A 288,358-nucleotide genomic window follows, 5' to 3' on the forward strand; every position below is an offset into this window, starting at 1 on the left:
GTTGGAGATGAGAAAGAATTTCTTTCTGGAGAGGGTGATCAGGCATTGGAATGGGCTGCCCAGGGAAGTAGTGGATTCTCCGTGTCTGGAGATCTTTCCAAAGAGCCTGGATGTGGCACTGAGTGCCATGGGCTGGGAACCACGGGGGGAGTGGATCAAGGGTTGGACTTGATGAGCTCTGAGGTCCCTTCCAACCCAGCCCATTCTATGATTCTACTCCTGTGGATGTGTGATGGATGGTTTTATTCTGACCTCTTCAAATTCCACATTTTAAATCAAAGCTGCTGCAGGAAAAGATTCAGGAAGGGCGCGAAGCGGAAACTCTTGGGATGACTCTAAAACCCTCCAGAAGGAGCTGAGTGCTGCAAGGCTGTTGCAAGCTTGAGGGGTTGTAGAGCTGATAAAGTTTTTGTCAGCCAGATGTTGCTTTGGCTGAGCCTTCCCCTGACCTTGGGGGAGCTGCTCCTCTCCCCTGGCCCGGGTTTCCTTTTCCTCTTCTGTGAAGCAGGGTGGTATCTGCCAGCTCTTGCAGAGGAAAAGGGTGATCTGGATAAAGCATTATCTTGAGGTTTGCCCTCATCCACCCCGCTGTTGCCAAATGATTTCTGCTGAATCCATACATTGCTCTTACCTCTGCTTTGTGCTGGGCCAAGTGGTGCAACTCTGCTCTTCCGCTCGGCTCCATCCAGCTGTGAGGAAACACTTTGGGCTTTGGCAAGACTCCTGCAGCCGCCTGCAATCTGCGTTTCGGAGAACAGAAATGATTTATACACCTCCTGACAGTAAAAACTTCCACATTTTTCAAGTTAGCTCCCATCTGCCTTCCAGGTAATCTCCCCATTGGCTCTCCCCACAAGTGAAGGGGGATTTGATGGGGCTGGAAGTTTGGGAGCTCAGGATTACAAATAGTGATGAGCCGGTGGTGTAAGTGGGGGCAGCAACCCTGTTGTGTTTCACTGTCAATCGATTGTACCCTGTAATTGTTGAGGAGTTGGGGTTCCAGTGAGGGGAAGTTCCCACTGGTGCCTCAGACATTCCTGCCAGTTGCCCATTAGGGTGTGGGTTGGCAGCAATCTAGTGATCTATAGGGGATTGGCATCCTGCCAGGGCAGCAAAGGCTGAAATGGTAAATGATGAATGAGGGAGATACCTTGGAGGAGGACAAAGCCCTGGCTCTGCTGGAGCTGCACCAAACCTGAGTGAGTAGCTGGATCCTCAGGCATTTGGTAAATAACTCTTTGAAGAGATGAGGGGGGAAAAATTAAATCTCTTGTGTTTGATGTGGGTGGGGCAGGGAGGTGGTGTGAGCTTTCTTCATAAATCATCTGGTGACCAGCAGAGTTGTTGGCTGTGGTGTGCATTGAAACTCTGGTCGAAAATGCTGTTGAAGTGCAAAATATTTTTAGAGGGACTGAACACCTTCCTGGTGAGCAGCCTGTGGTGAGCAGAGCAGAGGCACTGTTGTTGTTACACATCCCTGTGCTGGGCTGTGCTGCTAGGAAGGGATGGAATGCCCGGGGTGGAGGGAGCAGGTACTGAAAAAAAAAAAATCATCTGTGGCTGTTCAGCAAACACAAAAGGAGCCTGGACACATTACCTGATCTGTTCTCAGCACCTGAGCCACCAGTTGAGCAACTGCATTCCCATTCTCAGGAGAAAGAAAATAGATGACATTTCAAATAGCTGGAGTAAAGCCATAGTAAAGGTGGAGTTCGTCTTCTCAGCTGCCTGCCTGCTCCTGCCTGACTTGAAATCCCACTGGGACATCAGTGCTGCCAGTTGGAAAGCTTAAACACTCCCTAGGAGATGCTCACAAGCAGGTACAGCCTTGTGGGTTTGAGCCCTCTTGAATCTCTGCAGAGCTGAGCTGGCCAGGCAGGAGAGCTCGGTGCCTGCTGGGTGGAGGCAAGAGCTGAAAAACCTCCGTGGGATGCTGGCTCAGCAGGGACTTGTCCCACCAGCCACGCTGGCTCTAACCCACGTGGGATTCCCCACAGCTCAACCCCCTCTGGTGATTTCCAAGCAGGAAAATCATTAGATGCTTTCCTCGTGCCTCAGCAGGGTTGGGAAGGTGGAACCTGTGAAAATCAGGCAAGGGGGGGGGACGGGACCGTGTTCTTCTTGAAGGGTTTTTAGTGAGATTTGGTGGTTGAACCAAGTGGAAGGGAGGCAGTGCTGCCTTGGTGGAACAGCACATATGGCCCAGGAGACCGTGGGCTGGCTGGGGTTGTGTTGGGTGATGGTGGTGGGTGTTGGTTTGGGTTATTTTTTTGCTTTTTTAATGCCTTCATTAGCAAGTCTGGCACTAAATGGAGTGATATTCTCTGCGGTGATTTTGGGTACTTAAATATCTTGGCCTGAATAGAGGTATAAAAATAGGAACCTACAGCAGTCAGATCCTTCTGCTGATCTTCCCTCTGAAGGACAAGAGACTGAATCACTTGCACCCAGCCCTAGGCAGGTTGTTTGCACCCTTGCTTGTCTGCAGCCTCCCTCTTGGTGCCTCAGCCCTGGTTTTGGTGGCCAAGGGATGGTTTCTAGCAGGGCTTGTGCCCTGAAGATGGTCAGACACTGGAAATGTCATCTCAAGCCCTCTGCCCTTGTGCCCTGCAGCTTCTTCTGCTGCAGCTGAGGGTGCTGGGTGCTCTCTGCAGCCTGATGGGAGCTGTGGATTTGTAGTTCTGGTTTGTTGTTATTGGGGTTTTTTCTTTTTTTTTTTCTTTTTCCCTTCTGTGCTCCAAACGTGGAGGTTGTTTCTGGGTTTGCAAACACTCACGGAGTGGCTCAGCTCTGGGGGTTTGAGCTCACCCATCTTTGCCTCCTCAAGGACTCCCCAGCTGATGAAAAAACCCTTGGGTATCCCTTCTGCAGGGTGAGCCCTGTGGATGAATGGGGAGAGAGGGAAAGAGGCTGAACATCCCTTGTGGAGGTGTGGGTTGGGTTTTATGCTCAGCTCCTTGCTTTGTCCCTGCTTGGGGGTTTTCATGGCTTGGAAGATGTTCAGAGTTGTTGTTGGTGGCTGCTCCAGACACACTTCTGGCAGTGGCTTGTGTGCCTGGACCCTGGGTCCCCAGCTGGGTCCAGAAGGAGGGTTTCATGGTGCTCTTATGGTGGGCTTGGTTGCTGGAGTGTGTTTAAGGAGATGTCCTGTGCAGACAAAGGTTGTGTCACACCAATGCTCATCATTCTGTGTAACCTCCATCTCCTGTCCTGTCCTCAGACCCACGTCTGGGGCTGTGAATTCAGGGTGTTCAGCCCCATATCTCCAGGGTCCTGGTGTGATGCTCCAGTGACCTTGCCACAAATGGGTGATTTTGAGGCTGGTTTGTGAAGGGCTGGAATGCTGCAGGTGATGAGTCCTGCTGGAGCTGAAGCTCCAGTATTCTTCAGGTCTGGTGGGTCTGTGCTCCTGTGCTTTTGTGTTTTCCTTTGTTTTGGTTTGTTGTGCTTTGTTTCGTTTTATTCCCTTTGGAGTATTCCACACCAGGCTTCTCCTGCTCCCAAACCATCACTGCTGCCGGGAAGCAGTCGCTGTCAGCTCTCATCCATCTCCAGGAGTCTCATTTTCAGAGGGAGATAACTTCAAGCTGCTGCAGTCACAGTGCTGTAAAAGAGCTTTCCCAGCCTCAGGACAAGGAGAGTTTCTGGAGCTCTCTGCTGCTCAGGTTTCTGGCTCAGCCCCGCTCCTGCCAGGCAGCTGGGGAGGGGGACAGCAGGACACTTGCATGGAGCACTTGTCCAGGAGGAACAGGCAAACCTTGGGTGTCCTTCCCAAAATGTTGTGATCAGCAACACCTCCCGAAAGGCTGAAATCTGCCACGAGAGGGCAGGAGCTGATGCTGTAGGAAGGGCTGGGAGTGTCAGGTATCCAAATGATTTACCATTTTCTGGAGGGTTTGATTCAGGTGCCTCCAGGAAAACTCTGCCACGAGGTGAGGATGGTCCTGCTGGGCTCCTCCAGACCAGGAGAGCTTCTGCAGAGTCCTCAGCTACCTCCCAGGCTTCGTTTGCCTTTAGCAGGTCTCACTCTGCTTTGATGGCCTTGAAGCCTCTCCCTGTGTTCTGAATACAGATTTATTTCCCCCCTCCCCATGCATTAGGAGGTTAAGACCAAATTTCATTGCCTGGAAGAGACTTCAGCATAACAAAACAAGAGCTCCAGCACGAGCTGACAGCCTAGTGCTGCCCTCTGTGCTGCAGAGGGCTGGGAGGTTCAGTCCAGTTTTGAATAAAAGGGGGAATTATTAACTAGCAAGGAGCAGGGTGGTTACAGCTGCCTGGAGAGTGGGCGAAAGGAAATGACTCTGAGCCTCCGCTACAGCCAGGCTGGGGTTTTTCTGGGTTTTGTCTGTTCTTAAAGCTTAAGTTCTTTTAACCTTTACCTGCAATGGGTGATAAATCCCTTCCTTATTAATGTCACTCACTGACAGCACAGCCTCGTGTCTAACTTTGCTCCTCTCTCATTAACAGCAGAGATTCTCTCCAGGGTGAAACAGCTGCTAATGCTCTGCCACGCCTGAGTACCAAAGGAAAGTGCAAGCTGGGAAGACAATCTTGAGGGTTTTTTTTAATTTTTTTTTTTAGTAACTTTATCTGTTGGAGTTTATTTGCCTATGTTCTCTTCTACCCCACTCTAATTTTTCTCCTGTGGCACCTCTTTTCAATAAGCAAAGAAATAAGACAAAGCTCAGGTTATTTGTACAGCTACATAAGTAAATGAGATTAGAATAAGTCTGTGGGTGCCTGCAAGTCAAATGCTCAGGACAGAGCAGTACATCTGCTGCTGCCTTATGATTACTGTACAGAAAATCTGGACTGTAAATCTAAGGCATGATAACCAGAGAGAGTTTTCCAGAAAATTACCTGGGCAGCAGCAAGCCTGTGTCTGGAAGAGGAGCATGTTGAGGAGAGATCCCAAACCTCAGAACAAAAGGGAACACTGCAAACATCACCCCCACAGCAGCCCTTGGCTGAGGAGCAAAGTGTCAGCCCCACAGGAACACCTTATGGCCGTGGAGGAGGTGTGTGAGGTTCTTACCAATCCTGCTCCAGACACAGAGGAGTCAAAAAAAAACCCCGACCAAACCCTGAGACAAAAGGTAAAAAGCCTGAATAATGTGGGCAGCAATGTGGGATCTGCTTAGTCACCTAAATGTTGTTTTGTGGAGTTAGGGGTTGGGGGTTTTTTGTTTATTTTTTAATGGGATTTTAATTTTTTTTAAAAAAAACAACTTTAAAAAAAAAGTTATTTATTTATTAACCTTCCTTCTGAGGGCCCAGGCAGCGTGGTTGTTAATGGTGAAGCTGTAACAGTGCAGGAAGCATCCAGCGACTGAGCTGCAGCAGAGGGGTTGTGGCACCAGGCAAAGCTGAGCAGAAATAAATTCACTGCCCCCCCGTGGCCACCAGGTTTGGGCTTTCTCTGGGTTTGACGGGTTTCTCATGCTGAGAGTCCCTGTCGAGCAGTTCTGCTCTAATTGGAATGGGGGCAAGTAACTGTGCTCAAGGGAAAGAAGTTACTTAAGCAGCATTAAGTTTAATGTTTGCCTTTGAAGTGTTTCAAATCGGGATCCTTAGCCTGCTGCTGCAGCAACCTGCTTCCCAAATACTTCTGAAAAGGAAACAAAATTCCTTGCATCTCCTCTGAGCCAACAGGAAATGCTTCCTAATTTTGATTCCAGCATGACTCAGTGCAGAGATTACAGCAGTTGCCAAAACAACTGGTGGTGGATTTTACTGGAAGTGTAAAACCAACAGTGAGAAGAAAAGTAAAAAAAGGGATGGAAAAACAAATCTTGTAATTGTGTTTGGAGAAGTATTTATAGAGTAGAAGATGCTGATGCTTACAGCAAAGTTACAGTGATCACATTGTCTGCAGAAATGATATTGATTCAGTCACACTGCTCAGCATGAGAAAATCACTCCGAGGGATGCTTGGTTTGATGTGTACTGGAGGCTCTGCAGCTCAGCACTGTCAGTTCTTGTGTTTCTACAGTTGTTTTGTTGGTAGTTCATGCACAGGAATCATGGAAAGTCATTCCCAGAGTCAAACACAAGAGGTTACATGCCCAAATTTAAATATGAAAATGACTAAGGATTAGTCATTTCATTGTAGCTCACACTTCTTTTTCTTTTGTACCTGTAAACACAGCAGATCCTGGATGAGTCAGGGCTTAAACATCACAACAAAAACCCTACCAGCTGAAGGACACCCAAATAAGACAGGGAAGTTTATTCAGCCTAAAATGCTTGATGGAGAAATAAAATCTGGAAATGGGAGAGTCGTCATCTTGATCTAAAAAAGCTCAAGCTGCTTCACTGAAGAAATGTGGAAAGGTGTTTCTGTTCTGCACAGGCTCTAAGGGACTGTGTGGGGTTATAAAGAAAACTGGCCTTGCTTTTGCATGTGTTACATTCACCAGAACACTTCACTGTTCTCTCCTTTTATGAGGCTGCAATAATAATTTCAATTTCCCATTTTTACCATTTAAAAACCCCCACAACAAAACACAGTAGTAAAAGAACTGGGTTTGCAGTGATGTTTTAAATACAGGAAAACTGCTACAGCTATAAACTTTCCTATTCTTTAAGCCCATGAAGAATGTAGAAAAGGCTGTAATAAAAAAAAATAAATTTATTGATATTACTCATAAAAATGCCAAGTATCACACAATCATATTTACATAATCCTTTGATCTGTATGCTTACTGAAAGGATTATACTTAGGTAATGATTCCACAGCTTGTGTTTCTTCTGGATGAACAGTCTGAAGTGGAATCTTCTCAGTGTGGTCAGATCTTCATTTCTCTTTGTCACCAAAAACCCCAAAGTGCTTCACTTCTCTGTGAGCCTTTGGAGATCCCCCAGCTGAGCTCAGTACCTATGAAACCTTTCTGCAAGAGGCACCATGGAAGGGTTCTGCACATCACTTGGGCTCACATCATAGCCCAACTTCTTCATATCTTTGGTCACTACGTTGAAGGAAATGGTGACAAAGCCTTGAGATCTCACCCTTGTCACTAGAAGAAAGAAAACGTGACCAAAGGTGGCTAAGGGAATGCTGCTGGGACTCCTCACATATCCAGGGAGGATTTCTCAGGAGGAACAACATCACTTCCTTCCAGCAGGTGGATGGCCAAGCTGTGGCCCCTGCTGTCAGGCAAGGATTGGAGCTCCTGGGCACTCACCCTCTCTGCCTTCTCCCTGTGCTACCACTCTGGGGTCAGTAAATTCTGGACGTCTCCCTGTGAACCAGCTTGGAAAAGAAAATTAAAAAATAATGAGCCAGGTACTTTCACTGGTGTTGATACAGTTAATTTACATGCATGTTAAAAAAAACAAAAGGACATAAACCCCCCAATGAGTCTTTAATTATTACCTTGTAAACCTCTGCAGCCTCGATGTGGACTCTGGGACAAACATAGGGAGGGTTCTGGTATGCCTAAAACAAACATGAGAGGCACAGAAATGACCCAAACAGCACTGTTACACTTAGAAAGGTACCAGAACTTCTGATGTGTCAGACCACCAAGCATCTCAAGGCAAAAATGCTCCCCCTTCCATGAAGGAAGAGTTTGTTGGCATGAGAAGAATTTATTGTCCTCCTTTTCCAGTGGTGGGAATGAGATCTCAGCGTGTGCTGAGAGTCGGGGGGGGGTAATGGGCTGTGCTTCATGCTTGTGTTCTCCTCATGCCTGTTTTGACTTTACAGTTGTCTACAGGATTACCAAAAATTAGCTGATTGATAGCCAGAGGCTGCTGCTAGGAGATCACAGAATCATGGAATGGTTTTGGTTGGAAGGGACCTTAAGGATCATCCAATTCCAACAGGACAAGTCCATGTGCTTTGTACCAAACAGAGAAGACACAAGTGGAAGACAGAGGAGTATCTTTGCTCCTGAAACAACACAGTAACTGGAAAAAAGTCTTTAAAAATCTGTTTCAGCCCTGAAAGATGACTGTGACCTCACCTTCCAGGTACGAAGGGGACATGAACAGCTCCATAACCTCTGACCACGTCGTTTCCAAAGAAGTCAGGTCCGTAGACACTCACCACGATCTGTGGCCCTGCAGGAGATTTGGGTGTGTGAGGGGGGAGCCTGCTCTGCCAGCTGCACCCCCTCTCCCCAGCACTCACAGCCCGAGGGGTTGGTGCTCTTGAAGGTAATGTCGATGGGGAAGTTCCAGACCAGGGTGGTGGGTGCCACCTCGCTGGTGGAGGTGATCTGGGAGATGCCTTCCTCCAGGCCCTGTGAAGGGGAGGATGGATGAGGCAGGGGATGGCCCCGAGCCCCCTGCCCCCAGGCGGTGCCCAGGGGGCTCTTACCGCGGTGGGAACCCAGTCTGGGCCGTAGACGAAGCAGAACTTGCAGTAGAGATCATCATAGCCGGGGAACTGCGGGGGAGAGGCCGTGTGGGTCAGGAAACTGGGAAGGGGTGGACGGCCCAGTAACACCGGACCGAGGGTCCAGTAACACCCGGCTGGGGGCATCCCGGGCGACTGCGAGCCCGGTCCAGGCCTCAGCTGCGGTACCGGGGCCGCGCTGCTGAGGCCCGGCCCGAGCAGTGTGGACCGGCGGCCCGGGTTCCCCGCCTGTCCCGTCGCGGTTCCCTCACCTGCCCGCTCTCGATCTGCCCGGTGACAGACACCAGGAAAACGCTGGGACCCTCGGTGGCCGCCATGGCGCCGGGCGCGGCCCTTCCCGTTGCCATGGATACGGACGGGGCGGCGGAAGGGACAGATTAGCGGAGCGCGTTTGGGGGCTCCCCGCCTCCCAGAATGCGGGTAGATCGCCCCAAAAGATGCGGGTAGATCGCCCCAAAACGCCGCCAGCTCTCCCCTCACCTCCCCCCTCACCCCTCGGGCTCAGCCGCCCCCCTTCCACCCACCCCCGAGCTGCTCCCTGGCCTCACCCATGGCCGCCCCAGCCGCCCGCTTATTCACTTCGGATTTTGAGCTTTCTGAATTTCTTTCTTCCTCGTATTCACCTCTTTCAAACCCTGGAAAGCGCTTTTTAAAGCCGTGGCCACTAGGTGTTGCTGCCGGCTGGGCCCAGGCGGTTCCGTCCGCTCCCAGACCCTTTGCCCGGGGGAGAAAGCCCGAGGGGGGGGGGGGGTGGGTGGGAGGGTGTGGGGGCTCCAGGGGGTCCCCACGCTGCTATGAGGAGGGGGGGAGAAGCCTTTGGGGTCTTCAGTGCCCCCTGGTTATCCCCTCACCCTTCCAGGAGCGATCCCCGCCTCGGGATGTCCCGGGTCGGGATGCGCGCCCCGGGACGGGGAGGCGATGGGGAGGTCCCGGTGTAATTACTGGGCTCTAATTAAAAGGGAGCGGTGAATGCTGTGTGTAAACAAGGCAGGTGAACGTGTTGAGGCTCTGCAGGGCTGAAACCGCTGGAATCTGCTGCCCGGGTCCCCACGGAAGCCGCGGTCGTGCCGGGAAGCTTCGCCGAACACGTTGGCACCGAAGAGGCTGAGCCACCATCTCCCGAGGTTCATCATGTCCCGAGGCTCCTCTTCCGAGGTTCATCACCATGTCCCGAGGTTCATCACCATGTCCCGAGGTTCATCACCATCTCCCGAGGTTCATCATCATCTCCCGAGGTTCATCATGTCCTGAGGTTCATCATCATGTCCGGAGGTTCATCATCATCTCCCGAGGTTCATCACCATGTCCCGAGGTTCATCATCTCCCGAGGTTCATCTCCCGAGGTTCATCTCCTCACCTGTCTTCTCCATCTCAGACGATGCTCCCTCCCCTTGTTGTGAGCCACCCGTGGGGCATTTGGTGGCCACCAGACCCTTAGAGGAATGAAGGCAGCCCTGGCTTGGCAGCTCTTGGTGTTCCCTGGGCGCAGGGATGCCGATGAGCACGGTGGGGACAATGCCCCAGCCTGGGACAAAACCTCATTCCTTGTCCTCATCCCCTGGCTCCCTGTTACCTCCCTTCTGGCAGACCTGGGGGTGGTGGTTTTGCTGCCTGGGCTCCTCGCAGTGCTGTTCCTTGCAGGGGACTTTCCCTGAAGGCAAGAGGAGAACCCCAAGACACCCCTGGATCTGTCCAAAGGGGTGAGGTGGTTCCTATTGGACTGACAGCACTTACCATTACTCTTTGTGATGAAAAATGCTTTCTGAGTTCTAATAGCTGCATTCCCTGTCAATCTCTATTTCAACCCAGTTATTCAGGTTTTATTTGAGTGTTTTGGTTTGTTTCTATGTTTGCTTGCTTTGTTTTTAACATCCAGCAAACAAATTTGCCAGTGTCTATTTCAACCCAATGATTTAGGTTTAATTTGTTTTGATTTGTTTGGGGTTTTTTTTTTCTTTCTTTCTTTGTTTTTTTTTTTTTTTTTTAGCATTCAGCAAACAAATCTGGCCAAGAGAAGAATGGGAGCAAAGCAGGAGGAATGGGAGGGAATGGCTGAATTTTATCCTTTCTTCTCCTCTGCCTCCCAAGTGATTAAGAGAAAATAATTCATTCAAACTGAAAGTTATCGGGGGTGGGAGAATAAACCAGTTCTCAGGCTGCTGTCTGGTAGGTAGCAAGCAGTTAGCTAACACTTCACTTGGCTACCAGCTTCTTAAGAGCCAACTTCAGAATTTTCTTTCCTTGCATGGCAAGTGATCCACAGCTGCTGGAGGAGCTGATACCAGCACTGGGATAGCTTCCCCATGACAGGGAGCAGGCAGTGGGGTCATTCAGGAGCTGTGAGTCCCCTGTCCCTGCAGGACTCTGTCCCCTCCCAGCCATAATGAGACCTTTTTCCTACCCTCCCTTGCCTGTCTTGTTCTAATTAGCTGCTCAGTGGGGCTGAAATAATCTTTGTGTTGTGTGTTTTTTAAGCAGCTCAACATTTGTACCTGCTCCTGAGGCCCTGGGACAACTGAAGCTCCCAAGAGGAGGGTGCTCAATCCTCTTCCAGTGAAGTGGTGTTAACCCCCTCCCTGCCTCCTGTATGGAAGATGAGGTGACCCCAGCCATTAAAGCACAGCCAGGGGTTTAAGCTTAATAGGGAAGGTTTAATGGATAAAGGGAATTTAATTATTCATCCTAAGAAAGCTTGTGCAAATATCAGATGCTTGTCAGTATTCATGCAACCTGTGTGATCTCACACTGGCAGGCTGAGGGTTATATCAAGTTGCACTGGGGATGGATTTGGAGTTGGATGGAAGTTTTTGGGTTTTTTTTAATACCTGACAAAGAGATTTTCAGCTCTATGCCATCTGAAGTTTACCCTTGAAGCAGAGACCATCTTTGAGTCACTTTGTGATGGTTTCCTCTGTCCATCCTTAACACTGTGGTTTCTAATCCTTTTTTGATCCCTGCTCCTCCAAGGCTCCTGCAGTGGCTCCATCCCTGCAGGCTGTGGTTTTGCTGGAGTGGTGGAGCAGAGTCTGGCTGACAAATGGACAGGACTGAATTGTCATTAAAAATGCAAAATAGGAATCGATCCAATTAAATAATAATGACTTCCATTTGCCTGCTGCTTTTCACTTCTGCTCTGAAGCAACACAACCCTTGCAGACAGCCTGCTGGAAACTGCTGAACATGGCAGAGATTCCACCAGCAGGAAAATCAGCACTGGGTGATGTTTGTGGTTTCTCTGTGCCTTGGTCAGGGCCAAATTTGAGCAGAGTACCCAGCTGGGGGGGGGGGTTTGAACCTGTACACCCAGATGACCATCCCCAAAACAGACACTGGGGAGTGACTCAAGGTCATTCTCTGGTCTCCCAGGGGTTTCTGGTGTGTGTCCTGCTGCAGCAGGACAGGAGCTGCTTCCCACAGTCTCATCCCAGTCCTGGCTGGGTGACAGGCAGAGCAAGCACCTCTTTTCCCCTCCCTTTATATTTTTGATAGTGTCAAATAATACACCCCTTGGCTGCTTTCTATCCTGACAAAGCCTCATTTAATGTGCTCCAAGGTGTGGTTCCTGAGGCAAAATCAAGGCTTTGGTTCCTGGATCTGATACCCCCAATATTTAACCACCTCATACAGAGGCTGGTGCTGGTCCATGGCTCCAAAGCCATGAGTGAGAGCTTGGGCAGAGCCTAGACCAGGAGCCACAGGAGCAAACCTCATCCCTGACCTGTGGCTGTGGCCTCAAAATCTTCCAGTTTGCTCCTTAAGCAACCACTCTGTCACTGTCCAGCATCACCCCACAGCACAAGGCTTCTCCTCCACTTCTGGGCTGCTGAGACAGGGATTTGGGCCAGGGGGGGGGAGATGATGCCTTGCCCCCCAAAGCTCAATAATCACAAAACGTCCCCTGTGCCTCTGGGCAGGAGTCAGCCCAGCAGAGGGGAATTCACCTCCCCTGCTTTCCACTCTGCTGCTTAAACTGCAACCAAAGGCTTTGCCACCCTTTCTAAAGCTCTATTAATAATTTTTATGGTGTTTTTCTGGAATTCTTGCTATCCCACTCAGAGGGAATAATTACTGATGATAATCCTAAATGACTTTTAATTACAGCAGTGCAGGTGCTGGGAGGCGGCTGGCACGAAGCCACTCGACATACGGAGGCTCCTGCATGAGGTGAGGGATGCACCAAGCAGCACCTTTGGAGCCAAGGAGGAGGTGGGACCAGCTCCAGATGCTGGAAGGGGATGGTTTGGCCATGAAAAAGATCTTTTAGGGGATGCCGAGTCCCAGGGGTGGGATGGAGCCCTTCAGGTTGGGCTGGAACAGGGCTGCCCCTCACCCTGCGGCACAAAGTCAGGCCAGGCTTCCAGTTTATACAGTTTAATACATGTGAAACAAGATACATTTCCTTTTGAGTAATGAATGCATAAATAACAGAAGATATATGTGAATGCATAAATATGAGGCGGCATGGAACGAACCAAACAAAAACAGTTGGTTTAATTATTATTTTGTTTTCCCCCCTCCCCTTCCCTTGTGTGTCTTTGCACCGGCGCTGGACTCATTGCTGCTCTGATTCAGCATCAGCTTTCCAGGGAGAAGCTGTCCCAGGGAGAGAAGGGAGAGGGACTGGAGGCTAAGGAAGAAAAATCAACCCTAAAACTGTAAGAATAAAAAAAAATAAAATAAAATAATTAAAAAAAAAAAAAGGGGTTAGCAGGTGACCTGGATTCCTGTGGAGGTTTCTCAGGTGGAGCCGGGTGGGTGTCGAGGTGCAGAGGGGAAGGCTGCCAGGAAGAGTGGAAAAGGGATGAAAAGGGATGGGTAGGGCTGCCCCGAGGCTCTGAAGGGCTTTTTGCTATGGGGAGGAGAAATCCTTAGCTTGAATGCTCACAAGGAACATCACCTAAGACAGCTCTTTATACCTTTACATAACGTATCAATAATTTACTTTGAACTGTGGTAAACAAAATACATTTCTTAAATAATTTACTATTTATTTGTTTTCGTTTTGTTTTTTTTTTTAAATCTCTCTGTAAATTTAACTTTTTCCTTTTTTCATTTTATTTCTCTGTGTAACACAAGAAGCCATGTTTGTGCACGTTAGTTCAGATTATTGCGATGTTTAACCTGAATTTCAGTTAAAAAAAGGAACAGAAAAAAGAAAAAAAAAAAGGCAACAGGACATCTGTACAGACAAGAAGAATGAATAACTTATTATTGCACTGGCTACAGTTCAGTAGTGATTTGGTTTCTTTTTTTTTCTTTTTTTTTTTTTTTTTCCTGTGGTTAGGACAACCTCTAAAGTACAACAGAAAAATGAGCAGGACGGCTAAAGCAGCAGCTGTGACAAGAAGCTGGTGGGATGATGGTGGAGGGAAGGAGAGGAAAACCAAAAGGAAAGCAAAGAAAGAAGAGAAACACTTGGAGAACAAATGGCAGTGATAATTAGTTCCACATAAATCCCAAGGAAACACCACCCAGTTGCAGAGTCACACGTAATGCAAAAACCAGCATCATTTGTCTATAAAAATATGTGCATTATGAAGAGAGAGTTTTTGTGGGTATATTTTTTTTTGTCTTTTTTTTTTTTTTTTTTGGTTTTTCCTTGTTTTGTATCTCACAAATACATTATTTCTATTTATATAACTGCTGATATACAGACAATGTACAGCTCCCATCTCCTGGGCACTCCTGCCTAACGTGACATCTCTAAAAGGTGCCTTGGTAAAAGTTGAGCATCTTTAAAAACAAAACAAAACAAAAACTAAAAAACAAAACCAACAACAAAACCCCAAGAGAATCCCCCAAATTGCAACCACCACCACCTTGAACCTGAATCAATGTGATTGAGGCCACAGAGCAGGGCAGGAGGAACGATGCAACCCCCCTGATTTGATTCCATCTTCCCTTTAGAACAGAAACCCAACGCCCAAACTCTTTGCACAGCTGCTCCCCCCACCTTGAAACCCATCACCGTGTCGTCCAGCCGTTTGTCTGGTTCCTCTTAATTTTCTTTTTGTTTTGTTCTTTTTGTAATTTTTTTCCTGTGTTTATTTTTGATGTTGTTGTGGGGTTTTTTTTCTTTTTTTTGGTTGTGGTGGGTTTTTTTTGTGTGGTTTTTTTTTTGGTTTTTTTTTTTTGCAAACTTCCACAGCGCTTAAGAACAAGTGACTGTGAGAAAGGGAAAAAACCAAACGAGTGAGCAGCCACCCATCTACCCGTGGCTGCTCAGTCCCTTCAGTTTGAAACCCCCCACATTGGTGTCAAGCCCTTGAGACCCCCCAAGCCCCCCCTCCCAGACAGCTATACTGGGTCATCCATGTCTTCTTCTGTTGCAACAGTCACTGGGACCAAGTCCTGCTTCTGGAGGGGGCTCTTGGCCGTGCCCAGCAGCTCTTTGCTTTTCTCAGCGTTGCTCCACTGAGTTTTTAAATGTTCTTTTGTTCTCAGTTCGGAGGCGCCGGGATCCGAGCGGGAGTCCCCCCCGGAGGGCGGCGTGGATTGCCCGCTGTCCAGGAGGAGATCCGAGAGGCTGCTCAAGGAGCTGTTGTCCAACTGCTCGTAGGAAAAATTAGGGATGGTCAGGTGGCCCCGGCGCTCCGTTTTGGAGGCCGGTTCCCCGGGTTGGGTCTCCACGAGCTCCAGGGATTCTCTGTAAGCCGGGAACTCGCAGGACGGGGTCCTTCGCCGCAGCGTGCTGTTCTCCGAGGGTTTGGTGCGTGAGGCCGCCCCGCTGTCATCCTCCATGGGAGGATCTATAGAAATGCAGGGGGGACTCATCTTCTTCTTCCTCCGGGCTCCGTGGATGTATTCGGACTCCATCTGGATGTGGGCAGGAGGAGAGCGCCGCTTCTCCTTGGCACGGTCCTCAAAGTCCCCGTCGCTGATGGAGGGGCAGATCTCGATGGAGTGCCTCCTTTGGTCGTCTGCCCAGCTGGGCTTGTTGAGGAAGCCCTTGGTATCGATGCTGTAAAACTTCCTCAAGTCCTTCTCCTTGCTGCTGCCCCTGGAGAGGCTGCTTGTGCTGCAGTTCTTGAGGGACTGGGGAGATGGGGCTGGGGAGGTGAACGGTGAAGTCGAGCGGCTCCCGACCTCCGAGTGTTCCCCTCCCCAGTCTTTGGCTGAGCTGTTGATGTGCCGAACCTCCTCGTCAGCCAGGTCAGAGGACTCAAAGGGACAGCCCTGGGGGCTGGGGGAGCTGTCACCAGGGCTGGGTGGCCGGCTGGGGACACTGTGCTGGCCGTGGGTGTGCTTCTGTGTGAGTGTGCTGGGGGGACGATGTGGGGAGGCTGGGGGGGTGCTGGGGAGGGAGGCAGCTGTGGGGTGGAGTGGGCTGGGAGTGAGGGCGCTCTGGGGCTGCTGTGCTGATGGTGGCATCTCTCCAGGATCTGTTTGCAGGCTGTTCTTACGGTCTGGAGCCTGTCCATCCTCAGAGTCCCTTTGAATGGCCTCCTGGAATGTGAGGAGAGAGAGAGAGAGAGAGAGAGAGAGAGAGAGATGGGGCAAGATCTGCCAGGTTGGTGGCACTTCCAGTGATGCAATGTGGCACCATTGCTCAGGAAACCATTGCTCAGCTCCCTCTCAGCCTCCACAGCTCAACATACATCAAACCTACAGAGGAACAGTTGGTGGGTCTAACACACCCTGCACTGCCCCATCCCTGCCCCATCATGCCAACCCCCACAGACCCTCCCTGGCCAGGGGATGCAGTTTGGGTAACAAGCAGACCCACACCCTGCATGTCCAGGGTTTAGATCTGCTGGGGCTTTCCACAGGGTCTCAGTGTTGCTCTAGCACCAAATCCTGAGTCAGAGCAACCTGTCTGGAGTGACACGGTGTAGGGCTGACTGCAGGTTCTCACAGCTCTGATGAAATAGATTTGGGCACCTTCTCTCTGTGCTTTAGCTGTTCTTTCACAGAAGAATACCTCCACCAAGATGAAAGGAGGCAAAAAGGACCTTCCCTTGGGTGTCACTTGCTGAGACTGGAGTAGATTAAAATTTATGGCACCAGAAACATTTTGTTCTAAAGAGGGGAATTAAATTCTCAGCTCCAAGAAAAGAAAACCATGAGGGGACTGGAAAAGAAGGGAAAGGATCCAGGTGACTATGAAGGAATTTACCTCTGCAGGCTCTTGGCCTCTCACCTGTCTGCACAGCAGCTTGTTGAGAGTTGGAGATCGAGGTGTGATGTGTGGTGAGATCTTCCAGCGACCTCCATGGTTGGGAGAACAGACTGCCAGCTGCAGGGACTCAGTTGGGACTCTCAGAGAGGAACATGTTCCCACGGGCTGGGAGCGGATGGAAGTGATGGAGCCTGGGAACCAGAGAGAGAGAGAGAGAGAGCAGTGAGCATTGCTGCTGGCATGGGGATGGGAAGGGTTGAGGCAGAACCAGTGCCCATAGAATGCAAGAAGGGAAAGGAAAACCCATCTTGTCTGGCTGAAGTCCCAAGCCTCAGTGTAAAACTTAGGGTAGTGCCAGGGTTAAAAACCAGCTCACAGCCTCTGTTTTCTGTTTCAGGTAAGAGGAATCTTCTCTTCCAGCTGCTACAACACTCTGGGTGGGTGGTGGCACCAGGACCACATGGCAGTGTATGAAGGGCAGGAGGTGGGGTTGCATTTGAACCCTGCCATTGCTCCCCTCCTGGTAGCTTTGCTTTAGGTGGGTAGGTAAAAGGGTGCTGCCTGTTGGGAGAACACGGATCCAGGGAAGTCTGATGGCTGTGCCAGGTCATTCAAGTCAGGATGCTTGGGTTGTCTTTGCAGTGCTGGCAGGAATGGCCTCCCAGCCTTACACTGCTCCACCACATGGAGGCAAAAGCACCATTGCTCAGCTCCCTCTCAGCCTCCACAGCTCAACCTACATCAAACCCACAGCCTGGTGAAGCCAGCAGGCACCCTGCCACCTCCAGCACCCACAGGGCTGTGTTCCCATTCTTACAGCCCAACCTCTACCACCAGGAGGCAGATCTTGGCTGAACATGGTCCCACCAGCAGAACGGAGACAGCTTCAAGTGCTTTGACAGCCCCTGAGCTCACATATCAGGCAGGAATCACTTTCATCCTCATTGCCAGCTGAGTTGCAAGGCCCCCAGCCCCGTCGTTGTGCTGCTTTACTGAAGCTCTGTGTTGTTTGGAAGACCTTTTGCTTTTTTATTTTTTTGGCTGCAGGATTTATTGTCCTCATTAGCTTGAAACCCAACGTCTGTTTCTACATTGCTGCTCCATGTTAAAAACACAGCTATCCATCACTTCAAGAGATCTCACCCAGAGGTCAGGGAACTTGAACCTGTGACAAAAGCCATCCAGACAGATTGCAGTTGCATTTCAGAAAGAGATTGGTGGTTAGGAAGAAAGAAAAGTTAGTGTTTAAAATAATTTTTCTTTGGAGCTTTTCCCCAGAACACTGTAGAGGTGTGAGGTTCCCACCCTCACCCCCCACTTCTCCCTAGTTCTTTTTTGGGGTGTCCTACAGCCAGAGTTTCAGACTGAGTCTGTACTGTTCATGTGCTAACCAAGGCTTTACAAAATGTCTTTTATGATGCAGAACAACTTTGTCATAAAATCAGTCACAAACAGAGTCATAAAATCAAACCCCTATGCTCTCCTCCCTGTCCTTAGTTGGAATTTCCTTCTGTTGGAAACTTTCCATCCAGCTCTCATATAGGAAACCAAAACCCCTCTGAACTGCATGCTCAGGAACACTGAATATCTCTGGATTTTTGAATATTTTTTTCCTCTCTGTTTTTTTCTAGGGAGCTGCAACTAAGACCAAAATAACCTAAGATCTGGTCACCTCACAATATTTGGGAGAAGAGCAGACATCCTTAACCGAGGCTGGGAAATCCATGGAAGCACAAAGGTTAATGTGAGTCTCTGTGTTCAGTTTTACTTACATGTAACTTATGAGACTGTGACTTAAACCAGAGTTTAGTGAGCTTGGGAGCAGCACAGCTCTGGGTGCTGCTGGTTGGATGCACCTACCAGATCAACGTGAACCCCTGTGTTACATCCATCACCCAAGTGCTCTTGGAGAGAAATTTGGGAAGCATGAGAAAATTCTTGGTCAGTTCTACCCAACCCTGCCAACATCACAGCAGTTTTATATTGGTATAAATCCTGATTTACACCCACTACAGGGATGAAAACCATCCCCAGTAGCTGGGCCATGAAACCCAACCTCTGTTTTCTTTGCTTAGCAAAGAATTTGCAGGTGAAATAATAATAAATACTGAGCAGAGAACATTAACTGGTATCCAGAGAGTTTGAACAAACATAGAGTTATTTTGCCCAAGGAAATCAGAGCAAATCTTGCCAGCTCCACCAGGGTTTGCAAACCCACTACTCAACTGTCCAAGCAGTTCTTGCGTTACAAACAACACTAAAGGAAACCAGGCTGGTGAGTCCTTGGCAGCCACTCAAGAAGAACACGTGCTTTTAGGGAGGCAGGTATTTTCTTTCTTATTGATTTCCCCTTCTAACCAACTCACAGAACAAAAAAGCTAGAAAGGCATTTTAGGGGAAATGTATTGGGATGCAGTTGGGTAAATGCAGACTCAAAGGCTCCGCATGGCTCGTGCTTCCCTGACTGTGGGGTCTCTCTGCAGGATCCATTCTAAGGCCAGGGAGGCACTGGAGAGTGGTTTCTGATCTTTATGCTCCCAAAGAAACTTCTCCATCTCTGAACTCAATGTACTGTGCTAAAAAGATACTGCCCTGAGACTGAAGACTGAAACAACAGCTGGGAAGGAGCTCGGTCAGGAAGCAGCGCTGACAACAGCTTAATTCAGGTTGGTTTTATTGATCCGTAGTCATGATGTCAGGGCTGTTCCCTTCAGGAGAAATGTGCAGCCCTTTTCCTCAGGGAACAGCCTGTCCTCTGCACTGCTTGGGAGCCCCACTTCTCCCACATCCAACACCCCAACCACCAGGAGTTTTCTCCTGAGAAAACGCAGTGATGTGAGGAAAACAGAAAACTGTGCAGCTCTGGGGGAATCACAGATGGTGTTAAACCACTGAATCCCAGACTGGTTTGGGTTGGATGAGACCTTAAAGACCAGCTAGTTCCAACCCTCTGCCATGGGCAGGGACACCTCCTGCTAGCCCAGGTTGCTCTAAGCCCCATCCAACCCATCAACACTTCCAGGGAGGGGGGGAAGTATCTGCTGTCCCTCAGCTTTGGCTGGGAGGAGGAAAAGGAAAACTCTGCAAACAATCTAGTTGGGATTTGCAGGGATGCATTTACCTCTTTGGGATTTGCAGGGATACGTTTCCAGCTCCACCTCGTGGAGGGGGAAAGGGGCTTTTGCTGGCATCACTGGCCGGAACATGTAGCTGTCGTTGGGCAAGGAGTGCATGCGGGACACGGAGATCTTGCGGACCGTCAGGAGGTTCTGAGAGTCCTGGGGCCTCAGGGAGGCTGCACCAGCCTGCAAAGCAAGGAGAGAGGGTGACAGGGTCATGCAGCAGCTTGGCAGGGAATATATGACAATCTCCTTCTTGTCTGCTTTTTAGTTTTAAAACCTTGTGCAGATGTTCCTCTTGGCACCTTACAGAGAGGCAAGGGGATAGCAAAGCTACGCCGAGGTAAGAGCTCAAGTTGCGGCTGGAGTAAAATGAGGCATCTCTGATCCACCACTAAGCCAACTCCTGGACACTGCAGAGAGAAAGTAAGGTCCAGGAAAATGGGGCCCACTGTCTAAAAACATGCAAAAGCCAGCACAGCTCACCCTGCTCAGCTCTCAGTGTCCCAGGGATGCTTTTAGCTCAGGCTGGGTGATGATGTCCTTCTCCTCAAAGCTACTGTGGGACAGACGGGCAAAACTTGGCCAGTCCTGGCCTGAGCAGGAGTACCACGTGTTTCTGGCAATTCCTGTATTAATCTCCCCAAACCAGGCAAGCAGGCAGACATTTAAGCATAGACATTGACACCATTCAAACCCTGTGGCCTCTCTCCTACAGCCTGGTGCATTTTGGGCACTGCTGACCCCAGCAGAAGACAACAGCCCCTTGGCAGGAGGCAGAGGGAAGAAGACATCATGGCAGCAGGGATGTGAGCATGGAGCCTGTTTGGGAGTAGAAAAGGTATTTCTCTGCATTTGCTGTCAATGTGAAATGGATCAAGTTTGAAATGCCTGGACAGAGCACATTGCAGACTTTCAACCTGACCCCTCACTGCTTCTGAGGCTTTGATTTTTCAGTTAACTTACAGCAGATTTACTCCTTAGGGTCTTAGGAAGCTCTAGGGGTCCAAACACATCCCTGCAGTGCTGATGGAGCAGCTGTCAGAGGTGGTGCCATGATTTGGTCAAGTGCTGGGGGAGTGGAAGCCCCTGGAACAGAACCTGCAGCCTGGCTCTTGGTCCCAGGCTTTTGGTCCTAGACACATTCCCTTCACAATTTACCACGTTATCTAAAGTACAACTAATAGCTCTGGTTTTCCTTTAATGTCAGCCACCCAGTGACTGATTGAAAACATTTTCCCAGCTGCACGTCTTAAATTAAATGTGTTTTGGTTTGCTGGGCTGTTTTTCCCTCTCTGCCAGAGAAAACTGGGCCTGAGATCCCTCGCTGGATAGTCTGGAGGTCACCAAGGATCTGGTTAAATCTGGTTTTTTCTCCATACATTTCTGCCTTATAAGTTTATTTCCCCAGATCCTTAAAGAGACACATCCCACGACAAATCACTTGATGCTTTCACCCTGTTGAGCTTGGCTGGGGAGGTGGGGGGGGGATCAGCAGCCTTTTCTTACAGGGGGCTGGCATTGAGCTGCTTCACCCAGCAGCCCTCTGGGTGCAACCCAGGTCTCTCCTCTGATGTATTGGCACCTCAGGGGGGTGGCTGGCCAGTTGGCCTCTGGCCATTATGGCTAATAAGCCATCAGCATGGCAGCACCTGAGCTGAAGGCAGGGAGGTGATGGGTAACACCATGGTGCTGCACCAAGAGCAAAAGCTCTCACCCCACTTTCTCAGTGTTCAGGAACAGATCAGTTGCTGTCCATTAAATCTCACTTCATCTTTGCAGGGTCTTGTATTTGTGTCCTGGGGCAGTTGAGCAGAAATCCCTTCTTGACATAAACAGCTGCAATTTTTAAGGCTTCAGCTATTGAGACCCAATTGACTTAGGGATGTGGGTCCATTTCAAATGGCTTCAAAACCACTCTAAGAGGAGATGACTCCAAGAAAGATGAAACAGGCAGCTTGTGGGCTCACACCTGGTGAGGAGCTCTCTACAGCTAGGAAGGTTTGGAGACACACCAGCACAGGCACTGCTGCTCCTCCTCTTTGAGGGGAAACACCTGAAGTACTTGGGAGTGATCTGATCCCATGCTCTGGAAATCAATGTGACTCCTTCAAAAGCTCAACCTGGACCTGTGCTGCTGAGAATGTCTGGTGAACCCTGCCTGCAGGTACCCTGAGGGCTTGGGAGGATGGAGATGTGCATGGTGGGAGCTGCCTTGCTGTTGGGCTCCTCTCAGGCCAAGCAGCAAGACAATGAATTGACCATAGAGGTTTTTTGGTAATGCAGCTCTGAGAAGTATCTTTAATTAGCAAGCAGAGCTCCCTCCTTTTGTGTTGGGGAATCAGTAGTCTGAGCTCTGATTTTGCCCTGGTGCAGAGGGACCTCATGAAGAACTAATCCTGCAAGTATCTCCACAGGAGATGACCCTTCCTGGGTGATTAAGTGGCCAGAAGATACTCTATAAGCAAAGGTGACTGGCAGGAAGTGGGAACACTGCAACTTCTCAAAGGCCTGGAGCCAAAAAACTTCAAACAAGCTGTGGACAAAGTTTCCAGAGGATGGGCTGCTCCTGGTCCTGCTCTGCAAGTGTGTTTCCAGCATGGAGAGCAAACTTCTCCATCTGCTGCAGCCTCTGTGATGGGCATGATGGAGGCAGGACAAGAGCAGGAGGTAAATTCCTGCCTACAACCCTTCTGCTCTGCTGGGTGCATCTCCTGAATCCACAGCTTGCCAGAAGCCCAAGCTGCTGATCTACTTATGCTTTCAGTTCCTCAAGACTGTATCACAAACAGGTTCTAGGCTTTTTCAGGTTTTGTCCACAAAGGGCTCTTCCTGCCTCCAGCTCTGCATATATCATTTGACATCACTCCTGACACATCCTATCACACAGCAAATGTGAGATTATTTTTTTTTTTTTTCCAAAAAGAGTGTCTAATTCATGTGTCACATACAGCTGCTGGCAGAGTTGGCTGGGCTGGGTTCCTTGCACTGGCTGTGTCTGTAAAGCAACAGGTTTAGGACAATTCAGACACCACAGCATCAAAGCACAACACCACGTCATTCACCTCAGCCTGGTGGCCTGGGGTTTTGTGGGAAGGTGTCAGGACATGGTGGGAAACAGAGCAGAAGGATGGGGTTCCCATCATGGGAGTCTCTGCCCCTTCCAGCAGGTCTGAGTCTGGGATGGCTAAAGACACATTCTCACAGCTCAGCCCCTCCTTCATATCAGTGAGATAAAAAGCATCAGTAGCAGAGCAAGGCTGGGTCTGAATGCTCAAACACCTTTGCCCTCTGGCATTTTCCTAGTTGTCCCATTTAACCAGAGCAGGAAGGAAAAGAAAAGCAGATGTGGCTTGCAAAAACCATCATAATGGCAAGAACCATCTTGTAACATGGTGCCCATGCCACCATCAGGATTAACCACGTGGAATCCCACGTATCCAAGCTCTCCAGAGCAGCTGGCAGGGAGTGCAGGATGGATCCACACCTGCCCAGAGCAGCCTGAGGAGCTGAGATGTGAGTGAGGGCAAAAGCCTCACCTGCCTTCCAGCTATCTCAGACACAGGGTCAAAAATCTGTGGCCAGCTCCCTGCTCACGCTGTTCTCCTGCTGAGAACATCCCCACTCATTTGTGGGTTTTCCAGGGCTGAGAGGAACTCTGCAGGGCTCCTGGTGTATTTAAGAGGCATTGGAAGATGAAAAAAACCCCAGGAGAATGAACTCAGTTGGAAGTCACAGCTGATGTGAAAGGATGTGCCCTCTCTTGCCCCAGTGAGAAAAGCAACCTGGGTGTTTATAGTGCATTTTCCTGCAGAAATGTCTCTTAGGGACCACATTCAAACAGTGAATTCCTCACTGCTGTGTAACTACATTTCTTTTTACTTGACTTAATAGAGTCTGATAGATTTTACTAAAACCTATTTTAAAGAAATTTAATCTCAAATCCCTCATTGATTTTGCAGTAGATTTATTTGTGATCACAGTGACAAAGCAATTTTGTATTCACTCTTAATCATACACTGCTGACATGGGATGAGACAATTATCTCATGCCCCTCCCTTGCCTCCCCTGACTCCTAATTGCCCTATTTTTCTAGAGGACTAATAGCAATCACAGAGCAGGCAGCATATGGAAAATCAGCTCAGGAACCTCCAGCTTCTTGCTGAGGGGCTCTGACCATTCCCAGGGTCCATGCCCTGAGCAGAGGAGAAGCCAGTGGGACAGTGGGAGCTGCAGCTTACAGCAGGGTCAGACATGTCCTCCTGAGCTGGGTGCTACAGTTTGCTTGAGCCTTCTCTGGAAATCCCAAACTGGGATTTAAAAGAACTTGAGCAATAATTCTGTATCAAGGGAATCTATGCATCCTTTGCTTCAGGTGTCAGGGTTGACAGTGGCAGCATTCCCAGGGCTTTATGAGATTGATCCCTGGTCCTGCTGCCCATGCTAAAATGACAAGGAGTGAGGCATTGGCTGGGAGAACAGGACAGGGACCTGTTGCTGTTATGCTTCTCAGCTTAAAACTCACAATCTTTGAATAACTGGGAATGGCAAGAGATGGACTTTCAGCTCTCTCCCAGAACAATGGTTAGGACAGTCTTAGCCCTGGAGAACACCTTTCAAGGAGCCTGCTACCTCAGGGAGCCCTTTTGAGATACCTCCAGATGCAGAGGTGGAGGTGACATCTCTGCTGAAGGGGGACCTGGGCAAGCTGCCTTCCTCCTATGCTGCTGAGTCTCCAGCCTCTTTGGCTCTGTGTCCCTCAGGATCTGACCCCTTGATGATCAGACAGTGGTGATTCGTGAGAACTGTCCCCTCCCATCTACCCTGAGCACAAGATGCTTTGTGTGAACTATTACCAGGGCTTGGTGCTTCACCTGCACTGCCGACTCTGACTTCATGGTCTCCGGACTCCTGTAGGGTGCTCTGCTCTCTGGGGCCAATGCACCTCCCCTGCTCCCACCAATGCCTGGGGTGGTTGCTCCTCTGGACATCTCCAACTCAATCTCAGCATCCATCTCAGCATCCTCCTTGGCCTCCTTGTTGCTTTCCTCCAAGTGCTTCATCAGGACTGCCACCACCACGTTGACAAGGACGAACTGTGCGATGAGGACAAAGGTGACAAAGTAGACAGGAGAGATAACAGGCAGGTAACTGAGGCAGTGTTTGTCCTCCCGAGTGCATTCCCGGAGAGTGTCCTGCAACAGAGAGGGAGAGGTGAGGGATTAATAAGGACTGGGGCTCTGCTTGACCTCCAGACACAGAAACATCAAAGATAACCTGCTGAGGACTGAAAAGCATAGAATTACACATCCCAGACACAACAGCTTGTAGTTACATCATACATGGAGAGAAATATAAATATGGACATCATGAATTCAGCTGTAAAGAGGAGGATTATGTTGTGTGCCAAATGCACAGAGTACATGGTTACTCCTCTCAGCCACAGGAACTGGAATAATTTTCCTAAAGTGTTATATATATATATATACATTAAAAAGAATGAAGTTTCAGGTTGGGTGAGACTTAGGACAAATGATCCCTTGAAAATGCACTTGGCTTTTAAATGAGAAAGTTTCATGTTGATATTTTAAAATGAAACCTTTTTTGTTTTCACACAACAGGTTCCTAAACCTGCCATCTATGTAACCACAGAGAGAAGCAAGTACTCAGAGATTGCACATACCTTCATGATACCATTCCAGTTGTCCCCTGTTGACACCCTGAAGAGGGTGAGAAAGGCCATGCCAAAGTTGGTGAAGGTTGCGTGCCGGCTCAGACCTTCACAAGGATTTTCTTCACTGCAGTCTAAAGAGGAGAGAAGCAAAATCATCTCAGTCTGCCAGTTCCTGCTGGTGAGACCCTGAGATTTGTCACCCTGATGCATGGCATCAGGGAGGACTGCTAGGTGGTGATCTCATGGTGCCCTCCAGCTCCTGAAGGGCAGCTGCAGAAATCATGTAGCAAAAAAAAAAAAATAAATCACAGGATTCAGAGCAGCAGAAGGTGAATGAGACATTCTTCACCTTTGTGGCTGAAGAAATACACACCTACAGATCTAGGTATGCAATATAAACTCCACAGTATTTCATCTGGGGTGGACACAGAGCTAATTTTTACCAGAATTCATTGAGGACTGAAAAATAAGTCATCTTTGATTGAAAGAAATATTCTGCTTTCAGGCATTTGTAATCCAAGCAGAGGGTTGGACTCGTAAAGGGGATTAATGACAGCCCTAAAATCACCATGGAGGGGAAGGGCCCTGCTGCTGCTCTTGAAGCCCTAAATTGGGATGCAAACATGGAGAAGACAGAGACATCTCCTGTGAACAGCATGTTTAAAGGCAGTGACTGCCTTGGCCTGGCTATGTGGGGCAAGGCAGGGCTGTGGTGTTTTCTCTCTGGTTCATCTGGATTTCCATTTTAGTGGTGGACACATCATGATCAGCTATGCAGGATCCTCAAGCCAGAGGAAATAAATGATCCTGGAAAACCAGGAACCCGCGGATGCTTCCTGATTTATATAGAAAGGGGAAGGTGATGCTGAGAAGAACAATGGACAGACAAGACTTGGGCAGCTGGAAGAGCAACGTCGGCCAAGTGCAGAAAACTAATGGAGTGTGGTGGAAGCTCTGAGGAGGGACATGTTTATGGTGGCATCTCTCCAACATGAATCTGACTGCCATCCAGCTTTGCAGACTCACGTTCTGTCTTAAGTGGCAAGCTTCCATCTTTGTGAACATATCCATGCTGAATAATTGTATTTAAACAGTCAATAGTTCCTCTGCAGCCAAGGGTGGTGTTGGACAAATCTCTAAATGTGTGTGTGCACGTTAGACAGGTTCTGTGTTACATCCCCATGTGTCATAGGTGACCCTGAGATCAAGAGAAAACTTTAATCTTCAGACCATGAGCTGTGAAGCTAAGGAAGGCCCATGAATGAGAAAGAAGAGAAAGGAAACAGCTAGATACCAAAGAAACATCAACTGAATGAAATAAATGGTGTCAGGCACATTACTCACCTAGCTTGCCAAACAATTCCACTCCCAGGGCAGCATAGATAAAAAACAGGAGCATAAAAAGTAGGCCAAGGTTCCCTACCTACACAAGGAGAAAGCAGAACAAGGGTCAGGCAAGTTGAGCTCACAAATTAAGTTGCTCCATCACATTTTAAACACAAACAAAAGAGGGACTGGTGACCAGAGGTTAATCATTATCTCCCCTGGCTTCCAAAACCCTGGTTCCCTTTCATGGTTCTGCTTTAATAGACCCACAGAAGTCTCCTGTGTAGTGGAAGGAGCAAATGCTACCATGTACAAAACAGTCTCTGTGCTGATGCCTCTCCATCACCCTTCCACTCACCCAGGATGGTGCCTTCAGCTGTTATTTGGCCAACTCATAGCCACAGCCTCAGCACCTCTTGGCCCTGCACTCCAGTTTAAGGGACCTGGTGCTCTGGTTTGAGTTTTAAAGGTCTTTACCTTCTGTTTGTGAGCTACGAGACTGAGCTCAAAGGCTGAGGCTTTCAAGACAATGACATTAACAAGTCATGGCTCCAGCCACAAGAGGACTTCTTTGTTTTGTGAAGATTTTGATGGCTTGGAGGGCTTTCAGAAAAGGAAGATGTGTTCCAAGAAGATGGAAAGCTCTCCTAACCGTGCCACTTTACAGGGATTTCTCAACAACTACAACAACCTGAGTTTTAGCTTTGGGTGTCTCAAAAGAAAAGCTTTATTCCAGCCCTTGAACACAGGCACTGGCAGCTCCAACACTGCCTGGGCTGCTGCTCTTGGGTATTCACTGCACTGCAAGGTGGCTGAAGGTAACAAAAAGGTTCTTAATAACAATGGCATTCAGCTATGCACACTGGGAGCAGTCACTACAAGGGGTCAAAGGCTTTAAAACATCTCCAAGAGCTGATTTTTTTTGTGATTCAGGCAGAGAACGTGAAGGGCAGAGCAACCTGACCAGCATTTTACCTCAGCTCTGGTCACATCACCCTTTCTTGAACACCTCATGTCTGTCAGCTCGTACCAGAGACAGACCCAGTGCTCTGATTAGACAAGAATAATTTTATCTATCAAGAAGAATAAATTCAGGAATTCAGGGAGTCAGGCCAAGGGATTCATAATCTCCAAGATATCTTCTAGTGAACTCTACAGCTGAGAGAGCTTCCTTCTCTGAGGCAGCACAGCCATGGTGTTGCTGGGTATTTTGCACATGCTGTTGAATTTCATTAGCAGGGTTATCAGTCTGATTCCTGCCATCATAAAACTAACACAGCCATCACCTCTGAAGCAGGCTTTTAAAATTATTTTTTTCAACAGATATTAAAGAAATGGGAATTGTCAAATCACCCAGTGGAGACTTTAATTGGTCTGAAGCCTGAACTCCACGCAGAGCTTTGCAATTCCACTAACATTATTACCATACTTCAGGGAATAATAGAGATAATACAGTGATGTGGATGGCTGGGCTGGATGATTTCATCTGCATGTGCTGACTTGTGGGATAGTGTTTCCTAACTCCTGTCTGCTGGACCACTGGTGGTTTGCAAGACATTAGGAGGCAGCAGGCAAAGTGACTGCAAATTGGAAAACGCAGAAAAAGAGGCACAGCAGCAACTGCACTCACAGGCTGCTGAGCAGGCAAATGAAGAAATAATTAAAGAGAAAGAAAATAAAAGTGATAAACAAGTTTTCTAGTTTGAGTGTAAATTCAAGCTTGATGCTGTGGCACTGCAGCATTTTTTTTCAAAGAAACCCATATGCTGAATATTTTACTGCTATTTTCATGCCTAAATAATCAGCCTGCAAAACTGATGAGAATCCAGAGAGTTTGAACTAACATCAAAGTATTACCAGGTTAACAGTCAAAACTATTATCTAGCTCTCAACATGCAAAGTATGTTCTGAGTTGCTTATAAACAATTTGCCCACTATCTCATGTGCATTTGTAAAAGATTCTGTATTTAGTGTCATGACTAAGTATGTTACTGAACCAATATGTCTCAGAAGTGGTCCTTCAAAGACCAGTTAACACTCCAGAGTTTGCTGTACAGGCTCCAGGCATCCCAGCCACAGGCATTCTCTAAAGATGCTCCTAGAAATGTGTTTGCAGATGTGGTGGTTGCTGGTGCCTGTGGCTGCATTTGCCCTTGGCTGAGAGCAGACACCTGGGCAGCTCCAAAGCTCAGCTGATGCACAGCATCTCTTGGGGCTCTCCTGAATGTCTGACTGATGTGGGAATGTGGCCACGTGAAAGAAGGACGTGGGAGACAGCAGCAAGGCAAAGATAATAATATCCTGGGATAAGTGATGGCACTGTCTTTACTGTTAAACTCCATCCCAACCTGTATCAAGGCATCCAGAGCTGCTCTGCAATGTCAGCTATGCAGCTCCCCACCTGCACAAGAACAACCACCTGCTGCTCTGACCAGTGCAGCATCCATATGGATATGTGCAGAACATCCATATGGATATGTGCAGAGCATCCATATGGATATGTGCAGAGCATCCATATGGATATGTGCAGGCAGCTGGTGGCTCATGAGGTTGGAGAGGGCAGGAGTTTCTCAGTAGCCCACAAACACTTGATGCTCAAGAGAATACAACTGGGCAAAATGGGGGAAAAATGATTCATCTGCTTTCTTAGCTTCTGACACACGTCAGTGCCAGGTTTAATATTTTATGAGTGGTTGGACATGGAACATGCCCTTCAGGAAAGGAAGGTCCTCTTCAGCCTATGCCCTTCCCCAAGGTCTGAGCAGAAAGAAGCCCCAAGCACGTTCTCTGAGATGGTGGAGGCAGTGAGGGCAGCTGGCAGCTGCTGAGGAGCAGAGCAGGAGGCTCCTGTGTCTCCATGACCTTGAGTGAGTCATTTCTCTCCTGTAACTCAACGTCCTCATTTGTTATACCCTTGCAGACAGGTAATTAATGTCTCTAGAGAACTTTCAGATTTAGTGAGACCAGACAAGGGAAAGATCAGGCATGAATCATGTTGCTGGGAGGAGAGGGAGGGGACAGGAGCACATCCAGACACTTTCCTCCAGCAGCCAAAAGCTGAGATGCCTACAGCAGGGATGGAGATCCAGCTCTAGTCAGCAACCAACCACCCAGACAGGCTCTGAGAAGTGGTTCTGCTCTAGCAGCACTGACCAGGTCAGCCTATGCTCTGTTTATCCATCAAACCCCCTCCTGACTTGGGCTGGAGCCTTTGGCTGGGCAGAGGAAACTCGAGACAATCCCTCTGTCTGACAGCCAGGGGTTATCCATCATTTGCTCTGGCTCCAGTGTTGAGGGCAGGCTGTGGCCTGTAGGGAGTGAAGCAGAGATGAAGAACATCTTGGAGATTTTCCTTGTGCCCTCTAGTGCCTCAAAGAAACCCCAAGGAAAGATGGAGACACTGGTGACAAAGATCTTCCCTCAAAACCTTAATGAATAAAAATAAAATTCATTTTTCTTGCCAATTAGCAGACACATTCAATTTTCCAGCTGTGGTTTTAGACTGCTAAATAATTGGGGTAGAAACTCTTCCCTTGGCTTTGAAATGAAAGCTGTAGCTTTATGAAGAATTATTGCTGTCAGAAAGGTCTTCCCAAACTTTTCTTCACACTTTTCTGAATGTTCACTGGAGGACAAAGTGACATTTTTACCTGCACAAGATCTACTTGGAATATCCCTGGGAATTTCCCTTTGAAAGAGACTTTGGTTTGAATGTAAAACTGCAAAATCACCCCAAGGAAACAAAAAGCCTGGCCTGCAGCCACCCTATTGTTTTGGGGGCAGAGAGAAGAAGGAGAGAGAGAAAATATGCTCTGTAATCACAATGCTTTTGAAAGAAAAATAATAGACACAAATCAAATGCTCTCTTGAAATGCCAAAAGAGAGGTCAGGTTGGTAAATTCCATGCTTTAGACTCAGCCAAAATTCTTAACTGAAAAGTAAATCTGAATACCAGAGGGCAAATGTCTGAGATTAGCAACATCTTGATGGAAGTGATGAAAAGTAAGTGGGTCTTCCCAACAAAAAGAAGTTCCCTCTTTCTCCAGTTAATTCTGAAGAGATCATGGGCTTCTTTGTACTTAGCAACTAAGTGATAGGGGTGTAATTGAGTAATTACATGTACCAGTTCTACTGCTTGTCATGGCCTCTCATCTTCTGGAAGATCTGTCTACAGAGTATCTGCTTTTGGCCAAGCCACAGAGCTATTTCCCTGCCTTTGCGATGTGATCCCTCTGCAGAGAGCTGAAGCTGATGAAGATTAGGGTTCAGATCATCAAACCCACAAACTAACAGAGCATGGCTTAAGTAACATGAGATTTTAGAAACAAAGGAATCCTAAACTTCTTGGAATTCTTCTGATGTGCTTCAGATCTTTTTGAGGGAGAGGTGCAAGTCAGCAAAACAGTTTCTTTCCTTCTCCTTTTAAAATAAATGGATCCATAAAAAAGTGGTTCCAGGAGCTGAAGACTTGAAGGATCCTATCAAATATTAAGACTGTCAGCATCATCGTTCTTCTTGCAGCTCGTGAGAGTAAGGTGATTTAAGACTCCAAACTTTTAGCACTCAGAAACATCTCACCTATTTGCCTTTTAAAGTCTGAAGCTCCTCTGTCAAAGTGTCAATAAGCATGACTGCTCCTGTCTCACAAAGAAAACTGCTGGGCTGGAAGCTGTCTTTTTCCAGTGCTTTCACCAACAGCTTTCTCTGTCTATCCTTGTGTATCCTGAACTTGCCAGGGAAACCTGTGTTTTAGAAGAGCACTGCCTACAGCAGCTGACTCTCTGTTAACTCCTTTTCCATCATTCTGGTTCTCTCATCTAGCAGACACTCTGTGAGCAGGATGTGCCATGCAAACCTGTGCTACCAAGGCACTGGTGGCAGCAGAGAAAGCTGATACACTCCCCAGGTGGCCTCTAGTGCCATAGAGCCATTCCCTGGCCCAAAAGGCTTAGTCCAACAAGGGGAACAAACTGGGCATGGATGAAGTCTGGGGGCTTACCTGGGGGAGTGCTTGTACCACGGTGTCCAGGAGAGCTCGCATCCCAGTGGCCATTTTAAGTAGTTTCAGCACTACAATGAGAATCAAATCCTGGTCAGCAGGGCTGGGAAATATTTCAAACAAAACCCATGAAGAAAAACCAGCTTCAGATCTTGTAAGGAGGGTTTACATCTCTTGCATCTATTCATTGAGATGGCAAGCTCACTGCATCCTAGCAGGGCCCACAGAACATCATGACTGCTTCCCACACCAGTTAATGTTAAGGACATCAGTAAAACAGACCAGTTTGCCTTATCAGGAAAAGAGGAGAGTGATGGGGAGACACTTCATCAGTGAAGAGCATCACCTCAACCTCTGATCCTCCCCTCTCCACCACTTCTTGCTCTTCTCTGGCATCAGTACAAAAGGTCTGTGATCCCTGCTTTGAATTCAAGACCAATCAAAGATTCCACTGGAACCTCACCTGAACGCCCACCTAGCTTGTCTCTGCACTGACATTTTGCAGCCTCATGAGCTAACTGTTCTGGAGGAGAACTGAAACAGCAGGACTAGAAGAACAAATGGGCAAACCACCTCCTGATGTGCCTGAGGGGATGGCTGGGAGCTAGGGAGCAGCCGTACCTCGCGCTATCCTCAGCACCCGCATGATGCGGATGATTGTGGGGTTGATGGGCAGGGCAGCATTCATCTCAATTTCCTCCAGTGTGATTCCCACAATTGATAAGAGAACTATGGCCAAATCCAGCTGATTCCACCTAAAAAAAAAACCATAAAATAAATCATAAATAGTCAGACAACCAAGGGCTGCGAAGAGCTGCCCCACTTTCTGCTAGTGGCCTCAGGTGAGGCCAATCACCTGGTACGGGGGCACCACCCAGCACTGCCCAGAGAGCTAGAAAGGGCTGCCAAGAGCTGCCCCACCTTCTACTGGTGGCCTCAGGTGAGGCTGATAAGGGGGCACCACCCAGCACTGCCCAGAGAGCTAGAAAGGGCTGCCAAGAGCTGCCCCACCTTCTCGAGTTGGTCTCAGGTGAGGCCAATCAGCTGATAAGGGGGCAATGCCCAGCCCTGCCCAGAGGGTTAGAAAGGGCTGTAAGGAGCTGCCCCACCTTGTCCTGCTGCTCTCAGGTGAGGTCAATCAGCTGATAAGGGGGCACCACCCAGCACTGGCCAGAGGACTGGAAAGGGTTGTGAAGAGCTGCCTCACCTTCTGCTGGTGGCCTCAGGTGAGGCTGATAAGGGGGCAATGCCCAGCACAGCCAGGAGGGTTAGAAAGGGCTGGGAAGAGCTGCCCCACCTTCCCCTAGCACTCTTAGGTGTGGCTAATCATCTGATAAGGGGGCACCACCCAGCCCTGCCCACAGGGATAGAAAGGGCTGCAAAGAGCACCAGCGACCCAGAGCACAGCCAACAGGATCAGGCAAACAGGAACGGGGCACGGCCATTATCGAGGCAGTTCGTGCAGGCAGGGGAAGCAGGAGGGGCACAGCCACCTCCCAGCTCTCTTGAAGGACCAATGGTCTCCAAAAACCAAAACCTGGTGCTGTTAAGACCACACAGACAGAACCCCTGAAGAGGGACAGCAAGAGGTATGTAGCTGTTCAGGCCTCTGGGTCTGTGGAATGTCTGAGCCTGGTGTTAGCACCTGAGGACGGTGTGAGCGGGGTCTGTGTGTGATGCCAGCAGGGGAATGACTTGCTATGCCTGGTGGCAGAGCTCAAGGAGGAGGTAGAGAGACTAAAAGGTATTAGGGATAGTGAAAGGGAAATTGACTGGTGGAGTCACACCCTTTCTAACCCAAAAGAAGTCCAGAAGGAGATGGTGAACCCCTGCCCCTCCTGCCATCAGGCAGTTGGGGCAAACCAGGTGGATGGGAGGGAATGGAAACAGGTCCCTCATCGGAGAGGCAAAAGAATCAGAGGCAATAGAGTCAGTTCTTGCAGTTATTAGTTCCTACACTTTAAAGTTTGCACCTGTGGAGAGACAGGTTTTTGCTCTTCCTTGCACACAGCATGTAGTACAACCATAGTAACACTACATGTACCCAGCATCTGGCTTTGAAACTGGGTCACTACAGCACTATCCCAAATGCACAGAGTTTAAAATAATCTCACCTGTCCTTAAAGAACCTTCGAAAACCAAACGCCACCAACTTCAGAACTGCCTCAAACACAAAAACTATGGTGAACACGTAGTTGCAGTACTTCAGGGCTTCATCCAGGGACTGAAAAGAGAGAAACCAGTTAAACCAGTGCAAGATGTCCTTTCTTAGAGCCCTCACAGAGGGACTGGCAGGCACAAGGGTGGCTCAAGCACAGATATATAAGAAGTAAAGGCTTTGCTTCTTCTGAACTGCCTAGCCCTGGAGAGAATAAAAGACTTGATGGATCATTTCTTTATCCCAGCATGACAATCCTTAGGACAATGGCTTTACTTAAAACACTCAGAAAAATAAATAATGTTGGAGATGGATTAAACCTCTCCTCCTTGTAAAATGTTACATCTCTAGAGCTGGGCAAAGTATCTCCATATTTGGTGCAATGTTCACACTCTCTATAGAGCTGCTCTCGGAAGTCAGGAATCTGCAGTGTTTATACTTTAGGATGATGAGTGTTTATAATGGATTTCATTGGAACTGTAGGCCAACAATAGCAAAAGAATCTTGTTGGACCTTAAAATAGATAGTTGGAGGCTGAAACAGCTCTTTGGTTGGGTAAGGATCTGAGCAGAGGAGTGAAGGAAGGGGAATTTAATTAAAAGTAGTATAGGTCTCTTACAATGAAAATAATAATGATGAATATTAAACCAGACACAACTGGAAATAAAATGCAACAGAGAAGGCTGCAAGGCTATGTCTGCTTTGTTGGCATGGAAGAAGGAAGCCTCAGGCTCTCAAATCACAGCTGTGTGGTGACTGTGCTTTGCTGAGCCCAGGTATCTAGGATGACCATGAATTGATTTTCTGGGGGGCAACAAGAGCTTAAAGCTTTTCAGCTCTTGGCATTCCTCAATGCACTACTCCCTTTCTTTCTATTTTAGTGCCCAAAATAAAAGGGCAACTTAAAAGAATATGGGATAATTTCTACTTCATCTGAAGCAGTCTGCCTGAGTCTGAATTCCTGTACCATTCATGATAGTTTACATTCAGATTTACACCACTGACATGAATATAAACCAGCTATAAAAAAGAGCTAATCCAGATAAATAACATTTATATGCAAAACAAAGGCTTTTATGTAAAGAAGTTATGGAGGCAGAACAGCAAATAGGCAGCTGGTGTAAAACACACATGCATTACCCTGTGGTTTAGCTTCCAGGAGGCATTTGCAGGTTACCTGGCAGACCATGCAATACTTGAAAAGTAAACACTGAGCTTAAAGCTCCACAACAATAAAGGAATGGAAGATGAATATATGCAGCAAATGGACAGGCTACATGATTTATGCCAAAGGTTTTCTTGGAAAAGTATGGGTTTATGACACATAAAGAAGGGTTGTACTTCAGAGCTGCTTTATTCTAAATTCATTGAGGGAAAGAAACGTTGCTGTGCATGCATTAACTTCATGTTTATAGCTGCTAATGGAATATTCTAAAACTCTGGGCTGCTTTACAGTCTGAGGGTCAGTCACAGCTGGGATCAGGAGAGGAAATACTTGGACTGGTCTTTACCTAGTACAAGTTTAGCTCCATTAGTCATATTGTCTCCCACATGAGAGCAGGGAAATCAAGCTTTTGGCTGGGGCAAGTGACTCCTGAATGGTAGAGCTGCCCTAGAGTTAGATGGGTTGCAATGCTGAGCCTGCTGAGGCTCTCAAAAACCAGGGAATGGTTCCAGAGAGAAGCAGGGATGGCTGCAGACCTCACCCATCAGTGTTATCCCAAGGGAAGACTGTATGGGTCTCAGGTCTTCTGCTCCCCCCCACTATTGTGGTTCACATTGATGGATGGCTCTTACCTTTGGCTGGTTGTAGTGCTCCATTGACATAGTGATGACATTGACCCCGATGATGAAGGTGATGAAGAGGTCAAGGTAGTGGCTGGTGCAGAGGGTGTGAATGTATTTCCGTGCTGGGGAATAGTCAGCGTAGTACGGCCGGCGCTGGGCTTCTGCAGGAAAAGAGAAAGAGAGGAAACACAATGAATGAAGGCTCTGCTGTGTGCTTGGCAGCCATCACGTGGCCTCTGGGTCATACACACACCCAGCTTCAGCATGTGGGAGAACTGATGTGAAATGGCTAAATGCTTCTCCCAGGAACCTTCAAGAACCGTAGCAGGGTTACCAGGCTGAGCTGAAGCTCTTGTGCTGGCAGGAGGGACCTCCACAGTTTTGATGACCTCTGCCAAGTGGTCTCTGTTCTTACTGCTTGCTCTCAAGCTAGAGGACAACCTTTTCACTTAATAGTACTCTTGTCCCAAACAAAGAAGGGTGAGAAGCAGGATGGGAACGAGATCCAAAGCCAAGAGAAAAGCTTCAAATCCAGCAAAGATTCAACTCCAGTTGAGAAGAAATGCTTAGGGCAGGTTTCCCTGGTCTGGATTCTGGTATGTACCTCTCCTAATCCTGCTGATGTCAGGCATGTTCCATGTAAGAGACGAACAAAAGCTGAGCTCAGCTTCTGTGACAGAAGGTTTTTCTTTTGTATTTTAAAAGTTCAAAGAAAAATATAGCAATGCCTGTGGCAAAGCAGGGCACATGCGTGAGGGTGAGCAGCACACAGGGGAGCATCAACAGCAGTGGAGAGGTTGCTCAGCATTTGGCTCAACAAAAACTGTCAGCACAAGCTCCTCCAGAAATATAAAGCCAAAGGCATGGTTACATCTGAAAAAACATCCAGGATATGAGCACATGAATTTTCTATCTCTGCCTCTGGTCAGGACTCCTCCTTTCTTCTCATTGATATGGGGAAATTTCTGCACATGACCAAGTTCCTGGGGCTGTTCCAAGAGGAGTGTTTGGACACTGCCCTGAGATTGAGCTGTATTTATTTCAAGTGTCTCTCTTAAATTAGACTGTGACCACAGGATGGCTGGGGGGACTTGGATGGAGTCAAATTCTTTTCAGACTTAGGAAATGTAAATATTCAAAGAGTGTACTCAAGGCCAAAATCTGCATTACTGTGGATTTTGCAAGTGGAATAGACATGTTAGATCACAGTAATGCAGAGCAGGATTGCTCTTAACAGACAGGGTTGAGTTGGTTTTCTTTTTGCACATGTTTCAGCAAATTTAGCTTTAAATGCATGAGGACCTAGGAAAAAGGCCTTGCTTCACTTTTAAAAGAAGGAGGGAAACAAGTTCAGAAGTACTCAGTATCCTAGAACACATCTTCCACTCCTTTGATCTTGCTAATGTAATTCAGATGAAGTGACTCCTGAAATGGAGGTTTCTTGGTTTTTCATTTTTGGTTGTTTTTTTTTTCCTCTGGTAGTGCAGCTGATGCCAGATTCAAGTCCAAAACCCTAAAACAAACTGGACAGTTAAAACTGGAGTGGAGGCATTTAAAAACATTTCCTACTGACCAGGGTCACCTAGACTTTTTTTCTCCTAATGGGTGTGGAAAACCAAGATGAAAGCAAACAGAATTGCTTTTTAACACATTTTTCTGTTGCTTTCATCTGCCTTAGTCTTACCAGTCATCTTGGACTGGTAGGTCTGTCTTTGCTACTGGGCTCTGCTAATCTTACAGTGTGTTTAAAACATAGTAATAAAAACATTGCAGTATAATATTTCAGTCTGTACAATATGCTTTCAAGATTCCTTTTTTAAAATTATTTTTTGGAAATGTCTTCTTGGGAATGCAGAAAAATCAGCTTGTTTGGGAGGTCTGAGAATACCTCAAGTAATCAAATTTTATATTAAGGGACCATTTGTTCATGACTAATGATTAATTAATGGTTCTCAGAAGAACATCTGCAGCCATGGGCACTGTGTGAATACCCTTGCAAGCAGTACACATGGAAAACTTGCTGCAGCTCCTCTCTAACCTGCCCAGATGCAGCCATTGATTAACTATTCAGCATTCAGATTTATAGACTAATTATATAATTGCACGGCATAATCACAAGAAGACATTTTCCACCAAACAGAAAGCCTTGTAGGCTGCCTGTCAGCAGCACAGCTCTCTCTCTCTTTGGGTTGGATGTCCAAATAGGAAAGAGGATCCACCCAGCCATAAGGGTGGGTTTGGTGATTGTGTGAAAGTGTCTCCAAGATCTGCACACTCTGCCAGGCACTGGCTCCACCACACCAACTGGTTGCTCAGAAAACCTGGCAGAGGTTTAACTTGACCTGGGATGAAGGAGCTCGAGGAAAACACCTGGCACGTTTAGGATCCCTGGGGCCAGAGTCACACGTGAAAAAAGAAACATCTGGACACACACACAAGGACAGTCTAGGATAAAGCTGACAATGCTTTGAAACACATGCAACACCCCAGTCATGCTGAGTGCAGAACCCATGCAATGTCCATTAGAGGAGATACTGCTCATGCGAGGCTCCCAGGGGTGAGCAGGGGGTGCAGGGAGGAAAAGCCCAAATTCTGCTCCTGGAGATGCTGGTGTGAGGCTGGAGTGGCCACACGAAGGCAGAGGGGTTGCAGCAGGGTGAAAGCAGTGAGAGATCAGCCACACAGCTCTGCTGCAATGCTGGCCCTCTCTGAGGAGGAGAGATCATTCCAGAGCTCCAAGGCCCCACTGTTCATTTCTGGTTCCTTCAGGAACAGAAATTTCACTCAGCAGCACAGCAAGTGGCTCTGGCCTCCTTTCAGTTCAGACACATTTTTATTTCTTAGTGAGAATGTACTATGTTATTCTCCCCAGTGTGAGTGTTAAGTGTTCACTGCACACACCTACTGCTCGACTAGAGACGAGGGAGAAAGTGCATGAGAAGAACAGAGGACCAGGAGGATGCAGGTACAGCAAATGGGGAGAGCAAGTGCATTGTTAATCATGGTAGAAAAAATGTAACCTGTGCCTGGTTTCTCCAGGGAAATGGTGTCTGAGATGAGACTCCAGTCAGCCAACTAGCAGACTTACATCAGACAAGTATCCCCTCAGCTGAATGTTTGAATCAGTGGGAATGCAGGAAGGAAAGGAGAAGCTATCATATGCAGAAGGAAAACCAGAGCCCTTTCTCACCCCCACTTCTAGATGTTGGCTAATGCTTGAATCACATCTCTCTGTGGAGTATTTAAACTTCTTTGCTTGTAATTCTGCTGACATGAAAATTAATGAAGCACTGTCTCCCAGCTTAAAAGCATTTAGGTTGGCATTACAATTGCTAGCTACAGCTCCTCCATTATTTTCCTCTGCATGAAACCTTAGAAAGCCCTAATGGGTTTATATGCATGCTTGGCACTGAGTAGCTCTATACCTGCAGCTGCCTGGAAAAATAAGCAAAGATGGTTTGATAATTCCCTAGCTGGAAATACTAAACACTCAGAAATGCAGTGCCCAAAATTTTAGTTACAGCTCAAATGTTTCTGCTGGATACAGAGATGGTTCTGGCACTGAGAGGATGGACTAATTTAAATACCACTGTGTGCTGCCCACGGTTGCTCATCCCTAGAGGGAAAGGCTTACAGGCAGTGCTCTGAAAGGCATCTCTGCTGGGTCTTAAAACAAAACTTGCCTCTTCCTTCTGCAGTGCCCAGACAGCTTTGTGTTGAGAAATGCACCAGGAAACACAGCTGTGGCCATGTTCCTCTCCTGCACCCCATTGCCTTCGCTCAGTTCTCACTTTTTGAGGGCTTTCGAGGGACCAGAGATTTGGTGACACTACTGAAAGGCACTCTCTGCTCCCCTAAAGCCTTCCCTGGGCTGTGTCAGGCATTTCCAGCACTGCCTTCAGCACACAGTGTTACCCAGACCCCACTTCCAGCCTCTGTTTGACCCAACTCAGCGGCTCTGCTCAGTGGGCCTGCAGCTGCTGGCTTCACAGCAGACACAGGAGGGTTGGATTTGGCCCCATATCAGAGGAGATCAAGCTGATCCATGTGGTTTTAATCAAAATCTTTAATCTGGGGATGCTGGTTTCAGTCTGTCTTCTAAGAACCTCATTAAAAGGTTAGGAGCTGCAGGATTATTATATTACCCAACATTTATCCATGCAGTAGATGCTGGGGAGGGAGGTGGGGACTGTGCCAGGAAACTATCCAAGTTTACCTTGAATTTTTACCTGCACAGGAAAAAGCAGGCTATGTAGTTCTGCCTTTAAAACCACAGTAAATGAATTTCTATGAGTATCCAACCACCTTCCCCCCTTTCCTCAAATGACAGGGTCTCACCCTGTCCCAGAGCCCTCAGATGGGAACCAATAAACCTTTTGGAAAGGTCTGAGGTGGTGTTGTGTGACAGCAGAGATGTGGGCTGGGAGGCACCTTCCTGAAATGCCTGAAAAGTACCCCCAAAGCAGACAACTGATGATTCTCCATCCCACCTGCATGTGGATTGATGAAGAAGCTGTGTCCTCCACAGAGCAATCCCTCTGCCAGGATCTGCAAAGAGGGTCCAAATCCTGAAGCCAGCCTGCAGAGCCTGGGATTCATACCAGGGACCATCCAGATACTGAGAAATTGAAGTTTAACCCATTTCCAGGCCTGAGTCCAAACCTACCACAGCTCAGTGCTGCATTTCTGTGTGTGTAGGTGCCTACAGATGCCCCAAGACCTCAATACACAGAAACCCCCAGAGCATTGCTACAGACAGAGGACATTACAGACAGGACACAAAGACAAGATGCCAGGCAGACAAGGTGAGCCTAGATGGGTGCTGTTCAGACAGTACATCTGCTTAACTATGGTGGATTTTACTCTTCTCATCAGCCTGATTCCCCTCATGGTCTGTTCAGGCCAAGGAAAGGAAGCTGAAGGAAAAGCAGAGCTCTCTGCTAGGCAGGGGGAAAGCTGGCAGCCCACGGTCACCATGCAGCATCCCACACCTGCATCTGCACACAGACACTCCCCACAGAGTCTCTGCCACACATGGCACCAAATCACATCTCACATCTTTCTGAGTCTGCCACGCTTTTTCACCAAATCCATCTTCTAAATTACCCTAGAGGTGAAAACTTCTCTCATTTCAGTGAAAAAACAAAAAAATCCATTAAAACGTAAATAGCAACCTTCTAAAATGTGTATCAGATATTTAATTTCACCTTCTTATGGATGCAAATTTAGATGGCCAAGCTGCCTGTGCTGAAGAGAGGTAGGGAGGACACCTCAGAGCCAGACAATCTGAGGCATCCTCCTGGAAGCCCAGCACATGGTCAAACATTGAGCCTCTTGGTTGCTATATTGGATTTGATCACCTTCCAGAAAGCTGTCCTCCTCCCTCTGTGCTCTCAGTGAAATGTTACAACCCACATCTGTGCAATGCCTGGGTCTGAAATAATCTCCTTGACCCTGTCCTTTGAGATAGCTGGATGAAGAGGGGCAATGTCACAGTGTCCATCACTTTGACAGGGATTGGCTCTTCTCAGTGTCTAGGCAGTGAGCCACAGACAGACTTGTCAGTCTGTTTAAACTTGTCAGTTTAATTCAGAATAAGTTTCAGGAACTGCAACTGGCTGTGGTCAAGCCATCCCTCCTTACCTGTGCCCTAGTCTGTTTTCTCTAAAGGATGCTTAGTGCTCTGTGCATAGAAGCTCACCTGGTTTTACTTTTCTGCATATAAACTTCGAGTTTATCTAAATGTCTTCTGGGGTCAGCACACTGGGACAGAAAAACTGCACCAGCAGAGGGACTCTTGAGAGTCTCAAACTGGTTCTGTTTATTGTTATTATTATTATTATTCCATCCCTGGAAGCTTTTAAGGCCAGGCTGGACAGGGCTCTGAGCAACCTGATTTACCTGCTCTGAGCAACCTGTGTTTGGAGGTATCCCTGCCATGGGCAGGGGAGCTGGAACTAGATGATCTTAAAGGTCCCTTCCAACCCTGAAAATCCTAGACTCACAACTTCCCCAAATGAAATAAGATTGGCCTTCACTGTGGTGTCAGGTCAGTGTCAGAAAGGTCCTGTGGAGACCACAGTGAAGCCATTTAGTGCTGAGGTCTCCCATGGCTCCAATAAAGAGGGATACAGCTGCTTGCCTCCTGACTCAAGCATGGATGGATGGAGGAATTTGTTTGGGGTTTCTACTAGCAAAGCCTCTGACTGCTTGGCCTCAGAGCCAGGCAAATGACTGTTCAGCCTAACTGCAGTTTTCCCAGCTGAAAATGGATACCCATGGCTTGAAGTCTGGGAGATGACCAGCCATTTGTCACCATGAGTTATTAGGTCCTTACAGGACATTACACAAGAGCTACAGGACTGCTGTGGGAAGCAGGGCCAGAAGCACTCAAGCCTTACCCCTGACTAAGCCCATCTTTGATCTCAGTGGCCAAGCCATGTTCCCTCACTTCTAAAATCTTGCTAGCACCTAATTCAGGCTCTCCACGTTCGCTACAAGTGGCAGGGAAGTTGATGTGGCCAGTTTCCTGGCAGTTTCCTTGGGAATACCCACCAGATGCTATAAGCAGCTTGTCCCTGGTAGAGCCTGCCAAGAAGCAGTGGAGGTGAGAATTAAAGAGAAACCTGAGAAGGTTTGGATCAGGTAAGGGGCACAAGCTCAGGTGTTTTTCTGGTCTGGTCTGATGGTGGTCCCTATTGGATCCACTAAAAAACATATTTCAGCTAAAGGCCTTCTGTTGCACCCTGGTGGCCCTGCATCTGGTCAGTATCTCCATGTAGACTGTTTGCTAGGACAAACTGAGTCCCGGCACATTGCTCAGCAGTGAAAGGCTCCCCCAGCCTGAGATGGGGCAAGCATCTCTTGTAATGGACATTTTCCAGAGAAGAATTTTCTGGTCAGCCCCATCTCAGGGCTCCATTCCTCTCCCCAGGGCTGTCAGTTTGTTCATGCCCTCATGCAGCATGTTTGTGGCATGCTATGGCCATGCGCTAAGACTCTAAAAAAAAAAAAATAGCATTGCAATTATTTTATCTAAGAAAAGAATTAATAAATCAAACCATCACCATCATCTGATGCAAACAGCACATTAAGCCCCAGGGCCACCCTTGGGATCGGCCTTCACAGGCAGAGCAAGCATTGCAGCTGTTTACTCACTGCATCCCTCATCACACCATGAGCTCCCACTTGGTGCTTGGGACACTTCTGCCTTGCAGAGTGTTTTAGAGGACTGCTCAGAGGAGGATTTTCTCCCCAGCTAAGTAAACAGGTAATGCTTCCCACCAGGCTTGGAGAGGACAATTCCAGGGTGTTGGCAACCCAAGACTTAAGGTACCGTGCCAAAGAGGTAACGAAGCAAAACAACCTCTTGAATCCCATGGAAACAAAACCAAAGGAAAAGGAAAGTCTTGCTTTGGGAGCAGGCAGGGCTCAGAAAGATTTTGGTTTGTAAGGCAGTCTACCGACCAGACAGGTACATCTCCTTACTCCTGCGCTTTTTCTCCAAGCGTCTCAGCCGCTTCTCCTCCCGCCGCCGGGCTTCCTCTGCCTCCTGGTGCTGCCGACACTTGTGGAAATTCTCCACCACCACTCCCACAAACATGTTGAGCACGAAGAAGCTGACGATGAGCAGGAAGGAGATGAAGTAGAGAAGCATCCAAGGGTTATGGTTCTGGATGGGCTGGTGAGGTGGGGAATTAAAAAGAGAAGCGGTAAATGGCAGGGACAAGATGTGAGTCAGGGCACAGGGGGCAGCAAGGCAGGACAGGACACTGCTGGGGGGAGGAGGAGAAGGCTGGGAGGAATAAAGGGATCTCTCCCAAAACAGATTCCTCTCATTCATTTTCTCACTGACTAGGATTTTACTTTTGCTGTGAAAGCCACCTTAGCCTCCACAACTTGGCTGACAGGATTTAATTATTCTGGCATTTATTTCATAAAGCTTAAAATAAAGCTCAGTGCTCGTGCATCATCCCACCTGTTAGATAATTTTAGTTAAAGATAGGCTCTGGCTTATTATTTTTGAGATGTGTGCTCATAGAAGCAGGAAAAAATTTCAGTACAAAGTGTTACTGTATCTGCAGTGAGGTACTGATCATCTAAGACTCTTGACTTTCCATTGCAAATGCCACACAACACAAACTCACCAATGTCTCTTTCACAATGTTCCTGGTTGCTTCCCTCCCACCTTCTGTGGAAGCCACAGTGCAATGGCACACTTGGCCCCCCTCAAATACCATCTTTCTAATTAAAAAGCCCATCAATCAATCCCCAAAAGCTTGCTGGTGTACTACATGGGATGCAGCCACTGTAAAGCCTGCTCTGTGCAGATGAAAAACCTTGGCAGCCCAATGGGCAGTCAGGACCTGAAGAAGGTCCTCAAGTTCTCCTCCTTTCTGGGACTTTAAAACTCACAGAATCACCAAGGCATGAGACTTCTGAGTACATCTGGGATCTGCAGAACATTTACCTGTTGGTCAATGCCCACAGCATCCAAGCCATCATACATGATGTTCACCCAGCCATCTTTGGAGGAGAGGACAAACAAAGACATGAGGGCCTATAAGAAACAAATAGAAAAGATTGGTCTCACATTTTAGTCCCCAGAAAAGAAACCAACAACAGACAATGCTCAGCAAAATCAACCCACAGTTCATAACACAACACCTGGCTGGGAGCTGGTAGAGAAATCCAACACAGTGTTTGTATCTTGCTTCTTCCTGTTTCAATATCTGCCTTAAAAGTGAGCAAATACTGTTGTTATTGCTCTTTTTCCCTCATGTATAGGCTGACTTTTGCTCAGATACATCAGGCTTTCTGCTCACCAAAGTATGATTAAAAATATACCAGGGTGGCCCAATGTTATCGGGTTTTAAAGAGCAACAATATATCCAAACTCCTCCTATGGACTGATGTGCTTTTCAGACAGTATAAAGCACATAATGGTTTTTACTTGCAAGCATAACAGCTGAAATCAAGTGGCTCAAAGTGACAGTTGAGGTCCATACATGAGGGACTGCATGCAAAAGCAGTGGCTTTAAGACAACACTTTCCTAAAAAAAAGGAATTGTCCCTAGGAAGTCTGGCAAGAGATCACGAGGTGACCTGATCCATTTCTATCCAGACAGGGTTGCTTCTCATAGATGAATGTCTAAGTCATTCTTGGAAACTTCCTGAGACAGAGGTTCCACATCCTCCCCAAGGAATACATTAAAAGTGCTCATCCATTAAAATCTGGTAGACAGAAAACTCCTGCAATGAGGACTTTACCTGTCCCAAATTGTCAAAGTTGTATTTCCTCCGAACCCATCTGTAGTGTGCATTGGTGCAGTCAGTCTTGGTAGTGATGTTTTTTACGTCAGGACCATCACAGTAGTAGAACTTGCCTTTAAAAAGCTTTGAGAAGCAACAAAAAAGAAGAAAAAAAGCAACAAAAAAAAGCAGCTTTGAAAGTCTGTCCCCTCACATATCTTTCTTAGCTCTAGTAGAGTTTTTTGCCATGTTCAGAATCCTTTCCTTGCCTTCCAGCTCAGACATTTGTCTTAACACACACAGCAGGTGAAACTTCAGGCCCTGAGATACTGATGTGTGCTGCCTCAGATACAGAAGAAGGTGATCCTGCAAGCCTGCCCTGTCTTGCTGGGAAGATGACAGTCTTCCCTCTGAGGAAGAGATATTATATCTATCCTAACACATGCAGCCAGGAGGGATCTTGGGAATTTGCCTTTTCCTTCCCCTACCCTCAGACAGGCTTAGCTGGTGCTGTGTTGTTCAGCAGGGAGATCTGCTCTTCTAATCCTGAGAATCTTCCAATGAGCAGATGCCAACCCCACCATGGAGCATTTCTTCTAGAATCTGGCTCTTCTTTCCTAACACCTAACACCTAACCTAAATCTTTTGGAGAGATTTAAGCTCATTACTTCCACCTTAAGCCCAGGAGATGAGAAAAACAACTTCTCTTTTGCAGCAGTCACTAAAAGATGGGTGTAGGGAAGGAAATACTCTACCTGGACCCCTAAAATCCCAAAGATAATGAAGAAAGCACAGCAGATGAGAACAATATTCCCAATAGGCCTCAAGGAGGAGATCAAGGTTTCTACCACCAGCTTCAGACCCGGGGCTCTGCTGATGACTCTGGAAAAAATGGCAAAAACAATGAAGCTTTTAATTTTTATGCATGCCCTGTTATTAGATGGCTGTTTTTCCTCCCCTGCTTGGGCTCTCTTAAAGCTAACACGACCTTTCTCCAGCTGCAGAAGGACACAGAGCACTTCCTAACCCAACATGTGCAAATGGCTTCACAGCAGTACTGGAGAGGAAGTTTTGTCCTCTTTCTACATGTGTAAGTGCTCACCTGCCCTACTGGCTTGGGCCCCATGACAGTTTTTTAAAGTAATTTCAATTTGTTTCCTAATTAGTTCCTGAACTGACTCTTAGCTAACAGGAACTTGTGATCAACAGCTCCAGAGCCAAAGGGTCATCCCATTAAAAAGCAGCTTGCTTGCTCTGAGCATGGCCTGAAGCAGCTTTGGGGTATTATGGAGAACAAGTGGTTTTTTTTCCTGTATGAGTGCCTGGAGAACAGCTCTCCCATGGGCATGTGAAAAAAGGGTTTGCACACAGAAATACAACAAGTCCAAGCAAGCTTTCCTGGGCAGGTGTGTGTTTTGATTGAGGAACATCAAAGCTTTTTTTATGAAGGGGCCTGAAGAGCGGAGAAGGTCTGAGTCCTTGCAGGTAGCTTGGGCTTGCACAGCTAGTGGTACCTTCATGCTTGGCAGACTCAGAGTAAAGAAAAGAGCTGTATGCTGCAGGGACAAAGCATTTCAATAGGATCTTGTTTGACAGCAAATAATGTGGCAGTGTGAACTGCACCTCCAAAGTGTTAGGAACAGTCCCGGGAGTAATCCTAAAAGAGGCTGGGATAAACGAAGCCACAGTGAGGGGTGATGAATTCCTCTTTATTAATAGGATCTGGCCTAGTTACTCTCCAAAACCAGTTCCCTTTCCCCCTCTGACATTTACTTATGAATTGCCTATGCCCCAATTTCTGTTCCTAGTTTTGTGTGTTAGATGGATGCCCCAAGGTGCTGCCAGGCCAAGGCTTGTCCAGGGTGAGCCAGCGTGGCTCCTGGTGAGCCAGCGCTGCAAGGGAACCCTGATGCCACCAGCAGAACAGCACATGGGACCAAGAGGGGAGACAGAAACACTCCTAAATCTACTTGTCACTAGGTTATACAGAGCAGCAGGCAAAAAGCTCTTCTTCTCGTGGTCACAGGCTTAAACAAGATTGCCTCTTCCTATTACTCTCATAAGCAAGCAGCTTGTCATCAGAAAGCCTACAGGTCTCAGGAGGTGCCTGTCTTATTTCCCCTGAAATGTCATGAAAAAAATCTTGTGTTTCTTGCCAAGCAGGGTGGAAATTGAACAGGAGCTGTGAGCTGATAAGAATCCTCCAAGCATTAATACTCTTTGTTATAGCATAATCATAAACAAAATACAAATTCTCTTTATTCCTTTTCTCAAATACTGCAAGCAGTTCCTCTCTTCCTAGCTGAGAGTTAAATTGTTTGGCATTAATGTCAGAAATGCAGGCATGGGAGAGTAGGAATAGATGCTGGAGCTTCTCAAATTATTGCCAGCACCTGTTCAATTGTAAATTTTCTCCCAGCCAACATGACCCCTTTGCTCCTGAGCAACTGTGAGGTTGTGCAGCTTAACAAGGGACCAGACTGATTTGTAAAATGGTGATAAAAATGCAGAGTGGAGAAGGCATTCACTGCTCTAACTACTTGAATACAATAACACCTCTCACTCCAAGCTCCATCCATTCTTTTCCACACTGCTGAAGATGAACTAGGTCATAGCTAATTTCACTGTTTTCAAGCAGTTTCACTAGGTAAGAGCTCCCCAAAGCTGATTCTACCACTATGGTACTGTGTGTTTCAGCTTTTTTGTGTTACTAAGCAAGACCTGGGTGGATCATGTGCATGTTTTTAAAGTCCTTGCTCTCTGAACACAAAGCCAACTCAGCCACCCTGGTGGTGAATTTACCGGAGAGGTCTCAAGGTCCGCAGAAGTCTCAAAACACGGAGGACACCCAAGATCTTGGCTCCTCCTGCTGATGCCATGGAGACAATAATGTCAATGATAGATACAAACACCAAGACTCCATCCAGGACATTCCAGCTGCTCTGCAGATAGGTGTTCTCCCCAGAGAAAAAGCCAAGAGCTACTACCTACAGCCAGAAGGAAAGAGACATTTAAATCTTCACTCAGATCACAGCTATGTCATGTCCTGGTCTCTGCCAGGCCTCACTATGGGCCATGGAATGAAGGTGTAATTACCTTAACCATCATTTCAGCCACAAAGATAGCAGTGAAGATGTAATTAGAAACACTTAGGAATATCCTTTCCTGAAGAACACAGAGCAACAAAAAAGAGGCAAGTTATTTAAAGACAGTAGAAACCAAACATCTTTAATCTTGCAGGTTCTTGCCCTGATAAGACCAAGATCTGGATGCTGCACCAAGGAAGGAAATGGCTCAGGTACTCACTGTGCTGTGTGGGTCTATGTCTGGTCTTTCCAGTGCTATGGTGATGCAGTTGAGAAATATGAAGACCAGAACCACGTGATCAAACATTTTGTGGGCAATGACCTTCTGGCACATCACTCGGAACCTGGTGGGGAGAAGAATGTCTGTCAGATGTTTGGGTCAGGAAGAGACTCCCACACAAATGACAAGTCCTCACAAGTCTGCAGCATCTGTGTCACCAAGCATCAGCCCAGGTGGTGAGCAAGTCACCCCATGAGCTTCAGTAATTATTATCAATGCAATAAACACGAGCCAGTAACAACTCTTGTTAATGCTGGTTAAACCACCCTTCTTCCTAAGCAGGCATGGAATGAAGCAGACAAGAATTCTATCCCACACGGAACAGAAAAAAGTTACCCAAAAATCAGGAATTGGATTTTGAAAGCTCTCAGTGCTTCTGCATCAGAGAGGGATTTTTCTCAAGGGAAGGGCTAGCTAGAAGTGTAATAATCCATTATCACAAGCCCCTGGTGGGCTGGCATTTCTCACCGGTTCTGTGGGGAAAACAAGTAGAGGGACCAGTCCTCATGACTCTTGCACCACTGTGGTTTGTAGGGCTCCAGGAATTTACGAATCCGGTAGCAGTAACTCTGCAGAGAAAAGAAGAAACACCTTTTCTTCCTCTTTTATTTTCCTGCCTCTTCAACTTTCACAGTCCTTTTGTAAAAGGGGGCAGTACATGGCATTCACAGGAAGTCACCAACTTTTGGGACAGAGATGTGGCAGACATTGTCATGTTTGGCCAATAGAAGGAGGAGGAGAGGGGTGGAAGAAAGGGGCTGCTGTACAGTGAGATATGAACCAGACAAAGCCAGACTTTCCAGGCAGATATCATTTTGAGATGCAAAGTTGTGTCAAAACCAGAAAGGCCTGAAACAACCAAAAACTTGAATAGAGAACCTTCCTTCAAACTTTCAAGATGTTAAACAGCTCTTGTGAGCAGAGACATTGGTTGGCTGGTGTGTCTACAGCTCAGCTTTGGAGGCATCCAAGGCCAGGGGGACAATCTCAACCAGTTCAAGAACTGGACAAACGCATGCACAATCCCTTGCAGTTTTACATCATCAGAGACCACTATTAGGTAACAGCCCAACCCATTAGCTAAAAAGCCTCCCCACCCTTTAGGGAAGTGAGTGCCCATCCCTCAAATCTGGATTCATTTGCTCTACACCAGCCAATCAGCAGAAGCACATTTCAAAGTCTGTTTTTTTGGTATGGAAAAGCCACTTGAGCGCCCAATCTCCCCTTCAACTCACATCTTCCCCGTCATCCTCGTAGTCTGGGGCATCCTCCTTGTGGCCATCCACACGCAGGAAGAACTCACTGGGCACATGAACCATTTTGCCATTGCAGTCTTGGTACTCAGCAGGCAGGACAGCCATGGGGCTGACACTGAGCGAGTGACGCATGGGGGGCAGCTGGAGCAGCTCGGGCAGGTCCAGGGTGCTGCGGTACTCCAGGGACTCTGCCCGGTGGTGCGAGGAGGGTCTGCTCGTGCTGGATTTGGCATCATCAGAGTCATCATCTGTGCTGCCTTTCCCCTCCCCAGAGAGCAGGGACTCTCTTTCTCCTGACTGGCTCTTCTTCTTGAGGCTCGGGGCTCTGCCCAGGCTATTCCAGCTCGAGCGTCGGCTTCCCCAGTTGCTGCTGGTGCCCCAGTTGGCACAAGGGGAACTGCGGAGGCTGGACTGAGAGAGTGGAAAGACATTTGAGGGTTGGTTTGCAGGAGGAAGACAAAAGATTTGGCTTTTTACCATTTACCATCTATATTTTGCCCAGACTCCAAGACCCTTCTTGTTGCAAGTTAGGTCTTCCCCTTGCAGCTTTCCTCACTGCTCCCGTTTCACCATTCCAATGCCTTGTGACGGGAGCTGAGCTAAGCCCACACTGAAGGTCTCACTGAGCTACACCTGAAGCACAGCTCCCAGTGCTCTGTGCTGCCCCAGCAACATCAGCTGGGTGTAAAAACTGAACCAAGGACACTACTGCTTAAGTGGTATTTTTTCCTTTCCTCGTGTTAAGTGGTTTCAGGACACAACTTCCCGAGCTTCCAAGGGGCTCTGGCACTCAAGTCACCCAAGTGTCTGTTGGAAATCGTGCCCCTGTTTGCAGTACTTTCTCTTCAATTTGCTACACAAAGAGGTGGAACCAATGTTTTGCTTTGCAGCAAATTTCTGGCACTGATGGGTGTGTCAGAGCACTTTGGTTGGCAAGGAGTTGCCAGGATGAGAGTGCTTAAGGTCAGGGCAGAAAAACTACAAGGAAAACTCCTTTTGCCTCCATGGCTCCCTCCCAGCACAAAATGAGGCAAACTGCCTTCCCTCTCCTCCTCAGTGCTGCCCAGCTCTCTGACTGCTTCATCTCCCTTTGGCTGGTGGCACTGATGTGCTCTCAGAGAAAGGATTCAAACGATGAACAACCCTCCCCAGCAACTCACAATCCCACGAAACCCCAAGGCAAACAACAGTCATCTCTATTTTCTTTTGAAAAGCACTACCTTGACTAAGCAGCTTACCAAAGGGGATAGTGGCTGTCTCTGTGTGAAATGGCTTCACGGTCTGCTGCCTTGATTTGAACATGATATTGCAGTTACAGAGCAGAGGAATGGGACAGATAAGGAGCAGCAGAAATCCACTTTGTCTCTTAACTCTGCTCCCTGTTTTCACAGAGCTGCCCTCCCACTCCCCTGTTGCAGGCAAAATGCAGTCAGTTGCCAAAGCAGACAGCTCCAGCCAGATCCCTGCTCCAGGAGCTGTGTGTGGTGGCAATCAGTCAGCTCACCCCTGATTTCCTCTGCTTCCCCTCCAGTGGGGCTGCTTCTGCTGCAATTGGAGCAATTGGAGCTCAGCTGCTGTGTTGGTAGGGAAAATGCTTCATTTCCCTTGAAACAAGGTAGATTCTAAAACACTGCAGGGAGAAAGAGACCTCACCCTCAAAGGAACCCGTGACAGCTTCTCCAAGACACCATAAAATGGTCAGTGTAGCTGGCAGAAGATGCCTCCTTCTGCTCAGAGGGATTTGCTGGAATAAATGCATGAACTTGTCTCAGGTGGGGTGGCCTGGCATGGACAGGTAGGAAAACACTGAATCCCAGCACATCCCTGTCTCCACTTCCATATACTCACTGTCCTTGACTTATGTTGTCACTGTCCTGCCCCAGCACAGCACAGCCACTCATTTCTCCCTCTTGAATCTCCTCCTGCTTTTCCACATACTTCTCTCACCTCCATCCCCCTCCTTTTTATTTTCCAGCAATGCACCCATGCAAACACATGGACACATGCATGTATTTAGCAACTGCACTCCTTGCAGGCACTGGAGGGAGAGCCCTTAGCAAAAGGAACCTACCAAGGACTTCTGATCATAGTTCAAGGGGTCAATTGAAGCATTGCTTCCTCTCCTTGAGTCCACAAAAGTGTGCACGGAGTCCATGTGTGGGGAGCACTTTGGGGTGGGCATTGGTGTGGCAGCAGTGCGCATGATGATGGGGGGTGGCATGGTCCCCCTGCCCTCCAGGTGTCCATTTGGGGTGACAGCAAGTGAGTACATCTTCATCTCTGGAGAGGAGGGGAGAAAGAATACAAAGTGAGTACTTAGCTAGAGGAATCACTCTTCAAAACAGACCTTGCTCCTTGGGTCTTCTAGGATTTCTGCCACATGGAGATGGAATGTAGGTAATAAGATCACCCCTACCATGCTGAAAGGCATAAGACAAATGTCACACCCTTTAAAGAGGCCTTCAGCCCTGCCTGGCCCATTGCCCTCCAGAGAAGAGTCTTTTGCTCACTCTTCCCTGGGATTTAGAGAGTGGAACTACAGTTTGGGGGGACTGGGAGAGAATTTCTAGTAAAAGGAATGGAGGACTGGCTAAATCCACCCTAGGAAGTTAACCTCTTCTCCTTGTCAGACAGTCTTTCACAGAGATTTTTATGCAGTTCTGATGAGCTCAGGTTCTCATGGGGAGCACTAAGCAAACATTGTCTTCAGTTATCTGTTCAGGGGACAGAAAATGCAAGTTTCTTTTTACAAATCCACCCATCTTGAATCGTAAACCATCTTGTAACAAAAATCTAATGGCACATCTCTGTGGTAACTGCAGAAAGAACCTGTTTTAGCTGTATGGCAACTACAGACTGCAAAAACTGTATTTACACTGAAGACAAACCAGACAAAACACCTCCAGCCCTATGGAGTGCTGTAATGCTCAAACCAAAAGCCTAATTTCAAACACAAAACTAAAGTTGAGCTGGCTCCCATTTCACTGGGCTCAGCAGTTTAATAACTGCAGAATCAGTCTTAAGGAGAGGGAAGGATGGAAGCATCTGTGACCAGCAGGAGAGAAGTACAAGTCTGCAGTGAGAAATCCAAGTGAGTGCATTGCCCAGGCTTCTTTCCTTCCACTGGCTGCTTTGGTAATGAAGCCTGCTTCCCCTGCATCATCCCTTTAGACATTGGCTTCTGCACAAAAAACCTGATCTGCACCACAGAAGCCCCTGGAAACACTGCCATTTGCTTTGGGGGATGGAAGATCCAGCTCAAAATTTGCTAATGTGCAATAAATATTCCTCTTGCCAGTCTGTTTACAGACCAAAGGCATTGTGATAGAACTGTTAATGTCCTTATGCTGTTCAGTCACCACTGGGCATTTATGAGGCTTATGGAGACACAGAATTACTCATGGACTTTGACTGATGGCAAGTTCAGTCCTGCCTTCTATTCCTGTATCACCTGAGAAAAGGTGACAATATTTATTTCCCAAGGAAGTCTTTTATGATTTGAAGTTGCTCAAGGAACAGCTCATACAAAACTGATACCTAGCTGGTGCTGGGGGTTCCTTGCCAAATATTTGCAGTGGACATTCATTTGACCACTTAGGGTTTGAAATCTGTTGCTTCATCTGCTGACTGAGCAGCTCCATCACCTCACTGGGATCCAACTCTGACACAGCTTCCTCAATAAATTATTCCTGCCCTTTCCTCAGCTGAATTCCATCTGCTCACCACAATCAATGAAACCAATTTTGGATTAGAAGCATTTAAAGTCAACCTGGAACAGGAGCCCAAGCTGAGGATCAAAGTACAGAGGAACTAAGCTGGTTCTTGTTTCCCATCATGCTAATCACTCTGTTCAAATCTGCAATCCTTTCCTGTCCCCATCTGGTTGCAAACTCTACAGAGTGAAAGCTGTCACCTACTACTCTGTGTTTATGGGACACTAGTACAATGTGGCCTTACCTCTAATCAACTGCCAGGCCCTCCTGTAACACAACTGAACAGCAACATTTCCATCAATCAAACCTCACCTAAATGCCTTTGTGTGAGAAACCAAAAAGAACAGATGAGAACATGACTGATTTGAAAAGCTGCTGAGAAGTAGTGTGGGATTATTGTTGTCAGCAAACCATCCTGTGGTAATGATACAGAAGAAACAATCAGACGTATCTAAATACTCTGGTACAGTTTGTATCAGAAAAACACCTACTCAAAGGAAACACTTATTTAGCTTTCCCAACACTTTTTGCATAGCTGCCCTATTAACAGAGCTATCAGATTAATTGCCAAACAAAATGGAATCTTCTACTTTACCCCATAAGTTTCTAGGAAAAGATGACTGTGGAAGCAGGGTTGTACCTCTCCCATTACCAGGAAAACGCAGAGGCAAATTCCTACCTGTTGCTCGGAGGTCCTTTAGCTTCTCAAAATCATCATCAAAGTTGGCAGATGTCTTGTCCTCATCTGTGTCTGACCTATTGGCATCACCCTGCAGAGAGAAGAGGCATAATTAACAGATCCAATTTGTTTGAATTTTAGCACAAAGGCATCTCAGATATAGCTCAGCTCCCCATGAGTAAGTTAAGTGTGGCCCCAAGACCCAGGAGGGCAGAATGCCAAATTCCCTTTGCTGTTGCTCTGGGGAATGACCCTGAGTAAATCCCTTTTGGACAGAAAGGATGATGTTGTGATTGTGGCTTCTGGTCCTGCAACATCATGTAACCAGAGGAGTGACTAAGAAAAACTGGCATTGTGGGGTTCCATATTTGCACTCTCCATGATCCCAGCTGAAGCACTCAGGTTTTAATGTCAAAGGATGCCAAAGGTTTTTTCTTCTTTACTTGACAGCACTGTAAATTTGACTTAGATCTGAAACCCCAGTGCTCTGATTTCTTTTGTTCATGCTGGCTGGTGATCAAGATTCTATTGGGAAATCTCCTGGCAACACTGAAGCTGAGACAGAAGGGAATGAGGCCAGCTTGCCTGGCAGCACAGCATCACCTCAGGACAAAGAACAGCCAACCACCCCCAGACTGGCTTTTCCTCCTGGAAGTCCAGTAATTTTTCTCTTTTTATACATACCTGTCTCTGCTACCACAAACCACCAGCCTGAAGAATGAACAAACCTGAGACAAAAGAGCTATTGCCTGGTTCTCCTCTCCCAGGGGAGGTCTGAAGAGAGGAGAGATCCCAGCAGGCTGTCAGTATGAGTCTGGCTTGATCCATCAAGATCAAGCAGCAAAGCTGTACAAATTGGTAGCAAATGGCTGGTTTAAAGCAGCTGATCCTCAAAAAAGGAGCACAGTTCCTCAACTGATGCCTGAACAAATCACCACAGTTTCCAGAGACATGGTGCTGAAGTGGCAGCAAACTTAATTTCATCTGTGATGTATTGCTAAGTGGTGCAGCCAAACAGGCAGAATGACTGAAAGGCTTAGGCTCCCATATCCATCTCCTCTGCTTTGGAGCAGGAGCACAGGAGATGAAAGATTTGCATAATTTTGGAAATTTGTCTCTCTTCCAAGAGCAGCTCTGGGGTAGATTTCAAAATGACATGAGAACAATGTAAGCACAAATAGGCAATTATGGGCCTCTTTGAAGTCTGGCTGCTTGTTGCCCTAGGCACAAATGTATTAAAAATGGTCTTGTGGCCATTTAAGGCTCTTCTCTTCCAGGGATGCTCCTCCCAAACTTGCTCCACAGCCAGACCAGAGCCCGAGATCAAACTCGTGTAGTGTGATTCACAACACAATTTTTAGTGTCCTGGCTGAAATGCTGCTGATGGTTCAGAGTTCAGAGCACCCTGAATGTCCACCCTCTTAGCTGCACAGGTCTCCCAGGAGTCACTCTCCATCTAAGTGAAAGAAACACCTGAGCCAGAGGAGGAGGAGTACACCTCAGCATCTGCTATAACTCCTAAGAGCACCACCCTTCAAAAGTCAGAGGTCAAACCAAGAATTTCTGCCAGTTTCCCAACATACCAAGAGACCCAGGGATGAACCCAGCTTCACTGACTCTTCTTCCTGGAAGTTGTTCAAGGAGACTGAAAACATTTTTGCTCTACAACCAGAGCCAAGTTATGCATTTATAAATATAAGACTTGAATCAAGCCCTTGTAGCTGAGATACAGCCCTGGGAAGGCTTTTCTGTGACAGAGCTGATACCTCACTGTGAGACAACTGACAAGCCCATAGGCTGAACATCAGGATTTATAATGAATGGAAGTGGAGAGCAAAATGTGTCCTGCAAATGTCATGCCTGTGGTTGATGGCCTTTTTCTGAAGCAGCACTGAGTGAATAATACAAGCTTTGAAAACTGCTCCTCACACACATTTAAATCATGGGCTGTAGCAGCTCCAAAAAGTGCCAGGAAGCCTGAGCAAAACCACCACAGCCACTTGGCCAGGTCTGCAATCGTGCACTCAGAGTATTGCATGGGGCTGCTCATTTCTGGCTACATCCTAGCAGGTGATTCAGCCTCCAAGAGGGCAAGTAAGGGACAGGAGTTGTGCTGTACAAAGGTACCTGTGAGATGCCAGGCTGCCAAGAGGATAAAACTTTCTTTTACCTTAAAAGAATCAGGAACAAAGGATGCAAACTGAGTTTCCTGTACCTAAATGCAAGGCTGCTTGAGCAGGAGCAGTTTCCAGCCACTTGAGTGACACATGCTGGTTATTGTCCCTTTGGGTTTCCCTGCCATGATTTTTCCACCCAGCTTTGCTGGTTGGTGGAATCTGAGGATATCTGACGGGTCCAGCCATGGAACAGTCCCCACTGTGAGCTACCAAATGTCCCACTGCAGTGATTGCTTCTGCATTCAGTTCAGGAAAATCTATGACCTTAGCACAAACTTCACTCTGCTGTGGCCTGGGTAATGTTCTAGCAGAACTCTGGAAATTCCTTTGCCTTGGTCTTAGGTTAATGGCTCACGTGTACACCTCTATCTGCAACAGGAACATGGCCAAGCTGTTACAGCATCCAGAGCAAAGCCAGGAGGTGCTGAGATTGGGGACCTTGAGAAAGCTACAGGAATTTGGAAATAAACAGTGTCACCATGAGCTCTAATCACTACCATATGGAGTACAGGCTTGCTCTTGGAAAAGGACCTTCTTCTTGGTCAGCTGTGCTGAAACTCCAGGGCACAGGCCCCACTGTACAATCAAGATGCCTCCTAATGAAGTGCAGAATCATTAATTTTGAAAGCAATGAGCTGGACTACTTGTGCCTTCTTTGGGTGTGCAGGTGACACCATCCTCAGTGTCTCTGAAACAGCCTTGAATGCTGTAGGTCAGGGTTGCTTTTCTCCATATTGGGACCTGGCTCCTGTTGTTCCAATTAATTTTTCTCTGCTAGTGCTGTGAGGAAGCTGGAAGGGATGTTTTAATAATGAATCTATGCAGACATCCTTGAAAGACATAAATGTGGCTGTGCTGGTTTGAGAGAAGAGAATTTTTGGTCCATGAATATTTCAATTACATTCCACAGTCAGCTAAGGTTCATGTAAGTGTGATCTAAACACAGCAAATGAGAGCATGGTTCCATTTCTGGGGGAAAAACAAAAAGTGTAAAAAAATCCTATAAAAATAATATCTTTCTCCTCTTTCCCTTGGGAACTAAGGCAGTGAAAACTGAGGTCATGTTCTCATTTTCCTTCTGAGTCTGTGTGTCTATGAAGTCAGCCCAGCACTAAGCAGACTTTCCCTTCTTGATGGTTGCAGAAGTAAGACAGTAATAATTCCAAAATCCAAAAGCACAATATAAGCCCTTTCAATGCCACTATTCTTAGTTTAAACTGGGACTGGATGATTTTTTTTCTTTTGGTGAGTCTCAAGAACATTTCCATTTACATTAGGACTTTGAAAAAAAGTCATTTTTTTCCCCTAGATATTTTTTCTAATGTGTGTGTGCACATGTTGTTCTGTTTACAATGGGAACAGATCACCTGCACTGAAAATCACCCCAAATGGACCTGCTGTGACCTGAAAGGAAGATGGGGAAGAGGAGGACAGGGCAGGGGATGGTTGGCTTCATTTTCTCAGGATGCTGCAAGCAGATCTGGAGTGGATTTGCCGGTGGGCAGGAGAACTTCAGAGGCTGCAGGAGCCCCCAGTCACACCAGTACCACTTACACCAGTGTGTCCTGCTGCTCTGGATCATGTGGCACAGGACTGCCTGCACAGCTGCTAAGGTTCCTGCCTAGTTCAGATCAGGACACAACACTTTTGACTGAGAAAAAAAAAGAATTTCTCTAATCCCTTCCATGTGAGATGCCTGCAGTTTACCAAAAAACATCCCTGGTCAGTGACCTAATACAGACATAGGTAAAAATCTCTTTAGCATTTTTATGTCCTAAATCATCTTAAGTATCTTAAAACCTAATGTTTGTAACCTTCTAGCACAGCTTTAGAACAGCTGTGCCGCCAGCCTCAAATAAGGGACAAAGTCACAAGCATGGCCAGATATTGAAGGCCTGAGGCCTCCCGTAAGGAAACCCAAAACCAGCACATACTGGAGAGTTGGTGAGTGACATTAATTCTAAATTATTTCCTCTAGCTCATACAACAATTCCTGCAGCTGATCAACCAAAGCTTTGGTCTGCCAAGTCCCCTGCCAAGCCCGGGGGGCCTCATTTGCAAACATAAGACTCACAAGAGCTTCCAGTGTCCAACCCAGCTCATCTATAGCCCCTAAGTCTCAAGGCAGGGCTGTCAGCATGGCTAAGGTGAGTACTGGCATGGATTCATGTCTACACTCTTGCTTTCATGTGCTCCTCTGTCTTCTCCCTCCTCTGCTCATATCTCTTACCTCTGCCTGGAAGCCTTCGACCAGAATGGCAACAAGAAGGTTGAAGAGCACATAATTGCCAAAAGTCATCAGAGCCACAAAGTAGAGTGCTGCCCATGAGGATGTAGATGCCATCCCATTGTACAGGACCACGTTCCAGTCCTCTTGAGTGAGGATCTGCAGAGAGGAAAAGGGGAAGATTCTATAAATGCTCCAAATCCTCACACGCACAGCACCTGCATTCAAATACTGACTCATCCATTTCTTCCTCTCCTTTTGACCTTTTCTAAGCATAATCATTAGCAGGTCTCAGGAGATGAGACAGGAAAACATTCTTTTATTTAGCTCTTTGCATGTGAGAGGTTTCTCCTGGCCAAATCTCCCCTCTGTATGATATTAAATACATAGGAATATTTGGCACACCACTGCCCACAGAGCTGACTAATTCAGATCCTAAATCTGGTAACCTGGAGGAGGTACCAGTCCCATTATTTGGTGGGGTTATTCTCTCCTCAGATAACCATGAGGACAGACCTGAGGCCAGAGCTGTTGTCTCCTTTGGCACTGCTCTGTGTGAGGCACCTGGAGCTGAAGGATGATAAATGATGAGATAAATTACATTGGGCTGCTCAAGAAAAATGTGAACCTGTGGGACTGCTGCTGATTTGTCCTTGCTCCTTTGTAAGAAGGAAAACTTGGCAAGGAGTTACATTTTTCACAGTGAAGACTCTGGACTGGTTTCTACTTTGAATGATACTGTGGTGAACACCTACTCTGCAATTAGAAACTGAACTGAACATTGTCTACATTGGGCTCCACTTGGGCTTTAAAGTCTGAGCTTCTAAACAGAAAGGACAAATCTTTCTAGTTAGAATGTCCTGGAAATAGCAGTTTATTGCTACACTGTGGAATACTCTGGTAATTTCAAGCAGGTAACTGATCTGTCTGCAGAGACAAAACAACTTTATATAAAAAGATCTGCCCAGCACATTGGGCCAGCAACTCCAGCTCTGATTTGTGACAGTATTTCTCACTCCCAGTTAAATAAAACTGTTTGCAAAGTGCATTTTTGGGGCAGAGAAGGCATGCAAGGAGACAGATCTACAGAACAAGAGCAGACTGGGCAGTAGACTCTGAGTCCTGATCCTACCAACAATACAAATGGAAATTAAGGGTAAATTTCCAGGGCTTCTTAGACTTTACTTTTACTACCAGCAGATATGCACTGTAGACTGCTTCTCCATTAGGGCTTACTGAGACCAGTTAAATCAGAAATCAGAAATACAATCACTTTGCCCTAATAAGTCTATAGAAACATTTCGGTCCAAATTTGACACCTACTAGAATAGCTTTGTTGTTTTTTGATTTTTTTAACAGCAAAATAACTTGTCCAGGTGGTCTACATTAAAACTTCCCAGAGGATCCAGAGCTTACCTGAAATACAGTCACAATGGCCCAAAGTAAAGAATCAAAATTCTTCCTGTCTGGAACTGTGTCTCCTGTATCAGTTTTCAGGCTGAACTTGCACCCAAAAAGATGCATGCCAAGAATGCTGGAGTGGGGGAAAAGGGAGATGGAAGAAACAAATTATTGTGTGAAATCTGGGTGCAGGGAGGCTCCCAGAGATTTTTGGGACATTTTTTCTTCCCAGTGTTAGATCACTGACATGATCACTGATCAGACTCTGCCATTTGGTTCTTCTGTGTCACATTATCATGACAGCCCTTCATACTGAAGTCAAGTTAAGGATTCTGAAGTCAAATTAAGGATTTTTTTGTCTAGAAAATGACACACTGTATTGCCAACTGCCTAATCCAACAGGTTTCCAAGAACAGGATCCTCAGGAGCATTACAGGGTCAAACAGACAGAAGTCTTAAGAGTCTGTGAAGCCTCTGTCTCAAATACAACACTGGTGGAGTCCAGTTAGCCACAGCTTCCTGAGACACGGCTAAATGAGCCTTCCAGGAACTCCAGAGCAACTGTTGCCTGTTTGTATACTTCATTCATCTACAGAATTACAGGTACTGCATGAAAAACTAGACAGAAAAGATGTAAACAGTCTGCTGAGTGTCTGCTTGTCAGTCTATTGAGAGCACTTCTATCACGCAGGCAGCCTGGCAACTGCAGCCTATTGTTACTCCAATCTGCATATTACTTAAGCAAGCTGAACCACGAATCAAAGAACAGCTGCAATGTCTGGTACCTGAAGATAAAGATGAAGAGCATGAGCAACATGCAGAAGGTGGCTACATTGTCCATGGTCTTCATCAGGACCACCAGCTGGCGACGGAGGGCGGGCATGAAACGCACCAACTTCAGCACCCGGAGCAGCCGAAAGGTTCGTAGCACTGAGAGGCCTCCATCTGACTGGCCAATGATCTCCCAGACACTGCAGGAACACAAGAAGATGAACTATAAGAGCAGTAGTGCACTGAGAAAGCCCTGAGCAGGCTGGTTTCTTACAGGACATCCCATCACTTAAGCCCTAAAGGGGTTTATATGCCTGCTGCTTTTTTGCGTCTGCAAAACCCCTTCACTTCCCAGCTCTGCAGACACACGAACAACCCACGAGCTGGTTTCCTGATTCTTTATTTCCCCTGCTTTTTTCTTGACAACACAGCATGTCCCCTGCTAGTCTGCACGAGTAGAATCCATCACAAGCCCAGCCACAAAGTGTGGATTGCAGTTTTGTACATACAAAATGGACATTTGGATTCACATCTGTTGGGATGGGTTGCTCTGATCAGGCTGCAGATTGGGTTTGTTCTGGGTTCTGGTGCTCCTCACTTCTCTGCATCGAAGGGATGGGCCAACTGAAGCACTATCCTGGTTTACACCTTTTATGTCTGCCTTGACTTCTCTGCCCCACATTAATGACTGAGGAGTAAAGAGCACTGCTAGAAAGCCTCCCAGCACAGAGAGTGCTGCACAAGCTTCTCACACACATGCTGTGACATCCCCAGTTTAGGCTGGGATAGTGTCCCCTGGCAGAGGACAGAACAGTGTCCTCACTGACCTCCTGCTTGTCCTTTTTTGGGCATATTTATATTTATTTTCAGGAGAAGAAGAGAGCACTGCTGGGATATGGACACTCACAGTACTCCTGTCTAGGACCAGCACTTCAGTGGAAAGCTGACCACAGTGCTGGCTGTGTGGCATAAATAGATTTTGTTTTCCATTTGCCAGGTCCATTTATTTTGGATGGCACTAATGACAGGAACCTAAAAGGCCAACAGAATTAGAGCCCATCATGGGCAGCAAGCCCTGGATCAGCACACACCAATCCCACTCCCCAAGGGGTCAGAGCCCTCAGCAGAAAAACTACAGAGGAGAAAGAACAGGCAGTGACCTGATGACAACTATGATCCCATCAAAGATGTTGTATGGGTTCTTGATGTAGCCAAAGAGGCCAAAAGCAAGGAGTTTCAGGAGCATCTCCAGGGCAAACATGCTTGTGAAGACGATGTTACTGATCTCCAAGGCGTTGGTCAGCTCATCTGGCTACAGGGCAGAAAAACAACAAGGTCAGCACAGAGGAAAGGGCTGAAGTGTGGGGTGTTTCTCCTGCTCTGGGATTTGTACAAATGCTGCATTAAAGTTACAGCTTCCCGTGCTCCTGAGAGGCTGATAAGTGTCTGAAGGGAAGGGAAGAGCAGGCAAGCCTCATGGACAGCCCTGGTGAGTCTTACTGGCAACACAGAATCCCAGCCCAGTTTTGGAGCAGTTGCAGAAAACCAGAGCTTAGTAGGCAAGTCTGCCAAATTCCAACTATGCAAAGGAGAGGGCTGGCTTAGTGTTGCAAGATACAGAATTACACAGGTGAATGGCTAGCATGGTGTGTGGGGCTTCTATTTGGACTTACCTCAGCCAGGCTGTTTTTATTGCAGAAACCCCAGCAGAGCTTTATAAATTCTGCCAAATCCAAAGCAGGACCACAGCCAACACAGCATAGCCCTACTCACATTAAAACAAAGCACTATTCTCACAGATATCTCAGGAGAATTAGGAGCATAAAAACTACTGAAAGTCAGTAGGTCAACAGTTTCATCTCCCTTGAGAAACTGTCCCCCAGCAAAGCCATAGTGATTTTTCCTTATGAAGTCAGAAACTCAGCAGACTTTGTTAAAATGACAGCAGCACAGTGCTGAATGTCAGGACTCCCTCCAGCATCAGTGTGTGTTTCTCTGAGTGTTTCATTCTTCACTCAGCTTAAAACCAAGAACCAATTTTTTTTTCCCTTCCCCTCCTCTATTCACCAGCACCAAATTACCTTGGGCCACAACCTGGCTTTTCACATCCAGCCTCAGATGTTCCTGGGAAGCACAGCAACCTCTTCCCCAGCACCCAGGCTCCAAAACATGGCACAGCAGGGACAAACGCCAAAGATAGGGATGGGGTTTGCTCATTGACTGCTCATCCCCCAAGCAGCACCAGGCTCTGCAATTTCTAATGCTCAAGGAATTTTCCTTCACAAAAGCAAATGAGCCTTTTCCCTTTCCTCAGTGTAATAACACTGTCTAGAAAAAGGTATTATTTTCATATCTGACTCATCTCTTGACTGATAACAGCTTCCTTCATTCCCCATCCATCATTAGACACTACACAAAGTTGGCAGTTTCTTGGGGATGTTGTTGCAGTATTTGAGACTCCAAGACCATTGGAATCCTGTGCCACATCCACCTTTAACTCCCCCCTCTCCAAACTCAACCCTTGGCAGTTGAAGGAGAGGGTGAAAGAGTTAACTGGAGATGCAGGGAGAGCCCACACACAGAGGCAGTGACAGTCTGGGGGCTGCTAATGAACCATCGTTCATAAGCTCAATTACTTCATGCCACAGACTCTCTTTTGCTCCACCATTTATCCGGGAGGAAGAGCACTAAGAGCTCCAATCCTCATGATTGTAATCCACAGATGCTAATTACTAAGGGAAGGAGGACTGTGTCATTTTGCAGCTGTAGCAAGAGGTGGCCCAGATGGCTGCTCAGTGCCCAGCAGGACCACCAGGCTGTCCTCTGCTGAGTCCCTCCTCAACACCAACCACTGCCTGCCCATGCCATTCCCCACCCCAGTGATGCCAAAACAACCTGGACAGAGGGCTTCTCCTTGCCATGAAAGCACAGCTGAAGAAAAGGGCTGCTCTAGGATGGCATCCAACCAACCCCCCAGCAGAGGCTGAGCCTGAAACAGCCCCGTGTGCTCCCAGGTGCCTGTCCTGCTGGAAGCCCCAGAGGTGACACTGTGCTCAGAGGGTCCTCCAGCTCTGGGTGAGGAGCAGCCTGTGGGTGGCATAGTTGGTCTCCTCTTGGCTGGGGTTATGCAAGGGTGTTCTGGACAAGAAGCAAGATAACTTGCTAAATTCTTCTGTCCCTCCAGGCAGCAGACTGAGGGCTCTTCAGGACAGGATAGTTCATTAGGATGGTGAGGCTGAGAAATTAATGCAAATCATCAGCAAAGAAGCTGCAGCTCGGGCAGCTTTGAAGGGACAGGGTTGTTGCTGTGGCACTTGGGGAACACAGAACTTGCCCACTGTGACCTGCAGAACCTTGCAGTCAAAGTCAAACTGAGCTCCAAGTTCACCAAGTTCACCTTGCTGCTGCCAGATGTGTTGCTCTGAGTCTCAATTTTATCATGGAAATTGGGATAGCTGGGGAGCATTTTTAAATCTCTAATCCTGGAGTTACACAACTATGACAAGAAAATCTCAGGATTCATTACCAAAAAAGCCAGTGTCCAACCTGAAAAGCTTAAGGTAGACAAGCTTAAAAACACCCTCAGGCAAATTAAAAGAAATTGCAGGTTGTCATCCTCTAAAATCCTGTATTTTCTAAGCCAAGAAAAAAAATCCTATATTTAAAAAACTTGTATTTTCTACTCCTATGTTTTCTAACCCCAGCATTTCTCTGTGGCCTGTTGAACACACGGCACTGCAGCCATGGGCCAGCATCGTTGCTTGAATTGATTGCCCTTTGACAACTGTGTCCTCACTTCTCCAGCTCCATGACTTTTGCTTCATGTATATGAGTTCAGGGAGTGGAGGAGAAAAGCTGCAGGCCCATCTCTCAGGGGAGGGGAGTGAGGGGACAAGGAAGGGAGAAAGGAGAGGACATGGAGGTGGCCCAGATGAGCTCATCAATAGCTGTGAGGAGGAGCTGCAGATAAGATGATGGGGGATGCCTTGGCAGGGCTGAGAGGCACTGCAAAGCCAAGGGTGCATCAGATGGGAGATCTTCATCACCCCACAGTGATCATATCTGGGGTGAGGCAGAATTCATTCAATGACAAGAGCTGCTGTAACACGAGATGTTTGGAGTCTCTGCAGTGACATGGGACCTTCTGGGCAGAGCCCTGAATGCTGGTGAAGCTGCTGGTGGGAGCTTTTGTGTTATTGAGTGGAAGCAGAAGAGCAGATGAGCCAAGCAGCCAGTGATCCACCCTTCAAATGTAATTACCTTCTTTCAACACTATCTGAAGCCTAGAAAACAGCCTGCCATGGATATTTTTATGGCTTATGAAATGGTTGTTGCTTAAAGCACAAATTGTTTCCCATCCTCTCACTCCCTGATGAGCAAAGATCTTCAAGGAAGAGACATGTGAAAGCCAAGATGGATTTGGCCACTCCCCTGGGAGTCAAGCCACTAGGAGACACTGCTGGTTTGGTCAAATTTAAGCCAACCCCAGAGCAAGAATTTTTCAAGGAGCCTTTTCCTTTGGGGAAAAACAAAATAGTTATTTTGTTGAAAACAAAACGGCTCATGGCAAGGGTGATTTTTGTCAAACTTTGTGGCTGGAAGAACAAAGTTGCAACACAGCTTAAATTGCTGCAATGTCTTGTTTTGACCTTCTCAAGAGGGAAACTGCAGACTTTTGCTTGAGATGTGCTCGTGTCATGAAATGCAACTTCAACAAACAAAAAGCTTGGCATCCCAGGGAGTCATTCTAAAGGGGCATTTTTTTGCTTTTTGCCAAATACTTTGTAAAGTTTGACAACTCTGACTGGGGAGACAAGCTGGGGAGGCTGGGGCTCCAAACTGCATCAGTGAAAACTTCCTTTTTCAAACACCACTAAGAGAGTTTTACCCCTCACCAACTTTGGGTCTCTCCACATCTTTTGCTGTTGCTGTACTTGAGCTTTCCATCCATCCAGGTTTTCAGAGGCAGGACAGGACAATGAAGCATGGCCAAATGGCAAGCAGGTGGCATTGCAGGAGGCCACCAAATGCTGAGGAATCCCCACAATGAAGGCAAGGAGGGGGGTGGTGGGAAGTGCTCAGGGAGCAGGAGGGTCCAGAGGCGGGGATGGGAACTGCCATGCTGCAGACAGTCAGCAAAACCAGACAGAAAGTGGTAAAGTGGTTTAACCCACAAGTCCCAGGGAAAGATCAAAAAAAGGCTCAGATCTGAGGAACAGATTTGAGAGATTTCAGGTTTAAATGAAATCCTTACACTTTGGCTGCAAGAACAAGTTTCCCACCATTTAAGAGAAGGGTAGGAACTGTATGGATCAATTTGTAACATTTCAGCATCCTTGAATATGAGTTTAAAAGTAACAGCCCTGGACTCCAGGCAAAACACATCCCAGAAAAGCACAACCACCTCTGCTCACTCTGAATGGGATATTTATGCTGTGGAATATTTCAGTGATTCAAACCCCTGGTGTTATTAGGGACAAACCTCAAACGTTTCAGCAGTTCATTCAGAGTTCAGATAAACAGACCAAAAAATCCTTTTCTAAATAGTTTGAGTCTGAAACCCTCGGAAGACCAATCTCCTTCTGAGAATCTGATCCTTCTGGTTTTAGTAAGATGCAGCCCAAGTCCAGAGTCTTCCTGGAAGGGGGAGAAATTCAATAAAAGAGAAACCCATAATGGCCAAATTATTGATGGCTCCTACAAGCAGAGGATGAAGAAAAGGAGTGGGACTTCAGGCACTCTCTCTCTTTGTGTCTCTCTTTATTCCTCTCACCCATCTTCTACCCTCTCTCTTGCTTGCTGCACCCACAATCACTTACTTTACATAGCTTAGGTTCCATCACCAGCAGGATGGCACCATGTCCCATGGCTGGGACACTTTTTTGCTCCAATACCTGTAGAAATAATCCTACCTGCACCACAGTGGAGAAAAAGGGCTGTTAGACTCCTCGTCCCTCCTGCTGAACAAAGAGGGAAGGAAGTTTCAAGAGCAAAATATGTGCTTTGCTTCAGAATTCCTCCCCCAGGCCCAAAGCAGCCATTCAGCTCCTCCTGAACAGGGAGAGCTGGGGCTGGAAGGGATGCAGAGGAGTGGTAAACAAATCCAGAACATTTAGTCTCACAAACATCCTTGGCATTAGTGTTGGGTTGTTGTTTTTTTTTTTTTCTCTCTAGTCCTGGGCCTAAAGCTGTCATTAGGATTTTAAGCACTTGTTTAAGGACCTGGAAGGAGAGATGTGGTGAATTCTCAATGTGTGTTTTGCTTCTGAACACTCTGTATTTTCTCTCTTCACCCCATTTTTGAGTGGCTGTCATATTCCAGTCACCAGCTATTCCACTGCCACAGATTTCCCCTGTCTTGCAGTCTCTGGCCTCATCCTCATTTCACAGAATTAAGACCCAATGGAGAGAGTGGGAGAGGCAGGGAGCAGAGGAAAGGGCACCCAGGGGAAGGCAAATCCAACACACCCAACTCTGACAAATAAATGCAAACCACAGCAATTAGTGCAACACTGGATAACCCACCCAGCACATTCTGCTTCTCCTTCCCAACACAAGCTCCTGCCTTCCAGAGACACTGGTGGCACTTGTGGCTCTGCTTGATCTATGGGAATGGAATGCAAAGGTTCACCCTAAGGAAAGGAAATGGAATTATGGGGAATTAAAGATCCATTTCACATGCTGAGGATTTGAACTCAACAATTTCTGCTTTCCCAGGCTTTTTTCTAAGCAGTGCTTCTGCATGCTGCAGATACACAGATAACTGACCCCAGGACTCCCCCAGCCTCAGCCATGGTGTCACCAGCTGCAAAAAGGCAACAATCCCAGAAAAAAAACCATGCAAAGGGACAGCAGCTTTCTTCTTCTCACAGTGGAGGGAGAGATGGTGCCTCTCAGGAGCTTCACACTTCACCTTTCCATCACTGAGCATCCTCTGTGCTCACTGTGAGCCAAGACACCACAAGCAGCCACCCTGCAGGGTCCATCCCCACCACAAAGTCTGCAAGGAAACCCTTTGCATCTCCCCTGCACGTTGCTGGCAGAGGATGGAGCTGTACCTGAGCTTCTCCTCTGCAGAGGGAGATGAAAGCCTCCTTGTTTTCCTGGCTGAGCCATACAGCCTCCTACACACCTGAAATGTTTAACTGATGGATTACTGGGCTCCAGATTACAGCTGTAGGCTTTAGGTGCCTCTGTGAAAGCAATCAGGAGATGAAAGCCAGTTTTCTGGGGCAAATTAGAGCAATGGTTTGGGAAGGATTAGGCTGTTTTGTTTTGTTTTTTTTTTAAATAAGAACTCTTGTTCAAAAATTGTGGAAAATAGCTTAGATGAGTTTGAAGCACTAGCACCCCAGGAGGGGAGCAAATCAATGAAATTGCTCCAGAGAGCTCCAAATTACAAAATATTCTTCTAACTTTTTTGTAAAAAAGCAGAACATGTCTGGAATGTGTGTCTAATACTAATATTACAGGTAGGCTCTCACTGTACTCAGCAGTGAGCATCACTTGGCCACCCTGAACCCTGAGGTTTCTTAAATGCTTAATGGAGTGTAGAGCAAAATCTGTCACCTTGAGCACCCATGAGCTTATTAATTATTCCTCCTGGCCAAGCCAATGCCATCAGCTGCTGAGCATCAGGCTGGATGCAAGATGTGCTGGCAAATGGAGGTTGGTTCCATCCCTCAGCAGGAATTCACCAGCCTGGAGGAGGAACTCTCTTCTGCCTCCCCCAAACACTCCCTGCCCAACACAGATGGGACAAGAACAGCCCCAAATATCACTGCAGATTTCCACTGGGATGCAGAAATGCTGCAGTTAGAGGGGGCTGTGTGTCCCTCCTCATCCTTTCAGCCAGGCTGTGCAGAGGCTGAGCACTGGTGGCTTTACCAAAAATAACAGAGGGCACCTGAAACCCCAGCAAAAGAGCAGCTCAAGGCACTCCAAGCAGACAGGGATTTTCAAACCTGAGTAAGAATAAGAATGTTAAAGCCCATGTGTTTCAGGAGCATCTGCAGGCTCTGCCAAACGGCAACCCTGGCTGGGCTGGGACTTGGGACATGTTTCAAATGCCAGCAGCCAGAGCTAAGTGGCACAACACAACCACCCCTGGCCCTGAAACAGGGGAAGGAGGGAAGATGCAAAGCTCACAAGCAGGGACTCAATACTGCAGCAATTATCTGCAGAAGAACCAAGGTTGCCCTGCAGTCTGCAAACTCTCTGCCTGGTTGTATTTACAGCTAGTTCATTCCAGTGCTCGTTGGGGGGGCTTAAAGAGCCAGAAGGAATATCAAGGAATGCAGGTGACATCCCAGAAGACTGCTAGCAAATGTCAAGGCAACATTTGGACCTTTATTTTTCTCCCCTTTTTTTGCTTGTCTAAGACCAAAGTGAGGAATTCTGATATTTGCAAGGTAAGTAACCAACCAACCAACCAATCTCAAGCAGTTTAAGTTACCAAAATAATGCAAGTGGGCATTTTCAACTTCTGCATTTGAAAATATTTCCTTTGTAAGCCATTTTGATGTATTTTATTGGCCATTTAGTGTCTTAAAATCAATTTCAAACCAGTTTAGTCAGTCTAGACTATAGCTCAAACATCAGAAACTGCCTGGCCATCATATGATACAACTTTTTTTCACTAGGAAGAATGGCTTGGATGGTCCTCTCCCATGCACATGAGTACAGTTCAAAGTTATTCACTCTCTCTGGCTGTTGAAAGGGACCAGGGACTTGGTCAGGATGCCCCAGCCCCCAGAAGACTGCCCAGGTTACCAAGATGTTTGCTATTCTGAAGTGCCTCCTGCCCTGGATTTACAGCCAGAACCCACAACCTCTCAAAACCAAAAGCCCATCTTGGGAAGGGTTTAGCTGTCAGTAATGTCTCCACTAAAAGCTGTGACTTTGATGAGTTTGTGCTTTCTGAGATAAAAAAAACCCACGTTTTGCCAAGAGATCTCCAGATGGGCTCTGTTTAAAAGTAGATTGGGAACAGAAGGAGCACGGGATCTCCTCCTCATGCCTGCTGATGAATGTTCACTCCCTGGCTTCAGAATTAAAAATGGAGAATATATTCTCTCTGTCACCTCTACTCTCAGGTTTTATGCCTTCCTCTAAATGGGATCCTTCATGCAGAGTGATAAAAGTTTAATTGCAGGCAGCCCATGGTAGCTTTTCCTCCTTTCAATTGACCTCCTTGATCTCCTAATGTGCTGTGGAATTGCTTTTACCTCCCTGCTCTGTGGCATGAAAGTCACTGCTAATAATTCCTTGCACAACTGCGTATGGCCAACCAAACACAGAATGTGCTGCTCCTTTCTGGAGGAATCAGAGGAGGAATGGAGCAAGCTGCATACAAGTTTGATGTGTTCCAGCATTAAAAACAAAAAGCTATTAGAGTTAATGCTATCCAGCAATGGCCATACACCAAGTACTCTGGGATTTCTGTGTGAATCCTTCAAGTTCCTTTGGTGTTCACTCCTGGCTAGGGGTGTTTTCTAGAGAAGAGACCTTCTGCCACACGTTTACCTCTTGCAATAAGTGCTACAAGATCAGAGAGTTTGTTCTCTGGGATAATCAGCTCTGCTGGAGCTTTCTTAGGAAGCTTCCCAGGCAGAAGATCCCACGTGGCAACAGCACATTTGCAGTATTACTTTTCCCATTTCTCGGTTTCATTCAGCAAAATGCAATTTCATTTCAAAGTGGCAGCAATGCCAAGCTGGGGTTACATCAATTGCTGCCTTCCCCCCCCTCAGGAGGAGAGGACCTGGGCAGGCTGAGACACTGGCAGCAGTAGCATATAAACCAAAATACTCTTGAAAAGTAGGGCAATCAGCTGGATTATATCTTGATGGAGGATCACTTGTCTGACAGATGGCTCAAAAACAAACCTTGACATTAAAAAAAAACCAGAACACCCAAGCTTGAACCCTTGTAAAATCATCCCCCTCCCCAAACACAACCAGAAGTGCTCAGGTTTAGTTATTAAACAAGAAATCAAAGGCAACTCCTCAGATAACAACCAAGGAGAAATGCCATACACCAAGAGCCACTGCAATCACTCATCTGGGAGAGATGCTCCAGTGTGGACCCTGTGACCTGCTCACCTCTGCCAGTACTAATAATATTGATTAGTTTCATTGAAAAAGAAGAGAATCAGGAAATATGGCTGAGCTTGATGCCAGTGGCTCAGCAAGGCCTTTGCTGGCACTCATCCAGATGGATTTGGCTTATCCCTTGCCCTAAAAAAATTAAGCTCACACAAGGAATATATTCACAGAATTCTTGGCCCATTGCAAACCTTTTTTTTTTTTTTCTTGACCACTATCTGTGCTGAAGTCAACAACAAATGGTCCAAAAATCCTCAGCCTAATGCCTGAAGTCAGCTTTGCTGGCTAATCATAAAGCAGGCATTAAAAAAGATCCAGCATCATTCAATCTGATTTGTTTCTTTTTTTTTTTTTTTTTTTAAATATTCAGGGCTGAAAATGTATTGTATCCCCTACCATTACTAGCAAGAAAAGCCTGTCAATCCTTTTAGATGTAAGCTGAGTCAGGAGATTAGAAAAGCTGGAGGATTTAAGGAAAAACAGCCAATATTGTGAGACATGCTATGAAAGGATAGGCCCCCAAAACATAGGAAATATCCTACTGCCCCTTCCAGACACAAATGAACACAGAGGCCCTGCCTCAGGGAGCCTGCACAAGAAATCAAGGTTAAATGTTGATTTTCTTTGCTAAACTATTTCAGCCAAAATACAACTGCCTGTCTCTGTTACAGTCAGAGGTTACAGGCTGCCTACAACAGCTCTGCCAGTAAGACCATCAGGAGAATAAAGAACCATTTCCAAACTCTTTGACTGCACAGAAGGAGCCAACCTTAGCAATGATTATATGATCTTCACTCCCATCCAAGAACCGGGCTTGCTCTCTGATAACAGAGAGATCAAAGGCCTTTGGGCTGTCATTAGCAGCCAAACTCAATAGAGATTGTTTACTTCACCCAAGCTAATGGCACTGGAAATATTCAATTGAAAAATGGACACTCTATTGCTGCCAAGGTGATTCAGAAGGGACCACTTCAATCTATTTTGTCAACCCATTACTCAGCCCTTGCTAACAGATCTTTATGGAGAGGCCTTTTGAAAAATGCACATCTGTGATTTGTGTGCTGGGATCAGATGAAGCACGTCAAGAAACCATGGCAGAGGGAAAGAAGGACACGAGGAGGATGTTTAAGCTACATCTGACAGAGACCTTGACTTAGTCATCTTTTAAGTCCAGGGAGAGGAAGCTGAAGAGACCTGATGGGGAAATGAGTTCAAGGAGAGGATAATTCTTCAGAAAAATTTCAGCAATCTGCTGCGATCGACCTCTGAGTGCTGAGTGTAAGGAGGAAAGATGGAAGAAGATGAAGATGAAAGAAGATGAAGAGAGCTTTACTGAGACTCAAAGATCTTGGGGCAGAAGAAGAAAATAAAAATACTGGGTGGCTATCAGGAGGCAATTTGGCAGTGTATCTTAGAAAACAGCCACATGTTGCCTACTTGAGCCTTCATTCTTGGGTCACCAAAGGAAAGTTCAGTGTCTACAATGAGATGCCAAATATCAGGACTCCCAAGCTCTTTTCCCAACTCCCAGACTAATGCTTAGTCCCTCCTGTGGTCCTAAACATGGATCAGACATTTGGATACAGGCAATTCTTTCTGGGCTTTCTTTTGGGTTGTGCAGACTTTCACTAACCAAGGCTGTTCACATGCTTGGGTTGCCTTCAAAGATATAAAACCCCTTATGACCCTAAACGAGGAAGAGTTGATCCTGCCTTAGAGTAAGAGGATTGATAAGGTGACTGAAGCTTTACCTACTGTGATTTTTGTGACACTGGAGAAAAGACCCCTTGGGTTTTGAGGACCCAAGCCACTGCAAGAGTGGGTAGCTGCATCTTGTACTTTTTTTTTCATAAGATGTTGAAGCTCAGGGATATCTTGTGGGAACCTCCAGCCCTTTTGTCCTCCAAGACAGGACCACATTTGATACAGACTCTGTGTTCAAACAGTTGTTCTGCAGCTTCCAGAAACACCTGTGAAGAGTTTAAGACTCAAAAGCTTCATCAGCATGGAAGGGATTATCTGCAAATCCACATCTGTAACACAGACAGCAACCCTCCTCTGCTCTGCATCAAAGACAGCCTAGGTGCCAGGAGGATAAATTCTGGGGAAATCCACTTTTCCTACCTTCTAGCAAACCTAAAGCAACCCAAGCAATTGTTGCAAGCTTTTTTTTTTTTTTTGTCCCAGAGAACAATACTGTGAACAGCCCAGAGTGCTCCCACCTGCAGCCAAAGAGGCAGATGGGAACTTTAGAACCTCCTTGTTCTCACGCGTAAATTATTGATATGTTCTTCTTAGTCCTGAGCATCAGACTGAAGTGGCCATTAAAAACCATCCACAAGGATCAAAAAAAAAAAAAGCAAAGGGGAAAAGCTACAAAACCAGTGGCTGTATTTGTTGCCATTTGCAACTGGCAAGGAAACCTTTTGGGTCCTGATCCTTCATCTGCATCTTTGCAGCAGAGCAGATGGAGAGGGGTGAGCAACACCACATGGATATTTCTGCTGCAGACAAGGGAATGAGCTGCTCCTGAGCTCCCTGCCCCATTTTAGCTTTTGTGTGTGCACAAACCAAGAATTCCAAAGCAGAAATTTAAAAATAACTACTACACTCCTGGTCATCCCTCTGGCTCCCTGAGACAACAGCATTTTGGTTTTATATGGCAAGAAAGGACAAAAGAGGTCAGCAAGGAACTACAAAACTGAGCTGCCCTTCAGCAGAGTTGCATCACTTGGATATTGCAGGAGGAGAAAGCTTGGAGTTACTGGATGTGTATCTCAGACAGCTCCTGGATTGTCACCTGGCAGAACTCCTCAGTTTCAGTGGAGTGTGGAGATGATCCAGTTCTTCTACATTTTTACCTTCTCTGCAAACCCCCCCCAGTGAAATGAAATGATATTAAACCACCACCAATACTCAGAGATGTCAAAGGAACAAAACTCACAGAAAAGACCTGTGCTGGCTTTGCAATCAGTTTCTCTTGTAATATTTATTTCTACTGCTGGGGGAAGAACACAACAAGCTGGAAATCAGGACTTTACAATGAGGAGGTGACTTTCCATTGCATTTCTCTCATTCCTTTTGCATGAAACATTCCTCACCCCCAAGCATGCCCTGGATGTGCAGTATGTTTCTATTGTTATGAGAAGAGAATGATTCAGGAAAAAAAAAAAGTTTAGTCATACTGATTTTATATAATGAACTAAAATGACTGCTAAGATAATGAAATCCCATTGTGTTAGCCCTAATAACAGTAGTACTAATTAAAATTATTGTAATTCACTACTACTATGAGGCTGCAGATGTAGGACTGCTGAACACCTCAGAGAAGAGACTCTCTTCCCAAGCTGGTGGAGTGGATGTATTGGTTTTTGGAGGTTGTTTGTTCAGCCTGGGTGTGCTGGGCAAAGGGGGCTGTTGTGCCAGCACTAATGACAGCTGCTAATGGTGACAATAATGACACCTCTCAACCCATCAGCACTGTCACCCTGATTGCCAAAGCCATGCAATTCTGTGCTGCTGTCATTTCAAGGGGACTGCAAGGCAGGGAAAAGCAAAGGTGCAGTCCTCCTGGTTCATCATCCTGCAGCAATTCCTCTGTGGAAGGTGCCAGGTTGGGGTGAAGGGCCAGGGAGCCCTTTCCCTTCCTCCTCCTATCTGACACCAGGCTGTGTCTGGCCTCGTGCTTTACATCCCAGACTGGTTTGGGTTTGAAGGGACCTTAAAGCTCATCCAGTTCCATTCCCCTGCCATGGTCAGGGACACCTCCCACCAGCCCAGGGTGCTCCAAGCCCCATCCAACCTGGAGCAACACTGCCAGGGATGGGGTAGCCACAGCTTCTCTGGGAAACCTGGGCCAGGGGCTCAGCACCCTCACCCCAAGGAATATCTTCCTATTTATTGTCAGGGCAGCACCCAACCAGCCCTGCTGCATCCCCTGGCTCTGCCAACACCCTGCCCACACCCTCCATGCACCTGGGGAAAATCTGTCAGACAGGGACAGCTCAAACAAACCAAAAAACAACATCAGGATTTAATTTGCAACCTCCCTCCACAACACATTCAAGTTTTTCTCCTGGCAGCTTTCCACACTTGTGCTGTGGCTCTGATGAGCAGAAGGGATGCCATGAGGACAGGGGACACTGCAAGGGCTGCTCTAACCAGATCTCAAGTTGCACCAGGGCTTTGACCCAGCTCCCCAGCCCGGGAGCAGGGCCAACCACCCCCTGCTGAAGAGCACCCCAAGAAAAAGCCAAACTGATTCAGCTCCTCTGAAGAGTGATCTCAGCTCTCTGGTGAAACAGACAACACAAGGTTTCATTTGTAGGGAGTGGGAGTGAAAAAGAACTCAGATACAATCTCCAGTGTCATGGCTTTAATAAACTAACAAAGCTAAACCACTCATGTGCAAACACTGAGCCCCCTGAGAAAGGAACTGAGCTGACAGTGTTTCTGTCCTGATGGAAACCCTCCTCATGGGTTTCCAAAATGGATCAATCACAGTGAAAGCTGTCAAATTATCTTATTTCTCAGTCCCCAGACGTGTTGTGGGGTGGGATACACAGTGAATCTCAAGCAATTATTTGCTAAACATCGGGACTTGCTCAAATGCTCTTGCTTGAGAAGGTGGTGAGTGTTGCCATGGCAATGAGCTATTGCCTTGGTGACCATGGACCTGGACTGGTGCTGCTAAACCACTGTGACCTTTGGACACTGAGCACAGCAAGGTGTTTCCTCCTTTGCTGTCTAATGAGGTGTTTTTTTATTATTTCTGAGTTCATTCCCATTTGAAAGTTGCTTTAGGTGGTTGCACTAAAGACAGAGAAGCACAAATTACTCCTACAAAGAAGCATCCTCTGCTCATGTCTCCCTCTCTGCTACCCAACCCAGAATTTGCTTCTTTATCAGTCAGCTGCAAACCAAGCCTGGCTACTCCTCAGAGCAGTGCTGAGTCTCCAGCTATAAAGCAGAAAAGCAAGCAGAGGAGGCACAGGACTTCATTAGCCCAGACATCAAAAGCACATTAATCTATATGCATTTAAACCTTTTAAGAGAGGTCAAACTGAGAAGCAGTGTTGTTAACAAGGTGAAGAAGTGAGCTTACATATAAATAAGCAGATTTACACATGAGCAGGTATTGTCCCAGGCAAGAAATTTATCTATATTTCTGGGGCAGAGTGAAAAAAGGGGCTGTGTCTCTCTCCAAACAACATTCAGATAAACTTTGTGCTGTCATAAAAGCTTTATCCTGGGCTCACATAGCAGAAAGTTGTTGCATCTCTGCCTCTGCTGCCTTTCTTCCCAACTTTCTTGTTGAAACACTCACTCCTTCCAAGCAGCTGGCAGTCTGAAATCTGATTGAACCCAACCATTACATCAGTGGCTTTTCAAATTTGCACAAACCCTGCACTCTGCAACTCCATAGTGGTTTCTATGGAGATGCTAAAAAAAATAAATAAAATAAAACGGCACAGCACCTTCTGGGTGCCCAATTTGACACGGCAAAAACTTGGGTGAGCAGCAAATGTTGGGCTAGAGGAGTGTGAGAAGCAAATTAGAGACTCAGAAAACAACTGCTTCCTCAGAGCAGCAGATAATGGGGGTAAGTTACCACTTGGGCTGACAGGCACCAACCCAACCGAGACGCTGCATCGAGTATCACACAGAGTTTAATTAACTGCCGGCTACAGGGCATTAACATGAGAGAGGAGAACCTGCCCCATTTCCTCATGGTGGGAACACGATGGGGAGAGGGAGGGATGAGAGCATTTGGAAGGCAGAAGAGATCCTCATGTGTTAAGAGGTTTCATGGCAGAGCACTGGAGCAGCATTTGGCTGCCCCTCTGAGCAGCTCTATCTCCTTCATCTGCAAAACTGGGCAGAGGAGTCCAAAATCTTGCAACTTCCTAAACAGTCTATTTTCGAGTCTTAAAAACCAAAACAACACACAACAGGAAGGATGTGATTACTAGAAATATGTCTGAACTCTCCCACACCCCAGCCCCATCAATCTTGATGGCCTCACCGTTTGCATCACTGGACAGAGCTTTCCCATCCCATCCCCTGGTCCCGCTGGATCAGAGCTCTGCACTGGCTCCCAACTCCCTCAGCACCCATGCTGGGGTCCCAGTTTGGCTCCACTCTGCTTTTCCCAGTCAGGAAAAGGCCCATAGCCAGGGCTGAAATATCACAACTTGCATTGACACGAACACCCTGAGTACAGTGACCCCAGAGAGACACAGCCACAAGCCCCAAGGCTCTAAAAAGACCTTCTATACCAAGTACATTTGGCACTTTTCAGACCGAAATGCTCCTTTAAGAAAGGCCAAGAGCTACTTTGTCTTGTTTAATCAAATCTTCATTTAAATCAATTCAACCCTCAGCTGGTGCAAGCCCAGGAGCGAGGGAGCAGACAGGAACAGTGCAGATGTGGCAGGAGGGTGGCACAGGATGATGTGCCCTTGTTTTCTGGGAGAGAGGCAGAATATTTCTTCCTCCAGAGAGGGTAAGAGTGCCATTTGTTTTTCAGTGAACACACAATAAATGGTAGGGAGCACTGTTTACCTCCTGGTGAGTGGTCACCCTTGGGGTTTGAACACGTGGCTGCATCGAGTCTGGCTGGTGCCAACCTCATTCTTAAACTATTAAACCATCCCCTCAGGCTCTGCATCCTGTACTTTCTGTCTATATTATACAAGGGAAAAGAATTTGATTTGGGGTTTCAAGAATTTTAGACAAGAATATACAATCGGAAAAGTATTTTCTTTAGATGATGATAAATAAACCTGGACTGGAGAATAGCAGAAAATATCTGTTCCTCACTCCAGTGGGATGACAGAAAGGCTTCTACACGTTTTCCTGAGAGTCCCACCTTATCAGCCTTCATTTCACTGCGTGTTTTCAGAGGACTGACAACTTCAGCCATAGATACAGCGTTCAGATTTCATGCTAGAGTTAAAAAATCAAATATGTATGAACCCCTCTGCTATTACCCACCGACTAGCAGGGAGGGAGAAAACAAGTGGGAGCATTACATTAATAGCATTAAATCATTTCTGAAACACAAAAGCTCAGGTAGGAAACATCTACTCCTGCAGGGTCAGTACCTGTCTGTTGGACTAAGCCTGCCTGTCCATCACTCACTCATTCACAGGTTAAAATCAGTCTCTAGATGAGGGGCAATCTGCATGAAAAAGGAAGGAGCAGAAGCACATCCTCCAAATCCCCAGACTACAGCAAGGAAGTGATTCCTGCTGCTTTGGGGGCTGATTCCTGCTGCTCTGGGGGATAGCCATGTATGCTGGTACTCTGGGAGTGGGAAGGAAGGGATGCAAATAAAATTATTCCAGCCTGAACCTTAGGAGATCCCAGCAGCACTCAAAAGAGGGAATTCAACAAGAGAAAGAAGAGCGAGGAGCAAGAAGAGGAATAGGAATGTTCTTTTGGATAGCTCTGAAAAAATGCTCTGGTGGGCTATGTTGTCCTGAGAGGAAGTAAGGAACCTTCCTCCCACTCACCTCTGGCTCTAGGGCTTCTCAGAGGCACTCACAGCTCCTAACCCTCCTCAGCATACACTGGAATTTCTGGCATTTAATCCCCCTGCACTGACACAATGGACCAGCACCCCACCACACTGGATTAGTAGTTTTGCTTTAAAGACATCCAAGATGCTGATCTCTTCTGGCAACTTCAAGAGACCTCAGCACAAGTGAGAGATCCTCTGTAATATGGCCCCCATAACACAGCTCATTTGGAAGGAGATAACTGCCCAGCAACCCAGGCTGCATTCAGACTCTCTGGCTGAAACTCATTTACACAAATGACTTCAGATTGTTTGCACTTCCAGGCAGCAGTGATCAGGGACAAGCAGTGCTGACAGTGGTTGTTGATGTTTTGCCTCTGAACCCTTCATGAACAAAAGGAAAACTCTGATTCTCTCTCCTGTCTCCTATGGTTTGCTTTATTTTCTTTTACGGATCAGATTTGGGGCAGGTTGGAGCTTCTGCCAAGAGTCTGGATACCTCTGAGCAAGGAATACCTGGGACACAGAACCAGGGCTTTATTCTCCTGGTCCCACCCCCAAGCTCCAGGTAGAGCTTCTATGAGCAGCCAGCACACTCTGGCTTCATAGCCCACCTCAAACTATCTTTAGAGCACAGACAAGTCCATGTATAGTCATGTCAAGAATCTGAGAACTACAGAATCTGTCTGCAGCAAAGTCAATTCCCTTTGGAATATATAAAATAAATAAAACACTTCTCTTCCTGCTGCTTACTCCAAAAAGGTTTGGATTTGTCTATGAGTGGGACAAGGAGAGGACAGGGAGAGAGGAGGGATTAACTTGTACAGACATCAGAAAAAAAACTCCTGAGAAATGCCTGCATGGGGGGAAAGAAGCCAAGTGGTCTTTCTGCCTCCTTCTCCTCAGTGGCAGACTCCCTGCCCTAGCAAGCTTTACCACTGATGCCACAAGGCCTGTGCAAGAGTGTTTTTCCCAAATTGGGAGTCAGGCTGTCTTTGAGGCTGTAAACTAGACAGAGCAAACAAAAATAGAGCATGAAAAGAATGCATGCAGGCATGCCAAATCTTGCTGGTTTTCAAGGGAAAGTCTCACTCCTTTCAGATGCAGCTTTCTCCCCCCAACATCTCAAAACCATTTATAGCAAAGCATCCTGATCTTGTAACAAAAGATCCAGAAGGAGGTTTCCAGGAGACATTTAAAGCTTCATTCATAATTCTGGAAAGTTTCACTGTCCCACCTGGAGAACCCTGGTTAAAACCTGAGGAAAGTTCAAGACTCAGGTTGACAGGAGCAGTAGATTTACCTGTTTAGTTCCTTGCAGTGCTTTTCTCCTCTGGTGTAAGGAGCTAGATTGCTACCCTGAGCATCTTTAATCCTCTGCCTGCAGATGGGGACAACCAGCTCTGCCACTCAGCTCTGAGGCACCCAGAGAAGGGTGCTACACAGGACACCTTAGCAGTACCACAATCCCCAAGCAGAGCTTTCAGACTAAATTACCATCATTTTGTATGTACTGCCAAATACCAACCCCACTCTGCTCTCAGGTGTGGTATGGCTGCTTTTTCTACACCTTCCTAACATTTGTTCCCACTCCTGCTGTGATTACTGCCTGTAATAACATCCAGCAGGCCCTGAGCTGGAGCCCCACACAGCAGGGTGATGCACACAGAACAAAATGCAGTCCTTGTCTGGTAGAACAAAATATCCAAGAAGACAGAAGACTGATGGAGAGAGACTAGGGAAGTGTAAGGAAACAAAGAGCCTTGGGTAACATGGGTTAACATGGTAGACCAGCAGCTGAATTCTCTCCAGAGCTCCTGAGAAAATCCAAACCACTCCTTGCTTTCTGCCACTCCAGGGCATCTTGCACTCCAAACCTTGCTGACTATACCTAAGCACATATCTTGCCCCCACAGGTTGGTTTGCTGTCTCATTCTTTTGCATTTTCTCCTCTGCTGGTCTCTGCTAACTCTGCTCTTGACCCTGCAGCCTTGCATGGAGGCAGCTGGAAGGATGGAAAAGTGCTGCCATGTGCAGTACCAAAGCCATGTGGGCTCCTAAGAGGGACCTGACTGGGGCTCTGCATGCTGCCTGCAGGCACCATCATCTCTCTGGAGCTGCTGATCACAGCTGCCACAAACCAGATGTTCCAGCACTTTCTCAAACTTGTACCTTGTCATCACTAAGGCAAGGGACTACCAGGTCTGCCTGCTTTGGAGCATGGAGTGTGCTCACCCTGAGGCTTGCTTACCTGATCAAAGCCAACCTCCCTCTCCCCAAACCCACTCCCAGATGAAAAGCATTCAGCTGGCAGCCAGCAGGAAGGCACAGACTCAACACAGCACCTGACTCTTTGTTTGTGGAGGCCACCTTCTTCTTTACAGGCCCTTTCTCCTTGCAGTTTCCCTTTGCAGAAAGCAAACACCCCACTGCCCAGCTGTGTCAAGCATCCCTGCCTTGGAGCACATTGGAGCTGTTGTCAGCAGCACATTTAAAGCTGGCTACCCACAGCTGTGATTTACACACATTTTTGTGATGAAATGCAGCTGGCAAGTGCACTCTGCTTTCATTCTTGGGGGCTGTATTGCACTTGGTTTATTTTACCTGCCAGTTGAAATGCAAACAATCTGTCTGCATTCTCTATATAACCACCCCTTGCCATGTATGTTTATGAAGCATGGGGGTTTCATGGGTTCAGTCTCAGAAGCTTTGGAGGGCATCACAACTCTCTCTGCTGGCTTCCTGCATGGACACAGAGGGAAGAAATCCATCTGGAGGGTCCCCCACACCATGACCACATGGCATGGGTCTGTGAGTGGCACCGTGCAGATCTCCAGTCTCCATGCAACAGCTTATGCTGGGAAGTTGCTGTTGCTCTCACCTGCTGAAGTCTGTCACCTTGCAGAGAGCAGATGGGATTTATATGGCCAATCCCTCACCACAGAGAACAACTAATGGCGTAAGTGAGGGGAAGGAACTGAACCACTGCTGGTGGTGAAACGTGCCTACAGCTCCACAGGGAATACCCTAATATTATTCTCTAGACTAATGAGCACATCTATAGGAACCAGATCAGACTGCAACCCCCCCCTCACCGTGACTGGCTCTGTTGTTCTCCTGACTCTCCCCTGACTCCTCAGTATGTCAGCACTCAAATGAGTTATTACACTCAGTTTCTGCATTGGAGAGGTGCTGTTCATGTTCTGGTAGGAGGCAGAGGAATGGATGGATCTCTGGTATGCTTTCCCTTATATAGTAAAAAGAAATACCAAGAACATATAATCCAACTGAAGAAAACCAGAGAAGTAGTCAGTTAAATTACAGAGGAGTAAATGAGAGAGAGAAAGAAGACTCCATGAACACCGCTCACAGTAGGTTCCCCACGGAGGAACATGATTTAGCTGCTAAGGTCCAGCAGTCACTCACCTAACCCTGAGCTGGGACACCTGGCTTTAAACTGCAAACATTTGTTATCAGCTCACTGCTGTCTTGTCTCTGACCCTTGATTCTCTCTAACATGGGAATGACACCTTGCAGGTGTAAATGCTCCACATGCGAGCCACTGCTGCCTCTCACCTGGACAGAGGGGATCCCCAGATGGTTGCAGGTTGCTCATGTCCTCACAGAGTGTCTGTCTGAAGAAAAAAAGGCCTGGAGAAAGGTGGTCTAGAGAGCAGTAAAAAGGTGTACACAAAAAGGATAAGAAACACCTCTCTTCCCTGATGTCCCCTCTCCTCCTTCAGAAGAGGTAGGGACAGCATTCAGATTATTACCAGGTGTTCACTGGATGAGTCAAATTTCTTTTGCTCTGCTCAGGAGACCCAGCACGTGTTCTCAACCAGCATAGCTTCCCTACCAAACCAACACATGGGAAAAGCCATCTACCCCCCACTTATTTCTGGGACCTGACAGAGGGAGCAGGGAGGGAGGGACAGGTTGGTATGCAGATGACAAAGCCTAAAACCCTAAACCAAAGGACTGCTAAGAGCAGAATGAGTCTCACATCATTTATGCAATAAGCTCAAACCCTTTTGGCTTAGTTTTTACATCGTGGGCTGGGGGAATCAGTCTGCCTCAAGTTCAGCCAATATGTGAGTTCTTAAAATTGGATCATGGAAGAAGTTGGAAGAGTGAATGAGTTTTGCAAGTTGAAAGTGAGAATCTCAGATCAGTGTAATATTTTATTGACTCACAACTCAAAAAGAAATTTAAGCAATTTGCTTCAATCTCTGCTGAATGATTCTCCTCTGCTTTCTGACTAAGTGCTGAGCCTTCCAGGCCAAACCAATTTTTCAAGCCAAAATTGACAAATGCTAAAATAAAATGTCAGTTGCTACCTTAAATCACACAGAATTACTTTTACTCCAGAATAATAAAATGTGCTGCTCAAAACCAATACTTTTCTTACACTGATAAGTAATGGGCCACTGAGTGCAAGGTCAGCTCCAACCTAGAGACATCTGTTCTGAACTAACATTGCAGGGCTGAGGGATCAGGAAAGCAATGAAAAGCTCTTTGAACAGCAGTAGTTTGGAACAAATACTAATTTGTACTTCTGTTCTGAGAAGTGATGTAAAATAGCATTTCTAGTGCCATTTGATGTAAATTGAGACTTTTATGTGGAATCATTACAAGTATCAACATCTACTTCTGCAAATTCCTCTGGAAGGCAAAGTGTGGGGGGTGTCTCTTCACAACTTAAACCAGAGCTCCTCAGGAATGAACTCAGAGCTTTTTCTTCTGCAGGAATAACACCAACATCTCTCTTGGACCAATGAACAGAACTCTGTCCTTCTCCTGGGCAGCTGAGGAGCTGGGAATCGAGGCACACTGAGGGAGTAACAATTGTTTCTTCAGACCAGTCAATGAAGCACTAACATGAGTTGACTCTGGGATGAAAAGGTATCAGCTTCCAGTGGCAGAGAGGCACTCCTGGAACAGGACCTGTCTGTGCCAGGCATCTCTCCCCACTGCCCCAAAGGCACTGCAGATGTCGTGCCTTGGACTGCCCTGATCCTGCTTGGTTGCTGCAGTGCCATGGAACGTTCTCAGAAACTCTGGAGAACTGTCAGGTGCAATGAATGTGTAACCCAATCAACCAAGGTATTGAAATTGCCTAGAAGATTAATGCAAGGATTGCCACCTCCTTTTTACTTGGCTTCCTTCATCTGTGGGAGTGCTTATTTGTGCTGGAGGTAGACAAATAAATAAATAAAGCCCAAGGGGAGGAGAAAGGAGGGAAGGGACTCCAAACCAGCCAAATAACCTTTGAAATACAACTTGTGCTGCTGCTGACAGCATCCTGGAACCTCTTAATCACCAACTACATACAACCTGGCAGCTGGAGAGAGAGCTGGCTGCTAACCCCATGGATGGAGCATCCAATTGCTGTCCCAAAGAAACTCCCTTCCCACCACCAGCCACCTCCTGCTGCCTGGATCTCCTGCCACAAACCACCTGTGCTGCCACAAAATCTTCAATCTGCCTCTGAGAAGAGCAGGATTGCTAAAGGACAGCTCTTTGCAAAGCAGCTCCAGCATCTCCTCACCTTCCCCACGAGTCAGTACCTCCTATAGTGGTCATGCCCTGAGCCACAGCACAGGGTCCTTGTCTAAAAGGGCATCACATGGGCTACATGCACTGAATGGTGTGGTGGCAGCTGTGGCTCAGCCATAGAGACTGTGTGAGATGATTGCTGTGAGCTTCACATTCCCAGCAAAACACATTTTGAAGCTGTGGATATGGACAGGTCTCATTCATGTGGAAGCAGCACCTGCAGCAGCACCGACACAGATCACCTTCCTGTCTGGCCCAAACCATGAATCATTTGCACCAAAATGCTGCTATGACAGCCACGTCCCCCTGCCCTGTGGCTATGGTAAGAACCAGCAGTAAAGCCCACGAGGCTTTACCTCCAGCCTGGCACTTTCCAACCTTGATTTCCTCATCAAGAAAATATGGACAATAATGCTCGATTGCCTCAAGAGGGCTCCGTGAGACTTCTCTGAAGAGCACTGCTATGTCCCGGGATGAAAGGGGAGATAACTCACCCAGGACCAGTCAGTTCTGCTCTATCTTCCATGCCATATGTTGCTCAGTACCTACCACCCCTCCCACACATACACAGGATTGATGCCTTGGCTTTGAGGAGCACTCAGAAAGAACAATATATATGGTGTGCCTGTCTTTTTCCAAAGCCACTGATGACTGTGAGTTCTGCCAAGCCAGAAAAGAAAAGCAAGCAGAAATTAATACTTTTTTTTTTTTTGAATAAAAGCGATTGGGCATTTCCTTACAGACAGTGAGGTTTGGGGAGGGCTTTCCTGTGGCTGCTGCAGCCCAGCTTGACAAACCAGTCCATGACTGAAACCAAGTGGCAAGAGTAAAGAACAGGGAACCTGCTTAAGCTGTTCCACTCAGAGAAAATCTCTCCATGGTAGGTCAAGTTTTGCCAGGCTCTGGGGCCCAGAAGTCCTCTGCCCACACCGCTGTCATCTATCACTGAGCACAGGACCTCTCCCCAGTGGGAAGCCCTGTAACCTGCTCCCTGGTGGCACTGAACAGCTCAGTGGCAGAAAGGAAGGCAGAGGAGATCCATGGAGTAGCTACCCACGTAGGCAGCTCCTAAATCCTTATGACCTGAGGAACAGCCTCCAGGTTTGCCTTTGGGAGGATGGAAGAGGCAATGGCAACACCCACACCTGGTTAACAGCCTAGGGAAGGCTCAGACCTTCTCACCTTGTAATACCTGCTCTGAGCAGAGGTGCAGCATCACTCAATAACCAGAAAGCTGTGATTAAACTGTTTTTCCTGGCAAGAATCAAGGCATACCCGAAACGAGTTCTCACCTCTCCTCCATCCCAACACCAAGCTGTGGGTTCACGACAGCTTTACACAGGCACCTCCTCCTTATCACCACACAAAGTCAATCCTCTAACCCTGAGTCTTGCTGCCAATTCTCACACAAGGAGGTTTTAGGTTCTGAAATCACCCCACTTTGGTTACGAAAACCCAACTTGAATGCCAGACAGTCTGGGAGCCTAGAGCCATTTTCTGTTGCTTTCAGATTATGGCTCGGCCTCTGGTGATGCCCTGGAGGTCACTCTGTTGATAGAAGAATACTTGGACAAAGTGTTTTGAAGCTGGGCTGACAGCTCCATGGCTTGTTATGCCTGCTGTGTACCCTGACACTTTGCAGCCAGGCACGTGGAAGAACTTTCACAGGTTTCACTTCAAAATTCCTCTCTTTTTATTGGGCCCATGCTGGGCAGTGCCTGCAAGCAAAGCTGGAGGGAGTCTGATGCTCTGTAGCCAAAAGCTTCAGAATCTTTATTGCCATTGGCTTTGAGATAGTTTAAAGCAAATCTTTTACAAGGTAGAATGCAATATAAACCTGCCAGCCACAGTTTTCCTTTGTTAGCAGCAAGGATGTAATTATCAAATTTACCTTTATACAAGTGATTGTGGACAGACTCCATGTGATCCCTGGGACTTCTCACTGCAGCCTGCCTATGGTTTTCCCCCAGCACCCATCATGGCAATATCTAAGGACTGACAAAGCTGTATTTGCCTGACAAAAGAGTATCCATGCAGAAATGCAGCAGCTGCCAGGAATGAATAGGCTATTCAAAGGCAACTGACAAGGTGTATTTCCTAATTTTAAAACTTGTTGTGGAACAACTAACCAGACAGAAAGCTGACAGCAACAGTGATTTCTTTGTTGGGTTTGGACACTCTCTGCTGCAAGTGTGAACTAATTTATTGTTGCATGGCTGAGGTTCATGTGTTTTAGCTGAATACTTGCTTTTCTGAAAGAAAATCTTTCTGAGATAGCATAGAATATGGGAATTTAAAGCACACAAGTGGAGGGAAAATAAAGTAGCAGCACTCTGGAGTATTGTTTACCATGGTGCCCAGTAGAACTTAATCTTGGAACATAATGGAGAAGAAAATACAGTCTCTTTTCCTGCCTTTGGATATACTATGCTGCTCTGTTTGCCTTTACTCCTCACTGCTAAGTGACCAAGGCAGAGAGGAGGAATAGCTTTAAAAAACCCTTTAATTGCTCCTGATCCTACAGTGGAGATTTTGGAGGAGCACCAGATGAACTTTGGACTATCAACCTCACAGAAGATCTGAGTGAGGGTCTTCTGCTCTCACTGGGATGCATTTTCTGCACCTGATAGAGGCGGCACAAGAAACAAACAGCACATCTTGAGAAAACAGATGAAAGTAACCAGTATTTCAGAGAAAGAAAAGCCCAGAAGAGCATAGCTTTCCTCAGAGTGATCAACTGGTGATCCTCAGATGGCTCACCTCCCTCTCCCATTGCCCAGCCCCTCAAGCTCCCAACAAGGACAGACTGTCCTCAGCTGCCGCTGCCAGCACTGCTTTCTGCCATCACCATGTTCAGACTAATACTGGGAACAGCATGATTCCTCTTTCCTCCCTCCAAACCTGTAGAAAATAAACCTGCTTTTACCCTACAAGATCAAATTGAAGGTTTTAGAGCCCTCAGGGAGAAACTTTTTTTTTTTGTTACTTTTACCATTGCCTGGCAAGATCCAGGATGGAAGAAGAAAAAACCTCTGTGTGGGTCATTTGCACTACATGGTCCACTGTGCACTACCCCCAGCAGAACAAAGGGTTATTTCCACCAGAACAACTCATGCTTATAGGAATAATTCACAGCAAACACCTTAAGCAGACAGTTGCCTTAACATAGACATTTAAACTCTCCACACCTCAGCAGCACTGCCAGACACCTCCCAGGCTTTTTGCACACAGAAGGATGGCTCCTGCTCATCACACTTCTGCAGGCTCAGCCCCATTTGGTGTTTCCAACTTGCATGAAAAGCCCTTGCTCTTCACCTGACGTGGCTTTGACAATCTCCCCAAGCACCTGAAACCACAAACCCTCAGGGTTCTACAGGCAGTCCCACACTCACCTGCTCATGGTACTCGATGCCCATGCTCAATGTGTTGATGAGGATGGCGATCATAATCCCTCGGTTGAAGTACTTGCTCTCCACGATCCTCTTCAGCTTGCTGCCAAAAGCCTTCCACAGGCGGCTCACTTTGTTCCTCTCCTTGGTTTTTTTCTTCTTCCTCCTCCTCCTCCCCCGTGGCTGCTGGAGTTGGTCTCTGTGGTCTCCGTGCTGCAGGTCCCGGGTGAACTCGTAGACGCCGTTGTTGTCAGAGTCGCAGCTGTCAGACTCGCTGAAGGCGAACTCAGGGTCGTCCAGGAGGCTGGCACAGAAGGGACATTCCCGCAGCTCGCAGGTCAGGGTGTCACCCGGGGGGCTGGGCAGCGGGCAGGCAGCACCCAGCCCCGACAGCCGGCTGGGCGTCCGCCGCAGACCTGTGAGGGGAGAGACTCAGAGTCACCACCACCTCACCCCCTCAGCGTGGCTGACAGACCCCAGTCCCCACAGCACCAGGTCTGCCCACCTTCTGCCGCAGCCTCAAAGAAATGGAATCCCCTTCGAGCCATCCATCTCACCAGGTGGCTCTTGCTTTGCCTCGTTTTCCCCTCTCTTACCCTCTCCCCAAGGCCCGGCACTCGCTCTATCCCCTCCGTGGCGCTGAGGGGCCACTCTCCACAGAACGCGGCAGCCATCTTATGTTGGGCTGCTGGAGGAAGACTGCGAGGCACAATTCTCTCCAGTTATTTTTTTATGATAACTGACCAGGCTAACATCACCAGCGGTGATCTGAGGGCTACCCAGCTGTGATACATGGTTTAGACAGTGTTTTCATTTAGCTAATAACCAGGAGAGAGAGGGAGAAATGGACCCTAGGTAGCTACTGACCACAGGACACAGCTCGGAGAGTCATGGAGTCCCTTCACGGTCTTTAATAAAGCTTAGGTGGGTTCTTTGCTTGAGGCACGAGACCGACTGCCCAGGGTGTTTTAAAATCAAACACATTGCCACATGTTTAGTGGTGCGAGGAGAAATGCTGCTGCCCTCACACAGCCTGGGTAGAGGGATGATACGGGCAAACGTAACGTGGATGATTGGGGTGGAACAGGAATCAGATGTTATTTTCTCATATTCAGAAATCAGACATTAAAAAATCCCACACCATGAATGCATTGCTGTGAGAGCATGGGATCCTTCCTAGAAAATACCACTCAAGCATCAATGACAACTTTCTTTGAAGTTCAGGGAAATAAGGGGAGAGGATGGTTTTCCTCCTTAAGATGCCCCTTTAAGATGTTGGGAAGTTGGATAGGGACAACACTTGGATTGGTTTCGGGGAGACCAAGCAAAAGGCAGGGGATACTCCTGGCCTAGGAACTTGAAGCTCACCCAACAGTAATGCTGCTGATTTCAGCCACTCCTAGCTGACATTCAAGGACATTTTTAAAGAGAAGGCAGCACCAAACAAAAGTCACCCGTTAGCTTGAAAACTGGGTTGCGAGAAGAGTCAAAATGTATTTTACTTACCTGAATGCCACTGAGACATCACTGGCTTTCAAAACAGCCTTGCAGGAGAGGACTATCCCTTCTCCTGGTCATTACATCAAAGACACCAAGAGGATCAGAAGTATTTGCCCCCTTACTCAACCTGTAAGCAGCACTGGTGCAGCACTGCACGCATGGTGTTTCCCATCAGGATCCATCTGTTAAGGAAAGACTGCAGCACAGCCACAGCAGCATGGATAGCAGAGGTAGTGGGCTTGCCAGACATCATTTAATGCTATCAAAGTGTTAAAAATTATATGAAAAACACTGGCGCCACAGATGTCTTCAAAATACCAGAGTCTCCTTGGCTGCTGCCTGCTAAAATAACCTCACAGCATTGCAGGGCACAAGAACACGAAGGAACAGGCTGTACTTTATGCTGTTCAATTCCACAACAAAAGGAGGGAAGAGAATACTCCCTCCCACAATTGCATCTTTCCCAGCAGACACCAACCTTGCTTCCAGCTGGAGCTGTGAGTGCCCTGGCTGCTAATACCTCCTTAATGCTCTCAATTATCACTTGTGTGCTCTCCTTGCACACGCCTTGCAGTGAACAGACTCTGCTTATTGACTTGTAAGAGTGGAGAGGGGATTAAGCAAAACAGCTCTTTGCCCAAAGAGGCTGAGGCCAGGAGGGTTGGGTAAGCTTATGGGTCCACCCCACCTTTCTGGCAGAACACAGGGTAAGGACTTTACATGGCTCCTTTGCTAAGTTTAGGCTGGTATGGAGAAACACGAGTGGGGAACTGTGCCTGGCAGAGCTACACCCCCAGGAGCTCACTTCTTTGGCACTTAAGGATCCTCCTGAAGCCCAGAAGACACAACCATCATCTCTGCTGTACAAAGATGGTTTTGGTGTGGAAGTGAACCCAAGTCAGCCCTGTTGGTGTGGCAGGAAAGGCTGTGGTAGGAGTGGGAAGGAGGAACTCAAAAGAGCCAGAGACACAGAGGGGAAGAGTTGAGCACTGAGACATTGTGTGTAGGGGGTCCCCAGATGGACCCAGCTGACTTGCTTCCCTTCCCAGCCCCTGTGCTCCTCAGGGTGACAAATAAGCTGCTGCTCACTAGCCAAGAGCTGTGGCATCCACCCCTTCCCCTAGAGATGACCACACTTCTGAAAGAGACAAAACCATTTCAGGAGATTTGTTTAAAGGATTTTGGCATCCTCTGGGCTTAAATGCCTTTGGAAAAAGAGGACACTATAATTGCATTATTAATAGCAACTCCATCTAACCTCTGGCTTTCAAAGAGCCAACACTTGAAAAATTTCTAAGTCATTGAAATGGTGGCCCTGGGATGTCACAGTTAGGACTGAGACTGTGGGCTTTCTTCTGTAGAGGAACCCAGCAGCAGATCCCCTTGCAAGCACAAAGAACCAAAGCTTTGACTTGAGCACTGCCTACCAAGCAACAGCTCTTCTGCTCATCCTCGCTTTCCCAGTTCCAGACTTCTGCAGAGCCTGGGCATTTGTCTCAAGGTAAATACACATTGTCATAATAACCTTCTTTACTTGCATAGCTAAAGACAAATGAATGATTCATACAAAGCTTTTGCTTAACAATGGAAGAACGCTGCAACTAACCTTGCCCCTTTCTGCCCTCCTGCTAAGCTCCATTGAAGGCAATTTCTATAAACAATCCACTTTACCCTTTTGTATGGTTGCTTAAAAAAAGAAAGCAACAACCCTAAAAATTGACAAAGACAAGCCATCCAACCTATTTGGCAAGCAACCTTTACTGTGACCCCCCCCAAGCTAGGCTTGGTATTTTTTCAGCACATACATCACTGGGATAAATATTTGTGTCCATGCACACGGGGATAAACAGTTTCAGAAAACACAGGCATTCTAAAAACAGATTACAAGTTTGGCTTAAAGAGATTAAAAAACAGAAGCTAGATCCTTTTGACTTTTTACTATTTGAGGGCTTAAGACTATTTTTCAGCCTTCAGCTCCAGTTTTCCCAAGCAAAAAAAAAATTAATTAATCAGCTTGTTTATCCTTACCATGCTCTCCTACCAGTTGCTGCAGCTTCCCATAAGAGTCTGTGCTCAAATTTACAGGGCTATTAACCACGGCCACAGGTGAATTACCATTCTTCTTTCCTTTAGGAACTGGAACAGAAGTGGCTTTGCTAGTTGAAGAAGGCAGGATGGTAGGATAGTTCATGTTGCCATGGTTGGAGAGTCCAGCAGTCAGTTTAATGCTTGCAGGGGCATTGGAAGACTTACAATTCATCTGTGGCCCTTCAACATGACAGTCTGCATGGTAAATGCTGTGCACAGACTCCGAATCTGGAGGAGGAGCAGGACCCTGCAACTTGGGTGAGGGAGGAGGAAGCATCAATCGACCTCCAGGTTTCATCACCTTGAGTTCCAGGTCACAGATCTCAGGGTTGGAGCACGGGCCCCGAGGGCTCCCATTGCTGATATGGTAGTGGTGGTGGTGGTGGTGATGGTGATGGTGGATGAGGTGGTGTATGGAGGTGATGCGCTTTTTGCCCCTCTGGCTCTGCCCGTTGGTGCTGCTGTTTGGGTTGACTTTTTTCCGGCGCTTGCTCTGCCAGTTGTTGTACAGCCGGATCGTTCTCCTCTTCACCTTCCTGAAGATGTGGCAGATGTATTTGAGCAGCTCCTCGTAGCAGCTCCCTGGCTCTGAGAAACTTGCAATTGTGCTGTCGTTGGAGAGGTAACGGGCCCGCTGCTCCTGCATCAGCTGGTTCTCCCGCTGCTTTGTTTCAGAAAACTGTGTTGCTATCACAACCAGGCACAAGTTAATCATGAAGAAGGAACCAACCTGGAGAAAACACAGGGAAAGGAATTAGCAGGGAACTTGACAAAGCAAGACCTGCTCTTGACCACCACACGCTATCTGAACTTGAAGCGTGGTTCGTAGAAATCCCAAGATTTCCAAACATGCTGAATCTCAGGGACTGCTCACCAAATGTGATGTCAATGTGTGCCTGAGAACTGCTAAATTTGGTCCTAAGTCATGTTAAATTATTTTGGTAATGGCAAAGCAAGCTGTAAACAACAGCCTTCACCACTTTCCTCCCCTCAACAGTGATGACATTTGCTGCTAACACAAGGTCTATAAAACACAATGCAATCAGTCACCACCACAAAAGAGATCCCAGGAAACACCCTGCCAACCTGCAAGGAAAGATGGTCTGAAGTCCATTCTGTGTGTGTGAATGTCCTTTTGAGGACAGTCAGGGTCCATGCATCTCCAGGAGATTCAGTGCTCCAAGGAAAGCTTGATTTACTGTTTGGTTGAGTTGATGTGTTCTTGGGTGATACCAGAGTTTGAAGATGAAGCCCCAAGGGTAAGAATGTGAAGTGACATAAGGCTACATCTTTCCCTCAGCTGCTGGGTCCACAAACTGTTTTTTCACCACTTGGGCTTATAAATCAGCCAAAGGAAAATGTCAAATATTCCCACCGGAGAGTAAGAACCCAAAGGTGTAAAAGGGACTGATGTCATCAAAGTGCCACTGTCACCATGGCCAAACCTCTGTGCTGTGGTCAGTAGGAGACATATGGATTTCATTTGGACCACTGTCTGGTGAATCCTCAAGAGAAGCCACTGGGAAATGGTTTGCAGTGCTGTTCTGCAGACTGTAATATCCACCTGGATACTCTTTGAGAAGCAGCAAGGGTGCCACTCCCAGCTCCAAGTGACTTGAAGATCAGTCACCTTCTGGCTTTTCTGCAAGGACCCATATGTAGGGACTCAAACGAGTGGAGCATAAATCTCTACTAAGTGTGGCCTGTTGCTAAAGGCTCAAAAATCACTGCTTTCAGAATGCTATCCATTACTGGGAAAAAATCTCACACTGCTCTGATCCATGCCTTTCCCACTGGTGCTGGGAGCAGTGGTGGTTTGACTTCCCACAGCCTTCAAAACCACATTGATGAGGATGAAGCTATATATAAAGAATATCCAGCCACAAAAGCACTTTGAAGTGCCTCTTCCCCATGTTCTGCCTGATAGCTACACAGGACTTTTTCCTCTGCTCTCCTCCTGACATAAATGCTTCATTTTTCCACAGATGTGGAAACCCTGGACAAGTTTGTGCTCCCTGTAAAGGCAGAACCTTACTAACATGGAATGGCAGCTTCTGAAGGCAACCTCCAGTGAGTAATACTTTGTTTTTAGGAATGACAGCTCTGTAAGACTTCAGAAGGGTGCACTATTATTACTGTTATTTAAAGGGCTCAGATAAGGATCAATATTTTAAAGGCTCTTCATTGAAACAAGGTGTCCTCTGGCACACTCAGGAGGCTAAAAAGAAAATCAACACCTTCTCTGCTTTTTGTTCTGATTAATGGTTGCTTGGCCAAGGCACAATAGTTAGGACACATCAAGGTGACAAGACCAAGACTGGGAGATTAAGAGGGAGGAATGACCATATGGCTTGACAAGCTGTGACCATGCATCACATGTGACACTAAAAAGGAGAGTGGTAGCCAATGATCTGTCCCCACAGCACTAATCACAACCTGCATGATTACACTTTATGGGGGGAGAAGGGTCTCCCACCCTGAAGTCTATCTGGCTCTTCCCTGTGAAATGCACAGGGAACAACTTTACCCACCAGGACAAGGAGTGGGAGCATCCCACGGTTCATACTTACTATTATAAGCAATATAAAATATATAAAATTGTAAAAAGAATGTGCATCCATCACATAATACATGATGTCAACCCATCCTTCCAGGGTTATAACCTACAGAAAAGACAGAGAAAGAAAGTGTAAGAACAAAAGTCAACCAAAAAGTTAGTAAACATGAATCATCTGATAGTGCCTGGTACTCATCACTCCACAGCACCTCTCAAGTGGCCCAAGGTGGCTTCAGAGAGCAGCAATGTGTGACCAAAGGACTGAGCTGAGCTTTCTACAAGAATCTGGTACAATTAAAGTGATTAAAAAATTACATGAAAACATATGAACCACTGGTTCTAAGCCAGTGCAAAGAAATTCCAAGGAGGGATTATATACAATGCAAAAGCCCCTCTCTCCGTGCAGAGATCTGGGGCACATCTCAGGCTCCTGGTTTCATAATGCTACCTGTAAAATTCCTAAGCTGTTTAAGTCAATTTTATTTCTGTAAAACCATTTTCTTTGTGATTCTTACTGGCTCACTGTTACAACTGCATCACCAATGTCATAGTAGGAAGGCATCTGAATGGGAGAGTTACTTTAATTAAATGTAGAATTGATTTCAGACTCGTTTTCTCAGTCTTCCCTCAACTAAAAAAGAAGCCGAGGATTTAATTAACACCACACAGGCTGTGTGCAGAGCAAAGTGAATTCTGCCATGTAATTTACACTTTTTATTTAGATAAAACATACCAAATGTCTAGAGCTATCTTGCTACTAGACCTGGAGCTGAAATCCCAGCACAATTTCCATCAAAATCAAAGCTCCTGTCTGGATTTACTTGCACTGACATACCTAATTCACTATGCCTAATGTGAGCCTTGGTGGTCCCAGCATAACCCCAGAATTGCCACCTGCCTCCAATTTCAGGAGCATCATTCCTGATTTAAACCCTGTCTGCAGTGAAGGAACCATGAACAAGCTTGCTGTGAACAAGAAAAGGATCAAACCTCATCTGTCTGAAGGACTTTCTGTATGGCACAGGCAGAAAAGTTGTTCCATACAGAACCTGCTGTTGAGGTACTGAATAAAACAATGTTCTCATCACACCTGGAGCATCAGGGCAAAACATCAGCAGGGAAGTCAGACACGAAGCCTTGCCTTTTTTCTCCTATTTTGTTTTTATTCAAGGAGCTGGAAAAGGCTCCTGGATATGGCTGTGCTGCACACACAACCATCAATACTCACACTTCCCATCAGACTGTCAGAGCACCTTGCCATCAGCTCATGGGTGCTGGAAGAGCAACACTACCTACTCTTCATTCCTCCCACCCTCAAGTCAAACGTGGTGATGTCTTACCAGCAAGTTTTCAAACCCACTTCCCTTGTTGAAGCACGTGTAACTTAACACCCACCATGCAGCTGAGTGAGAGAATACAGCTAAACCCAATAAACATGATCTGCCAAGGAGCAGGTAAAAATTGCCTCTGCAGCTGTTTTACTTTGTCAGCATCATTAAAGACTTGGAGCAATCACATCTGATGGCATGCTGGCTGCATTCACACCAACTGCACCCATCTCTCCTGTTCCTCATTCCATGCATTCGATATTCTTTCATATCACATCCTCACTGCTGGGTCATGATATGCCAGACAGCACCACTCTGCTTCCAGCAGCATGGATTTCACAAAACCAAAAGGAAGGTTTTTTGGTCAGCAAGGGCCCCAGTGATCCAAATCTGTAACAGAAAGTTTTCAGCAGCAACAGACACATTTTTTATGTGTGGGTGCAAGTGCTGTTATTCACCCTGGAATCTGAGGAGGAGTTAAGCTGTCTGGGCAGACACAGGCAGTGATCAGTCTGTTCAGCAGCGTGAAACGGACAAGCAATCAAACTCAAAATGCCCTTTTCTGCCTTTCCTTTAACATGGTTGAAACATTTAAAGAGAGCAAAGTTCTCTTCAGCCACATTTCCTGTCTGCGTGGGCAGCTGATCATCTCTCAGTGCCTCTGTAGGTTCGGGGAGAAACTGGAGGGATCAAGCTGGGAGGTGACACAAAGCAAAACCAAATCCCTGCCAACTAAGAAATAGTCTCCTTTGTGCTGTGCCAAGTTCTCACCCCTCCTTTCCCTCTGTTTGGATGGGCATTTCAGAGTTAGGCTCCCACAGAAGGTGCTCCATCCATTTACACTTGGGGATGAAAAACGAGCCTAGAGATTCATAGAATCCTAGAACTGGCTGGGTTGGAAGGGACCTCAGAGATCATCAAGTCCAACCCTTGATCCACTCCCCCCGTGCTTCCCAGCCCATGGCACTCAGTGCCACATCCAGGCTCTTTGGAAAGATCTCCAGACACGGAGAATCCACTACTTCCCTGGGCAGCCCATTCCAATGCCTGATCACCCTCTCCAGAAAGAAATTCCCAGCACTGGATACACCTCTTCACCAAATTTGCCTTTGGATGGCACCCTCCAAATTGAAGTTATTGAAATGACTAAACACAGAGCCCTCTCAGCAAAAAGAGGTACCTGAGGGCTGCTGTTGGGCTTCTGCAGGCACTGCCAGCTCCCCACCTGGGAAACAGCTGCTGAGACAAGAGCAAGGGCCAACCAACAGTTAGAGAGAGATTTTTCTTGCACACTAGACAGCATTTTCAGCAAGAAATAAATCAACACACCACATTTCTCCTCTGGAGGGCTGAAAACGTTCATCCGGCTCTCAGAATATTTAAGATGTAATTAGAATTTTGCATTATTTACTACTCACTTGTAAACCAAAGGGATGCAGGAGGGATAAACAGACCACTGGGCTTTTGTTCTCCTGTTTGACATCTTTGTGGATTCATTCTTGGACCCATGGCCCAGTACAAATGCAGCAGTACCTAGGGGAAGGATTCCTGAGCTGCCAAGGATTAGAGAGCACTAGCAATGCTGTAAGGGAGTGTGCTCACAGACATCTGTTTTCTTTTTTTAAGCAAATAGCTCCAGAGAAATGCAGGACAACACACACACAGAGCCACCTGTCTGAACTGAAACAGTGTCTGTGGTTTTCACAGCCTGATCCTTGCCAGGCTGCCCACTTCTTTCCCGCTGTCCTTTTCAGTGTTCTGAATGACTTTACAACTACATTTTTACCTCCTCCAAGATCTCATTGCACATCCCCAGCAAGGCCTTGGTATAAAGGAGAACCACTTGAATTTACCAGCAGCTGGTCTACACACTGTGAACAAAACTCTCACTATTTTTGGAACCAAATCAAAGGCATCTCCACTGTTGCAAAGTTCACTGCTTGATCCTACACCCTTATCCTCAGACCAGATGACCTTGGAGGATTCCCTCCAACTCTTGCTTTTCTCCCAAGAACGTAGGTACGTTTTTTTTTTTCAGTAGTTGTATTACCTCCTGTTCCTCCCTTGGGGCACCCTGAACGCAAAGCTGCCTACTCTGCTAAGCAGAAATGCCTTCCTCCTCTCTTCAATCTGATTAATTAACTTGACTTCAGCTCCAGTATTTGGCCCTCCAAGCCCTTTCTAGATGTCTTCCAAGGACCTGGAGCACCTTTCTTGTGCTTTCCAATCTCAGCAGTCCATTCTCAGTAATTAAATCCTGTTCAAGCCGTGGCTGTTCACAGACAGACATATTAAACAGTGTCTCCAAATGTACCAGTTCAAAGCTCCCAATAAATGCAACATACAATTATTTAGCAACAGAGATAAGACTGCAAGAAACATGTTTCCTAATTCTGCTCTGATGAGAAAGATGTGCAGGTCTGTGGCACACTTAAATTGGCAGCTGCAGGGAAATAGCTGAAAGATTCAATTAAGATGATTGGCAAGGTTATCCTGGAGGGTGCTGCCAACTGTAATCACATGCTGCAGACCCAGACAGAAAGGAGATGATGGCCCTTAACATGGGGAAAGGATTTTCACCTTCAAAGGACTGAGACCCTGGGCAGAGCACAGAGCTGTCCTCTCACCCATCAGAGATCTGTAATGATGCTCAGTCTGCTTCTCCTTGCCTGCTCACTCTGTCCTTGCCTCTTACACAGCATGGGCAGAGATGGGATAAATCATTTGTCTTCCTCTAATACCTATGTGGCTGAGTATTAAAGCCCTGAATCTTGTGCCTGATCTTCCCTCCCACCACTGCAAGGATTTACTGGAAAGCTCACTGAGGTGAACACAAAGACTTCATTGATCTTTGGCTTGGGCACCATTCATTCACTCCCTGATAACCACACACTAATATGAGCAGCATGAGAGTGGACAACCAGATGATTTTTTTTTTTGTGTGTGTGTGTGTGTGTGTGTGTGTGTGTGTGCAAGTCTTCTGTTTGGTGACTCTGATCCTCCTGGCTTTGCTCATGCCACAATAATTTCATCAGCTGTAATAAAGATGCTCATCTGATTTATGGTAGCATAACTGGGGACAGAATCAGGTCTTCTAGTCAAGCTAATCGGAACCAGTCTAAAACTTCAGAGTGAAAAATCATGACAGATGTAGATTAAAGATGCTGGCAATTAACTCGGATCACCTCACTGTTCCCAGGGAGACAGGAGGTTCACTTTGTTTTTTCTGGAGCCACTTCAAAGGTCTCTGCTGAAGAATTTATTTTATTATGTCATGAAGTTTCATCATGAAAATCCTTATCCTTGGGCTCAGCCAAAATTTCTGCAAGTTCTTAGCTAAAAATGACTCAAGAGCAGGTTATCTTTTGCTTTAGCATCAGTTAAAAAAAAAACAAACCCACATAACATACAAACTCCAACCCATACTACTTTATTAATTAAAGTCAAACACTGATTTACTTTCTGTGTATTAAAAAGCACTAATGGCTTGTGCCAGATGGACTGCTGCGGAGAGAAATCAACTCTGAGATGTTCCTAATCAATGGAGGAAAGTTTGGAAAATTACTGTGTGAAGTGAAGCTGAAAAGATCTTAAGAACTGAATGCACAGCACAGGAAGCCCTGAGGCCTCATCTTCCTCATGGTGAGATTTCACTTCTGTTGTACTTGAACAGACTCCATTTGTAGAGACAGACTCCCTAAGCAGGGGAAACAAAAATCAGCATCTCACACTTTGATCAAAACCCCCTAAAAAGCACAGCTCTGGCAAATAGACATTTCCTGGGTGATTGATTTCAGAATTGCAGGTGCTTGTTCCAACTCAGTGTCTGACCAAAGCAGGAGATGCTACCAAGAAACTCAACTCTTTCCAGACCATTTGAACTGTTCATCTTAATTGGCTTCTATCATTTGCATTCAGTCTCTTTCTTTGGCCTAAATTGGGTCCTCTGGGGACAAAAAAGGGCATTATCTGCATCAGAATCAACTACACTGAACCAAAGAGCAACTCTGAGGACTGTCAGGATTATTTGGGTTTGTTTACTTTTTATCTCATCATTTCTCTGGCCCTGCTGCAGGCTTTGCTTTTTTTTCCCTTGCTTTTTCTTTTTCATTTCTTAGTTTTATAAGCCTCATCAAGACAAGATCCAAGAACTATTAATGACTATGGTGGTCTCAGTAAGTTATATAAAGCCTTCAGAATTTATTTCGGAAAGCCTCTTATCTATGTTGTCTGCTCTCTTGGGCATATTGATTTGGCTAGCAAACACTGACCAGTGAATAATGGAATATTCCTTCTCCTTTTGTATGCAGAGTGCTTGGCAGCCAACCAAATTTGAAGTCAACTTCACAATTGTAATTATTTCCTCGTGACACATGTTGTTAAGTAGCCATGTAGACAGAAAAAAAAACAGGTTTTCTTCTTATATTCTGAATAATGTCCTTTGGACATTTCACTTTGAGGGCCCATTTATTTTCCAGAGCAGCTTTAGCCTTGCAAAGAGAGAGTCTTGCAAAGCATGCATCTGCTCTGAAAAGTGGCCCTGTGAAACAGAAAATAAACCTGTGTTACCTTGCATCTGGTTTTGATTTGAAACCTCTCTAATTTGTTCCACAGAAATGTTATCTCTGGGCAGCATTACCACTGGATCCTGAAACACGGAGTGCAGCCAGTGCACAGTAAGGTTGGACATATCACTGGAGCAGTTACTGGTGGCCCAGTACCCTATGAAATTGGATCTACAAGCCTAAAAATGGCATAAAAGCTGAGCAGCTTCTGCTACAAGAGGAAGGTTAGTTGCCATTTCACACTAAATAATGCAAGATCCTCATCCGATAGCAAGAACATTACTGATTCAGATGACTGTTGTGTAGAACAAATCACCTCTCAGCCCATATTCATGAGGTTTGATTTACTGTGATAATTATCCTCTGTCTTCATTGTTTGTGTAAAAGTATCTTATGCAGAGGAAATATATTTAACTGTTTAGCTTCAGCAATAATGAGTCCATTACCATGCAGGGAGCCATAAATCAGAGACTCATAGCAGAGAAAGATGAAGAGCTTGCAATGGGAAGGGAACCAAAGCCAGACTGAGAACCTTGCTTACAGATGAGTGTACCCTACAGCAATTATCTGAACACCAGTGCTTCTCCAGACACCACTGTCTGGAACACAGAAGCAGTCTGGGGTCCTAGCTCAAATGCAAAAAGGAAGGATTTCTGTTAATTGTGTGATTACACTTTGTTTCAAACCTTATTAGAGACTGTGAGGGAGAAAAGGTGCACAGCCAATCCAACCAAAGGAAGATTTCCCTGTAAGAAATGTCGATGCTTTTTCATAACCCAACTGGACTATAGATTAGGCCAAGACCTCCTGCGTGGACCCCTTTTTCTGCTCTGAATGCTACCTCTGATTGAGGGAGGATGAAAACCTTCCAAAGCTAAAGAGTTTACAGGAGGGAGGTCAGAGGGCCCAAGCCTGGAATCAGGATGGCCTCTCCAACTTGTCCTATATGGAATGATTCCTTCTAGCCTTCTAAATCAAGGAGTTTTATCAAAGGCAACTAATCCTCTTGGAAACACACTCTGAGATGCTGTAAAGGGGCTGGGTATTTTTAGATTTGGTGTTCAGCATGAAAGCTCTTCAAGTGAAGAAAGTTAGACTTATTTGGCTGACCAAATTTTAAAAAGCATCACCAACAAAACTCAAACTCCATCATTTGAAGTGAAATATTCTTGGTGATCCAAAACAAATTCAAATCTAGTGACAAAGTCTCATTTTGAAGTAGTGGAAATGAAAAGCTTGAAACTCTTTCTCTCCCCAGCCAAAACTTCTTGCCAAACTCAGCACAGATAAGCACTGTTGACACATCTCCATTCTAAAGAACAAACAAACCAGTTGACAAAACGTCCTTTTGGCCAAAAAATTATCTACTCAATGAACTCTGAAAACATGGGCACCCAGCGTGACAGCTGCTTCTGAACAACATGGTCCACAAAACTACAAGCTACACAAAAATACAATTGTAGTTGGATGCCTCAAGCTCTTTCACTTCCTTCTGCTTCAGTGTGCCTCTTGGCTGTTCCCCCAAATATTTAGGACTGCCTGAAGAACAGAGGTGGCAGCAGACAGCCAAGTATGGGTATCACTTGTATCTTGGGTACAATACTCTTGAGACACTGGTGTAACCATTCCTGAGCTTCCATTTTGCAAGGACCTTTGGTCAAGGTATCCAGTAACAACACAAAGGAAACAGGCCCCCAGAAAGGTCCCAAATAGTATCTGTGTGACAGCCCAGGTAAGTAGGAACCAAACGAAAGGACACTGCCAATTTTGTCCTGCCAGTAGGTTACAATGTGGAGGTTTGTGCTTACTGTAACGAAAAGCAATGCTAAAGCCTCAGGTCTTGGCTCTTCAGATGAGATCTTTTCCTGACTGGGTGACAGTGAAGACAAGGAGGGACTCCAAGCTCACTCCTGTGTTTGGCCATAGCAGAAGTCCAAGTCTTTGATTTGAATGAAAGATATGGTCCCCATCAAAGATTTAGCTGAGAGATTTCCTGGCAAGGAAGAAATCCTCAGGGAAGGATTTCAATCAGGATGTACAGAGGCTAAAAATCATATGGAAAGGGCATGGGCTGTGGAACAGATCAGGGCACCAAGGAGTGGTGAAATGAGACAAATGGACCTTTCTCTTCCCGAACCTGATGTCTCCTCCCAAGGTTTGTACCTTCTCAGCTGGCCCATCCCTACAGCATGCAGGGCTGCAGAGCCTGGCAGAAGCAGAGTCAGCAACACCACGACAAAAGAAGCTTCTCATCAGCACATAGTGCAGGGTCAAAATGAATAAATCCTTGATTGGATTGAGATAGCTTACACAAGCTCCCAGGGGCTCCTGTGACAAGCTAGAGCACAGAAAAGGGAACTTCACATGGAAACAAAAGGGCTCTTTTGGCAGGTGGCCTGCAGCATATGGCTGTCACTGCCAGCTGTCCTACCTGCTCAGGCAGCCCGCCACCATCTTAGGAGTAAAGTATCAGCAGAAGGACAGAGGAAGGAAGAAGAGGGAGGCAGCAATTCCCCCACTTTCACACTCCAAAGTTATTCTCACTCCTGAGCTGGTCACTCACACCTTCGTGGCTGTGGCATGGTGAGATCAGGTGCAAAGAGAAGTTCTCCACCTAAGCACACTATCAAGATAACACCTTGAATTCTTGCTGCTGCTCACAGTTCCTTCAGTGCTGCTTTATTTCCAGACATCTTTCCTCAGAAGGTGATTCAGCTTTTCTTCTCTTGGGCATTCTTATCATGTCATATGCCTGCTGGGCTGTCTCCAGCTCTCATGAACACAGCCAGTTTGGGTTTTGTTTTTTGTTTTTTTCTCCTGACAGCAGCAAGGGGGGCTGCTGAATGCAGAACAGTCTCTTCTGAGAATTCCCTTGCTAGGGCCTCCTGATGATGGGCCTGAGACGTGCTACTTGTATGACTTGATTAACTTGTTAACCAAGACATCTTCCTAAGCAAAATCTCTCAGAAGCAATATGCACTTCTGGTAAGCCAGAAACAGAATAATGAGCCTGAGAGCTGCATCCAAGGACTAATTTGAAGTGAGTCCTTCATTAAGGAAGCTCCTTAGAAAATGCAGCTACTTCCGAAATAAACACATGAAGAAGAACAGCCAGGCAGATCTCCTCTCTTGGATGGACATTTTCCAAAGTGTCCATGTAATGTTTTCCTGTACATTTGCTCTCAAAGTTCAGTCCTTCCAACTAAACCCTGGGAGGAGGCACAGAGGAACATCTTGTTCCCTTGATCTCAGCTTGGTTCTGACTAGCTGAATCTTACTGCTCCTTCAACCTCACCTCAGTAAATTCACCAAAACCAGGAGGCAATGGCCTCCTGTTGCAAAGTGCTATTATAGGTCTTACTTTTCTGGAAGTCAGACATGAAATTATCCACGTAGTCTGTGGTTTGCAAAGTAGCCTAAATCATCTCTTCCCATGCTGTGTGTGTCTTACCAGCCATCCAACCCTCCTTGGTTTTACCAGGGTTTCTGCATTTAGGTCCAGCCACACCAAGACTAGCAGTTAGGAAGGTGGCAGCATTTTGGTTACACCACTGAGACTGTCAGTAATGCAGATTAAATTGGACTTTGGTTAAGTAGATAATTCATCATTTGCAGCGTGACAACAATACCTGTAATTACTGCTTTTATTCTTGCAGCAGAAATTCGTGTGCAATACAGAGATCTTAATATCATGCCAAACCTCACAGTTAATTTAGGTTCCAGCTCCTTTCATTTATTCTGTAATAAGCTAATTAGTTCCTATAATTTACCATTGAACGTGCCTTTGTAACAAATATATACATGAATTAGCCTATTACACAACAAATGAGGGGAAGCAGAACATGGATCATTTGCAGGATTACATAAGGAGTTATTATCCCTTCAAACACCCATGGATGCAGCCATTGCCTCTATTGCTTTAAGATTTTATTATTTGCACTAGGTTAGTTCTCATGACTTACTCTTCTGCTTGGAAGGTCAGAAGCAATTCACCCTGCTGCCACGTGCCAGGTTACTTCCAAGTTCAGGATCACTACCATGAAGTCAAACATCTTGCAGCTCCACTGCTTAAATCCAGATTTTGGGAGCTGAAAGGGCATGGCCATACTGCCAGCCTCCTGCCCTGGCACACCATTCACAAGGATGAGAGTTCTCCAGATTTCCCTGTCAAACTCTGCTTTTGCTTTTGTTTGTTCACAGGCTGCACAGCATCAAACCATGCCCTTGGAAACTCTTGGCCACGACTTGCAGGCACTGTGCTTGGAAGATTCCTTCCCAATCTCACCTGGGGGGCTCATTTCACCAACATCCCTTCTGACAGCTCATAAACCATGCTAGATTTTCAACTCATTTGGGAAAAATCATTAAGGGATGCTCTACCAAGCCGAGTCCTAAAATTGTCATTATGCAAACTGGGGGCTTGCCAGACCTTGAGGTTCAGTCCATCAATGTAACTCTTGCAAAGTGCCACGTATTCATTATTCCCCTGAAAGGATCAGGACAATTGGACACATCTCATCCTGAGCACAGACTGCTTTCTGCCCATTAATTCAACCCCAATTCACTGGGAAGCTCCTGAGCTACAAAACCATCAGTTCTACTTAATGCATTACTTACTTTGAGGCCTTTCCTAACTGCTGACTTGGTGCTAGCCAGCTTCCACTATTAAATGGAATAAGAGCACAACTCAATAGCTTTATTTGTTAAATGTTCTCTGCTCACAGCAATTGTTTTGATTTAGCATCCAACCTCTTACAGCAATGATTTACTCTTTCCACATCAAAGTTAAGCAAGCCCCTTACAACCAACAAACAGCTGCTGCTTTACCTGGAGTCATTGTTTGTGGCTTCTAAAAGTGAGTCCTTACTTCTAGAAGGCATAAGAAGAGATTTTTGTCTGGAAATATTCTTTAGCATTTGGGTGGCCTAAGCAGCACTAAAACCAACCACAAACCTCCTGGCAGATGCCAAAATGATCTGTTGATACAATATCCAACTTTGCCAAATGCTCGGTTGTGCCCAAAGGAACCCAAGAAACCTCTGCTGGGGCTGGGGTGCTCTTCCTGGCTGAAAAGTGCACTCTTTCTGGCTGAGGAAATGAAAATGTCAACACGACACGAAAACCTGTAGCCTGCAAAAGGCTCAGGAAGCAAAATAGAAGCAGAAGCCCTCAAAAAGCACCTGCTCATTCACTTTCAGTGCACTAGCACAGGCACTCTGCAGCTCTCTGCCCTTTCCCTGGCAAGAACATTGCTGCTCCGTGGTGGGAGCCAGGCAGGACCTCCTGGGCACATCCATCAAACTCTGTCAAAGAACTATACAAGAGAAGCAAAAAGAAGAATGTGAGTGCAGCCAGAGACCCATTCTTGCTTTGATTTCCCTCTTTCCTTCATGCAACATTCACTACCAGTCAGGAATTACCTCGGCAGCTCCTCTCTTGACATACTAATTTCAGGAAAGAACCAAAAGCATTTTAAAAACCCAGCAGAGACTTGGGCAATGTCTGAACCCTTCTGGATTGAGCTTTGAGCCACTGACACCAGCAGCAGTGTGATTCAAGGTGTACAACTGTGACAGCATGAGAGCCAACAAGATGCTCAGAACAAACAATCACCCCTTTACCACTCCCAGATGAAAACAAAGTTATTAAGTTTGTATCACAATATGAAACTAGCAAGAAATTCATAAGTGAAATCTAGAGAGCTGAATGAGTAATTATTCATCATTAACAAAACTAAAAGGAGAACTTTTTCTCCTTTAGGAACAGATGTCACTGACACTTGAGGAGTAGTAAATAAAACAGGGCATCTAGCCAAAAGCATAAAGAAACTTGAATTAAAACCAGAAAGTGCAAATTAAAAATGGAAAACAGTACACAGATCATTTAGAATAGGTTAAGCCCTATGAGACCATAGCCTCTGGATTGTGTAGATGAGTTATTCATGTTTCAGAGATACAAATAGTTGGAAAATGCATTTCACCTGTAAAGGTTCCCCCAGTTTGAGCCAGAAGCACTTTGGTCTCTAGTGAAGAGCTATACAGGTGGGGATCAAGACAGGCTCAAATCCCACATAATTAGTATCACTTCACAGCTATTCCAGCCAGAATGGCTATTAGGATTATTTCTTCCTCCCTCCAGCATGTCATGCTAACCCTGCAATTCTAGAATCATGCCCAAACCATGCCATCAAGCTAATTCCTACGTTAATTATGTTAAGTCTTGGTTAAAGACTTGGAGAACACTCTCCAGTTCCTGGTCCTACAACAATAAAAATCCCAACCCTCAAAAAAATCTCTGCTATTTATCTAGGTCTGTTTGCAGTGCTGGAACTTGCCATACATTTTTCTGCCTCAAAAAGAGTTTTCCCCCTTTTCTAAAACACACTGAAAAAATGGCTGTTCCTTTCAAATGCTTTTTTGCAACATTTGGGCAGGGTGTTGTATGAAACATTTCCTCAATGTCTCTTTATTTGCAGTTTCACACAGATGCAAGCAAATTCCTATCAGAATCTTTCCAAGCAGGAGATGACTAGATCATAGAATCATAGAATCCTTGGGGTTGGAAGGGACCTCGAAAGATCATCTAGTCCAACCCCCCCTGCCAGAGCAGGGCCACCTAGAGCACTTCGCATAGGAACGTGTCCAGGCAGGTTTTGAATGTCTCCAGTGAAGGAGACTCCACGACCCCCCTGGGCAGCCTGTTCCAGGGCTCTGTCACCCTTACAGGAAAAAAAATTTTTCGAATATTCAACTTGAACCTCCTGTGCTCCAATTTACACCCATTACCCCTTGTCCTATCACTGGTCACCACTGAGAAAAGCCTAACTCCATCTCCTTGACACTCACCCCTTACATATTTGAAAACATTGATGAGGTCACCCCTCAGTCTCCTTTTCTCCAAACTAGATGATCTTTAAGGCCCCTTCCAACCAAAACCATTCAGTGAAAATCAAAAAGAAACAAATCTTTAGGAGAACCCTACCTGAAAAATAGCTATCCAGGCATATCCAATGTTATCAAAATTGATAGCTCCGTTGTGGGGGTTTACCTCCCCTGCCATGCATACGTTGTAATACTGGTTCCAGTTTATGCAGGCATTCCTGCTGCTGAAGTCAGGGTTGTATAAACTTGGGGTGTAGGAGTCCATGCTCAAGGTGCACTCCACCTTGTACTCCTTCCTGTTTGGGATGTTGGAGCATTTCTGCATCCCGTTTTCACGATGGGAGGAGCAGATGAACGGATTCTCCTCTGCTTCATCTGTCCGGTAGTACGGATGCAGGAAGGTAAGGTTGTATGTCCTGGAGGGGAAGAAAGAAAAGGGTGAGAATAAACAACACCCCCTTTGTTTAAGCAGCAGTGAAAGGTGCTGGTTCCTGTCCCTGGTTTGGGGGTGTTATTTCTCCTTTGCCCTTCAGCCCCATCTGAGTGAGGACAGTGAAACCATCAGCCCCTACCTTTGTCTTCAAAGCTTTTTGCTTACAGCATCCTGTGAGGCACCAATGATCTTAAAGTGAAAGATCAGCCTGAGCTTTCCCAAACTAAGAAGGCACTTGAAATGAGATAGAAAGACAAATCCTAGCAGGCCGGGTGCCTCCCCAAAATCTAGAGAACATTTTGTTCCTACCTAAGGATTTTAAGATAGATCTTTTGATGCTCAGAGCGTGCTTCAGAAAAGCTGCTTTCAAAAAAAATTTGTCCCTCAGCACCTCCCTTTGATGAGTGAGCTGAGCTTTGACAAGGAGAGACCCAGCCACAGGCCACCTCAGATTCCTCCTCCACTTACATAATACAAGAAAGAGCTCCCAGGAGCAGGGACTGTATGCTTACTGTGGATCTGATTGAACTGGACTGGATAAGGTTTGTGTCCCTGTTACAGCTAAGATAAACAAGTGCTCTAATTGCAGCCTGGCAGGGATGTGCCTTTTCCCAGGCCAGGCTCTGGGGCAGAGCAGTGAGCAACCAGAGCCCAGGACTTTTCATGCTGTTTCATTAGCATTAGTGAGACCCATGGGCACTCAGACTGCTCCAAATGAGAAGGTGCAAAGTCCTGGAGTCACCTTGATCTGCTGTGGTCAGAGCTGCAGGGATCCAAGATGCTATCCAATCAGTCAGGAGATCAGGGAAAAGGCAACACACAAATTATCTGACCCACTGAAATGTAGGCAGTAGATTAGCAGTAGCTCAGGACAGGACAGCTGCATTTTTATGTTTCTGAATGTACCTATTTCATAAACTTGGCTCTAATGAGTGCCAAACTACTGTGATTCCAGACAATTGCTTGAAATTGCTCCCCAAAACTCTTGAGTTGAGCAGGAGTAGCTCAGCAACTGCACTTACAAGGAAAAGCAATGCTGCAGAGCAGAGGGGAAAATCAACCCTGAACAACTTCCCTGGGGAATCTGGTTCTCCTCCACCAATGAATCACTCAGGATGGGTGTTGAGGGCTCATCCAGCTTCAGGAACAGGCAGGAGTAGCACACCAGAGGCATCAGGCATTGTTTGCTGGTGATTAAACATATTCACCAGGTATTCCTCTCCCACTGAGCAGTGTTCCCACACCTCTAGACTGAACTGTGCTGCCTTCCTCCCAGTTTCTCTTAGATTCAAAAGACAAGGAAAACGGTGGAAATGTTTTCCCTCCAGGACTGCCTAAAAGCCTTCTTCTCCTTCCCCTCCCACGGATCAGTTTCACTTGAAGGAAATCTCCATATAAAACAAGCTGAAGAAAAGGCTGATCTACACCAGCAAGGGCTTTGCTAGGAGATCAGATACTACAGCCTGCAGAGTTTGTCACACAGAGGAGGAGACTGCAAAGGCTTGTGAAGGATTAAAACCCACTGAGGCACAGCAATGTGTCTGGGAGCACTACAGACCCTGGGCAGAGACAGCTGAGGGACTTGAGAGAAGCAGCAGAGAGAGAAAGAGAGGTGACTTCCAACTCCCAAATGTCATGCAGAGCCCCAGCAGCAACATTCTGGCTTTGGTGGTGAGATGCAAAGGACTCCTGTAGCTTCAAATAAATGTGGTGGGGACCTCAGACTCCTGGGAAACCTCTGCTTATAGCCACAGCTGGAGCCTGCTCACCCACTGAGGTGCTGGAAGGGCTCTGCACCTCCAGAAGACATGATGCAGCCCAGGGCTGCCAGGGCAGAGCCACCCCAGTCCCACCAGACTCAAAAGAGATTTTTTTCTTCTAAACCCTCCAGGTGCGAGAGGCCATGGGTGCACTTTCTTTAACCTCCTCCCAAGGAACTCAACAGCAAGGGCTCAGTAGCTCTGAACCCTCTCAAATGGGGTATCAGGATCAGGGCTTTCCACATCCTGTGGTGGTGACAACGGATTAACAGCTCCAGAACCCAGAGCAAGCAAGCAAGTCCAAAGGCAAAAGGCTACTCTAAGTCCCTAAAGTGATGTCAAAAGAGATCTCATTTGATACCTTCTCATCAAAGCACCTGGACCTCCAGCTCAGGCTCAAATAATCTCTGCAGTTCTCAAACCCCCGATGGGACAAGTCATGCAAACTCAAACCTTTAGGCAGCTCAAAGCCCAAACATGGTGCTTGCAGCACACAGTCACTCAGAAAAGTCTCAGGCAGTAATCTGCAACCCTAAAACTACACAGAACACCCAGCCCTGCAACAACAACCCTGTGTGATCTTGCTCTTTCTCATTTCTCTTCAAGCAACACTGACCAAGACTCTGATTGTGCCACACTCAACCAAACTTCAACTGATCATGCAGGGAAACTTGCTCCAGAGGTGTGAAACTCAGCAAAAACTCATTTCCTTCCCCAGCCTGGAAGGAACACCCTGCCACAACACCACCATCAGCAGTTCCCTATCACAAACACCTTTTGTGCAGGATGAGAAGGCTCAGCACACCACAGCTCATGGGCCAGTGTAATTAGGATTCTACCCAGAGCAAAGCTGGAATTGCAGAGGGAGCTGGACCATCTGGAAGGATGATTGTGTAACTGGTAGTTATGGCTGCACAAGCTCCTTTCCTGGGAGCAGTTTTGGGTTTAGATGCAGACACACATGCCAAGAACACTGCCCATGGAAGAAGTGCTCAGACAGAAGGGCTGATGCATCAGGAAGATGCTCTGCCCCAACCTCACACCCGAGCTGCCTCTCCCACCACAGCACAAACCACACAACATTCAGTGCCAGGCCTGACTCTGCAGCTCTCTGCCCTTCCAGCTGCAGGACTCTGACTTTATCATCCCAGATTAATCATTTCAGTCCCCAGAGCTCTCTCTGATCTCTTGCTCTGCCCACTCCAGCTGGGACACAGCTAGCCAGGGAGCAGTGGGTCAGTCTGCTGAAGCCCACCTACCCAGTTTTGTTGCAAGAAGAGGATCCAGCCAGGCTGGGGACCTGCAGAACCAATTCCCTTCCCATGCAACACTTCTATTCACCACACAACACAACTGGAGAGGTCCTTGATGAGCCATGGGCTCAGATTTGAGAGGCTGCACGTTACCCAGGAGAAACCATTCAGGAAGCCTCAGGCTGAAGGAGAAATACTGCCTGCAGACACAGCACCCTGGGCTGTGATCTAAAAAGCTGTGTAGAGAAGATCTGGGCACAAACCCTCTGGAGAACTAAAAGAACAACAAACTTTGGTGGCTGGGGGAGGAAAATAAAACCAGGAAAATAAAGCACAGCTTGGGTGTGAAGGGTGGCTGAAGTTTGATTTGGTTCTGCTGCAGCTCAACTGATCTTATCATCCCTCTTCTCTGTCCTGCTCATTTTTTCAGTTGTCCCCCAGACAACTAACAAACTAAAAGCCCATCCTATGACAGGCCAAAATCAGCCATATGGGGGTCAATTTCTGCCCAACCCTTTTCAAGCACTTTCCTCTTCCATGTCTGCCCTGGGCACACACACATCCATCCTGCTGGGAGAGGGAGGGACCTGCACACTGCTCTGCCACTACAGCAGGGAAGGGACACACCATCTGACAGCAAACACTGCAAATTTAACACCTTTTTCTTGTTCTTCTGCTTGCAGAGCTGTCTGGCAAAGCAAAAAGGGGGGAAAAAGGGGGACAAGAATGAGAAACAAGTGCTGCAGAATGAGGGAATCCCCAAGATGCACAAAACAAATGAGGTAGCTCTGCCAAGACCATCTACCTCCACATGCAGGAAAGGTCAATCTGACTTCCACGTTCCTTGCCAACAAGCATGGTCCAAATAACTTATTAGTGTTAATGAATCCACTAATCACAAGATCCTTGTGCTCTGGGGAAAAGACATGAGAAACCAAGCCCCAGAGGCTCCAGTTATCACATTAGAAAGGATTAACACCCCTTTCTCGGCCAGCTGCCCGGGGCACATCCTTCTCTGGGCTTACAACAGCTTTGCAACGGGTTTTTCTTTGTTCCTGGGCACATTTGTGCACAAGAAGAACAACAGTGGGGCAGGAAACTCCATTCTCTCCCATGTCAAAGGAGGGTGAGCAGTTATTCTCTGCTCCCTTTTCCTTCAAGCTCAGTCTGCCCAAGCCAATCATCCCATCCAGGACATCAACAACAACAGTGTGTGTGTGCTGGGCACAACCCTGCTACAGCTTTGAGGAGCAGAGGAGGAAAAGATGGAGGAAACTCAGCAGATCTGTTGTTGAACAGGATCTGTTCCCTTCAGGAGGAGGATGCTCTCTGGAGGAAACGCTGCTGACAACCCAACGTTGCAGCACAGAGTGGTGCCAGGAGGAGCAATTAAGCAGAACTCAGAACTACCTTCCTGATGAACTCAGAGCTGTCTGACTTGGCTCCCTGTGCCTTTCCCAGCTGTACAAAACGCAAGGAGCCAAGAGAGATACAACACCAACCAGGTACAGAGTTAATTAAGAGGGAGTGCTCACATTATAACTGTCCTGCAGAGTTAGATAAACACAAAGCACTTCCCAGCTCTCCCTCCTCTTCTGCTTCCAACCCACCGAGTTCCTTGAAGGGCTCCACAAGGAGGTAAATGCTCCCCTGCATAACAAAGCACAAGCAAGGAGCAGCCCCGGCAGCAAGCACCCAGAGAAGCTGGGGGTGACCCAGTTCCTTTATTTAGAGTGACAGCAGCTCGTGATGGCAGGAGGGAGCCAAAGGGGCTGCGTGGGGGAGACATATCCTGGAGATCTTACAGATAAACTCCTGGCTTCGCTTGCCCTTCCCACAAATGCATCCCAAACCTTCCTCCCTCAGACCAGACCAACCAAAAAACCCTTGAGAAATTCCCCCTCCAGCTCCCACTGTCAAGGATCTCCTGCACCATGGAGACCATCCTGGCACTGCTGTGCAGTCCTGGCACTGAGCTCTCTGGGGCTTCAAGAGGCATCTCAGCTCCCAGAGGTCTCCAAAGCACCACTCTGGTCTCCAGGGCTGGTCAGGGACCAACAGCTTCTTACATGTCCTTAAAAGCAGTGACCCACTCCACTCTATTGCTTGCCAATCAGCTACTGCAACAGCCCAGTAACTGCCTGTAATTCCTTTAAAGTCACTACTAAAAGAGAGCCCTTAATAAAACAACCTTCTTCCAGCATGATATTGTGCTGCACCAGGGTGATGTTCAAAGGGGAGAGAAAGCAGTATTTCCAGTGCACCTCAAAGGCCTCCCCAAATTCCTATCAGAATGTACTAGTACTATACTTAAAAATAGTCTCTTTATTTGCAGAGGCCAGCTTTCAAGGAAAAGGTAAAAAAAAAAAAAAAAGAAAGAAAGGTTCCTACAGGGAAGAATGATGGCAAAATCAAAATCACTTCTTCCATCTGATGCCTGCTGTAAAGTTGAATGACCCAGAAAGCTGCTGGCAGTGAGTGTGCAAAGAAGCACACAGCAGATAAACTGGATTGGAAGCCCCAGGCTCTGAGCTCACTTACTCTTGCTTCACTCCAGAAATCCTTTGGGGCTATGACCCTTCCCTGCCTGGCACCCTGGATTCTGTTCAGCTGCTCACCCTCTCTTTACAGCAGTTCTGGTGTCATCTGGGAGGGGTGGGCACCAGTGCCAAGGTGAGTCCTGCCAAGAACACTGATCTTCCCCTTTCTGGGGCTGGAAGGTAAATGTGAGCCAGGACCATCATGTACTCAGCCCCAACTCAGGTCCACAGCCTGCCTGCCCATCCTCCAGCCCCCAACAGCCTGCTGAAGGGTTGGTAAACATTATTTTAGGCTGATGACCTCATTATTGGGATTCAGTGGGACTTGGCAGACAAAACTAAATAACGAGAATCTCATTCCCCTTTTCCCAGAGCTCTAATCTGTTTACTTCTAACCAAAACCAGGGCTTAACTTTAATCCTGCATCCTTTAAATGAAGGTTTTGCTGGTTTTGTTCTCTTTGGCAGCTCTCCCTTGAAGGGGACCAATGGTCAGGGCTCTCCAGCACTGAAGCTGAGCACAGCAACTCAGCCCAGGGGTGGAACATGAGGACACAGTGTTGGATCCTTTCCAGCCCAACCCTAGGCTTGACTTTGCCTCTGTCTCCACACACTCTTGCAGGCAGCTGGCATCCTGCTGCTGGTCAGCAAGACCTCCTAGTTTGGGTCCAATGCTGTATGTTTTGGTCCATCTGCACAACAGCAGGAAGATGGAACCCTGAAATGCTCTCCCTGTCACTGCCACTCCATGCAGCTTGCTGTTGAGGTGTTGAAGACCACTGCAGGGGTGAACCATATCCTGATGCCTGGAACTATGGATTCAGAAGAATGAATCAGAAACAAGAGGGAGAAAAAAAAAATAGTTTCATCCAGATTGTCCAAAACTTTCACACCAATCAAGCTGGAACAGCTTCTACCTGGAAATGGAGGGACTGGTTCATTGCAGCCAAGTTCCTCAGGTCTAAAGCTAACCACAGGCCAAGGCAGTAGCTTCAGTCTGGGTAATGGGATCAGAGCAGCCCACGTTCCTCCCACTAATACTGGCACCAGAAGAGCAGGGGTAGCCCTGTCCTGTGGACATGCCTGAAGCCATTTCTCCAGATTTCTCTGAAATGCCCTGAACTTCAGTCACAGTATCAATACACAACAGCCCACAGCCACCCAAATTCTCCCCCACCTATTGCTGAGGAGGGCAGTGCAGAGCTGCAGGAAAGCAGGAGGAAGATCTCACAAACCTCCTGCCTCTCCAAACACAGGTCCTTGAGGCTTAGGATGAGAAGCCCAATTTTGCCTTCAGTGACCAGGGCTAAGACCCTGATAAGAAAATCCTGCGATGCCTTTGCTGCTGCTAATGACCATTACACAACAGCCTGATTTCCCTGCTGCTTAATATCTCTCCTTAGCAAACACTTTCCCCTGTGGTTAATTTTAAAAGCTCCACTTTGCAGGAAATCACATGGCATTTCAGAAACCTGGTTGAAGAGATAAGAGGGACTCACAGAAGCTAATTACAACTCTATACTCCGTGTGCTCAAAGCCCTGATGCCCAAACCTAGCTTCAACACCACCCTTTGGACTTGGAAACAACAACTCGGGGCTTACTCTGAGTGATGGAGGCTTTTGGGGACCACCAAACAGCTGCTGTGGGTGCAGGAGAGAGCTTGCAAGGTTGGGTCATCAAGATGCAGGTGCAGGAGGATACACACATAGCAGATTCATCAACTTTCTACCTTCCCATCTGATGGGATGATTAAGTGCCATCAGAGATGGTCTGCAGGGTAGAAAAAGTCTCTGAGGGCTGAAAGCCCCAGGACTAATCAATGAGAGGCAGGAACAGGACTTGAGGAAGGTCAGGACAACCTCTGCTTGTCTCCCAGACACAGTACAAGGTGTAGGCAGCAGATGATTACAGCCAGGTCTAGTTACAGGCTCTGTCTCCTGTTACAGAGGTAGAGTTGCCCCCATACATCAGCCTCAGGTATTTTCTCACCTCTGAGCCACTATCTCTATCTCTAGCAGTGTCTGACAGGAGCCCTTCAGGAGGATTTTCCCAGGCTTCCTTTTCCACAGAAGCTTCCTCTGTTGCCCTGATGGGTTCTGAGCTGTCTCCACATTGCACCTCCCAAGGGGCAAGTGCACAACAGCCCAAGCTCAGGATCACACTGGGGAGCAGCAAGAGCAGGACTGTTCCATGGCAGGGGATGAACCAAGGGTCATCTCAGTGCCAGCAGCACCCACAGAGTCTGAACACAGCATGCAGAGCCCAGGGGTGGCAGCAGGACCCATGCAAAGCCCCAGAAATGGCAAACAGTGAACCAGAATCAGGACTCACCCAATAAACTCAGGCAGGAGCCAAAGAAACCAGGAACAAAGACAAATGTGAAGACATCACAGCTCAACCAAGGACTGAGAGCCACGGGCTGGGTTTAAATAGGCAGGGTATGGGTGTGGGTCCCAGGAAAATTAAAGCCTCTTAGCACCCCTCAGCACCTGGCAGGGAGGTTGGTCTTGGGAGAACCAAAACTAAAGTTTGCAGCAAAAAGAGAAGGTGATCAAATGTGCTGCCCATACCTGATGCCTGTCCCGGACTGAGAGCAGTGTAGAAAGTCTTTAATGCTTTTCATGTCAAGCTCCTCATTGCAATACACCTACAAAGACTTATTTGTGTGTTCCAGCAGCATCTCCATGGTGTTGTCTGCACCAGTGTGCAGAACACCTCATCAACCTCCTGCCAGGTGGTGTGGTGTGCTAGGTGACCTCCCAGACCTGCACAGTTTTGAGACCTGACAGTTTGAGGAGCATTCTAATACTTTTGTTTGTTCTAAATCCTTAAATTTCCTGAGTCAGGGACTCAGCTTCCTCGGACAGAGATAATCCAAACCACTAATGTCTTTGTCCTTCAGGTACAGAGAGAAAACATCAGAAAGCCACTCCAAATCCTCAGTAAACTTGGTGACAAGCATTTGTTTGTTTTTTTTCATACAAAAATACCTACCCAGTCTCAGAGCCCTGAAGCCAACAACCTTGTGAATCAAGATGACAGCTCAGGTAGGAGCTGCAGAGCTGCCACTGCAGCACAGCCACATCGTGCTCTTATCCACATGCTGCTGGATGCTCACCCCACTGACAGCTGGGAATTCTCCATCAGAGAAGAGGGAGGAAAGGATGAAAGGGTGAAGATTTTCTTTGCTGTACTTACGTTGCAAAATTCCTGTCTAGAAAACACCTGTTTCTCAGCAGCCCTGCCCAGAGCTGCACACCGACGATCCCAAAGATGAAGAAGACAAAGAAGCACAAGAGGAGGACGTTGCCTAACATAGGCAGAGTATCTAACAGCAGGGTGACAAGTATTCTCATACCTGTGGGGAGAAGGAGAAAACAGGTTAGAGGAGCACTGCGATGGGGACAGCAGGAATGCCACACTACTCCCACCTTGGTTCTGCAACCAGTGTGTCCTGGGCAGAGAAACTGGGATGGTTGTGTTTTCCCCTAAGCCTTCAGGCTGGAAAGGAAGGCAAAGAGTGCAAAATGCTTGGCAGCACATGGAAACGAAGAGGATATCTCCAAAGGGTGGACTTCAGAGTGGGAATTTCAGATGTTTTCTGAAACACAGCACTTAATAACACACAAACACAGGCAAAGCTACAAAGCAGCTCTTCTGCAGAAACGCCCTCGCAAGCCATCAGCCTCCCGAGAAACTGTCAAAATATATATTTATAAACATATTGAACATCTCTCATGAATTACACAAATTGTTCCCCTAAACAATGCCTCGTGTAGGATGAGAGCTGGGACTGCTCCCTGGGCCTCCTCTGCAACAGCTCCTCCACAGAGGACTCCTTACTGACCACCACTGGCAGCTCAGAGACACCCATGCTCCAAAGCTTGTAGGACTCCCAAGCAAGGGAAATATTTTACTTTTTTTGAGGAGGGGAAGCAGGATCTGAATGTTTCTTCCCCTAATTAAAGTTCTCAGCTCTGCTTCCTTCCCCTCCTCCTTTGCAGGGAGACCTTCCCAGATGGTCCCACACCTCCCTGCAAGGCTCTGTGTGCAGGGCAGGGGCTCTCCCAGCACCTCTGCTGCCAGGGAGATGCTGATTTCTGCACAAGCTCTTCCATCCCAAATGAGATTGAGGAATGAGTCAACTTTGCAGAGCCTCAGTTAACCCTTGCATCCCCATCCAGCATGCTCCCAGCATTGCTGCCCAGGGCAAACTGGGCAAGGAGGCAGGGACTGGGCTGGCACCTGAGGGTGCCTTGAAACTCAAGGATAAAGCAGGAATAAGAAGGGAATAATGAATTCCAGCTTGGTAGGTCACTAGAGGTTAAATGAACCTCTGAGACACTGACCTGCCATCATTTCAACTGCTGATAATTGATGAGAGGAGAACAAATGAAGAGAGGAAGAGACAAAAGCAAGTGTTAAATTATAGAAAAGAATAAAACCAGAAACCAAACCTGGGAGCTTGGCAGAGAGCAGGGCTCAGGATGATGGCATGCTGGAAATCAATGTGGCTGCTGGGTAAGGTGACACTGCCACCATGGGAGGCTTTTTATCCCACTAAAAGGCTCTGCAGACACTTTTTCCTGCCCGTCTGCATGGGCACAACTTCTTTCCCTCAGTTTTCCCTAGCAGGATGCTTCTCTCCATCAGTCATTCCATTGGAACACAGCAGCATGAACACTGCCACAGTCCCTCTTCCCTCACCAATTTCCACGTTGGCTTTTTACCCCAGCCAGTTCCCAAGTCCTGCCTTGTAGCAGGAGGAGCCTTTCTCACTCCTGAGGCTCGACGAGCTGCTGGCTTCTCCATTGCCTGGCACAAGAGTGAGCTTCCTCTGTGGGTGTGGGTCCCACCTTTATTGGCCCCCTGGTCTTGCTCATGCCCAATAGGGGCCTGTCCTAACCAGGCACAGGTGGACTCACACCCACTCTTTGGCAACTCGAGGCACCTGGTTTATCTTGTTTCTCTACACTGCCTGCTGCCTCTCCTGCTAATCCAGGGCTGCAGCCTGGCATCTCTATCCCAGAATGTTAGGGCTTGGAAAGGACCTTGAGAGATCATCAAAGTCCAACCCCCCTGCCAGAGCAGGATGAGTATACTGCTAGAGGAGTCAGACAGGAACACATTCAGGTTCAGAATGTCTTCAGAGAAGGAAATTCCACAGCCTCACTGGGCAATCTGTTCAATGCTCTGTCACTCTCACAGTGAAAAAGCTTTTCCTTACACAGAACCTCCTATGCTCCAACTTCTACCCCTTACCCCTTGACTGATATTGAACATCACTGAGAAGTGCCTGGCTCCATCCTCCCTGACCCTCAGGAGGGAGTGCAGACCCCAGGGATGAGAGGAGCAGGTTCTCAGGGCACCAACACCCATCCTTGGCACAGGCAATGTGGGCAGGAGCCAGAGCCCTGTCCCAGGGCTTCCCCTCACTCCTCCTCTGCCTCTTGCCAGCAGAAGCACCACCCAGCCAAGCTGGAGCTGACCTTACCTTGTCAGCATGGCACGAGAGGACAAACCACCCCTGCCAACAAGTCTGCACTAATAAATAATAATTAATTAAATAAATAATAAATAATTAGCTGTGAGTAATAACCGCTGCATCCCAGGGCAAGAGCCTTTCATGGTCTCCATGGCCTCCTGGCTCCTCGCTGCTGGCGCCTCCCGTGGATGCCACATTCTGGGCACCCATCCTGGTGCCAGCCCCTCCAAACCCCCTCCCCGTGCCACCCTGGCGCCAGTGCCACCCCGCAGGGCAGAGACAGGGAGCTGGCAGGGAGCTGGCAGCCAGGCTGTGCCAGCCCCAGGGGTGGTGTGGGATGCCAGTCCCCAGGAGCAGGAAGGAGGTGCCAGCCGGGCATGGAGGGGAAGCCCCAGAGCTGGAGGCAGTGGGGGGTGGATTTCAGCCACGCTCGTTCCCAGCACGTGTTGTCACTGTAAACCCCCCAGGAGCACATCTCATAGCACTGCTCTTCCAAATCTATCTTTGGAAAAGCAGAAAAGCCTCACTGAATTCCCACTGGAAAAACGATGCTGGGCTTTTCTTCTTCTTTTTTTTCTTTCCTCCCCCACTCTCACTAATATTCTTCCTTTTTTGTTTTGTTTTTTTTTCCAAAAATGGTTCGAATTTATCTCCCTGTGCCAGACAACTTTCTGCTCAGCTACTTTTGGTATTTTGGGTTGTTTAGTGGCACCGTTCTTGAGATTGAATCCATCTGTTTGCTACCCACTAAGGGTGCTCTGGGCTCTCAGCAGAATGTCAAGTGTGCCATGGGAGAAGAGCATCAGCATTGTTAGGATGAAATGAGGATCAGGATTTCTTTTCGTTCCCATTCCACGTGATGCCTGGTCTAAACCACATAGTAGAAAAACAAAAATAAGACAGTGAAATGGACCTGAAAAAAAAGGGATCAGTACTAAGAAAAACCATGCAACTACAGCCCCCTTGCCAAACGTATAAATTGCAGGAATTCTATTTTTTCCAGCCATTTTCAAGGCATAATTTCTAATAGAGATGTTGTTTTTATTGGACAGGGTTCTCCTTTCATTTACTAGCAAATAAAATAAAAATGAAATAATCTTGTGGGTGAATTTATTGTGCCTGGAAGTGAAGAGCTAAGCACTGGCTGAAACCCAGGGAAGTGCCCAGGCATCATGGGGATAAATCTCCAGGCTATTTTTCATGGGTCTTCTCCTCCTTTCTGCTTGCTCTAACACCACCTGTAATTCCTACCTGCTTGAAATCATTTCTGCTACAGCCAAAAAAGCCTTCCTGCAGTGGCCAGGGAAAGGTGACTGTCCCAGTGCTGGGGACAGGGCTGAGCAGGACCTGCTGCCTGGGATGTGCTGGGTGTCCAAGGTAATCCTTCAGCTGAGCTCTAGCATCCCCATGGATGAAAGACTAGAAATATAACTCTGCTATTACCAGAAACTGCCAAAATACAACAAAGCAGAGGACTGTGGCTATCCTTTCTCTGCTGACTCTGGATTACATCAGTCTGAAAGAGTAAAAGTATCAATGGCAGAAGTGGATGCAGTTAGTGTGTCATAAACAAGTGAAGTCTGTGATTATCTGCCCTCCAGGAACAGAGATATTTCTAAGAATACTAATCCTGCCCTGGCACTTGTTCAAGACACTGGTAGTGTTGTAAGACCAGCCTAGCTGCTTGTCAAACCAAGCAGCTCAGCTCCAAACTGGGACTGAGCTCTTTGGAATAAATCTCACATACTAGTAACAAAAAAATGGAAGATATTCTATTGTTTTTGAAAAAAAAAAAAAAAGGGTAAGTGCAGCAGAAGACAGCCTAAAAGACTTACTTCAAATCTTCAATATAAAACTCCTAGGGAAGAAAGCCTCAAGCTGGACCTGGACCAAAATTTCACCCAGACTTGGAGGCGTTTGGATCCCCAGGCCTTGGTTTAATTGGCATGTAAATCCTCAAATTCCCCCAGCTTCTGCTCTCAGCCCAGCTGAATCCCAGCTTGAGACTCCCACTGTTTCAAGGGATTGCTCTGAGATGTTTCATGGTTTTAAATCACTCCAGAGCAAGCTTGATCCTCACCCCAACCTGAAACCTTGGCAGGGCCCTGAGCCAGGGTCCCTCTGCTCTCCCTGTCCCCACGAGACCACGGAGCCACCACGCTCCAAAACCCAGAGGAAAACTTTGTGTTGAGCTTTTGGGTTGGTCAGAAACCCTGGTAACAAAACCTCCTTAGGAAAACAAAGCTCCAGAGGGTCCTTTTTAATCTTTCATTTCATTTTGTTTTTCACATCTAATGATGTCACTGTAGAATTTACAGATTTATTTTTTTTTTAAATACTGAAAAAAAAAAAAAATTAGCTCAGAGAGAAACTTCAAAGGCTCCTGTGCGTAAACACCCATCTGTTTCCTTTGCATGTTCATCTAAAGACTGGAACTGAAACCCTTCTGGGGGAGTTTGTTTTGCTGTCCCTAGATGTGTCGACAAGATGGGCAATTAATCTAAGCAGGATGTTCAGCAAGGACTGGTGGGGCTGTGTCATTCAAAATATGCTTTGAAAAAGGAACAGGAAATGTATTTTTTCTTTTTTGCAAGAAACTTGTGTGATTTCCATACAATGCTGTTTCGTTTTGAATTGAGTGGATTTGGGTTTTAAAGATCTGATGGAAGCGCTATGAAATTAGTGCCTTGCAAAGGATTGCTCAGATGATTCCAGCAGGAAATTATTTCAACTTGTTGGTTTGTCTTTGAAACTGGATTTAGAAGACAAGCAGCTGAAGCCACTTGAAAATGGATTTAGGGGCCACTTGAACTTTCTACCGTGGGTGATCCCAATTTTGTTCTACATGACCACAAACCTCCTGCGGTATTTTACCAGCAACAGAGGCTGCTCGCTTCTAATCCTGAAGACAGATAGGCCTTAAATAAAGGCCTTAAATAACTTAGAGGGGAAAATGAACCCATTCTGGGCAAGAAGATCCCTCTTAGAACTGAACTTTTCTTTTTAGCAGAACTTTGTTATTTACTTCACACGAGGAGAAGAGAGTTATTTACCTCAGAGAGTTTACGGAAAACACTGAAAAACAGCCACAAAAATTTAGCACCCCAGGTATCAAATCCATTCCCCTACCCATTTTCTAAGGGCATAATAATAATAATAATAATAATAATAATAACAGCCCCAGGGTGATGGGGACAAAGGTGTCACTTACTTGGGACCCTGTTAATGGCTCGTAGCGGCCGAAGCACCCGGACGGTGCGGATGGCAGACAAGCTGACGTTGTGTCCATCCAGGGAATATTCCATCATGCTGTGGGGAAAAGAGGAAAAGTGTCAGGCTCACAGAATTGTCACAGTTGGAAAAGACCTGCAAGATCACCGTGTCCAACCAACCGTCGACATCTCCCCCCACATAAAATAGATAACAGGGATTTATCAAGATCTGTATCGCCATGGCCTGAAGTGCCTCATCTACGTGGTTTTTAAATACTTCCAGAGATGCTGATTTTGTGTCCACCTCCTCAGGCAGTCTGTTCTAACACCCAGCTACTCCCTCAGTAAAGAAATTCTTCCTAATATCCAGCCCAAACCTCCCCTGGTGCAACTTCAGGACATTTCCTCTTGTCCCCTTAGACAGAGGGTGCTGGGGCTGCCTGCATTTACAAACCCACCTGCTCTGTGTCTGCAGCTCCCAACGTGTCCCGTGCTGCTGAGAGGAGATAAAAGGGACATTTCAGCTTCTGAGAGACTGAAAATACCCCTAGGATCTGGGGCTGGGAGGCAGGCATTCTCCTGACTTAACAGACACAGGCACCTCCTTGGCAAGCAGGATTTGGCACGATGAGGAGCAGCAAAATTGGTGCCCCAGCCCTGGGGGCAGATGGGGACCCCCAGCTCTCTGCTCACCCCCCAGCCCTGCTGCAATCCCTTCTCATTAACTTCTCCCTCAGTGCCCAACCCCATGCAGCTCAAAGCCACTAAGATGGTTCTGATATTAAACACCTTACTAGCACCCCAGCCTATTTTCACACCAGCTTCTCTCTCCCCCGGTGACCAAGATGTGAATAACCAAGCTGCCAAAATGCCACTAAAGTAGCTTGGTTTCCATTTTATTATTAAGAATAGGGAACACTTTCTTTTTCATGCTCTGTCTCCATTTCACACAAACATTTCTCTCCCAGGCTGGGAAGGACGTTAAGGCAAGTCAGTTTTTTTTCTCTTTTACAGCAATGAGTGGCAAATGGGTGTAGTGTTGTTTTTTTAATGGGGTTATGGCTAGTTAGCATGGCTGTAATTACAATTTATGGGTTTGACTACAGGGAAGCACTTGTAAATATGTCACAAATTTCTCCCCATGCCTGTTCAAATAACAGAACAGCATCAAAAGCAACCCTGTGAGCAAACTGTTGGATCCCATGGAGAAAGAGCTTTTGTTTTGGTTTCTTAAAAAATAAACAAACAAAATAGGGAAGGAGGAAGGCAAATAGGAGCTGAATTGCTACAACCAAGTGCTTCAGAGGCTTTGGTAGAAACAGAGGTTTTCAACTCGGGCATCCTGCAGCCAAGAGAGACCAAAATTGTTCTGTGCCATCAAGAAGATTCAGCTGAATGGATTTCAGGCAACTGCAGAATCAGGTTTGGTTTCAGGCCAGTTTTGCTCAAGCTCATCCATCACCACCCCTGTGCCTGTCTGTGCTCTGCTCCACAAGAGCCTCACACTTGGGATTTGATGCCTTGCCCTGCTGCACAAAGTTTAACTGGGAAAATCTACATGTTCTGATGTTTCCTTCTCTTTTGTCTTTGTCCTGAACCTGTTTGGTGTAACCCCACAACATCACTGGTTTTGCACTGAGCTGACTCTGGCTCATGAACCTTTGCAGAGGCCCTGATGACTTGAAGCTGGTTTTAGTGATAACCTTCCAGAGATATATTTTTCTTTTCTCTGAAGCAGTTTGCCTTTATAAATCAAAACCACCTTAAAGCTTGTACGTAGGAACTGAGCCCACCATGAGGAATAACTTTAAAATTCAGCCTGGTACAAAAGCAGGTTTTAAATGTAATGTTTGTGTTCATTAAGCAGCCCCAAGAAGGAGCACACAGTGGGAAAGACATTGGAGATGCCCATTCACACCTGCAGCAAGGGGGCTGTACCCAGCACCAGGAATCAGCTCTGAACAGCAGGAATAGACTTGCAGGAAGAGATAAAGCATTGTTTAAAGTCCCTGAAGTGAATTATGCCAAAGCCTGAATCTCTTTGCTGGCCTGGACCTACTGCAGCACACTCATAATTTAGGAGGTGGCTGAGTAAGTGGATTTTAGTGTAACTGATACACTCCTTCAGCTACTAATGGCACGTCAAAGGGGTATGAAATGAGACAGAGGGAGCTGGGTTTGCTCCCAGGGCAGCTCCTGGGGCCTTACTTGGCCCTTGGACTTTCAACAGGGGTTGGATAAAAGAGGAATAATCCAGAATTTGGCCAAGGAACCAGACTTTGTGACCCTGACACTTTGGACTTCTGTGATACTCCATCTAGGATGTGAAAGTAAGTCTGAGGGGGATCTACATCACCCACTGCAGCCAGCCCGAAACAATCCATCAAGCTTCAATTGATGGATTTTAGATTGGAACTTCTACAACCAGAAAAACATTTGAATCCTCCATGAGACAGTCAAAGGGTTCTTTGCCAAGGCCATGCCTGAGGTCCTGTTCTAATATCACACTTGTATACCAAGAACACCCTGGAAATGCCCAACAGGAACCTGCTGGAGCAGGAAATCTTGGAGATGCAGGGTGGACAGGCACTGGGTACGTGATTCTCTACAGCCTCTGGGTACTTAAAAAAAGAAACAAAAAAAGAGGCACAAGCCTTTGTCTTCTGCCATGAACATCTTCCAGTCCTTCAGCTGGCAGTCAAGTTAAAGATGTCCAAACTGTATCCCCTGAGCTTGCAACTTCTCCAGGGACTGGATGCACAAGAAATCTCTCTGGCTTCAAGCTTCTGTGGGCAACATTTTTGATGCTCAGGAAACGTTTTCAACTTGGCTGCTGGACAGAGGGAAGGGTTGTAAGCTCTATTCTGTCTGAAATTTTCCAGGGCACATTTCTCAGGCGAGCAAAACATGAAAGGGCTTTCAGTGCTGGAACAAACTTCAGACACAATCTGTTGCTACAGGCAGAATATATGTTTATTTTGTAATTTCCCTGCTTATATTCCACTGTCTTTGGTATCCTTGCTAGTAAGCCAAATGGGACAAACTATGCACTGCCTGCCACTTGTTACCCTTCTTATCAGAAAAGGCCTCATAATAAATTCATCACATCCCTCCACCTGCTGAAAAACACAACTCCAGTTATCCCAGTAGTGCCTTCCCTGCCGAAACCACCTCCAGTTGCTGGATCAAACAGTAGTGGTGGGAGCCTGACCAACATGACTGGCAGCAGGGCTCCTCATCAGGATCTCCTGGTGCTTCTGCAGTTTTCCCTCTTCTCAAACATTTGCCAGCCATGGAGGGTGGGAAAATACCTTGGAAAACTCCCAAATGGACTCAGCAGCCACCTTCCCCCTTGTCCCAGGGGCTATCTGACCAAAGATCCTGGTGCCAGACCTGCCTCTGAGGTATAAGCAGAGGGGCTCAGCCTTTCTGCCTGCATCTACTGCTTCATTCTCTGGGATGAGCTGTTTGATGATGTGGACAACCTCTGCTCATCCATCAGGAGAGCTCATCCTGCAGGATCAGCATGGGGAACACTGCTGGTCTGTCAGTGATGGATGGCTGATTTCTGATCCCTGCAGCCACAGCCTCATTCTTCTCTTACTACCTCTGGCTTAAATGCTACAGCACTTTTTAGACTAGAAAAAAATAATTAACTGTTCCTTTTGTTGTCTCTGCTGTTCTTGCCCAGGCTGTAACCACAAACAGGTTCAAAGGAAGCTCAGCTCAGGAGGGCCCATGTTTTATTCAACCCAAGAAGGCCATTCCTAATTGTATTCCAGACAAATAACAAGGAGCAAAACCAAAACTCCATTAGTGCAGCAAAGATTTTACATCAGTAATGTAAGGGGAAAAATGCTCCAACATATTACAGGAATGTTCTAATTAACCCCAGGCTGGTCATTATAAACCCAGGAATTTAGAAATAAGGCAGAGCTCTGTAATTAAAGCAGTCGATGACTTTCTAGGGTATAGTAAGCAAGTACAAGAGCCTGGGGTTCCTAAAATAAATTTATTTATAGAAAAAAAAACCCCAAACACTTCTGGACTTGCCAAGCTTTAAGTCCACTCAGTTTCTTCCGAATGGGTGTGAGGGAACTGGTGTCAAAAGCACCCAGATCTTCCCTCTCTCTGTTTATTAACACTACACCAACGAGCAGCTGTGGGACAGGCTATTAAAATGTCAACCAGGAGAAGTTTACAGGAGGCATTTATGTGCACTTGTAATTTGAGCCAACTTCAAGCCAGCTTCTTCCACTGGCATTTCAACTGTCTGAGCCAGATTTTGGGGCTAGATTCTCCTTGTTTGGCCAATTTCTGCCTCTCTGCCTCACGCTGTCCCAGAGCAGGAGTGGGGCTGAGCTGCCATGTGCTGGAGGCAGCAGCCTGACCCCTGAGCACTGGGACATCCTGGCCATCACAAGGACTAGGTCAGCATGCCCTCAGCTTGACAGAGATGACACAAAAGATTGGTAGTGACAACCTGGTGGCTTTTGCCCTCCCGTTCACACCCCACCCCATCATCTGGCATGGTCTCAAATGAGACTTCTGAGACTTTGCTTTGGCTTGAGCCTGGCAACTTTCAGAAGACTTTACAAAAACCAGCCAGGACAACCTACAAGGTTTGGCTCTCTGGGGTTTTCTTGCTTTCACTGCAAAGAACAAATTGATGGGGTTTTGTTACTGACCCTGCCATCACGATGAAGAAGTCCAGGCGATTCCATGTATCTCCAAGGTAACACTTCTGCCCGAAGATCCCCAGAGCCACCATCTTGATGACCATCTCCACCGCAAAGAACGCGAAAATGAAGTCATCAAATGCCTGGAGAGCAGTAAAAGATGATTACAGTCAGTTCTGCTCTGCTCTTACCAGGGAGAGCAGACAGGAGGGCTCTCACCACAGAGGCACCCTGTGTACCTGGCAGCCGTGGCAAAGCAAAGCACCAACAACCACAGTGCCACCCACCAAACACAGAAACAAAATCTGGGGGATCTGATGGGTGCAGGCAACCCCTGAGCATAGCACCCAGGTCAGGCCACTGCCTGGGAAGCATTAGCAGCTTCTGTTAATCTCCTGATGAAGACATAAGGACATCCCTGTTGTACGAGTTGATGTAATGCATCAGAAAGAGGAAAAGTTGGTTCCAAGCATGAGAACTGAGTTGCTGCAGGAAGCCCAGCGCCAAGGTGCAGCCCACGCACCAGATGCTGCCAGGATGGGCTTCCAAAACCAATCCTGTGGGCATATGGCAGCCAGGGGATTGCCAGGAGGCAGTGAGGAATGAAGTGACAAGCGTGATGCCCTACTAAGCTTGGGGTGGCCACCAAGGGGCTGTGAGCTTTGTGTGGGCATCCAGTTCCCAAAGGTCACTCGTCCTGGCTCTGGGGGATGCTGCACTTCAGCTGGTGGGCTCTGCTGCAGAGGACAGACTTACACAGGGCTGTCCTGTGCTTTTTGGTTCATGAAGAAGGGAATGAAATGGCAAAGCCCTTGGTGCCAAATTGTACGGACCAGACTGCAGCAATCCAGGAGATGCTGTCAGCAAGCTGGCTGAGATGGAACCGACTGTGAGCAGGAGGTTCCCTTGGGCATTGGCCACCCTGTAATTAAGAAATGTTCAACATCTCCAGTGGGAGACAGATGCTCAGTTTGAGCCCTTCTACCTTTACCAGATGTTTGTTGGGATAAGCCCAAATGTCAGCCTTCAGGTCTCACCTAGAGCCATGGCAGCAGGTCTCTTTGGAGGATAGACCTTGCACTGGAAAACCCATCCCTATGGAAAGGCTTTCATGGCTGAATCCTGGGGAAAGGGGACAAGATGGGGGTCCCAGCTCCTGGGATGGCCACCCCACCACACCTCCCATGTCCCAGTGGTGCAGTGTTGGGTTCCTTACCTCCAGGATGGTGCAGCGCTCTGACTGGCACTCCACGTCCTCACAGGGCTGGAACATGCCCAGGGTGACACAGTTCAGGAGGATGACCAACATGCTGACATGCTCGAACCAGGTGGGAGGAAAGGGTTAAGGAGAGCAGAATGCTTCAGTGGCCATTGGGAGAGGGAAAGCTGAAGCCCCAGGGTGGTTACACCTCACAAAGCTTTCACTCCTGCAAGCATGAAATAAAACGAAGCCAAAAGTCTGAAGATTTTGGCCATTGAGGAGCAGTCCTTAGGAAGGGTACTCCTCTTGAGCTGAAGGGACAAAGGACACTTTTCATGGCCTGCACAGCACAACCAGCCCCATGGTGTTGGTTTCCATCCCAAGTCCTCCACATCTTCATCCTCTCCTGAACTTCCTGCACACCCAAGGGCAGCCTAGAGCACAGGCTCCTCACTCCTCCTCTCACAGCAACTTTCATCTCCAGATCTCAAAGGGTTTTACCACCAGTGAACCATATCAAACCTTCACTAGCATTAACTCCTTCACTACCAAGCTAAAGAAACCACGAGGAAGAAAAATGAATTCATTCTGGCATCACTAGAAATCACTCATGCCCAGTTCTTTGCTCCATCCAGTGAGGTTGCTCTCCTTCTTTCCACCTTGAGCCACAGGAATGGGTGCTGGATGCAGGCTGCCTCTTTTCCATCCTGTTCCTAAGTCTCAAGGAGCTGTAGATTCCATTTTGACTTCCACATCACGACCAAGGACAAAGGCAAAATGAAGCCAAACTTGGTGGCACAAGCTGGTGAGATGTTATGGGATGTCAACCAAGACCCAGAATGGACAGCACAGACTTCAAAAGGGACAGAAGGAACTCAAGGTTGGATATTTCTAGTCACCAAAAAAGAAACCAGAGTCTCTTACAGGACCCATCAGTGTTCAACCACACTAACAGTAATAGTTTCAAAGTAGTAAGTGGAGACTCCCACCAGTGCAAAATAGGCTCAGAGCTTATGGTTATTGCTGTGGGTGTGACTATTAAAAATAATTTTAAAAGACTGGGGAGACCTAAACAGGAGTTTTACAAATTAGGCCTGAATGAGAGAACTGTTCTAGGAGAAACTAACTGGAAACATCTGTGTATGAAAAACCTTTCTGCCTTCAAACACATGGGCGTATGCGAGCAAGGGGGTCACAGAGACAGAAGCACACAGACCTCGTCTTATTTCTGATATCAACAATTCTGCTGTGGAAAACAGAACAAAAATACCTACCATATTTATCCCTGCTGCTTTTAGGAGCATTTCATCTGGTGTCCTAGCAGCTCAGTGCAAGATTTATCACAGTGTAAGATGAGGCAAGTGCAGGGCTGCAGCCTCAAACTGCTTTTGCAGACACACTCTCATTTAGCCAGATTAAAAAAAAGAGAGAAATCAGTAGGGTCAGGTCCTGCAGCTTCCCTAAAAGCTGAATTCAAACCACTTGTTATAGAGAGGACTTCAATTTGAAAATTCAGAGTAAGGAACACCTTGGAGTCCAAGCACAACTTGGAGACCCTCTGCTCTAAAATGGAAATGCCTGGAATCAGATAAACAAATAAAACAAAACCTCAGGTCACCCCAACAGTGATGCAGAGGGAGCTGGAGCAGACAAAGCTCCTGGCCACAGCCCCAGAAGACTTGTGCATCACTGAAATACCAGTGTCAGTTTATTTTAATTTCTCTCTCCCTTCAATGACTTCTCTCTGATTTTTGACACCTCTGGGGGTTCTTTGAATCCCCTTCCCTTTTGCCTAATGAGAAGCAGCAGAGGGGGAATCCTGCTCTGGAGAGAAAACAGCTCCCACCAGACCCAAAGAAAGCCCAGCAGCCCCTGGCCACATCCTACACACCACATTTGCATTGCTTGATGGGATTCCTGTGGATCTCCCTGTAAACACAGCTCCTGTGCTATTCCCAGGGTGCCAACAGCTGCACTCATTTCACTTATACTTGCAGAGTAAATATGTATTTTTTTTTCCCCTTAAAGTGAAAATACAAAAATGTGGGGATTTGGACCTATTAAAAAAAAAAAGAAAAAAGGAAGCCCCTGCTTAGGACTTTTGGCTGTTTCCCAGGACTGCCCCCATCCTCCCTCAGCCTCCAACCCTTCCCAAAGTGCTGCAGCTGGAGGGGTCTGGGCTGGAAGGTCCTGTCCCCACTCAGCCCCTCCAGCCCACCTTCTCCTCCTGTGCTTGAGGCTCCCTCAAAGGCACTAAGCTCCTGTCCTATTTATTTTCACATCAGATTAATGGCAGTGAAATCCCTAATTCACCATCAGGATTACCCCAAGTGCTCTGCCCTAACAGGACTAATCCTCCCTCCCTCCACTGCACAGAGCTTCAAGGGAATTTCAGCTCACTTCCCTCTTCCTTGCTCTGGAGGAGCCCCAAAAGCTGTGATTTAACCCCTGGCTTGCTGCTTTTCCCCAGTTTCCAGCCACCAAAGCAAACCCCTGGGCCAGTTTGAAATGCCCATCAAGAAAGTAAAGCCCCATTCTAATAATGATGAGAAAACACCCAGAAGAGAAAAAAAAAGAGAGGAGGTGGTGAAAGAAGCCTGAGAGCAGCCCAACTCTGGGCTTGTGCCACCACTAATAGCAAAATTGTGGCAGAAGTCCCATGGGACTGAGCAGCCTCAGGGCTGACCCTGCCTGGCTTTGCAGTCAGGGGAAGGAAGGAGAGGGATGGTGACACCAAACTAAGACCTATGGGGCTCCTGCTCCCACCCTACGTGGCACCTTCTCTCAAGGGCTGAGACCACCTCAGGATCCTCCTGGTCATGCAGGAGCAGTGTTGGCTTCCACCTGCTCAAACCATGACTGTGCAAAAATGATATTTCTGAGTTCCCATGGAAACTGCTGCTCTCCAGGCCACCAAAGCACCACCCAGTTTTAAAGCAGCCAACTTTGTGACGAGATTTAAAAGCAAAAGATGGTCAGGAGAGATCTAGACTCACTGTTGGAGGCAAAGATAATTGCAATAGATTTGCTTAATATTTCTTCCTCTGCCACAAATTCCAGGCTGATGACATCTCAAGTGGATCTGGGCCAAGCTCAAAGCCCTCAGACACCCTTCAGACAGGAGCTGGGGAGCAGCAGAGCTCCCAGCCCCACAGCACCCAGCGGCAGCATCAACACAGCCTCTAACACTAAAATCCATCCCTGAGTCTGGAAGTGGCAACACAGGAACCAGGCCCTGCCCCAAAATGTTGTTGGCCCCAACTTCTGTTACTGCAGTGGCTGATGCTCTCCTGATGTTGATGTTCTCCCTATGCTGATGCTCTCCTGATGCTGATGTTCTCCCTATGCTGATGCTCTCCTGATGTTGATGTTCTCCCTATGCTGATGCTCTCCTGATGTTGATGTTCTCCCTGTGCTGATGCTCTCCTGATGCTGATGCTCTCTGGCAGCTTTTCACAGGGTTTCACTGAAATTGTCCAGGGAAAGACCAGTGGCTTAAGGCTGAAGATGTCTGGTTGCCAGCAGATGCCTCAGCCTGGGGAAGACCTGCTTCTCCTGCAGCTCTGCTGTGCCAGCTCAGCTGGTAAGGCCTTGGCTTGATTTAAAGGAGAGATGAGAAGATGAGAATCCCTGGGTATGTTGAAGCAGTTGCTCAGGAAAAGCTGGTGTGTTTCCAGCCTTAAAACAGAATGGCAGGAGCCCAATGCAGAGCAGAGTGAGGAACCTGCAGTGGGACAGTCCTTTGTGGCACCAACAATATTTTTGAAGTGTTTCCTGAATACAAGTTTGCATTTGGCCTCTGATTTCACTTTTCCTTTTTGCCTCTTTTTTTAAAGCAGTTCTGACTTTCCCCATTGCTGATCTGAGGCCCCAAAGGAAGGACCAGAGGAATGGGGCAGAGCCTGGTGTCACCATGATGGCACCTTCAGCCATCAGACCCAGTCATGGGTCACAAAACAAAACCCAGAGGGAGAACTTCAACACCCCAACATCCAGACCCTCACATTTAAGTTTAGCAGAGACTCACATTCATTGAATTTATGGCCACACAACAAACCCAAGCAAAAGCAGAACTAAGCTGTGTTCTCACACTCTTCTTGGCATCTGTTTAGTGCAACCAGTTTAAGTACAGATTTAATTACACTGCAAGACCAGTGCCAGCCAGGCCTGATGGCTCCATCTCCTCTGGAGATGGTTTGAATGTCCTGGCATGGACAGCAGCAGGCAGAAGAAGGACTCTGCTGAACCAAGCAATGCCAAACCCAGCATCCCCCAGCTCCTTCCTACCATAAACCTCTGATTCTTGGCCTGAAGAGAAAAGTAAAATTAACTGCAATGATGCAGCTTAGGTCTCTGTTTCCCGAGTTTTAGCCAGCAAAACAATGTGGATAATTCTTGTTTCTAGGAGACTTTCAGATCCCTCTATATCTGTGCAATGCTATAAGGTGACTTCTTGGCCTCCAAGTCAAAATGTAATTATTTTCTTCAAAATTTGAAGGCCCTCTTAAATATAAAAATGAAAGAGAGATAAACTGGTTGTCTTGCTAGAAAAGAAGCTTTCCAATATCTCTTAAAATCTCATTGGTACAGAGCAGACTGCCATCCCTGCAGCCCTGGCAGGTATTTTGTTTGCTTTGCATCAGTCATTTCCCCGCTCCAAACAACAAGCACAGAAACCTCCAGTGACATGGGGCCAGCTCAGGCTCAGACATCCCATAACCCACCCCATCTCCTTCACTAGGCAGTTCAGCCATTTTCAGGGAGATAATCTCCATCATCCATCACTCTAAATCTAAAAACATTTCTGCAATAAACACAGTAAAAAAATGCCAGGACTGTATGACCACCGTGCTGCTTTGACCCCAACCCTTCTGATGAAGGACACGCTGCTTCAGATTCCCTGGTCCTTCAGCAGGATCAGTCTCAGCTTCATTTCAAAGTTCCCCATCCCAACCCCAACCCTCATTTCTAAGTGCCCATGTTGGAAAGAGGCAGGAACCAAAAAGCCTGAATGCTCAGTTGCTGAAAAGCAGCACGACAAGGCCACAGAGCTTACTATTTTCACATAATCTTATCATTTTTAAGCCAGTCAGGGGATTTTGGAGTCTTAACCCATTATTTTAAACACTGGGATTTGGCAGGATTGTGATTATTGCTGTTATGGTATCTGGACACATGGCACACGATGCTGAGGACTCCTGCGAAGCAAGAAAAGCCAAGTGACAGTTACAAGGAGAACATCTGTTTACAGAAGAAGCAGCCAATTGAAGTTTCAGTTTTAACAGTCTAAGATATAACTAATGCACTAAATATGTACAGACACACACACACATACATACATCTGAGGGACTGGGATTGTCAGAGCACTCTTGGGGAGCTGGGTATGTCCTGCTCCTCAGGGAAAAGCAGGACTTGGGAGTGTAATTCCTCCTTTGCAAAGTCCCAGACTTCTTTGCCTTTAGAAATGAGGTCGATTGGAAACCTGAGGACCTGGTTGGAAAGCACCCAGCCCAGCATCTGTCTGCAAGTGATTGTGGGAGGAGAGCTTGGGAAATCTTAGAATGGTTTGGGTTTGAAGGAACCTTAAAGATGAGCTGGTTGCAACCTCCCTGCATGAGCAATGACACCTCCCACAAGACCAGGTTGCTCCAAGCCCCATCCAACCTGGCCTGGAACACTTCCAGGGATGGAGAAGCCACAACCTTCCAGGAAAGGGGCTTTGTTCTCCCCCTGCATGGTCCACCAGACCCCGATGCCATGAAGATGCTCGTGGTCATGGTCAGACCCCCAAAGCAGCCACTGCATGAGATAGCAATGAAGTTCCTACAAAGCTGTGGAGCATCAAAACATTTGCAGGAAAAGGAGATGGGGGCAGTGCAGGGGATGGGGTGGGCATGGATGTAAGGTTTGGGTATGGGTGGGAAGGTGCTCCAGTGTAGAAATATTAAATTAAAAGTACCTAGTGTCTTCTTAACCAGTTTTTAGGGGTGCTGCCCTCACACTGGCAAATTACAGTAATAGTGCTTTGCATCACTGCATGTCACTGGTGACAAAAAGAGCCTTAAAAATCTGGAATTTCCACCTCATCCTGAATTCTAAGTCACAGAGAACAGTCCAAACTCAATGATATTTGGTAAGTAGGAGCAGGGGAGAAAATAAAGCATAAAAAGAAAGAAAAGGAAAGAACAGAACTGGAAGAGAAATGAGTCAGAATAAAATTCCCAAGAGGCAGCACTGGCTGGCGCTGGCATGATTTTAAGGAACATTCTTATTTTTAAAAAGTTGATTGATTAAAGCTATTCTTAGGGCTCATACTGCACTGGATCACTCGGGTTCATTTGCTTATGAATTGTAAAACAAAACGAGGCAGCTGCACTTTAGAAATCTCTACCTCCCCAGCAGCACCACAAACATGCAGACCAGAAGCAATATTTCAGCCTGAAAGACACCAAGTTGGCACGTGCCTTTGGAGACAAAGCTGACAGCAGAGAATTCTTGTTTAAGGAAGGATTAGCCCAAGTTACTGGGATAATTGCATCCCAGGAGTTGGCTGTAAAATATCCATAACGAGACTCCAACTCAATACCAGCCCCAAAGGGACCTGCAACAGCAGGATGCTCTGCTGGGCTGCTGCAGCCTTTCACCTTCCCAAAATGTGAAGAATTCCCTTTGCCCTGCACAGCCAGGGATCAGGGAGGTGATTTTGGAGCAGATCTCCTGGATTTGGCCTCGCTGAATGATTTGTGGCTGAAACATGTGGTAGGGAAGAGCAGTGGTGGTGATGGGGTTTTACTGATCCTAGTTTTAGGTTGGGAAAGCTCCAGGAACAGGAAGGATTAGTGTTGTGTCAGGAGGCAGCACAAACACGTGCACCCCTCAGGCTGCTTTTATTCCTGTGTCATCTTTTTAGTTTGAAGTTTAATCCCCCAAAGCTGCAACTTGCTGTGTTGCCCCCTGTCTCGTAACAGCCTCACGAAGCGGTGTCAAGAGGATGGGAAAATGAAGCCATCTGACAAATGACACAGGAGAAGGACTTGGAGTTAACTGCTTTTAAATTCATTACAGCTCCAAAAGATTGGTTTGAGCAAGGTGGATGATTTAAAGTGTATAATGAGATGGATTAAGCCTCCTTTTACTGCCACTGAATAATCTGTGAACAAGCTTTGATCTTCTGCATTACTGCCATTACCAAGATTTGGCAGTAAGGGGTTATCTGAGGACCACTGGACATTTGCAGAGGTGGCTCAGTTCCACATTAGTGACTTTTCACTGGCAGGAGGAGTGCCAGCTTCTTGGTGCTTTCAAATGAAACGCCTTTGGTGCTGCCCCAAATGCCAAAACCAAAGAGAAAGCATCCAAAAGGCACGTGGGCAACCTGGGCACTGACCTTGGCCATGGCGTGGCAAATCTGTGGCTTACAGAAAGATGTCATCTCCTGTCCTGGAGGATCTTGCAGGACCCAAACAAACCTGGTTGAAGTGACAAAGGCTCAGGAGCTGCCCTCTAAACTTTCATTTCTATTTATGATGAAAAACACCATCTAATGTGGTTGAAGTTCTGCAGCTGGAACCCCACAGCCAAACCTTGCTAGAGGAGTTGGGGTTCACGTGGTTTTCCTGCATGTGATGACTATTTTGAAGTCCTTGTGGCTTAGGAAAGCCTTTGCTCCTGCCCTGTCCACATACCATGATAAAACCCCTCAGTCATTCAAAGCCTCAGTAATATGAAGGTGCTGCTCCTGCTTGATGGTGCATGGAGATCCCAGGGCCAGAGATCAAGTCCCCACTGCACACAGAATGCCAGGTTGGAAAAGACCTAATGGATCATCAACCTCTCTAGGTAAAAACACAATTTAAACGAGGTGGCCCAGCACCTTGTCAAGCTGTCTTACAATCGTCCAGTGTGGGGCAATACACCACTTCCCACAGGAGATTATTCCCATGTCTAATTGTTCCATAAACCCAAATGATCTCGAAACACATCCCAATCCGTTCAGCCACCAAATCCACTAAAATCCACCCAAACAAGGGAATTTCCTGCTCGCTCAATTCCCAGCCAGCATTTCCCCAGCAAGGAGACAAAGCCAGGAGCAGTGTTGTGCCTGGTCCCCTCTGCCTGCCTGACTCACTTGATTAAAACACATCCAAGCACCTCTGGAAGCAGTGACAGGCGCGGGCGGGCAATCAGAGGAGGTAATTGCTCCAGGGAGATGGGTGCGTGGGTGAGACAGCAAATACCCAAGGAAAAAGGGTCAGGGAGGGCAGAGAGTGTCAGTCCCAGGGGGGATCAGTGCCATGGCAACTCGGGGCTGCAGCTTGGTTTCCCAAAATGATGCTGCTGGGGGTGAATCCCAGTTTCTCCCATTTACACCAGTATCCTGTTGAGTTAGATGGGTCGGGGAGGGGATGTGGTCTTCTCCCTCTGCCTACAGTGCTGAGGAGTGGGAGCTGTTGTCCACAGGGGACCAGGCAAGGGACAAACATCTCAGCAGCCCCTTCTGAGGAAGGTCAGTGCAAAGCTGAAGCTGCTCCAGGGCTGCAATTCCCTTGCAAACGTCACCTCTCCATGGCATTTCCCTTTTCCCTCCACATGTCCCCAGCAAAATCCCCCCTGTTCCCAGCCTGCTCTCAGGTCAGTTTCTCCAGCAGCTCTCTGCCTCAAAAGTACAATCCTTATGAAGCCAAACTCAGCTGGGATCCTGAAAACAACAGCAAGAGAATAACTTGGTTTTCTCTACCTCATCTATCCAGCCAGGGAAAAGCTGCTTTAAAAGAAACAGCATGCAAATAAATGAAAACTTTGCAGAAGCACTGGGTGGTGGGTAAGAAAAATCCCCTTTTACAGATGGGAAATATCAGCAGAGAACGAAACTGGAGGGATGGTTGGGGAGGGCCACTGCTCCTGCCTACAAACCCAGTTTGTACCCACACTGCAGACACAAAATCCAGCCCCAGAGAGTTGCCCAAATTGGGATGGGTGTCAGGCAGAAATTGCACCTCATCCTGAGCCCCCCAGCAAGAATACCCAACATCATGCAAGCAGGGACAGCAGGACCTCAGGCTGTGTTTGCATTAAGGCAGAGTCAGTTATTTCCCATGAAAATATCACTCGTGGGGACGTGGATGTCACTCAAGGGTTTTGTGGATCAACTGCCTCGTTCCAACTGCATCCAAACCCAAATGTTCCTCCAGGCTCCCAAGGGCAAAAGAAAGGCAAAAAAAAAAAAAAAAAAAAAAAGATGCTGGAAGAGAAATGTGCTTTGTCTTTCCTCTGACAGCATCACTGTAGCCCAGAGTGTTTTCAAAAGTCTTAAAAGTTTCATTTATTATCAGGATTGATCCCTGTTTTAATGAGTCAAACTGCACCCAGAGAGAGGGATGTTTCCCCCAGCCTGATCTCATCTCCCTTCTCCCTCCACTGGAGTGTTTCATGTTAAAATTGGGTCACTCGAATTAGAATTTTGGTGCTTTTTAAAATTCAGTGTGTCCCATTGCCTTTACCAGGGATTTCTAACTATTTGCAGTCCAACGAGATCAGCCCTGAGGTGGAGGCCACAGCCCTGTGGGGCAGCTTTCAGCTTGGAGATTTGTCCCATCTCTGCCCATTTCCAGCCACTCGACTCGTGTCTGTGCCAGGCAGGAGAAGCAGCCACCATTAACAGTAATGATTACTCCTACAGCAAACGAGGCAGAAACTCAGGGCATGAATTATAGAAGCACTGGGGCTCTCCCCCTCATCAGCTATAAAGTATTCAACAGCCCAGGAGGGATGTTGTGCTTTAACAAGATTGCTCCAGCTCCCACTCTGCCCTTCCTCATCCCATGGGTGATTTAACCAATGAAACCTGCCCCAACACCAGCTGCCTGCTGACCCAGCACTTTCTGTGCATGGGGGGATCCTCATCCTCTGATGGGATGTGGCCACCAGCTGCTGAGCTGGGGTTTTGGAAGAAGGCAAAACACCTTTTGCATAGAGAGAGAAACAGTAAGAAAAACAACAAAACATCAACAATCATCATCTCATAGAATCACAAGCTCCCAGACTGGTTTGGGTTGGGAGGGACCTTAAAATCATCTAGTTCAAGACCCTGCCATGGGCAGGGACACCTCCCACCAGCCCAGGGTGCTCCAAGCTCCATCCAACCTGGAGCAATACTGCCAGGGATGGGGCAGCCACAGCTTCTCTGGGCAACCAGGGGCTCAGCACCCTCACAGCAAAGAATTTCTTCCCAAGTTCTCATCCCAGTCTCTCCTCTTTCAGTTTAAAACTGTTCCCCTTGTCCTGTAACTCCTGATAAAAAGTTCCTTTCCAACATAATAATAATTATTATGGCAATAAAAATGATGAAGTAAATTGTCTACAGGATAGGATGAGCCAAGGAGAAGCATGAAATGGGATGGGGAGGGACCATGACCAGCCCAGGATGGACCTGAGGGCTCCCCACAGCAGCAGGGTCCTGCTGCCCCTGACCCAGGTGGAACTGGGATGATTCATGGAGCAAACACCCCGGAGGAGCAGCAGCCAGCTCTGACACACCAAAACAAATCCAATCTTCTACTCACACACAGCAAAAATCAATTCTGTCAACAACAGGGAAGGAGGATCCGATAGGAACAGCGGATACTGCTGTGTTTGCAGCCAGGATTGTCACCCTGTGGGTCCCCAAGCTCTGGCTGATCAGCAGGACCAGCTCTCATGGCCCAACAATCTCTTTTCCCAAAATCTGATCAATCAAAGTTAAGACTGCCTGGGTTGTTTTGTTTGTTTGTTTGTTTTTTAAACCAGAAGGTGCCCTTCTTGCCTCACACAGTTAACGCTGTGCACTAAACTCAGCTGCCAGTATTGATATCACCATGACATTGGTGCCCATGTAAATGTCACTTGGTAGCAATAATGTCAACACTGTGGTCCCCGGGGTCAATAAACAGCAATACTAAATGTCATCCAGCCAGAAAGCATTGAGTAATTGGGAAATGCTGATAAAAAGGTAAAAATCAGGGATGCACTCGGTGAGGCGTGAAGTTTGTTTAGGGATGGATGGTTCCTGAGCTGGGCTCTCCATGGAGCTGGGCAGGGATGGAGGGGACCAAGGTGACAAGCAGCAAAAATAAAGGACAATAATATGGGATTTTGGTACTTCCCATCATTTTTCATTCACTTCCTGCTCATCCTTGATACCCAAGGGAAGGATCTGCTGATACTTGAGAGCTTTGGGTATGACCACACTGGTGCTGGAAACCCCTGAAATAACTTCCACACTTCCTCCCCTCAGGCAACTGAAGTTCTGATCCCCAAGAGCTGCTGCAGCCAGGGGCTGGGGAGAGATCTGCATAAGCAGCAACATCCATCATGGACTGATAAAACTCACCTACCTCAACACTGCAATCTGATGGATTGACCTGCTCTGGTAAAAGAGAGCAAAGAGGGTTGTTTTGTTGTTGCTTTTGTGTTGTGGGTTTGTGGGTTTTTTGGCTTTTTTCTTTTTTTCTGACTGCAATACTGGGGAAAAAAAATAAAAAAAGAGGGAAAATAAAATAAAATCCCCACTCAAACACTTTGTGTTATACTTGGATCCACAGCACATTCTTCTGATGAATAGAGGCAATTATTTTTGAGAATAATTTAAGCAGCTTTGATTCAAGGGACAGTTTAGACTGACATTTAAATGAGCTCAAATTTAAACAGAGCTGTATTACCAGCTAGTGATTTTCTGCTTACTGCTTTAAATAACTCCATATCCTGTGTTTGCAATGTAATAACTCCCCAGGTTACAATATTCTCAGGAGGCAAAGACCCTCAATGCCTGAGTGTCAGGGCAGGTGCCCTGGGCTGAAGGTGGGTGATGGGTTCCCTGCATACATCAGGGTGCAAGAGCAGACAGATGGCAGCATCCCAGCGCAGGACACTGCTGGGAGGGGAAGCATCACGGTGTGGTTTGAGGGATTATGGAGTTAACTCTTTTCTCTGAACCCTCTCACCCTCACCAAACCCCTTGTATAACTATAGGAGAGTTTCTGCTGTATGGTTAAGTTTCCTTTGACAACCTCAGGTTTGGCTGGATGCTTCAGCAGTTTCTCTCTGCTCTGCTTTCCTGGATTAGCTGTTGAACGGTGGGGTCTGGATATGTCCCACTGGCACCCAACCAAGCTTGAACAAGCCCCAGGGAAATACCAGAGCAGCTGAAACCTCAATCTTTGCTCCAAGTGGGAGCTGAACCCAAACAGCAGCTTCCTGGGGATGCCCCGAGACCCCTTTGCTGAAAATCTAACTTGTGCTCAAGTGCCAAGGCCAGCAGGACTCATTCTAGGAGCCTCAACCTCATGCACTGCCCTCCAGATGCTCTCTCCTGCCCAGCCAAGGACTGAAATCCCCCAGTGGGGACCACAGGGCCGGGACACAGGGATGCAGGGTGGTTCTGGGATGAGGATGCTGCAATGGGAAGGGCCAAAGGGCCCTGGGAGTGACTTTGGCAGCCAGCTGTGAGCCTAACACCAGTCCTAGCTGGGCAAGCCAGCACAGACAAGCTCCTCCAAGCCAGGAAAAGCCCCTTACAGCCTTCATTTTTCCCTCTGCTATCTCTTGCTTCTGCCTCCAACTGGAAGACTAACAACGTAAATAAACAGTGGCTCTCAAGATGCAGCTGAGAGACAAGCAGGAGAAGCACTGGACATTCTGAGGGAACACCAGCCAATTCTCAGCAGCTTTTCAGGCCACACAAGGGTCAGACATGCAGTCTCTAACCCAGACCTCCACTGTTCCTCTCCCCAGCCCAGCTCTGCTGGAGAGCTGGATTGTTCTGCAGCCTCCAATTATAACTTTTATTACTTTTGTTTTTAATTATTATTCTTTAATTTTATTGCAAAATAATGTTGTTTTTCAAGGCCTTTACCCCTCCCTTTTTTTTTTTTTAACCCCCCCTGCATTGTTGCATTTCCTGGCCTTGTATTTATTAATGATGCTCCATGGTGCCCAGCACCACAGGGAGGAGCATGGGGGGCCCTGGTTTGGGGACCTTGAGTCCTCTGCACCCCAACACTGCTGAGCATTCTCACTACCCAGGCTCCTCATTACCCTAATGCTGTTTAACAAAGCAACAGGGTCAGGAGGCAAAAGGAAGGAGAAGCAGAGCCAGAGGCAGTGGTGAAGGATGAGGTAAAGGGGGGAAAAAAGAAAATATTATCCCAGTCAGATCCAGTAAGCACCATTAAGAGCCAAGAGAATGGGAACAAAACTGAGCACAGCCTGGTTGGTGATCCATCAGGGAATGGCCCCATCCATCTCCTGCTCACTGATGACAAGTGACATTGCTTCATATCCTCCCCAAAATGTGTGGAATGAAACCCAGATCTATTTTAACACATGTTCAAAGGGACACTCTCAAGCTGTTTAGATCCAAAATGAGAGGTTTGGTAAACAAACCAACCAAACAGAAGGCTTACAAAGCTTGGTATTAATAGAAAAGTTATTGGTCTGCTTTCTTTCTTTCTTCCTTTCTTTTTTTTTTTCTCTCTCCACACAGCAATAAAAGAAAGCTTTTTTAAAACTGCCCCTGCAAACAAACCAGCATTATTCTGACACATTGAGAAAGGAGCCTGACGAGGAGCAGAAAGTGGCACATGGAGAGCAGCTCTGAGAGAGGTGATGGAAAACTTTAACCCCTTTGTCCCTCACCTCTTCACCCTGTCCCCAAGCTTTCCTACCTCAGCTCAGCAGATCCAAGTGCTCTCCCAGCCTGGAGAACCCTCAACATCAATAGGGTTCCTCAGGAGGATGCTCCCACCTGCAGACACCTTCCAGGGTCCTGGAGCTGCCTGAAAATCTGATGTTAGGATAGGGATGAGTAAAGAAATTTGGACTTGAAACCATGAAAAACTTGCATGTAGGGTCTTAGGTGTAGGCCAGGTAGGAGAGCAAGCAGCTGCCCCATGCTCCATTAAGCCCCTGGTTGTTAGCAGTGGATGATGTTGGCTCAAACTGGGGCAAAAAAACCCCAAACAGTGGGATTGCACCAGGCTCACACCATCAGCATGGTCTTAATTGCTCACCTTGGGTTGATGCTGGCATCTGGGGACAGCTGGATAGGGCAGGGGGGGGTTATGAAAACCAGGCTTGTTTTTCATAAAACTGGAAATTAAGGTAATAATTAAGGTAATAATATTACTCTGCTGCTGGACAGACTTTTTTGTCCTTGGGTGTCAGTAAGTTTTGCAAAGGAGCTGCATTTTGTAACCAGTGGAAAACAAGCTGGGGGAGTGTAGGATAAGGAAAGGGTGAAGAATGAGGAGCTGCCCACCTCTCCAGTCCTGCTCTTCCAGGTATTTTGCCAAATCTGGCTCCAAGGGCAGTGATCCCACCTCATTCCAGGCAGCAGGGCAGCTCAAACTACCCACACAGACTGGCACAAGCAGCAGGGACCCTGAATTTCACCACGTTTACTGGGCCAATTCTGCCCTAGGACAGCATCACCACCACCACAGCCTAATTTCTAACCCATCCTTGCAATCCTCACCCTGCCTAGAGATCAGAATACCCAAAATTTCTCCCCAGAGAGGGAAGTCTTGCTCCCCCCCTTTTACCTGCAGGCAGCCCCAGGGCTCTGGTGTCATCCAGGCAGGGGAGAAGGCATCAGCAAAGCTTTGCCAAGCCAGGTCTCATGTTGGAAAATGCAAAAAGAGCCACAATCTCCACTTGAAATGAATTAATGTTCATGAAGTGCTCTCGTATGGGTGCAGGCAGTTGTCGGAGCCACCGCAACAAAATGCTAATTCAGCTCTGCAATCAATGGTGCCTTTCTTAGAAGTGGCTGGGTAATTATGTGGAACCAGAAATGAGGGTTTTTTTAAAGAGGTAAAGAGCTGAAATTCATTACCTCCCTCTCCAGCGATCTGGAGGGAAGTGGTGATCCTGGCAAATGCAGGAGGTGACTGAGAGCTGCAAAATGCAGCAGGGAAGGGTCTGGTGCCACACTCCAGGATGGATTTCACTGGTATTAAGAAGATTTATAGGACCAGAAAATGCAATTACAACCAACAGCTCATCAGAGAGAGGTCTGACCCAAGCTGGGCAGTGGTCATGTCCCCAGTGCTGGCTCATGGAAGCCCCCAAGGAGGGATGTGCCTACAGAGAACCATGGAGCTTGGGTCAAGGGACACAGAGCTGCAGCCCACCAGCTCATCCCAGACTTGCTCTGTGTTGCACCCACGAGATTTCCCTGTGGTGGGAGTGATGCTCAAAGGTAATCTCCTTTCTCTCCCTCTGGTCCATGGCAGCCATTCTCATGGCTGGTAAATGAGCTGGGCACAGGGCATTGCATCCCTCCCCTTGTCCTACCCCCAACATCTGCACTGGGCAGGATCTGCTGGCTCTGGCAACTCCAGAGACTGAGATCCCCAGTGGTGAAGTTACCCACATCTGTAAAGTCTCAAGTGTAGCACAGGCCCTCAAAATCATCTGGGAGATGAATTCCACTGACCTTCTACAGGGATTCCTTGAGTTCAACTGAAGCCATCAAGCAAACCTGTCCTCTAGAAGGCTTCTGTGCCCTTTTCCATGCACTGAAGAAGGTGAGAATGGCAACAGCCTTCTCTCTCATCTTTAACATCAGAGGTTTCCTTGTTTCTCATTGTAAAAACCTCAACATCACCTGCACATCTCTGCCACTCGATGGCTTCAATCCACAGCCTGGTTGTGTCCAGTTCTTTTAGGAACTTCAAGGAGATGCTTCGTACCACGCACAGGCCCTCCTTGCTGATCAGTTGATGCTCTTGCTAAACCCATTTTTTTTTTCCATTAAGCCATTAGAAAGCTCCCAGTCCACAAACAAAACCCAAACCATACAAGAATAGTGCCTTCCTCTACAAGAAATTCTGAATTCTTTTTAGAAATTGCTCAGATCTGGCTGTAGGCAGCAGTAACCCTTCAGCCTTGCAGGGGAACTTGGCATCACTGCCTCTGTCCATGAGCTGGATCCCATCATCCACTTTTCTCCACCCAATACCAGACTCCACACAACAAGACTTGCTGCAGCCCCTGCTGTGACCTGATGTTCCCCAACTGATGGAAATGATCCTTCTCCCAGGGGCAGGATGCCATGGTTCTCAGGGTGTCATTTTTAGTATTGTTCCTCTCCTGGGTTGGATACTTGGGGCTTTGCTGGGGCTGTGGCGGGGCTGTGGCGACAGGGAAATTCACTCAGCAGAGCTGAACAGCCAAACAACTTCTCCAGAAAGCAAAATATTTTCCCGTCTCCAGATTCTACCCTGAGTAAAAATAACTCTCAGTCCCCCCCTCAATTAATTGAACGTGATGAAGGGCTGAAATATGCATCTAATTGTGCCTTTCTTGCCTCAAATTATCTCTAAGGAAGCGGCTTGGTCCCCACTAGTCCCCTGGTACCATGGGGGCTCTGTGGGGTGTGTAGGGGGAAGAAAAAAGGATTTTTGGGGGAAAAAAGGAGGGAATGCTGAATCCCATGGGAGCCCTGCAAGGTCCTTGCAGCCTGGACCAAAACACCCACATTGACAGCAGCTCCCCCTTTCCCTGCAAATGAACACCAGCAAAAAGGACAAAAAGCTCTCTGTGGAGAGAGGGGAGAGCTCCAAGGACAAAGTCTTTTCCCAGCATCCAATGTAAGGTTTTGTTATTAGCACATCAGGATGTTCAGGAAGCCAAGGAGGTCTCTCTCCTACCTCTGGGGCCTGGGGATGGCTCCACATGGGCAGATCCCACCCTGAAGTTACAAAAATCTATTAATCAAACACCCTCACCCAGCACCCTGCCCAGAGTGAAAGGAGAACACACAGGATCTCTGTTCAAGGTGAACAAAGCATCAAAACTCCATTATTTCACTCCCAATTTCTCCTTCTCTTTCAATTCATTTCATAAAGAAACCTGATTTTGACCAACTTGAGTTTTTACCAGATCAAACATCTATCCGTGTCACCCCAACCAAAGTCCATTTTCTCCTGCCCAGCACTGCTGCTTTTCCCTGTAATTTTTTTTTCCCTGTAAAAGCTCTTCTTGTAAAAAATTATTTCTCTTTATCAGAACTTGGGTCAGTCTCACACGGCTCAGAAGACTCCAGCCCGTGTGCCTCTTCCAATAAAATATTCTGAATGAAGACACCATTTAGAGATGCTTGATGAATATGTATTAAATGATTATTAGAAGCAATGGCTGCACATTCTTTACAAGCTTATTGTAAATTGTCATGCAATAAAATACATCAAATACAAACTCTCAACCACTGATGCTTTAACAAGCTGCAATAAAAACACATACCAGGGCTTGTAATGCTGCTGAGCAGAACTACATGGCAGCTCAAAGGAACTAATTTAGGGCTGTTTGACACCTTCAGCCTGCAAATGCTTTGGCAAGAGAGCTGAGGGTGCTCAACCAAAGGGGACCCCAGGAGCAGGGAAACCCTCCAGACATTCAAACACAGGCAGCAAGGGAAATCTGCTGCATCCTGTGTGCTGGGAAATCCTCTGTGGGTGAGTGGGGAAGGCCAAGCACCAGGCTGAGCCCCCAGCTGCACAGGAACTTTCACAGAGTCACAGGATGTTTAGGTTGGAACTGACCTCCAAGATTATCCAGCCCAACCTTTGCCTAACACCTAACTACTAAACCATGTCCTTAAGGACGTGGCCTTTTTTCTTGTCTGGGTCATCAGATGGTTTGAGGGGTGGCTCAGCCTTGATTTACCTGGACAAAAGAAGTCCTTTTCCATATTATGTCCAAATTGCACTGCAGGCTTTGGTGTCAGGGCTGAGGCTGCCTGTAGGCATCAAAAGACCCTGATATTAAAATCAAACAAATAGACCCAGAAATCCTGTGAGTGCTTCGTTTGCCACATTTATACAATCTGAGTGAGGTTTAATCATGAACCAAGTGATGAGCAAAAGTTTGCAGAGTGGAACCTCCCGGCCCCCGTGTTCCCAGCCCAGCTTTGTGGACTCACAGCCAGATGGCTCTGACAAACGTTCCCATTTGGGAGTTTCCACCCAAGCACACGACCTGACCTTGCTGACTAAAAGCCACGTGTTTGCCCACCAAGCAGACCTACCAGCTTTCCAAAACCCAGCACAGCAGGAGGGTGGGAAGTGATGCCTGGGGAAGGCTGATGGAGGAGCATCCCCTTCACCTCTCCTGACAGCAGGGCCCATCCATCCATCCATCCTGCAGAGTGGCAAACACAGAACTGCCTCCAAATCTGTAGTAACCCACTCTTAATGTTGCAGCCCTGGAAGGCACCAGTGAACAGCTCAATCAAAGTGTCAGGATTTGAATTAAATTAGGATTTGATGAAATGGCAATGACAGCAAGGGCACATGCATGTGGATCCTCTTCTCATCTCCTTGCTAGAGCAGCTGGAGAGAAATTTACTGAAGTTCCAGGAGCTCAAGGGTACCAATATACCTTAAATTTCCATACTAAATAAGAACACAGTGATGGCTTGTTCAGGGGAGCTTAGGAGATACCCACTCTCAATTAAACCTAAACATCTGCCCATGCTTCTGGAAACCCTGAAGACTGCCAAAAGGACAGAAGAAGGTCAAACTGCTCAAATCCTGGATCTCACAAGAGCTGTTGTCCTGGCCCTGAAGGCCTTGTCACCCTCTGATCCCCACCAGGATGGTGCTGATTTCCATCAGCAAAGCCATCAGCCCAGACAGCCTGGTGAGGGGCTGCTAAGAAGATGTGGCTGCCCCATGGAAGATGAATCTTGACTCAGGAGCTTTAGCCCAGGGATCTGTTGCCCTGCATACACACACCTGCAACCTCAGTGACCACCTCAAGTTCTCCATCATTCCCATCAGAACTTGAATTTGCCAACACACATTTAACACCCTGAGCTCTGCACCCTGCAGTTTGCAGGCACAAAGCAGAGAATGCTGCTGAGATAAACCCGTGGCACAGAGCCCTCTACAGCCACCACCAACTCCTTGGAAATATTAACATTAATAATTAACGCTGTTCCGCTGCATTATCTCATCCCCCTCAGTGCAACTTCCCTGCCTCACAGATCTGAAAGGGAATGTGAGTGACACACAACGTTAATACTTAGGGACAACGTCTAAGTAAAGAGATGAAAGCAGCCCACCCCTTCCTTTATCCAGCTCCATCATTTATTCTGCTTTCACATTCACCATCCAGTTGTTTTGCAACGACCAAGTTGCATCTGTCACAAAACACAGAAAAATGAGTCCAACTTTGAATCATGACTAAACAGGCCCCTGAAGGATTAAAAACAGGGGAAAAAAATCTGATTTTTTATTTTTCCCAACCAAAACCAGCTGATTGAATCTCAGATGATGGCCACAGTGGCAAAGAAAAGTTTTGAAACTACAGAAAGTGTGTGCCAAAGGAGAGAGGGCTGGTTTGGGGCAGAGGGCTGGTTAGGGAGGAACTTTTTGTTTGTTAAATCCAATTTAAGGAATTAGCTTGAAAGAGGAAGAACAGATGTGGACTAAATCACCACAGGGTAGTTGAGGGGTAGACTAGGCTTCCACTGTGTTAATCAGCATTTCAAGGCCCATTCTCCCTCTTTCCAGGCTCCCAAAAACATAGGCTATGCCCTCAGACCTCCTTGGGCACCACATTTTTTTGTTACCATAAAAAAAAAAACCAAACAAAAAAGAGCATACATGATTCATCATTATTGTTGTCAGCAAGATAAATCCCTTCCTGCACCCAAAGAGAGCAACTCTGGCCAAACCAGAGGGAAAAGCAGCAGGTGGAACCAGCAGCAGGCAGAGCATCTGCAGCAGAGCCCACTGAGTCCTCACACTGCCCTACTTCAGATATTTTATCAGCATCATCATCAGGAGGGAATTACTTTGGTTTCCCCTCTCCTGCAGCTCTCTTATCTGCTCTTTGCATTGCTTTAATCTGTTTGCTTGTTTGCTCTGTCTCTCCAGCTGGAGACAAGAGGTTGAACTGAAAAATATTTGCATTCCAGTTCAGAGTCACAGCAAAGGCCTCCAGGCTTCTTCCTCCTAAGACATTAAAAAAAATCTTTGGGTTTAAGAGACGATTGGTTGCAGAAAACCCAAAGAAACCCCTCAAAGCCACATGTCTGTGGTGCTGCCAAATTAAAATGCATATAAACCCTGCAAGGCAATGGGGCTGGTGAAGCAATGGGAGTCTGCTGCTCAGTGCACTTCTACCCTCCTGATTTCTTTCATTAAAATGGGATTGCTCCATCGTGGCGAAGGGAACGCAAGATCCTGGTCCCCTGTCAAGGAATCCCAAGAATATTTGCAATATTTGCTGTTTTTCCTTGGTTTGCAAGAAGCTCGTGCCTACTGAGCAATTTTACTAAAAATACTGGGAGTGTTTTGACATTGAATGGTGCCAGAAATACACCCCGGCCGTGGCGTAAGGAGGGAAGCATATGCTGAGCTCTACTTCAAGGTCTTCTCCAAAAGCTGGGCTGGGAGGTTGGGGGTGGAGAACGTGTGTTAAAATAGCAGTTTTGCAAACTTCTAGGGAGGTTATTGGCAATCGAAGATGCAATTCTGGAAATGTCTTCACAATTAAAAGTGAGGAAGTGCCAGGGGAGGATTTCCCCCATCGCCTCCTCTGGCTTTAGAATCGTGGGGCCTTCCCCTGCCTGCACCCTGTGTCCTGTGTCCCCTGTGACAACCACCCTCACTTTGCTGCTTAATTACTTCTGACAATCTTCTCATCACTACTTTTAATCCTAAGTGACAATTCTTTCTTTCCTTTTTTTTTTTTTTGGGGGGGGAGGGAGGTTTATTTTGTTTCCCCCTCCACAGAGCATCGCTGAAGCTCAGAGGTAAAAACTAACACCACAGAGACAGAGTCAGATCCAGCAAAAGGGGTTTTGCTCCTTGATCTGCTTTGGTGGGCATTCAAAGACACATCCCACATTCTGGCTATGCCCTACATGTCATTAAAAGCAACATGAAAAGGGAAAGTGAAGTCCTTCCCTGGAAAAAAGCCCTCAAATACGGTTTGCAGCTTTGCACCAATTTTTTGCATTTCTCCTCCAGCCTCCCCCTGATCCAGTTACAACTACAAGGGCACAACCAGCTTTTGCAAACATGTTTGCAAACAAGTTTGCCCAAAGATGACCTAAAAAAAGGAGAAACTGAAGCCCTGCAAGCAGGAGGGGATGCCCTGTGCCCCAGCACTGCAGGAAGGCAGCTCAGCTCTCAATCTGCAGAGATTATTATGACCCCATGCCCACTATTTTGGATGCTGTGGTCATGGAGGGGATGAGGGTCTCAGTCCAGCCTTCATTAGGGACCCAAGTGGGGAGGGAGAAAGGAGAGACAGAGAAGGGGACATGGATTTCTCCAGCATTTCATCTAAACTGAAGGTTGCAGACTGACAGCTCCAAAAGAGGAATTGCTAAATGTTGGCCTCCTCGTTGTCAGAGCCTAAGAAAGCGTGACAGAAGTGGTGGGTGTGAATTTTAATGTTTTATTTTGCCTGATCTTGGGAACGCTTCCCTCGTTTGCATTTGAAGTTCCTTACTAAATTATTCTGACTTCACCTTTTTTTTTTTTTTCCCCCACTCCCCCCCACCCAAGAGCAACATCTGGAGCAGTTACAACAATCACTCTAATTTTTCACTACCTTGGAAGGATGGGAATGGGTAACAAAGAACCTCCCTAAGAGACCTTCATAGCAAAAGCCATCCTTGGCCCCTGAAATCCATCAGCAGCCTTGAGGAACACAGTTCAAACATCATTTACAGAGGATCTGGGATTCAAGCTTCAGCTCAAAGAGTTCAAAGTACATTAGAAAAATTAAGGAATGGTCCCAGCATTGTTCCAGGTGGGGATATACATTCAGCAAGGGGCCAGAGAGCAAGATCCTATGGCCTTGGCTGCTTATCAGCACAGTGCCTGGGCTGCTCGGGATGGTTAATTAATGGAGGGATTTTCTGTGCCAGGTTCATCAAACTGCAGGGCTTCCAAACTCATTAAAATCTTCAAGAAGCTCCAGCAAAACTGGACTCAATGTGCCTGTCAGGCTGGTGGGAGCTCACATCCCCAATCCCAGCTCCCTGCAGTGGCTGTTCAGGACCCTTCACCCTCTGTCTCACCCTGTTAGGTGCTGCCCCAAGGTTCTGAGACTTCCAAGCAGGACTTGGAGCTTCACTGAGCAACCTGCCTTCCTGTCACCATGGCAGAGCACAGGTGGGTTGTGGCACTGTAGGTGACTGTCACCACTGCCTTTAAGTCCATTGGGTGCAGAAGCAGCACAGAGCTTGAGCCCCCCCTCACAGCACAGCCCCTCCTGCTGCTATAAGCCCAGGCATTGAAAATAATCCCTGTGTGCACCAAATCAAATAAGTTTTTTTTTTCCTAAGAACTGCCAAGTTCCTGCTGTTACCTGGGGCCAACAAACTGTACTGGCTGGGGCCAAACAGCTCTTAGAGAAACACAGACTGGTTTGGGTTGGAGGAGACCTTTAAAGGTCACCTAATCCACCCCCTTGCAGCCATCTTCATCAGCATCATCCTGGAATTACACCTCCTACACCCCTGCTCAGCTCCCTGCCCCTGCCTCAGCTGTGGCACAGGGAGAAAGGCAATGAGCAGCGCCAAGCCCTGCTCCAGCCCTGTCCTCTTCCCATTTTAACTCATCCCAATGGACATGGCAAATGCATCCCTTGTGCTCAGACACCTTTGGGATGGAGCAAGCAGCACCAATTCCTCCATCACATCACCACACCTCTTTTCTCCCCACAAAGCCCTTATCTTCTTCCTGTGGTGTTTCCTTTTCCTGGGTTAAGGATCAATGAGCAAAAAAGCAGCAGCCAGGTCTAATTTATTGAACCAACTTCTTTCCATGGCTCTTACTGGGCACTCTGTTGCAGATGAACAATGAACAAGCCTAAAGAACAATACTTATCCTTAATTAAATGGTGCTGCAAAAAAAAAAAAACAAACCCCAACAAAAAAACCAACAAAAAAACCCCCAACACGTGCATTGCTCTTGGCCCATGGCCACACTGCTCAAGATTTATTAAATTTGACAGTTTAATATGCTCTGAATATCCACGCTCCTTCATAAGTAGTGCTCAGAAAACAGTTTAAATATGCTTTCAATTTAATTAGACTTCATGCCTACTTCCCTGCTTGCTAGCAGACAGACTGGTGTGGCATGACCTCAGGGGCAGAATCCCTGCTAGGAAGGGAGGACAAGGAAAGCCCTGTTGGCTTATGGAACCTGGCAAAGCAGCTCTGACATCAGCACATCCCTAGGGCACGTGGATGGTGTGTGCATGGTGGCCAAGTCACCAGGGTCCCCATAGCTCCTTGTGCTGGTTCAGTGCTGAAACAAACTGGACTGGGAGCAGCATCCTCTCACCATTGCTGGTTTCCCAGCTCAGAAACACCTGGGTAAGGGCTCCCACCTGCACTGTGCTCACTGGCAGGACTTGCTTTTCATGCTTCCCTCTACTTGGGCTAAAAAAAAGGGACTCTAGTGCCCAGACCTACCAACCACAAGATGTGGCCATGATGCACCAAAACACACGCCTGATTTCAGTGCTTAACGTGCCATCCTCCTGGTTGAGTCAAGGCTTCTGAAATTCAACATGTGTTTAAGAGAAAAGGCCCCACCAGGCAGGTTTGGAATTCATAGAAATAAGGACTTGAAAAGAACTTCCCACCACCACTTGGAGATGTCTTTGAAAGCTGACAGCAAAGTGCCAAGGTTGCCAGCACTCGAGTCACTATTAGATTAATTATTCCTGCTTTTGGAAGAGGGATATCTAATTTAATCAAACACACTTCAGAAAGCACTAATTGCTGTGGAAGTGACTCTCATTTACCTAAAGGGCAACAAAACTCAGAGAAGCAGAAGAGGCTTTGCTTTCATCCCCCCACCATCACCTTCCATTATCTCTGACAGTTACTGATGACACTGTAGACAACTGCCCCATAATTACAAACCATCTTCCAGAAAGCTGGAAAATAGGAAGCTGAAGACATGCCACAGGTTTTGTGAGCCCGTGGCAGACATGGCAATGAGACGTGGTTTGATGGGAGTCAAAGTGACAGTGAGCTTTGGGGACACAGGTTGAAAGTCCTGGTCCCAGCCTGGAAGAGAAAGCACCTTTGCCTGATCCCTCACAGCTGAAGACAAGCACCAGCAGTTTTAAGGACTGGCAGGATTGGGGCAAAAAAAAAGAGCTGAAAAAATAGTGTGTGCACGTTTCTACAGATACACGAGGGATCTGGATTGCAAGAGCTTTAGGACTGCATTGCCAGGGACGGGTGAGTTTATAAGAAGCCAACACAATAAGCCCACTCCCTCAACTGCTTTCCACCAAGGGAGGATTTTGATCTGTGGCTTTTCCTTGTCCCTGATGTATGACTTACTAACTACAGAGGAGAAGTGGCAATAACCAGAATCAGGTATGCAGCTTGTCCTCCTCACTTCATTTCTCTGCTGTATTTCCAGGTTTCTGCCATGCTCCATGGATTCATCCCCCACTCCTGCCATGGGCTCAGCTGCTGGTACATCCCTTCACCTCTGAGCCCCTCAGTGGGTTTATCTCACAGCACCCTGTGGGAAGTGACTTTGCCAGGAATTATCCACGGGTTAAGCACAAAGGAAATGGGCTGTAATAAAGACACAAAATGCCACAGGGAAATCACCATTCCTGGGAGATCCAGAATCTCCTCTCAGAAGGGTAGAAAGTGCAAGAGGGTGAAAGAGGATGGGAGATGCAGCAGTGCTGGTTCTGTGATCTCAGGGGCTTTACAGAGCAGTAAATTAATGGTGGACAAGCCCAAGGCAGAGATCACCCCACTCCTCCTCCCATGGCTGGTCACTAATGATGTTTTAAGCAAGGACATCCCACGGCATTAAGAGCTCTTGCATCACGGGCAGGAACCACAGCACAGCTTAGAGTAATAGATCCAAAATGGGGCTAAAACTGATTGAAAAAGGCTCTCCTCTTCCCCTCGTTAATTGTACTTGTACTCCAGTGACCTTTAGGGAGAACACGGGGGTTGAACTGAGGACTGCCCAAACCAGCCCACCCAAATTCTTCCTTTTATGGCCCAGCAGCCTCACTCAGTGCTAAATCCAATATACTTTGGGAAACCAAATTGCCCGGTGTCGTCATGGGCTGTTCTTATTTAATCATGTTAAAAGCCCCAGAGATGGTATTATTCTGGATTAGAGATGAATAAGGCTTTTAAAACTAAACTCAAACCAACTCAATCTGCCCAGGAAAAAAAAAAAAAAAAGCATTACAATAAGTAAAAGTCAAATTGTTGCTATCAAATGCACTCTAAACCAATCAAATGTGTAAATGGAGAACTGTCAGGCCATGGGAAGGCTTGTGGAGGAGACAATTTCTCCTGAAGCCCCAGCATTTCTCATCACTTATGGAACAGATAGCAGGTAATTTGGGGCAAAGCTTGAGACATTAAATCATTGCTACAAACCTTTGGATTTAACAAGCTGTGGGACTTCGTGAGCAAGAGATAAAACTGCAGAAGTTTATCTGCTCCCAGGGTTATTTGTTCTCCAATGCTACACCTGGAAAATCTTGTAATAGAGCAAGCACACTTTGTCCCTTTTTGGGGCCAATCCCTGGTAAAATGAAACTTGATGACTAGGGTGTAGATGAAGGGTGATGTTTTCAAACTGACAGAGGATTTAGGAAGCCAAACCTCACTGGAGATGACACACACAGACTTGCAGCCCACCCCTGTGAGGCTGGGATGGATACAGAATCTGAATGATAAAAAAAAAGGGAGGAAAAAAAAAATAAAGCAACCTCATTTGTGGGCTTCAAATGTTAATTCAGATCCTGGGAAAAAAAAAATTAGGGGTAACAGAGAAAATGTCATCTCTCAGAAGGGCCTCTCGGGGAGAGGCGTGGGAGAGAAATGCTCTTTCTTCCATATGGATTTGTGCATGGAGCCAGGAGTGGCTCTCCTGCTCTGCACAGGTGGCTGGGAATCCTCCATGCCAGGCTACCCAACTCAGAGGCACTGCAGAAAATTTCCTTGCCACGACCACGAGTGCAGGGAAAGCTGTGACCTCCTTCAGCCACCTCCTGCAGCTCTGGGCATCCTGCTGAGCTCCTGGCCGGGTTAACAACCCCTTCCCTCCCCAGCACCCCAAAGTAACACCACCTCCCCAGTCTGGGTGAGGGGCTGTGGCTGATGGATTGCCAGAGCATTTCTGGAAAAACACAGAGTAAGAAAAAAAGGACAAGAAGTTACAAATTCTGATTATTTTTTTTTCTTTGAGGTTCTGTAGGTTATTTTGATGAGGTTACTGCAGTCCCTGGTGCAGTATGGCATTATTCACTACTGATAATGTACTACTGATGCATCAACAAAAGCTGCTTTTTTTTTTAATTTACTTTTTTACACACATTACAGACAGATGCTACAGGAGCCAAACATTTTGAAGCAACGTCTCAACTTTGTGCAGTAATAAAACTCTGTGTTCAGCCACTTCTCACATGCTACGAAACAGCATGAAGAAAGACAAGGGAGGAAAAAAACCCCTGCAGAAAATTCCCAACAAAACCCCTTTGAATTCTTAATGGAAAGCTCTGCAATATCCAGCAAAAACCAGTTCAGGAAAAAAAAATTAGTTCTTGAATCTACTTCAGGTTTTTGTTTTTTTTTAGATTGCCACATTTTGGGAAAGCAAATATACTAATCGAGAGCAAATGAACCAATTTTATTCAAAAGAGGTTGATGGAAAAAAGAAATACCCAACCAAACCACAAAACCTCTCCCTGGTCTCCTGCAGTCCCCAAAACCTGTCTTTTCCCTCAAAATCTTGGCTCAGGCTGTGCCTGCAATACCGCAGAACGGCAGCGGTTTGCTTTTCCAACCAACACTTGTTCTGATGCTCAGATCATCAATTTAAAAGCAGTTTAAGACTGCCAGAAGTTCTCCATCAATGTTACATATTACTCTTATCAGCAAGGATGCTGAAAGCCCGACAGTGACCCAGGTGAGGCATCACGAGCTGCTTTCTGCAGGGAGCTGGAGAGGACTGAGTGGTGTCCTTGGCTGGGATAGAAGCTGAAAGCTGAGGCTTGGAGAAAGCCCAACTCCAGCAGAATCTGCAGCCCTGCACCACTCGGGATCTCCTGCTCTTCCTTTTGGGGTTTTTACCATCTGCAGTGGTGTGGGAGGACTTGCCTGGCTGGGTGGTGGCACTGGGATGGTGTCCATGTGTCTGGCAGCAACACAGCCTCTGTGTTAGACCTGTCCTGTCTGACACCCCATGCTGGCCACCAAAAACCTGGGGTATTCCTGAGGGCTCCAAGTGCCCTCACCATGGGGAATTTAAGCATTCCCAAGAGAGCAAGATGGGAGGCAGAGCAGTAGCAGATAAACACAGGAAATTCTGCTGAAGGAAAACTCCTCTAGCCCAAGGCTTTGCTTCAAAGCACCAGGGAGCAGCCAAGGGACAATTTATGGCAAACACAGGTAGAGTTTGGGCTGTTTCACACAAGTGGGCTCAACGGCCCCTTTTGCAGAAGCAGGGAAACAAAGCAACATAGAAACCAGGCAATAGTGGCAAAGATTTACTCAGTTCCTGGTCAGAGTCCTTGCTACAAGAGCACAGATGAGGTTTGGCTTCCTACTTGGAGAAAACACTTCTGGCTGCTTTAACATCTGCTCTTGCAAGTGGCTCCTGGTCCCTGGGACACAGAGGCATTGGCCATGTCCCACCTGCTCCAGCAGATGCTGGAGGACAAACCATGGAAAGCCCCTGGGGTGGGCACAGGGCCAGACTGCTCTCAGCCACCTACATGCAAGATTTCCTCCAGTATTAGAATAATTCTGCAGCATCATAACCCCTATCAAAGAGGATCTTAAACATATATATTTACTGTGCTGAACAAATACCAAGCAACCCACGGGTGGATTAGCAATCACACTGCCACCTTGTGAGACCTTGGAGGGATAACAGACAGGCTGGGAGGAAGGAGGAAAAATCCACAGCCTGGGTTTTAAAGAAGGTTCAGCTAGAAAAGGGCAAAAGAAGGCAGGAGAAGGCCCAGAGGGACAGGCAGAACACAAGAGATTTGTGTCTATCCCTCTGTGGGAACCCCTGAGCAGGTATTTCATGGCAGATGTGGTGCACAGCTGTCAGGAGAGCTGGGAACTGCCAAATTTTGGGCTAATGACATGGTTACAATAAATTAGCAAGGGGTTGCAGGCACCCGATTCAGAGACTGCAGGGAAGGAGTTGGCATCAAAGCAGCAAGTGCTGAGTTTCTGGGCAGTGAAACCCTCCAGAAACCCTCTGGGGATAAAAAGCCAAGCCAGGGTGGCAAAACAAACCCCCAGGATCTGAACACACAAACCTTCAGCTTACTGACGAGTTTCTCCTAAGATTAGGGATGCTCTCAGGGCAGGGGAAGGCACAGGAGTGGGGTGGATGTGGGCACTGCAGCCAAAGTCAGAGGAAGGGACAGGGGAGCAGTTGTCAGCAGCCTCCCCACGATGCTCAGATGTGCAAAAAAGACAAAGATTTTCAGCAAAATACCAACCATCAGGGTGGGCCACTCAGCTCATACAGCACAACCCCTGCCAGGACATCAGCTTTGCAAAGCCTGGGGATAACCAACCTTCCTACAGCCCCTGCCTGCCCCAGCCCCTCTGTGAATACCTTTCAACTTCTACAAATAGGAGCAAAAAAAAAAAAAAAAGGACAAAACCCACAGATAAAGCTATTTTATGCCCAACTTGCTGCCAAAGAACTATTATCAGCGTTCTCTGCTTTCAACTCCCCTCTGTGCCTGCTTGTTCCAGATGACTGAATAAAATAAAATCAAAATAAAATCAAGCGAGGAAGACTGAGAAAGAAATGACCACGTTCAAATGAGCCCAGCTTGATGGTTTCAAGACCCAGATTGAGCCACAATGGGATGGCCTAGATTCCCCAGCTGATTTTTTTTTCCCCTGGTTTCCCAGAATGAAAAAGGAAAGAGAACTCCCCCCCCCCCATACCACTTCACTCACTTTCCCTCAAAGCAGATGGAGAAATTAATAAAACAAGAGGCTGCAAGAAGGAAGCCAGAGCTTGCAGGGACCTCTCATGAACCCAGATTGCCATGGATTGAACACGAAGTTCATTTTCCCCCCTCTTTTCTTCAAACCCTTCAGCATAAATCATTTTGCAGACTGTGCTGGGGGAACACTGCATGGAGCAGTGGGACAGGAGCCTTGTTGTACCCACAGACACCTGCTGGAGGTGGCACCAAGCTGACAGCAAGCAATGTTGGGTTGGAGCCAACTGAGCTGCAGCAGATACCAAGATCCATCCAGCCCAACACCAGAGCAAACCCCAAACCCCTGGGCAGCAGCAGCTGGTGGGGAGGGCTGGGGAAATCCAGCCTCACCCTTGGCAGCCAGGACCAGTCTTAACTTACACAGCAAATCCCAAGGGTTCCCCCGTGTGAATTCCCAGGCACTGCATCCAGAGCACCCGATCCTGTTGGTTACTTGATGCTTGCAATGTGTCAGGGCTAAAAATAATCTGTATTGGAGCACTGGGAGCAGTTGGGCATTCAAGGAACCAACGGGATGGTGCTCACTGAGTAATTAAGTGGCTGGATGGGGAGTTCAGTATTTCTCTTACTTATGTTGAGCTGTTTCTTATCTGCATCCAACAGTGTTTCCAAGGGAACACTGCTGAAGCCTTCAAAAAGTACCTGGCAGCTGCCACATCAGAAAGGGCAACCTGGGTAGGTGGGGAGAGGAGGTGGCTGCTGCCATCCTGGGTCTCTCCCTGAGGTGTGTGGACAAGAGCTGCCAGCTGGCACCTGAGCATCCTCCAGCTGAGCCTGCTCTCAAGCCTCTCAGGAGGCTTCTTGCACCATCAAATGTCTCATCAAGGAGGTGGTCACCAGCCCTAGAAAGCAGACAGACCTGGATGCTCACCCTTGGCTTCTCCTTCCTGGTTATTAAAATCAAAATGTATCTGCTGTGGTCCACCCTGGCATGGTGAGGAGCTGGCTATGACTCCAAAGCTGTGAGCACTGAGAACAAGCCCAGATAACCAGGGGACATGAATCTTCAATTCACAAGCAGCCCCTTGTTTTAGTTCTTAAACATCAACTCACCTGCTATCTCCCAACCCCAGAATTCTCTTCTTGCCCACTTGACCCTATTGGTGAGTCCACCCCAAAGCAGCAGCACACACATCTCCCATCCCCTCAAATCATCCCATCAACATCTCCTTCTCATCTGCTGGGAAAAACAAAAGCAAATTATGCTTCTTTCCTGCCTCAGACACTGGGAGAAGAAGACTGAAAGGGTCTGTATAAAACCAGCTCCTCCTTTAGAATCTCCCCTCTCTCTGCTCTCCCCACCCAAGCTCACCAGGCAGCAGAGCTTTCCCTGCCACCACTGCCACACCAAACATCTCCATCACATCCCTTCCTCGCATGGCTTTCTCCTCCAAGTAATTTTGCAATCTGCTTCATTATTAAAACAGAGCTGGCAGAACTTTCAGGGCTGGCAACCACACTGAGCATGGACTTGCTATGCTCTTGCTAATTCAGGAATGTCACCGTCACCAAGAGGGCTGGCAAACAGCTTTCCAGCAGAGCTTGGACCTTGCTCTATGCACTCAAGGGCTGTTTTTCCCAAGCCAAAGGTTCCAGAGGCAGCAGTGTGGTTTCTTTCCAAGAAGTACATCAGCAGATGTTGAGTTCCTGGTCATGGCGAGGGCCACAACCCAACACAGAGACAACAACATTTGTTGTGCACACTTGGAAAGTGAAGTGCAGCACAGATAGCACAGCCTTTTGTCTTTTGACTTCTCCTGTCTGCTACAAGGGATCTAAGAAGTGTCTGTGGGTGTCTGTGGGAACTGGATGGAGGCTACCAGCTCACAACACCTCAATGAGCCATCAGAATGCTGGATGCTATCCCAGACAATGAGTGAACAAACCCAACAGTCAGGAGGTCTTCATCCTACTCATCAACAGCCTTTGGGTATCCAAGACTTCCAGGCACACTGGGATGAAGAATTCAAAATTCCCACTTCTCCAGTAGTGCCAGAGAGCTCTGTAGCTTCCCAAAACACAGCCAGAAGTGGGGCCAGTGGCAGTGAGGTGGCCCAGGGTGTGAGGAGGGTGCCCAGGCCACCAGCAGCCAAGCAGGAGCTGAATGTCCCTTCTCAGAGAGCAGCTGCAGTGGGCAGCAGCCCTGGGTTCTCTCTAGCATCACACTTGTGGGATAAGGGAGCTGTGAGGTGACCCCATCCCTCTGCCTGACATGTTTTATACTGAGCTGCACTCTTCACAATAATGACCTAGCTACACAACTCTTATTAAAGTGACTGACTAAAGGACAGAAACCTCCTTAGGCACCAAGATAGGAATTATCTCCTCCTGGAAGTATCTCTTCCCATCCCAGGCTGTCAGGAATTGTCTTTTCTCCTTGCTTTACTTCACCTTTCCTTTTCACTGTCACATTCTTACTATATTATCTTCTTCTCCCCAGCAGAGTTTCCAAAAGGGGCCTTGGCATTTGTGCAGATAAAAGCAGCTCCCAGTGGGTTCAGGGAATTCTTTCCACCCACTGGACTGGCAGCAGGACCTGGCAGGTGCCAGGACTTGGCCACCTTCTGCCCCAGCACTGGGTTTCATGCTGAACACGATGGGCAGCAGCCCCGATGTGGTGGATCCTGCCATGCATGTGGGTCCCAGGGCTGGAGATGGGGGGATGGAATTCCACCAACTCCTGTGAACCAGCTGCTCATCTGGGTTTTTATGTTCTTGATGGCATTACCTCACTCAAGGTAAAAAGAAAAAAAAAAAAAAAAAAAGGGCTTTGATTTGTTTCTTTAGGCAGACACGCTCCTAACTGCAACCAAGCAAGGAGAAGAGAGAATGGAAAAAGCCTGATATTATACCCTTATCTCAGCAACAAGGGTCAGCAATTCTTTAGACTTGACTAGTGACATGACTTTTCCTTAAAGGCTGAAGGAGATACAATTTCATTTTGCTAAACAAGCCCAGAAGAGCTTTTCAGTTATCTTGGTGCGTGACACCAGGAACGTGAACGTGCTCAGTGGCAGAGAAACAGCAGCAGGGATGGAGAAATCATTTCCCCCCCCCCAAATGCCAGCTTGGGAGAACCTGACACAGGGGCAGGGTTGGGCCTTTTCTGCATTTTGGTTACAGTCTCTCCTGTGTGCCATAAACCTCAAAAATATCTATATAAAATACTGCCTTAGTTTCTTATTTCCCTCTTTTTCCCCCTCTTTCCCTATTATGCTGCTGGGTCTGTCCTTCAGTAGCTCAGATCCCACCACAGTAAAGGTCAGGAATTTTCTGAGGGAGCTTTTACCCAAACAAAGGAAAAGTGGCCTTGAAACAAAAACACTGCCAAAGAGAGTTCTGACAGGAGCCTCATTTCCCATTCAAAAAGGAGAAGCCATTTTCAGATTGGGTTGCATGCCATTTGGGGGTCTAAGGTTTCATGCAGTCAACCTTTTTTTTTGCCTAAAACCATGAAAGTTCATTCCATCAACTCCTTTCCTTTGAGCTGCAAACAAGAAAATCTCCATGACCAACTCTGTCCTATCTGGGGCACCTGTGATGAGGGGGACCAGGGGTTCCCTAGAAGTGACCCAAAGAACCAACACTCACTTTTAATGCAAACAAAACAAGAACTGGGATGCAGCAGATCAGAAAAACTGCATGTGGCACAAAAACACCATGTGGGAAAGAAACTGGAGGTCAAGGGGCTGTGTGGGTTAGAGGAGCTGTGCCTCTAAGTGACAGCAAAGAGCTGGTCCCAGGGGTGGTGCCACTTGATGGAGCCCCTCCAGCCATCACCCACAAAGCTGCAGAGCAACAGAGGCAAAGACCTTGAGGAAGGGCTTGGAAGATGTAAAGGGCACAGAGAATCTTGTGCCTTTGGCTTGAATGTCCCACGAGCTCTAGAAACGTGGGCAAGCACACTCAGTGCCTTCAAGAAGTGCTGACAAACTGAAGACAGATGAAGAATTGAGAAGCCAGAGGAGAACAAGGGGGTCTGAGCCCATCAGGCTTTTCCTCCTGACAACACGAGGAAGCCACTCATCAGCATGAAAGGTGCCAGATTTCTAAAAGCAACAAATAGGAACAATGATGGGTGGTGAATTAAAACCTCACATGCAGCCAGATGACAATGATTATTGCTGCTGCTTCTCTTTCTCTAGTTAAAAAAGCGTTTACTGCCTCAAAATCAAACTGAGCCCAACCTGCAAAGCCTTTCAGAAAGGTGCCCAAGGGACACAATCTCCTTCCCAAGGCAGAGTGTCCTTCTCTTTTCCTTTCCTTCCTTTCCCCCACTTTCTAAAGTTTTAAGACTCAGCTGGATGGGGTGCTGAGACATCTCACATAAACAATAACATCAGAAGGCTTGGACCAGATGATCCTTGAGATCCCTTCCAACCTGACATTCTATGACTCTTGTGCCATGGCTTTATGCCTGTTCCTCCTCACAGAGGATAAGGAGGTTGCAGGTTTATGGAGAACCCTGTGGTCTATATTAAATAACCTCCCAGGTTTGTGTCTCCAACAGGAAAAGCAAAGCATGGGATGGCAGAGCCTGGGGGGCAGGACAATAGCAACAATAACAGACTGCTGGAGTGTGTGGCTGAGAGGTGGATGCCCTCAGACATGGGGGACAGAAAAAAAAAAAAAAAACAAAAGAAGGAAAAGTTAAAAACAGATCTCACAGCAATTGCAAATGGGCTTCCCAGTAGATGAGGAGGGTGATGAAGGGAGGAATGTTCTCATTCATCAGCCTTGGATGGAACATGGAGTGAAAAGCATCAACCACTCAGAGAGCACGAGGATTTGTGAGGCCTGGAGCCTAAGGAGGTCAGTTTTCTTTTACTGGCCTTTCCCTAATTACCCACCCTTAGAGAGCCTCATTTTGCAAAGCTTGGGAATCAGTCTCCTACCCACATGAGCAACACCAGGCTCCCCAAACAGAAATAACCATCTCCAGCATTTCAATTCCACGCTGCTACGCCCGGCACTCGGCTGTCCCTGACCCACAGCTGCTCAGCAGCTCAGGGGCAGCTTATCCCAGCCAAAAAAAAAGAAAAAAAAGAAAAAAAAGAAAAAAATAGAAGCAACATCTCCACCCATGAAGCAGCAGTACTGCCTTCTCATCCCCAATAGCAACACGCTCCGAGGAACAGCTGAGAAACAGCTGAGTAATTGCCTGGAGAAGGGATGGAGGACGGGGGAAGCCCTGAAAGATAATCTGGGGGTGGGAATTCAGCAGACGTGATGAGAGAGCTGCTCCTGGAGAACAACACGTTGCTGTTCTGTCACCCAAATTATAAGCTTGCAGAACCTCAGTGTTGATGCCCGACTCGCGCCGAGTTGTGGGTTGTTATTTTCTAATAGCATGGTATTCAGAAAGCAGCCAAGGAGAAAGGAAGCACTGGGGAGCTGGGTGCTGCAAAGCCACCAGCGAGCTAACCAAGCCCAGCCTGTTGTCACCATGGTGGTCTTCTCTTTATCCAAACCAAATTTTTTACTCCGTGCTAAAGACAGTCAGAAAAGAACCAGCTCCCTCCACATCCTGCAGAACAGACCCACAGCAAGGCTGCAAACATCAGCCAGAGCTGCCAGTCCAGCTGGGTGCTCAGCTCCAGATGATGGAGAAATCCAATATGGATTTATCAGGGTGAGAGGGGTGTGCAAAATTTAAGTCACCCCTAAATTCTTCAAGAAATCTCAGCACACAGGGAATCTTAACCCTTGGAAAAAACCAAACCTTCTGTGTCCAAAAATCAGCCATAGTTTGGACTGTGTCCAGCCCTTCCTTTCAGACAATGTTATTACTTTATCTCTTGGTCACACACCATCCTACAGCAGCTTCAGCTCATCCTTGTGACTTACACACACACACACATCCCTCCTTACCAGCAGCACTGATCTTTTTTCCAAGATGCCTTCACCTTTCCCTGCCACTGCTTTGTCAAGCTCTCCTACCCAAAACCTCCTGAGCCTTTCCCAGTTAACAAGATCTCATGGATTTCCCCCTGTTCACCCTCACCTGATGGCCACAGCAAGCCCTGGGGTTTCCACAACTCCTGAAGGAAAATCCCATCAGCAGCACCAGCTCTCTGCTCCCAACCTCTGCCCACGAGCACTTGTTCATCAGGGAGATGTAACAACATTCCTTTGCTCACAGGGCACATCTTGGGGGCTTTGGGAGAGCCCAGGAAGCTGAGGAGGATCAAACTCCAACCCAGGAGCACACCAGCTCTTATCTCACCCATCCCACCAGCCAATCCAGCCCTGTGCCACTTCTCTGGGCTGCACCTGCACTTGGTGACAACTTGTTTTGTGTACAGCCTCCAGCAACCATGTTCTGCAATAATTACAACTCCCCAGCAAAGCAGCTCCAATGATGTTTAATGCCAATTACTCCATAAATGTTCTTTAATTAACATTCCTTCCAGCCTGCTCCTGCCACTCACCCTCTGAGCTGCAAGGACTGCTGCCTTCTCCAGTATCCTGGTGGATACAGCTACAAGAATCATAGAATCCATAGGATCTCAGGTTGGAAGGGACCTTAAGGATCATCTGGCCCAACCTTTCTAGTACATGGAATGCTCAAGCACACAAGCACACACACCAAAGCCAGCATCAGGGTTCCTGATGATTTTTCTTTGAGCCTGGACTTATCAGTACAACCATTACCTTCCTACGTTCTCAATTACAAGCTTTGCTTTCTATTCCAGCTCCCATAAGCATCATCTATCTTCATTACAGAACCTCATAAATAAGTTCCCAACTGAAGACCTTGCCCCCACTGAGCCAAATGAGGTTTCTCATCACTTGATCAATTGCCTGACAGCTTCTGAGAAAAAAAACCCTGAATGCTGGTGTATTCCCTGTTTTTCTGCTCAATCAAGGGATGATTAAACATCATTCCCTGAGCACAGCGTCTGCATGGGAATGAAAAGCTTTCAGGAGAAACATAAATAGATTCAAAATGGGAGGTTTCAATTTGCAGCTCATCCCTGCTCAGTCTCAAAGGGGGAGCGTGGGTGGGAAGAACCCTGGAGATCCTGGAGCACTCGGGCACTGGGGGATTTAGTGGAAAATTCACTGGAGAGGGACTCAGTCAACACAAAGTGAGGTGTGGTGGAAGCAGCAGAGAAAACACAAGGGCTATCTAAATAAGAATAATATTTTAGGATAAGGAAGAGAAAAAAAAACAACCCAAAACCAAACCACCTCATTGTGGTGTGACAGCAAAAAGGAGCCGTGAGAGGCATCAGGTCCTGCTGGCTGTGGAGAGCCCTGGTGGCTGGAGGAGTTTGGGGAGCAAGCGGGTGCTGTCACCCTCAGCAGCCCCACAGACCAGACCACAGACTGAGAGGCTGACATGGAAATAAAGCCAAATTCTTTGTGGGAAGTGAGTGGATTTGCAGCCATATACACCAGAGAAAAAAATTTTGGCCCTTCAAGTGTTATTCTGCTGTTTAAACTTAATTTGACATTTACTCTCACTAATGTCAGATCTTTAAATCTAAATACTTCAACAAGATTATTTCCCAGCCTTTCATTTGCCTGCCTTGATTAAGGTTAACTGGTCCCACTGGTCCGGGGCAAACACACACATGTGAGCAGTGTCAAATGATAGAGAAATTCAAAGGGACAAACTGCTCCTGGTCCACCAGACAGCTGCAGAAAGAGCAACCTTTCCTCCAAGGAGACCTGGATTTTGGGCACACAAATAGCTGGGAAAAAGCACACTGAAAGAAGAACTTTGAGAGAGAGGGCATTACAGCTGCAGGTGCCTGATCTGGAGACCTCAGGGAAAGCTGGAGGGATGAAGGGATCCACAGAGAGAAGTTGCACTTCTACCTCTCTACCAAGGCAAGAGGAACAGATGGCCTTGCCACTGATAAGGTTTTATCATCCCTGGTTATTTAAAGAAACTGCCCGAATGCATTTATGGAGACTCTAAACCCCATGTTTCAGAAGAATACAAAGGTATAAAAGAGATGAGCTTTAACCTTATTGCAGCCACTGCCAAGGAGATCATGAGATGGGTTTGCTCAGAGATACCACAGGAGCAGCACTTCCAAAACCGTATCCAAGCAGCTGTAATGGATGATGGAGAGAGACATTTTACCAGGATCTGTAGTGATGGGACAAGGGGTATTGGGTTTAAACTCAAAAACTAGATATAAGAAAAATCCTTCATGATGTGGGCAGTGAGACACTGGCCCAGGTTGCTCAGAAGATGCCAACAGAGATTGCTCCAGGGGAAGGTGCAGGAGAGGGCAGGAATGAAACCTGCCAACAACATGATTTTAAATAGGCAATTTTGGGGAATTGGCTGTGATTTTACTAGCTGGTTCTACCAAACAGGAACAAACTCCCTCCTGCTCAACTCAGAGAAGGAGCCTTCCCATGGCTGACAACTGAGCTGGAGTGAGGAACTGCATCCCAGGGCCATTAACACGATTTGGGAATGTGCTTTCAATTTGGGGCCCCAATCCTGTCTGCTGCTAGCAACTGAGAAGTCTGGTTCTCACCATTTCTTATTTAGTCTTCAGAGAGAAACAGGGCAAGAATTACAATAATCTGAGATCCTTTATTACTCCTCTTTCTAAGGCTCTTTGCAGTTGCACGTCCTTGTCAGTTCAAAGTTCTCCAGGAAAAGAATTAAATGGAGTGAAAAATCAAGTTTGCACGATGCAAACCAAACCAAAACAGCAACAGAAAAAAAAAAACCCCAAACTCACAAGGGTTCAACAAACTCTGGTGCTTTTCCATTGTTCATCAGTCCTGTGGAGCACATCCTGCAGTCCTTCTGCACCGGGCTAAGGATGGAGCAATAATTCCTGGCTGGATGTATCCCAGCAGTGGGCTCCTGGCCTGGCCCTGCACATCCCCGCCAGCAATCCCTGGTGTTTATCTGCCTGTCAGCCTGGGAAACTCAAGCCCCACGCCAAGTGGGCTTTTACAAATGAAAAGGGAGGTTGGAGATGACAGTAATTGTTTATGCATGCCAGTGGGATGGGAAGCAGAGGGCTGAAAAATATCCTCACTTTAACGGCTGAGTCACGGGGGTGAAGTTGGAACAGCATCCTTGGAGCATCCCAGGAGCTGTGGCTGGAGGGATCGTAGAATCACAGAATTGGCTGGGTTGGAAGGGACCTCAGAGATCATCAAGTCCAACCCTTGATCCACTCCCCCCGTGGTTCCCAGCCCATGGCACTCAGTGCCACATCCAGGCTCTTTGGAAAGATCTCCAGACACGGAGAATCCACTACTTCCCTGGGCAGCCCATTCCAATGCCTGATCACCCTCTCCAGAAAGAAATTCTTTCTCATCTCCAACCTAAACCTCCCCTGGCACAACTTGAGACCCTGCCCTCTTGTCTTGCTGATGAGGCTGCACAGCCTCCACCTCTGAAATGACTGCCACCCTCCACAACATCTTTATTACAGAGCCAGGCAAGGATTTTCCAAGCACTTTCCAAGCCTCGTGGAAGCCCACCTGGGAAAAATAAAATACGAAGGGTGGACGAGGCTTTGTGACATGGAAGTCCCTGCAAAAAGACCTGGGAGCAGAGCCCTGCATGTTCCTCCTGGCACAGGTAAAGTCCTGCAAAAACACTGTGTTGTGTCTGCTTTGCCGACCACCAACTAGTTTCCAAAGTTAAAAACATGAAATAAAAATAAAACAACTTGTGTTTCAGTTTCCTCTCTGCCCTGTGACTCTGAAAGTATGCAAAACATTGCAGTCTGAATGACAGGCCCCGTTTTGTTGAAAAATGAGAGAAAAAAATTGAAAAGCAAGAGCTGAAAAAAAGAAATGTAGTGATCCCAAATGATTTGCTAAGGGGGGGAAAAAAAACCCCCCATGCTACAGCCTGACTGCATCTCGTTCTTCAGCAATTTCTCTGTTTGAGGGGTGAAACAGCAGAGTGTATGTTAGGTACTTGTCTGATGTATTGATTTAATCAAGTTTCTGTGTTGTTACCATAGTTGCAAGCTGCTGACAAGGTATGAAAGAAAAAAAATTATATGCATAACAGTCTGTGAAGTTCCTGTTTTATTGTTTAGAGCCCAATTAAATATGTTCTCAGAAGGTTTCTAGGCAAGCTGCTTTCTGACCACTCTGGAAGGGAGGTACCAACTTGCTCTCAGCCTGGCAGTACAGGCAGGTAAAGTGGAATCCCTGGAGCATTGGAAAAATGAAATCCAAGAAGTGGGCTTCAAGATGCCCCAAACCAGCTCCGTGTTGCAGTCTGCTCCATGGCAATGAGCTACAAGCAAAGCCTCCAACAACAAAGTCCCAGCCCTGCCTTTGCTTTTCAGATTCTTTGTGGCTCCACGCCTAAAACATCCTGCTGGCTCCAAGAGGAATGCCAAATCCACTGGGGGAAAAAAAAAAGAAAAGAAAGAAAAAAGCAAAAAGCAGGGCACTTTTAACTGGAAGGACAATCTAGTTTTGACCTAGCTCAGGGGTGGGGGAAGATTTATACCCCCTATGCACATATTCAGCCACCCATAGACCTCTGAATAGCTATACCTCCATATTCCTTAAATAAGAAGGAAATGAATGGAAAAGAGGGAGAAAAGATCTAAAAAATGAAACATTTTTAGTTAGGTTGTTGGTTTTTTCCAAGTTATACCCCCACCATCCCCTTTTCACTACAAATAAAGTCAAGAAAAGGTAATGGCACATCCCAATTCGAGAGGGAGTTTGAGATGCTTGACTTGGGGCATTTTGAGTGCCCTGCTTTGCTCTGACAGCACAGGCACAGCCCTGATCCTTCAGAGCCCCCTCCCAGGCTTCCCCACCACATCCTTCAGGTCCCTCTGAATTCAGCAGGACTGCTGATGGGTGGAAATACAGAGTTTCCTCCTCACAGGACAGGGAGCACTGGCACATTAAAGCAAATGGAGATTTTCTTTGTTTGTGACAATAGAAACCCCACTGGAAAATCAGAATTGATTTTTTTTTTTTTTTCCTTAATTCTGGTGAAATTGAGCAGAGGGAACCTGCCTGGTTGGTGCAGATGGGGACCCAGGAGACTCAGGGCTCGGCTGGGAGGTCCCAGGGCTCCCTCCTTCCCAATGCCTTGGGAGATGCAAATTCTTGTTTCCCTTCCAGCCCTGGATCTGACCAGCAGACAACTGCCTGGCTGAAAGCAGCTCAGAGAAATTAAGAAAGGAACTAAAACAACGACTGCCTTTCCAGCATGTCAGTTTTTGACAGAGGAGGTTTTATCCTTAAAATAACTGAACGGAGCCAAGCGAGCAATTAGGGAACACACAGGGAGGGGTGACAGCCAGAAGCCACCCCCAAATAAAACCCCAAACGAACTCAAGAGCAGGCAGCAATTACAAACCTGATATTGCAGAGCTGAGCCCACTTAGTTTTAGGTGCCCAGTGGCAAAGTGCAGCTCCTGCCAGCACTGTGCAAGTCCTTTTGCAACAGCCCAGCCCCCCAAAAAAGATAATGAATTGATTCTCAGGAGCCTAAATACACATCTGACTTTTGATAATGAGCTACTGAGCATCAGAGATGGAGCTGTCTCATGAATTTCTTGCAAAACTCTTTATTTTGCACATTGCTGGTAACTGAAGCTCTGATTTTCCAGGTAGCCTTGGAATCTTCCACCTGGAGAGCTCAGTGTTACCACTGAGCAGAGAGCTGCCAAGAAACAAGGAGGAGGAATGCAAAACTATTTCATTCAAAACCCTTTCCCTAAATGTTTTTAAGCAGAGTGCTCAGGCATACATGCAAACACACAATGAGCTCCATCCCTGCTCTGCTACGTCAATAGATTTTAACTTCAATTTAGGGGAAAAAGCTGAATTTTAATTTAAAGGATTTATGAGGCCATCAAAGAGAACAAGTTGGCAGCTGGAACCTCTGGATATTGTATTTTTTGAAACAAATTAAGAACTACAAGCTATGCTGAAGGCAGTACAGTTTGGTATTTTGATTTCTTTCTTCCTTTTTTACACGTTTTTCTTCTTACTGGGTTTTTTGCAGTGAGCAGGAAAGTATTAAAGCTGCTCCCTGGGCCAGGACTTTTACACAAAACATCCAAAAAAAAAAAAGAAAAACAGGACCCTAAAAAGGAAGTTTTTAGCTTGAAACTGTCACTTTTCTAATGAAGCATGCTTAGAAGATGATCTGAAGATGAAGCCAGGGAGTGAAGTGATTTAACTGGGAATAAATTGACTACATATTGCACATGTAAGAAATCTGTGCTTTGATTTGGGGTAATTTTTAGGAGCTTTTATCAAAAAGCAAACACTTCTTGGGAAGTCTCCCTGCCACCTGAGCTTTTCTGGGATGTGTTTCACCCCAGGTGGATGCTGTCAAGTTTTAACTAACCCAAGAGCACTCCTGCAAATGCTCCCTGGACTCCTTACATTGGATTTTACTAATGCTTAACATGTGAGTAATTCAATCAAAAAGTCAACTCTGAATGAAAACACTCCTTCCTCACTGCTGGATCACCATCATCTCATTTCTCTCCTTTTTTTTGTTTTTGTTTTTTTTTGTTTGTTTGTTTGTTTAGAAATAAGAAAAGGATTTGGGGAGGAATCTGAAGGATTCAGTCCCTTTTGATGCAGCAGGGCTCATATAGATTTGTGTAGCAGCTGCCAAAGAGAGAGGGTTTTTTTGCTGGCTGGAAATTGGAAATACTCTTACCCACCCAGCCTCACTAATTGTTTCACTGCTATAATTACACCTTTAAAGTTATCCCTCATCAAAGTGCAATTTTGCAGAGCATTAATTAAAGAGCCCGGGCCAGCAGCCCAATAGCCTCTGCTAATTTTTATGCTCATCCACCTCCCAACCCCACCACCCAGGAGGATTAAAAACCCTATGTTAACGTTTACACTGAAATCTGCTACCCAGAGCAGAGAGGGCAGGGAAGAAATACAGCCTGGTCGTGACTTGGAGAGATTTTATTGAGCTCCCAGGGGAAAAACGTCCCCTCCTTGGGAAGCTCCCAGGGGGGAAACCAGCACAGCCACCCCTGGGCATCACTCAGGGGGGGAATAAAAGAGGAGGGGGATAAAGGGGTAAGAGAAAAGGAGGAAGATGAAAGAGAGAGGAGAGAGAAAAAAGGGAGGGGAGGGAAAAAAGCAGGGGAAGGAATAGGGGGTAGATCCCAAGGGCAGCCCAGCCCAGCAGGTCTGCTTTTTGGGCAGGGAGTATGGTGATTCACCCTTTAGCAAAAGTTCACACTGAAAGGATGGGGAGGGGGGAGTGTGTGTGTGTGTGTGTGTGTGTGTGCACCAGGGAGATTTCCAAACATGGCAATGTTTATTTGGAATTCAGGCTGAAGCAGATATTCTGAAAGATCTCTAGAAAATATTTCCTTGTGATTACGCTTGCTGGCTACTGGAGGTCACCACTGCCCAAGGAAACCAACCAGAGGGGGCTGTAAAGCCCCCCCCAAAAAATAACCCCAGCAATGTTTTTCCTTGCCATCCAGAGTGTTCTCCCAACAGAAGCAGGTAGTTCAGGAGCTGCCTGATTACAAAGTGATCATTTGCTGTGTGTAACCAGGCCAGATGCTGTGCATCACTGAAAGAGCTACCTCCTGAGCCACTGCACCATGACTCCTGACCTGAGCTCCCATCCTTCCTGGCCCAGCAACACGAGGCTCCCAACAGGCTGAGCCCAGCAGCACATTTTTGGCTCTGAGTCAGGGAACACTCAGGTAGGATAATTAGGGCAGGCAGCAGACAGCACTTCAGACTCAGCTTCACTTCTGATGGGACTCACACGGTGGGGGAGAGAGGGTTGGAGCATGGGGAGAAGGGATGAGCACCACACAGCAGAACATTCATTCCTCAAAGCAATTAAGAATTAGGATTGCAATTTTCTTCCCTGCTAGGAGAAACCCCTTCAGTCCTAAAACGCTCTTCCAGTGCATCACCTGATGTGCACAAACACAACGTGAGCACCTTGCAGGGTGCAAACATTTTGAGATTTTGAGGTTTAACTGCTCTGCAGGTGGAGATGCTCACAGGGGCAAGGAAGCAGCAGCAAACCCCCAGGCACTCAAACCAGACCCAAACCCCGACGGAAAGAGAAGATGCAGGAGTAAAGCAGCCCTTGGGAAATAAAATAAATCTGTATTTATGAAGACAAATCCAAGTGTTGCTCCCCCACCTCAGGGCTGCACCAAGTCGCTGCCGAGTGCAAGAGGTGAAGCGCAGCACAAGCTCCCCAGCCCCACTGTGTGTGTACACATGGCAGAGCTGCTTCCTGGGGCCATAGCAATTAGTCATCCTGCAAACAGCAGTCACGTTGCAATTACACCCTGATACCTATAATTACTCCTAATTCATTTAACCAGGAAGTTCACTACCTGATGGAGAATAATTACGTATCGGGGCGGCGCGGTCGACAGCCCTGGGCGACACGTGCAGAGGAGGGGGTGATGCTTAATGAGGTGTTTGGGTGATGGACAGAGGGTTCAGCTGATGGTAAACACAAGATGGAAAAGAAATCTTTCAGGTGAGGGCAGAGCAATGCTCAATCAGCACTGTGGCCTCACTGCAGGGGACCTGGCAGCACGTAATGGCCCTGGGGAATGGAGCAGAGGTCCCAAGGCGCTGCCCTCCCAGAGGAGGCAGAGGTCTGGGGAAGGGGGCATCCAGGAAAAGCATTTCCCACCCCAGCTGCCCCTGCTTCAACTGCAAACATGAGCCTTGCACCCCTTTCTCCCATCCCTGGTGACCCTTGCAAGCCCAGTGCCAGTTTGCTGAACAGCAGCTCCTCCAGTTTAACACTGAGAGGTTTCCCCCATGCTGAGCACACTCGCTCTGTGCTGCCACCCGAAACCCTGACAAGTTACAAATCTCCCTGGCTCGCTTGCCAAGGGGAACCCCCAGCTGCTGCTGTGCTAACGGGGGGAGAATGGGAGCAGCATCAGGGGGACCCAAAGCTGTGTATCCCCTCTTCCTGGATGCCAGCAGAGCATCACCCCAGGCTTGGCAGCAGCAAAACACCAGCGTGTGTGACTGGTTCGCTTGGGGAAGGAGATGGTTTCATGCCCATTATTTAAAATGCAGAAGGCCAAACCTTCTCCAGCACCTCCTCCCTGACCAGAGACCAGGAGTGAAAACAACACCTTGAGTAAAATCTCTGCTTCCAGCCTCCAGATGAAAAAGTGTCAGCCCAGGCAGTGCCATCCCAACAGCAGCCACCATGGTTCTGTAGCTCTGGTGGTGGCTGAAGCCCCAGAGGGTTCAGCAGAACCTCAGTGACTTCAAACCTTTCCCATGAAGGACTTTCCACCCAGGCAACATTGCTTATCATTGCTGCTGGACCCCCAGGCCCACTCCCACACTTGGGGTGCAGGTGAGAGGGGTCCTGCTGGGGTGGGAGCAGGATGGGTAGCCCACCCAGCATTCCAAGGAGAAGGAAGATGCATTCCTCCTGTCAGGACTGGTGGCATCATGCCAAACCTCCTGTGGTGCAGCTGTCCCTGCAGGAGAGAACTCCACACCCTGGGAAAGCCACAGCTCAAAGCACACACACAGCAAGGGATGGGGTGACACAGAGTGAGGGGATAAGGGGAAAGGTTTCAAGCTGAAAGAGGGGAGATTGAGATTGGATTTTAGGAAGAAATTCTTCATTCTGAGCATGCTGAGCCCCTGGTTGCCCAGGTTGCCCAGAGAAGCTGTGGCTGCCCCATCCCTGGCAGTGTTGCTCCAGGTTGGATGGGGCTTGGAGCAGCCTGGGCTGGTGGGAGGTGTCCCTGCCCATGGCAGGGGATGGGACTGAATGATCTTTAAGGTCCCTTCCAACCTGAACCAGTCTGGGATTCTGTGATTAATGCTGTGAGTAGAGCAAGGTTCTCATAACTCCTCCACTCCTCTGCTGCTGAGCGTTCATGCTTGGCAAGGGCTGCACAGACACTTTGGGATTGCTCCATTGTTTCTGGCTGTGATGGGATGCAGCTGGAGATCCCAGCACACAGGAGTCCCCCCTGCTCAAGCCTCTCCAGGAGTTTCTTGGCTGTGCAAAGAAGGAGCTGAGTGTCCCAGGGCTCCTGCATTCCCCCCTTTGGGGACCACCAGAGGTAGCAGCAATGCAGGGGGATGGAGGGGAGGAGGCTTCATGCCAGCCAAGCACTAAACACGCCACAGGGACAGAACCAGCAGCTCAGCCCCATCCTCTCTGGGCCAGGATCCCAGCAGAACCTTGCTCCCACTCCCCTGGTGAAGGGTCTTCTTTTGGAAACCAGTCAGACCTGAAGGATGGATGGATTGCAAATCCCACCAGCCCCTTCTCTGATCTCTGCCCACCAGGGTGGGAGGCTGCAGAAACTGCCCCCCAGCTTCCTATGCAGCCCAGCCCTGCTGCTCTGCCCAGCTGAAGCCAGAAGATTTGGGGATGGCTCAAACTGAGCCTAAATCAGGTTGAGGAAGGGTCCTTTCCAAGCCCAGCCTTGGTAAGCCTGGCCCTGCTCTGCTGACCCATCTTCCTCCAGAGTTTTTGCTGCCAATTGCTCATTCCTGCCATTTAATGACCAGGGGTGATTGCTGCAGGTGGGAGTCATGCTTAAACTCAAGCATATGCTTACGTTTCTCCTTGCTTATCTGATGGAGCACAACTCCCATGAACTCATCAATAAAACACACCTTCAGCCCTGCCATCCTCACAGAGGGACACACAGATGCTGAGGCAGGAGCCTTCTGCACTTCACAGAATCATCGTGGTTGGAAAGGACCTTCAAGGTCATAGAGTCCAGCCACCACACCTACACTCCCTTAGCCACTCAATCACCTCCTGAAGTTTTCCTGAATACCCTCAGGGATGGTGACTCCACCACCTCCCTGGGCAACCTATTGCAATGCTTCACCACTTTCATTGAAGACATTTTTCCTAATATCCAATCTGATCCTCCCCTGCCACAACCTGAACCCATTACCTCTCCTACCACTAGTAACTGGGGAGTAGAATTTCCTCCCTGCCCTTCACACCTCCTCTTTGAAGCCCTATTTAATGTTTTCAACTGGGAGCAAGTGTTAAGACACAGGGCAAAGATGGGAGTGAGGGTGGGAGCAGCCACTGCTGATTCCTGGCTTGTCAGAGGCTCATCCCATGCTCAGAGCTTGCCTGTCCTGGCATTGCTCATTTCACACCTTGGCCCCTCCTTCCCCACCCCTAATTTTATCACCAGAGATGGGAAAGGGAAGCAAACCATCCCTAGCTGCCAGGTTGCTAAAGTCAGGATGCTCCATTTAAACCCAGCATGCTTGGAACCCTTTTTCTGTTTTGCTCCGTTTCACAAAAAAATGGAAGGTTGGTTTTTGCTTTTTTTTTTTTGGTCCTCTTGGAAATTCATTTAAAAATAGACCCACTACCCATTAATGCAACAAGGCTCAAAATGAGATTCTCTTCAGTGTTGCCTTATAAGTCCATATTTTCAAGACATTTATGGCTCAGCAGTGAACACACATGCTCTCTACTGGATTTTTCTCCCTTTTCCCCCCCAACTCCTCCATTAACCACTTTTAAACTGTGTCAGAGGCAGAATCAGGGACTTGCTGCTTCCCAGGAGAGCATCTCAACAGCCACAGTGCAGGGCAAGGCCATGCACATTCCCCACAGCCTCAAAGAAAACCCCAAAAGAATTCTTAAAATTCTCACACTATGATTTTATTTTTTTTTTAATTCTCCAGGAAAAGGTTTTTCTATGGCATTTTTCTAGGACTTCCCAGCTTTCCAGGGCAAGCTGGAAAAAGAGAAGACATCAAAACGACAGGCTTGGAAACCAAAGCTCTTCTGTCATACAATAACTCTGCCTTTAGGGCTTTTTCTATCACATAAATGCTGGATCAGGCATTTTCGGTCCTACAGGCTGCAAGATGCCAACACAAAAGTATAAAGCTGACACAAACATTGTGTTTATGGCTCTAGGCAGTTGGATAGAAATTCCCCAGTGTGTGCACACTGGACCCAGACCCAGTTTGAACTGCTGGGGGGGGGGCTGGAAGGGCACAGATCAGGGGTTAATTATCCCCACATCACACCCCAAAATGATTCTGGTCCCCAGCAGCAGCAGCTGAGATGCTGCAGCCAGACCCATCCCTGAGAAACACCTCTAGAACTCCTGCATTCTCTTAAATATTCATGTGGCTGGGGGGGGTTGGTGTCTTGCCCTGGATTTGGGGACAAAATGAGCTGTTTTGCTGTTTTCCAACCCCTTCAGCCACAGGGGGGGGGGGGTGGAGCAGCAATCAAAGGGTTTGGTGCCCGGTGCTGGAGCAATGCCAGGGTGAGGGCTCACTGGGGGATGTCAGCTCTGGCACAAACACAGCCCTTGGCAGCACCACACACCCAGGAAAATCCCATTCAGCTGCAAACCCAGATTAGGTCAGCAGGGCTGGCAGTCTGGGAGTGGATTTTCTCACTTCTGAACTGGAAAATGCTGGAAAATGCAGCACCCCAGGAGAGTAATGGCCAAACTGCAGCTCCTTAGGCTCTGACCCACAAGAGGATTGGTGTGGGGCTGCTCAGGGATTTGGGGACTCTTGGGGGACACAATTACCCGTGACCAATCCTACTCAGTGATGCTGGCACCAAGCTATGGTCCCAACCAGACAAAGCAGGTCCCAAAGCTGCACCCAAACCCTGCCACACTCTTCAGCCCTCTCAATTCTCCCTTTTTAGTTTTCAGTTCCCTTGAGAGCTCAGATTATTTCCAACAACCATTAGGCAGAAAGCAGGATTTACATCTCCTGACTACAGCAGCCTCTGAACACCAAACCCTTGACTTCCAGCTCACATCCTCCCTTTACACCCTCATTTCTGCATCTATATTCACATCAACACAGAGGGGGCCCTACATTACTCACCAACACAATAAATCACATGGAAAACACCAAAGGAGATGTTCCTGACTGCCCAATACCTGATTTGCCTTTTGAAAACCCACAAAGCTGTGGTTCTACAGCAACCTGGCTGTGGTGTGAGGGCTCAGCCCTGAGCAAGGAGAGGCTGTGCTGGCTGGGGCTTCGTGGCTAATGCAAAGGGACACTATAAATGTGGTTTTCTACTTCAAAGATGTTCCTTGCATTCTACTGGGGACAGAGCAGGTTTGTCTGGCCTGGTTTTTGGTCCTATTCAGACTTGACTGTGAATTGGGTTTGAACTCGGAAGGTTTGGGAAAAGTGGAGCAGGGAGAAAGCGGGGAGAAGAGATGAAAGGAGGAGGAAAGGAAAAACTGGGTGGAAGAGATGGGTTTTGTTAGTGTCCAGAGTTGGGCTGAGGCCCAATGGACACAGATGATGAAAAGCACCACAAAAGGACAGCACATACCTACCCACCCACCCCGGGCTTATCTTTGGGGGTAAACACCACTTTTCTAAGAGGGATCACCCAAAATTGGCATCTCAATGGCCTGGTCACTGCCATATATCAATTTCACCTTTTTATTTTGGCCATTCTCAGTGGGAAGCTCCAAAACTGAAGCTGTTATCAGCACCTCACATGCTGCCAGACAGACACCTGTCCCACCACAACCAAAATATTTTGTAATTCATCAGTACCAGAGACAGACCCACAGCATATGGACCCCATGGCATGAAACCAGCACCCAGCCCCTGGATCAAACCATTCCCCCCACCACCACAACTCTCCAGCTTTTCACCAAGCAAGCCTTTGGTAGGATGTGTATGAGATGATGAGTCAATAGAATTTGATGGTCAGATTAATTTCAAAGGATGCATTAATTAACCCTGCTGCTCACAATGAGAGGACATGGTGCCAACTTGCTGACAAAGAACCTCAGGAATTCATTTAGTGACTGACTACACAGAGACTCGTGTGCCTCTGCTATGTGTAAAACAGACCTAACAGCACAAGAATTTTCCTTCAAAAGAAAAAAAAAGCCCATGAGCTCAACCAGAGTTATGCCATTTCCTTCCCAAGATACTTTCTTCCTTTTTTCCTTTTCAAAACCAGTCACTCAGTTACTTCTCAGAACTGGGGTTTCACTGGAATTCAACTTGTGGTTAAATCCCTAGATGGGTTGAAGCAAATTCTTCTTTCCCGTGCCTACTCCTGGCTGATCATTGGATCATGTACCCAGGTATTATGAAGCAGCCAAGGTGTTCAACCCCAGAGCTGACAGAACTTCAGCATCACTGAAGGTTTTGGAAGTGAGCTGAGCTTTCTAGAGAGTAGGAATGCTCCCTGTGGGGCCAGGTAACCCCAAATGCAATGCCTACACCCATGATAGATATTAGCCTGACCTCAGGCAGGTGGCTTTGGCTTTGCTGCCAGAGGAAATGGAAAAGAAAACTTCATCCCAGTGGAATAGATGGCTCACCTCAGAATCACCTTTTAAGATGCCAATTTGCTTTTCCTTGCCTGTATTTTTAATTCTCAGCTTCCATGGCAAGTCAATAGGTCAAGGCTGCAAAGTGAGTTGCTTCAAGTCAAATATTCAATGGTTATTAGATAACCCTGTCTGTGTTTGGCTGCTCTGAGGTGGGATGCCAGGTTACGCAGGGCACATAATGCCCAGAATTACATTTCACAGGGTGGAGGAAACTTTCCACCACAGAGTGGAACAGGATTGATGGGTTGGGGTAGAATATTAGGAAGACAGAGAGGACATAAAAGCACTTGTTTTGACACTTCTTTCCCAGCTTTTCACCTTTTTCCTCAGGGCATCAGCAGCTGATGTGAAGAGATACAAGCACCCCCCCACCCCACACTGTGTCCTTCCCCAGCTGTCATAAATCTGCCTGGCACCAACCCATCACAACCCAGGAGATAATAACATTTGGATTGGAAACCCTCCCTTGGTGCCATCCATCTCTGCTAAATAATGCTGTAGCTTGAGCTGGCCACACTCCTGGCCTTTCCCTCACACTGGAACTGCAACAATTTGCAGGGTTTCTGCTCATCCCTTCCAGAAACAGAAAGCTTTGAGCAGAGCATCTCTTAGACTTAAGATCTTTACTTGGATTTGCTCCATGTTGATGCACTGTTAAAAGATGTGACAGCCTCATCTCTCAACCAGAGCAATCTGGGATAAGGGGACAGTCACAAGAAATGGTTTCATGTGGCAGGAGAGACCCTGGATGGGACATCCAAGGCTCCAGGAACACATAGGTTGGCTTTTCAACCTGCCCAGCTCCTATTCCACCACCTCTGCACTGGCTCAGGTGCTCTCCAGGAGCACAAATCTCTGCACTGGGAAAGCTCTTGGACAGCATCCAATACTGTCTTGTGACTTGAAGCTAAAGACAAACTCTCAAAGCCATTAAACATGATACAGATTAAGTGCTTGGGGACTCTGCCTCCTCCTCCTGTGGCAGATGCCAACAAATTTGGGCTTCTCCTCTGGTTTTTTTTCCTTTTTTTTTTTTTTTTATCAACTGCTCTTATCAAGCTGAAGATGAGTCTTGACCATGCAAAGCCCAGGTTAGAGCACACTGGTGCCCATGCCAGAAAAGCCTAAATTTTGCTACCTGCCTCTTGGCACAAGGTGACAAAGCTCAGCCAGAGGGCAGCTGAGCCATTTAATGGGGATTCTGCCTGGGAAACACTCACAGGGTCTAAAATATTGACACCAGTTTGGTGGGTTGCACATCTTGAGGCAACTGATCAGAGCACATTTCAATAAACTCAGTGAAAAGGAAATCACTGCTGCTGATAGTCCCCTGGCACTGAAAAGGAATTACAAACCAGTGAAGGAGTCTGTCCTAGGAAACTACCATCCACACAACAGCTTGTGGTAAGCAAAAGCCAGGCAGAAATTAATTCCTAGGTGAAGCTGGAACAATCTGCAGAAAGGAAACCAAACCAGCCACAGTCTGCCCCAAATCCAAACAACACATTCCTGAGTAGAGGGCACAGCAAAATTTCCATTCATTTATTTTCTCAGCTGACTTGGGCACAACCAGCTGTCCCCCAGGCAAAGAAAAGAAGACAGCTAAAATTTGGCTGGCCAGGAAGGATTCTGGAGAGGAACAAACCTTTGGAGAGCCTCCATCATCCCTGAACAGCAACCCCAAGAACTCAGGGTGATTATTTAAAGTGTCTTTACACCCCCTGGCCCTCCTCACCCTCAGCACCACTCCCCGAAGCTCAGGGCTCTGCAAACCCAAGGCAGCACCGAGCTGTTGAGGTTCCAGAAGTTAAAAGGTCACTTGGAATTGTTGTTCTTTACTTGATGTCAAAAAGCATCACCTAAAAGCAGTGGGTGTTGGAGCTCCCAGCAACACAAGGGGCTGTTGTGGGGTCTTTCCAAGCTCTGCTTGCAAGAAGGGACCCAACTTAACAATGCAGCAGAGGAAAATGGGGATAAAAATGGGGCTGAAGCCACTCTGGGGGGATCTGAGCTCCTCAGGAAGGGAGGCAGCTGGATGCAGGAGCACTGTCAGCATCTCCACTCTTTTTATTAAGAGTTTTTATAGGAACCCAAATGTTCCACTTGCTCTTTGCTCCCAGGGGAGAATCCTAATCTTATGCCACTGACCCCAGCCCCTCCAGAGCCCAGAGGACCCTTCTCATTCCCATTTCATGTGAACACCACAACCTCCCATTGAAGCTGAGGGCAGGAGGAGCATCTCACCAGGTGGGTCAGCACTTTCCCTCACGCTCAAAATCCCATCTCAACTCACTTTGCTGCAGTCCTTTAGGCATTTTCCTTTTTTAAATCACTCCCTGCTTTACATTTTACAGCACCAGCTATTGTAAAATCTGTTAACTTCAATTGAAATCCCCCCCCCAACTAAAATAACCAGACCAAAGGAATACCTCATTATTTACTGGTAGCTAGAGAAGGTTCATTCACTTGGCAAAGCAGTTGGCTGCAAGAAAACACTTATTAAAAAAAACCAAACAAAACTAAACCCCAAATAAACAAAAAACTCAAGATAAACCACAAAAAACAAAACCCCAACCCATTTATCCAAGCTTTGCAGCCATTGTCTTTTTTTTCCTCCCAGCCACACAAGTCTGAATAATTTTTTTATGTACAGTACATCCCCCCAGCCCAGGTCCTCCTAAACTGCTGAGTGACTGTGCACAGAAAGAAAGAAGGGGGAGGTGGAAAAAAAAAAAAAAAAGGAAAAAAAAAAGGAGCAGCTGCTCTCCAGAGAAATCCTGACACAGTTCACACAAAGAATTTCATATCTGTCAGGCAACCCAGCTCAATAAACAAAAAATTCATCTAACTTGCCTCTGCTGCCTGGCAATCTGTGCACTGAGTTCCTGGGTTTTTTCCTTACTCCTGCAAGTCAAAAAGGTGGCAGCTCTTTGCTCTGCTCCCAGGGAGAGCTGCCAGCTACACAAAACACTGCCATTAAATATAAATATATATATATATATTCAGCCTGAGGATCCTTGGGTTTGGATGTGCCATTGGTTAAAGGCTCCACCCAACTACTTCCAAAGAGGCCCCTGGCTGCTCCGTGCTCTACTCAACCTCTGCTCAGAGCAGTTTCATGGCCAACACCTCCTTCCCTGCTCCTAGTGCTAAGTCACTTCATGGGGCAACCTGAAATCCCCCCAGACCCCATTAACTCCTCAGGCTTGGCATCAAGTTGTTCCAAAGAACCTGATCTTGTAACAATTACAGTAGAGAATTAATGAGCTGACCTGGAGCAGGGTGAGCCAGAGGGAGAGGTGGCATTCCAGGAGCTCCTGGTCCCTGAAGCTCAGGGATGCTGCACCAGCAGATATTTTAATATCATTGTTCACATCACAGGCTGAAGGGACTGGGGCAAAAGCAGTTTGTGTTTGACATTCATTAAGGCAGAGAAGAAAAATGACAACAACACAATCTTAAAGTAATATTTTAAAATATATATATATATATATATATAATGAATGGAGAATTTCAAGCTGGCTGCAAGGGGAAAGAAACAAAAAAATCCCATCCTGATTTTGACTTTTTTTTTTTTTTCCACTTCCCCTTATTAGGCAAAAGCTATTTATAACTATTTCTAAGTGCCTCCCTGCTCCTCCCCATCCAAACACAAAGCTCTGCTATGACCCAAACCTTCTCTGCTGCCAGGATAGGAACTCTGATGTCCCAAATTCAAGATTATGGCATCACCATCCAAGTTAAAGTCTATGAAAATCCCACCTCCACCATACCTGCCCATTCTTATCTGCTCCAGTAATCATCTCCCAACAGCAGGACAACAAGGGAACAGAACTATAATTAATATTGAATTATTCTTTCCTCACTGGTTTATTTCACTCTTTTTTTGCACATTGTGAGCTGAAGATCTTCCTCCCTGATCTCTTGCTGTCTCTTGGAGGCCAAAATATCCACAGCCACGTCACCCAACAGGAGAAAACCAGCAGAATGTCCCAGCATTATTTCCTTAGAGATGCTCCAGGTGGGAACAGGGAGGGTCCTCACCAACCCCAGGAGGTGCCACCCCCCCATGGCAATGGGCTGTCCCCTCTGTCCCAGGGGCTCTGGGGGCTCACACCTCCAAACCTCACACTTTACACACACAAAAAACCCCTGTGTGAATATTTGTCACGTTTTCATATGGTTTTGACTCAGCCATAAGATCTGTGTTCAGCTGCTGGTAGGACACAGATCACAGATACCTTATGCCCAACACGACTTTAGATCTTTCCAAGAAGGAGAAAAAAAATAATCACAGGCTTCAGGTCTCCTACAGGGGGGGAATTAGATTGCAGAAGCAAAATCCTGATACAAGTCTCATCTTTCAACAGTAAACTAAACACCAAATTTAGTGGGAAACAACAGCAGCTCCTCTCCACTCCAGCTTTCCCACCTATTCATTGTCTACAGAAGACTAAGGCAAAATTAAATGAGGTTTTTTCATGGTTTGTGATATATGCTACACCCATGCAGCCAGATCCCTGCACCTCACCCCCAAAATAAGGGTGAGATTACTTGTGCCCTGGCTGGAAAAATCCTTGAAAACCCTAAAAACCACATAGGGTATTAACACCACAATGGGACATGGAGGCACACACAGCTGGGAAAACCTTCTCCTGCCCCAGGCAGTTAGTTTGACATGGATTATGGCAATAAGGACCTAATTTGAGCCCTTCCAAGAGCTTTAATGTGAAACATACTGTTCCCCAGGGACACCCCTGCTCCACAAAGTGATGTTCCCCTCCTTTCTTCTCCATAAGCTTTTAACTTCTCTGTCCCAGTGCCCTGTGAGGCTCGTGCCACGTTGGCAGTTCCACAGCCAATTTAATTCCTGCCATTGACTCCTTCCCAGCCCACTTCATTCATGTTACACATCCTCTGGGAACACAGCAAACACCCCAGAGTTCTCCCAGCCACACACAGAACCATCAGGGGCTGCAAAGCAGGGTTTAAGGTGCTGCTGCTGGTTTGCACAGGCTGAATTTCTAGGGCTGAGCACACATTTCCCATTGAGTGTTTGGAAGGGGACGGGGGGAGGAGGAGGAGGGATTGCTACATGAAAGGTTTCACACCAGGAGCTTTTTTTTTTTTCTCCAAGAAAACAAAAGGATAAAACCCAATTTTGATGAAGTCAGACAATTTTGCAGTCATAAAAATCTGTTTCTACATTTCCTTTGATGGATATGAACCAGAGCTCAGCATCCATCCCTCTGTGAACACCCCCCCATCCATCTCCAAATCCAGTTTCATGCCTCATTTCCATCATGGGTCCCTCAATCCAGGGCAAAGCACTCCTCTGCCTCTCTTTCCAGCCAAAACGTGATCCCTGGGCTACCCCAGACCTGAGTTTCAGCAGGAAAACATTTGCATCCTCTCTATGCCAACACAGCCCTGATTTTCAGAAACTTTTTCAGCTTTTGCTCAGCAATGCCATTGCAGGGACTCAGGCCCCCTGCCCACCCATGGGTGCAGGAGGATGGGGGAGAGGGAATATTCCTCTGTCCTGCTTCCTTTGCAGCCCAACCACAGAACTGCAGTGAATTTGGGGTGCAACACAGTCTTGTTATGAATATAACAGCATAAATGCTAAAATCTCTGCAGATGCAGGTTGCATTGCATCAAAGCAGGTGCAGGTAGTTAGGTGGTACTGGAGGTGGGAGGAGATTTGTACAGCAATAGGGAAAGAAAGAAAAAAAAAAAAGGTAAAACCCTTAAAAAAGAACATGCAACTTAACAGCTCAAAGCCCACCAGCTCCTGCATTTCAAGCAGGTCAAGGTTTCCTCCTTTTAGATTAGTAATAAAGTCAGAGCTACTTAAAAGTCAACTTCCAAGTGGGGTTTTGTATGTGAAACAAATCCTGCTCACTACTCCCAATCATCTCTTTGTTAAGTTGGAGCCTGTCCCCTGCTCCAGCAAGCAGGAGGATGCTGTTCCATGATTATGCAGAATCCTGGGATGCTTCTACTGTTTAAATTAGAGCCCAACCGTGAGGTTTCTCCTGGAAATGCCCCCATATATGGAGAACAAAAAGCAAGGAGGGAGCAGGCTCCAGAGAGCCCACCAGGCTCTGCCCTGCTTGCAAATGGCCTTCTGATAACAAGCTGCTGAAATACCAAAGTTTTGTAAATCTTTGCTGGATCCCTGGCTCTCTGCTTGACCTATAAATAGCCCTTGGCATTTCCAGTGCTACACAGCCTGCCTTGTGGAAATTTGATTTAAAAGTAAAATTGGCTGGACTCCTTGTTAAATTATCATTGCTATTCATCTTTACAGCTGTCCTCCCCTTTAAACACAGTCAAAAATCAAAGCTCAGAGCAGAGGCGAGGGCTGAAGTCATTAGAAAAGATTTCCTGACAAACCTCAGGTTCACGGAAGGGTTTGGGGCATTTTTCACCTTCCACAGGAGAACACTTGGTCAGCTCCCCAGCCTCCCAACCCTTCCCAAAGCCATTCCTGTCCTTCCCCTGCTGCTGCTCCCTACCTCACACAAGGTTTGTGTGTAGGCACACGGCTTAATTAGAGATTAAAATTTCCTCCAAAATCTGATCAAACTTTCATTTGAGCTCTTTGAACATTTGCTCCCTCCTGCTGTGCTATCTAGCAGCCAGCTTTAAGCAGAGGTATTTAAGCATCTAACAGTGCAGGGCTCACTATTTAACTCTTTCTCAGTCCCTTTTATCCCCAGGTGGGCAGTGCTGGGGACCTCTGCCAGGAGGATTTCCTTGGGAAGTTATTGAACAGCAAGCACTGAGCTGCAAAGCCCTGGCTGGGCCAGCAGGTGATAGAACCCCACCATGGTTTGGGTTAGAAGTGACCTTTCAAGGTCATTGAGTCCAAGTCCAACCCTGCAGGGATATCTTCAACCAGATCAGGTTGCTCAGAGCCCTGGCCAACTGGACCTTGAGTTTTTCCAGGGCTGGGGGAATCTCCCAGCTCTCTGGGCAACCTGAGGCCAGGGTTCCAGGTGATGTGACCTGACCCTGCTGTGGCTTTTGGAGTGTCCCCAGCACCCACAGCCAGGTGGGCACCCACCAGCAGGGCTCAGTCTGCTGGCAAGAACATCTCCAGACCCCAATTCCACATCCCTCTTCTTCCCAGAAGAGAGGAGCAGAAGCTGGAGCACCCATTCAGGCCTCTTTCACACTCACAAAAAAAAAAAAAAAAAAAAGCCACCAAAACCCCAAAAACCAAAACAACAACACCAAAAAACCCAACAACAAACCCACCCAGATTTCTGGTGCAGTTTATGAGCAGCAGAGTTTAATGTTCCTCCTGCTGCTGTGCCACCTTGAAGCTCTCCAGGCTCCATCCAGAGCTTGGGGAACCTTCCTGTACAGCAGGGAAGCCACGGGCTGGTGCTCAATGCCTGCACCTGGGACTGCAGCTCCCTGCACCACTGCTCCACCTCAGATAAATTACCAACTCCTTCAAGTCTCCAACCTGCCAAGAAAGGACAGGAGGACTCCCCCCCCCCTTCCCCAGGCTGCTGGGATGATAAATACATTAAAAGCAGTGAGCTACAGTGGCCGTGGGGATTGTATAAATAACTCCTGGGCTCTCTGCTGCTCCAAACTTGACCTCAGCCACAGAATAAGTGGAGTCAGTGCATGTGGTTCCTGACGCAGGAGGAGCTGAATGGAGTTATTTGAAAGGACTTTCTGAGCTTTACATTGCAGGCTCTGCAAAGCCACCTCTCCTGCTTGGAGGGGATAAGTGGCATCACTGCAGGGACACCTCCCCCCTTTTTTCTCTGTACATCAGCACTTATTGGACCTTTCTGTACACCCGAGCATATGCACAGGCACCAACCAGCATCCAAATGTTGGTGCCTCACCTTGTAGCTGATCAAGAAGAAAAGATTACAGGCATCAGCTGCCTTATTCCAGCAGCCTCCAGAATTAAAACCTCAAAAATCTCATAGCTGTCACCCAGGCTGGGATCAGTTTGGTTTTTTTTTTTAATACCATGATGCAGAAAACTTAATCAATTTTAAAGATTAGCTCCAATTTGTGCATTATATAAATTTCTATACATGTAGAATACAGTTGTATATAATGCACATATATATTTATACATTAAAATCTCTGCCCACCGAGTTATTATTTTTATATATGTTAATAAAAGTCCTTGCCAAGACACTGAGAATGTTTCTCTGCATGCTCAAGGCTTTGGGGAGGTTAAGGATGCTGTGGAGACCCACAGGGACCCAACCCAGATGGCAGCTGCAGCCAGCAATGAAAACCAGATGGAGCCCTGAACAAGAGCCTTACCCTGGGACCCTTCTCTTCTTGGCCCCAAACACTTGCCTGCCACCACATTGCAGAAGACAATAGAAGGAAAGCATCAGATAAAAAGTGGTTTAATTTTTATAAGGCACTGGAGCAGCCAATTCACGTTTTGGATCAGGTGTTAATTGCTGCTCTAAGTGTCTGGAGCAGACGGTGCCAGTGCAAATATTGCAAATGTCACATTATTTTTTGTTTAGTGGGTGAAAACGTGCTCCACTCCTGCTGGAGGAGCCCAGAAGAGCTGTTCTGTCACCAGACGTGCTGAGAGGAAAAGAAAAGAATAAAGACTGAATTTAGAAACCATTAAGTGCAGGGGATTAAAATGACATCCTAGGAAAGGCAGCACGAAGGACTCCAAGATGTTCCTAGAAGAGGTGTACAAAATTCAGCCCTGCTTCTAAAACAGAAGGAAGGAGGTTTCAATGTCTTGCATCTCTCTTCCCAAGGGGATTTGTCTCCTTCCCACTAGCTATTTCAGGCTGTTTGGAGCTTTGCTGGAGCATCAAGAGGCACGGATCACTGAAGCCTCCTGGGCACCACCCAGCCCAATGCACACAGCACTGACCAAGTGAAACCAGGGTTCAGGTAGTTCTGGATTGTAGGGGCAGAGCAGAGGAAGAAATAAGTCCATTTTTTTGGTATTTCATATCAAAGAAATACTTTGTTCTCTAGCTACTCCATGTAACCTAACCCCTGCTCCACCAGAAGCAGCACAGTCACCTGGATGTAAATGAGGCTGGAACATATTAGGGGGGTTGGAAGGGAAAGAGGGATCCCACAAATAGCCTGTCAGAGCAAAGGTTTGGGTTGAACACCTCCTCCAGCTCACCCATGCACAGAGCAGGTCACTCAGGTCTCAGAGATCATCCAGGACAAATCCTGGCAGCAGTGAAAGGACCAACTCCAACCTTGGCTGCAGGAGGGGAGTAAGAGCAAATGAACCAACTGCTAAACCAAATCCCCAGAGCATTCATAGAATCATAGAATGGGCTGGGTTGGAAGGGACCTCAGAGCTCATCAAGTCCAACCCTTGATCCACTCCCCCCGTGGTTCCCAGCCCATGGCACTCAGTGCCACATCCAGGCTCTTTGGAAAGATCTCCAGACACGGAGAATCCACTACTTCCCTGGGCAGCCCATTCCAATGCCTGATCACCCTCTCCAGAAAGAAATTCTTTCTCATCTCCAACCTAAACCTCCCCTGGCACAACTTGAGACCCTGCCCTCTTGTCTTGCTGAGAGTTGCCTGGGAAAAGAGCCCAACCCCCCCCTGGCTCCAACCTCCTTTCAGGGAGTTGCAGAGAGTGAAAAAAGCCTTCTCTCCAGAAAAGTGGAAATACTCAAGAACCAGCCTAGATAAACTCCTCTGTGGCCACTGCACCTCGTGGCAGCCACTTCAGGGCTCCCTTCACCTGGCACAGGAGCAGCTCTGGAGGCTGAAGGACACCCCAGGCACCCCAAACCCTTCAACCACAGCAGCTCATGTTCTTAGGCCTGAAACAGGTACAACCTAAACAGTCTCCAGGGCCAAGACACAGAAGAAAACACAACTCCTCTTTCAGTTAACTTTCAATCCAGATTTATGGACAGAAAGCAAAACTTGGGGTTTTTTTAGATCCATGAGCAGGAGATCTCAGAGCTGTAACAGTGGGTTACTGAGAACCTCATGCCAGAGGAGAGACACAATGACCTCCTCCACCTGGACCATTCCTTGGTCTTAAATATCCTTAAGGCAACCCCCCCAAATTCATATAAAACCAGACAGGACTTTTATATTCAAGCCCTGAATTATTACTAAAAATAAGGGCTTCCCCCAGCCTGAAACTGCTGCCAGAGAGCCCAGGAAGAGCACTCTTCATCAATGCAGCAACAAAGCAATGTTAAAAAAATCAACTGCCTGCCCTCTCTGGCTCTGGAGGGCTTCCCCCACATCCCAGAACTGCTGGTTGGCTTTTCAGAGGTGAAGCTTTGTCAGCCAGGAGGGGACCACAGGGAGCAGAACTGCCCAACTCTCTGCATCACTTTTAATTAAAAAAGGGAAGCTGGGATTTAGCTGCCTACTTTACCACCAGCTCAAATCTGGAGTTAAAGAAGATAAAAAAGTAAAACAATCATTTCAGCCATACAGAGCTCGTAAAACCAGTATTTCATAAGTAAAAAACAGAGAAGAAAGCAATATTTGGGGTTTTCTTGCTTACCCAAGGCCACCACACACCTTGTCCCTGCTGTGCATCTCTCACCCATCAGAAATAAATTCACACCATCAGCTGTGACCAGACTGCTGCACTTGGCAAAGCCATCACCCCCTCCACCCCATCTTGTCTCACAACCTGTCTGTAGAACCCAGACTGGTTCCAAATGTTTCCAGAAATCAGCTCTTCCCTCACCTCTCGGGGTGGATGATGAGCAGCTCGTGCCATGTTCCCCTCAGCATCTCCTCAGAGAGATTTCTCTTCCTTTAATCCTCTTTAAATCCTCTGTTGCCACAGGTTTTTGTCCTTAAGGGCTCAGCATCAAACTCCTCCCCTACCCAGGTGCCTCACCCTCACTCACCCAATCACTTTGAATTTTCCCATTAAAAGCATTAAGTGTTTGCAGGAGTGCACAATGTAATTAATTAAGAGGGAACAGGTGAGCACAGCCCATGCTGGAGCTGCTCCTGACAACCAGCATCAGCTGGGCAGAAGGGGAAGGGGTGACCCAGTGCAACCCAGGCTGGATTTGGTCTGTCCTGTCCCTCATGCCCACACAGCTACTTTTAATTATCTTCACAGAGCTTAAGAAGAGTAATTTCTGTGGCCACTGTATGCATGCCAAGCCCATCCATTTATTCCAACATAAATCTTCCACTCTCCTGTGGAGCAAGCATGACTCTTCCAGTCATAAAAATCATAAAAGTTCATGAACCTGAAAAGAAGAAAAAAAAAAAAAAAAAGCCCCTCTCCCCAACTCCAATTATATTAATGCATGGAGGGGAAATAATAATGATAAAAAGGCAACTGATTCTGTCACAAAATACAAAAGCCTTTAGATGTCAAAACCACCACCTCTGGAAGCTGCCCAAGACTTTCTGAGTTGGTATCTGTGTGTAAGGGTGAGCAGCCCTGGCTCTGGCACACGGAGCAACACTGAGTGCTCCCAACCACAGCTGAGTGATGGATGGGAATCAAGGATGCTGCTGCAGAGGAGACATCCCTGCCGTGCTCAGGTGCCACCACTGCTCACTGATGGAGAGAGGAACCCTCCCACCATCATCACAGAAGTGGTTTCGTTCCTCTGACTTCTAATTTCTTTAATTTTTGATTTTTTCTTCTTCTCCATTTTGGGGTGAAAGCCTTTTCCATGCTGCAGCCTTGGTCACTTTGCTCCCTCCCAAATCAGGGGAGGGAAATCTGAATCCTTGGCTCCATGAAGTTTATGGAAGAGTTTATATAGGAAGTGATGCCTGCAATGGGAGAGGACTGAGCCTGGAAGCTGGGTTTTTTTTTTTAAGTCTCTGTAATTTTTGGTTTTCAGTACGGAGGGTGGGAGAAGGATGGGGGCAGGAAGCAATTCTGAGATAAAAAAAAATAAATCAAGTGCTGGGAGAAAGAGAAATCTAATAAAAATATTCAGTATACATTCATTTTGTATTTACAGATTGGGTTTTGAGCCACTCTTATGCTGAATTCAGAATCTGGGTGACCCTAGGGGAAAAAAAAGGCTTTAAAAAAAACAAACCCAAAACCAAAGCTACACTGAATGTAATCATCTAGGGGAAAAAGAAGAGGGATTAAAATCTTGAAGTAGATGGATATGGATTATTTCAGACTCTTATAAATGGAAAAGAAATCATCCTGTTAACCTAGAGCAAGAGCAATGCAATGATTCTCCAAAATGCAGCTCCAGCATGGATGGGGGAGGAGGGTTCAGATCTGTGGGGCTTTCCCAGGTCCCTCCTGCAAACCCTGCAGCATCCCTGGGATGGATCAGCTCTCCAAAGCCCCCCAGCAAAGCCTGCAGAGTAGCAGAAGGTGCCACCAGAAAGCTATTCAGACCACCTTTTTAAAAAAATAAAATAAAAAAAAAAGGGAAAAAAATTAAAAAAGAAAAGGTTTATTTTCCTAATTAAATGCAAAAGCCCAACAATGGGTAATTAGCATGTGGAACAGTAAAGCTGCAATTTAGGCATCTCAAAGGGGAGAGTGTAACAAGTGGCAGTTCCACCCCAGCACTGCCTGGCTCAGCAGATATTTATTTTCCCTCTTGCTTTGATCTCACTCATTGGGAGGATATTGTCTGAAAAACTGGAACAACAACAACAGAAACCCAAGTGGAGATCAGCTGTTCCAGTGAACATCCTGCCCTCCCTTCAGCTCCCCTTTCCTTGTTCCCCCTGAGACTGAGCTAAAGAGACAAAGCCCAAACTGGGGCTCACAAACTCAGTTTGGTTCTGGCAGCCCAGGCAGCACTGAGATATTTTACAAAGTCTAAATGTTGAGCAATAAACAATGAATCAGAGAGGGAGTAAATAGATTTATACCCTCAGCACCAATGAACTCTACAAGATGCCGTTGGGGAAGGTTGGAGCACTCAATAATTAGCAGGAAACCCCAAACTGGTTAATTCCTCCATAATCCACCTTAATCCAGTGGGAAGCCTTTGCCTCTTTCTATTGGCTGGGCCATATGAGAGGTTCCTGCCTGTTCCTTGCTAGGAAACCTCATTTCTTAATTGCAGCAAGGCCTCAAACCTCATGATGTCTCCCAGCATCCCCAGATAAGGGTTACTTTGCCCCAGTTTCACTGCAGAAATTGCTGAAAAAGGCAAAGATGGGGCTAAAAGCTCCAACCTGGAAGGATGGGCAGGGGGAGAAGCCCCTTTGTACCCCCAGCACCTTCTGAGGCCTCTGGGATCTATAGCTTGGGTGAGTCTTTGCTTGAGAACTTGATGCAGACCAGAATTATCCCAAAGAAAATCCACACAAAACCAGGATGGGGATGAGCAAAGGGGCAAAGAATTGAAATGAAGAAGTGATGGGACCCTTGGGAACAAACACTGCTATTTTCTCCCCCCCCCCCAAAGAAAAGAGTACTCCACTCAGAGCTGGGTTGGTCCCAGCTCTTAATTCATGGAGCCACTTCTCAAAGCTGCTGCTGGCTGAAAACACAGGGATGGTGCAATGCTGGCCTTGCAGTGCCTGCCCACACAGTCCTACACACACTTCTTCCCTTGTCCCCACGTCCCCAGGGACCCCTGTGAGGGCCAAGAGCCAGAGGAAACCCTTGGTGAGAAGGTGACTTGCACTTCACCTACCAGAGCATCACCACCAGCCAGGGGTGGATGGAAACCACAGCAGTGCTGAGTGCTGCATGGGGAACTTGGATTTTACCCCAAGGGAAAGCCCTGCAGGGTTCCAGTGGCCAGGTGGGCAGAAGTTTCCAAACCCCTCTCCTCCAGAAAGCAAACAAAGGGGGGAGGTGACAGCAGGGGACAGGCTCTGCTCTGCACTGTCATTTCTGTTCTTGAAATGTCAATTAGATAAATCAATGGTGCTGGCAGTGAAAGGGCAACCACACAGCTCCTCTTCCTTTTCCTCCTCCCTAGGTCCTCCGCCTGAAGCTCAGCTGAGCATGGCCTTTGCTTCAGCACTGCTAAAGCCCTGGCCAGGACACTGTCCCCTGCAGATGCCAACCTGGAGATGTGCTACACAGCACTTAAAAGACACAGGAGGCACAGATGTACCCAGAATACATCTCAGGGACCTGCTGTCCTCCAAGCTCTCCAGATTTTATGGCTGCTACCAGCATCAGGAAAGGCTGAGAAGCAAACCCTGCAAACCCACCAGTCTCCATAGGCTTTCAGTGGAGAAGCAGCACAGCCACACCACAGCTGTGCCAAATGAAAGTGCCAAATGCAACCACCCACCCAGGGGGCACTTTGCCCCAGCTGGGTCCAATCCAGAATTCAACATAAAAAACCCAAAGAGCAGTGCCAGGAGGTTACACAGAGTTACCACACACTGAAGGGCTGCTGATGGCTTTCCTGGGGAGGACCTCACCAGTAAACAGTTGTGGAGCTCAGGGTTTCATCCTGTGTCCCATCATCCCCATCCTTTTTGCTCACTGGGGACCACGGTGACCCCTCAGGGTGCAAGAGGGTTTGGTGACAGCAGACACAGCTGTCCTGCTCCATCACCTTCAGGAGCAGGCTGCTGGCTTTGCTCTGGAAAGGCTTTCTCATTCCCCTGCCCACACCAAAGAGGAACAAGCCCCTCATCTCCATCACAGCCTTTTTAGCCAAAATTAAAACTCCCAAGCACTGCAGGTGCCATCAGTGACCAGGCAGTGCTATCGATTACATTGTAAGGGAAAGCAGCAGGAACTGCTAATCTGGTTTTCAGGGAAGCTACAACACATCACCACCTTTTTTTCCTGTTCCTTCTGGGCATTCTCTCCCTGCTACTGACCAACCCTGAGCAAAGAGGGCAATAGCTTCCTTTCAAAAAAATAAAGAAGAGGGAGAATTTTTCTCCCTTCAGGATGCAGAAAGCTGCAGTAGCCAGGAATGCTGTGGAGAAGCTGGGAAAACATCCCAGGTCCTCTGGGAATGAGGACAAGCAGTGCTCAGGGACAGCAAGGGCCAACAGCTGGGCTCAGGGCAGAGGACTACAGCAGGTCAAGAACAGGCAGAACAGTTAAAAGTGGAAGAATTAAACTAAATAATGAAAAAAAAAATGCTGTCATCACAAGCAGGCTCCTGTTTTCAGAGTGCTCTTCCAGAGCTGGAATCCCCATCCCTTTCAGCATCATTCCCAGCAGCTCTTGTGAACCTGGGACTGGGGATGATGGGGCAGAAGCTGCTGGCTTCATTATTTGGCTGCTTTTTCTGCTCTTCCTCTAAGGAAGAGAACTGGGAAGCCACCATCTTTCTGCAGCTCCTGGGACAAGCTCAGGAGTGAAGAGCCACCTCCAGCAGGACCAGGAGCCTGGACTCCAAAAGATCCCAGCCAGTTGCCATCAAATATGGGAATAACCTTCTTCTGAGCCTTTCCTTTCCCTTTCCCCAAAACCTCCAGTCCACAGTTTAATTCATGCACAAACACACACAGGGCAGGTTAAGCCAGAGAGCTAAAGATGAAAAGGAACATCTTAGCTCGAGGTTGGGAGGTTTTTTTATGAGATGAGCTTTTGGAAGAGGGAGAAGTTGAGGTTTTTGGGTGGGTTTTTTTTATTTTTTGGTGATAATAGTTGGACTTGATGATCTTAAAGGTAATTTCCAATTAAAATGGTTTTATGACTACGCTCCTGAAAGAAATCCATGAAACATTTACAACTCTCTTAAAATGGGAAAGCTTTAAATTCAGTGTAATAGTAATTTCACATTTGCCTTTTCTCTTTCTACTGCCTGTTGAGGAATTAAAGCAGATTGCTCAGCCAGCACTGGTCCCTGCCACCTTCCAGGGTTGGGCCCCACATCTGGGCACCTGGTTGCAACATCTGGGTTGCCCTCCAAAGCCAACCAACCAGCCCTGCTCATTAGTTGAGCTGGGGTGAAGGTCTGCATAAAATTAATAATTCATGAAAATCTTTCTATCACCATTGGTTCCTCTCATTAAATAAAGGTGGTTTCTGTAAGGCAGGAGGATGTGCTGCTAATTCAGACATCGGACACACAGACATTTGGTGAAGGATTTTCTAGTTAGTTTTGTTTGATCAGAGGAAGTACAACACAAAAATCAATTTATGAAGTCCATTAGCAGGTTTGCCCTCATCAAGGAACAAAAAAACTCCACATCCTTCGTCTCACCCATTTGGCACTGTTAAATTTGAAATGAAAGCCTGAAACACCCTCAGCATTTAAATGTTCTCTGAACTACATGCAAAGTCTTTTGATAATTATATTTTTTTCACATTTTGGAGACAGGCTCTGTGTTGCAACCCATTCATGTGTTTTGACAGATGTTAAAGTGAAAAACTTGCAAAATCTGGATCGTGCCAATCAAAATCATCCCTGGTAATGCCATCGACCCACAAATCACATTGGGCTTATCTGTAGGAGGTTCTTTCTTCCAAGGATGAGGAACTGAAAAACCCCACAGATTGGGGGAGAGATCACCATGTGTGTGAGTAGAGATCCCCAGGACAGACCTCAGCCCTCCTAAAGGTTCAGCTCTGGTTTGTTCCCCAAAAACCTATGATCAGGATCCTGCTGTCCATCTCTCCTTCCCAGCCACCCCTCTCTGCTTGGCTGCTGCATCCCAGAGCCATCACTGGGATGCTCCTGCCCTCCATCAGGACATGGTGCTTTGCCTTCCAGCTTTTCCCAGCCCTTTGGGCCACCCTTCTCAGATCTAAGTGTCACTCCTGCTCCTGCTTTTACCTCCCAGAGAAACTTCTCCCTCTCTAACAAGTCACTTCTGCTTCAGGAGAAGCTCAGAGCTCTCAAACACCTTCCCCAAGTACCTCTGCAGCAACCAGATATTGCAGAGGAGGAGACACCTCAGCATTGCCCCCCTGGATTGGCCACGTCAGGGCAATCAATAAAGCTTGGGAGACAATTTGGAGCTTTTCATCAGAGCAGCTTCAAGTTCTTCTAGACTTTCATAGAGCATCTAAAATCCAGGAAGAGTTAGTAAGTGATCATCCCGGGATCATTTGGAAAGTCTGTGAAAAGGCAGGATCCAAACTTCAAGTCTTTTGACCCCCACTGCTCCATTATTTCCAGCACGGAGCCCTGGGAGATTTTTTCATAACCCATCTCCTTTTATCCTCCTCTGGTTTTTGCAGGTCAAAGTGAACTGTTGTCAGCTCAGGGCTTAATTTGGAGTTTGAATTGTCTAATATTCTTTTTAGGGGAAAAAAAAAAAAAAAAAGCTCTCCTATAAAACAAGGTTGATGGGAATTTCAAACCCCAAAGGAGAAGCAAAGAAACCAGACTGTTCCATTTTGAGATATCTGAATTGAAAATCTGAGTATCTCCTGCCCTTTCCTCATGCAAACAACTCAGAAGCACCAAACCCAAGTCACAGCCTCCTCCAGAACTGCCCACCCTCCATCTCTGCTTTTAAACATTTCCACCCATTTTCTCCTCACAGCTCCACCAACAATAAAAGCAAATATGAATAGATATGAAATTTGCAAATAAAAAGCAAATTTCAGTGGAATTTGGATTCAGTGGTGTTTTGTTAAACATAACCATGTCATATCATGATTGGAGAAGACCCAGAGATGGAACTGGCTTCAAATTAGCAAACAAAAGGAGTGAAAAGCCCACCAGTTCCATCAAGAGTTTTCCTAAGGCCTGACACAGAGCAGAATAATCCAGGCAGAGAGGCAAAACATCATCTGGCAGGAGAGCATTTGGGCTTCCCAGATAGTTGACAAAAAAAAAGGAAATGGGATAACAACCCATTCCCAATCTTATGTAAAAGCAATAAAAATCAAACATCTGGGCTGGTTGTGTGCTGGGATTTGTGTGACATTGTGTAACGTGGGAACAGCACCAAAACTAATCAACAAAATTATCTCCCTGTAAATCACTGCAACCCGGCTGCAGTTCTTCCATGCATTCTGCAGCTTTTCCCATTTTTCTCAGCTATCTAGGTTGAAAAGGAAACAAATATCTTTGTAATCCAAAGCTACAGTTACACTGGAGGGGACAAAACCCACAGACACACACACACACCAGGTCAGACCAACCTCCATCTCCCCACATGGCACTGCTGCATCTTTCTATGTAAATGACACACTTGGAACCTTTCCTTCCAAAATCCTGCATGCAATTCACATTTCCAATTAAAAAATAAAAACATTAGCACTGACATTGCACCCTGTGAACACCAATGGAGCATCTCCCACCTCTGCAGCCAGCAAGGAATTTTTTCTTAGGCTGTTTTTTTGGTTTGTGGTTTTTTTTTTACAATCTTGGTGGGCAAAAGGTGGCAGCCCAGGAGCTTCCCAGGAGAGCCTGGACCTGACTTTGAGGAGGGTTAAATCCTTGGTGCTGCTTGAGGGGTTGCACTCTGCCATCCTCAAGTCAAGAGGAATTTGGGAGGTACAGAGGTCTTGGCATTGCACTAGAGATGAACACATCCTCTGCTCATGGCTGCAAAGTGAAACCCCCACAACTGTGGATTAAAACACTTGAAATTCAGAGAATTACAGCAGGAAGAGAACCACAGGAAGAGAAGAGAGATTTTCCAGGAAAGGGGCCTGAATCAGACCAACTTTCTGAGTTCCCTTCCCTTGCCACAGGATTCTCACGCCGTGTCCCAGGACTCACTCGGAGCAGCCACCCCAGGATCTGCACAGCTGGGATCTGCAGGAGAGAGGGGACACACAGAGCTCATTTGCTTCTGCTCTGATCCTGCCACCCTCCCTGGCATCCTCTGCCCTGCTCATCTTGCTGTGACTTTCCGTAGAGGAGGAGCAGGGCTGCAGAGGGACTCTGCAAGAAGAGCTCCACAAACTACATTAGCTTTAAAAAAAAAAAAAAAGGAAAACTACCTGCCTTTCAATCAAGCTAGCCTGAACAGCTAAATAATAAAATCTCCTCTCAAGATGATGTGATCAAAAGTGACATAAGAGAAATAAAGGGGGGGAGGAAAAATAAAGATTAAAAAAATAAAGAGATAAAGTAAAAACAAATGGGTTGTCCTGGCAACTGTCAAACCTTTCCAGAACTCTAAGGTTACTGGATGAAATAAACGTTATCTAATTAAATTCATACCAGGAACCATTCATTAGAGGGTGACCACTTAATATTTTGTCCTAGAAATTGTTATTTTCTTGCAACTGAAGGATTTAAAGATTCTCTGGCTTTGATCTAAATGCAATCCCTACACCCTCTCTTAATTGAGCAGAGAACTTCTTCTCAATTATTTTTTTTTTTCAGCTTTAAACAATAAGTGTAGAAATTGTGACTAAAGCCTCAGTCAATCCCTCAGCTTAATGAGAAGGGATTGTGAGCAGCCTCTCGCGTGCAAGGACAGAATTCCACTGTAATTATCCCGGTTTTCTACCACTCTGCCCAAGATGAAATCACACTCACTGAACTGAAACCCAAAGCTCACAGAAACCAGCAGCATTTCCACCCAGCTCCACAGGCTGAGGACTTCATGCCAAGGAGCCAACCTGCAGTCCTGCCCATCAGCCTCTCAGCCAAGGTCAGGGATGGCAGAACTGGAGAGCCTAAGAGAAAGGCTGCCAGGTTTAATGAATCTTTCTCAAAAAATGAAGATTTCTTCTCTGAGAGCTGCTTGGAAGGCAGGAAGGAAGGGGTGGGAGCTGCAGGGATGAGGAGGATGGCAGCAGAGTGGTGGCTGCTGGGGTTTGCCATGCAAATTTTAGAGGAACAGAAGAAAAGGAAGAGCAAGGAGCATCAGAGAGGTTGGGTTATCAAAGTATTAAGAAGCAGAAGTCCTGCTGCAGATGGGGTAACGTGCTCTGGTGTCCTGAGAGGCTCAACCTGCAATGTGGATGGGTGCTGGAGAAAAGGAGCTGCCTGGGAGAGGGAGAGAGAGAGAGAGAGAGAGAGAGAGAGAGAGAGAGAGAGAGAGAGAGAGAGAATGGCTTCTGGGCATCTCTTAAGTCTTTGAACTCCAGAACCTCTTAAGATAAACAGTCTAAATTAAGCAGCACAACATTCCAGGCTCCCTAGCAAAGCCATCCATTTTGGAGAAGCCCTTGGAAAACAACCCATCTACCAGAGGTGGCCAAGGGACATCAGAACTCTGGGAGGTGACTCAAAGTGGCTTTCCACGAATTTAAACCCAGCCTTAAACCCTTTAACCCCTCCTCACAGCCATCCCATTGCTGTGTCCTGTGGCAGTGCAGGGAAAGAGGAGCAGTAAATGGGCAGGAGGGGTGAGGAGGACATCACCCACTCTGCCCAAATTCCACCTGCCAGTCAACACCTGGGCTGCATTGATTGAATTCTCCTTTCCCTGTCCCATGGTAGTTTCACAGTGCCAAGAGCCTGCCCCTCCTCTCTCAGGAAAACAATCCCCCCAACAACATCCTGTATTACAACACACTCCATTTATTTATGATCTCTCAAAGACTCAATTAGCTTCAGTTTACTCATCTGTGAGATGGGGACAAGATCTCATCTCTACTTCAGAGCTGCCATCAATCACCAGATAAATTATTCAGCATTTTACAAGGCATCATTAGCCATGCTCTTTCACACCTGGGAATACACACACATGAGGAAAGCTTGGGCTGATCCCCATCACCACTTGGTAGCTCTCATCTCAGCCAGAGTGACCCTGGGAGAAAAGCCCTCTGCTATCCTGAGTTTATTAATGAGCCAAAGCTTCCTTATGGAATAAGGATTTGGAATTTCTCAGCCTGATTAGACCTGATTTTGCTCTCCTTTAGCCTTGCAGCTCAGTCCTTCCCCCTCAATTCCTGAGGTTTGATTTAGTTACACCTCCAAAGTACTACCAGAAATAAAAGTAAAAAAATAATAAATTCTTGCATGAAAGATCCTACAAGAGGGGAAAATATCATCACGCCCAAAGCCCATGATGAGAAGTGACTTGGCTTTAACAGATGAGTCATTATTGCCTGGTGAAAAATAGACCTTCTGATGGATTTCAGTGTCTGCTCTGCCTTGAATAGCAGAAGCACTTAAGTGCTTACGCAGACTGCTGCTCCCTTTGGTGACAATTTACAGCCAGGGCCAGTGGCTGGGAGATTGCTGCCATGAGTAGATAAACTGCCAAGCCCCTGAGATACTAATCATCTATAATACTCTTTTTTTTTTCCCTCTTGCCAATGAGACACTGCTGATACAGAGGAGATCTTTGTCCTGTTGCGTTCACCCCATAAATTAAAGGAAAAAAGCATGTTTTCTAAATTATTGTTGTTACTGTACATCAGTGATCTTCTCAGCTGCTCCTGTTCTGCTCAGACACACAATTTTCCTGCTGAGAACCAGCTTTTAAATGGTTGGAAAAACTGTTGACCAAATTTACCACTCTAAGCAATGCTACAGATGTGACACAGAGGCAAAACTCTGCCAAGGGTTTGAGCCATGGGTTCCCCTAATGAATCTGCCCTAAATAATGAGCTGACAGCACCAGGTTTTGCTGGCTGCTCTGGAGAACAAGACCCACCAGGCACCTCCACAGAGGCACATTTAAAAGATTACAATTAAAATACACCTTATCTACCACTGGAAAGTTGGGACTAAGCCAGCTCCTTGCCCCAGTGCTTCCCACCACCACAATCCCACAACCTTCAGCTACAGCAGCAGCACCAGGTCTAGAGGAGGAGAGTGCTGGGGGTGCCCAAGATGTTGGTGGTTACTCATGGAACTCAAAAATCCCTCTGTAAGGATTGGAGGGAAAATCCTGGGAATCAGAACCTTGAACTCTTCCAAAGAAATCTCTCCACGAGGAGGCTCAAGCCCTGTTTTTGGCTGTGTTTGGAGAGAGGCTTCTCCCAACTCTGATGGCCTCAGTATCTGCTTGTCAGAGCTGCTGGGGGAGCCAAACAAAGAGGAGTGAAAAAAAATGAGCCTCAAAAAAAAGGTAAAGCAATTCCAGTCAGAGTTCAGCTGGGGTGTTGTAAAGTTTGGGGTAGCATTACAGCATCCTCTTGTTCTGGGCTCACATGGAAGGGAAAAAAAAAACAAAACGGTTTAGGGGGAAAAAAATCCCACCAACAAACCCCTATGGAGAAAGAAATTCCCACATTTCCCAGGTTTTCCTCCAAAACTGCTCAGCACCAGGTTGTCCCAGTGCAGGGCCAGAGAGGGAGTCAGTGGAGGGGAGACAAAGGTTGCAGCAATGCCAGGCTTTAGGTGGGGGGGAAAAAAAACCCCAACAAACCAACAACACAACCTAGGAGATGGACAGGGATCAGGTTTGGAATTTTGAGGAAATGTTACAACTATTCTGGAAGACACAGACAAACGAAAAAGTCTCCAAACTGGGAGAAGAGCTATGAGAAGGAGCTGCAGGTTCCATAGCCCTTGGAGGTGATATAAATCCTCTGGCTGACATAATAAGGAGCTTTCTCTGCCCATCCGAGGCGGTGGCCCAGGAGCCAGCCAGGGTACAAGTGACATTGGTTGCCATGGGAACGGTATTACCAGGAAATGTGGCTCAAGGTGGAGAGGAAACCCCAGAGATTCATTAGCAACAGGTTCCCATAGCAACCACTCCAAACTCATTAATAATTCTCCCTTCCCTGCCCTCCCCCTTTCCCCAAAAAACAAAAACCAAAAGCCTAAAAACCAACCAGAAAAAAAACTTCTGAGTGTAGGTGTGAAAATCCTCTGGGAAGGCTGAGCAAAAAGGGGGGAAGGAGGAGCAGCACAGCAAAGTCTCCCCACCTCCCCATCACCCCCTCCAAACCTTGCCTTTTTTAAGCTACAATACTAAAAAAAAATGCAAAGACTTCAGGTGGGTGCCCCCTGTTTGCAGGGCAGCATCACACTGGGGCTCAGGAGCTGCTGAAAAGACTAAAAATAAGAAGAATTCTTATTTTTAAGAATTCTTTTCTTATTTTAAGAATGAAGAAGCAGTCTGGCTGCCTTCTCCCTCCTGCCCAGCCCACGGGGTGCTGCCACATCCCCTCTACTCATCTCCCACCCTCGAGACCCATTCTCCACTTGCTAAAATTGTTTGCCCCAGATTCCAGACTCTGATTCTCTTCTTGTCCTAAAAAACCCACAGCTGGGCTGCAAAAAGTGTCATTATGTGTGAGAAAGGAGCAGCAGAAGGTGGAAAATCCAGGCAAAGTCAGAGCAGGAACAACAAGACCCAAACTCCAACGTTGCTCCTGTCCTGTCCTGACTTTCCCAGGAGACACAACTCCTGAGCACCTCCCTGTCTGGGCAGGGAATGCCCCTGCTTGGAGTTTTTACAGCACTTTCAGGAAATTTCCCTGAGAGACAAGTCAGTGTGAGTCTGACTGGGGAGAGCACAGGGAGGAGAAATGTTCTGAGGGCTCAGATAAAAATGTGATTTTTACCCCTGGGTTCTCTGCTGTAACAGCAGATTCACAGCACAGGAGGGAAGCCCTGCAGTGCCATCCTGCTGGGAGCTGCACAAGGGAAATGAGAAATCTTCTGGACCAGAGAGAGCATCCCCGTGAGCACCTGCAGAACACACACCATGGGGTCAGGCAGTCTAGGAGAACCCCTGTCCTAATAAATATTCCCCTTTTTTTTTCTCCAACTGAGGTGAGATTTCCTTCCTTTACATCCGTTGTTCTCTTTTGAGGAGCAACACAAGCTTAAGGGACAGCAAGACTTGATCCCCAAGTTACAAATATTCCTGGGAGATGTCTCCTTTCACACCTTAATGCCTCTTTTGGTCCCCAAAACCCTTGGCAGACATAAGGAACTTGTCCTGAACTCAGCACCCAGCTAAAAAAGGGGGTTGAAAAGCCTTTGCCTTTGTTTTGCTGCTGTTCTGTGTGTCCTACCTGAAAGAGAGTGCAGCAGGAGGAGCCTTTCTTGCTCCTGAGGCTCGACAAGCTGCTGACCTCTCCATTGCCTCACACCAGAGTGAGCTGAGCTGGGCTCTGTGGGTGTGTGTCCCACCTTTATTGGCCCCCTGGTAATAGGGGGCCTGCCCTAACCAGGCACAGGTGGACTCACACCCACTCTTTGGCAACTCCAGGCACCTGGTTTATCTTGTTTCTCTACAAGAGAGAGCTCCAGCCTTTCAAAATCTGTCCCAAGTTCAAATCAGGTGCAAACCTGAGCTAATGTCAAACCTGCTCCTGGGATTTCTTCCTATGGATTTGAATGAGACAGCTCAAAGGACAAAACCAGGGAGTGTTTGTAGTGTTAAGTGTTCTGCAGCACTTCTGTAACAATAGATACTCCTCTCAAAGCCAAATAATATTAACTGTAATAATAGGATAATAACTGAACAAGCCTGGGGGAAGAATGTATGGCTTCTATTTTTTCATGTTTGCTTGCTTTACATAAGTGAGAGATAATCTCCTATGATAAACTCATATGAATATCAAACAAATCAAACCATCTCCATGGTTTTTTATCCTCTGTGGTTACAATAAAACATCTCAGGCAATATTAACCAAATACATTTCCCATGCAAATATTAGATCCCAGCCTACTGCTGTCAAACTTCCAGGAGAGGGTTTATTTCCTATCCCTCCTGCCTCATTTCTCAGCTAGATGCCATAGAGTAAAAACTGACATTTTGGCTGCAAGAGCCTCCTGCATCAGAGAACCCATCAGATTAACACATCTGAAATATATACCTATGGATACACACACACACACACACGAGTTCTTCTGTTTACATAAAAAGCAAAAGGGTCCCAGCACATGAGAGTGCTGATACAAGACAGAAATCTGATTAAATCAATAAATTGATTTAATTGTGGCTGTTTCTCCCTACTTGATAAGGCAAGGGTAATGCTTCCAAACTTCTCTATCTGCAGCCTCTCCTCTGGGCCAGGAGATCCCCTTATTGCATCTCTGTGCTGTAGAAGTGGATCTACATCTAACCCAGATTTCTTACAAGGTTCCTAAGCTACAAATAAAATCCTCAAGCAGTTTAAAATTCTCAGAACAGAACAACCACAAGCAAATGAACCAAAAAATAAGATGCTGATAATGCACAAGTACCCCCAAGGCCAAGATAGGATGGGATCCCATCACATTAGGTGTTGTACAAAGACCAGAAAGCCCAGCTCCCAGTTGAAAATTACTTGGTATTTCCATTTCAATAAATCTAGCCCCAGGTATCACAAAAGCTGGCATCATTATTGGTGGTTTTCCTCGTAGCAATTAAATGACAAAGGCAAGAAACCACCTCAGAGCCTCTTGTACTGCAAATGCTTGGGATGCTGGTGAAGTTCATCGTAACACAGGTGCTGGAAAGAGGAACAGCAACCAGCAAATCCCCAGGCTGCTGACAGGAAAGGCTTCATCTCACTATGTTCTTCAATCTGACTTTCTCTTCATTCTGTCTGAGCAGGACAGAGCCCTTTTTCCCATCATGTGATGGATCAAAACTACACATACTTGTTAGAATGCAATCTGGCATTGCAGGGAGCAAAGGTCAGGGGAGATGCTTCCATTATACACCAGAATAAGGCTGTGAGACTTGCAGAAGAAAGATATTAATAGTGCTGGAGAGGGAGCTGCTTGGCTGGCTGCTGCAGACAGCCCAGCTGGGCAGAGTAAAGGCAGGACCAGGGCAAGGGGCTGTGGGGACCCAGGGCCACCCCCCATGGCCAGGGATGCTCTGTGTCACAGGGATGCTCTGCAGAGGTACCCAGAGGAATGGGCTTTTCCTACCAGGGAAACCATGCAAACAGCAGACACCCCACTGCTGTAAATCCTGGAGATGCAGCTGGCAGCAATGACCTCTCAGGCTGGATCTCCACTCTGCACTTTGGGATGTGGCAGGGAAAAGTGAAGTATTTTGTGTCAATTAGGTCTCCACATCTCCCTCAGCTCCCATGTGCAGGTGCTGTTGAGGAACACAATAAACATCCCCCAGGAGGACACATCCTTCAGAGAAATCCCAGGAGTAGAACTGCAAGATGGGTTTACAAACAGCTACAGCTTCAACCTGAAGTATTACCCTAATAGTGGTGTTTAACTGGCATAACAGTGGAATTAAAGACAATTTACCCTGAGCAGGATTAGACTAAGGATGCTACATGCTCCTTCTTAGGTCCTATTAAATCTGCTCTCAGGTTAATGTAGAGCTTTAGAAACTGTGGTAAGCACAGAGAGCTGAGCCTTTGGGATCCCTGCACTGCTGACACCTCCTCTGGCACAGCCTTCCAGTCGTGGAGGATCTGTGCTCTTTGGATGCTCCCTCCAGAGTAGAATTTGAGACAAACTGCTAAGACACCTTGCAGAGTTTCTGCCCAAGCTGTGCCTTTTCCTATCAGATAAAGAGCATTTTGTGGCTGTTGTTCTGGTACCCATCACCACAGCCAACATTCACTTTCAATAAGCAGACTTTGAGGGAAAAGAAAAATCAAGGCAATTTAAGTCTTGGTATCAAACAGAAATTCCTCTCCTCAAGGACAGTATTTCATCTCCTGCATAACGAGATGAAGCAATCCCATCAGACTAAAGCAAGAGTTAAAAGCACTGCAAAAACTGCTCCAGGTTCTCCAAAAGAAAAAAAAAAAACCAAAAACCCAAAAGAAATCACTCTGGATCTCAGCACTGTGGCTTCAGGAGATGGTTTCATCTTTCAGCATATAAAAGCCCTGCAGGCCCCTTTTGGGATATAAATGGCCTGAAAACACAGGGAAAGCCAGGTCCCTCCTGAGTGTCACATATTTGACTTCATTAATGATCTGTACGAGGCAGATTTTCCAGAATACCAAAACAAAGGGAAATAATTGTGCAGAGATGAGGAGAGATGTTTCCTTTCTCTGTGTGCAGAGGAACGACTGCTCCAGGGAAAGATGATGCTTCACCAAACTGTATTATTACCTTTAAGACTGAAGTGTGAAGAAGTCCAAGTATTCCCAACTTCTCTTTAACTTGAAACCAAGCCATGAATGAATGAACGCCAGAGCCTGAGTGCAGCAGCTGACAGGGAGGCAAAGCCAACCTGGAGATCATTCAGAGCAGGTTATGGATCTCCTGAAAAAATCCTTCCTACAAGAACAGCAATAATGACATTACAAGCCCAAAACTCACCAGGCAGAGACCTGGAGGTATTTTTCTCAAGACTCTCTGTACCCAATTTTCAGCAACAAGTCAACAACTTCTGCAGACAGCAAGGTGCTGGGTGGCCCTTGATTAAACCAGAGGCCAGCTAGCCCTGGCTTGGCTGAAACAGGTACCTCAAAAAATCATTTGCTCCTATTAAAACTTCTGCCTTTCACATTTGTCATTCACTTAGAGCTCTCCAAAGCCTTCAAGTCTGCAAAACTGGCACAAACCCAGCTTCTTCCAAGGTCACCACCATGTCCTCCCTGCAGCAATGTGCCACATCTCATCCTGAGTCAGGCAGAAACCCCAAATAAAACCTGCTTCTTCCTTTCTGAAAAACACCATTTCTTCCAGCTTTAATACCAGTAACAGAGTTACTGGAGCCACCACATATTTTGAAGGGTTGAATTTGGCCTGGTGAAGGCAGAAGCCAGGCAGTAGCTCTGCTTGCTGCAGGCAAAGCTTCCTCCTACTGCAACCTCTGCTGCAGAGCATCCTTCTCCAGATCTGCCTGGGGAATCTGCATGCAGGAGCCAACATCTCCTCCCGTGCACTGGGACAAAAAAATCATCAGCTTTTGGATCATAAATCACATATTTTGCTCAAGGTGTGACTCTGAACCCAAAAGGTGGATATACTTGGGGTTTTTTTTCCCAACTGATATATCACTTGGTCTAAAGAAAAAGCTTCTCCCACAGCCTGGCCTTGCTTCTGTCCTTGGACCACAACAGCTGCATCCACACTTCCATGCAATAAACCAGCTTGGCTTTCTCACAGCAAACAACTGCTGGGATCAAAGTGCTGAAAAAAAAATACAAATTGAAAAACTGTAGATACAGCCACAAAAAAAAAAAATTAAAAAAAAGCCCCACAACTGAACAGCTCACAAGAGGCTTGGATATTGGAGATTTAGTGAAGGTCCTGGGGGCTGGCAAATATCCACTTCTGCAAGCACATCATTCCAAGGAAAATCAATGAGGTGTTTAACAGCCCTTGTGGACATGTCCACCAAAAAGGCTTGTGATGGATTTTAGGGGTGCAGGTTCCCAACAGGGGTGGGGACAACCTTGGGAAGAAGGACAGGGAGGGAAGAAGACCATCACCATGTGAGCATCCTGAAGCTGTTGGGCTCTGTGGCATGACAAAAGGTTTCTCTGATGTCTAGTGCTTGCCCTTGGTTTAGAAACCCCTTTTTTCTGGTTTCTTCCACTTCTACCTTTTTCTCCATGTGATTCTAAGACAGTCTGGCCCAAATCCGAGCCCTCTTCTAACAAGGGAAAGCACAGAGAAAACCCCTGAAATTAAACCAGCATCCATTTCATTGTGTTCCAGATGAGGTCCCTTAGATTTACAGATATTTTATAAACATTTTCTCACACTGTTCCAAGTTCCCCAGAGCATGAAGTGAAAGCTGAAGGATTCACCAGCAGCCCATGCTCCAAGGATAACCAGAATGGGGTCAGTGGCCCTTGTCCCTTCTACCCACACCTTGAAGCCCAGCACTACTTCAGCCCTGCACCCCCATGGCACTGCCTGACAACTACAAAACCCACCTTAGAAATAACAACACGGAAAAGCAGAGTGACAATTACAGGGAAGGCAAAAAAGTCATGGCTTTGGCTGAGACTGAACACGAGCTGCTGAGTCAACACAGCAGAGAGGGAGCAGAAGGGAGAACCACAGTGTAATAGCTCCTCTGCCTTCAGCCATGAAAGGGAAAAGATGAGCAAATTGCCTGAAAATTGCCCTCCTTAACTTTATAGCCAGCTGCACAGACCTCATCCATCTCACAGGTCAGCTCCTGCAGCCCCAGCTGCACTCCTGGAGCCTTTCATGCCCCCAGCCCTGCTCCAACAGCACCCACAGAGACCCCAAAGGTGAGGAGAGCCCAGGCTGGACCCCAGCTCCATGTGGGAGCCTCACAAGTGACCTCAGCTCTACCCAACCTCCCTTTCCCCCCCTCTGCAGGACTATCCATCCTTTTCTATTAATTTACTCTCCCAGTGTGCTGCTTATTTAAGCTCTGCATTACTTAACTCTGCAATGTGTTTGGAGATAGAGCTTGCAGAAAAAGGCACTCTGCAAAATAAAATTGTATCTTCTGTTCTAATTTGTTTCAGGGGCTAATTACCAGTTTTATTGGGTTTCTGAGCATGAATGTGTGCTGCATATTATCTATGGCACAGCTGCATACCAGAAAGTGATCCCCTGAGCATTGGAAGTTTCATGCTTTGTTTTTAAAACATGATGGGAAAGGGAAATAATAGATAGGTCATTAGATAGTGCATGGGTTCCCTTTTTCAACCTGATTTTTTTTTTTTTTGGTTTTCATGTCAATATTTCTGTTTTCCCTATAGTCCCTACTAAGCCTGGCATGGTCCAAAGCTCCCCCAGACCCTATCAGCAGCTACTGAAGCCATGGCAGTGTAATATTGAGCAGAGATGAGGATAAACAAGTTTCAGGAGCACTTTCTTAAAAAGAGGGCTCAGCCTGTTGCAGCCTCCCAGGAGGTAAAGAAATCCCTGGAGAGAGTCAGAGCAGAGACCCAACTCTGGGAAGAGCAAAGGAGCTGCTGCCATGTGCACGTGGAAATGAGCCAAGCTTAAAGAGGGAATTATTGGGATCACAATATTTTTGTTGCTCTTCTTCAGCTATCATGGAATAACCCCTCTGGGATGGAGGGCTACAGATGACTGTGAAAGGCTCTGAATTCATGGGACAGCCGTGTCCCATCTCTTGGTATCCTGATGCCAGCAGGAGCCAAAGCCAAACCACACAAGGAAACACACTCCTAAACATGGAATAAAAGCATGCAAAGTTGTAAAAAGGATAAAGACATAGAGCTGTGTCATCTTCCTTGCCAAAAGGGGGGGGGAGGGGGGCCTCTAGATTTTTTTTTCAACATAAAAGAAGTAGAAATACAAAGAAATGTCCATGAAAAGACTCATTTGCAGCACAACAGGAGAGAAAAAGGCCTTTTCTGCATCCAGAAATAAATAGTCCTCCTGGGTCAGAAAAGAAGTGACAGGAGGCTGTGAGGAGGGCAGGGTGAGGGCACACACCTTGGGCACCCCTTCAAGCAAATACCTTCCTTCTGGATTAACTCACATCAGGCCAGAGCCAACCAAACCCTGGGGCTGCAGGAAAAGCCTTCCCTGAGCTGGGCTGATGGCATTTTGGCAAGCAGAGCCCCAGGGAAGCAACACATCCCTCTGGCAGCCTGCCACCCTATCCTGCCCTCCCTCCCTCCTGCCCATTAACACGCTGGCCCTTTGCTATTCAGAAAGCAGAAGGCCAGAGATTTATTTTTACAACACGGTGTTAGCTTTTCGGGGAGGAATAATAAGAAAAAAGTCTCAGCAAAACAAGCTACTCATGTAAAAAAAAATAAATAAATTAAAAAATCACAGTTTATATTCCCCCCATCCCAAGCAGAGGTGCTGGGAACCAGGGACTCTGCTAGAAGCTGAGCTGCACGTGGGACCTTGGAGCCATGAGGATGGCATCCCCAGGAGGAACAAATGCTCAGCAGCAATGGCAAAAGTCCCAGTTGAGGTAGCACCAAGCCCTGGCTCCTCTTGCCTTCCACCAGTCCAGGCTGCAGGTGCCCCAGATGCAGAGGTGGCAGCCACAGAGGTTTTTTGGAGGACGGAGCCTCCTCCCCACACAGCTGGTGCTCCCTGGCCAGCCTGTCCTGCAGGATGTCCTCTGAGGTGTCTGTCCCTGTGCCACCTCACCCAGGGAGGCCCAGACAAACACCACATTCCCAGAAGGATCTCAGCTCTGCTGCTAATTCAGGTTTAATCCCCATGATGGACAAAGCACAAGCTCCTGCCTGCATCCTCCCTGGCTCCTGCCCTTGCCAGCCCCAGCACTGCTGAGGAACAGGGACAGAGGATGAGTTTGGGATCTGGGAAATTGCAGCCAAACCCAATCTCAACCACTTTTCTACCACTGTCACCTGTCAGACCATGGAGCCTTTTGTACACCCCTAACATCTCACCCAGCTCCCGTGCCCAGAAAGCATCAGGACTGAGGATGTTCTGCTTGTCACCATCACAGGGACACCCAGAAGCTCACTCTGTCAAAGTGCCATTGCAGCCACAGAGCTCAGAAGGGGAACAAGAAGGGAAAATCCACCCCCTGCCTCACGCAGAGCCAGCTTGTCCCACTCCAAGCAATTTTTTTTAATCCCTATCACTGTGTTTTCTCTCTTGTTCACACTGTGGAAGGCTTTGGGGGAAGAGAGAGGCTGGATGAAAACTCAACTTGCACAAAACAAGGAGGCTGTGATCATAAAAACCATATCAGGTCCCTGAATTGTCCCAAGCCAGGCCAGGACAGCACCCATAACCATGCACCTGAAATGAGTCCTACACTGCTGGGCAGGAGGGGAGAAGGAAAGGCTTGGGAAGAGCTGTGGTGCTGGATGTGGGTGCATCTCCTGCTCCTCTGTAGGACCCACAACAACACAGCCAAGGTTACTGCCCACCCTGGGACCTCACCATGCTGCCTTGGGCCACCCCATGGTGACTCTTCCCTCTTCTCCATCAGCATCACTCTTCCCAGCTCCTTGCAGAGCAGAGTCAGAAGGTGCAAGGACCATTCCTGAGCAAACTGACACCATCTGCAACCCAGGGCACTGGGGTGCAATTACACAACGTCCAACAACTTGTATTTTCCGCCCTTAAAAAGCTCCTAAAACTCCCAATTTCATGGCTGATTTTTCACTCTGTTGGTGCAAGCTTTCACTCTCCCACTCTACATTTATTTTCTTGCTCACCACTTTGCAGTGACCTCTTCAAACACCAGACAAGGCCAGGAATGAGCACAAAGCTGGAATGAGCACCACAGCCTTACAACACAACCTAATCCTCTACCAGGACCCAGGGATGCCAAACCCATCTGCTTCACCTTTCACGGTGTCTCTGCTCTTCGAATGAGACCTGAAAAACTGAAGTGACCTTAACCTCACCATCAGATATTAATTTCTGGCCAACAAACATCTACTTGGCCAGCAGGGAACCAGCCTGAGCAATCCCATGCTGATTTCTCCCATCAGGTTAGATTTAATTTAATGGTATGGCTCTCCCAAGTCACATATCTCCAGCAGCTTCAGCTGAAGGAAGTGTAGCCTGATGTTTAGAGTAACAAATCTAATAATCAAATACAGTCTGGTAAATGACAAACTGTTTATTTTCCCCTCACATGAGGAATTCTAATAAAACTGCTGCAACATTCCATTTAAAAGCCATTTACATGGCGATGTGCTGGGTATTGTCATAAATCAAAGGAAGCAGCCTCATGAATAATTTCAGAGACTAAAAATAATCCCAAAACAGGAATCTCCTCTTCAGACTGGAACTAAGGAAAAAACACAACTCTATCATTTTTCTTTTTTAATTAAGCCAAAAGGAGACCCCAAATGATGGGAATGATGAGACAGAAGCTGAGCAGCACATGCCAAGGGCTGGCTGGGGGATGTTTCAGCTCCCTGGTCTGGTGGGATCACAGCAGACTTTGGACTGCTTAAGATTTCCTTGCTTAGAGGCACATAAGCAAAGGGACCCAGCCAAACCCTTAGGGGATGGACAGACAGACATAACACCCTAAACTATGTCCATATCTTCATGGTTGGTTCCACCAAAGGGATGTAACTGGGTCAGCCCAAAGGTTTATCCACCCCCTGTCCTTGGCAAATGCACAGAGGAAAAGAACATGAAAATCAGGGAAAGTAAAGGAAGTAAACTTCTCTGGAGTCAGCAACCAGTGGCATCTCTTGATCCAAAGGTCAATAAAATAAATAAAACAGATTGAAACTTCCTGGCTTTATAAAAGAAGTACCAGAGTCCTGCTATAAGTTGTTAAATATCATTTTACCAAGTGATGGCACCAGAGACACCCAGCCTGTGGGACAACAGAGGTCCTGACTGTACTCCAACCCCACTGACATCCAGCAATATCTCAGGAGGAGGGTTCCATGTCTCTGCTTCATATTAAGCTCATGCTGAGCAGTAGCTCCTCACACTAAAGCAGGTGTTTCCCCTAAAAACTAGTGCAAAAGATCAGGAGATCAGAACTGGATCCCTCCAAGTCTACTTCTAAATCTGGAAGTCCTTCTGGCAGCATGTCTGAAGGCTTCAGCCAGAGGACAACTGAACCCTTGAAACATTTCACTTGGAATAGTTCATACACTTCCCGGGAAAAAAAAAAAAAAAAAGAAAAAAGAAAAAAAAACCACAAAAACCATTCCTTTCCCACTCTGCTTTAATCCAAAATATGTCAGCAGAGAAAGTCAGCTGAAATCCCACTCTTTCCCCACATGGGCAGTGAGGTCATGGGTGGACATCCACCCACGTCAAGACTTCAAATCCCATTTTGCTCCTTCCACAGCATCTGTGGCTGCAGCCTTCCCTCCAGGCTGGAGCACCCCTTTTGCAGCAGAGGTTTGACATCTAGTGGAGAGATGGCTCCTGAGAAGCCTGGGGACACCAGGGCAAAGTCACCCTGCCAGCAGGAGAGGACCTGAGGAGCAGGAGCTGAGGGCAACACAGGAGACAACCTGGGTGCTTCTCCAGCCGGAAGAGGTCAAGCACCAGAAGTAAAGCTCAGGCTCAACACTGGCAGGAGATACGTGACCAAGGTGGGTGATGCTTGGACACCAAGCAAACATAAGACTCCCACATTTCTAGATTAAAGCAGCTCAGGTTGGAAGCCTGGGTGGGCTCTGAGTGGGAAACTGAAGGTTATGGAAGGCTCTTGGCTCTCCAGCCCTCCAGAAAGGGAGGCACATCACAACCTGCCAGAGAAAGCAACACCACAAGATGCTACAGCAGAGCCTGAGGGATCTTGTTCCTTCTTAGTAGCCCCTCAAACACACCCGGACTCTGTTCCTTTTTAAGGATGCTGGCCCAGGTGTTATAAGGCAGAGAGCATCCAGTGGCTGTCTGGTTCCCTTGCTAGGGCAGGTGAGATCAGGGTTTGTTTGGCCACAGATTGCACCAGGGGCTGCTTGAAATTTTAGAAAACTTGGAGAGCACCCAGTGTGAGACTGGATCAGGACACAGCACCAGGACTGGATCAGGACACAGCACCAGGACCACACGTGTTCCTTGATGCTCTGCCTTTGGTGGAGGACGCATCTCCCTGTTGGTCTGATGATGGGAAGCCCCGTGTGACCCCAGCCTCTGGCTTGCTCATGTCATGCAGACAAGGACTTGCTGACCACTGCTGGCAGCTTGTTTGGCTGACACCTCATCCTGTTCTGCAGGGTGAGCTCTTCTGCACGGTGACATTGCTGTGCCTGCCAAGGACATGCACAGGAGGAGAGGGGACTCTGTGATAAGGGAATTCCAAAGAAATTCCTGGGAAGGAGCTGGGTGGAGGTGAAGTGAGCACTGAGGCCAGAGAGGGAAGACTGCTGAGGGGTGTGCAGGACAACAGCCTGGGTTGAGCCTCCAGACAGCAGGAGAGAATCTAATGTGGAAATGTACTCTCTTCAGAGGAACCCCAGCACCCAAGCCCTGAGTCCCACATCTTGTGATAGGAGACAGGCACCTTCTATAAACACAAGTCACATTTTGTACAGATCTGGGTTGTAAATGCTAGGTTTAAATACCTCAACTGCCTCGAGCCTATTCAAGCTCTGCAACTGGCAAGGAGAAGAAAAAAAAAACCAAAGGCAAGCCCGGGGTATTTCACTATTTCAGCTTTCTATCTGAGGTTATTTACAGTAAACTTTGACTGAACTGAACACAAGGGGCCACAGGAGCAGAGGAAGCTGTGCTGAAGGGTGGTAAAGCTCAGCCTGCAATCCATCACCCCAGCCACAAAGCTGATGTTCAAACAAGACATCAGGTCTGGCTTCCATCAGGCAAAGCCAGGAAAAGCAGGGCTGAGGCCAGCTTGAACTTGGTCCTTAGGTGACCCCTTGCTGTGGCTCCAGCATCACCACCCTCTGGAGGGGATGGCTTGTGGGTTCTTCCCTGAATGGAGGGTGCAGAAGGACTTGGGGATCCCCTTCATGACTCTCTCCTCCTTTTCTGGCACCTCTGGGGGACAGGTCAGACCCCACCTAGCTGCTGAGCAAACAGCTCCATCCCACCCGACCTCATCTTTTCCTCCAGCTCCTGGCTGCTCCAAGCTGGTGTTGGGCCTGACATTCAGCTGCAGGGCTGACTCAGAGATAGCTGAGGATATTTTACCCTACCAAATTTCTCTCCAACCTATGAAAGATCACAGGCTGCCAAGAAATGATGCCTCAGATGTAGCTCCCCTTCCTTGTGATGAGCTTGTGCCTTAAATCCATCCTTCAGTTAATACTGCTGCTGACATTAACCCATCCTGGAGAGCAGAGGTGGCCTCTCAAACGTGGCATTTAGAGCTGAAGTGACAACTTATCAGGACAAAGTGATAGGGATTATGCAGGGGATTGATTCTGCCAAACAGATTTCTCCTGTCTCACTTAAGGAAAAACTCCACAGCCCCTCCTGAAATGAACACTCCTGCTGGGTCACAGTGGATGTTCAAGCACCTTTCCATGGTTGAAGCTCCATGCCCACGGAGTAAAAACTGTTCTCAGAAAAGCAGGAACAGTAAAAGAGCAGATGAGCTCTTGGCAAGATGGGGTTGCTGGTGTCCATGTAACATCCAAAGGTATTTCCCTTCCCCTCAGCCACAAGCTCTTTGTGTCCCTCCTCAAGATCACAGAGCTTCTTCTGGAGCACCTGGAGAGCCCCAGCCACATGCTCTGCAGGGCTTAAAAATGAGTCCTCATCTCTGGCAATCTCATTTCTTCTGGATATGAACTGGTTTGAAGACTCTTCACAGCCAGAACTGGCAATGCCCAAGTCACAGCCTCTCTCCCTCACCTGCACCTCTCATTGCCTCCATGACCCTTTGCAGGTCACCTCCTTGCTTCTTGCCATGGGTCCCTTCTCTCACTGTCTCTGGAGGAATCTCAGCTCAGATCACCTTTTACACCTTGAGCTCTGCAGCACCCACAGCAGCTCTGGGCTCAGCCTAACTGCTGCCCTGATGCAAACACTAAAAATAATGGCAAATGGGCTCTGCAACTGGTTGCCCATGCACAGCTCTGAGAGCTCCATCCCTTGACAAACACACACACGTGGGAAAGCCTGGTAGGTGCTTGTCAAAAACTAAGAGCTGCAAAAAAAAAAAAAAAAAAAAAAAAAAAAAAAAAAAAAAAAAAAAACCCCAAACAAACCAGCCATGACTCAGCAGGGCCTGGGAAATTTCAATGAGAGACAGGTTTTTAAAAAGAAAATTTTAAAAGACATAAAAATAGAATAAATACGACCTTAAGGAGAGCCTCCAGTTTGCTATGGCTGAGCACTGGCTTTTTTCCAGTTAGAGCACACCCTGCTCTAGCAATGGGGTGAGGTTTCAGTTCATCCTAGCAGGAGCATCAAGCTGTAGGCTGGAGATGGAGCCATTGGAGCAGGACTTGTACACAGGACAAACACCAAGAGTAGGTCAGAAAAACAGAGGTAGCCTATGGAATGGGAGAAAAGCACCTGGCAAGACCTCAGCTGTGAAACGTCTCTTCATCCCTCACTGACAGAATTGCCCCCACCTTCAGCAGGTCCAGAGCTCTCCTTTTAAATACCAAATTCTCAGTTGGAGAACAGGTTCATACTTCATAGTGAAAATGAGAAAAATCTCTTCAAAGCTTATATGAAATGTAGGATTTTTTTTTTCTTTCCAGAGCAGGTAAATCCGAGGTCACAGGGACACCACAAACTGCAACATTTTCCTGCTCCCCATCAGAAAAGCCAAGGACAGCACCACCCAGAATTAAACCAACTCTTGCCTGGCAGAGCCCATGCTTCAGGACCTGGCTGCAAAGTGATGTGTGAGAACTCAGCCTGCACTCACTTGGTGCTTTGGTAAGAGATTTAAAGAGACCGTGGTGGTCAGTCAAGCCCTTCACAAGCTTCTCTTCAGATGAAAAATGCAATTCAATGCTAAGTGAGCTTTTACTGGTCTTATAAACCCCGGCGAGGCCAAGGTTTGCACTGGGGCAGCCAGGAGACACACTCCAGAGGTTGTGACTGTAATAAAAATCTTTCCAGCCCTGGGAGATACTTGAAATTGCAGCAACAATATTCAGAATCACTGATAAAGGGAAGAAACCCCAAGCACACCCTAAAGGGAACACCCTTCCAACTCCTGCTCCTGCAATGCCAGCACTGAGAGAGATGAAACAGAAAACAAACACGTATGAAGCATGTGCACACAAATACTGCATTTCTGCATTGCTCTGCTGTCCCATCAGCTCTGCCCAAACCCCAAATCCCAAAGGATTTTTACTTGCAGCACAGAAAAAAAAACCAATAACCAACCAAAACCCATGGTTTGCTTTGTCTCCCAGCGAGCTCCTGGTCCTTTCCCCTCTGTCACCCCCAGGGAAGGAGGTGTCACTTGACTCTGCCTGTCCTTAACCATAGCAAGAAGCAGCCTGGGCTGCAGCTCCTGAGAGAGAGGGGAAGCTCCCTGTGCAGGTCCCCGTGTCCCCAGCCCTGGTCCCAAGGGCTTTAACTGAACAACAGCAAAATCAAAACAAAGGCAGAGGCAGGGAGGAGAGTGATGGGGATGGATGGGTTTGGATACACTCAGCTTTGCCATGGTTCCCAGGGGATGCTCCCACCAAAACATCCCTGTTTGCAACATCCATCTGACATCCCAGCTGATGGGGACTCTCCAGCCTTCTGGAACACTACAGATGTCCCCAACAGCCTGCACCAGAATTGGTGGTTTACTTTCTGCAGAATATTTGCCAGCCAGACAAATCCTCTTCTTATTTTGCAGCACGAGGATGGAGGAAAAGGGCCAGGAGCTGTCACACAGTTCCCCCCCTCTGAAGGAGCCCTGGTCACAAATAAATGCCCAGACATACAAAGTCATCTTACTTCTCTGGATGGCTTTGGGAGGCACTGCTCCTGAGCAGAACTGCAAGATACAAGCAGCATTGTGAGAGCACACAATTTCCATCTGTCAATTGAAATGGGCAAAATTAGATTTCCAAGCGGCACATTTAGTCCATTGCCAAACTGGCCTGCCTGGTACAGTCCTTCAGAACAGATTGGTATGAAGGGAAAGAAAGAAGAAAAGTGTCTTTTACAGCTGCATCTTGTCAAATTCCCCCCTCCCCATCCACCCCCAGCCCAGCCTGGCCAGCTCTTGAGTGACCACTCTGATATTTCCCTGTGGCAGGAGGCTGGGGAGAGCCCTGGAAGCGCTGCACAGAGCTCATCAGCCTTTAATTCACTTCCAATCTGTCTCCATGCAGGCTGATGATTCCTAATTGCTGGTTCAGAAATACAGTGCCTACCCTGATGACTGTAAGTTGGTCCAAGTTGTCTTAGAATTAACTATTAGAGGAGCTCATGTAATAACTTCCTTCCTATCCCAGGCAGCTAAATATTCACTTAAAAGTGTATCTTAAAATCACAGGGCTGCTTCAGTGACCGGATTAATGGATTGGGCACAAACACCAGATGTTACTTTTAGAATTAAGGGCAAAACCTAAGCTCAAGTTCTCTTAAAACATCCGTATACAGAGAGGTAACATATTTCTTCCATGAGTTGTAAGGTTGGTGCTGCACAGGTTGGATGCCCAAACAGGTTGAACTCGCAGGGTGGTAAAACACACCATGTGCTGAGGTTGTATCTTCAGGATTCCTCCTGATTTACACCAGCATAAGGAAATGGGAGACCACAAGCAACGTGCATAATCCAGTGGAAAACTAATTAGAGTCAGGAGGCAGCTCAAGGTTTCTTGTCTGCAGAAGCAATTTAAAATCCAACCAAAAAACCACCACCACCAAAAACCACAACAAACTCCACCACCAAACAAACAGACAGAGCAAAACATCATTCAGAGTTCATTCACTGCAAACTGATGTGATCCTGGCTGCTCTAATGGAGTTACTCTAAACATGTCATTTAGGCAGAGCAGGGCAGATAAAGCTGAGGTTTTGCTCACCCTGGGGCGTTGCAGCCAGCCCGAGCCCCAAAAGACCAACTTGCAAAAGGCAAGGAAAAGGAAGGCTTCCATTTCATCAGAATAAATCTAAAACTACTTTTGTATTAAAAAAACAAACCCCAAAACTTATTAAACTGCAGTGAAACATCTCAGAGACAGCTCCATGACAATTCAGAAAATATCTGTACCCAGCTCAGGGTGCAGAAAATTCATCTGCAACCCAAAGCAGAGATTAGCAACAGGCTCTGATCTGCTCCCATTAATCAACTCATGCAATACACCCCTTTACATTTCTAAGGGATTTGCCATCAAGACATACCAGAGGGGAAAAAAACCCTACATATGGACTCCATACATGAAGCCAAATTCTAAACAAACTGCAAATTGAAACTCCATTTATTGGCTCCCACCAGATTTGAGAGGTGAGAAATCTGAAGGCAACTGGAGAAAGTTCACAAAGTGAAGTTTTTCTTGGAAATGCCCTGAAAGTGGCAAATTAACTGCCCTGAAGGGTTATAAAATTCAGGCTGAAAATAACAAGTAAGTTGGAGATAGTTCACAAATAGTTTCTAGTAAAATGTGATGCAACAAGCTAGCATCCCTCGGTTTCTCAAAGAAGCAGAATAGCTAGTACAGAAAATTCTCCAAAAAAAATTAGTAGAGAAGGAAAAGCACTCCATTAGACACTCTAATATAATGTTAATTACTGTCTTCAGTGAAACTACAACTACAGTAAATCTGGATATGTGGATGGAGAGGGAGTCAACTCTGAATCCATTGGCTTTTGTAGCACTAAAAGCATTGACCAGGTTACAGGGCAAGGAAGAAGCAGGCAGGCAAAATTTTTGAGTCCATTTGTGAATTAAAGCTGCTCAGAGATCCTTGCTGCAATCCTCATTTGGGGCAATAAATCTGTAAAACTTGGAGGGGCTGCAGGCTCAGCTGGAGCAGTCAGAGGTGGCAGGGGCTCCACCAAGGCAGCAGACTTGGGTCAGCAGCACCAGCACAGGGGAAAGATCAGAACTGGGGTTCAGAAAAGGTTAAGTATGATTCTATTTACAGAATATTATATTTAATAAAGTCAAAGATGTATTTTTCTTTTCATTACTTCTGATTTACTTTGCACACTTCGCTCGGATTTCTGTCTGGTTTTTTTAATTTGTTATCCTGAGTTCACTTCATCAGACAGTTCCACCTTTCCACTCCTGGGCACCAGCACTTTTTTTACAGTTTCCCCACCCTCACACTTCTGAACACACACAGGGATTACCCTACCCCATCAGACAGTGCCAGAAAGAGCTACAACAAAACTCACCCACTTTGAAAGTATTTTTTGCCATTACCTTTCTACCCACCCACCCACCCACCCCCTTTTTCCTTTTTTTTTTTTTTTTTCAGTGGCAAGACATTTTGTAAAAAGCAGCCTGAAAAAAGCCTGTCTGAGCTTGCCAAGAGCTTAACCCCTGAGCCACCAGTCCCCCCTCTGCCCATGATGGTATTTTTCCTAAATATCCCAGACCCCAGCAGCTTTGCCACAGGACAGGGATTTCCACCACAGACCCCTGCTCCCAAGTTTCTCTGGAAGACAGGAATAAAAGGTGTTTCACAGAGCTACAAGCTCCCAGCAGTGCTTCAGGAATTCCAGGTGCAATATAGAGGTCAGAGCTGATGGGTTTTGGTGCCAGGGACTGTGACAAAGCCAACCAAACCTTTTCTGTTGGTCTGGAAGAGGAAACTCGTGTTAAACTGAAGCTGAGATGCCCTGAGCCAAGCCAGGAGCTAAGCCACGTGTGGACAACATATTTTTAGACAAGTTACAATTTACACAACTTCTTCTTTCTGCCTTCTGTCTCCTAATGGCTTGTCACTCAGTGGGAGCTGCTGCTGGGTGCTCAGCACCCGCGCCTGGTGCCAGTTCCAGTGGGTGTCGTGGGTGCTCAGCAGCTCCCAGGATGAGGCCAGAAATACCCCGAGTCACTAACAGGTTTTTTTTTCCCCACAGCAAGCTAAATATTTCAACTGCAATATTTATATTGGGAGATGACAAATTATGATTCGGTCGAAACCCTCCCATTGCAGTTGTCAGGATCCAGCCCGAATAAAACCAGATTAAAAGCAAATGCTTTCTGATAAAGCTCCTCAGATCTGATAGATGCTTTTTATAGAGCAATCAAATGAAGTTTGACAAACTGCTGGGTGCCCAGACCCCGTCACTTCTATCCACACCTTCATCTGCTTCAGTGTAAACCCCCCCCAAATCCCAAACTGCAACGCTCCCACGGACACGGGAGCCAAAACACATCAATTGTGCAATAAGGAATGAAGAGAACTGCAAGCCTCATGTCAGAGAACAATTTATACCACTCCCAAGCAAACAGCTTAGGCCAGGACAAAGAAGGAAAAGACAAAGTGAGGGCCAGAGCACTAAAAGAGAGCAGAAACACCATTTTGCAGGAAAGGTATTTTTTTAACCATCCAAGTGTACTTAGAGACACCTAGACTGAGGAATGCTTGGAAATACCACACAGGATGCCCTTGCAGAGGTTAGGTCTGCTCCCAAGTGCTTGTGAAGGCAACTTAAGAGTAAGAAAAAGCATTCCAGAAAAATAAATAACTAAATAAACAAACCCCAGGTTTGATGCAAGCAGAGACTCTACCCAAACAGGAGCAGGGAGCCAAGTCCCACGGAAATCAGCTGGCACCGACAAGCTCTGTAGCCACTTGAGAAAATAAATCAGAGGGGTGTTGGGGTTTTTTTCTGACTAAGGCCCACAGAAATTCAACCTATAATGAACCAAGGCGTGCTTTAATGAATCACTAAACAAGCAGCAAAGTTGCTTGAGCTGTATCAAAGCTGTGCTGCAAAGCTGGCACCGGGCAGTGTGATGGGAAGCGAGTTTCATCGCCGCTGCACCTTACGTCCCAGCTTAGAGCTCAATTTCTCCAGCCAGGAGAAACCAGTAAAACCCCTCAGAGAGATGCAGCAGACACAAAGTCAGCATCCCTCACAACCACTCCAGCTGCCATGCCAGGGCTATGTGAGTATGAACAAAAAAAGGCCAAGAGCTGGGGACAAAAATCCTACCGGTGCGCAGGGTTTGACAAAAAAAAAAAAAGGGGGATGTTTGACCCTTGGGTTTGACAAAAAAGTGACTCAACACTTCTTTGATCAAATTAATACATCAAGAAAATCCCTGGCTGGATAGAGGCATAGCTCTGGGTTTCTGTAAAGCTGTTAGTTAATCAAGAAGAGCCAGGAAAGGACCTTGCAGGATTCCAAAAACCCAAATCCTGCTCTAACTCACCCAACATGCACACCAACTACACAAAGTCCCACCCACAGACCTCTATAAATAAACCCATGTAGGAGATCCAGGACTGGAGAAATAAGTAAGTTTGCTTCCAATTATATACCTTGGTAAAAAAAAAAAAAAAAAAAAAAAAAGAAAAAGGCACATTAGAAGTAAATCACTAACATCAACTAACATCAGAGGGAAAACACAATACAACTTGACAGTGAAAATTCAATTTCAGCCATTGCTCATATCACAAGAACTACACCAGGCTGGCAGTTTGCTCTAAACTGTTAGGTCCGAGTGACTTTCTGGTTGAATTTGGGTTTGGATGCAACCCTGGAGCTCAGAGGTGCTGGAGCCATCACTTAGGAAAGCTGAAGAGTGCCATTACATAGCAAACAGCTCGACAAAGCTAACCATGCAAATCAGACCCAGAGCCAGTCCCATTACTCTCTACTCCTTCAGTTAAACTTTCATGGTCAGAACTCTTTGATTATTGCTCCCACCCCTGAAAAATCCTTACAGACCTTTTGCTTCCTGTTCCTCCGACAGACTTCAGTGCATTGGATTTTATTCATACAAACCCACACAAACCTGGGATTTTTAAGTTATTTTTTTTGCCCCAGGTTGTTCTCACCATTCCCCGAAGCAGCCCAGCTATTAAAAACACCCCCATGCATCTCCTCCATCTGCCTGCTCCCCCGTTTGCCCTCTGATGTGCAGCCCCCGGGGTGGCTGCGTGCCTCTGGCCAGGCAGCTCCCAGCCCCGTAAGCTGATCCCCATCCCACCTGTCCCCCCGAGAACCAGGCAACAGCTTTTTTTAGCTATTTCTAAGCCTGACAGTAACCCTTCTCCTGTTTAAACTCCAGAGTTTAAACTGTGCTTTTTGGCCCAGCCATGGAGAATTTCCACCTGCGCCAGGCCCCGGGTCTGGGCTGTCTCTGCTACCAACAAATATCTGGGTGGCTTTTGTGGATTTGGCTTTGGGTTTGCCCGTGGGAGATGCACTTGAAGGGCACACCCTAAACTGTGGTGAGATTCATCTTTTCTTGGATGCTGATGGACCCAGGTCCACGGTGCAAACTCCAAAGTACGGTGGGATGAAGCCAGGAGCATCCTGCAGAATCAACCCCAAAAAGGCTACAGGGATGCACCAGGAACCCAACTCCAGATGGGACATCCTCACTTTTCATGGCATGTTGGGCAGATGGACAACTCCAGGTGTAACCATGCCCGAGTTTGGGAGCTGAAACACCACAGGGAGACACACAGAGATGAACTCCCACACCAGGAAACACCCCGTGAGCACAGGGAGAGGAGGGACATGGGCACTGGGGGGCATGAAACAAGACCTGACCCTTTCTCCTGCCCCAATAAACCCCAAAGAGAGCAAAGGACAACTTCCCAGCAGGAAAAAAACACCATCAAAGGAAGGATGATGCTTTTCAAAAGGGGTTTGTGCTTCCCTGGTGAGCGAGCACCTCAGTGAAGCTCTTCAGACATGGATTTTAGGAGACTTCACTGTCACATCCCCTCCTCCTAACAGAGGGAGTATTTAACACAAACATAAAGCTCATTATTGTGGTTTATGGATCTGGGTGGGCAGGAAGAGTCACCAAATCTGCACAAGTGGCCAGAAACCACCTTTGTGTTGCCACCTTCTTCTTCCCCAAGATAGAGACTCAGGGAAACTCAGCCCTTATCACCCTGATCCTCCCACACTCCTTCTCAAGCTGTCTCTCCCCATCTAGCTGATCTCCAAGTGTCCCATCCCTGTTGGCACTTGTCCCCAACCTGTCCAATCTATGTCTGCCTGGGGTCCAACACAGACCCAGCACCACACCAGCTCCTGAGCAAAATACACACCTCCTCACTTTGAGGTTGCCCACTACAGCTTTGTTAAAAAGCTCCAGAAATCAGAACCAGGAGCAAGGCAAGTGCTCTCATGAAAAAATTTAAGAGTTGACACAGAAGGATTAATCTCACTGCTGGGGACCAGGAGAAGGTAGGGGAGAAAAAAAAAACCAAAACCAGAATAAAACAGCAAAGAGCTGTTTTGTTCTGCTACAGCCAAAACATACCAGCTCTGACAGCAATAATGCTGCTACAACATGATGCTTAAGGAGTTTTATTAAATTTCTGCTTTGCTGTTAACCAACCATCACCATTTCCCTCTGGTAAGTCAGACGGGTAAGTCTTGTACAAGGAACTCCCTGTCCTGCAAATTCTTAGGAGAGATGCTGAGAGGCACAATAAAAGCACTGCCCCATGTCAGCACACCTGAACCCTCTCCTCACAAACCTTCCTTGGGGATGACTCTGCTTCATGTTCCTCCTGCCATGGGTTAATTTGCCAGCGGTACCACCTCTGGGGCTGTCAGACCCAGAAAGAGAGAACCCAGCAAAGCTGAAGGGAAAGGCTTCCCCTTCCTCACTGCCCCCAAAGTTTGCCAACACAATAACCTGCTTTAAAGGGAAGAACTCTGCCTCGGCTCACTCTGGGCTGGAAGGGCAACACAGTGCCCTCCCGTGAGGACTGGGTACATCACTTTCTTGCTATGGAACCATCATTTACATTTAATATTTATAGGGCTGAAGCACCAGTGTGGAGATCAACTACTTGTTTACTTCTTCCTTCCATCCACAGGCACAGAGAAGCCAGGTCCCCTCCTCACGACCATGTAAAGCAGAAACATCTGTGAACAAGCTCATGTCCATAGCTCATATAAACCTCATTTAAACAAGAGGAGACCCCAGGTCGTAAAAACTGTGGGGTTTCCCTCCAAGTATTTCTCCTAATAACAGACCAAGGCAACATCTTTGGGAGGACTGTGCAGTTCCTCCAAAGGACAACACTTGACTTGGTGGTGTTGCTGAGGGAAACAGTGATCTGGGATGCACACGGGTTCCTTTGGTGAACTGAAGCAAGATCAATAATAACCAAATTAATAAATAATGCTTCTAATAGCAGCAGCAGCAGGATCTAGGCAGCAAACAGCAGGCAGGTATCAGGGATAGGTAAAAGCATTAATTATCAGCACAGTGCCAATGCTTCCAAGCTGACAGGCAGAGCAAAGCTAAAAGCTCACTTTCTGAAGACTACCAAAGACACACTGACAACTCTGCTCACACACCAGCATTCCAGGTAAAATTCAATTTTCTGGATGTCACAACTGACACTGCCTTTTTTTTTTTTCTTTTTTTTTTCTTTTTTTTTTTTTTTCTTTTCCTTTTTCTTTTCTCATTTAACACTAATAAAGTGGGTAAAGAACACAGAAAGAGATTTAGAGGCTTGGCTATCCTCCTCCTACCCTGCCTCAAGTTGCAGAGGAACAAAAGCAAAGGGGAGTTTTCGGGACCCGAGGCATGTGCCTTCCCCGAACCAGCTCCAACCCGCTCCATTCCTCCGCACCGAGGAAGCTCACACGCACTCCCATCTCTCTTATATAAATACCAAGAGGGTCACTTCCCGATTTTAACACCCCACCGCCTCGAAAAAAAATACAAGGTTGCCTTTAAACTTTGCTTTTCCCCGCCCCACGGCGAGAGAAGTGAAGTTGAGGGGGTTCTCCCCTTCTGTAGGGGCTGAGGGGCTGCTCAGCATCCTCCCGGGGCACCTTGTCCTGACACCCTCTGCCCACACCGGACAGTTGGGTGATGCTGGCACAGCCAAAGGGGACCTTAGAGTGTGCGTGTCCCCCCAGGACTGAGCATACTGGGGGGGGCTCCCTGCCTGCCCTGTTCCTGTAAAGCTCCAAATCCCCCTCCCCGAGGTTCTGGAGGTCAGGACAGCACAGGGTGTGTGTGGGGAGGTAGTTTGGGGATGCTTCATAGAAACCCCCTGCGCTGGAGGAAGCCGTGACCCTCGGGATGCAGAGCCCCGACGGGATGCTCCGGGCAGGGGGAGGCTCTCAGGTCGAGGTACGGGGGAGGGAGGAAGGGTGGGCTCCCGAGGAAGGGGGGTGAGGGGGTGTCCCAATCGCCCGGAGGATGCGGTGTCCCTCGGGGAAAGGATATGGGTTACAGACCAGTCTGAGGCACCAGCTGCGCGGGCGGGTGGTTTGCTTGAGGCAGAAGAAAGCGGTGGGTGCCAGCGCCGGGTAAGGCACCTGCTCCTCCTCCTCCTCAGAGGCCAGGTCGGGCGGCGGGTCGCGGCCGGGAGAGCTGCCGGGACCGGAGCCGGAGCCGGCATCCTCCGGCGGCTGCTCGGGGGGGCGGCGGGGCGGCGCGGCGATCGGTACCCGCACCTCGGCCGGGCGCGGCAGCGGCTCTCGGCTCTCGCCATCAGTCATGGTAGCGGCCAGGACCTGCGGGGCAAGGGCAGGGGGTCAGGGGCTGCCAGCCCCCTCCTCTCCAGCAGCAGCGCCCACCTGGCCCCGCCGCTCCAGCTACAACAAAGGCGGGCGACGGGGGGGGGGGGGAGTTCGAGCCGCCTCCCGGGCGCGGCCGCTCCCGCCCCCCGGGGAAGCCGGGGCTTCAATCTCCCCCCTTCCCTCCCACCCTCCCTATGCCCGGGTGCCTCCAATCCACCAGCTTCCCCACACACACACAACCCCCCCCTTTTTATTTTTAATTTTCAGCGATGGAAAATCGATGAGGAAGATGGGGGCGGGGGGTGTCCTACCTTAGTTTGGCGGAGCGCGCTGTCCCCAGGAGCATAGCCGTGCCTTCCAGTTCACATGGGACCAGACAGCAACCAGCGGGGTGATGGATCTCCCCCACCTTTTCCCACCCACCCACCCCACCCCAACAACACCCCCACCCCCACCACTCCGTAAATCCAGCGGGAATGGTGAGGGGGGAGCTGGGGCTCAGCGTGCGGCGCCCGCCCGCCGGGATGGAGGAGGAGGAGAAGGAGGAAGCAGAGGAGAAGGAGGAGGAAGAGAAGAGGTGGCGGTGAGGGCGGGGGCCCTTCCCGAGGCGAGCGGAGCTTCTCCCGACGGTAATCCCAGGCAGGGAGCCGGCAGCTCCGCAACCGCTTTTGCAAAGCTTCACCCGTGCTTAACAGGAAACTTCGGATTTACCGGGGGAGGAGGGAGAGGAGAGGGGAGGGGAGGAGAGAAGCGGAGGCGGAGGGGGCTGGGAGCCCGGCAGGGCAGGGTGGGGGCGGGCAGCCGGGAGGAGCCGGGGCAGCCCCAGGGGGGCGGGTGGGGGGCTGCCCGGATGGCTCCCACCTCCTCCCACCCCCCGGCTTTGTTCAGGCTTCGGGAGCTGTGTGGCGAAGGGAAAGGTGCCCGGGCCCTTTCGGGAGCCACCCTCACCAGTGGAAGGCGTTGGTGTGTGTGGGGGGGGGTACATCCTTCCCTCCCCATCCCCAGGGCAGTGATTTTTTTTTTTAAGACCAATTTACAAAGTGGGTGGAGGGGGGCACCAAGTTCGTCCCCTGCTCTCCGTCGCGGGGGATGCGCGGCTCCACCTCCACCCATTCCCAAAGAGGGAGATGCAGCCCCTCGCCCTCACCTCCGGGGGCTCCAACCGGGGGGCGAGAGGACCCCCCCACCCCTTCCCGAGGGCTGCTGCGTGGGAAATCGCCCGGCCCTCCTTCCACGGGAGGAACCCGGGAAACCCCCTTGGCCCCCAGCGCATTGATTAATTAGTTTTAATTTATTAACGTGTAAGCCCACGTTAGAGGTCGGGGCATTTTAATAAATAAGGATTGTCTCTTAAACTGCAGTGATTTTTAGCTGAGTAGCTCATCTTCTCAAGGGCTTAGCTTGGGAGGTATCAGAATAAACAGATAATAAAAAGTCGTTACAGGCACTGGCCCCTTAAGCTCCTCTTAGGAAGTTTGATTCTTCTGCATTATTTCAGATACTGTAAATTCTATCTGAATGTAGTGCAGGTGGAAAGGGGGGGAAAGGAGAGATTACAGAAATGTTAGAGATGTTCTCCTCAACCTGAAATGTTTTAAAGAGTGAGTTCATTATATAGCACCACATTCAACTTGCAAATGCAGTTCCCAGTTCTCTTCTTCATGGTTAATAACTGGGAATTGATTGAAAAGGGAGGTCGTGCCACTTTCAGAGCAGAAAGAGCCCAGCCTAATAGGGATAGTGGAAAGATGGTTTTACATCCACACTTCCAGGAGCTGTTATATTAAATGTTTGCAGGTTGGGATTAACAGTATGGGGCAATTTTATTCTTGAGCAAACAATGGTTCTGAGAAGCAGGACATGGCCTGTGCAAAAAGGACATTGCACTGGGAGTTTCCAGACATTTATGCAAGCCAGTGAGGGCAAATCATAAATTACAAGGGAAGGCTTAAATGTGGAGTTGGTGGAGTTCTCCTTGAGCAAACTGTTCTTACACTCATAAGATATCTGGCTCAGGAAAGTGACCTTTAGAGGAAGAAAAGGATCTTTACTAAAATGGGAATCAGGAGAAGGAGAGGCCAAGCCTTGAGAGCTTGCAGTGCCTCTTGACCCTCTCCCAAAGGCAGAAGCTGTCCTGGCAATAAACTTTCCTCTGTGCCTCCCCTCCAGCTCCCTGTCATGAGAGCAGGATGCAGCTCCCATGACTAACAAATCCAGCTTCAAAGCTCTCCCCCCAGCAGCTGTCTGGGAACACCAGTTCCTGCCCTTCCCCGGGCAGAGCTTGGGTGGAAGTTCAAAGCCGTGGCGGGCTGCAGACACCCGTGGCCAGACAGGGCATGGGGAGCCTGACATTTGCCAGGTCTTAACCTGTTGCCTGATGGAGACTATTTAAAGCCAAGAGCCTTATTAATAAACTCCATGCTATGACAGTGGCTGAGAAGGACTTTCATTGTAAAACAGAAGGATTTGAAGAAGCCTGGCAACAAACAGGGTCAATCCTCACCCCAGTGAGGATTTTTGCCTCTTTCAGCAAAGGATCAGTTCCAAAGATGATGGTTACTGAAAAGAGACAACATTTCAGTGGCAGAAATATTTGCTTCCTCCCAGATTTCCTGCTTAACTCACCTTTAGTAGCTGGAAGGAATAGGCCAAATTCTGCTCCATTTACTCTGGATTTGTCTCCAGCTGACTGCACTGGCAGCACCATCACTTCCTCAGGTTTACACAGCTCTGAAGGATCTGGCCACAGCATTTCTGCCATTAATAAACCACCAGAAATTTTAAGATCAATATCAATCTGAAGATACACAGTATAGCCTGAATGGGCTCTTGGCTTGCATAATGGGCTGTGTAATCCTTTTAGCTGGCCCCAATAAATCATCCCCCAGTGGCATCCACCCAGGTGTATTCCAGTCACGTGCAAGGTGGGCAGGCTGGAGATGTGCACATCTGCCCCCCAAATCCCACAGGCTGGAGAGGAGGGGTGGGGTCCCTGTCCTGGGCTCACCAGTGAGGTGTGTGAGCATTGGGAAGTCTGGGTTTCATCATGGGAGACATCACCCAGCCCAGGGAGTGCTTGGTGCTGGCTGGGGTGGGAGCTCAGCAAGGCAAATTCATGGGACTCCTGAAGTTACTGAGCCACAGCAGCTTCAGCCACTGAGAAAACCAGATCTGTTCCCACCATGACAGCCAGCACATGGGCTGAGGACACCTAACCTCACCTTCTGCCTCATCTGCTCCATTTGATGTGATTCAGCCATTTGCCAACTGTCACAGAAAGACGAGATAGGACTTTACAAGGAAGTCCCCAGTTCTCTTGGGTATTTTTCATAAAGCAGCCAATTCTAATTAATATTCTGCCTCTGAACTTGCCTACAGCCTCTCAAAGACACTAAACCTTCCAGGCAACCCTGCTGAAGGAAGGGGCAGCATCTCCAGCCCTGCAGCCTGCCCAGCAGGATGCTCTTCCCAACTGCTATCCCTGGAGCAAACTGAAGGAGACTCAAGGTGACACCCCAGCAGGATTAAAAATCAATTTCTCAAGGTCATGGGGATGGTGAAAACAGGACCAGGCATCCCTGCACAACTCGTGTTCTCCTTGCTGGCCAGGATGGGAGAGGAGCCTTTGCCAACATCTCTAAAATGTGCTGGGTGTGCCATTGGAGTGTGCTGTCAGATGAAACCCAGACGGTAAATCACGTGGCTTAGTGCCCTCGTCTGTGACTGTACGTGATGCTCAGCCTCCTCCCAGAGAGTTGCAAGGATCAGCTGGGGGAAAAAGGATAATTTAAAAAAAAAAAAAATCCTATTTAATTTTCAGGGATTGATGCTCCAGCATCTCCCAGGATAAGATGAGATCAGTAGGTCAGCCCCACAAGTTAAAGCTTCTTTGTGTTTTTATGCCTATTAAGCCAATCTTTTCTCTGTGAAGTCTGACAGAGGTGCTGAATACTTATGTAATTTTTTTTCTTACTGGATCTAATTCTAGCTGACTCAAAATCTGGGTTTTCTGATTGCAGAAAAACCTTCAAACAAGGAACAATCTCGCTAATAGTGCTTGCATAAATCATCCTCAAAATAATGAGTATCTGTGGAGTGAATTCATTTAGCTAAATAGATGGAGGACCACTTTCAAATTATTTAGAAAGATTAACAAAAGAGAAAGGAAATGAAAAACAGATAATGGAGAGAGAAGGGAAAAATTGTATTAGAAACAATAAATTTCTAACAAATTGAAAACTGTAAGGAGAAATTTCCCAAGAAGGAGATTGGCACTGTGGCCATTTGGCTGTGCTGATGCTACAATGTATTTTTAATTAAATACATGATGTTAAAATGCATTTTAAAATAGATAGATAAATACATCTCCAGCCAAAATTGTATTTTACAACTTCTAATCCACCCGTAATTTGTCATTTCCTCAGGACAAGGAAACACTTACCTACTCCAGGGCTGGCTCAAGGCACCTCCATCACCCACAAGATACAGAATGTATCCACCTCCACCTGCCCCTGGGCATATCCCAGTGTTTACTCTCTTCCCTCTTGGAATCTGCACCTTTTCCCAAAAGAAAAAAAAAACCCAATCAAAAATAACCCAACAATATTTTGTTCCTTCAGCCTTTTACCTCTCATTTTTCCTCCTTTCCATCTCAGTCCTTTCCTTTTCTCTCCCCTGATGTTGCCCCCACCCCATTCCTTGGTCTATCCCCCCCTCCCCAGCCCTTTTTTTTCTTTTAGGGATGACTTTGCATGGTGTCTGCTTGTCCCTGCTGGGCTCCCTGCCCCCTGACATTGTCCCTGATGCATTTTTGGTATCCCAAAGCTCCACAACAACTCTTCAGCTGCATATTCCAGTGACAGCAGCAGGCATGGATTTTCTTTCCTCAGCCTCTGCAATTTAGTGAGTATTCCCCCTCCCTAAAGTCTCATTTTAACTTTTAACACTGTTACAGAGCAATGTTTAGGTTGTCTGGCACCAATATTGGAGAAATCCACCAAAAGGTCCACACAAGGAGCGCAGACGCTTCAAGTCCCACCTAAACCCTGAGCAAAGCTGGGATGGAGCCTCAACCAACGTGATGCTTTTGAGAGCACTCATGTTCTATCCCCCAGAAAACCAGTATTTCTCAGCACAAAGTGTCCCCCAACAATTTCTGGCATTGTGTTAAGGAAGCCCAAGGCTTTCCATCCCTGAAACCCTTCACCCACCTTGCATTGTTCTTCCAGTCTCATGGCTGAATGTGCAGAGTTTCCAAATACATCCCTGGGTGAGCTCGTTTCAAGCCCACACCTTTCGGACAGGCTCAAAAATCTGCCTTGTGGCTTCTCTCTTTCTTCTCTTGAGTTTGCCCTTTTTGATTTATTTGCTTCTCATATCATGTTTAAACTTGCTAAATATAAAAGCTGTTCAAAATAACTGTGCAAAACAGTCTCCAAGTCCTTGAGGAACAAAAAAATACGTTGCTCAGTTTTGCTCTCATGTTTTTTTGGTTTAGCACATGTTGTAAATAGAATATTTCCATAATAAATATTTGATAAAAATAATTTCCACGTGAAGTTAGTTCTGAGCCAATAGCCCCAGAAAGGCAGAAGGGAAGCTGCCAGGTCAGCAGCAACATTTGATACATTCCTGAAAAAGTTCCCCATGTTTACTGGGCCACCTTGAGTGGTTGGTGCTTTTTCCTTACCTTCTCCTGATCTCCTCCAGGTGGACACCAGCTCAGCAAGGAGGAAACAATCTCAAGGAGCCCAAGAGTAGCAGATGTTTTCTGACTACCAAAGCCATGTCAGCTCATGGCTTGATATTTTATTTCTCTACCCTCATGCTTAAACCTTCACATAACCTCCTGAGTCCTCTCTCACTCATGCACCTGAGGAATGAAGCATTTCTCTCCAAGAAGACACTGAAGTGGGAGGGTTGGGGCCTCCTTGAAGCCCTCAGGACTTAAGTGTTGGTCCAGACATTTGGGAATAAGTTCATCTCTGAAGCTCAGAGGTCGCCTTGAGCATCATGTACCATTTACCAGCATTTTCCCAACACCTTTTCTAACAACCCAGCAGGTCTTGGTGGGCCAGATTTCTCGACTGAATTTTGGATAACCTTTTGAGGAACTCTGCCTGCAGCAAGAAATCACCGTGGCCATGATTTTCCCTTTCATGGAGCTTGAATTTCATATCCTTTAATTTCATTGTTTGCTCTCCAGTTTTATTCAGTGAGAATGAGAGGAGTTACACTTTTACAGGTGCCTGGTACGTTCCTACTTGTTTGTTGGATAGGCAAGACAAGACAAAAATAATGACTTTGCAGTTTGTTGCCAATATAAAAAAATATTTTGCAGGAGATCTAAAACTTCAAAATCTGATTTCTTGCTGAAAATGTATTTCTTGTCTACTGAGAAGTCAACAGAAAATTAAAGAAAAAGAAAAGAGTTTCACTCAAGAGGCACCAGAGCAGTTTTAAAATGAATGAAAATTAATTCTTTCACTGAAAGGGCTTTACTGTAGGTCAGGTCCCTTCAGATGTGAAATTATTCTAATTTATTATATTGTTGGTAAATGCATTTATGGCATGGCAGAGTATTTGAAATCACTGAGACAAACTGCTGATGGTGCAGATCAGTTAATTTACTGGACAAAATGACCTTTGTTGTACTAAGAGCCAAATCTTAAGGGACAGAAATCTTTTCAACAGCTGCTAATAGTTTAAATGAATTATCCCAGAAGATGATGTTGAAGAGGTGAATGCATTAGAGGGCTGAGCATAGCAGGGGATATCTACAGAATACGTATGGGCTGAATATGTTAGAGGATGCTTTGCATTGAGAAATAACTTAATTTGGGACCCACAGGCTTCTGCTGTTTCCCATAGAGGGGAAGCAAGCAGCAACCTCTTCTGCACACTAAACTGTTTGACATTTCTCTGCCAACCCTTAAAGACAGCATCAAATGGAAGGTAAAACATTGCTTCCTATTGCTCTGCTGCAGAGCTTTGGCTCCAAGTAGGAAACTGTTCAGCTGGAACATGTGGAGGCTGAGGGTGCATGGGCTGCCCTGCTCTGGGCTTGGTACTGAGCAGCAGGATGGTGCAGAGAGAGGAACAAACCCTAAATCCAGCAGCAAACAAAGCCTAAAGCAGCACCATCTCCTTCTCCAGCAGTGATTTCCTCATGCCATGGAAGTCCTATAATGTTCTTTACACAATTTATTGCAAATCACTCATGGCTTGTTTAACACTCTGCTGATTTCATTTTGATTCATTGCATCACCACCCTGCACAGCAACAGCTGGGGCTTTTCTGGCTTTAATCAAAGCCTAAACACCTGGAAGTTTGCAGCCCCTGGCTGAGGGTTGTCATGTCCCAAGTCCCTGTGTGATGCTCAGGGCTGAGCCCAGAGCAGGGCATGGACACACACAGGGGGTATGATGCTCCCCTCCTCCTCTGGCATTGCAATGCCCCCAGGGCCACACTGCACAGCCCAAGATTTCCCCTCCCTGTTGCTCTGGGGGGAGGCAGTGAGCCCACTCACTCATCTACCCACTCCCCATTATCCTTTATCTTACCCTTCCATGGTGGCTCCTCCAGCACATGGGTGAGGTCGTGGTCCTGCAGTTGTCCATCCTGGCACAGGGACTTTGCATTCCTCAAAAAGCTGACAGCTTGGTGAGGCAGAGATCAGGAAAACAAAAGAATGAGCATCCTCAGACAGAAAACAACATTTGAACCCCCAGGATGGACCTGGGGGTCACCAGGAAGCCTGGGGTAGAGTCAAGAGCAGATCCAGACTCCCCCAAGACTTGATGATCCATCTCCTTCCTTGGACATTAGGGCATGGTGCAAGAAACCAGCAGGAGCTGGTGACACCTGAGTGATCTCCATCTCTGAGAAGATGAGCAAAAGTAGGCACTGGACTCCTGCCAACCCATGGAGAGCATCTGGAATTCAGGGGAGCATCTTCTCCCCCCTTTCTGTGGGGCAGCTGATGACACAAGACATAAAGAACAGCTGACTGAAAAAAAAAAAAAAAAAAAGCCTTTCATCACTTTAGACAGCTAACAAAGCCAAAAATAAATATTTCAGCTCAGGCAGTATTTAAAAAGATTTTATTGCTGTAAGGCCAAAATTTCAGTCTATCAGAATCTCTGTACACAAACAGAGTTACACGAGTAGCTGGTTTCGAAAGGGTCAGATCAAATTCACAGCAAACGTATAAAGTGTTCTTGTGAAACTAGAAATTTCCTCCAAAAAAAAAAGAAAAAAAATATATATAATATCATGGGTTGTGTCCCCAGTTGAACCTCAGAACTCTGAAGGTGCCTGTCCAACCCCACTGAACACATCTGGATCAAGGAGCTGCTCCAATGCCCTTGGCCAAAGCCTGTCTCATGCTTGTCCCCCCTGAGGGCTGCAGCCCTGGGTGATGCCAGAGTCTCCTGCAGAGTTCCCACGTGCAGGCTGGAGCACGGTGGGACACGAGGAGCATGTTGGTTATTTTAATCCCACACACAGACTCTGAACAGCTGCACATGCTGGGCAGCCCGGGCACAGTCACGTCCCCATTTGCAAACCTTGTCTGAAATACCTGGCCTTCTCCTCCCCTCCTGTGGCTCTGGGTGGGATGTGCTGGGATGGATGGATGGATGGATGGATGGATGGATGGATGGATGGATGGAGACCTCTACAGAGCTCAGCTGTCCTGGTGAAGGCTGCCCACTTGACACCATCTTCTGCAAGACCCAGAAGATTTGAGCCATGGCTGTAGGGGACAAACACACAAGCTGGTCTAAGTTATATTGAAGTTATAAATACATTTTTCAGAGTTTCCCAGGCAGATGCAGGTGAACATTAGTACAAGATGAGATGGGAATCTTACGTGGCCTCCAACCTCTAGAACCAATTTACACCCCTGCAATGGGCATGTCTACCAGTCCTGCTGGGAACACAACTCCAGACCCTAAAGATTTGAAGTTCTGCCCAGATAAAGCCCATGTGAAACCCCAGAATCATAGCTGATACTTAGGGAAAAAAAAAAAGGAATCAGTTAGGGTGATCTTATAGGGAAGGACAATCCTCTTGGCTGGGTAATTAAGAAGTGGGGATGGGAAGGTTCTTCAGGATCTCATTTGTGGGGCAGCCCTGTTGTGGGCAGCTGCAGACCACTGGCAGGCTGGAGTTTTCCATCACCCATTTTCTGTATGTCAGAGGGCTCCAAGAGAAGGGGGGACAGACACAGAAGCTTAAAAAGACAGAAAGTGCTCACAGAAGCCAAGAGGCTCACAAGCTCAGCTGGGAGCCATGCAACTTAATCTGTATCAAAAATTTAACAGGAGCACAAGTCTTCTGCAAACAAAAGATAAATGAACATTAGGAGTCCAACTCCAGCTCACCTTTACCCTTTCATTAGCTCTCCATGTTCTTATTTACAGATCTATGGAGGCAGGCAAGTAAATAAAGGTGCAAACAAGCTACAAGCAGAAGGTTAAATATATCTGCAGGACAAAGAACAGTTTGGTGAGGGCAGCTAAACAGACATCAGGATGCAAAGGAAAAAACTGTGAATTATGCAGTCCAGCAGCCCTGAGATGATGAGGCTGATTTGGGTGTTTAAATTCAGGGGTGCCAGGTTAGCAACCAGACCCCAGCCTGTGAGCTGTCTGAGAGGGATGGATCTCTCTGGGCCTTTCAGTCCATCTTACTGGGAGTATCACCTGAAGCTGCTTCCTACAATGAAGGAAAGAGAAAGAGCAGAAGCAAAAGTAGGTATTTTTACCTATAAAATTCCTCCTGGTAAAGGAAACCCAGCTTGCTGAAAACCCTGAACATTCAAAAGATTTGATTTCTAGGACAAGAAGTACAACATCAAAGTTCATTTGCAGGGCAGCTGAAACCAAGATTTCTGTTCACACCCTTCCTACCAGCTGGGTAATTCACACAAATACCCTGCTCTCAGCAATAACTTCTTTTCCATCCCCATCATGCAAGTTACATTTTACTCTCCCTCAGCTTGGTTAGAGAAGTGGGGATGTCCTGGCTCCATCCAGCCTCAAACCATACAGCTAAGCTCAAACCCAAGTTTACCTCCCCCCTCCTGCTATTTTAAGCAGTCAGATCACTTGGTACCCAAGCACCAGAAGCCCTGAATCTTGCAGGCAGAGACATTTCTATAGTTCAGGCTTCCTCACCTATCTCCAAGTCAGCATTTCCCATCCCCCAGGGAAAAGCCCCAGCCCTCTGCTCTTCCATCCTTCCTCCTCTTTCATTGCAAGGGGATCTGCTGGTGACCAACACCCTTAACTGTTCCCTTGGAGTGGAACATGATTATTGCTTGAAATAACTCACAAGGATGTATTTCAATCAGCTGCTGTTCCTTAGGATTCATTAGGCTGGACCCAAGGGCAAAGATGGAAGCTAATTACAATTATTATTTTCAGGTGACAGCTCTAAGGACCTCCCAGGGATATGTTCAGCCCTTCCTTTTAAGGCTGAGGTGCAATTTTCAGGGTTATTTTCTGAAATTATTTGATTGGTGATAATGCAGAGGAAAAGCAGACCCCACTGAGAGATTCTGGGTGGATAAACAAACAATGGGACATTAATAACAGGGCCTGATTATTGCACTGAAAGCTGTCACACGAGCAATTTCTGGCCCAGTGTGGTGACATTTTTGTGCACAACTTCCCAGCTTGACCACAGAGAGGGAGAACAGAGCCCACCACAGCTCCATTTGTAAAGCTTTGGGGCTCTACATCTGGTTGAGCTGCAAGCATCAGTTTTCCCCCTTCCTCCCCTCTCACCATGATTGTGACATATCCAGTCCTGGAAAACAGTGCAGGATTCTTTAGGGTCACTACTGGGCCCAGCTGCTGGCTGCTTCCCCTCCAGAAAGCTCTGGTGCAGAAGGAGCAGGAAATTTCCATGTGCTTGGAGCTTTTTCCATCACTGAGTGGCTGGTGCTGAGGCAGGACTCACCATCCTCAGCTCATGGCCCAGAGAGAAACAGAGGAGCAAATTATTTGCAGAGGAAATGTCCTACTCAGCAGTTGTTTTAGCCCAGCTCCAAAGAGCTCACTGCTCCTAATGACATCTCCAGAGCTTTGCTGGGAGGGAATATTAAAAAGAGCAAGAAGAATATCTGGTTGTCTTTGGTGACCAACTGATGCCAACAGACTTACAACTTGCTAAGCAGTTTCAAATAGCATTTGCAAGTTGACAACTTGACATTTGGAAAGCCCAAAGACCTGGAAGGAGATGGGGGAAATGTCCAGTGGCCAAGGCTGAAGGGCATTAAAGTGCTTTTGATCAGAGCTGTCTGGAAAGAAGGAAAGCACACGTGGTTCAGGGACACCTTCACTTCTAAGGGCAAAAAGTTATGTGGTGCTTGTGCTAACAGAGGGTACGAAGGCATCTGAGGTGCAGAAGGGTTAAACACTCATATTATGGGTACCAGAGGAGTGCCACATCCTTGTTCCTGGACAAGGATGCTCAGATCCAGGCAGAGGATGAAGAAGATGAGCAGATGCTCCCGTCTGACCCTCCACATGCCCCCATGACAAGGATGCAACCAGGAGGAGGAAGCCTGCAGCCTCCAGCACTCCATCCTGTCAGCTCTGGGGTGAGCATCCCAAAAACTCCCTGCTGGTCTCTGAAAATGTAGACCTGAGCAGGCAGGCAGAAAGAGAAACACCAAAAAACATCCCCCAAAACAGCCTGGGATGGGGAAATGAAAGCAAATCAAAGCCTCTCTGGGACTTGTTCAGTGGGAATCTCAGTTTTGCCATGCAGGACACGCCTGCTGCTCCTGATGCTCTCCAACAAATCACTGATTCCTGCCTCTGTTTTTCTCGGGAGCAGAGCTCAGGATGTGCTGCCCCGAGGCAGTGACTCCCAGGACCTATAGAGCATCTACATAACCATAGATTGTGTGCCCTCTGCTGGCAGCCTCCTCTGCCAGGAGCACAGGGAAATCCCGAAGGGAAGAGCAGGTGGGGGAGGTGGGATTTACCTTCAGATCAGGAGAATAACTGGGCACAAAAGGCACCATAAAACTACAGAAGAAGCAATAGAAAATGGAATTTCCTCCTGCACGTTGCACAGGAGCAGGTAATGAGACTGGGCCTTTCTGGATGCTCCTTGGTCCAGACTGGTTCCTGCAGGAGCCCCTGTGTCCCAGCTCTCCCAAGGAGAACTCTTTTAATATAACCACAGCTCCGAAAGAAATGAGAGTGAAGGGTTTGAGCCCATCACTTAGCAGGTGGTACCCAGGTTCAGCAGCATCACAACAAGTAGCCCAGAGTTGCTGGTGAGCTGAGGAACCTGCTGGCTGTGTGCAGACAGAGCTGGTGATGTGCACATCTCCTGCACCAAACACTCCTGGTCCTCACCAAAGTCATTGCAACCACCCCCACAGCCTCAGCTTTGCATGATGAATATTTGGGCACTTTGACTTGATTTGCATAAAAATCTGTGCAATTTCAACAAGTTTTGCTTTTCTTGGTCCTGCTCCCTCACCAACCCGTTCAGCTCCAACATCACATTAGTGGTAGCTGGGGGGCCAGAGGGACTTTTTGGGTCATGCAGACCCCCAGCCACTGCTCCAGCATCACTGCACCCCTCAGCTCTACCCAAACCCATCACCAGCAGGGTCTTCAGACCAGCAAAAGCTTCTCTTCTGACTGCTAGCAACCCTTATTCCAGGCTGATTATTTTTTTATCATCACCTAACTCGGACTTCTTTGTGCACCAGCATTGTCTTTTAGCACAGATGATTCATTTCTCTTCATCCAGTGAAGCATCCCTGAAATGTTACTTAACCAAAAGCCAGCTGAAGAAGAAGAACATTTTTCTTTTGTGGAGGAAACCAGTTTCCCTACCACCAAAAAAAAAGGTAGTAAAAAATAGTCTCAAGACAAGCAGGTTCAATGTGCCTTTGTAAGGCTGGATTGGACTCGATCCTATTTTCATCCCATTATTCCTTCCTTCACAATTTGTCTCAAGCTTTGCAGCCAGTGAAAGGACAGTCGAGTGGCTGCTGGGATTGCTTTTCCTCCCCCTTTCCCATGGAGTACTCTGTTTGCCATTCTTCAGCTACATGAACCATTCCTCAATGACAAGGCTCTGAAAATACTTGACCAACACACTTTTTTTTTTTTTTTTCCTACCTCCAGCCCCTCTGCAGAGATTTCCCCCAGTTCCAGACCTGCAATACACTGAAGTTTCCTGTTAATTGAAATTATTTTTGTGTAATTGAATCCCCCTCAGCTTCCTGCTCTTTGTAGGAGCATCAGAACATCAAATCCAGGGAGAATTGATGTGAAGTCTGAAGGTTTTTGGTGGTTTAACCTCATGTGAGCACCACAAAAATCTCTTCCATGTCTCTTCCTTGCAAGGACTTGATGGGATTTCTGACTCTGAGAAGCAGGGTCCAAAAATGACAGGAGGCACCCTCACCCCAAGCTCCTCACAAACCTGCCTTTCCCTCTCTGGGTGTCTCAAAGCTCCCATTTCCCAGGAGCTGCACAGCAGAGCTTGGTCCTGGGCTCACCTGCCCAGCACATCACTGCTCCTGGGAGGTTTGAATAGCTTCAGTACTGAACCAGGCAAAAGAAACACCACATCACCACCAAAAAAACCCAAATCAAAACAAAAAACCCCAAACAAACCAACAACAACAAAATCCAAATGAAAACCAAACAACCCCAGAGCAATGGGCAAAGGAGAAAGCACCATAAAAAGGCCTAGAGGGATTCTAATTAAACAAAGTTGTCTCCTATGATTGTGCTAAATCCTTTTTGTGACCTTTCAGCCTTTAAAACCAGTTTATAACAGAATTTTCTATTCCCTCATTGATAAACAGTAACTGCTCAGGGTGGCACCAGGAGCCCCATTAGAGAACAAATAAGGTCAATTTCCCCCTTTTTTCCCCTCCCTCTTCTAAGAAACTTAACCATTTCCCTCCACAGCTTGTCCATCAGAGCACTGCAGAGCCAGAGAAGGGAAAAAACTTCTGGAGAACAAGGAACATCCTCCAAGAGCAGCATCACAGGAGGAGGCAATAGTTGCTGGGAGAGATAAAGCACATTCTGCATGAGATTACTGCCTGAATGATGCTTTGATCACAAAAGCAAAGAGCAAGATGACAGTTTTAATGGGCTGAAAACACATGAAAAGGCAGTGGAAAAAGCAGCTTTGATACAGGAGACAGTGGCACAGTATTTATTTGGTGACCTTTAACAAGGATGGGCAGTGCAACAACAAGATAATTTGATGGAAAAAGAAATCAAAAGGAGACAGAAAAAAATTAACCTGAGAGTTTTGTGGCAGAAGGAGGAGAAGGTGGGGCTGAAAGTTCCTCTGGGCTGATTCCCAGCAGATGAAGGACTGAGCCCTGCAAAGCCCACCAAGAGCAGTGAGTACCCAGTAGATCCCAGGAACAGGGAATTTGGGCTTTCATTTAGCAAAACCCTAAAACCAAAGCATGGTTACAGCAAGCCCTGACAGTGAAATCATCACACAGCCTCCAGGGAACTGCAGTTTGAGGGGAGATTTTGTGCAGGACACCTTAGAGCTACCAGGGTTTGGTAAGCCTGGGTGTTGGAAAAGCCTTTAGGTAGGGATGGCTGCAGTCCCCAGCTCCTCCAATGTGGGAAAATCAGGGCAGAGGGAATCTGAAGGCAATTGGAAGGGATGGAGGGGATCACTGGCAATGTTTTCTGGGAATTAAGTTGTTAAGAGAACTTTGAATAATAGGAAAAACCCAAGAGCATGGCACAGGCATGGGATAACATCTGAAGTCTTCTCTACCAACTGCTTGAATCTGATAAAGCAGAGGGAGGGCACTTGTTGTACCCTCTGTGCAGCTGAAATCACCACTCACCTCCTGGGAGAGACAGAACATCCTGAGCAGACAACCAAGGCCAACCCTTACCTTAAACAAACAGTCTGAGAAAGCAGCTGGAAACTGTCAGCGAATTTGGCTGGAATCTCTAAGCAGCAAACTGCCCTCCTGGAAAAAAAGAAAAAGCTCCATGAGAAACAGTCCCCAGAAGGCAGTGTCCATCAGCTAACTTCTGCACCAGGAATAATTCAGCCATGTCCACCACGGAAGGGTGAAGGATCCATTTCAAAAACAAACCTATTTTCCAACATTTCTCATGCCTTTATTTCTTTTACAATGATTAAAAAACTTAAGAAGCCCCTGGATTAAATGGGTTCCCTCCCTCTCTCCCCACAGTCACCTTCTTGGGGTGTTTGGGTGAAAGCTCCAAGGGACAACAGAGCAGGACCCACAGAGGCTGTGAGCCCTGACACTGCTGGAATAAACAAATCCTGCCTCAGCATCTTCCCCTGAAGCTCTTTTGAGAGCAGGGCAAAGCCAGAACATGTCTGAATTCCCAGGAGGGCTGGAAACTCATCACAGCAATTACAAGTAAAATATTTCCCTCTGCCTTGCAGCACAGAGAAGCAGAGGATGGAACAGGTGCCTTCACTCATCCCAACTTGACACTTATGTCACTTCATGTCACACTCTGCCTCCATCTCCCCGAGCAGAACTCCACTCCAGGCCACTGAAAGCAAGGCTGTTATTCTTTTAGAAAGCTCAGCATTTCTCAGACTGGGGTTTTCAACCTGAAATAGGGTCATAAAAGCTTTTTAGCTGGGTTACCAGCCCTGGGCAACTTTGTGTTCATTCCAGATAATCCACAAGGTTGAGGTCAGGGTGGAATTGTTGTTGTGGTGGCAGGGTGGTCAGTCAAACATCATTTAATTTAAATTTATCTTTGTTAGCCAGCAAATTCGACTGCTTTCTCCCCTGGCCTGCATTATCATTTCTGCAGGGCTACCAAGAAATATCTGCAGAGCCTTATGCTGGCAGCAAGGAAAAAACCATCAAATCTGTTCCACAGATAAGTGTGGTCTGGTGGCTGGCTGGGTCTCTAAACAGGGGGAGCAAGAGGGGGTCAAGTGAGGCAAAATTGCTTCATGACCCTAAGAAATAGGGTGAGAAACCTGCAGGGTTGTTTCCCCTCCTCTGGTAAATGCACATGGAAGGAGCTGAGTTCTTGGCCAAAGTTTGTTTCAGGTAAGAGCATCAGAGCCACCTGGGAGCCAGAGCATCACTCTGGGCCAGCTGGGAATGCTGGTGCCATCAGCCATGGGTTTGGGGGTTCCCAGGTTGCTCCCATCCCTTTTTCTGGCATTGCAGAAGCCAGAGGAACCTCCCCCACAGGTGGCATTGCCAGGGACATGTTTTGCTCCACTGTAAGGTCCCTTTCTTGACTCAAGGAGCATTGTTCAGGCCATGGCAGAATCCTCACACCTAACAAATATATTGAGGGTGAAATGTTTCTCAGCCCATCACGTTCAGAGCCACCTTTCCCTCTCCACAGTTGCATCTCTCCTGACTTGTTCCTGCTCCACAGAGGAAGTGGCAGGATTTAAGAGGCTTTTATTAGTATGCCAGCTTTGAAAATGGCCAAAGTGTTATTCATTAGGTAGTTTAAAAAAAAAAAAAATTAAGGAAATGCAGCAGATGTAGGAGAAAATTTTGTTCCAGCCCATGAAAGGGGTTAAGTGCATCAGTGTGTGCCTGACCCCTTTCTGGCACAGCTGGAGAGGAGCCTGCACACTTTCCCTCCCCAGCCAGCCTGATTTTTACTTCATTTCCATGTTTCATGCCCCTGCCACTCCATAAAGCAGTTTGCTCTGGGAGATTTGGGATTTCAGTCCCTTCAGCAGCAGGAGGTACCTCCAGCTGAAGACAACAGCAGAGCTGCAGAGGTGCAAACTGGAAGCCTCCAACAGATCTGCTCTGTTTTGCTCCTTTCCCCCCTCACTTCTTGCTTTTAACTGTGCCTGAAAATTGTCTTGTTTAGATTTTTTTTTTATCTTTGGAGTCACCAAAAGCCCTTGGATTCTCTGCTCTTTTCTGGCATTCTGCCCAGACCTGAAGACCTGGCTTTCAGGCAGAGGAAGAGATTTTTCCCCACCAAAAATGCAATTTCACAACCTTAGGCTAATAAGAAAGAAATCACCAAATAGTCCCAAAGCTTTCTTACCCCACAAGTCACACTTCAGAAACCCTCCTGGACCTCAGATTTCTTTGCTCCCCACTCTGGAGCAGTTTTTCTTGTCCTGGTGTTGCAAGATCAGAGATGTACAGGAAGATTTAGCCCTCTGCTCAGCCTGGCACAGGCTGATCCCATCCTCCTGGTTCCCATGTCTGTGCTTGAAAGGGCTGACTCTTTTTTTTGTTTAAAAAAAAAAAAAAAAAGAAAAAAAGCCTTAGAGAAAAAGTGTAAAATGAAATAATTTGCCTTAAAGAGATCAGCTAGAAAAAAGAAAAGCTTATTTGTATTATGCAGAGACAAATGAGTGACTGTTTCTTTCCATGCCTGCTCAGAAGGATTGGAGCAATTCATCCTCCCTTCTCCCTGTGTAATTTTCTGATCAATTCCTCATCTTTTTCTCCACCTTTCACTGTTCAAGGTTTTGCCTACAGCTGGAAAAGCTGAAAAGTAACATCTGCTCCTAGGAGTTTTCTGGCTCAGATAGGAAAACTCTAGGATGAAACCTGTTCCCAGAAGCAATCCCAGCCCAGACACAAGGTGTTCCCCAACACATCCAGCTCTCAAGGGGCTCATTAAAAACAGATCTTCTGAAGCTTGGAGGCTCAATCCTTCATTATCCTCCACTAGCTTGGGAGCCTGGGAATGGGAACAGAGCTGCAAGCTCCACTTTAATCCATGCAAGGGCTGCCTTTAGATGTTGAAGGAGGGAGGTTTTCACCCCAGACCTTCTTAAAAGTCAATCTTATTTAAGTCAGCAGCCACATGTTTCTTTCTGAAATTGTAGGCCAAATGCCAACAGAATTGGAGCACTTTAGTTGGAGCAGCCCAGGGATTTAACTTTACAATGCCATGTAATATACCCAGGTGAATACTGAAATAAACAAAAAAAATGTGACCCATTGTGCTGAACTTCCAACATCTTATTCATCAGCCCTGGTTGAACAGAGTTTCCACTCCAGAGGGAATAAATCCCCTTTAACCTGATGTGGAACAAAGCCCCACACTGAGGTTTCCCACTCAGAAGTCTCAGTTCAGTACCAGGTGTGTTCTTAGGGCTCATGGAACAGGAGGACACCTGAGAAAGAGCCAATGGAGAGCTCAGCTGTAAAAAGTCTCATTGCAGTATAAACCAGGGTGGGTTTAGGATGCATTTTCATGCCAAAAAAAGCACCAGTCTGGATGAGGAAAGCTCTCTGGGTCCTGGCACCCAGCTCACACTGCAGCCCTCTGGGAGAGGGGGGTGATGCCTCTTCTAAGTTGTGAAAAAACTGAGGTTGCAGGAGATCCAATGACTTGTTCTTCAAGAGAAACCAGATGAGCAATAGACAAAACAACCCTTTTTACCTCAAATGTTAGATAAATCCTCCATCCCTCAAGCTCTTTTGCTGGGATTAGGTCACCCTCTGTCCACAGACAGATCATCAGCCATTCAAAAGGGTCTCCAAGCTCCCGACTTTGTTCCTATCTTCCAGCCCCAAGGAATTAGTGTATTTAGGAGCAGTCAAAACCAAGGAACTCCCAGGATCTCAGTATGGGTCACACTTACCCTTCTTTCTCAGCCTGGCCCATGCTCTTCTCTTTGACTTCTTCTGCACTGATGCCACTCAGAAGCCACCCCAAGGCTATGGGCACCTTCTGCCTCTGTCCAGCTCCTCCCTGGTGACATCCTGACAGTCCCTCACTTCCTCAGTCAAGCCAGATCTACCAGCAGAACCACCTGGAAAAGGGAGATGAGGAGAGGACCAGAATCCCAAGCAGTGAATGATTCCAGAGGGCTGGATTCATTCTGGGATCCACAACTTTTAGCAGCTACTGGCATGTACACACAGACCCCTTGATAGTCACACCTGTGATTCCCAGTATCCACACCCAATTCCAGGCCCCACAAACCACCAGGAAAAACTGCTCCAAACCCAAGTTATCTTGCATAATAGAAACCACCAAGCTCCTTTGGGTCTAAACCTAAATTTCTGACAGTGACTGCTCAGCCCATGGAGCTTCGTAAGTGCAGCCTGGCTGCAGGTTGCTTCCCAACACCTCTTGAATCAATGCCTTCATTGTTTTCCTGGTTTGTTTTGCTCCTGATTACGTTCACTGATTAATCCTGGAGACTAAGGGAAGTCCTTCAGCTGAAGGAGTGAAAATTCCACGGACTGATGAGGAGGTCCCTCCGGATTTTCACATCCCAGCTTGGCAGGAGAGCAGCTGGCAAGGTGAGCTGTGCCATGGGAACACCCCAAGCCCTGCTGTCCCCTGCAGCACCATTTTCTGGGGAAGGAGGGAGGCTGAGGCAGGGCTTAGGTACACATCCTGAGGACACATGACAGGTGGCATGTCCCCTGGTGAGATCTTCCCTGTGACATTTGTCATTGCTTTGCCACTGTCTTTTCTCCCCTGTTCAATTTTCACTTCTGAAACCAACCTGGCACCAGCCCCTCTCCACATCCTCTCTTTCAGTGTTGATCACCACCAGACAGGGCAAAAATGGGAAACAAGTAAATATTGTCTGCAGCTCAACCATGATGAATTCGAGGGGGCTTTTAAAGGCCCACACTGGATCCTCTGTTCAGACAGCTCTTCCCAGAGAAGTCATCTTGCCTCAGACATCTGATTAATCCTATGAATAAGATGTTCCCATTAGACAACTTCTGTCATGGCTCTGTAATTTGTTAGAAGGTGCTTTTGTGCCTTTCTCCTAAACTCCTACTATCTCCTGGGGTACACTAGAAGGGCTGGTTTTTAAGTGTGACTTGCAGCCTTTTTGCAGGCAAAAAGACTTTGAGTCTTTTTGTTACTTAGACCCAGAGAACAGGTAAGGAATTGTTTTGCTTTTCCAACTTGGAGTCAAGGGATATGTGAAGATTTATGGTAGCTGAGGACAGAGCTTTTAATTCCTTGAAGACTACAGAAAGGACAAGTGATGGTAGATTTATGATTTCCAGTTACTGAGGAGTTGTAGCCTCTTAGCAGTCAGTCCCAGAAAGTTAAATGGCAGGGGAGGTTTTGGCTGACTTGGAGAACATTTGTATAATGATAGGAAAAAGGTAGGAGCAGACTCACCAGGTCAGATGTGGTAAAGCTGAACATCTCTAATGTCTAAAGTGAAAAAGAAGGCAGAGAAAAGAGGTGACAATCCAGAGTACAAAATCAGCCACCTCCTTAAGTGGCTCAGCAGGGGCTGGGGAATGGGGTTGACAAGCAGGGTCACCTTTCATTGATTACACCTTCCAACACCTCCTAATGGCAGCATGATCTCATCACATCCAACAAAATCCTGTGGCACTATGGACAGGGGTCCCAAACTGTGACCCAGCCACCATGAATGCTCTTGGAGCAGAGAGCTCTCAAAACTCAACCCAAAGGTGGTGCCAAGACAGAGACATGGATACACAGGGACAGGAGGTGGACACCATGATCCTGATGGGTCCTTTCCAGCTCAGCATATTCTGTGACTTTATGAATGGTTCAGTAGCCACTCCAGAGTCAGGCAGCCCAGCACCTTTGATGGTAACAGAGCTGCAGCCACACAGCAGCTCTGAAGGGGTTTTGTCCCTGTAATTACTGCACCACAGCTCCAGAGAATCTTCTGACCGCTGAGCCAGGGCAGGAGGACACCAGTAGAGCCAGGAATCTGCTCCAGACACCAAGGATGACCAAGAAAGAACCACAAAGTTGTCTTTTTTTTTTTGAGGATCATTATCAAAGGCATTTCCAGCCATGCCATTCAGGGCCAGAGGAGGATTTGCAGCATGAAATGAGCTTAGTTACCCATCTGAGGTGAAGCTTTCTTTCCAGACAGGAGCCGTGTACTTGTCTACATGTTGTCTAACCTGTATTTAAAGCCTATTCTGTGGGTATTTTATTTCAAGAGGGTTTAAACTCACACATTGCACAGGAGAGTATTTCATCCTTGAAATACTCTTCTAGACAGGAAAGTTTTCCTACCAAAGGTTACAAAGAACCAGCTTCTGACATTTAATCATGGTGATTTGCTTCAGCAGGCTGGTATAAAGTACCACTCAGCATAAATAAAGACATCCATCTGGCTGAAGTTTCCTCTACTCCTCCTGTTTCACAGGGCTAATGATCAGTAATGCTCTGATCTTAACTCTGGCTGAAACATCTCCTGGACAAGATGGTCCTTATGGTGAATAATCCACACCTGGTTATGAGATAAAACAGAAGCAGCACCTCTCTACCCCATTTCCATGATGTTTTCATGCAAAATAAACCTCTGAAACACTGATCAGCTACCCAGGGAAGTGTTGGAACCCAGGACTGAACCCCAGAGTTAGCTGCCTAGAAATCTCCTCCCTTCTGTCTCAATGAAGCTGAGGAAATAATTTTGAATCATTTCATTTCAAACATGAAACCAAGTTAAACCCAAGAGGTGTCCAGAGCAAGGGCAGCTTTCTCACTTGGATGGCAGCTCTCCAGGTGCTTGCAAAGTCAGGAACTCCCTTAGCAATCACACGCCTGAAACAGGTGCAGGAGCAAGCTCCTGGCTGCTCAGGAGCTCCTGTCTCACAGAAACACTGAGGATTTCCTCCCAACAATGCTGAACAATCTGAATTTTTCACTCCAGAGCCAGCTTTCCCCAGCCAACCCTGCTGCCTCCCTCTGACCTTGTGTGCAGGACACTTCTGAGATGGGCCCTGAGATCCAAGAGCATCCGAGTGACTTTGCAACACAAAGGCAGCTGAAAGCAAATGAGGCTTATGGAAAAGTCCCTCAGGCACTTCTGAGGGTATATCCATCCCTGTACCTGGTCTTTGTGCTGGCTTCTGCCTAAAATATTTATGTGCTACTAAAGGTGGAACCAGAGCAGCCTTTGAGGTCACTTAAAGAGCTGAGACAGCAAGGAAGGCAGGGACAATCAAGAGCAATTAGAACATGCCTGTACTACATAACATCTCCTTGTTATGCTAAAAGAGTCCAAAAAGCAAAAGAAAGGAGTTTTGCTAATTCTTTCCATTACTCCTGCAGCCAGGGAAGCATTTTACACACCTCTGCTCACTGCTTCCTGGGTGTTCACTTGGGCTCTCCCTTGTCTCCATAGCTTAAAAGCTTTTCCCTTTAAAAGCCAACTTGCCTGCCAGGTAGCTTCTCTTAATCTCCCAGTCTTGGCTAGAAGCCTCTCTAGGCTGCTGAAAGAGATAGCTGCTCATCCTTTGTTCTTGTGACAAGAAAAGCCTCGGTTATCAAATTGGTCCAGATTCCTTTGTAGTCTGGGAGGTTCTAAAATGGAAAGAATAAAACCTTCCATGTACCTGTCTGACAGATTAATAGCTGCTAAGGCTGCTGGTTAGAGCAGCTTAGAACCATGCCACACCTCCCTCCAAAGTGAGCTTTTTGTCCAGACCAAAGAGCCATGAGGCTTTGTAACAAGAGTCAGTGACTTGGGACAGCAGTCCCTGTGTCCTTGCTCAGTGGTCAGCCAGAGAAAGGAGTCAAACACTAAGGTGATTGTCTCCAGCCACAACTTTTCCCTCAAGGGCTGAAGGGGAAGCTCCCCTGGAGCAGAGGATTGCAGTACTCAGCCATCCTCCATGGGCAAGTTGGACCAATGAGGACATCCCACCAGGATGGACAGGAGAAGCATGTCCATGCTGGTTCATATTGGTCTAGAGCAGTGATTTTCCTTCCCAAGGTTCTCTGCACACTGGAGTCAACTAAAAGCTGCAGGTGGCTCCCATGAAGCCAACACTCATTTCTACAAGCTGAGAACTCTTCCCAGAAGCTGCAAGCAAAACCAGCACCCAGACTACCAGTTACTTCAGAGCAAACAAATATTTTTGTCATGAAATTCTCCGTAGCTGATGTGGAATTGCTTCAAAAAGCCTTTTTCAAAGCCATTTGTAGAGAGCATTCACCATGGTGAGCACCAGAGGCAGTCTCCCCTCCACATGTCTTCACAACACTCTTTTCTTCCCTGGAAAGCAACCCACCAGCAGATGAATCTTGACTGTCCTGGCACAGACCTCTGTGTGCCTCTTGTGCTTGAAACCCCCACAGATCCCTTGCCTGCAGGAGTCAGAGTGTCCCAGAGGGGAAGAAGCCACAGCCAACTGCAGGGAGCTCAATGTCTCTGTTCCTGGAGTAGGGCTGCAAACTGTGTAGGACTCTGACTGCTGCTGCTTCTCAGAAAAAAGCCCTCCTGAGAACAATTCTTCAGGTTCAGCCTCAGCACAGCCTGCACCACTTTCTGCAAGCATCATCTGCTCTTCTGCTGCACCATTGCTCCTCATCAGGGTCTCCATCACCACATCCTTCTCCCCAGAGCTGCTCCTTCCCGAGGCACAGGGACACGAGGCTCTTGTTTCTCCACCTTGGGAAGTGTTTTCCTCCTCTCCAGCAACCTGAGTGTGCTCTCTGCCCACATCTGTCACTGCTAACTGCAAACCCTTCTGGTTCCTGCAGCAGAATGGCTTTGGAGGGAGCTGAGGTGCTGGTGCACAGCAGAGCAAGCTGTACCAGGCTTCTCCCTGCTCTGATGTTACACCACGGATTTCTCCTGGGTTATCAACCCCTTTGTGGTGTGCACCAGGTTCACCAGCTGGTCAGGCTCCAGTATCCCTCCAGCTGTGGGCTCTGGAGCAATGAGTTACACTGAAGTGTGCTGGGATTCCCAAACTCACTGATAGTGCCCTCTTCTCGTGGTGAGAGTGGAAGTGTGTGTCCTGGAGAGAGTCTTCAGGGAAGCAATTTGCTATGAACACTCAGCTACTTAGAAATATTTATATATGCTAGAAAGGATTAGACTTCATTTAGCATTTTCTCTATCTTTAAGCCTCATTTAATGCAGCATTAAGCTCCAGCTGCAGCATATTGGTTCTGAAGTTGTAAAGGGGAAAGACTCTTAAAACAGCAATGTGGCTCAGTAAGGAGGGAGCAGATTGCTCATTGGTTTCTAGATTGTATTTCAGGAATGGAAAATAAAAAATCTTTACTTACAGGATACCATTCACAATCTAGGGAGCATCACAAAGGCATCTGGAACAGCTCTAAAGGGTCAAAAGATGAAGTAAGGACAGACTGCCTAACCAGAAGAAGCACTCAGGCTGTAGCTGGGTACTTCCTGAGAACTTCCACATGTGAAGGAAGAGACATGATGTCATTTGCAGCCAGTGATGAGTCCTTTGTGCAATAGTCAGAAGGGCTTTCCTAAGCCAGTTGGTGAGGGAAAGAAAGAGGATCAGGACTGCACCTTGTTCTGCTGGTTTGGAACAGGGGTGCTCATAAGCAGCTCTCAGAGTGGGAGTGGTTTGGCCCTCAAGATGGATGGGGTTACACAAAAGACTGGGAAAGGCATTAAAGTCCATTAGCAGGAACCCTGAACTCCTCTGCTGCCACAAACCACCCCATAACATTCCCTAAAAAGCATCATGGGGAGTTTTGGAGCTCAGCAAAGCACTGGCAAGGTAGGAGCCTGAAAATGGAAACCTGCTTCTGGAGGTGCACCCTAGGGTGCCATCCAGAGCAGTGCCCAGCACCAGGCACTCTGCAGATGGGTGTCTGCAGGAGGTGATGAATGAGGAGCTGCTGGAGCCAGCTCACCCAAATCCTGGTGTGCAGGCAACTGGAGCTGGTCCTTAGCACCTGGAATGGCAGATTGATAGCTAGTGCCAGGCAGCTCAGGTCTCTGCAGACTCTTGTTTTCTTTCTCCTGCCATCGATCTGTTCAACCATTACCAAGATACACCTCCAGCAGGCAGGTCATGCATTAATAGTTTGCACACTTTTAATAAAACTGTTTTTCACAACACAGCATGTGCTTTCACAGCAGTAGCCACCACCACACATTTACTCTGTTCAAAGGGCCATCACTGGCCTGAACAAAACCATTTTTCAAAATACTGAACCAGAAAACACACTCCCATCTCTCTGAGCCCAGCTACATCAGGCTCCGTGTTAGCTGGCAGATGGGAAGAGAACTGGTTGCAAATGCTTAAAAATTTAAGCTTCTTGCATTTGTGAAGCTGGTAAGTCAGGAAACCAGGCTCAGAGCAAGGCAAGCAGGGTCTGTTTGTAAAAGCACTGAGACAGAAACATGCCCTGGAGAGCCATCTAATGTGTTTACACACTGCAAGCAAGATGAGCTCCTACTCCTCCTTGTTTGGCCACCTTCCCCCCAGCCTCCCTGCAGCCCACCCCCATCTCCCAAGGGTTACAAGAAATATTCATTTGGACAGTAACAGCACAGCAAACTGGAGGCAAATCTGAGCATGGAGTGGTTTGTGCTCTCCTCCATGGCAATGTTTGATCCTATTAATGTGAAGACCCCACAACAGGCTCTGCTTCTCCAAGGGCATCACCAAGAAATCCCTCAGCTCCATGCAGCAAGGGAATGGGCTCAATACAGGGCTGAGACCAGGGCTTTGAGGACCAGGTCCAACTAGCCCAAGGACCCCTCTCCAGGCAGATATGTGATTATTTTGCAGAGTTTCCCCATTCTTACTGTTCATATTCCAGCATTTTCATGGAAAGGGTCTTTAACATACAAAACATGCCCTAAGGAGCTTATTGAAGATCTCAACCACAGATCGTGGAAAATCAGGGCTCTGCTGGCTGGAGGAAGGAGTCTGCAGAGCCTGGAAATAGGTTTATGGTATCAGAATTGTTGTTTATGAGCCCTGGGGTGTCAAGCGTGTGCCTCGTTGTGGAAAATTGTTTCTACCATTCACTCAGTTCCAGGAAGGAAATTTCTGTGGTTCGGGAGAAAGTAACTGTGGCAAATCCCCAGTGGAAGGAAAGCCAGAAAGCTTTTTCTCTAATTATGCTGTGTTTCTAAACTTTCCCCTATGACATGCAATATTAGAGTCCTTTTAGCAGCTTTTCCCTAAGAAAATGCTAACAAAGGAGGCATTGTTGTTACTCTGATGAGTGCTGAAATCCCAGCCCCTCCCCTGGCTGTCAGCCCACCAGCTCCAGCAGATGGGATGGCTTCTTCCTGGGGGATGCACAGGGCCAGCTCCAGCCTGGTTGGAGAAAAATGGGCAGATTTAGAAGAATTATGTTGGAAACACTGACAGGAGGCCTTCCTGATGGACAGGAAATTCTTTATGTCCCAGAGTGCATCAAAAATGGTGTATCAACCACCTTCACACTCGCTTGTTCTGCTTGACCTAAATGAGTGACTCCACCCTGAGACAGCCAACAGGGGTGAAACCTCACCAACAAAAATTCCAGCTGAACAAAAGCATACCTGGATGTTCTGTGACAACCCACCCCCTCAAGAAGTCCTCTCTTCTCAAGTGTTAGCACTGGTTCCTCATCCATCACTGCATATGTGGAACATCTTCTGTGTCCCAGTGTTTGTCCATCAAGGGGTGGAGTCACTCCCATATTGATTACTTTATTGACAGTCTCCAACCCCTCCAGGGAGTCCTCTCCTCTCCTCAGCAGGATACTTTGGTTATGCTAGTGGCCAGCTCATCTCCCAAGAGAAATGTTGCTTCCATGTGGAAAATAAAATATTGCCCATGGAAGATGTGCTCAAAAGGTTGGAACAAATTCATTCATGCACTGCCAGATCCCTGCAAAACACTCTGGGTTTTTTCTGGGTTGGGGGGAGGAGGAACCAAACATTTCCCCTGTACTTCTCAGCTGTCACTCAGTACAAAACAATGTTACCAGGGCAGCTTGGGAAATGTTATTCCATACAACCAGGATTTTTCTGTAGATTGCATTTTCTGGATCATGCACAGATGATCATGTTAATGCAGGAAACCATCCTGAAATGTAGGCAGAGAGAAAGGGAGCATTTCCTTCAGCACCGGGGATGAGAGGAGATGCATGCACAGCCCAGCCAGCTCTTCTCCCTCCAGGGCAGCAGGATGCTCTTTGCAGTTTTGCTCACTGAGATCCCAACAAACACTTTCTGTAGGGAGCATGAAGAAACTGGAGGAATGGGGAGGTGGCTCTGCACAGCCTGGGCCAGTGGTGTGGGGTCTCCAGGCCTTGACTGTCATCAATCCCAGGGATGTCTAAAGGCATCTGAGGCCTTCCTGAACATTAGCCAGTCTCCCACTGCATGTCTCATGGCACAAGTCTGCTGTCAGAAGAGCTTTCTTACAAAAAGGGCAGAAAACAGGATTTTCAAAAGCAGCTATGAAGTCCTGGAGCCAGTTCAGTGGGAGCTTGGGATGCAAAGCTGGGAGCTGTTGTAAGTCAGCTCACCCCAAGCAGCTGTCTGCAGCAGAAGAGGCAGATGGAGAGGGACAACAGGAAGAACAGACTTCAAAGATTTGGCTTTGAGTCCCTGCTCAGGCTGGAGCTGGTTTGGTGTTCAGCAGAGCAGAACAATGTGCCATGGGCAGAAGGATTGCTTCTGGTGGCTTTGCACTGTCACCTTGCATGGGGAGCACCCAAGAGGGCAGCTGGAGGCCAGCAGAGAGGCCAGAGCCAAACTTCCCACCATCAATCCATGCTTGTGATATTTCCATGTCAAAAAATGTTTCAGATCTCAGGCACTTCTCGGGGTTGGCAGCACACAGGTAAGATGGAGACATGAAAGTCCATTGCCCCAGCTCAAGCCCTTGAACTGATCCATCCCTGAGTGTTAAAAGTTTCAAAGCAGAAATCCCTTTTCCACTTTTTCTCCCTCCTTTGCTTGAGATCTTTATTTATATCAGCATTGAAGAGAAATGTGAATGTTTTCTGAGAGTTTTATCTCCTTTTCAGGCTCATTAAAGTGGGTGACAAAGGCATTATTCTACATCCATCGCAGGACTGATGAAATGCCTTTTTTTTTTTTTTTTTGGCAGAAGATAGGTTTGGAAATTTGTATTTAAATGCTGATTTGAATGGAGCCTGGATTGAGGAATTCACTGTTTATGAGCAATTTCATTTTAGTGTTTGCTTCCATCAGGGCTTTGTTGGAGTTCAGGGAAGGCACAACTCTTTTTAACAGCTGTGGTGGGTGATGGCCGGGGGGGGTGGAGATGTGTTTCATGTGAGTTCTTCAAGGTTGAGTGTCTGCTTTGAGAGCCCTGAAAGTGCTGTGGTGTTTGTGGAAACTTCTGAATACTGAAAATTAGGAACCTTTTAGAGCGCCTCAGAATAAACATTTCAAATTAACACTCAAGCTGTGTGGAAAAAAATAAAATAAAATAGAAAAATAAAATCCCTGAGCATGCTGACCTACCTGATCCTATCAGCTCTGCTGAAATCTCCACTGGGAAATGACAAGAAAATAAAAAGAGAAAATAAATTTCAGGTCAGCCCCAGGCGTTTGGTTTTAATTGAAAATATTGAAACAAGATGTTTCAGCCTTGTTCATTACTCATTTTTCTATGTGTTTGTAACTGCATTCTCAGCTGAGATGAACAACTACTGTTGAAAGAGCAAAAATCCCTCCTGGAAGGTGGTTCCTCTGCCAGCTCCCTGCACCCAGACTGTGCCAGCCATCTGGGCTTTGGTGGCTCCTTAGAAATACTCATGGAGGTGAAAGCCCCTTCCTGGCTTTTAAAATATTCAATATAAAATATTAAATTAGTTCTGTGTTTGATGCAGACAATGAGGACCCAGGGCACTTGCTGCCATGGGATGGGAAGATGCCTGAAGCCACCTGCTTGTGCTCAGGTGTAGATATATTCAATCTCCCAAAAGAAAACTCCTTATATTAAAGCCTGACCTAGCCTGAAATGGACACGCTTTGGTCTAGAGTGACTTCTTCTAGTTCATCTCTTCAATAAATAAATAAATTGAAACAAGCTACCAGGTTTTATGGGGTCACTCTGAACATGCATCTTAAAGTGAGGTCTTACAAATCTGAGAAGGGAGAAGCAGCTTCTTCTTGGCCTCCTGAAGCTCCATCATTTTGCAAGGTCTGGGCTTGGTACTCTAGGTTTTTGCTGCTGCTGCAGGGGGGATGAGATGGTGCCTGGCTGGAGCTGTAGGAAGAAGATCAGTCCATCAGGTACCTGCAGGACTCCATGTGAGCAATTGAAATTCCTCCATTGTATGTAATTCACTTCTAATTATTTCTAGAAGGGAGGAGGGAGGTGGAAATGTCATTACACCATTTAATGACTCAACCACAGAGTTCTCTTGGGCATTTCTTTCTTTCTCTATTTTTTTTTTCCTTAATAAACAAAAATGTGCTTGATTATGAAATTTAAATATTTAACAACATTTATTTGCAGACCATTTAGCAGCTGACTTCTCAACCTCCCCCTCTATTTCCATTTCCATTGTGTTTGCTTTCATATAGGAGAACCAATCCTTAATGTCCCTCCAGGCTTCTCCTCCCCATCTTCCTTCCCCCTCCGCATTGTTTGGAGGCTGCAGGAATGTCCCACACATGTCTCTGTGTTTTTCCAAACCCAGTTGCTTATACAAAGCTCTTCACAATAATGAAAGGATTTCCAGGCACATTAGTCAGGTAAATTAATCACAGGCTGCCACTGTCCAACTGCATGTAGAGAAACAGCACTAATGAACTGCTGTGTTGTGCTTAGCCCAGACACAATTAAAACATCTGGATTGCAGACTTTTCCTTCTGGTGCAAACCCATCAAATAGCAGCAGTTGGATGAGGTGTGTGGGAGGCATAAGAAGAACAACAGAGCTGAGCCCCTGGTGCAGTGGGTACCCTGCCAAACTTCTTTCTCTGCAAGGAATTTATCCTGGGTTTTCTTGAGAGCAGCTGAGTGCAGGTCTGCTGCCTGCCCTAATGATGGAGGTGGAAAACAATCCGGGCAGGGGTTGTGGGTTTGGAGCACCTGGAAGTACAGAGGCTCAGCCATGCCCCAGGTGCTGTAGGTAGCACCCCGGGCAGGAGTTTCAGTGCTACTGGAATAACCCAAAATAAAAAGTGTAACACAGATGTTCCTTGACACATTGAAAAGGAGAGAAGAGGAAGGCTTTTGATTCCTCTGGATAGAGGTTGACTGGAAGGTCTGAAAGGATCTCTGGCCCCCACTGATTTGCCCATGGGACTTAGGAATTGAAATATTGCCCAGGATTAGATCAGGAACTCACCACGGGTGTTTGCTTCCCCAAACAAGATTTCCATCATGAGCATTTTCAGCAAATCTCCTGCAGCCTCCCCAGCTGCACAGCTCTGCCCTCAGCACAGCCATGTTTAGGTGTTCCCTGGTTCACTGAGTCAGCCCAGAGGAAAATTAAAGTCTGTTTTGTTTGCTGATCTCAAGTGAGTTTTACAGAGTGAGCATCTGAAGTGCAGCCACAAGGATGGGATTGCAAAGTGTCTTAAAAAAAGATAATAGGAAGGGAAGCAGCTGAGGGTTTATTTAATTAATCTGTTAACATTTACTCCTAATTTTATTTTTATTAAAAATATAGCAATACAATTCATCCAGAGTCCTTGCCTCTTTTTAGCAGATGGAGGAGGATGTGCAATAATGCTAGAGGACCTTGGAGGTGGATCAGTTTTGTGTTCAAACAAAACAAAGGAAGAAGCAAATGAATTTTGTTCATTGTGTTCTTTTCTAATCCCTCCAGTTAATTACTTTTGTGGCCAGAGTGGCTCTGGCAGAATGGGTTTCACTATCATTTCCAAAGCCACTGGAGGTGCTCAGCAGTTTTGTTCAGGAAAGTTTTATTGGGCATAAAAACAAGCCACAAAATGTCACTTCTTAAAAATGCAATGCTCTGCTTTCCCCTTGGGAAAGGAAACCAGAGACAGGGAATTAGTGTGAGTAATGGGATGGACTTGGGGAAGGAAAGGAATCATACTGAATATCAAGAATAGCTTTTTAACAGTGAGATGTATTAGGCTGAGGAAGAACTTCCTGGGGGAATAATAAACAATCCATTGTCATCATAAGTGCACTTAAGGAGTGCTTTTCTACTGCATGTCTTAGAAGGCTCCAGAGAGGACAGAAGGACCATTTCTGTTCTACTGCTGGGGAAACTGAGGAATGGAAGGCTGCCCAAGGTCAGAGCAGGCAATGAGCTGCATTCCCAGGGGCTCTGGTTTGGATACTTTGCAAAGACTCTTTTAAATTTTCACTCTCTTTTCATTTGAAGGCTCAGGTTTGGGCTGGGATGGTTCTTTTTCTCAGTGTAATTTGATACTTGAATTGTTGTTCTATTGTGAGAAACTTTATCTACTCACCACAAGCAGGCACTTGGGAATGGTCCTTTGGTTGCCAGAGGTATTTTCAGTCATTCTTGGCCTTTGTGCTTGTCCTTCAGCCAAGGCTCTGTTTGCTGCCCAGGGAGACACTGAGTCCCATGGAATAGGTGGGGGGGATCTCAGGGCTCTGGAGAAAGTTATTAAAAACACACATTAAAAAAGTAGAATTCAGTGCTGAATCTATCCAAGCCCTTCTCCCCCAGCAGCTGTTGATGCTCCCTCTCTCCAGCCTCTGTCAGGTCCAACTGGCCCATGACAGTGACACAACTTCAGCTCCACATGTTCACATTTAGTCACCTTTTGTTTCTCATGATAGATGTTTGAAGCTGGTATTAGGACACCAGCACCTGAAAGGCTGCTTGAAATCAGAAACTGCTTGAGAGGTCAAAGATTAATGACTTAGCCCACAATGCTGACCCAAAATTCCTGGGAAATTGGGAGCAGAAGCCTCAGATGCCCAATGTCCTACAAGTACCTGCAAAGTCATGCAGCTTGCCATGGAAGGGCTGCCAAATTCTCTGCCAAATTCTCTGTGTCATGAGAGGAAGGATCAGATACGGATGGATATTCATCCAGAGCTGGAAGGATGAGTGTGTGCATTTCAAACCTGCAGAGCAATTATAGAGATAAAGACAGGAGTGGAACATGAAGTATTTGCTGTAGTATCAGACCTAAAAAAGGACACACTCAGATACAGCCCGGGCACAGAGATGAGTGTTGGCTCTGAATCCATCAGGGAGGTAAAAATTAGGGAGAGGGTAGTGCTATTTAAGCTAATGGACAATTTGGGCATGAGGACAAGTAAGGGTAAACTCCTTAGAGGCTAAAAGGATCTTTCCATTCTCCATGGAAAGGAATTTCTAGTCCAGCCATTGGGTGGTGGGGATAGGGAAAACCAAAAGAACCAGACTGCTAATGGGGGTTAATATGGGATGTGAAAGGGATGGTTGGACACAGCCCCAGGGAGCTGCCTTTAAATCCCAGGAAGCTCTTTCCACTCCCATTCCCATATAACAAAGGCACTTAGAGATTTTTGCTTTTATCTGCTTTCTATCTCCTTCTCTTTCCCATCTTTCAGCCCAGCATCCATCCCACACTCACTCAGCAGAAAGTTGTGCTGGAGGCAGCTCCATGCTGGGAGGAGTGGTTTGGATGATGGGGCATGGGCAGCTTCTCTTTTGGTGGCCACAGTGTTTGACAGGACCTGCTCCTCCTGGCAGCCTGGCTCTGAGGACTCTTTGTGCTCTCAAGGTAGCCTTGCAGGTAATTTGTTGAGTAGCTTCTGTTCCAGCAGTTTTTTCCAGAGCTGGAGCAGTTTCCCTTTGCCTTCAAGTCAATTCCCAAGGTTTCAAGATGTGCACAATGTTAACTCCAGTTTTATTAGGCCTTTAAAGTGCATTTTTATAACATTCTGGCTCAAACAAGTTTGCCAGCCATATCACAACATAGATAAGGAATAAAAAGCCCCAACTCACATGCAGTTCCAAAATTCATTCTGTTTTATGGCTAAATCAGTGGACAGCTTTTCAAAACACAATGTTTCCTTTGGGTAAAGATGTTCTCTGCTTCATACAGTTCAGTGCTGGCATCAGTGTCACAGATGTGGAGATCAGCTCCTCAGCTGATGCAAACTGTTGTGGTCCAACTGATTTAGATGGAGATTCACCACCTGACAGGACCTTATGCTTTCCTCTAGGTCATCAGCTCTTGGCCAGCAAAGGATGCACTCAGATTCCCTCTGTAATTCAGGGCTGAGTTGCTGCTTTATTCAGCAGAAGCAGGCTCAGGGTGTTAGGTGGAACTTAGCAGGACCATTGCCACCTGACTGCTCTGGGGAACAAGCTGCTTGGGAATGAGCTGGGATCATTTCCTTAAAGCAGGTGTCACATTGTGCAGGATGGTGGGAACTGCCTGCCAACAATGCAGGACAAGGGCATGATGACCCAGCTGGGCACGGGGAGCAGCACACCAGGCACTTCCAAAGGTGATGACAACCCTCAGCTTGTCAAGCTGGGACTTCTCTTAACTCTTGTTAAATCCTGCTGCCTCTGAGCACACTCTGTGTTAAAGGTCTGTGGTTGGCACCTGTTGGGAGTGGTGACAGAGCATCCACAGGCCCCAGAAACACAAACATCTCATTTGGGTTTTCGTCTGAGAGGGTCCTCACTGCATCTGGAGCAGCTCAGTGACTGGGCCAGGAACTCATTGGGTCCCATGGAGTTGCAGAGGATGCAGGCAGCAGCACAGGTGCCCTGTCACCCCTGCACCTTCCTGTGGGAGGATTCCTGGGTCTGTGGGAGGATTCCTGGGTCAGCACAAACTCGTTAGTCTCCCTTTCATTGGAGCCATTTGCATATATTGCCCATCTGTTCCTGTTCAGCACCACTCTCTGACCACATGCAAGAAGATAAAATTGCAATATCTCAGCTGCAAGAGAGGGAGGAAAATATTTATTTAGGAAAAATAAACAAAAAAACCTACATTGATTTTCTTATTGTCCTTACACTTTATGGAATCATCTATTTTTCTAACATTCTATAAAAGCTTGTTTTACAAGAACCTTAAAGGTGACTGAGTTTGCCCTCCTTGCATTCCTGGGCTGGGGGAACCTGCCAGCCTTGGCTGGGTGTCTGCAGACCATGTCTGTTATTAAATGATGAGCTGCTAACAGCTTCCTGCCATGCAGATGGCAGCTCCCTGTCCTTATCTCGACAGCAGCCTCACTCCTGAGGCAGGCTGGCTGAGAGGGACCTGGAAGTAATGGAGTCACTGGCAACAATCCCAAGTGATGGGGAGGAACAGGGGGTGGGCAAGCAGCACCACTTATTGAAAATGCCACTGAGTAAAATTGATTAAAATCATTAAAAGAAATGATGAGCATTAATAACCTCACGGTATCTGCAGCTTTTAGACAATCTGGATGTGTTTTCTGTCAATTAGCCTAACCCTACCAGTGTGTTATAAAAAACAAAGAAATCATTCATCCATGTCAAAGAAGAACTCAGCCCAGCACCTCACCCGACTGGCTGTGGTATGAGTAATAGTACATTATTATCTTAATAAAAATAATATGTGCAGTAACTAATCAGGGCATTAAATAGCCCAGTTTGGGGAAAAATAAAGTTTAATATCAACTAAGCTTGGTACAGTGCAGGCTCTGTCTCCAGCTGGCTGGACACCAGTGTGTGCCTTCAAGTTTATGTTTGGAAAATAGCTGCTTGCTATTTGTCACTTGTCCTCCCCTGAAGAGTTTATGTAGGTGAAGTTAGCAGATTTAAAATATAAAACAGTTATAAAAATATAACTAGGAAAATACAGAACATATTCTATATATGACTTCCTTGACCAGGATTATTTGGGGGAAGAAGCAGCAGCACAGGAGCCTTTCCCACATCCCTCTGGGCAGTCTGGGAAGAGCATTCCCACTAGTGGGATGCAGATGGCTTCACTGGCAGAGCCCAGAGCCACCCACCCACCTGCACCCCCCCCATCTCAAAAGGGTCTGCAGCCCCAGCACTGCTGCCTGCCACCAGTTCATGTTCCCAGCTTGAGTCTGGCTTCACCTCCTTTCCCTGAGCAAACAGCTCCATCCAAGGCACTCCTCAAAGATTTCATCTTCTGCAGGATAGCACAAAAAAAAAACCTCCTCATTGCCAGCTTTCCACCTTCACTCCTATTTTTTTTTCTTTCTTGCAGGGCTGTTTCTTTGCAGCAGGGATGTGTTTGCCACCCAGCAGACACCATGACAAGGCTGTGATTGGGTGTGCAAATCATTTAATTTTGAAATCCCTGAGCTAATAGGGTGCTTCTTCCCTTCTCCCTCCCTCTCACCTTGTGCTGCTGTGAGGATGGGGTGAAAATTGTCTTCCCCCTACTACTGGGATGTGTAACCCTCAACTCCCTGCAAGGTCCTCGAGATGTTCTCTGCTTCACAGAGCTGCTGTTTTGGGGGGAAAATGGCCAAAGGTCTAAAGCAAGGCAGGGTGGCAGTGCTGGGTGGGATGCTCCATCACATAAAATAAAAATATATTTATCTTCAGCTTAATTGGCCTTAAGTCCTGCTAATTAGCCAGGAAGCTTTCCAAAGCCATGCAAATATATCTGGTATTTCTACAAGTCTTTTCCTCTCTAACATTTGCACAGTTAGATGCAAAGCAATAAAGACATCTGGGCACTCCACCTTCCAATTTTGGGTGCCTGAAGGTTGCCTGGAGAGGTCTGCTCTGGAGCTGGAGGGGTTCAAAACTGTTCCTTTGCTCAAAGACAATGGGAGCTGCAGATCTTTGGAGATGACTGCAGTGGAAAGGAGGCTCCTCAAAACAAAGAGCCCCTTCAGAATTGAGTCTGACAGCTAAAGGCATGGGAAGATGTTCCTGAGCTGCTGCAACTCTGCTCTCTTTGTCATTAGAAATATTAGATGATAAAACTTGGAGTTTTAGCTCAAGGCTATAATTTTTACTTAAAAAATAATAATCCAAAGCAAGCAAACTCTGTTGGAACTGTGTGAAGTTTGTACAAGCAATAAACAGCTGAAATACTGAGCAGGGATCTTGCAAAACCAAACACATCTCCAAGAAACAGAGCAGTGAGGGAAACACAGATCCCATCCTTCAATGCCAAGGTACAAAAAAAGCAGCATTCAAGAAACCCAGAAACCCTCCCTGGTGGCTTGCAGTGTGCCAGAAAAGTCTTGTCAAGCCAAACCAAGCCTCCTATGATGTTACACACTAATTACAGTGTGGTTCTTACTGGACACAGTCTGGTTCTTACTGGACAGTTGCACATGGGTGTCCATGTTGATGTGAAGATGTCTGTGCTATTTCCAGATACCTCTTGGAGTGTTTCCCCATCAGAGGTTTCTTCTCCTTTTGCTGCTGGGAGTTACATATCTTGTTCCTTTCTCAGCAGGACCAAGCCTTGCCAGGGAAGGATGTGCTTATGATCACTACATCATAGAGTTTTACCTCATCTGGGTGAACACTGAGGGATTTTTGTTGTTGTTGTTTCCCATTTGTAGGAGGAAGGAAACCCGGGGCCCTGTGGGGATGTTGCTTAGCAACTGAGCAGGACCTGCACGCTGTTAAATGAAAAAAAAAAAAATTTATATACAATGCAAAAATTTTCTCATTTAAACCAACCTTACGGGTTTCACCTGAGAAAAACAGAGCAGCTCTACCAGAATGTATCTGCAGCCTTATCAGCCAGGGGACACCTGGCATATGGCAGTGTTTTGCAAGCAGGGCATTACCCTCTCTTTTTTCAGCATTTTATGCTTTGTTAACTGCTTGCTTGCCAACTGAAGTCTATTGAAAAAATGAGGGCACTCTGCTGCCTAATTCCTCACTTAGACCCAAGCAGGGGTTAAGAGCTTGATGTGCTTTGGAGGGCCCATGGAGTTCCAACACAGCTGGAAACAAATTCCTTCTCCACTGAGAAAAGTGCCTGCACCCCAAAAACACTTTGGGTGGAAATTGTCCAGCCAGGCAGAGATTCCTGCTGCACAGCAGCTCCTTCACAAACTACAGTCCCCAAATCTTCCTTCTTCTCCTGCAAAATCTCACAGCTCCATGTTGCTCTCCAGCAAGACACCTGCTTGCTCAAGGGGTTGAGGACATTGATCTCTTGTTGAGTTTGTCCTTCGGGGCACAGGGGGAATGAGTGGGATGCTGTGGAGTGAAGGACTGGTGCTCAGGACAGCGTTGAAAAAATAGTGGGAACTTTGCTGGTTGCACCTCTCAAACCAGCTGAACTAAATTCATTCCTGATCTGCATCAGGTGAAAGAGGCTGGAGGTCTTTATAGGCCTTTTCTAGCTCTAAGCTTTAAAAAACCTGTGACAATGATAAAAAGAACAATAAAAAGAAAGCAGGGCAGCAAGGCACCCAATGAATCTCAATTGATTTCTTCAGTTTGAAGGATGCAACCTCTAATCCTTCTCTCCAGATAGATCATTGCTGATGGCTCCATGTCAGCTTTTTTGCCAGAGGATTATAAGATAACAATAAGGATAATCAAAAGAGGCAGTCAAGCCCCTGGCTTTTGGTGTGGCACTTCAAGTGGGCTGCTGTATTTTCTGCCCCTTTCTGCAAACTGTGATGGTGAATGAACAGTCCTGCATGGGGAAACTGGGACCTTTTGGGCAGGAAATCCCAGAAGATGCAATTTGTATGTCTGGCTACTGCAGAGCTGGGCAAATCCCGAGAGACTGAGAAGAAATGGTGACGTTTGAGATTCTGCAACTGTCACCTACTCATAGGTGAAAAACAAGATTTCATTTGAAGCTTGGCCTCCAACTTGCCTCCTTCAAGAAACATGAAGCTGTGTCACGTTTTCCTAATCTTCCAAATGTTCCATCCACTTGGGCTGAGCAGACTCAAACATGAAGTGGAGCAGTCCAAAAAAGAACTGCTGTTGCCTGCCTGCCTTCCAGCTAGGCACAGGAGAGATTATTCTGGTAAGGAGAAGAGCTAGTGAGGGATGTTGATCCATATTCACAAGGGAAGGGAGGTAAAATCTGGCTGGAGAGGAGCTGCAGAGCAATTCAATGCATTGAGAATTGAGGTGGCTTTCTGCATGCACCACCTAAACCCAGTGAAACACAGAGCAAACGCACAGAGTTCAGGAGTTGCTTTGGCTAAAATGTTGTGGAAAACTCCTGGAGGAAAAAGAGACTTTTAACACCTTCCCTTTCCCCACTGCAAGTGTGGAAACCTCCTGCCAGAAGAAAACTGAGGTCCTTTTCCAGTGAAATGGGTGAAAACTGGCTTGGAAAAGATGGCTCCACCAGGAAGAGGACAACTGCCCTCCTGTGGGAAGTTTCTCTCCCTTCACTGCAAACAGGGGTAGGAATTAGTGCTGGGAGTGGAGAGGATTCCCAGGATTCCCCCTCTGGATCTGTGCTGATCCCATGAGAATGCCTTCCTCCTCCCCACTCTCTTTTCCATTATATCCTTGTTCAATTGTCACATCCTATCAGCAGTGGGGCAGCAATGACCTGGGGGAAATAAAAGATTTACAGCTGGTAAAGGTTTCAGTCCTGATTTTCCAGGTCTTGGGCTGAAGCAGTGGTGCAGTCACATGCCCACCAGTGTGTAACCCAACAGCTGCTCGGTGCCTGCACAAGATGCTCAGAGTTTGGAGCCACCAACCAAGCCTGCCTGGCAAATTGCAGTGTCAAGACTTTGATTAGGGATTTAATTAATAGGCCTGAATTCTTGGAGTGTGGCAGTTTCATTGGCTGTGAAAACAGCCCAAGTGGAAAGAGTGAGCATCTCAACTCAGAGTTCATGTTGTGGGACACACCTTTATTCAAAGGGGAACTGAATGAAGAATATTTCAAAGCCTTGAATGTTCTTATTCAATTAACACTTTAAAAGCAAAGTTAATTTATTTGTGGCATTTAAGTTTAATTCCTATCTAACTGGTATTTTAAACGCCAATTGATTATTCAAAACATATCTGCTCTTTCCATCCTAACAAGCTGGGACTGATGAACATTTTACTGAAGAGATACTGAAGCCTCAATAGATGGTTTTAATAATCTCAGTTGGTGTTTAACGTAGAGGAATGAGCTGTCATTTTAAATCTAAGGAGCCACCTCTATTTGCAAACAATAGTGGTACTTAGTGCATAATACTAACATGCCAGCTGATTTTTTCCAGCTTTACTCTCAACTAGACCCTGAACAATGAATTAGCACTAAACCAGCACAACAAGCCCCCCTTATGAATCCATTTTAAAACTTAATTTCCAGGGCAAAGGATGCAAAACACCAGTGCCAGAGGAGGGGGGGAGGATGAGAAAAGCCAGCATGAGGAAAAGGAGCATCTCTTTAGAGAATAGACTGTAAGGTGGTGGTGCTGTCATCTAGAGGGCAACAGACATTGCTGCTTCCTGGAAAAGCTGTTTGACACAGCCCTTATTAATAGTGAAACTGCTGCTTGGCCACGTGTGCTCCAGGCTGGAGTCTTCCTCCATTGCTGTATTGAAGGGAAGCAACACTTTGCTCTCCTCTCCCCTGGTTGTACCTCCCTGCAGCTGAAGGCAGCATCTGCCTCTTTCATTTCTCAGTGTTTTACCCAGCTGCCCCTCACAGTAAGGATTTTATGTGACTGGTTTGTTTTTGGGTTTTTTTTTCCTGGTAGGAAGCCCTAATTTGAGGATTGCACTGGATTTATTCCTCCCCTTTCCTTCTCTGCCTTGGGAAACGTGGAGTTACCACTGAATTTTGGTGCAGGTTATGTTCCCAGTCAGCTTCTTGAGGTTCTCTGGGATTTGGTGGTTTGGGTTTGGTCTTGTTTTGTGGGAAGGAATTCCACATCCCCTTGAAGTGGCTTGCTGAGAGCTGCTTTGTCTGCTCCCCTGTGTAGGTGTGTGGCTGTATCACTGGCGGGTGGCAACATTTAAAAGTTAATGCCATCTTTTCAAAGAAAAGCTCCATCTGGGTAGCAGAGCACATTCTTTTCCTTCTAACTGAAACCTGAAACTTCAAATGGTGAGTTCATCTCTAAATGCTGCTGAATCCAATGTCTGGCCAACTGTATTTTAAACCCCAGTTCTGGATGGCTTCCACACAATCTGTCATTCAGCAGCCTTCTTCTCACGCTTGGATTTGACATCAGGTTTGTGTCTATAACACAGCTCCCGATTGACAAGGGTGTTATTTTATAGATGACACTGAATTCATAGTCACACAGAAGAGGATTTCAAGCCCTTTTCTCTTTCTAGGAGGTTTTTCCTCTCTGTTAAACAATACTGTGTATTCTCTGAAAATGAAGCACTGAAATGATGTCAAATTCACACTTTTCCCACGTCTCATGAAGGATCTGCCATGTACAAGGTACACACCAGGACTCTGCTCTGGGAGAAATGATCCTCAGGGAAAGCCCTAGATTCTGTTACCCCGTCCTGCACAACACATTTGGCACCAAATCCGTGCTCAGCTCCAAATTCCTGTGATTATCCAAAACATTGGAGCATCCTGAGTCTGCATAGTGATGTCAGGAATCGCATCTGGCAGGATTTCCTCCTGGCTTCTCCCCTCTAAAAATGATTTCGGGTTCTGCTGTCTTCCCAGAGGGCTGAGATCTCCTTCTGGGAGCTTTCTGTAAAATATTCAGTGGTCCAGGGCAGATTCTCTGCTGTCACCACATGCTTTGAGTGGAATAAAAGTGACTGAGCTGAACTCCGTGACTTCTCACCCAACAATTTTATCCAATTGGACTCTTTCTGGAAAGTTTTGGCTGCTTGGTTTTAATCTGGACCTCAAGATGAGAAGCAATCCCTGGTTGGCTTTGGAAAAGTAGGAAGGTGAAATCCAGAGCCAGGTAGGTGCCAGCCTGCAGGTGATATCTCTGAGCTGATGATCCCATCCCTGAGGCTGCAGAGCCTCAGCTGGGAGGTGGCACCAGCAGAAGAGCCAAAGCCACTGCTTTCCAGAAAGGCTGGAGCAAGGGGCTGTAAGCAGATAATTCCTGTTTGTTTACAATGCCTGCAGCCATTCCTATTTGTGGAAAGGGCTGACACATCTCCACCCTTCCTGAGCAACTCATTAGAGGGAGCTGGTGAAGCTGGGAGTGATCTGCACAGCACATCCTCATGCTGAGATAAATGGGGATTGTGATCCGAGAATGGAAGGGAGCTGAGGAGCAGCTGCCTGGATTCTGAGTCTCCTTGGCATGGGAAGAAAACTGCTGACCAAGGAATGAGCCTTTCACCAGCTTGGTGGAGGTCAGGCTTGGTCAGAACTAAAGCTGTCACCCCATATGTGCATGTGTCTGGAGGCAGAAGATTATCCCATGGTTCACCCACTTCCCTCAGGCCATGCTGCTCCAGCCAACAGCTTCTGGAGGAATTGTACCAACCAGAAGTTTTCTGGGTGCTCTTACTCACTCTTTGCAAATCCAAGACACCATCCCTAGGAGGGACTTTGGTGTGCTGCTGAAGAAAGTCTCAAGATGCACCACTGAGCCACAGTGGTGGCCTTGTAGGAAGTTGTCACTGTCCCTGAGGCTGGCTGGAGGTACCCAGCTGACAGGGGATACCAGCACCTCTCATTAAACCTGTGAGCTTTGTAGCAAAGCTGTTCCTTCCCAGCAAGTCTCTGCAAACCCTTCCCTGGGTCAGCCCCCCAAAAAAACTAACAAGCAAACAAACAAAAAAAACCAAATAGAGGAGTAGGATGAGAAAAGCATGCTTAGATGTCCACAGCCTCAACCTCTGAGCTCATCCTTATAACTCCCTTGCTAGTCTGGAGGAGAAAAAGACATTTTAGAGCATGATTCACTAACCTATTTTAGACAACTCCAGAAGGACCAGATGAATCAGCCTCTTGGGTGCCTAATTCTCTCCATTCATGGGGAGTTTGGATGATGAGTGCAGCCAAAGGCATTTACACAGCAAACCAGAAAGGGAGGTGTGGGGAGTGCTGCTCATGGGGCCCTTTGGCATCCCTGCAGCAGAAGAAGGCTGGAGCAGCCCTAAAGTCTTCTGCAGTCCCATCCAATCTAAAAAAGTGAGGGCAAACAGATCCTGCTTTGCTGGATGTCTCCTCCTCTCCCCTGCCCAGGGGTGAATGGGGATCTCCTGGTCTGCACTGTGCCAGCAGAGGTGACTGCTGTGTGTTTCAGTCTCTGCTCTTGCCACTCAGACATTTCAGGCTGTCCCCTCTCTCTCTTGGTGAGAGTTGAGCACCCAAAGTTGCCAGGCTGCTCTTCCAGTGGTGCTTTCACCACCTGAATTTGCAAAAGCAGGTTGGAAATCAGATGTAAGCAGCTTTGCTAGCAAGTTCCTCCTGCTCAGTACATCTGGCCGGGTTGGAGGGGTCATAAAACCAACTTTTTCTTGGGCATTTTGGCACTTCCAGCTCCCACCAGCGAACAGAATGAAAGCAGAAGAGGAATTTCTAGCCAGAGCTGTGTGAGAACTCGTGTTGTGCTCCAGCTTTCCAAACTCCCTCCTCTGAGGCTGGGTTCAACTCTTGTCTGAGTGTTCATCCTCATCAAATGCTCCTTGCACACATAACACCTACCACCTTCCACAGGAGAAACAGGAATTCATTAGCAGGAAACATCAATGACAGAGGAATTATTGTTTTCTCCATTTTCAGCCACCAAACCAGAAAATAACAGAGATATTCTCGTTTAGCCCTGGCACAGGGATTACAGTTTCAGCCCTCCTTGAAATCAGTCCCCCACAACCCCACCACCCAGCTTTTTGCCTGGCACTGTTCCTTTTCCTTTTAAGTAATAAACTTTGCAATATCTCCCCAGTTAGGCAGGTCAGGGAAGGTTTCCTGTTGCAGCTTGGCATTGAAGAAAAACCAGAAAAATGGTTTTTAGGGGGTAGTTTTGACGGACAACACATTCTGGCCACGGATTTGTTTAGGCAGTGAGCTGCTGGAGCTGAGCTGTGCTCCTGTCAGTGCTGTTTCATGCAATAATGGGTCAGGCAGAGGAACTAAAAGCACTTCCATTGTTTTCTTTGTCAGAGAAATGTGGAGGTATCAGAGGCTGACTGCAGCCCCCAGCATGGGGAAACACACCAGCCCACACATGGGCAGGGCACAGGAGGAGGAAGCAGTTCCTTGGCTCCTGCATGTGATGTCACTGGGGCCTTGGGGAGGACCCAAGACTTGGGAGCTGCTCTGCCCCCTAACAGAGCCCTGCTCCTGGAGAAGCTCTGGGATGATGCAGCTTGATAGAATTCCAGAATGGTTTAGGTTAGAAGGAAAATAAAAATTCACCTCATTTCAACCCCCTGCCATGGACAGGGACATCTCCCACAGCCCAGGGTGCTCCAAGCCCCATCCAACCTGGGGCAGCACTGCCAGGAATGGGGCAGCCACAGCTTCTCTGGGCAACCAGGGGCTCAGCACACTCACAGCAAAGAATTTACTTCTAAGTTCTTATCTAAACCTATCTTTTTTTTCAGCTTAAAAACAACCCTTGTCCCATCACTCCATGCTCTTGTCCAAAGTCCCTCCTCATCTTTCCTGGACCCCCTTCAAGCACTGGAAGATGCTCTAAGGTCTCCCTGGAGCCTTTTCATCTCCAGGCTGAACAGCCCCAGTTCTCTCAGCCTGGCTCTAGAGCAGAGGTTCTCCACTTGCAGTGAAGTGACAAACTTCTTTCCAGCAGTGGGAGAGGTTTCATTCTCAGTAGCAAAGTCATGGACAGGGCAGAAGATCAAGAAACCACAAAGCAAGGCCAACCAAACTCCAAATAGAGGCTTCCAGACATTGCAGAGCAGGAATCAGGCTTCAGAGCTGCATGCTGAGGAGCAGCCTATTCCCAGGCTCTTTGCCAGTGATTGCAGAGGGAAAAGCATTCCTCAGGCTTTAATTAAGAGAATTATCTTCAAAGCTGGGCTCATTGCAGATACATAGCTGGCTTGTGTACCAGTCCCACCTCTCTCCCCTCCCCAACCATGAGGAAGACAGGGAGCTTTAAATTAGAAAAAGCATGACATCATTTTATATGGCATGATGTCACATTTTCAGTCACTGCTAAAGCACTGACAGGGGCAGTGCCACATGTGGGAGTTGCTGCACCCACCTCAGTCCTCCCTCTTCCACCTTTGTCCTAAAGCTGCTGGAAACCCTGGGTCACCAGCAGAATAATTCAACAGAATAATACAAAAATTGCCTCCCTTCTTTGATGGGATTATAAAGCAAATACTGCAGCCAGGAAGGAATGGAAGTGACAAGTCCCTTTGCTGCCCAATTTGAAGGAGTAACAGTTAATAGAGTGCTGCCAAGTGATGTGTTGTGTGAGGCTGCTGGCAGTCAGGAGATGGGTGGCAGTGCACATTAGCAGAGTCATCTTTCATGACAGGGATTTGACCAGGATGGGGGTTTTCTCTCTGCCTTTCATTAGCAGGTCCCAGGGAAACGTGGTAGCAGATGATTAAGATGAGCTCTGTGCAGCCAAGGATGGCTCCACCTCAGGAGCTCATGCCCAGGGATGCCCTCTCAAAGCAGGCAAAGATAAAGGAAAATTGGGCATTTCTGGGTGCTGTCTGTGAAACAAGGCACATGTGAACTCACTGCCCTTCCAGTTTTTTTTTTTCTTTCTAGCAATATTTATTCCAAGACAGGTGAAAAAGTGGCCATCATGCAGCTTTCCAGTTATCTCATTCTTGCTGAGATTGACCAAACCCCTTTATTTTTCCTGTAAACAGCATTTCTGGCTTTTTTGTTTCCTCAGGTTTGATGAGGATATGTTCAAAATGTTTACCTTTCTCAACCTTAGCTGCTTTGACTGGCCAGCCAGCCTTCTCTTTTCTTCTCATCCTCACCAAAATCAATATAATTTCTCATTCTTCAGAGGCTTTTCATGATACAGAGTTGAGAAAAAAACTGGGGAAAAGAAGAGCCAGATTCTTCCTCCCTGCCTACAAACCCTTCCACACCTCAGCTGGCAAATATTCACATTAAATCCCTTGGAATAATTATTGTGCCTAATGAGAGAAAGTGAGCAAGTTGAGCCCATAAGGGATGGACCCAGGTTGTGGTCCATGCTCATGATCATTCTTTAACAAATTCACTCTTCAAGCAAATTACAGCAGTAAAAACCACCTGTGCTAGCAGCAGATGACCAAGAAAAGAGTTTTACAGTCTCACCCTATGTAAATAATTGCATTAGAAAAAGATCTGTGTGTGAGATTTTCACTTATTGCAGTGAAACTCTCCCCAAATACAGTTTGGTCTGATTTTTTACAAGAAATATATAGAGGTGTTCTTAACTAGTCCTGAAAGCTACAGGCCATTGGGATGATTGTTGGGCAAGCTCAGTATCTCTCAAAGGCTGATCCTGAACCCCACATTATGGGCAAGGTCTCCTCAGCATCATTCAGCACTGCCCTCACCACCTCCTTGAAAACCTTCTAATTAAAGCTAGGGGCAGCTAATAATAAACTGATTTAGCAATTAACATAAAATGAAAAAGGAATGTGGGTGTCCTTACTCCAGGTTGATCCCAGGCAAGGGAAAAAAAAAAATCCCAGTTTTATTTCCAGTAAGATTATTTTTACATTTTAATTAGAAAGATGAAGAGGAAAAAAAGGAGCAAGTGTGGGGTTTGTTATTGGCTTATAAGAACTTTTGGAAATCTGGTTTATAATGAGTTTTGTCTTTTTTTGTTGGCAGCAGCTCTAGATGTGGATTCAAAAGGGAAGAGTTTAGTATCTTCAAGAGATACAGGAGTGCTGAGCTTCCAGCTGCCCACAGAAGCATCTTAAAAAATTAAAAAAAAAAGAAATTTGCTCTAGCAGAGACTGATTTCAGCAGCCTCACAACAAGCCCAGGCAGGTGGTTTTCCCTGCTCCTCCAAGGTGTGTAAAACCAATTTTGCAAACTGATGGGAAAAGAAATTTCTGGAACTCATGCAAATATAAATTAAATTGCAAATAACTTGTGGGTATGAACAGGTTTTGGGCTGTGCTCAGAAGCTGTATGGCAGAGACAAGGCTCAGTCCTGTCCCTTCTGCTGCCTGGCTTCATCTTAGAACCCAGGCTTGATATTTCTTGGCCACCTGCAGACTTCCAGCCAGGCTCATTGTACAGAGGATCTTCAGGAGCTTCCTGCAATGTTCCTGGGAGCCTTTACCAAGTGTATGAAAACAGCAATTTTTCTCAAGATTATAACTTGCTAAAATGAGTTTTCCCAGGGACATCACAAAACACATCCATGACAAATGTCATCCCTTGTTTGGCTCCAAGAAGAGACTGTAGCTTAGATGTGGCAGAATTTGGTTCACTTTTGAGGATTAACTCAGTGGAAGAATTAATTTTTTTAAATGAAATTTATTTATTCTAAAGCAAGATATTTATTAGGAGGAATAAGAACCTGACCAAGCCTACCTGCTAGAAAGATTTGTTAATATTGTCTTCCTGGAAGTTAACACAAGTAAGGTAGATTAGAAGATTATTATTTATATTTCTGACTATCAATTACACCTTTATTGGAATATATTCATTCCATTACCACTCCTATTCATTCCATCACATTCTATAGAAGCAGTTCTTGTTCTCACACAATTCTTTTCTGATTTGCAGTGTCTAAAACTTGTGATAATTTTTTTTTTAGTGCTATTTTAAGAAACTGAGCTGAACTTGGCCTTAATTTTAACTGCTGGTGCCTCTTTGTCATTATGGTCACTTAATGGGTAGGGAATCCCTGATCCACTCAGAGTCCTGCAGTTAATGTTGCAGTGTCAAAAGGAAGTTGCCTATAGCAACCTTTTCATTTGCCTGAGTACTTTCATGTGATTTATAAGGAAGTATTATCAAGGTGTATGCAGGATGCAAAGGTGCTGTGTGTTACCATGCAGCACAATTAAAAGTCAGTTCTTCTTTCAAAAAATGCCTACTTACTGTGCATCTGAAGAGGAAAACAAAGATGAGGCTTGTTTCATGGATTCCTGACCTCCAGGTTCCTCTCTTCTTCATTTATGTTGCTGCCTCAGAGTATCAGGCCATGTACCACTGATCAGGCTGAAGGAAAAAAAGTGACTTCAAAACCCTTTTGAATGAAAACTGTAGAAAACAACCTGCAGAGTATTATAACTATGATCAACTCCCTGGAAATGTGCTCTAAATATTATGCTGCTCTACCCACCTCATCAGCTTGAAGGCAAAATAAGTCAAGAGCTCTTCCTTTGCTGGAGCCAAGGAGGTGCCCAGGCTATTCTGGGCAGCTGTACAATTTGTCACCAAGGAGCTGGGGATTTGGTGGCCACGGATGGGGAGCAGAGGTTTCTCTTTTTCAGGGCATGGTCTAGCTTTCTGAGGCATCTCTTCATGCTGGAAAAACTGATTTGCAAGGACCACTGGATGGGGGATTTCCTTCTGTCTCAGGAATCTGGCAATGCTGCAGGGAAGAGAAGGGCTGAGAGGCTCAGCCTCAGCAAGCAACCTGCTCTCAGTGTCCCTCTATGCTGGGGGTTGGACTTGATGACCCTTTCCAACCCAAACCATATTCCAGCATTTTCCACTGCTGGTGATGCTAAAATCACTACCAAGCACTCAGGTAAGGAAAAAAAGGCCTTGGCCCCCCAGCATCATGTGGCTGCTTTGGGGGTGACATCAAACATGGTGTTAGTTGAGAGCTGAGGCAGTGGGAGGTGTTTCCCATGGGCAGAGTCTCCCTTCAGCTCAGTGGAACAAAAGCACCAGGGGGCGAATCAGAAAAAAAAAATCACTAATCAGTAGAAAACTCCACAGCATTCAGCTGCCCTAAAATCATAGAATCATAGAATGGGCTGGGTTGGAAGGGACCTCAGAGATCATCGAGTCCAACCCTTGAACCACCGTTGCGGTTCCCAGCCCATGGCACTCAGTGCCACATCCAGGCTCTTTTTAAATATCTCCAGACACGGAGAATCCACTACTTCCCTGGGCAGCCCATTCCAATGGCTGATCACCCTCTCCAGAAAGAAATTCTTTCTAATATCTAACCTAAATTTCCCCTGGCACAACTTGAGACCTTTTGTGCCCTCTTGTCTTGTTGAAAGTCGTCTGGCAAAAGAGACCAACCCCCCCCTGTCTCCAACCTCCTTTCAGGTAGTTGTAGACAGCGATGAGGTCTCCCCTGAGCCTCCTCTTCTCCAGGCTGAACACCCCCAGCTCCCTCAGCCTCTCCTCATAGGGTCTGTGCTCAAGTCCCTTCACCAGCCTGGTTGCCCTCCTTTGGACCTGCTCCAGGACTTCGATATCCTTCCTGAACTGGGGGGCCCAGAACTGGACACAGGACTCGAGGTGTGGCCTCACCAGGGCTGAGTACAGGGGCAATAAATGCCCACAAATGGAGCATCTGTAGAAGAAATCCCTATGAAACTACTTGCCCCTGCCTGCAGGGAACAGGAGGGTAACTTTTCTTTTAATTAAAAGATACCTGCTTTGAAAAACTGATCTCCTTTTAATAAGTGAAACTCACAATGTCCTCTGCAGCAACCTTTGCACACAATATTAATTAAACATGGCATCCTTTGACAAGGCATCAAGCTGGCAGCAGGAGGCAAAACGTGCCTTGACAGTGCCTGAAAAGGCCAGCTGTGAACCCAGATTCCCAGGTGCCACAACTTCCAGCATCTTTTCTCCTTTTATTTTTTATTCCTTTTTGAAGTTCTGCCATAAAAAAACCCCATGAATAAAATAAAGACCAAACCACACAACCTGTGGCTGTTACTTAACTTTCTACTGCCATGAACTAAGTATTGGTGACTGATCAGCCCTTGTTTCATCTCTCAGGAGTTCTGGGGGTTGGGGAGCTGAGTGGTGCTTTCACTATGGTAAAAATCCTGCACTATAAAACCTCAACCACCCTAAAGCTATCCTGGGTTTAACTAATTCTGGTTTTATGCCAAGAGCCACTGGGATGAGGTCTTTCTGCTCTGAATCAAACAGAAAACCATTTCCATGTGGGGCAACCAAAGAGGAGCAGAGGTCTGGCTCTCTCCTGCAGTGCCTCCAACCTGGCTACAGAGGGGAAAGCATCCCAGAGAGCCTGCACCACCCCAGAATAAAAGTAACACCTGGGTGAGACAGCAGCTCAACAAACAGGGTTGGTGACTCCATTGATGGATATTATGCAGTGATGGGGGATGTAAAGTAAAAAACATCCTGAGTCCTCCCTGTTGACAGCCCCAAATCTTTTTTCCACAGTAGTAATGATAATAAAAAAAAATTACTAAATGCCCAGCTTTATGGAAACCAAAATTAAATTGTTTTCATAATGATTATAAAAGCCAGCTACTCATAAAAATGAAAAAGGACCCAGGGAAGCTAGAGGCTGTCAAATAAATACACCAAACCTTTTAAAGTACAGAGGCTCTTTGAGTCAGCAAAGAGCTGACTCACACTGGTTAAACACTGGTTTAAACACTGGTTGCCATGCAACACCAGTAACATCAGATGATGAACAGCTCAGCAAGTGCACCAAGTGTGGTAAATAAAGGGTTTCAGTATTTATGTATCACTATTTATGAAGGCATTTCTTTAGGCTGTTGACAGTCCCTGATAAAACAAGGACAAGGATGCTATTAAAAGTCAGATCAGTTCCTGCAAGGGAAGATTGATTGAGGCTGAACAGACATAGCATAAGCTATATGGTACAGCAGTCAGTCCCTATAGGTCTTGAGGTTGCCAGAAAATGAGAAGTTGTCCCAGCCAGCAGCCATCTGCCTGGAGTGAAATGTGTTTTCACAGGGTAAATAATTAAGCTGAGATACATCTTTCACATCACAAAGTGTAGTGGGCAGATCTGCATAATTTTGCATAAAAATGACAATAATCCTTGGCTGAAGGAACAACATTGGGTTCCTTATCAGTAGGCAGGTAAGTGGATTTGGGGTGGGTGGTGCCTATGTCACTTCAGGCTCACAATGCTTTTCCAGTGGTGAAGCTTTTCTGGTTTTAGTGAGGTTACCTGGGGGGACAAATAGAGCCCTTTTCAGCTTTTAAAGGCATCCCTGAAGACAGCATTTGCAGAAATGATGATTAGAGCACAATAAGGTGAGATTTTTTTCCTGCCAGACTTACTTTCCCCTGTAGTCCCAGTTTTGGAAACTGTAATTTTCAGAAACTCAACTTCTCAGGTGGAAATTCTCATTAAACTGTGGTAGATCTGTGAAGGAAAAAAAAAAGGTATCATTTGGGCCCTGGAAAGCAAAGGTATGAATCTCTGAGGGTATGAGATGGAACCTGTACCTCCAAAATGCAGTGCATTTGGGGTGCCTTGCTGGGACTTTGTATACTAGAAAATTATTATGTGAGAAGGAAAATGGAGACAAACTCTTAAAGACTGAACTTTGATTATAAAAGGAAATAATGAAAGAGATTGAACATTCTCCTATGGAGTGAGTACATCTGCACATACAGAGATAAAAGCACAATTTTACATTTGAGAGGTGACAGCATTCAATAAATATTGAAATATGATGATGTTGAGCAACTTGTGCCTGGCAAGTCCCGATTTCTTTTCCTATTCAGCTTGTGCTTGGATCCTCTCCCCTTGCCAGCCTGGGGAGGCATTTCCATCCCAGCCCAGGAAGGTCTGAACCTCTCTGGTTTGTAATCCATGAGTATCTTTTGTGCATCCCCTTCTTCAGAGGCAAAAGGGATTTGGTAGATCAGTTTGGTTTTACAAATAAGGTTACAGTTGCTTAAAGTGGAAAGAAAATATATTGTGTTTAAGTAAGCTGTGAGACTCAATGCTGAGGGAGCAATACATTAAAAAGGTCATTAACTGAGCACCAGACAGGGCAGAGAGGAATGGGAGGATGTTACAACCTGCCTGTCCTTTGTGAAAGGAAAATCTGCAGAAGGACAATTAATCCATGGATCCTGATTTCCACATGGCTGGAAAGCAAGCAGGTAGCTGGAGCCAGGGCTCTGGCTGAAAGCAGCCTCAAATCACACCCAGATTTAGGTCAGGAGAGTTCTGTATGGACAGATTCAGGTTAAAAACGGGATAAGAACCTAAGGTCTGCATTCCATAAATCCATCACCTTACAAACCACAGCTTCAGGCCAGAGGAATCTGTCCCCCAGTTCCTGCAGCTCCCAGGCAAGCTCTGCAGCCATCAGGACTCAGCACAGGATGTCACCAGATTTTAGAGATGATGCAAGGTGCAGAGCATCAGAATGGGTTTCCAGAGCCTGCAGAAGTGTGGCCACAGCTCTGGGAAGTCAGCTGGGGAGCAGTTTCCACTGCCCAGGGATTTTTGCAAGAACAGAACTGCTGGCTGGGGGGATGCAAACCTAATGTTTGATGCAAACAGCTTTTTGTTTTTTTTAATCTAACATTCTGCTTGTGAGTGTTGTGCATCAAGATTCCAGCAGATGTGAAATGCAAGAGCAAACTGGCACTAGGCTGGAATATTTGGATCCAACACAGTTGGTAAAATGTGGGCAAAGTGTATTTGGCTGTTTCTGCCTATTAGTGCCCACAGCATAGTGAGGAGAGCATTTCCAAGAGCTTCCATGCACACAGATGTGACAAGATGCTCTGTTTTCTTTTTTTCAGGATTTTCACAGCTGGGTTTGCTGCACAGGGGAGGGGAAAAAAAGAAATTCAATCTATTTTTGAAAAGTCAAGGGACTTTCAAGTGACACAGGTCAGGTCAAGCTCTGCAGAGGCTGAGCAGGAAGGCAGAGGGGTGGGCTCAGCTGCTCAGTGACCCCACAGCCCCCCTTTGAAAGGTGATTCAGGGGACACAGGTTGTGCTCCTCTGCAGGTCATGGTGGCTCTCAGCTCCCAGGGCATCATCAGAAGTTGCAGGGCAGCCAGAAGGCAAGATAAAGGAGATGCTCTGCATTTCTCTTCCTTGAAAAAAGGACTCCTGTGTGGAATGCCTTTTATTTATGGCTCAGTTATTATGAACTCAGGTTTTCTCCATTTTAAAGAGCTGGCTTCCATCCACAGAGCCACCCAGCACATGTTCCTCCCTGTGCAGCCAGGGAGGGAGTTTTTCCTTTATTACACCAGGCACATACAACCCCTCCTACAGCAGGGAATGCTAAAGCAACCTTAAATCACAGCAGAGGAAGCAGCTTTATTTCTAATTTACCACTTGATTATTAAGAGCTTCTTTCCCAATTTGTTTACTTTTACCTCACAGCTGAGGTATTTAAAGTCTGAAGTTTCAAGTCCTGTCCTTTCTTTCCAGGCCAACTCTTTTATGCCCTCTTAAATCTTCTTCCACATAGTTTGAAACACCACTAATGTTTCTGTAGTTAAGCTGATCCCCCAAAATACAGCACAAATACATCACCTAGATATATATTTACCCCATGAGACAAGTCATCTCCCTGCAAAGTTTCCCTTCACTTCTTGAATTCCATTTTTCTCCTCTGCCTGGATACCTTGGCTACCCATATATTTCTTTTCTTCTATTTGCACAATTCTACTCCCCCACAGCAGTAATAATTCACCACAATTAAGACAACTAAGTCTACTCTATCAACCAATCTATATTAACTGTCCTTGCTGGTTGGCTTCATCATCCAAAGTGCTCCTCACTCAGCCTGGAAGGTCATTTGAATATCTTCTGGCAATTACTCAGTTGAATAGTGATCTCAGAGTGCATTTGTGTACCTGGCCAATACTTTCTGCCAGCTCTATGGTAGCACAGAGCACCCAAAAAGCAACAGCTTTCAGTGTTGTGTCCTTAATTAGAATAAGAAAAGGTGAAAAGGTGCTAATTCTCCAAAGGTTTCCAAAGTACACCCCACTTTCTCAGGTGTTTATATTCTCCCTTGCTTTACTGTTAAATCCTTTTTCATCCATTCTCTCCATATAGTTGATTAATAGGTAAAGATAATTCTTACCCTTTCACTACCAGAAACAACTCCAAAAAAGGTTGGTGGGCACCCAGCAACAGGTAGAGGAGCACAGTGTCCACCTACTCCTGACACTCACCCAGGTTTCATTTCCACCTTATGCTTGGTTTAAGAAAGGTAAAGCCCAAACATCAGTTGCCAAACATTAACTCAAACCCCAGCACTTCAATAGCAGGAAACAAGTTAACCCAAGCTCCTTAGCATCCCTTCAGAATTCCCTCTTACCTTTCTCCCTGGACATTGTCTTCTTGCTGCCAGTTCTCTCCATCCTGACATGGTTTGCCTGGAGCAAAGCTCAGGGTGCTAAGGACTCCATGGAGTGCACACCAACCTACAGGAAAATAAAAGGACAAGCTTTGATGCCTCTCAAGGGCCCTTTATCCTCTCCTTTTATAGGAGAGGAACCTGGAGACACTGATAACTGCTAACCATGGGCAGCTGGTGAGGGCAGAAGTGAGAGGGAGTGTCCTGGCTCTGGGTATAGGTGTGGAGGTTGAAGGATCTATGGGAGAGATGGGGGTTGTCAAATTGGGGACATTAATTCAAGAATGTGGCAAATCAGCTCAGCAGACACAATGAGCCTGGAAATGGGGCTGAGAGATTCCACATCCTTTTTGAAGAAACCAGGGTGAATGGATGTGCTGAAGAGATATCTCATTTTGCATCTCTAAATATAGTTGATCTGGTTCTCCAGTCAGGCTCCAAAGTCTGACCAAGTACTCAAGTGGCCATAATCCTGTTAATCAGTTGCAAAGGGGATGCTGCCCCTCACTTTGCACTCTGCAGTCATCTTTAGCAAACCCAGCTGGTTGAAAATAAGCAGATGAAAGTCCTGAAGAAGGCAAAGGCAACAACAGTGAGTGACCCTGGCCCTGGAAGGTGATGGGTTTGGGGCTGCAAGTTTGGCTGTGGCTGTTGTGCCAAGGATGGGCAGGAGCAGATAAACTAAAATCCTAAAATCTGCATTTTGAGTGCATATCTGGAGTGCTTTCAGATCCCCTGATTCCTTGGTCTCCAGGTCAAGGAAACAAGGACACCCTGGGGGGATGAAGCTCCAGTTCTGCAGCCCCCACTGTGCTTTGGGGCTTTGCAGATGAACCAAGAAGGGATGGAGGGCTGAGGCACAGGGCACAGACACAAAGCTCAGGTCCCTGCCTCCCCTGGGATGTTGGATGTAGGGATGCTGGATGCATGGTTTGCTCCACGCTCCTTCAGCCTGGTTTTCTTTCTAGCAAGAGATGGAAAAGAGAAAAGGGTCTGCTGTGCCCCAAGGCTCGTGAGAGTGAACCATTTGGTTACTGAGGCAAAAACATTGCCCAAAGTTGGGAACCAGTGAGTTGTACTGAAGTAACATGAGGGGAAAGTAACCAAGAAGAGTTCCTGGAGAGGTGCAGGGTGCTGAGGGGGCAGCTGCCAGTTTGGGGGGGCTGCTGCAGAGGTCTCCAATCCACATGCAGAGCCCTGGCAGGAGCAGGTGTGTTGGGATGGATGCAGATGCTTCTTGCAAATTAGGAGGCAGTGTGCTTGCAAAACGTGCAGGTTTTATGCTTGGCAGTCAAATGTAGTCAAGGGGATTCTCTTTTTATTGGTCATATCATGTGTCTACACGAATCCTCCAGTGGAATATTGAAACAGTAACCCTGGAGCATTTTAAGGGAGCAGTTTTCCTTCAGCATGAAGTAAATGGCAAAAAACCTGTCAGAGGAAGAAAGGAAATACGAAATATTCCTGCCACAGTGACAGTGCATTTCTGCAAACCCCAGCCTTATATGGTCTGACATGGCCCCTTTGTCTTGGGAACCCTTTTCCACTCTCAGATAATTGGGGGGGGCGGGGGGGAACCATCTGGCAGGGGATGGAAGAGGGGATTGCAGGTGAGTAGTGGATCCAGAGACAGAGACAGCAACGTGACTGGAGAGGGGGAGAGACACCACCGAGGGAGATGCTGATGAGGTCAGCCTGGGAATCCTCATGCTGTAAGGAGCAGCCAGCTGGTTTCTATGGAAACGCTGAGAAGGGCTTTAACACAGTGAACAGACAAGTTTTAATGTGTGGCATTTAATAAAAAAAAAAAAAAAAAAAAAGAAATACAGCAAGGGAATCCTGATCACGTGTGTGCCCCATGGTTTCCCTCCAGCCTGTCAGCAGTGTGCTCCAGCAGGATGGGAAATAAAATAGAATGGAAAAGAATTTCTAAAATCTTCAGAAATTCCTCAAAACAACGGCTGTGGTTTCACTTGCTCTGTGTTGTTTATACTCTTAAACAGTCAGCACATCTTTTTTTTCCTGTCTGATTTCACCACAGGGGTTGTTTTTTCCAGTCCTGGAGGTACTCACCCTTACCAGGCTGTTAAGAACCCCATCTGTGGGATTGCTATTTGCTCTGGAGGTGGCATGGTGAGACTGAAACAGCTTTTGAGCTGATGACACTTGAGCAGATGGGCCAACCCTGCCCCAGCCACAGGGACCAGGCTGTTCCCCCAGTTAGGGAGGGACAGTCACCTCTGCAGGGAGTCTGGTCAGGAAAAAATTGTCCTTCAACTCTTTGTCTCCTCCCCAGCAGGAGCTTTGCTGGTTCAGAAGGTGGCCCCAGGACTTTGGGGTATCAGGATGGAACAAACTGATGCTCTCAGAGTCCCTCATCTGGAGGCATATACCAGAACCATATCCCAAAAACCTGCCCCTCGATGGCTTATAACATCCCCACTTCTGTGGCCACAAACATTCAGCCTTTTGAGATGGCAGCCAGGCACTTGGCAAGCACTAAAATGATTTAAGAATGGCACAGAGGTTTTTCTTTAATTTTCCCTTTAGACTCTGGGGAGGCAGCAGCTGCTCTGATGTAACTTGTCCTATCATCTTCCCCAAAGAAGTGCAAATTAGAGCTGGGAAGGTATGAAATGCAATCATCTCACCTTAGCAAGAGGGGGCTGCTCAGCAACAGAGGGACAGCTGCCCTCTGAAAAATGTGTGAGAGACATGAGCTCTGCAGAGCCCTGAAAGAGAAGCAGAGCTCAGCACAGCTCCCATGGGTGGACACTGGGCAAGGAGCACCCACCAGCCCATCCAGGTGTCCTCTGGAGGTCCCTGACAGGAGCTGGGTGGCTCATTATGGGACTAAGTGACACTTTCTCTTGTCTCCCCACCATTCTGAGCCAGCAGAGAAATGCTGCAGCCCCAAATTGTTGGTCACAGCACAGGGAGAAGAAACGGGACCTTGCAGAATGGTCATCATCATCCTCATTAAACCCACCATGGTTCCATCAGCGCCTGAAAACCAGGGGGCTTGTGCATGTGTCTACCCTGACCCATCTTGTTGGATGAATCTCCTTAGCATAGGAGTAATTGGCTTTTTTGCAAGAATCAGTTGCTAATTTACAGCAAACCTCCAGGTTTCTTCAGGAAACAGTGAAACCTTGTAAGGAACTGTCACCAGACAGCAAACCCCATTCACTGGCTAGTTTGTTAAACATTACAAAAATCAACCCCAAGTGAACATACTGTCCAGAGGCTTTGTCTGTGTGATGGAGCAAAGGAGGGGACTGGCTCCTGGGCACAGCAGGAGCAGATTCTGCCACCTTCAGCTCTGGCAAGATCCCAATGTGCCCACAGGGCTCTGGCTTGTCTGGCAAACCCAGGCTCAGGTTTGCTAATGAGCTTGCCAGGCTCATGGCCACCTTCCCCTGCTCTCTTGGGGGATGGAAAACCACTGCAGAGTCAGTCACATAAACAAACAAGATTTTAGGCAGTGGTAAGAAAATAAAATATGGAGAGGAAAAAATAAAACTAACATTGAGAATCACCTGTGCAGCAAAAAACCCCAAATCCGTGATGGCAGGTAAAGAGGGGAGAGTGAAAGCTTTTTGAAGGAGCCTTTCTTTTACAGTACAGATGATCATTAGAGCAAAATAAATCATCTTTCTTTTACCACAAAAATGTTTTACACACCATTCAGCTAAAGCCTCTGAGATAAAATAATTTCTCCTGGGTGTTTTCCTTTGCTCTTCTCTTTCTGTCGGAAGTCATTTCAATATTTTACTATCTCAGTAATAAAAAATACATAATGGTTTGCCAGGCAATATTATTTCAGCAGCTTGCTCACTATAAGAAGAAATTCAGAGCAGTCTTTTGCTTCACATTGCACTGGAGACAAAAACATGTGCTCGAGTGCCAAGGGGCTGTGAAGAGAGTAGGTCATTTGCTTGGGGTTGCCACAAAGGCTCTGGGTAATCAGGGAGAGCCAGGCCAGATGTCTGTCCCTAAAGGCTGTGGGCAAAGCATTGCAGATCCACACTTCCACTTCTTTCCCCAAGTGCACATGAAACAAAGAAAAAGGGAGGTGAATCAACACTTCTCTAAATATTAATCAATCTGTGCTACTCCGTTGTGTCCTTTAAAACACTATATGCTTAAGTGGTCCCAAGTGGAATGGTACATCTTTCCCCTGGTGCTTAGAAGAGCAATAAATCTACAATTACTTTATTACTCAGTCCTACTAAAAAATGCATTAAGCCCTTCTAGCAAATTCGAGTTTTATAAAACAATTACTGGGTTCTGACAGCAGAAAGAGTCTCAGTCAAATAAGACCCTGCTGGATACTTCCTTAGCCCCACGTTTCATTTTGAAACTGATTCTCTATCACTGAGCTATGGTGTCACTAGAAAGGAATTCCTTAAGTTAAAAAGAGGAAGGTATGTCTAGGGTAAAGAGCAGGAAAAGGACTCACAGGGAACACACAAGGTCCACACAAAGAAGACTCACTTGATTTTCAGGAATGTGTATGTGTGTATGAAGATCTATACATATGCACACACATATTTAAAGAAAAAAATCTAAAAATGTGTTCTGCACATCTTTTAAGAAGAGTTCCTTCTGTTAGATTTAACAGTGTTTTCCCTCCTTGTGCGAGAACAAAGGGATAAAAAGCCCCTCAGGAAACAAACATCCCGTTATGTCCTGCAAGGGCCCCATGAATAAAGGATGAGTGAAGAGGAGAGCAGGAGACACAGGAAACAGCAGCAGAACTCAGAGCCTAATTAGTCCGTTCTCCAAAATTTCTCAGGAGGCTCTTGCTGAGGCTGAGGAGGTAAATATTTCATAAGGGGAGCTCCCTTTCCCTTCACGCTTCTCCTTGTGCCCTCTTCTGAACTAATTACTTGCTTTGTAGAGGGAAACACTGCTAATTTTAGCTTTGTGGGGCCCTGTGTGGAAAGCAAGGGATGTTCCCTGGATGCCTGGGAAAAGCATCTTGGCTCCTATCTGATAGCAGGGCTGGGAATGGGATCTGCACAATGACCTGGCAAACGTGTTGGCCTGGGTATGGGGGTGGCCCCACATCATGAGGCCGAAGACAGGGCAGGGGACAGGGCAGAAGCCACCTCCAGCAGGTGGGGGTGACACAGTGCCCTCTGTGTCTTCCACTGCTTCTCTGTGCACATAAATGACCCCTGTTCCATCCCACCACGTGCACCAGGGTGGGCAAAGAAGAGATGGAGGGAGCAGGTGCTGAGGAATTAAAGTTGTTTCGATAGCAGCAAAGAAAAGACAAATAAGAAGGAAAGGAGAGAACATGAAAAGCAGGAACTGCAAGCAGCACACATTTTCAATGCGTTGGAAAGATTTTTTTTTTCCTTTTTTTCTCTGAAAAGTAATAAGAAAAGAAATAATTGGGCTAATGAATCGATGGCTGTGCATCCTCTCTGCCTTTCTGAGATTTTTGCAGCAGTCCTGTCCTCCTGAAACTCAATGATCCAAGGGACTCTCTGGCTGAGATGTAACATTTCCCTCGAGTCAGAAAATCCACACTGATCTTTTAACAGGATTTCTCATGGGCTGGCTATAAATTGGATTAAATTAAATAAATAATCAAAAATCCCCACCACCCAGCTTTTCCCTTTCAGCTCTGAGCCCTTGCTCAGTACACTGTGCTTTTATGGGAGGGAGGAGATTTGGAAGCTGCGAGGTTGCAAAGCAGAGAAATGGTTTGATCTGTAAATGCAGACTGAATCCCTGTAAACTTCTCCGAGTTCATGGTGTGGATTTCTGAGCGAGACTGAAGAGCTGCCAGGAGGAGAAGGCACTGCACAACACTTTCCACTCATATACATATGCCCAGATTATGAGGAGATGGCATTTCAGCAAGCTGCCTCATGCTCGTAGCATCTCCTCTTTCCTGATTATAAATGCTCATTAGATCCTAGTGGGGGGTGAAGCCAGCCCTGCAGGATCCCCAGAGCCTGCGCACACAGAAAGACTCTGAGGGACCATCCTTGTGTCCCACACTCCCTGGGGATCTATTCCCCATCCAGCCCTGGCTGGGACAGAAAACAGGGAAGGGAGGAAGGCAGCGGGGCCTTTGCCTCCACCCCACACACCCCCTGAGCCCTGGCAGCTCCGGAGTGGTGGGGACAGCAATGTCCTGGTGCAGAGCTGCCCCTGCTGAAAGCCACAGAGACAGCTTGGAGCTGGGATCCAGAGCAGCAGCAGAAAGCTGGACCCCTGGGGTGTTCAAAATCCTCCCACTCCAAAGGCTACACCAGACACCTTTCCTTTGCCTGCTCCCCCCAAAGCACAGCACAATCAACTTTTGCCTTCACCCTCAGTGCAGCAACAGCTAAAAACACCTGAGAGCAACAGCCAGCCAGCTCCCCAGAGCTCTAATCCCTGCACTACAATTACACTTCTGGCCAGATGAAAAATTCATCACTATAGCTCAGCCACCCTCATTAATCCACCCAAAAGCTTTTCTTGTCTCTGCCCCCTCCCTCTACATCCCCCCTCTGCACGGCTGTGGGAGACAGACAGAAAGGAGGGCTGGGGCTTCTCCAGTCATCTTTGTTTCCTTCCCTTTTCCAGACAACTAATGAGAGCTGCGTGGGCGAATGTCTCCTGCACCCTGGCAGATCCACCCTCACATGGCTCCAGGCATGTGATGGGCACACAGCAGGGGGGTTGTGTGCACACGCGTGTGCTGGGAGCCCTCACACCGAGCCCGGGGCCACGCACAGCCAGCAGCCCATGCACAGCTGCCCTCTCCTCCCCTAAAGGTGAAATCAATCTATTCTCCTCTTTATTTGGCTTTTTTAGCTGTGCAGAAGGGGAGAGGGGGTTTTCTCTTCCCTTTCCTTCAGCTGTCAGAAGAATGAATTTGATAGGATCCGAGCTTTAACCCTCACCCTCCCCTCTCAGATCTCTGCCAACATGCTGCCAGTCCTGTGCCATCACCCTCCACAAAAACAGCCCAAAAGGGGTGCAGTGGGGAGTTCTTTGAGAGCCTGAGCACTGGTGATACCAGGCTAGAAGGCTAGGAGCAAGTAATGAACTCAGAGAAATCTGCATGCAGTGCTAATGTAAGCTACACATGATTTCTTTCTGCTTTGCCCCCCCAAAAAGCTTTCTCTCAGTGCTGATCTGCTCTGGGCAGGCTGGAGAGATTCACTCTGCACCACATGAGATGAGCTGGGCAGGTCTCAGCCCTTCCCATCACACACACACACAGGGAACAAGGTTGGAGAGGAGGTGCTGGCACTCTAATAAAGCTGAATTTATCACCTCAGACACAGGAGGAGATAGACAGCTTGAACCTGCTGAGAAAATGGATACCTGGTCCCACAGAAGAAAGGCTGACATCCCCCCAGCTGTTCAGTTCTAGGAATACTTAAATCAATCATGGGCCCAGATTTCTGCAGGCAAGTGGATGGTTCCTTAGGGCTGATTGGTGGTTTTCTGTCATCATGATTTTGTTTTGATTTTCAAGGTGGAAAGTCAGCCTCTGTGGAACACAAAAATTCTGTAAGAATATGCAGACTTTTCCTTTGTTTTTTTTCATGAAAAGTCAAAAGAAGACCATTTGCACAGTGCCAAGTTAAAACTGAATAAAAATCTCTTTCTCTGTAGCCAAACCCTTTTTTCTCTTTGGAAATCTTATGGACATCTTAGTTTGCCAGGACTGTCAGCTCATGCATCCCTCCCAGCCTTAGGGATTTACTTAGCTATGAACTTCTCTGGCTCCACTCAACAACTATTGCCCCAGACTAGGTTCTATATTAAAAGCAAGAGTTAAAAGTTTTATACTCAATTACCTAAGAAACAGGACACCTAGCAAAAATCCATTTACAAAAAACCTCCAGCGAATGCTTTGGCTAAAAATAAGCTCATTTCCTGCAGTTAAACATCATACCTGCTGCCGGAAACCTGAATCATGCTGCTAGCAAGATATCAATCTCAAAACACAAACAACACCTTTGGCTTTTGAAAACTATTTGGAGATCAGTGGGTGGATCCTAAGAGATTACATAAACTGCCCTGAAAGGGCCACGAATGAAAACGTAAGTGGCAACACCAGTGCTAATCAGAACTGGATGGGTTATCTGTCTGGGATCAATCAGGAGGAATCCATGGGTTTCCCCAGAGTGGTGTTGATTTGTAGTGGCTGACCTGGACCTTCCCTTAGGAAACCTTTCATTTCAGTCAGTGGGAAAAGAGCAGGCAGAGTCTGACTCCAACGTGTGGTGTTGAGGGTTCTACCCACTCCCAGGAGCTCGGGGGAGGTGGGACACTGGGTGACACTTCTCTTGGGGAGCAATGGATTTCTCCTGCCCTTTGCCTTGTGCCTCTAGTGGGATTCTTAAAGGAAGAAAATCACCTGCTTAAAAAATTAGCTGGGAAATCTGAGCATGCCATTTTTTGAGACACAACAGCAAGTGCCTTTACTCTGATCCCAGCATATTCCTGAGCACAGCTACTCCCTTCTCTTCCTTCCACAAACACAGTCCACAGATCCATGGTTGTAAATCTACCAAGCTCCAATATAGAACTAGATTGCCATCTTGGTTTCCTTATTTCCATGTGAAGGCCATCCCAGAGTCTTGTTCTTCTCATGATTAGGAACATCTTTTTAATATCCAGCCTAGATTACAACACCAGCTTCTCTCTTTACCAAGTTCTTGGCACTTACTCTCAGTGTCTTCTATCACAAGCAATGGTGCCTCCTCAGTGCTCATTTTGGTTGGAAAAGTGTTTCTTTATCAATTCCCAGCAGTCAGGCAGGTCTGGCCCTGGCTGACCTCCTGTGTTTTGCTTCAGCCTGAAAATCCCCTTGAGACCCAGATCCCCTGAGCATGATCTCCAGTGCAGGTTCTCCTACTCCCTTGTACAATGAAAAAACGTTGCAGAAGAAATATCAGAAGTACACTTTTGCCTTTTTTTTTCTTTCTTTCTTTTTTTTTAAATTTCAGCTTGTTTATAAGCTATCCTATGCTTTGATCTCAGTAGTTTCTGTCCTCCTTTTCTGAGGAAGATGCAGTGTACATTTAAACAGGATGTGGTGTGTGTGTGCGTAGCACCGAGATAGCCAAATAAATGATGAAAGGAAAATAAAGAGGCCAGAGCACAGTGTTTGAAGGATTCCCTTTGAGGCAGCTTCCCCTCACCACTTGGCAGGCAGCTAGTAGTAATTTTATTTTCCTTTTTCTCAGTGGGATTAATTACATGGCAGACGGAATTCAAGGAGTGAAATGTCAAAACTTTTAGCTTGAGCATGACTCCTCCAGGTCAACACAACCCAGCTGAAAATCAGCACGTGTTCTGCAGCATGTTCAGTGCCTCCCGGCAAGACCCACACGACAGTCATGGGCACATTCCTGGCAAGAAGTCTCACATCTTGGTAATTCCCTGTGGACACTGCTCTGGGATGCATCCCAGCACAATTCTATGGCCTGGTGCTTGTTCTCTTCTTTGTTTTCTCTGGACAACATAACTCCAGAGAAACGTTTGCTGAGTGGTAGATGGAGGTTCTCACCTTTTTCATTGCACCATGTCACGGGTATGAAACCATGGCAGGAGAGTGGGTAAATTGGCTCTGCCAATCCTGCAAATATTCCTGTTTTCCCAGCAGCCTAGATTCACTGAGATTCCCTTTGGGATGTCCCCCAGGAGTTTCCCAGGGGACACGTACAGAGGAGGAGTGGCTGTTACACAGACACAGGGAGCTCACATGGGTCTGCTTGGGCAGATGCTTCTCAGCCCCTTGCTAAGGGGGGCACTTGCTGTTACCCACAGTTTACTTTCACACATAATTGGCCGTTTGTGAACCTCTCCTTGTCGTGGCAGGCTCTGATTTATACTGTTATGTGAAGCATTAATTAACAGCAATTTTGTCTTCATTGGAGCTCAAAGAGAGCAGCTAGTGAAGCATTCACACGTTCAGTTGCTGCTTTTGCAGCCTGCAGAGAGGTGCTCTCCTGCTCCCCTCTCCAAACTCAGCCTACTTGTGCTGACCTTGCAAGCTCAGGGGACTTTGCTGGTGGCTTTTCTCACGTTTCCCAACTGGAAGGGCTGTTGGTCTGTTTTCACATCTTACAGTATGTTTCTGCACTAGTGTTGGGTTTTTATTCAGTTGGTTTCCCAAGGAAACAAGGCTTACGTGGTTATGCTGTGCTTGTGTGTGTGAGAAAGGGAGAGAATTACTCTCTTCTTAACAGCTTTTAAGCCTGATGGGCAGTTGGACCCAAATTAAGCAGCAAGGTTAGAGATAGCATCTTCTATAGATATTATTTTCACACAAATAAGCTGCATTAAGGGTAAACCCAGGGCATTTGTGTCCCTGCTGAGAAAAAGCTTGAACCAGCGAGAGCTTAATCCCCCTGTAGACATCAGAGAATGCACACAACATCAGCTGACTGCACTGTCCACTTTGTGTAAAAGAAAATGAGCCCTGTGAACCATGAACATAAAATCCACATAAGAGGGATGGAGCTAGTGAGAGAGCCACACCAGAGGGGCTCTGCCATGGGAGACAGACAGGCTCTGTCTCTGCAAACACCTATTGGAAAGTCAGGTATTCAATCCTGGGCTCCACTGGAAGTCTGATTCCTTTGATAAATACCAAAATGGCCTTAGGCTCCTCTAGTTTGAAAATTAAAGCCTTTCCCAAGAATTCCTCTTTGTTACTCTCCTGACACTGCCTCAGTGCCTCTGCAGACAGACATCACATGGCTGCCATTAATTTTTTAACCAGCTTTCGAAAAATCTTTCAATCAAAGGGCCCTTCCTGGTCTGGCACATGCTCCTTTTCACGTGGGCCCCAGCTGTGATGTCTTTGGGAAGGCTGCTGGGATGAGAGGGCAGCAGACAGCACACATCCCTTGTGTGTGGAAAAGGAAACCAAGGAACAGATCCAAAGTGAGAGACAAAAAGGGTTTTCCAGCTCCTAAGTGGGAAGTTTCAGCAGACAGCACATGGCATGAGGAAATTTCTATCCTTGCTGATTTATTCTTGGGCTTTCAGGCTGTTTTATTTAGGTTATATTCCAGTAAACACCGAGCTTGGGTTATGAACTGATCTCCCTTTGATTTATGAGATGGCAAAGGATCAGGGTGCTACTGACCTGTGCGGTGAGCAGCAGCTCTGCTGAGAACTTTGCTCACCCAACACACCCCATTGAATCCAACAAATTCTCTCCACAGCTTGTACTAATGCCTTCTTCCTAAGAGGGGATTAGGATGGTCTGCCCCAAACCTTACAGCCTCTCTCCTGCCCTGCTTTCTCATTCCTGGGCCTGGGCCTTTGCAATAGGGAATCAATCACTACAAGGTTTATCCCTGCCGTGTGGTTTTTTGCACTAGCAGTGGCTCTTGTTTAGCTCTTCTGGCCATGGAGTTTATGTCCAACTCTGCTCCTGGAGCTCCAAACAGTGCAAACTCAGCCCTGTGCCTTGACCCAAGCTCACTGAATGTCAGCTTCTAAAACACGTGGAGCTCTGAATTTTGGCCTTAGATGCAGGCAGGGAGAGCTGCAGCACTGGGTGGGCAGGGCAGGCAGAGTTCAGGCTCCTGGATCTCAGTCTCGCCTGCCTGGCTCCCTGCCACCAATGTTCCTGCTCTCTCCCCCTGTTCCATGTTCCCAATTGGCAACCCAGGATTCTGCTTGAAAAGTTAACATTTTTTTATTGTTAGGAGAGAATCTGAATTTCAAGTCTCTGACTGTTTGCACTTTGGGCTGATCAGCCAAACTGGCAGCAGAATCAGGGCTGGGAGCTCCCTCCCCTCCATGCCCTTCATGCAGCCCAGTCCAATGTCACATTGTCCGAGCTCTCCGAGCTGTGATTTCTGTGCTTTTTCCCTGAGTCAAAGAGCACAACGAGACCTTGGTAGAGATTTTCTGCATTCAAACCTTCCAATTAAAATTCATAATTCTGCTGGTTGCTAAAAATCAAGGACTAGCAGAATTGCTAGTGTTATGATATAAATTTTTCCATCCCTGGTTAATCCATCAGCAGGGCAGTGAAAATGAGCTGATTGCCTCAGTTCAAAGCAGCTTTATGACTCTTCCTTGGCTTTCTCAGATGATTTCCAGGTACCAACCCCCTTTTCTCCCACACTGCCTACCAGATGAGCAGAAGGTAACCTCAGAGCAGTTATTCTCAACCTCTGTTCAGTTTGGGAGGTGGCTGCTTTGATGTTAGACAAAAGAAATCCTTGTGGGCCTAAAAGTTCACCCCTTCAAGTATGTACACGGTCTAAGAAATGCTGCTGCCTCTCCCTACAAACCCTGCTGCATTTTAGCCTCATACCTCTAACAATGCTGTTTCTGCTCTGCTGAGGTTGCTCTTTATTTTTTTTTTCTTAGCTTGGATGGCAGGAGGTTGTGTGTTTGGAATTTACCTGCCAGCAGGTTGTTGTGATGGATAGATTTCCACAGAGCCAAGGGGAGGGAGAGGAGAGCCCTGTGCAGCCTTCCCCAACATATGCAGGGAGACTGAGCTGTCACTGCCATTAATCAGAAAGCTGTCAGCACCCAGAGTAACTACTCCAGAGACACACTGCTATTACAAGGGGAATAGCAGCCCCGGGGGAGAAGGAGCCACAGATAGCAGAGGTATCTGCAAGGGACCCTGCAAACGCAGCAGCTCTCTGTGTCTAGTGAAAGTTTGAGGCTGCAATAATTTTGTGATGAGCAAAGAGGTTCTTAGAGAAGGACATTTGCACTGGATGGAGCTGATAAGGTTCCCTGGGCATGAGTGAAGATTTAATCCCCAGCTGATACCTGTCTTAAATGCTGAATTCTGATGGGGAAATCATGGAAAACTGGAAATTTAGTGCTCTCAAGGTGACAGTACCAGCTTCATGTAACCAGTACTCAGAACCAGCTTCACTGTGTCAGACCTCTCAAGCCTCCCTGGGCTGCAGCAGGAGATGGTGTAGTAGAGCACAGGCAGTGCAATGTCTTTATTATGTTGGTAACACATCAGCATAATTCTCCTTCAATCTACACCAACCTACCAGTCTGGCAGCAATGAAGTATTTATGCTTGCAAAATGCATAATTTACCCATACAGAGCAGTTACAAGCCACACTGATTTCTCAGGAGTATATGCATATGTTCATTGAGGTACCCAGGCCTGTATATTTAGCTGTATTAAAAAAGATGTACTTTGATT

General features: G+C 47.0%; 2 protein-coding genes across 2 annotated transcripts; both read right to left on the minus strand.

Moving 5' to 3' along the window:
* Positions 1–6,614: 6,614 nt before the first annotated feature.
* Positions 6,615–8,745, minus strand: B9D1 (B9 domain containing 1). The gene is made up of 7 exons (XM_030459808.1): positions 8,617–8,745; positions 8,327–8,395; positions 8,138–8,249; positions 7,971–8,067; positions 7,379–7,441; positions 7,188–7,255; positions 6,615–7,019 (listed from the first exon to the last, which is right to left on the minus strand). Exons 1-7 carry the CDS (start codon positions 8,710–8,712, stop codon positions 6,874–6,876), a joined length of 651 nt encoding a protein of 216 aa, XP_030315668.1. The 5' UTR covers positions 8,713–8,745; the 3' UTR covers positions 6,615–6,873.
* Positions 8,746–14,662: 5,917 nt separating this feature from the next.
* On the minus strand, positions 14,663–222,805 carry CACNA1H (calcium voltage-gated channel subunit alpha1 H). The gene is made up of 36 exons (XM_030459930.1): positions 222,725–222,805; positions 222,118–222,407; positions 126,461–126,572; positions 125,254–125,387; positions 120,565–120,662; positions 115,067–115,226; positions 105,983–106,298; positions 93,122–93,214; positions 90,492–91,281; positions 86,967–87,379; positions 61,551–61,702; positions 60,405–60,590; positions 59,635–59,752; positions 58,222–58,377; positions 53,815–53,905; positions 51,494–51,702; positions 49,402–49,833; positions 48,635–48,735; positions 48,107–48,230; positions 47,897–47,965; positions 47,603–47,787; positions 45,556–45,682; positions 44,819–44,944; positions 44,019–44,108; positions 43,016–43,229; positions 35,558–35,709; positions 33,717–33,826; positions 32,224–32,357; positions 31,603–31,673; positions 26,622–26,700; positions 25,287–25,408; positions 24,460–24,798; positions 22,669–22,821; positions 19,606–19,789; positions 16,506–16,675; positions 14,663–15,811 (listed from the first exon to the last, which is right to left on the minus strand). The coding sequence occupies exons 2-36, from the start codon at positions 222,390–222,392 to the stop codon at positions 14,663–14,665; spliced, it is 7,434 nt and encodes a 2,477-aa protein (XP_030315790.1). The 5' UTR covers positions 222,393–222,407; positions 222,725–222,805.
* Between the last annotated feature and the right edge of the window lie 65,553 nt (positions 222,806–288,358).

This window comes from Calypte anna, chromosome 14 (genome assembly GCF_003957555.1).
Source record: "Calypte anna isolate BGI_N300 chromosome 14, bCalAnn1_v1.p, whole genome shotgun sequence".
In the NCBI taxonomy this organism is placed as follows: domain Eukaryota; kingdom Metazoa; phylum Chordata; class Aves; order Apodiformes; family Trochilidae; genus Calypte; species Calypte anna.

Bases quoted from the DNA above. Each gene is read 5' to 3' on its own strand.
- B9D1 (XM_030459808.1), bottom strand. From the start codon at position 8,712: ATGGCAACGGGAAGGGCCGCGCCCGGCGCCATGGCGGCCACCGAGGGT. The intron at 7,442-7,970 runs GTGAGGTCACAG...TGTTTGTTTTAG, and splicing joins GTCCCCTTCGTACCTGGAAG to GCATACCAGAACCCTCCCTA. The intron at 7,020-7,187 runs GTGAGTGCCCAG...TCTTTCTTCTAG, and splicing joins ACAGGGAGAAGGCAGAGAGG to TGACAAGGGTGAGATCTCAA.
- CACNA1H (XM_030459930.1), bottom strand. From the start codon at position 222,392: ATGACTGATGGCGAGAGCCGAGAGCCGCTGCCGCGCCCGGCCGAGGTG. The intron at 60,591-61,550 runs GTCACTGCCTGT...GTGTTCCTGCAG, and splicing joins GGGATCATAGTTGTCATCAG to TGTCTGGGAGATCATTGGCC. The intron at 44,109-44,818 runs GTAAAGTCCTCA...TGTTTCTTATAG, and splicing joins ACTTTGACAATTTGGGACAG to GCCCTCATGTCTTTGTTTGT.